The 288,358-nt window shown below is 33.9% G+C and overlaps 5 protein-coding genes across 12 annotated transcripts; 2 read left to right on the forward strand and 3 right to left on the reverse strand.

Moving 5' to 3' along the window:
* Window positions 1–1,067: 1,067 nt before the first annotated feature.
* LOC126819670 (serine-rich adhesin for platelets) lies at window positions 1,068–101,167 on the reverse strand. 5 transcript variants are annotated; one of them, XM_056100134.1, is made up of 18 exons: window positions 101,019–101,167; window positions 87,392–87,484; window positions 86,340–86,403; window positions 74,702–74,934; window positions 70,995–71,144; window positions 68,451–68,535; window positions 67,385–67,511; window positions 66,924–67,027; window positions 66,472–66,586; window positions 66,024–66,096; window positions 65,310–65,567; window positions 64,341–64,483; window positions 42,748–45,838; window positions 41,569–42,084; window positions 8,874–9,562; window positions 6,027–7,258; window positions 5,682–5,707; window positions 3,071–3,211 (listed from the first exon to the last, which is right to left on the reverse strand). In XM_056100134.1, the coding sequence occupies exons 1-17, from the start codon at window positions 101,035–101,037 to the stop codon at window positions 5,683–5,685; spliced, it is 7,017 nt and encodes a 2,338-aa protein (XP_055956109.1). In that variant the 5' UTR covers window positions 101,038–101,167; the 3' UTR covers window positions 3,071–3,211; window position 5,682. The 5 variants fall into 5 exon arrangements, with proteins under 5 accessions (XP_055956108.1, XP_050403792.1, XP_050403791.1 ...); XM_056100133.1 differs by lacking the exon at window positions 5,682–5,707 and having other exon boundaries at window positions 1,068–3,211; window positions 101,019–101,166; XM_050547835.2 differs by lacking the exon at window positions 5,682–5,707 and having other exon boundaries at window positions 1,068–3,211; window positions 43,864–45,838; window positions 101,019–101,162.
* Window positions 101,168–106,236: 5,069 nt separating this feature from the next.
* Window positions 106,237–136,623, reverse strand: LOC126817687 (nuclear pore complex protein Nup155). 3 transcript variants are annotated; one of them, XM_050544797.2, is made up of 37 exons: window positions 136,570–136,623; window positions 135,310–135,469; window positions 131,410–131,547; window positions 130,652–130,748; window positions 130,296–130,366; window positions 129,832–129,924; window positions 129,345–129,505; window positions 128,465–128,570; window positions 127,960–128,033; window positions 127,671–127,762; window positions 125,289–125,386; window positions 124,715–124,867; window positions 124,337–124,437; window positions 124,016–124,183; window positions 123,290–123,400; window positions 123,072–123,140; window positions 121,904–122,021; window positions 120,851–120,943; window positions 120,092–120,245; window positions 119,514–119,580; window positions 118,943–119,055; window positions 117,416–117,501; window positions 117,094–117,227; window positions 116,631–116,690; window positions 116,339–116,470; window positions 116,031–116,108; window positions 114,541–114,737; window positions 113,965–114,115; window positions 113,071–113,175; window positions 112,653–112,807; window positions 111,960–112,089; window positions 111,352–111,465; window positions 109,839–109,959; window positions 109,405–109,515; window positions 108,870–109,006; window positions 107,831–107,937; window positions 106,237–107,489 (listed from the first exon to the last, which is right to left on the reverse strand). In XM_050544797.2, the coding sequence occupies exons 2-37, from the start codon at window positions 135,449–135,451 to the stop codon at window positions 107,345–107,347; spliced, it is 4,182 nt and encodes a 1,393-aa protein (XP_050400754.1). In that variant the 5' UTR covers window positions 135,452–135,469; window positions 136,570–136,623; the 3' UTR covers window positions 106,237–107,344. The 3 variants fall into 3 exon arrangements, with proteins under 3 accessions (XP_050400754.1, XP_050400755.1, XP_055956538.1); XM_050544798.2 differs by lacking the exon at window positions 120,851–120,943; XM_056100563.1 differs by lacking the exons at window positions 135,310–135,469; window positions 136,570–136,623 and adding an exon at window positions 135,268–135,278.
* A 38-nt stretch (window positions 136,624–136,661) lies between these two features.
* Window positions 136,662–169,883, forward strand: LOC126818561 (ATP-binding cassette sub-family D member 3). The gene is made up of 26 exons (XM_050546014.2): window positions 136,662–136,797; window positions 139,719–139,755; window positions 141,717–141,763; window positions 142,080–142,131; window positions 143,533–143,621; window positions 144,091–144,160; window positions 144,954–144,980; window positions 146,044–146,114; window positions 147,268–147,391; window positions 147,972–148,028; window positions 149,022–149,074; window positions 149,403–149,492; window positions 149,945–150,014; window positions 150,209–150,278; window positions 155,692–155,789; window positions 156,539–156,630; window positions 156,793–156,881; window positions 157,604–157,685; window positions 157,803–157,866; window positions 159,276–159,353; window positions 159,577–159,756; window positions 160,547–160,597; window positions 161,267–161,311; window positions 161,654–161,758; window positions 161,921–161,977; window positions 162,934–169,883. The coding sequence occupies exons 1-26, from the start codon at window positions 136,691–136,693 to the stop codon at window positions 163,009–163,011; spliced, it is 1,983 nt and encodes a 660-aa protein (XP_050401971.1). The 5' UTR covers window positions 136,662–136,690; the 3' UTR covers window positions 163,012–169,883.
* A 4,540-nt stretch (window positions 169,884–174,423) lies between these two features.
* On the reverse strand, window positions 174,424–184,998 carry LOC126818567 (E3 ubiquitin-protein ligase MARCHF8). 2 transcript variants are annotated; one of them, XM_050546028.1, is made up of 5 exons: window positions 184,868–184,989; window positions 183,105–183,191; window positions 180,008–180,258; window positions 179,395–179,484; window positions 174,424–178,528 (listed from the first exon to the last, which is right to left on the reverse strand). In XM_050546028.1, the coding sequence occupies exons 3-5, from the start codon at window positions 180,254–180,256 to the stop codon at window positions 178,166–178,168; spliced, it is 702 nt and encodes a 233-aa protein (XP_050401985.1). In that variant the 5' UTR covers window positions 180,257–180,258; window positions 183,105–183,191; window positions 184,868–184,989; the 3' UTR covers window positions 174,424–178,165. The 2 variants fall into 2 exon arrangements, with proteins under 2 accessions (XP_050401985.1, XP_050401986.1); XM_050546029.1 differs by lacking the exon at window positions 183,105–183,191 and having other exon boundaries at window positions 184,868–184,998.
* A 63,569-nt stretch (window positions 184,999–248,567) lies between these two features.
* Window positions 248,568–277,211, forward strand: LOC126818559 (SMC5-SMC6 complex localization factor protein 1). Its single transcript, XM_050546010.2, has 21 exons — window positions 248,568–248,760; window positions 250,078–250,330; window positions 254,803–254,881; window positions 255,905–256,139; window positions 259,871–260,060; window positions 260,576–261,047; window positions 262,077–262,273; window positions 262,763–262,828; window positions 263,346–263,522; window positions 263,851–264,029; window positions 264,695–264,805; window positions 265,910–266,069; window positions 266,449–266,602; window positions 267,838–267,995; window positions 268,355–268,443; window positions 269,481–269,629; window positions 271,167–271,238; window positions 271,758–271,892; window positions 272,588–272,707; window positions 274,302–274,418; window positions 275,799–277,211. Exons 2-21 carry the CDS (start codon window positions 250,196–250,198, stop codon window positions 276,296–276,298), a joined length of 3,495 nt encoding a protein of 1,164 aa, XP_050401967.1. The 5' UTR covers window positions 248,568–248,760; window positions 250,078–250,195; the 3' UTR covers window positions 276,299–277,211.
* Window positions 277,212–288,358: the final 11,147 nt, after the last annotated feature.

Genomic DNA, 288,358 nt, shown 5'->3' on the forward strand with positions numbered 1-288,358 from the left:
CTCTGTTATAAGATTTCTTGTGTACCTGGTCGATCAGTTTGCCATTATCTTTGGCACAGAATGGAGACCATGGAGTTAAGATACAGACAATAAACTACAGTATTTATATGCATGGCTGACGTTGTCTTTGTAGTTACCTCCCTTCAAAAGTCAATAGGCGTTTTACTGACTGCACACATTTGTTCTTGACTGCAGTGCTGTATGATGAGGTAATCAGAGGTTGTGAGTCCAGGGCACTGTTTCTGTGAATCTTAACTAAAGATATATCCAAATTTTAGTAGATATTTTAAGTTTGATTGGCTAAGCACTAAAATCAATCTAATATTATCCAATCAAATTACTAAAATTTGGATTTTATCTTAGTTAAAATTTCGTGAAACAGACCCCAGATCTTTTACCAATAGGCCTGTGTTGAGGGTTTAATCCAAAAAATGCTGTGACATCGAATGGTGTACTAGTCTCTTGTGAAATAAAAATATACCCCAAATTAGTCCCATTTATTTTCTGAGTGGGTTTGAAATAAAGAACCTAAAGGGGTATATTGATTGATTACATGTTTCACAATTAAACTTTCTCAATTCCACAAATATTAAACTAAAAAAAAAATGGGGGGTGGGGGCTACAAAGCCTGCACTAGCCATATTTGATTTGCTTATTTCATCCTCACTTGTATAAGGGGTTCACGGTGGCCAAGTGGCTAAGACGCTGGCTCACTAACCTGGAGGTCGGGTGTTCGATCCCTGCATTGGCCGAGAAAGTTCATCCAGATTTTCCGGCTTGGTTGACCCTTGTCAGTGATGCAGGACGGAGGGCCTGACAAGGACAGCTGTCTAGTCATTCGGATGAGACGAAAAACCGAGGTCCCGTGTACACATTGGCATGCACGTAAAAGATCCCTTGACAGTTGGAATTCGATATAAGAGTAGGCCGTAGTGCTGCTGTCCAGGCAAAATTTCACTCATTGTGTATGCCCGTCTTCATTAGCCCAGTTCGGAGCAAAACAGTAGGACGTTAAACCCCATTTCATTTCATTTCATTTTCACTTGTATAATGAACAAAGCCTAATCTTCATATATAACTTTATTGCTTGAGACATCATAATAATAATGTTTATTTTTTAATATTAAAATAATATCTCCACTGTTAAATGTACATTAAATATATTTTCTACTCATTAAATCAGTACAAGTAATTATACCTATATCATATTTATCATTGCACATATATTTATGTATAATTCTTTTACATTATTTAACATATTAACAAATTGGACTGATTAATCCAAGGCACATTTATCTATCTCATTTCAAAATGAAAACTCCAAATTATGTTTCAATTACTTTAAACACTTTACTTTTATATTATCCAAATTGAAAATTTTTATTTGATAATTATTTATATTTGCAATCTAAATTTGTATTATTTGTCTTTGTTATAATAAATCCAAGCAAGTAATTTACTGTAAAATCATCTAAAAGTGAATTCAAATATTTATTACCTTATTACACTAAAGCATGTGTATAATATGAAATATATATATACAAATATTCTTAATACAAAAAATTGTGCTTGATATATTAACAGTGAAAAAATAGGGGTATTATAGTATACCCACATTCTACATGGGCATCCAGTTTAAAAGTCTAATCTTTAGTAAAAAAAAACCCAAAACAAACCAATGCCAGATATGTTTAAATTTATTTTGACATCAATTAGAATTCTCAATGCAAGGTCTGTGATTGGATGACTATTCGTTGAACATGATGAACATAGAATGTGGGTATACTTTTAACTACCTGTAATCTAATAAAATAACTATATCTTAATGCTACAAAATATTAGGATCTTTATAAAATATAATTATATTCAAACTTAATAATAACTCCCTTGTAATACAGGATTATATATAGAAAGCATCTTCTAATCTATCTTTTAATAAATGAACTGGCAATAATGTTCTTTCATTCTTTAAGTCATAAACACATTTATACATATAACTTTATTGTATAAATGTAGGCAACAAGTTATTTTCTAGAAACTTGTACTAGTGAATTTAAATCTATTAATATTAATATAATGCCAAATATCAATTTAACTATACCTTTACCTACATTCCTATATCTAATATACTATTTTAGTCTAGCTTTAGACAAATATATTACAGTTCAGATCCGTACCTTCCTGGGTTGGGTTGGGTTGGGTGGGTTAAAGATATATAGGCTATATTGATATATGAATACATAAGTGCAAGCAACACTGTAACGCTATAATCATTTATTTTAATAAATGCAGTTGGTAAATACACATTTTTAATTTTTAAATAATTAGAAATAGCACAAAATTTATATAAGATAAATCTATATTGTTATGCTAAAGAAAACATATTTTTATATAAATTCAATAGTTTGCTATATGCACTTTCTATTTATGTTGTGTTCAGTCTATTTGGTTACATCTGTGTCTGCAAATCATATTTAATTGAAGAATTTTGACGTCACAGATGAACACACATTGAACTTGTATCTGTACTTTTTACATTCTACGACACTACTCAACTTTATCTTCTATTCTTAAGGTACAAAATGGCTATATACAAAAAGATAAAGACATCGAAAAAATACAAAAAGTGAGGAATGTAAATCCAAACATTTGGAAATTGGAATGTGAAGGAATAGGTGTGGGTGAAAGCAGGAATGTACAAAGAACATAATTCCAAGAGAAAACACCATGAAAAGACAAGGAACGAATTAAAAAAATATTATCAGGTCCATGGTTTCATACCATTTGTAAAGTACACTTGACTTAATATCTCTACCCAGTTATAACTATACAAAACTATCAATGTATAACAATTTATACAAAACAATAACAGTCCTCAAACTTAGACATATACCGGTATGTAAATCTTAAAATTGTGCCAAAAATTATTAAAATTTAAAAATACAAAAACATATAGTAATGACATACAATACAAGTTATTTAACATAGAATTTATAAAGCACCATTAAATAAAATACTTGTATTATAAATATGTAATTATATAATCTTTTATTTCTTGTCTCCTGTCTTGTTTTAACTCTGACAAACTTGTTGCCATCTATCCGCTAAACTTCTCTTTTGACCATCTGGTCCAACTGTCGCTGATTTGGCGAAGGTAGTGTCTGTGGGACTCTCCGGTTCTTCTTCTATGCTATTTGGATCTCTTCGGATTCTGAAATAGAAAAACAAATATGAATTTTAAAGAACATAGATTATGTTACCGGTAATAAGATATTCATAACTCAAACTTAATCTACAAAAAATTACCAAATGTACTCTTGAAATATATGATGCTTTTTTTGGCAAAGTATTTAATGACCTAAAATGACTTGACCTCTGATTTGGCTAACAAAAAAAAAATGTCTGATGTATTGATTTGCTTATAACTGTTTACATTTAAAACTTTAGGTCCACAGATACAGTCAGTGTGAAATATAACTGATTTTGTTTCATCACTAAGCAAAATAACAAAAGATCAATCCCATTCAACACTATATTTTGACCTAAATCAAAGAGGTTTAGTTCTTTTAGATGAGCTTGATATTTCCCAGGCTATTTTTTATACACCAGTATTAAAAGATACAGAGTGATACCATGAAAGGATATTGGAGAACATATAAGCATACAGTGATTTGTTGGATAAAAAAGTAACAGGTTTCTGATAGCTTTTTATATGTTAATGTTATCATCAGTAGGTTTACTGGCAGAGTACATTATGCGTGATAAGATACAAAGCAAATATTCACTTTTTTGGTTCACATTGTGCTCGGTGCAGAGTTGTACATGTTTGACACTTTTGAATATGTATACTGTATGTACCGTAAACCTGACAAAAATACACTTTAATGTAGACTTTAATTATACAGTTATCAACTGAATACTTAACAATGAAAAGCTAATTACGGTAAATTAAATTGAAGGTGGAATTAACTAATGTCAACATTGTCAATAAATACATATGTTGTGGATGTTTCTGATAAGAATAATAAATTAGCTATTAGTAAGGAGTGATATATATGTTCATGCATTCTTTTAACTTATATCTATTGATTTTAAACACATCTATTAAACACATTGATGGAGAAAATAATTAACATCTCTCAAAATATCAATTATGCACCCAGGCTCCTCTTGTTAAGACATTTTTGGACATATTTTAACATCTAATGTTTTTGTCTTGTTTCAGCATGGTGGAAAGAAGCAAGATAAAAAAAAACCAATTATGTCCAAGAAGTACTGTATTTCCTTTTATATTTGACTCATGAATTAATCAAATTAAGAGTTAATTAATATTTTCATCCAACAACTGCACATTTACACATTTCAGGGACATATAATAAATATTTGTCAGTAAGTATACATATATGGTGTTTAAAACCAAAACCGGTTTATCACAAAAATATAGATATATTTTGATATATCAATCAATACAATTCATATTGTCATTGGCCTATTAATACTCTCAGACACAACGATAATCATAAATCTACCTTTCAGTAATGATTCCAAATTAATAATAGGAACCTTAGAAGCTTATTTGAAATAGCAGAATATAGAAATATATAGAAGAAGAAGAAACTTAAGTTCCTGAACAAGAGAATTCTGATCCAAGAGATACCATATCCTTGAAACCGGGTTTTATCCCAAACTTATTCCACACCCATTACCTAATCCTGAGGAATGGAGAGATTTTAACAGACATAGTAGAACTAAAGATCTAAAAACCAAGAGAGAGAAATTCTGCTATTTCAAATAAAGTGACAGGCTAAATTGAGAAACAGTTATTGACAGACATTTTGTACTCCTTTGAAAACAATTACTGAATAGCAAGGTGCTGTTGTATATTAACAACAAAATTTCCTTTAATATATTTATTTTAACCATACTATAAATAAAGAAGTACAGTATACCATAAATTGTTAATTATATATACTTTTAAGAATTCATGCCTTTTTGAGTCATGCAACTGAAGAAAAGATACTTTTAGTGAATTACTATTAAATTTAATTATCATGCCCGTAAATGAGATAACATTATTAATGTGATCTACTAGTTTTTCATCATGGCATAACCACAGTACATCACTTGTCCAGGTTGCAACCTTTGATCCCACCTTTCTCAGTCAAAACATCCAAAACAGCCTTTTCAGACAAACCATGGAATTATTCATCACCAAGAGAAAGGGGGTTGGTGTTTCCTATGTTTAGTAATTTACTGATTGAAAAGTGATTTTAGACGAGTTATTTGACCCTGGATTTCATTATCCACCTTATACGAATATGAATATAAAAGATCAAGTTTGTTGATATAAACCATGAAGTAGAGGCTAGTAATGATGAATCACAGCTATGCCAAGATGTTTCCTATTCTTTTTTCTATTTCATCAAATCTAACAAGAAAATAATATGTCAATCATATTTTGGCATTGAAGAACAACAAATTATGATACAGACAAATTTAAGTTTACTAGTAAGATTTGATAAATAGTAATTATTGAATAAACCTTTTACCATTTCCCTTCAGGTGAAAACACAGGTAATATATATGTATATATATTTACAAAAAACATAAGACAGACAATATATGCATATGTATATATAGCAGACATTTACAAGGGGTCTATTACTGGGCTCTGTACTTACCCTAAGAATTCCTAGTCCTTGAATCTCTATTTAATAATACATACAGTTTTAATACCAAACATTTTAAAAATAATTTGAAAAAAAAGAATCTAAGAGGTAAAAGGATGCTTTATTGTGCTAATTTATATCCATTCCTAACAATCACATACTGTTTTCATACAAGTTATGTTTCTTTTCATTATACTATGTGCCACCCATTAAAGATATTCTAGAGAAATAAACACAAAAAAGCTGCCTATGATAAATAAATGAACACAAGCAGATCACAGCAAGAAACACAAACTGATATATGGTCAATAACTAGCTATTTCATCTACATAAAGAAAAAAAACCATAGTAACTCACCTTAATTCTTGTTCTCTTTCTCTCATTTCACGTAACTCCCGCTCAATTTTGGATTCAGCCGTTTGACGTGATTCTTTGTAAGAGAACGAGGCACCACCACCTCCTTTAATAGGTTTAACTGGTGATGGTTGTATTTGTGGTTCTTCTGCTGGAGGAGTTTCAGGAGAAGGTATATTATTGCTAGATATACTGCTTCTTTTAAAGTTTCGTTTAACTGATCCATCAATCTGATCAGAACCAGTCACTTCTGTATATTTCATGGGTTCAATATGTTCTTCTGAAGTAGTAATAATTTTGCCTTCCTGTCTGTAAAGTAACTCGCGTTGTTTTTGAGTACTTAGTTCTTGCTGTAACCTACTAGAAGCATAGCTCCTAACCGCTTGCCCGCTGCTATCTTGTCGACTTCTAGGGGACGGTGTATAATTGCTGGTCGGTGTATTTTGTGTGTTTGTTGGTGGTTTCTTTTTAAGGGGAGTTGGTTCCACTGGGGCTTCTATTTCTGGTAAGCCTTTGCTTCGTCGAAGTTCATTTTCCCTTTCTCGAGCTAGTCTGATTTCTCTCTGAATGGGAGTTTCTGAAGTTGGAGCGTATCTTGGGGTACTCTCTTCATCCGAGTCTTGCTGGATATTCGGCATGACTTTTACATCTCGAGATGGGGTATAATCGGAAGTGGTACGACCTGTACTTTGACTAGAAGCTAAGGAATCAACAGAGTCACTGCGTTTGTGATTTTGTATATATGGTGAAACTTCTTTCTGCCATGTACCTTGTTTGGTTGTATTAATGGAAGTGGATGAGGAAGATTTTGTAATGGATTGTGAAGATGCTGATTTAGGTGGAGTCTGATTATTTGGCAAGGATTGTTTATTGTTATTATTTTGAAGAAGTTCTCGCTGTTTTCTGATTTCTTCTTCTCGCTCACGCAATTCTCTCATCTCTCTCGCAATACGACTTTCTCCATCATGTTGGAATCCAGAAATAGCATCTTCATAAGAAATATTAACTTTTTGTTCATTATGGTTGATATCGCTTTGTACATTATTATTATTATTGTTATTTGTTTGGGGGACGGGGGAAGCAGCAGGAGGGCTGGGAACTGGGTCTTCTTCTACAACTACTACTGGTTGTTTCTTTATTCTCTGTCTTTCTAATTCTTCTTCTCTTTCTCTCTGTAATCTTATCTCTCTCTGAATAATACTTTCATATGGCTGATCTTCAGAATTATCACTATCCTGAAATAGAAAAATATTCAAGTTCTAAAATCATTACTGTAATCACTAAAGGAAAAAATTACAAGACCCTATTGATTTAGGTTAAAAAAATAAAATTGTTGATTTCATCGACTTTAAATGTTCAGATAATAACTGTTGATACAGTACATGTAAGTCAAACATTTAACTAAGACTTAATCTCTACAGTGACTAATCCTTTCAATCCATTTCAATATATTGATCAAAATCAAAGAGATTTAGCAATTTGAAGATGGTTAAAATCTTTGATTACCATCAGTTACAAATTTAGATTAAAGGAAGGGGAAAATGAAGAGGGTTGTACAGGGTTGCACACTCTTGCCAAATTACAGTAATTACAACTTTTTTATTCTGCACCACTTCTTTTTCTGGATGCACCATCAAATTTATTTTCTTGATTACCCTTTAAAGACTGGACAAAATGCACGATTCTAGATTAATATTGTACGATATACAGTTTGTACATAATGGAACAAGGACAGTAAATATAAATCTTCACAAACACACACTGTATAATAAGTGTATACAAAGAAAAGAAAAGTAAGGATGAAATTGGAGACACAGGTGTTAATAACATGACAGTTCAGAATGCTCAATTATTCTCCATGGTTGCATATGAATAATAATTGCAAATAATAAACAGACTATCTACCAGGATCTGTATAATTATCATGCATATTGACTTTCATGTCTAGTCTACAGGGTACCAGACATATTAAAAAAACACCCTACAGAACAACATGTCAAGAACACACAATTTGGTTTTTTTACTCTTAAAGAAAACACAAAAAAAATGTTCAGGCTTGTGCCTATTTATTTAGTTTTATCACTCAGCTTTAAAAGATTAATGCAATGGTGACTATTGTCATTGCTTGTCCTTGTAAATCCTATAATCTTAAAACTGTTCAAGCTTTTAGGCAAGTTTTATCAAGTATTAGAAAGAATTAGATGCTTTAAGACTGTTTGTTCTGTAAGTTTGATGTGAGTAGTTAGAAAATGTCTCTATTCGAAAGAAGAAAAAATTTAATAAAAGTTAAACAAGCTTTTCAAATTGATCATGTGAGTAAAGTCAATAACAGCTACAACATGTAAGGAAAAAGGCTAATACTAATAAAACCTTCAACTGAGCTGTAAACTTTGTATGTAAAAAGATCTTTATGAGATGTTGTTAAGAGATTTTATTCATCAAGTTACCTGTTTACAACATAACCTTGAATATCACTTTCTGTTTAAATAAACAGTATGTTACTAGGTCCCATATAGAAGTTGGCTCTTACACATGCAACTTAGATAATAGGATCTGTCATTGAGTAAAGTGACATGGTTTCAATTCCAGGCTTGTACATGACAAGGAGTAGGGGTCGTCTGCCCCAACTTTGTGGACTTCTCAAGATCCTCCGGTTTCCTCTGACTAATTAATTATTGAAATAAAATTGTCCTGTAGATTAGTCCCAATATTACCTATGTTGTGTTGAGTGTCTGTTAAAGGCCCCCCCTCTCTCTTTCTCTTATAAAGGGGAATGCATTTTGAAATTCATATTCTATCATTTTAACAAGCCTGCTAATCTTGATCTTGAGAAATAGAAAACATTTTTACCTGGTTTGCTTTAACTGGTGTCAAATTTTTCCTCTTGAGTGCAACTTCTCTTTCTTCTTGCTCGCGGAGTTCTTGTTGAATTAATGATTCACGTTGCCACATTTCTGAACCACGATCAGCTTCTGTCATCTCATGATAAAGTGGTTTATTTGAAGGTGGAGAATTAGCAGCATTTTCGAAACTAGAAATGTCCAATTTACCATTTTGTTGTTCTAATTTGAGTCTTTCCTCTTTTTCTCGTCGGAGAAGATCCTCCCTTTCATTAGCTAAACGAATTTCACGATCTATAGCACTCTCTGTGTCAGCCATTTTGTTCGGTGATGAAGTGAGGTCCTCTTGTTGTCTAATGGTGCCTCGAGGTATAACTTGATTAGGAAGTTTGACTTCCCAATGTCGTACACTGCTTTTAGGCTTTTCCTTAGGGTCTTTATATTGGTTATCTATATGGTCTTTAAATACACCTTCCCACTGGCGTTTTGTATTATGTAAACTATCTGATAGAGACTGACGATTCACAGAGTCAGTGCTTTCATTTTCCTGCACAATATTTTGACTAAAAAGATTATTTCTTTCTCCGGATGAATTATTCCAACCTATATCCGGGACACGATTTTTCACTGGTTCAGTGTTTACTTCCCAATGTTTTACTGGACTTTTTTCTGTATTCTGAATGGGTAGTTCTTCCGCCTCTGTAAAATACAAAATATCAAAATATTAAAGCTAACTTCAAAGGATGAAAACAAACATTTTATACACGTTTTGCTCATGAAGTATTTTTAACATAAATATAACAATCCTTTTGACTTAAAAGGTTAAAGTTGTGAATTAAGAATAATGTAAAATGTGACTTGGACCATGTACATGTGGTATTAATTGCATGGCATTAAATAAAGATATATAAATGGTGTTTTGGGTGTATATTGTTGACTTTGATGTAATATGAGGCTATATATGGTGTGTGTGTTTGTGTAGTCAGGTGAATAGAATAGGTGTGTTTTATTGACTGTGTATATTTAGTATATATATATGCCCTTAGATTTATTATCTATCTGATATAACAGGTCTTTCATCTTAATTTTATACTTTTTTTACTAGATTTTATCTACACAAACACATGTACCGGTATATATCATATTTTTATGAATAAATAAATGTCATATGAAAAACAGTATATATATATAAACTAAATCCATTATATAAACATGTAGACTACTTTACATAAAAACATGATTTTTTCTAGAACGAAAAATATCAAAGTTAATAAAAAACCTCATATTAATGTATTACGTAAAGAAGCATAAAACTGTCTACTACAAAAATACGAAAACATCACATGGTACAGATGCATGTGACCAGGATGCATTTTATCTTTATGTAAGCTAAATAAATGTATCTGAGCTGTTTTTGTTAACATCAAATTATAATATATTATATTATAATGCAAATTGTCAAGAAACAACAACAAAATAGCACAGTCCTTCAAACGGGATAATAAAAATATACAAAGGTTGTAATTATATTCTATAATTATATAATACTAGCTGTTTTCCCTGTATTATGCATGGGGTGTCTCTTGACACCTTGTGAAAATGGAAGTATTATAGCTCCAAAAGTGGTAGTGTCACGTCAGCAGTCCTATGTCACTACCTGGCTCAAGGTGCTCTAATAGCCCTAATTTCAGGCTCAGGACTGACTCCAAACAACAGTAACCAATATATATAGATTAGTTTATATGACAGCAGATATTATGAAATAATAACTGATCAATTTAACCTACTGTATTGATACAATATCATATAAAACTGGTTAGGTAATAGGTTACATGATTTTAAGCTCAAGTATTGTTCTCAATAAATGATTAAATCTTATTCTCATATAACATATAAAATTTACCTTGTTTATTTGAGCGTAAATATATTCTGGTACATCCTATAATACATCCACCTATATACACTCCTAATTCTATACACACAAAACCTAACACACCACTGAATCACCTTATCACGTCAATAACTAGACCTATATGATCTTCATTGACAGGTAACAGAAGGTGTGTCTTAAAATATGATTCAAGTATGCAGCATAACGTCATACCTACAAGCATATGACTGTGGGCAAACAGATCATGATGTATTATATGGTATCTATTGTTTGTTTGTGGATGAACAGCAAATATTTACTGTTAATATAGCTATTTATATCAATAAGATATTTATAAGACTATATATCTTATATTGTAACATGACACGTTTATATGGTCAAACCATATATGGTATTATCTAAAACTATATCAAAACATTTTTGAAAGATTTTTATACATAAACATACCGTATAAACCAGTTTTCAAATCAGAGTTGAAAAGGTATTTTATTCTAATTAATTTCCTAATTAGTATAACATATGTATGAGTTTATTTATAATTCTACATGTCATATAAACTAAAACTGCAAATATCTTGGTAATAAGCTGGTAGATTGACTCAAAACTTTGCACACAATCATGTCCAATATAAATATATACTTAAAATTGAGTAAAAATTACAAATGGCAAAATGTGTATAGTTATTGAGAAAAAGAACCATATTATAGAAGAGTTGTTATTGATTGGCTATGATTCACATGAATTAAATGACATAGATAACAATCTATGATTCAATATATAAATATACCTGTAAGGTATTTCTTATTCTCTAACGAGATATTATCCATAATCACTGGATTTATCATACAGCTTTGTGAAATCGCCAAAATTTTATATAGTAATATACTATTAGTGCATATTTTGCTTAATCTCAATGGAAACTACTAATGTCACCCCTCTGCCCAGTGGTAATGTCACTAAACTCTATCTGATATAAAAGAACAAATGCATATATTTCTGATATAAAAGAATATATGCATAAGTATTGAGAAATCAAATATGTGTTTATGATTATGCTCAATTAATCCAGAAATTGAAGAATTAATGGAATAAACTAACTATCAACCATCAACAATGTGAACAAACACATATAGAATATCTCGAAAATGCCCAATGGCAGACTGATTACCACTCGGCATCATATTCTACGCAAAATTTTACTCTAGAAAAGTTTGGTCTGGTTTTGTGCCCATTTGATGGACACCGCCCTCGCCCCCTGCACTGAGCCTCCAGACTAATAAAAGGTATCCAAACATATTTTTTTTTTTTACGTGAAGTAAGTATCAGAGAAGAAAATCTACTCAAATAAGCAGGTCGATTCTTGTGACATTCTGTGTCACCTTGAATATAATCAAGTATCATGAATAGATATCAAAAGGAGATGGTACGTACTGCCAGTAAGATGAGATTGCACCAGGGAGGAGTGGCAAATATAGAGGTTCAACATGCTATGCAGTTTTGATCGCTATGCATAGAAAATAAATCATAATACATTATTAGGTAATACAGATACTCTATTTGATTTATATAAGACATGTCATTGTTTGACCTATCATAGGTAAATAATATATAATATACACTACCCATATAATGTTATCTGTAGAAGTTTTTATATATATAATTTTACTTACCATCCTATATTATATTTACAAGTCATTTTTGTATTTTCTATCTCAAAGTCATTTTGTCCATACAATATTGGGTTACTTAAGGTGCAATTAATCCCTACTTTTATTTAACAGACCAATAGATACACACAAGTAGGGTTTAGCATCCATCAAACACAAACTAGGCCATTTTGGGACTAACATGGTAAATTGTTATTGCGCGTAGGGGTCTTTCAAAGTGGGAGGGAACCCGAAGATCCCAAGAAAACACACAAGGTTAGGCAAGGGAACCAACACCTTGTCACATTCAAGTGTGGGATTGAAACCACTCCACCTTACTCAATGACAGATCTTATGATCTAAAGTGCCATGCTTTAGAAATGTGAATTATTTCCATACAAGACATTTCGTCCCATTTCTGGCGAACCGACGAATCTGATATATTAAAGTATTGGGAATTATGTGTTTGAAATTTGCGTTCAGTGTCCTGATGTATATGTATGAAATATTAAATCACAAATGAATTTTATATTTGATGGCTACAGAGATAACAACAGAACGCAAATTTCAAACATATCTCTCAATACTTAAATATATCAGATTCGTCGGTTCGCCAAAAGAGCGATGATTTTTGCCATTCTGATATATTGTATTCAATAGCAAAAAAAAGTAACTCAAAATGATGATAAAACCAAATCTTATGTTGAAAAAGTTTAGAATTTACACTACGAATGTCATTCTCCTATGATAACATAAAACATACCTTAAATGAAACTAAAATAAGCTGACTCCACAATCATTTAAATCCAAACAAAATTTACTGGTAACTGTTTCAAGTTTGTTCAATCACTAATCGAAATATCACATCAGATTAACCCTCTTCAATCCTTTACATTGATCTAAATCTCCTTACCATACATTTCCAAAAGATATAAACTTATATAATACCTGTTAATCTTCAATTGTACAAATATCATAGCAGATTTAATGGATTAGAAAATTTAGCCTCACACCATCAGACTACAGTTGTTCAACTTGAGAATGTTAACATGTATATAAACGTTTAATTATAGAATGTGGAATGAAGGTTGATAGATGACAGTCTGTCAGTTACATTACACATACATCTCACCTGTATGACACTTCATTTACTATTCTCGAGTCCCCATAACACACACTGAAGTCTTATTACCCAGGTAAAAAGATCAAAGAAATTGGTGATTGTTTATTTTCCTGGTGTGTCAACTAATAAAATACATAATGAAAAAGTCTTATGTTGTCTTAAACAATATCCTTGACTCAAATCACCCAATATCATAACTTCACTTTAGTGGAGTTTAGACGGACAATTGATTAAGAATTTTTCTACAAAATAAAAGGTTTTTTTTATGTTCACACAGCTAATAAATATCCCATGTACAGTTTTATATTTTCAAAACCAGTCACTTAAAATCTCTATCAATACCATTATCACTGTTAGAAATATTTTCCTGGACATGTAAGGAAATACATTCTTTTGTCTACAATGCAGTTGATCAGTTCAAACTTACCCAATTTTTTCCTCTATTTTGTATTAATCCATCTCACTGTTAGAAAGTTTAGTTAGATAATGCTCTAATATCTAGATAACGCTCTAATATTTAAACTTAGAGACAGACTTATGATCCCCCACACATGAGTAATACACCATACATTCTTTAAGATCCTAGCTAAATGTGATTTATGACTTGATCCCATGTATTCAATGGCTGGGTTAGATACCTTTCATGTCTGCAAGGTCATTGATATCTGCATGCCCGGGCAAATATTATTAAATGCTTGAATAAGTTTTTGAGATGATTAAGGTTAGAAATCTATGATAAAGCTTAACTTCTATTTAGATGTGTACCATTTGGAATGATATTGGTATGTCAAAGTTTACAGAAATGAAATGGGGTGTAAGTTTAAAGAACAGGATCCTTGTTTCGATTATATCTGACGGTCTTAATCATGAATGACTTAGCAGTGAAATTTAGCCTACCTGCTTGTCAATTTGCATGCCTTAAAATCATGTATTTTATAAAATCTGTAAATACAACAATTACAGTAAATTTAATGTTATAACTGAATCCTAAACTAAGGACTTTTTACTAATGTTTCAATGAGCAATAACACTTAACTGCTTCATAAATTAAAAGAAATTGTCATGTCATGGCAAAAAAAATGCCATGCCAATCTGAAATAAACAAAATCTGTGAAGTTTTGATTGAATGACAACAAATTTTAAAGTGAGATCCCTGGTTTAAAAATGTATGTAGTTATATAAATAATTTTATAACAAAAAATTCTCACAATAAGTCATAAAATAACCTGACAAGTTCACATGTCTATAAAATATTATTTTATATCATTTTATTATTTTAACAAGTTGCACGGATCTCCTGAATGTTGATTTCAGGCAATGACTTAAAAGACTAAACAAAATAATAAGACTATTTATATTATAGTTCCAATTTGCTGAAAAGCACTTATACTGTAAAGTATTGTTTTTTCCTAATAGGCTGCTTTGTATTCCTCACACACTGAAGGACTGTACTATAAACTGTTGTTAAAAGTGAACAGAAATAAACTGAATTATGGACCTTTTATTTAGTTATTTTTAACTAGAGAGAGAGAGAGATAATTAAATACCACTTTACTGGTTATAAAGAGAGAGAGAGAGAGAGAAATGGGGTTTAACGTCCACTCAGCACAAACTAGATCATTTCGGAACTAACATATGGTTTAATTTTATTTCAATAATTCGCTTGCGTGTAGGGGTCTTTAGCAGTGGAAGTAAACCCATGAGGTTGGACAAGCAACCCTACTCCTTGTCATATACAGCCGGGGATTCGAAACCACGCAAGTCGACTCAATGACAGGCCTTATGATACAGCGCGCACATGCTAACCATTCGGACATCCAACCCCCCCATTTTTAACTGGACACATAGAAAATATGCTATCAGATAAAATTTAGCCAAAGGGGCCAAATTTGTAATTTTTTAGGTTAAAATCACACAACTTTAATACATAGACTTATAATGTTAATATTCAATTTTCTTATTCATAAACCATATCAATCTTTTGGTAAAACAAAAAAGATATTTTTATTTAAAGCCATCAATCATTTGGTAAAACAATAAAGATATTTTTATTTAAAAAGTTCTATATATCCTATAAATATTTTGTTATAAATATACACACAACTTTAAACTAGTTCTTTTTCAGACAATGTAAACATATATTTTAACTATAACCTGTACATTTTAAAAATAATCACACCCTTTGTAATAAAACATTCTAAAAATTTCATCTTCCTGCATTATCTTTAAGATCAAAGGCAATCATCATAGGTATTATCTGGAGTTATTTCCCCTTTTACACATCAATATGTCTATGTTAAAAACTTTCAATACTATAAGTGCATACAGTTTTGTGGTTTTAAAATTAATTTATTCTTTCTTAAAGTTGTACTCTTAATAATACAGATAAATCAATATTTTTCGAAAATTTAAGTTTGTAAACGAAAAGTGCTCAGATTATAATATATCGATCTGTTTCACAGAGGATTACGTAAGTCTTCTAATAATTCTGTAAAAGATGACTGCTTTTAACACGTGACATCACATCACGCGGCCCCAATCATTGGCTCAATGGCGCCAAACATTGGCTCAAAGGCGCATTCATTGTTTACATAAGACGTAACTGGTCCAGGCAGAATGGTGCCTTTTGCTCATTTTACATTTACACTAAATAGGACATATTTTTTACTTACATATATTTAAAGCACCTTTATTTATTTTTCTAATGCTTAAAAAAATGTTTTAGAATTTAATAAGCAGAAGGAAAAAAGTTAATATTAGGAGCTCATTAAGCAGCACCGATGTCATCACTATCAGTGAATGTAGCATAGCAGACTAGGGAATATTCACTGCTGATCAGGGTGATAATATAGGGACTGGACATGTTTTTTTTTTGTAAAAAGAAATGAGTCACCTACCTATTTAACAACTAGTTTGAGATGATTACTATACACCTCATGTATTCACACACAGGTTGCTCCATGATTAATCTGACATAAAGATATTATTATTCATAGCATGGCACACCTCACCTAAACTTTATCACCCACATATAAATATATTTGTAGTGTAGATAAACACGACTAATATACAAGTTTTTAAGTCAACATAAGCTACAAAGTTTTAACCCAACGATATATAAACCATATAACAAAATCTTAACTAGGAGATTAATAAACATTATTTCATAGGTAATTAGTGATGAAAATCATGAAGTGGATTTCTTTAAATTGACACAATTTGAAGATTTGTAATGGAATTTATTAAAACAATTTTAATCTGTGTTAATCTTTAGCTTAAGCTTACCTCGCCTTGCCACTGTGTGGACCACAGGTTTCAAGATGATGGTCGCAAATGAACGATAAACTTCCATTTTCTATCCAACCAAATTAAACATTCTCTACGTAACACAGTAGGAGAACAAAGGCATGGATGAAATATGGGGTAGATAGAGAATGTTAACAGAGGTACTCGGCACTTCTGAGCAATTCACAGGTTTATCCCAACACAAAGATAAAATGACAATGAATAAATAAGTATGATGTCCTCTCACCCTGTTGCACACCAACACACTTGTTTAGGCCAACCAATGATAAAGTCAGTGTTTTATGTTATTAGGTTTTAATTTACATAGGGTAAATATTATAATCCCAAACATTTGATGTGGTTATTGTCAGATACGTCTGCAATCCACTTGCAACTCCTGTCTATTATAATCAAACACTCTTTCAGACATGTCAAAGTTCAATACAAATAAATCAATTATAATAAAATCTTCAAAATGGTATTTCAAAATTTGACATAAAAGTGTTCGGAATGAATGACTTCAAAATTGTCTTGAGGCTGATCATATTTTACAAAATTCCTTCAGAATACAAATAAATAATTCCTTCAAAATAAAAATTCCCGTTAAGTATGGCACTAAAAATCTATAACATTTTATGACTTACGGTTCTCAAAATAAAATTTAAAAAATTAAAAGAAACAGATGGAATAGAAAAAGTGATTAATCAGTTTAACTGACCATATTAAGAACAGGTGACCATAGTAGACATTTTTTATAGCACTATGAAAATCTGTAAAATGTTGAAGAATGGCGTTAGTCAATAAGCAGGAGTAAAACACAATGGGTATCCATTCATGTCATGATCTAACTAACAAACAATTGGTCAATGGACAAATTGTCAATACTTGTATTTAGATAAGCGAAGACAGTCAATGCCCATGTTTATCAATCTCGATGAGTTAAATACAGTCTAAACTACAAACAGTAACACTTGCTTGTCTCTACAGTACAATGCTGCCAAAATAATTTGACCGTATTTTTATAACAACTGATATTAATCCATTATAAATGAAATGATGATTTATATTTACAAAATGGATGCTTGCTCAAACACACAACAAATAATCAATACTAGTAACTAACAAAGTTTAGAACTTAAATTTTCCTTCACATTTCAAACTAAATAAAACCATTTTCAAAACCACTTTGAGAAATAGTCTATTCATAAAACATGAAGATTCCAGAGATTAAAAAGAATAAAACAGCTTATAACTTACCATATAAATATCAAATATTACAGAGTTCAAGTTATTTTGATTATCTCCTCATATAATATTAGACAGACAGGACGATCAAAAACATCAACACATGATTTGCCATTCATCACTGCTTTACAACATGATCACTTCTGGAGAAAATCAGTTGACAATAACACCCAAACCCAAAATACAAATTGGTTTACAATCGAAGAGATTTTAAAATTGGTACCAATTTGTTTAGTTACGATCGTTTTGCCTATAACCACAACATGATATTAATGTAGAAAGAGGACTAACCTTTTCTGTATTGAAAGTTGCAGACAGCTAGACACATTTATAAAGAAGTGGGATTGTGTTCAAAGAAAGGGAAGAAAACAGCAGAGATGCAAATTAGTAAAAAAAAGAAAATGCAATAGGGCAAATAACCAAAAATCACAAAAAATTGGGAACTGTGTGTTCCTTGAATTCTTAAACAAAATTACTTGGATGCATAAAGAAGCTTAAAAGCCAAGAACATCTAACTCATGCAACAGGAATTTGGAATCTAAGTTCACAATTCTAACAAAATTTGATCACAGCATTTTGCCAACGTACATTTAAATAACTTGCACCTAAGGTAAATTTCAATGAAGTTTAACCGATGACATTACATGAAAATCTAATTTCAATTAATGAATCTGCAAAATCAATTTAACTACCACGGTATTGGTTTTGATTACATCAAAAATCAACTAGATCAAAGCATACAGACAACAATATTTATCTATCAGCCTTTCAATTCTGTATTCCAGTTATTATCGTTTTTTCTCTCTCTCTTTCATTTCTGTTCATAAAGCAATGATTGAAACTGTGTTCTTTCAGAGATTTTAATTTTTCAATATAATGCAGAGTGACTGAATAAATTTATTGATTCCATTAGATTGGTGTAGATTCTAGAAATAATTGAGCATGCGGCTATTATGTTTTGGAAAGTGTATTTCCTTGTTATTTATCATGGCCTTAAAGAAAGTAATATAAGTATGTACTGGTAGATTGTGATTAATGTCAGTCTGATGTTGTCTACCTTCAAATACCCGATAGTGCTACACTTCATTTGCTTTTTTGAATAAGTATAAAATAGATAGATAAAGCAGGTCAAAATGGGTAAGATATGCATAGACAACACAAGGTAGTACCTATATTAGCATAAAAATAGGTAGTAATCAAATTGAAAGGACTTGAAACTATACAAAATACATATCCTAACACCTATTGACTGTATTTCCAAATTGTCCACCTATTTCATTCTTTTTATTAGGACACTATTTACATACTGTGATTACAATCGTCATGACACTGGCTAGCAATTTAGGACATGGTGGTTGTAACAATGTTCTGGTGAAATGTAGGTAGAACAATGATCTGACAATTATTACAATGTTCAACATTTCTCTGGAATTTCTCTTAATTATCATTTATAGGAATAGGGTAAAAAGAAATTGTCCAAAACGTAAAATTACGATGTACCGTATATACATATAAATAATGGAAGTGTATTGCGGAAATTGACAAAGTTAGACCACAGTTCAACAGTAACTGTGTGTCATGGTCGATTTGTGGTGAATGAATGTTCAGCAGGAATATCAAGTGTATCTATTGACATTAATAACAATTCAATATATAAAGTAGGTAAACAGAGAATCTTTGATGGCATATGAATAGTCGAAGGTTTTAATAGACCAGCATAAAAGTACACTATTTTTGTATGTTAGTAGGTGGTTTAATATCAACATATATTACACATTATCACCCAATAATACATTCTACAGTAGATATCGCTTGTGTGATATATTTCATAATATGAATTTGATTGGTCAGTTGAAAAGGAACTACTTTTTTTTATTTTCAAAGAACAGTTCATTTCTTATTAAAAGTAACTTTTTTTTAATTAAAAATGAACAATTGTTATTCAATTGACCGTGATGGAAACACTGGGTCAATATAAAGGACTTTGCAATGGTTGAATTGCTGTCAAAAAATGATGTATCACTACGCCGTAATGTTCAGTAAAAGTGAAATCTACAGCAAAGAATTATATTTATCTATTTGTGCATGTAAGAAGCCTCGTTTTTTGTTACTTTATCAACTTGTGTTGATATTTTTTGATATCAAAAAAGACTGGTAGGAGATTCTCTATTTATGCCTTCAGTTGGTCCAATGACTTCAATGTGACCAACCTGCCGAGTACCTTAGGTTGTTGTTATACCATGTCAATTTTAAAGTTACAAAAATAAGTTTGGAAATACTATGGAAAGTGATTTCATCAGCACAATATTTTTGTGATGGTCTTACGGGGTTTACAAGAGCCATGATTAAGAGAATTCTGCAAGAACTATCACTGAATTCCAACTACCTTGTTATATTTAACATAAACTGAAGGTGATGGAATTGAAGATCATTGGGTGTCGTATTTAAGTCATCGGTTTGATCACATGCTTATACATGATATGGAGTAGGATCACCTGTCTAACCTTCTAGGGTTTCTCCAGAGATTTATTAAAATATCTTAGTCCCAAAATGACTTAATGATAAGGATGTTGAACACCATTTTTTTTCCTTTTAACACAAACTGCACAAAGATACTGAACAAAACTGTTTTTCCATCTCATCTAAGTGAATAGTGCCTGTCCATAACAGACTTTTTTTTTACCTATGACAAATTGGAATCTGGGTTCTCAAGGATTATAGCTTGGTGCCCATATTACATGCAAATACTGAGTCTGTGACTTCATCTTTTCAAATATATTTTGTGCGTGCCATTGCACTAAGAGTTACATTATAAAATAATGATGTCATCCTTCATGCTTGGGATTGACTTGTCATAAACAATTGATGAGATAGCTGTACTGCATATAGTTAAGTCAGGTGAAAATAGCCTATGTTATTTAGTATTGATTACATACCGTGGCTAGATTAATCTGATGAAAATAGCCACTAAATCAATTATACATACATAGATATCAGGTTTAAATCACCCTGCAAGTAGGTTATATAGCTAGACAAATCTAATGGATCAAGCTTTGTACTTCTAACTGTCCATATTAACAATCCATTAATATAATAACACCCAAAAACGATACAAATGAAACAAAATTATAATCAAATATTAGAGTGTTCCCTGGCACGTCTCTCTACATGTAACCACAGAAAAAAGATCAAATGTTAGTCTCAAAATGACTTAAGTATTATGTTGACAAGATGTTAAACCCCCAATCATTTATTCTGGCGTAATCTTGCTATATATTACAGGGTATGTGACAAATTCAAGCTTTCTGAAAGTGTTTAAATACAAAAGAAATGTCAATATGTCTCTCATTCTATTTCTATAAGTCATTCAAAACCTACGTGAACATTAAACATATATTCATATAGAAACCCTTTTTTCTTAAAACTGTGTAATAATTGCGCAATACATGTGAGCTAATGGGACCAATGTTGATTAAAGAGAAAACTGACACAATTACTCCTGTCAGCTCACCCTGTGTAATATTGCTGAAGAATAATTGGAGATTGAAGGCAAACAATAGATTAGAGAGAAAAACACCAGGTGGAAAATATTAATTCAACCCAAGCTATAAGACCCTGTGTTTCATTATTCTTATTTAGATTCTCTCGCACGTAGTAAACAACTATATTTTTATACATTAAAAAAATAAAAAGTTATAAATGTCTGAAACAGTAAAAACTTCTAGGTATATTTTATGCATTATTACCTCACATAATAATGCAGACATGTATATGTCCTCTTTTCATAAATACAGTATAAGATTATAAACAAGATTCTATACATTTCACTGAAAAGATTTTCAATTCATCTAAATATTTTTTGAATAAATGCACATATTTCTATATACCATAATAAAATGTGTAATGCATATTAATAATGTCATAAATTCAATAAATGACAGTTTAATGTCACATATTTTTAGTATGTACATATGAGATTGCCTGGACTCATTTTTCTAAATGAAATTTATGAGTTACAATGCTATATTACATATATGCCTGTATTTCATATACTCTCAGTTACCAATGTAATTTTTATATACTGTATGACATAAAATTAACTACTAGGGGTGGATTATTAATACAGCTAAATTACAATACAGGTTTTGTTTTAATGGATACCAACAGGTATATGGAAATATACCTGTAATTAATGAAATTATCTCACCTGATTCTGGTTGATTCCATCGTAACCAAAACATCGTTGATGACCCAGGTGAACGTTAAGCCAGCACTCAACAACAGGATCAATAAAACAAACACTTTACACAAACTCTTTGTTTCATCAAAAATGGCTACTTTCCATAATAGTCAACCTCATTTAATTCCATATATTATTCCTTAGAAAATTGTAAATTTGGAAATTAATCTAACACACTTTGATTCTAAGGTAACACTGCCATTGAAAAGGATGGCATAGAATTCATCTTGACCAATCACTGTGTGTCTTTCAAACTGTCTGTGATGTCAAGTCTACGCGTCTGCTCTTGTTCACAGCTGTTGCAAGCTATCAAACAATACAATTGTCGTCTGCTATGCAACTAATCAATAAACACCTTCCTATTAAATTGTTTCCAATCACCTGTGTTTTTTTTAAACTGTTTTATTCACCTACCAATACCTGTACTGTCATCCTACAACCATTAAGAAAACTTACATTAAAACCGAGTATTTTGACCTTGAGGTAGATAATTATTAAGTTTACGGAGACAGATTATAAACCATGCTGTGAAAATAACATAGGTGGAACAACAACTAACTTGAACATTTTCTTAAATAAAACAGCACCAAATCTACTATACACTGTGGTGAAAATACATATTTGGAGTAATCTCAATGGAATAAAACCAAAAACAAAACCATCTTAGCAAATAGAATGTGTGACTTTTAAAACCTTGCCATTTTATCATACAAGTGATAATAGTTCATATTTATTCAAGACTCTTCCATGTAATGTAGTTTGTTTATTTCAAAGATTTTATAGTATTTGATATTAGGTAAAATCAGTGACACAGCTTAAATTTTCTTAAACTGCTGCTGAAAATTGTTAACTCTTAAATGACCCAGGGGTTTGACGTCATAACGTTATAAAACCCACGTCATAATGGTCAATAGTGTTAAAATATAGATATGCATTTTAAAGTCGTATCATTAAAAAACAACTGTAGATAGACCCTTCATGTAAATGGATGAAATAATCTAAATTTAATGCAATTTTCATAAATATGAATTTTATACAAAAAGTTAATTTAGACATTTCATACAAAATTCATGTATATAATTGTTATTTCAATTTTTTGTTTGGCTGTTGTGAAATAAAAATCATTCATCATGAATCTCTTTTAATTTAAGCTTATTTAAGTAATTAAAATTTGTTGATCAACCCTACTTCTATCACATTCTAACGCAAAACTATAAATATCTACACCACCGATAAAATCTGAATCAGCCATTCAATAAGGATGGTATCCGTCGTTAGGAGAATGTTGTCATATAGGCCTAGACATAACACCGTTTTTGCGGTTTTTTTCAAGAGGAAACAGTAAGATTTTTAACTGTCAAAATGTCAAACAGGAAGTAAACAAATGAGAAAAAGCTGTCTGTTTATAAGGGAAGTAATTCTCTTTACGCTAGGAATGTTGCATTTGGCAAACTGGTTTTGTCGACAGAAGTCTCTGTGGGTACTTAAGGGTACCGTTATAGGTGTCGACAAAAGTCGCCATGGGTCAGTTAAGAGTTAAAGGGTTGTGCCAGAAAGGTGGTGTGAAACTTAACTAAGATGAAAAATCTTTAGCAAATTTTGTAATTACATTACTATTAAACTACATTGCAAATAATTTGAGACCTCAAATGGCTTTCAACCACTCTACCAATCCATTGAATGGCACAACTTGTCCATTATAATCGTGAAACAAAATTTGGCACTTTAAAATATATAATAATAATTCCAATTCCATTCTACTACCAGTACAAAGAAAGTCACATATTTCCATGATGGTGGCAACTGTTCACTTAAATCCACACATTATGACACAAAGCTTAGCCTTTTGTCCAAACGTTACTTTATTTTGGCAACTATTTCATGCCCTGTTAAGTTTTCAAAACTATATAAGTCCAGTCAAAATCCTCATACAAAAATATTTTGACACATCCTTTTGAAGACAAAAAGTTCTTTGAAGCGAGCCCAATATTTGCCTGGACAAGAAAAAACATGAACTGAATAACTAACCCTTTACAAGACTAAACAATTCCCAATAGCATTATTTAATAAGAATCCAAATTAAGTTCAAAATCTCTTCTTAAATAACAATTTAAATTTGAAAACTGTCTTATTACATGTTCATTAAGCTGATTCCTACATTTCCAATCTAAACTAAAACATATTGATATCATACCTTGAAAATTACTATTTTGTATATTTTCCCAAGTTACCAACTCACTATAACTGTCGCATATGAGATAAATATAATGAACACAGTTTAATATAAGTCAACCCAAGTGTAATGTTTAATAAAAATGATCAAGTCTTTATATGTACCAGTTCCTCAACCTGTACTATTAACTAGTATTTAATATATCTTATTTACATACTTTTTACTTATACGCTATAAGCAGTAAATCATGTAGCAACATGTACAACATCTATAAACTATTTTAGGAATCTTTTATATCCAAATATTAATTTATGTATTTCTTTTAAACACTGTTATACGATTTGCATGGACAAGTTAATTGACATTTTTTTTATAATTAGCTATTAATGTATTTTGTAACTTTGACCCTAATGTTTGACAAAGTTCATCTACCTCAATATAATTAATCTGTATTATATAATTAAGACAAATATAATTAACAGATTACATATATATATACCATAAATAATAATAGATGGAACCACACCTATAAGCTGTTCTATAATTGAATTATAAGAGAGCATTAGGATTCCTATCAAATTGTTTGTTTTATATATACAGTATCTATAACTATGTAAATCTTTTTTTTTCTCTTCAATTTTAAAACTATTGAAAGACAGTGTCACTTATACATTTACATGTGTAGTAGAAGCCATGCATCAGCTGAATATTCAAGTTGCCTAAAAAAAAACTCTAACAAAAGATGTACAAAATTAATATCTGAAAGTAACTGAGAGTTGTCCTTATTTCACAGCTTCAATTATATTAAAAGAACGGTTACCTTCAGCCGTACTCACATCTATTTCTGTAAAGTTAACAAAAGGTCCACGATTCACACATTAATCAAATTAATTAACCTAACAATTAATTACCGGTACACAAATCAAGATTCACAAGGGGTTCAGTTACTGTGAAGCCACATAGAAATGAGCAGGTGTAATTGGGTGGATATACATATCTACATGCGTAAGTAGACAATTTACTCTCATCAGTTGGAAAATTTGACACATTACTGAAGTACCATTTAAATATTTAAATCAGAAGTAGGGACAAGCCAAAGAAAAAAAACTTCATCAAATATGGTTTTCTTTGTAGAGCTTAAATTTTATCAGGAAAAATAAACAAAGTACAGTGTATATTTATTCTAATCTACCCTGAATTCACTGGTCCAATAAAGATGCCTTCATATCTAACAAAATTGACGAAACAAAAATGTTCCTTAAATATAGAGAAACAACTTCACAAACAAATTAGACTTAATTTTATTTGATTCTGAGCATTTCTTTTTTCACCTGTGTTTTTCGCGAAATGGACTTGTCTGAGTTTTTTTTACCATATTATCCTTATCAATTGAACACATATTCCCATTTAAAAGATAAATATTCCAATCTCAATAATTTTCCACCTAAAAAACCACTGCAAAATGTAATTTCACAAAAATATGAAAATCACGACTTCCCGTTAAGTTCTAGAAATTTCATCAGGACTTCCCATTAAGTTCTAGAAATTTCATTACTGACCACAACTTCCAACATTCCAACATGACCACTACTACAAAAATCAACTGAGTAGTTTCTAGTGAATTGAAATGAAAACCTTGTTCAGAAGAAAATGAGTCGACCACATATCATGTTTCAACTTTAAACACAGGTAAACACAGCTTGTAATCTTTAGTAAGACTCTAATTACTGAAAAGGTACGCAAAATATACTCACATAACTGACCACAACTTATTAAGTGAGTTGAACTTGTTTTTCCTCAGATGATTAAATAAAATGAGATGTAGTTATTTTACATGTGGTAAATGTAATTAATCAAAAGTGACTCATTAACTTTATAATCACCTTGAGGTATTTCTTAATATGTCTACCTACATAATTTCCAAGCCTCTTAGGACAAGTAATATATCATTTTATATACGTATCAAAATCAAATTTCAAGTCTTATTTTATTTTTTTATCAATATCTAGCTTTGACTTGAAAATAAACCATCGTAATAAGTATAACTACCTATTTTCAAACGCTTTAAGCCAATGCAGCTCCAATCAAATTACAATTCGATTACATGATATTCTGATATTGTGATAATGCCACATAAAATGCAGTATAAAAGTAAAGAGTTGAAACGGTGATACGATATTGATCAAATTAATGTAACTCTTATTCTTTAAATATTAAGTTCTGTAACAATCACATCAGTTAACATAATTTAGGGAGAGAGAGTGAGTGAGAAATGGGGTTTAACGTCCACTCGCTCGACACAAACTCAATGACAAACCTTATGATACAGCACGCACATGCTAAACATTTGCATAGTTTAGGACTTGGTGACCTAGGCTATCACTGACAAAACACACGACATCACAAAACAAACAGTAAATAATAACCATCAATATTCATATAATAGTTTTAATTAAAACATTATACGGTACCCATTTTATGTACAGCTTCCTTCTGGACCCAAAATTGAATTTTGACGTAAAATTATTCAAATTTTATCAAAACCATCCTTTAACAAACTGAGAAAAATAAGCTCATTGGATGACACCAGCAATGACAATGGCTATTTTACATGAAGTACTAACACATATCTATAAGATAACACCTTTATCAAACATATTCTATCAGCATCACAAATTAACATACACAACACTACAAAGTAATTGAAACTCTCACTTAATTTAATGGACAATGAACTTGTATATCAGAGATAAGATAATGAAATCGAGTTTAAATTCTATCACTAGATATAAATCTTATTTACATACTTTATCTATTATACAGTATATCTATATTGTATATCATTAAAATCACACATTTCATTTTATTAATAATAACAATCCATATATCCAAAATCTGTTTAAAAATATTTGAATTTCTTGGAATCAATTACCAAGATATCTCCTGGGTATTTGTCAGCTATATGAAATCCTTTAATGAGTAGTGTTCTGTAAAGAGTATGCACACACCATGCCTTATGCATGACACCAGTCAGTACACACAGCTTAAACTTTTTGATTAATTACCCAAATAATATTTTACACATCAGGGACATCAAAGCAGACGACTAAGGCAAGTGACATTTAAGTTTATCTTAATGTCAACAATCAAATTAGCTAGCCTTACATGTCAACATTTTTTACCAATAAGAAAACTAATTACATAGTTTCAAACACATTTTTTTCGTGTTACCTTACAATCAAATTGTTTTACATAAATATGGTAGGCCAACATCAGTTTACTGTCTATCTAAAAAAACCAAGAAGTTTACCAGGTAACTGATATTGTCAATCCTGTAATACTATGTCCTACCCTCTACACATAATATTCTTTTGACCAATCTACCCACATAACTTTCATGAATGAGTTATTCTCTACAAAACACAACTGGTTATGTTAACCTACATAAAACACCATTCATAAAGTCTTTTATACCGATAAACACATAATAATCCATAATCTAATCCTATAAAAACATTTAATCCATGACATAATCTAATAGAAGATTATTTCATACTGCTTTATACAAAATCTAGTCCGATATATAGAACAAACTTTACTTATTATACAGATCGAGTTGAAACATACCGGTACTTAATACAAAACTGAGTTATGATAAGTGAAAAAAAGAAAAAACAACACCCAGAAATACTGCCCACATTCTTTTCTCAACTCAGCTTTGTTATATAAGTATAACGTAAAGAGACAGTGACAGTTGTTCAAATATACAAGAGATCTCGGACTATCAAAGAATTCTGTACGGTGTGAAAAGTACTAGATCTGCTGTGTGTTTGACAAATCTGGTATAATTGCTTGAAAAAATAATGTCTCAAGTTATCTAGATTGACTTGAATTGTTCTTTTTGGTCGCAGGCCAACTAAGTCAGTACTGTATATAAGCATACATTTTTTTATCATAGATATTTATCAACGAATGCTTTGTAATCCAGGAAAATAATTGTTATCAAGTCATTGGAGTATCAAGCAACTCAATATATGTAAATCTCTGCATAAATCAAATAGAATTAATAAATAAAGCAATCGATAATCTAAGCTGTAATATATAACAGTCAACCCTTAAGGTAAATAAGGATTTATGTCACATGTTGTATCTAATGGAACAAATCCTGTAATAATTTATTTACTACAAGTATCATCATATATACAAATAATGGAATCACATGTCATGCTAGACCCCTTAAAAAATGATACTCTCCACTCAGGTCTGTTTCTGGGGGTATATTGTTCACAATTAATGTTAATTACAAAATCACCCTTTTCACACTTGAAAAAAAAATGTTTGTAGAAATAACAAGGTCCTAAAAAGAGGCATTATTACCTGTTGGTCCAAATGGGGTTTAGAGTCCACTCAACACTTATCAGGTCATTGAGGAACTTACATATATTTATTTCAATAATTCACTTTCACAGTAGAGCTTTAGAAGTGGGAGAAAACCAGAGGACCCAGGGAAAACCCACAAGGTTAGGCAGGTCATCCTACTCTTGTCACAAACCTGGGATTGAAACTGAGATTTGTACAGACAATGGACCTTATAATCTACAGTTCATATGTTAGACCATTTGGACACCTATCCACCCTGATATTTGATATACATAGACATTGCAGAACCTGGGTTTCCCATCTCACCCAAATGACTTGTGCCAGTCCATAGCAGATTTGTTGTTACCCATGAAGAATGGGAATACGCAAGCAGCAAAGGCAATCCAAATCTAATATCAACCCAAAACAGACACACAAAAAGAAACTCTTGATAGACTCCAATGTAATTTTGTTTGGCTTTACATCCTACAGCCTTAAAATAAACAATATGATTTTTACCCAAGTCGGCCAAGTTCATAAATATGACAAACAGATTTCAAAACATGTTGGTGATGTCAATTTATAGTTACTGTATATCTTTGAGTTGTAGGGTGTATCTGGGGAGGGCATGATTGCTGTGTTAGGTCTAATTCGACTAGGTCTACATCAACAGTGCTGACTGTTAGTTACTTGTTCCCTGGATTCAGTTTATAAGCAAAAGAAACTCTTCCAGCTTTCTTTTAGGTATTAATAAGGTATGTTATTTTAAGTTATTGTGACACACACATATTACCGGTATACACCCATTTGTTCATATGTAATATTAATATGTACTGCACTATTTAAGGTGAGGGATTTCATATTGACTAAGCTTGTTCTCAAATTACATTCAGATATCCTCAATATAATATTGTCTATATATAATAATAAAAACGTGGATCAAATTACATTGTCAAATCATAAAAAAATCAAGAAGATTTTACACTGATTGCCAAAGTGAGATTACTTGTATCAATACTATATCCTTGAGGGAAATTATCATAATATCAACAAACCAATAACTATCAGTATTATTGAGGAAATCAGATCTAAATTAGTTGATTTAGAAATTTCATGACTAATAGAATGCAAACAATGAACATGGACTATCACCAACAGATTAGTCTTAGTAATGCAATATCAGGAAACATACATTAATATCATATAAACTATTATATTAATATGTTCCGTTATGATCTGTTATATTATCTGGTTGGATATTTAAATTTTTCGTCAGTCGTGTTTAATTTACAGAAAATAAGATATAACAAGAGATAAGATGACTAGTAGAGTTTTATCTTTATGTCACTGTCATGGAGTACACCTCATAACTGTGTCTTCTGGAATACAAACACAAAAAAACTATACACAGTTTTGTGGGAGTGGATGTCCTGCATAAGGCAGGGTATGCTTTATAGAACACTAGATATACCCTCTTTTAATTTTAATATCCCACCTGTATATTTTGCTTGGTACATGTACTTAATTACATGTCTAGTTTGATTACTTATACCTTTCTAAATTTTATCCAATCTATCAATTTTGTAATTACCCATGAAAAAAACCCCAACAATTTAAAATAGAACTAGAAGGGTGGAATACATTAATACTCAATTAATTACTTTTAATGAGTTTATACCCTCACATATTTAAATATAGAAACATACAAATGCAACTGTTAACAACTGTAAGCAATTCCACACCTCAATTCTCAAAAAACATCACAGCAGAATAGAGAGATCTTCTTGCTGAAATGTGATTTATGAATCAACAGTCTCAGAAGTCTTTGATTAGTTTATAGAATTCTTTGTTTTAAAACTTAATTTTGTCACATTATTTAGTTCATGAACACAATAAATTTGGAAATTTAATGATGTCAATTGAAAATCCTAACCTAAATTCCTTGTAAAATTGTAGAAAATACAAATACAACATCTGTGTTAATTCAATACAAATATCAACATATAATTGATCTAAACAAACTCTGTTTACAGGGACTCTCATTTATAGATCTATAAAGTCCAGAAATTCTCACATTAAGATTTTCTAATGGAGAGAAATCTTGAAATATATTCTTAATTACATTGCTAACTGTAAAAAAACCCTTTAAAAACAAAGTTCTAACAGGAGATACACACTGATGGTATAGTACAAGTTATTCTTTTTTAGCACCCTGGTAGGTGTTCATGGTGTGAAGCCCTCTTAAAACATTTATTTTTTGGACAATTTTAATGCTAGAAATGCTCAAAATTGAATCCATTGCAGATTATTGAGTGTGACGGGGAGTCACAAGCACTCTTCTCTCACTGTCTATGGGTCTACAGTTTCTAATCTAATACTTTATGGATTACACACAGGATCAAAATTTGTTTACCTTTTCAACAACAGAACATATGGCTTTAAAAAACAATGACTTTAAGTGACCTTGTATTTCTAAATATCTACAGTATAAATATCTATATGTACCTGACGTGGTTAATTATCTTTTTTGGTATCTAAAGAATATAGACCATCACGCAATATATATTTACCTTGATTATCTACCTATATCCCCAGTTAAAATATTTATACTTTTTTCCATGATCGAGTCACTATTGATTTGGATAGAAAGATCTTGCATTACCCTAGTCGGCTTATTGATCAGTCTATATAGCAATAAAAAGCAGATTATAAACAAAACTAGAACATAGCGGACTGTTCACAATCAGACAATTTATTACATAACAAAATCACATCTGTGGATTTTGCAATGTTATAAAGTGGGAATCCACCTGAGGAAATGGGAGGATATATATATTGCATACTAAAATAACTAGCCAGCCAAAATGTACTTGAAAGTAAAGGTATGTCAAGGGTTCTTTTATGTGCACGCCAACATGTACACAAGACCTTGTTTTTTTGTACCATCCAAATGACTAGACACTGTTCCTTGCCAGGCCCTCCATCCTGTACCATTGATAAGGAGCCCTCACCTGTGCCACTGCGGCTTCTGTCAAAAATATTGTACATACAACTTTGTAAAAGAAAAAGAGATAAAAGAAAACTAAGTTATAAGGATGAATCTGTCCTGTTCAAATACACACCTATCAGTATTATCACCCATAATATGACATCGCAGAAATAAATTGATTAATTCATTTAATTTATAGTTTTTTATTGGCCTAAAAAGTTGAAATTTTTTTATTAAAGTAATTTGCTTTAGATTCTCAACAAAACCTACAATGTTAGGTTGGTGAGTTTCCAGAGGGTTGCAATAGAAGAATTATACAAAACGTTTTAAAAACATTCAAACACAAATTAATCTGAAAGCTTTCATCTTTTTAATCATGCACCAGCAAAATTTTGATTTTCAAACAGAGCTATCCACACCTTACAAAGTATTCAAATTGGACAAATTGAATTTTTATTCCTAAATTCTAAAAAAAAAGCTTCTACTGTTTACTTACTGACTGAAATGGGTGTATAGATACACCATAAATCTATATAAATTTATTTTAAGATGAAATAAAAGCACACCTAGTGAACCTATTGCATGTAGTCACGCCTCTTTAATATATGACTCACAACACCTGAATATGTATATCCTATATACACCCCAATTTATTTTTTAACAGATTTCACATCTAAAGATTGCACCCATGCAGACAAAATAATGATCCTGCATTAAGATGCAATATGAATGGGTACATTTTGTGGATTCTTCTTGAGCAATTACAGCAGATTAATTTGATAACTCAACTGTCAATTTCTATGAATCTTTGTAATAATTTTAACAGAACTACCAAACCCTCAAGTCGTTTTTTTTACCCCTCAATCATAAAACCCTTATATAATTGGGACTCCTAAAAAAAAAATCCATACTTGATTTTTATTCTAAATTGATCTCCTTTTTATGAATGATAAGCTTTCTCTAGAAGAAAATCATTGTTAAATAGTCACTCCTCATTAATAGTTATAGCTATATCATGAGGTCGGATGAACGGATTTGTCATTAAAGAAACCCACCACAGCTTCATTCTCATTTGTTAACATCCAACAGGAATAAAGGATGTGCTCTGTAGACTAGCTGATTGGATTGGATATAAAATATTCCCCCACCAAATATGTAACAAAGAAAATATGTTCATGTCATCATGACCAAATAAAGTTGTTAAAAAGTTAAACCCCAATTCCTATCTTCAATTCAATATTTAAAGAAATCCTTACTAGTGGCTAAAAAAGACGAGTTCACCCAGCAAAACCCTTGGATTTCTACAGACAATCTGAAGTGACAGTCAAGTTCTCAATTTAATTCCCCGCAATGGAAGCATTTATATTCTCATCTTCCTTGCAGTTGTGCCTGCACTGAACAACTTTGCATTAACTTTAAAATTCATGAGAGATAGCTCTTTTCTGACTTTTAACTTGTGTTCTTTTATTCAAATTATAAAATCTTAAAGATACATTATGTAAGATTTAGATAAAGAGCTGACCATTTTTGCTATAATAGTTCAAAAATAGATAATGCAAAATGAATATATTGAAATTTCATTCAAATTAATTTATTCTGGGCCAAGTAATCACTGTTTGTTGTTTTGACAAGATGTATGCATTGATTGTTTATTATCGTAACCATGATACTGGTATATTGGAGACTTAGCCTCACCTCTCCATTTTTAAATTAAACCATTAAATGGCCAAACTGTTCTAATAAATTTAAAATCAGAGCCATACGATGACGAAGACAGTTGATTATGGCCTTTGAGGTTTAGGCTCACTTCTCTATTTATAAATTAAATCATTAAATGGCCAAATCATTCTAATTTACTTAATATCGGAGTCATGCGATGACCTAGAGAGTTGATTATGGTCTTGTCATGTTAATAAATGTCTAATTAATCATTTATATAACATTTAAGGCCTAAAGAGAGTTGATTATGGTCTTGTCATGTTAATAAATGTCTAATCAATCAATTATATAACATTTAAGGCCTAAATTTAGGTCTTTAATAAAATGGCTAAAGGTTACAGGAATTCAATTACCCTACAATTCCTTTCCCTATTTGGCATTACTGAATGTAGGTATTACATGAACATATCACCACATCATATCTGTTCCCTTTGACATTGTAGAAAAAATGTCTGGAAACACTGCTATCTGGGCCAAATTCTCCTCCCTTGCATTGCACACAAATCCATCCAAATATGCCATTGTTTGTCTCAAATGACCTAAGTATTAGATTGACAAGACGTTAAACCCCGTTCCATTTCATTTCTGTTATTTTTACAATCTGATTAAAATACAGATCTATATTTTGTTTCGTTTTTTTTATACTTTTGATGGCCTACACAAAAAAAAGATCTGACCGGTTTTAGTGGAAGGTTGCGTCAGAGGTCATACGAGCAGCTTTTGACCCTATGACGTCAGACATTTGATTAACTAATCAGTGTTGATGTTTCTAGTGGTTACACACAGTTCCATGCACTTCACGCCAAATACTCTCCGTAAAAGACTGCTTCATTGGCTAATCCCTCACATCATACAGAACACAGGTTATATAACAACTCTTCCAGATCCTAGTGTAGTAAAGACAAGGAAAACGAAATTTTGAACTATAAAAAACAAAACGAAATAGGAACTGTGTTTTTTTAATCAGATTGTTATTTTTAGTATATCTTATGGATGACCTTGTTCTTCATTACATATTTTGTAACAACACATCCATTATAGTAAGTAAAATGATATTTAAGGAATGTACATAAATAAAACCTACCTGTAACAGTTATAAAAAGCAATTACCTAATTACATAAATCCCTTGCAACGTTAAATGTATTTCGCTGTCTTAAAGATTCTCAAACACAATGTGTGTAGGCAAGCATGTACACCCGCTTAATCCAAAAGATGGTCTTTACCTCATTGATTACCTATATTGTCAGTATTATACCTTAAGGTTCGGTAAATATTTAACAAATAACCCCCCAATCTATTCTTCTCTTATATAAGCCTAACAAATAATCTTTCTTTACAACACATATTTTTTACAATAACACATTATGACGTCAATGTGATCATGCAAATAGTATTTTACCAGTAAATCATGATCAGTCCAACAAAACAACAAAAAAAAACATTGTAAATTTTGTTTTTAAATTTGTTTCCTGTTGTTGTTTGGGTAGTATGCCACATAGCTATATAATGTATACATTTTACAAGACACAAAATAACAATCAATAAAATATTCAGCTAAGAAAAATTGTTATAACGACAATGCTTGTATCAAAATATGCACAATAACTAAATATTCATACAACTTGAAACAATTGTTGTTTAAGTAGATCTTTGAAATGCATTTTATAGATTTTATATAAATAGTAATTTAAGTGGTTCAAAACAAATAATATTGATGCAATGGGGTTCTTCAACCCACTACTCAGATTTTCTCTTACCCTATCCCCTTCTTTCAGCATAGCTCCCATGTGGGTCTTTATCTAACAGAATAATTGGAGAAAAACTGAAAGATATTATAATTACTGATTGCCGTCTTGTAGGGAGTAACAATAAAAAGAATGTTTAATTTGACATGAGTAAAGTCAACATTCAACAATTTATAGACCAACATATTTTGTCCAGGTCAGCTGACAAATTTTGTTGCATTAAATGTTGCCTAACATGTACCCATATGTATACAATTCTGTACAACCTCAAGGAAGTGGAATATAACAATTAAGAATCCAGTCTGTAGCTGACCTTTCTTAAAGATAATATAACAACAAAAAATAACTTTACTCACCTGAAGAAAATATCCTAAAATATTATTTGGAGACTGAATCAATATAGGTGTTTATACCTGGGACATAAAATCAACAATGAGTGTACTAAGTACATAAAGAATGAATTGAATATATTCTACCCCAGCATCAATATGCTTTGTCTGTTTATGAGAGCTAACACAGAATAGAGTATGACGGATCACAAGCTATTCATTTCCTAATTATTCAGTCACATATTGAATGAAAGCTATAGAAACACCTTGGATACAGTTTGTCGATCTATACATAGTGCTTTCTTAAAAATTATATGGTTGGGGAGAACCGAGTTAAATATTCATTTTGAATGTATTTAGAAACTTTTTTCTCACCTTATTATGGTCACCTGTCCAGTCTAAGCTACCTTATATCATATAGTAATAATAATCTGTGTCTAGCTGTCTAATTCAATGTTTTGATCCGAGAGTTTAGATATGCAACATTGATCATACACCTGTTTTTACCTGTTTCCACCTATCTAATTATACTCCTATTTAGATATAATATTGGTATAAATAATAAATATATGCATAATATATCATAATTAATCGGACACATTTATTTTTCTCAATTAATTAAATCAAAACAATGTAATTTTCCCATTGCATTAAGAAGCTGCACCGTGTTTTAGGTAATGTTAATGAAAACAATAACTGTTTGATATAAATTTCATAGGTCTCAGCAAGAAAGTGATTCAAAGGAATATCTGTAGTTTTTTCATGTTTTTAATCATAGTTCTTAGTTTGTGTTTCTGTACAGATATTACAGTCACATTATGTTTACCTTTTTATTTCTAGATAGCTTTTCAGATGGTGATATCTCACATCTCAGAATAACCAAACCATGTCATTTAAAAGTTAGCAGTATACATACAAGAAATTGAACTGATCCTTCTCACTTTAACATTTTAATATTGGTACATAGTAATTTCCAAGACAGTTGTGTTTCCACTGAAGCATCTCAATTTTTAACCAAATGCAGTTTCCATAAACAAGAATCAAAACTAACCCTAATTTCCAAGATTAAATACATAAGATTAATGTCATAAACATAAATGCCAAACCTTGAACAACTCAGGATGTCTGAAATGCCTCAAGCAAACTGATATCAACACCATTACATTTGGTAAAATTGCTAGTGGAAAAATCAGCATTGTATTGGAGCTAGTATACACATTTTAATGAATGAAGTTCAAAGCTGAAAATGGGCAATGAATTCAGAAAAAGACTATTTGGGGAACAATTTTTAGAAAAGTTGGAAGAAAAAGTTAAATACTTTCCAAAACTGACATAGGTGTACATCCGTACAGGCACTATGAATGTTAGGGGTTACAGACGGCGGTGCTGGTTGTCTATGAGAGGCGACGGAGCTGAGCTAACCATGTAGACTCCCCAAGCCCCCCAAAAAGTATGGAAGATTTGATGGCCACAAACGCATTTTCCTGGCGCGAATCATGATAGTGAGAACCTAGCATTAAGACGATTGTATTAACATCTTCTATTACTATCGTAACACCTAACTGATTTGCATGAATAAAATGAATAGCCAGACCTTTTATGCTCCTTAAAGGACAACATTAGTGTCAGCCATTATCACATATGTGATAGAACTGGTTAAACACGTTCTAAATATAATTTTAACACAGAGATCATTGCTACAATAGTTGTGTAACGAAGATTTCAAGAAACAGAAGTGCCGAAGGCAAAAGGAAAACACTACTTATCCTTCTTTATAACTGACTGACTTTGTAAAAATAAAATAGATTGAGTAACTTCCTTGGTGAATAAGTATGCCAATAATATTAATTATATAATACAAAGAAGACAGTTTGTAAAATTGTATACATATTATGTATAAGAATAACAACAATGATAAATATGGTTGGTGTTATTCATTATTTATACATTTGGATGATGACCAATGTTGGGGTGGGGAGCAGAACTGAAATGCCTGAAAAACTTTTGGGTTACAGATGGCAGTGCTGGTTGTCTGTGAGAGGCGAAGATGCCAAGCTTACCGTGTAAGATACCCCCCTCCCCCTCAAAAAGAAAATGCATTTTTATGCTATTCCAGCCCATAAATACAGCAACTTTAAAGTGGTCCAATATAGCCTAGCTTAGGTGAATTACCGGAATTCCAAATCCCAAACAAGCAATCAATCGTCGCGGGTATTTCTGCTATACCGAAATCCGACTCTCTGCCAACTTGAATTTCAACCATACAATCAGACTAGACTATTGTAGCTGCATTCACAAATAATAATTGATGCCCAAAAAATGTCACACAAAGTAGAGTGGCTCCAGAAAAAATGTTTTAATCTGTATTCAATTCAGTAAAAATTTGTGGTATTCAATTAAAAGAAAAGTAAAATTAGTGTTTTATTAGATTTCGGGCACTTTATTATGCCAACTAGAAGAAGTAATAACTTTTTTTTCACTTTACCCGTCTGCCCCCTGCCCCCTGCCCCCTGCCCCCTGGCTCATACGCCTATGTAAACTGATTGGTTTCAGACATGTCATCTTGTAACAGTAGTCAAAGTTATCCCCGCTGAAACTATTCAAATATTTCATTTATTTTAAATAGCTTAACATCTTTATATTCAGCTATGTCAATATGTTTCCGTATTAAAATAGTACTAGACTGGCTCAGCAATGACATTTTATTCGTAAATAGAAGTATTTGTTTACTTGCGGAAAAGTGTTAAAATGGATTAAAGCAGATTACAAATCAAAAACATACCCTTACACAAATAACACTTAACAAGAAAAAAAACAAAGATATGATAGCCAAAGACAGAATGTTTTAACGTTATAGAGGTGTACAGGGAAATTCCCAGACATAGAAATTTCAGAATGTAAAGCCCCACCCCCTCACCAAAATTTTATACCAAAAAGTCTAGTGGCACACATACCAGGTTAAAGCTGCTGTTCTTTGAAAGAAATTTAATTATTTTTGCTAACACCAACAACCAAGATAAATATTATCTCATATTTTTTCATTATATATTTTTTTTTTAGGTGGTTAGGACACAGTCTATATAATGAACAGAGCAAATAATCAATATTTATGAGAAGAAAAAAAACGATGTCAGCTATTTCATATAAACTGTGCAGTATCGTCCCATGTGAAAAGCATAGTAATAGAACTATTTTTCTGAAATGTAAAATATTTTGTGAATTTGGTTGGGTGTAATCAGATGTCAAGTGTCTGATATTGATCAAATTTAAAAGTTTGCCATTCAAAATTCTTTAATGTCTGTCTCCTAGTTTTCAAATCTATGCAATTTGTCAACATGTATATGAGTATTAAACAAAGATCAAGTTAAAACTGTGTTGTTTCTTCCAGAGTTGAAAGGTTGGCCATGTCACTTTTTTATCAACTGATCATGATTTGCTTTAAATTGGTCCTGAATTCTGTTCATGCCCAGAAAAAATTATAAATTTATTTGTATTTATATTTAATTCTTTGAAATACCTTTATTTTGGGGCCATGTAAATGATAGGAAACATGCATTTCTTCTCTGTATTTATTGGCAAGGATTTGCAAATGATAAAACAATGTTTCTATTTTTGAAAACTATTCGGAATATTATTAGGCAAAATTAGAGTCTTTATTAATAACAAAGTATTCAAACAATTAGGTGGAACAATGTGACATTAGAACAGACTCCAGTCTTGCCTCTTTCAAAAGTTTACAGATTACGCACTGTTTCAGAATACAAAATTAAATAGAAGCATCGTAATACAAAAAAATTAACGCAATTTAAAAAACTGATGACTTAAATGAATTCTACTACCAGTCATGTTTCAAAAGGCATTTCTGTGCTGCAACATAACAAAATAAAGTTCGATAAAGGTTCCTCATAAATCAGCGTGATCATGAAATAATATATCTACAAAATCAATAAAATAATCATTGGTGATTATTAACTGAATGGTTATCAATGTCCTTGATTCATTCCAATATGCATTTGTGTAACTTCATGATACCATTAATATTTTGTTTACAGTACTTAATCTGTAGGTTTCTATTAAAACTGTGAAAATATATATACTTAATATACCAGTACATAAAAGCAAAATAAATAGAATATAAATAAAAGAGTATGTCAAAAGCATAGAACACTTACTTCAAACTCCAAGAAGTTTCATCAAAAAGTTACTCTAATTCAAAGTGCATAATAGCTGATCATCTTGACATCCTTCACGGCCAAGAGATAAACTTAAACAATTGCAAATCTCGTAGCGTCACTGGCTACTTGTACCTGTTTAGACTCATCACACTTGCCAAACCTGTCTCCAAAACTCTTACAAAACCAAGTACGCCTATTTATGCTTTGTGCAAACATCAGTTTAGGGGTAAACATTGTGAATTATGTCAATATAGAGAAGGTATTCATACCTTTCTTCTTAAATACCAAATGGGACCTACACCAAATATATTAATATTAATAACTTTTTACTACAAAAATATTAATTTCAATCTATTTATATTAAAAGACATACAAAATATAAAAAAATTAATGTTATCTCTGTTATGGCATCTGCTTAAAGTTTAGGAAGTGTAAAGCTACATAGTATTTAATATGTGTTGACTGTTGACAAGCATGGTGATCAAATCATAAATACATCAATATCAAATCAATATTACATGGAATTCTTAGGAATACTATTTTATTGATACATGAGATCACCAAAATACTTCATGGTTTAACTTCCTGTCTTAAATCTTTATAGTAGTTGTAGAGACGGAAGACATCTTAAATCACCATAAATACACTTTTGTTTATCTGTATTAAATCAGTTAGAAATCGATTTATTAAGGCTGCATAACATGATATTTTTTTTTAAATCTCAGCACAGCGCTGTCTTAATTATGTCATAGCTAATGATGAAAGTCTTTCCTAAATAATATAAAGTCACCATAGCCTCTGCAGGCTTACTGTAGATTAGGGAAATTAACCGTGTAAATGTAATTTTAATTACAAATGAGACAGGCTCTAGCTGCGAGACACTACTATGCATAAATGTAAATTCTGTATCCAAAGACCTTTAAACTGGTATATGACCCCGAAATTTATCTTTGAAAATGACTTAAGATATTAATTACATCACATTATGAACATTAAGCAAAAAACCGATTGGAAATAACTACATTAATCAAAATGAGACACCATAGCAACAAAAAAACTGTAAATTTTGTGCATTTCTGTTAAGTCTTTGCATTTGAGCTTTGGAGAATTAAAATAAGCAAACTTTATATTAGATATCAAATTTTCTATTCTTCAACTTTATAATCTGTTATTTAGGACACAATTATTCAGTGGAACATTTCTATGAATATATTTTTCTACAGTGTATTTATTTAAACCTCACAGAGATAGGAAAATCCTGGTGGTTGCTAAGTTAAGCTTTCGAGTCTAACCACCGACTGTTGGAAAATGGATAGGTTTTGTTGAAGTTAGATTTAAAGTTGTTTGGTATTTGCATTGTTATTGTTTGTGAACCTGTAACTTTTTATGCTATCTTTAGAAAGAGACATTCATTTAATTTGAAATATTTATTGTGACAAATATTAAGACAACATTAGCTCCTTTATCATGTGAGCTGGAATCTAATTCAAGGGAGATAACACCACAATTAGATCTCCCAAACATCAAAATTAATAACTCTGTCCAAAACCATGAACATACAGTTCCTACAGAATTGTAGCACATGAACCTCTTGTGAAAAGTTCAAGATTTTTTGCAAAATAGCTGTATCTAGTATTGTGAGTTAATTGCATGTGTTTTGGTAGAAATATTCCTAATGCATGGAGTTAATTTCATTTGTTTTGGTAGAAGTAGTATTCCCAATGCATGTACATGGTTTAGTCAGTTTTATATTTGAATAAATGTTTAGTTGAAAGTGGCACTTACCTTCAAATAGTTTCTGATCAGGTTCTGTTGGACTTCGAACATCTTTCTTTCTTACAGTTGACTGGCTGATCACAGATCTACGATTCAATTCAAACTCTTGCAGCGTCTCTTGGTTGAATTCATCAGAATCGGAACCCTTGGTTTTCACTGTAAAATTGGGTTTCTGCACCATATCTGCAAACTGCCGAGCTTTATCCACCAGCTCCTGACCATTGTATTTTCTGTATCGTGGAGACATCATACCATCAGAACTTGTGGTGGATGTAGGAGAAGTTGGTGACATGGCTTGTGCTGAAGATCTGTCCTTCTTTTCTTCAAACAAAGATCGTTTAGATTCAAAGACCAATGGAGAAGTTAAACTAGAATCATCATATTGTGAATCCATGCTGTTATCTATCAATGGATTATCTAGTTGGCTGGATGTTAGATTGTAGGAGAGGATACGGACAGGTCCATGACTGTTACCATCGGTTTCATCTGATGAAGTAGGTACACTGGTCATAATACCACTATCACCTTTAAAAGAATTAGTACAAGCAACCAAATTAGCATACATGGTTAGTTAAACAGAAGTAAAGCTGTGGTTACATTTACAACTAGCAACAGATAACACAAAATATTAAGGCATATTATATAGCATTTAGGTTAAATATTTTGTATGTTAGTTTAAGAATAGTGAAAATCTAGGAGTTGGATAGAGAGTTTGTTAACCCAATAGGTACCCTGATTGCCTGCTACTGACTTGACGTGTGTTTCCTATCACCAATTTCGGTGGAAAATCTGCATTTAATGCAAATGAAAACTGTTACATATAAATTGTAATATTGACGCTGTTTCTGTAAGTTACGCTTCGAAAGTTAAAACACATATAACTTTTAAATCATGTAAAAGTCCTTTCAGTTAACAAAATATCTAATGTTTGATATGTAATAGCTTAGAAGATGCATGCGCCCCAAAATACATAAAGGTTCAGTAAATTAACATTGTCAATTATTTAGTCTGGCACCTAAAGGGTTAATATATGTATGGTAAAATATATATATTGAAGAGATGAAAGATTAGTTGTTATTTATGAGTTAGTGATATAAAACAGTACAGTTTAAAAACATTTAAACAAAAGCAACAGTTCATGATCAAATAAAAACATAATTAACTTTCCAAATGTTCTGCTGTACGAACCTGGAGAAAAAATTGCATTGAAACCATTGTGCTCATCATCATCAGAAAGATCAGATTCATCAGACTGGTCAATCTTATAACCATTTCTTACTTTAATCTTAGCCACATTTTCCAGTACTTTTACTCGGTCAGTGTATTTTTTGCCCTTTTTTCTAGTCAATGAACTAGTGCTCATGCCTGATGCCAAGTCCGTTGTTTCAGCAGATACAGCAAGTGATTTGCTAGATGATGGTTGTGTCTGATGATAATTAGTTTCATTACTTAATTTGTTCTCTGTATTTGATCGTACAGATGTATTTCTATTGGGGCCTAATTCAACGGGTGCTGCAGATCGATAATCTGACCTGCGCTGATTATCTGGTAATGTTTGGGGTCCCGAGTTCTGGTTATTAATTGCTTTCAAATATCGATTCATTGGCGAGTCTTCATTAGCAATTTGACTCCTTGGGAAATCATACTCCTTTCCCTTGAAAGAACTATCATGAGAGCTTTCATCGGAATGTTGATACCTTTCATATGCTTTTACAGACGGACCACTATAAGAAGCCTTGTATGGCCTACCCTTTGAAGAATCAGTTTCAGAAAATGCCTGGTTTTCAAAGAACTTTTTATTTTGTAATAAAGATCGACTGATTGAGGTATCATCTATATCCGATGATAAATGTTTGTGAGACTGTTTCTCACTGGCTGAGTTAGTCGGTCTCTGAATGTTTGATGAATCAGTTTCTTTAAATGCCTGTGTTTCAAAGAACTTTTTATTTTCTAATAAGGACTGACTGATTGAGCTATCATCAATGTCTGATGAAGATTGTTTGGGAGACCTTTGGTCATATGTGGAATAAGTTTGTCTCTTTAGAGTGCTTTTGGAATCAGTTTCCTGAAATGCCTGAGTTTCAAAGAAATTTTTATTGTCCAATAAAGACTGACTAATCGAGCTAGTATCTATAGCTGAAGAAGATCGATTTTGTGATCTTGATTCATATGTTGAAGAAACATGACCTTGCTCATTTTCACTATAAGAGGAGTTGTTAGTTTGTTTAGTATACTGATTATTTGAGTTGTTATGAATACCTGATGATGACTGACTTTTCAAGTCACGGCGATCGTAGTCATTACCTTCAGGGTCTTCGAAACGACTGGCTGCTATGTGGTTTTCCCTGTTGAATGATTCATCAAGGTCACTGTCTATGGGAGCTGTGTTGAGGGGAACAGTGTATTCAATTTCAACAATTTCATCAGGGGATGTAGCTTCATCAGATGTTGGTTGACAGCTGCCAGGAAGAGGAGGTGGTGCAGAATTTGGTAATGGTGGGGGAACAGAATCAGCTGAGTCGTAAGATGAGATAGACATTCGATCAAATGCTGGTTTTGCTCTCAATCCTGTACCATTTCTGTTGATAAGTTCTGTACTCCTTTCATCATTTTCAATATGTTTGGTTTCCTTCTTAATGGTGACAACAGGAACACAAGAATCTGTTTTAGGTGGACTTTCCCAACTAAGGTCCTTGTTGTCTTCGAAACTTGATTCTGATTTTGGAGCTGGTGGTTCTGGCGCTGCTCTTTTTTTGATGCTTGGTCTTTGCTGGTTATCCATATTTTCATCCCGATTGACTTCAGAGTCATCAGCAGTCATTTTGCTCTGTTCTGCATTGTTAAGTTCCATTATATTTTCATTGTTAGTCTTAGATTCTGAAAATAATGAACTGGGACGCTCAGCTTTAGGCTTGTCGCCATTTACAAGTATTGTCTCCATTTTGTCAAATAATGCTTCCAAGTTATTGTCAGGTGCAGATAAAATGGATTCATTCTTTTCATTCTTTTCATTCTTTTCTTCTACTTTATCCGTTACCAGGTCACCATTCATTGGTATTGCCGGAGAAGATGGTGATTTTGTTGAACTTTTTCTTTTCTTTGTTCTTGGTGGTCTTTCTGGAGGTTTAATTGGACTTAGTGGTGGACTGACTGTGCTTGTCGGACTTAGTGTAGGTGGGCTTAATGAATCTGGACTAAGAGGAACAGTTTGCAAAGTAGATTTAGCTTTCATTGCAGTTTGTTCAAACATCTGTTGTGTTTTATAATCTGAAAAATTGTCTTTATCAAATTGATGTGATGAGTTTGATCTTAAGGGTGACAGGTCTGGTGTATTTGTTGGACTAAGTGAATCCGGACTAATCGAAGCTACTGGTGATGTTGGGCCATATACTGACATAGACCTACTTTCCACAGTTCTTTGTTCTTTTACAAAAGATGGCTCTGTTGTTCTAGTGGATGGAAAATGACTGTCATGTAGAGCAGATGGTGAGTGATCAGCTCTGTTTGTTAGATTTTGTGCTAATTCTACTGGTGGAGCAGGAGCTCTAGTTTTCTTCACTGATGGTTTTGTTGGAGATTTATCAGTAGGTGAGGTAGGAAGTGAATCATCTGAGAAAGATGCTGAAGATCTTGTTCCAGTTGGTGATAAGGATGATTTAGATATAGTTTCTTTATGTATTAGGTTTGTTCCTATAGAGGAAGCACTATCTGCTTTATCTAGTATAGGTTCAGAGTTCGCTCTTTCATTTAACTTAGGTTCAAGAGTAAGTTCAGGATTGTGAGTAGTTTGTGTGTGTGTGATTTGTGATGAGGAATGAATGCTTGGATGAGAACTTGATGGTGGAAGAGGAGCAGGTGATTTCTTTAAGGATTTATCTTGTGTTTTATCCTTTGGCTTGTTTGTAGTTTTCGATGTCAGTAATTCTGAACTTCGTGCTTTGGGTTCTTGTTTTTTATTAACATATGACGAATTGGGTAAGCCTTCTACTTTATCACTGCTGTGTTCAGAATGAAGTGATCTTCTCTTTAATCTGTATTCCCTTGCGGCTTGTGTAGCTTCATCGTTGCGTTCTATATAACTTCTACGCTTGTGACCATCTGAAGTGTCTTGTCTACGTTTGTAAATTTCAGGAGTGCTGTTCACACTTCTTCTCTTTAAACTGTCTGGTGTACTAGATAATGATCGCTTATCACTAGCTCTTCGGTGTTGTCGAAATTTTTCTTGTTTCTCTTCCTCTTCTCTGGCCAGCTTCCTAGATAGGTAGTCGTCTGGATTTTTCTGTAAAATACCCAAAGACAAAATATATTATATGTTCAAATATCAAATATTCAATGCAATAGTACAACAAAAAATTGTTAGCCATGTGAACTCCTTAAATGAGAAGTGGTATCTGATGTTCTAGGAAGAGTGGGCCTAATCTCTTTCTGTATCATGTGTACAAAGTACTACTGCAATGACTTGAATATATTGCAAAGCATCATTATTACATGCTATAGGCTTACTATGTCAACAAAACAGAATTTGCTTTGAGTTCATTATTATATTTAGTTTCCTTGAAGAATCTGACAGACTGCATATAACTATAAATTGAATCAGAAACTCAATGGAATGAATATTTTTTTTATTGATTTTCATTTTAGATTGACATGACAAACATGTTACACCTGTTTAAACTGGGTTACCTGTATGTTTTATAATAAGAACATTTGGTGACACCTATGACATTGTATCTATTTGTTATCTATCCATCTATTTATCTATGATATATAGTCCTGGTAAGAATGTTATTTATATACTGATAGGACAAAACAAACCTCCACTAATACTCACATCAAACAATAAAACCTGTAATCCAGCAGACTGATTTAAATTCTTAAAATATGTCATATCACACACAGCAAATAATCTACTTAACCTAGACAATGTTTTGGGGTTTTTTTAAATATCATATTTATGCAAAATAGAGTCAAATTATGCAATACTTAAAAAAAAAAACAATCTTTGTTGCCAGGTTCATTGCACTACATAGTATGTATTGACCATCACTGCCATTGGTAATGTAGTAGCATAATTTTTGATAGAGTATACAGGTAGAGATAAAACAGAACAATATGTCCTTATATTCATTTAAAACTACATTTATACTGAAAATTAATCCCCCAAACCTTGGAGGGCAGCATTCCCACCATTTGGACATTCTTGTCAAGTTTTACTATATTGACATTATTTATTGACTAAATTTACAAACGGAATCATTGATCATTTATAAGAGACACCCTAACCAGAAATATCTACAACTAATACATATCTCGATTGGTTTATATTTATTCTTTCTTTTTAAACATGTGAAGTTAGCTTATATGATTACGCTTACTGATGGAAGAATGATGATCCACAGACTGGACGTACAAAGATATGTCATGTTGAATGTGGTTATATTATCAGAATATAGGAAAATTTAGATTGTACTCTGAAAGGGGAAAATAGACGTAAACATAAATTGAGTTCCAAGTGACTGACTCTAATCAAACTAAAATTTCATATTACTTTTTACTTTAGATTGTACATAACTTAATCAATCTAAGATCTATACATTTCACCAGAGTCCCAATTACTAATATGAAGCATATTAAGATCTATATCATCTTTAAAAATCGCGTTCACCCAGATTTAATATTATTTGTAACTGTCATATCACAGCCTCAGGCCATTCACTTTTTACTTGTGTTTGCTTTATGTATTGTTATGACAGTTTATGTTTTTTTATTAAGTTAGTTTTGTTATCACAACATGTTTGAAATTTTTACCAATTGATTTGATTTTTTATTTCTACTGATATTAAATATTTCTATTCTTTTCTTATTTCAAATTCAGCGAAGTTTAATTTTTAAAATAAAGATTTTTAACAAAATGATAAACATTACATATGACATGAATAAATAATAAATAAATACACAGGGTTCACCCAAAACTCAAGAAATAAAGCAAAACAAAGCGTGTTCATGTAATTATCTAAGTTAAAAGTACCCTCACAACCAAAACTCTGACCATTAGCATTTACCAGGTTTTGATGTCAAGGGTATGCTATCACCGAATGGCTTTACACAGGCCTGTAACTAGGGGTTGTGCAGGGGGAAAAAGTCCCCCCCCCCCCGGTGAAAAAATTGTCGACCATAAAAACAATAGATATACATTGTCCGTCAATTTTACAGCACCCCTGAGAACACTTCCTGCCCCTCTCATTGCTCTGAGCTAGTTACGGCCCTGGCTTTACAATTTCCCAACGTCTATATGGAGCAGATTTTGAAATAATTAATGGATAAGTCATATGAATGTTTCACTAATGGCTAATTAATCTGGTTGATGTCTTATCCTAAGTAACAAGTGTAATCAAGGGGTGAAACAAACCATTAAAATCTTACTGTCTGTATGACGGATATAAATAGGTATTCAAATAGTAATTAAAGATACATATCTAGGTACTATTTATGGTCATTTAAAATCAGATATAATGATCAATATCAAGATGACTCGGTCAACACAACGCACCTTTAGACAAAAGTCAAATCTGTTTCCATGGAAATACAAAAATTATTCAAATTTCTATTTCGTAAAAGACACAACTGTATCTTGAAATGGTTTAAGATGCTATGGATACAATACTGACAGCCCATTTCAATATCCATCCCCTTAACTTTGTTCAGTGCAGCATTTGTTAGCAATGAAAAAAAAGGCAATATAAAAGACTGTCAACATTTTGAAACAATAAGGTGAATTTTGTAAGAAAATGAATGATTGTCAACATTTTAAGATGAACAACTGTCAAAGTATGTTTACACTAAAAGGAAATGATGGTTAGTATTTTGAGATGATACTATAAGGTGAATTTCCAAAGAAATTAAATTGCAGCCCACAAATCGATTTTACATGTAACCTGTAGAAAAGAGTATTAGCAAATCGCAGCTGCAAATGTGAACTTATTGATAATTAGGATAAAATCATCTAATCAAAGATACATTATGGGAGATATTTATAGAGAGTTGGCCATTCTTGCTATAACAAGAATGTATTGAAAAATTCAGTCAAATTACTTTATTCTGAACATAGTTATCATCGTTGTAATATTTGCCTAGAAATGGTAGCGAAATGTGTATTCACCTTCGCCGAACGTTTGATTGACAGGCGTTAACTCCACCTACATATCTCGATTATCAAGTAAAGTTTTCAATGGCATACGGAAACGCTTTACAGCGGCCTCGCTAAGTACACTATCATTTAGTCTCGATCTAACTGACGTATTTTCATCAGGTTACCCCTTATCTGATTTAATCAATTAGTGAAATCCTATTTAAATCCGAGCTGTAGCCGAGCCATCCATGGGTCTACAGAGTTGATTTTGGTCTTGTTGTTTAAATAAAGATCTAATTTATAATTTCTATAACATCTGAAGCCTAAATTAAGACTTGCAATAATCAGATTTAGCTCTTGCATAATGCATGTTTAACTAAACATCTGGGCCCTTATTCACGAAAACTTAAACTAAGATACCATCGAAATTTTAAGAAATACTGCAATTCGATTGGCTGACCAATATGCAAATTGGATATATGCAAATTAATTTTACTGGTCAGCCAATCGAATTGCAGTATTTCTTAAAATTTTGATTGTATCTTAGTTTAAGTTTTCGTGAATAAGGGCCCTGTTTAAATATATTAGTAATTCATCTTTTTAACTATATTAAGAAATCATCTGTTTAACTATATTTAGTACAATGTTAGTAATCATCTGAATAACTATATTAGTAATCATTTAATTTATAATCATTTATTTGATGTACTTTAACAAATCACAAGAAATTAATTAAAAAACTGGGAAACAGATTATTCAATAACTGCTGATACCTGTATAATTTAGCCATAAACTAAAATCTATACACATGTTGAAAGAACTGAGATTCCAAAAAACTTCCAATTTAATCCTTTTGACTGAATATTCAATATTTCAAAATTCATTTGAAGTTTATTTTCAAAATATGAAAGCACATCCTACCTTTTCATGCATTCTCATCCTTTTTAGAAATAAAGTTAACATGTGTCAATCTCTAAGAAAAGATCTTGGCTACAATCCTTCACATCTGTTATCCAATCTCACAACAAAAATAAATTATTGGTAAGTTTTTGCATTTAGTAAAAAATAGTTGAATTAATAAGACTATCACATCACATGAAGCAGTGAAGCTGAAAGATAGACTGGTCCAGCGGTGGCCTTTCATGGACACCTTGTGTATGCTTGAATGAAGTGAAAACTAAATCCACAATATGGTACATGTACATTACTCCCCTCTCTCTAGACAAGCCTAAGGCCATTATTTGATCAAATTTCATGATAACTAATACATAAAATAAATAAATATGATAATGTAAACAGCTCTTCAGATGATAGAATATGTATATTCATGAAATACTCTCTGACTTTTAATCAATCTATTTCCTATGCACATACTTCTGTAAAGGAAACAAATTCTTAACCCTTTTTTTAACTTTGGCAAAAACATTTTTCGGCCAAAAAAGTAGCGTAAATGATTATCCCCTTGGTGTCAAATATTTCGGTATTTATATTTCAGGTAAAGACTATGATCTCTTGTTAAAGAAAAGAAAGGGAGTTTGTAATATATGAGTACATGAAATGGAATACACCCATCTCTGATAACAATAGGGCTTGAAAACAACAGCTTAACAGGCAGGACCTGAGACAACATTTGATGACCATACCACAAATGTACCTGACACACATAAGTTTGCCGTGGGAAATATTTCCTTTGATAGCTTGAAGCAGCAAAAAAGTACTGACATATGTAGCGTAAATCTTTAATTTTTCTATAAATCTTTCTTTTTAATGGGTCTTAAATCTTTTGATCAGTCATAAATAATATGAAATGGTCTGGAAATGCTACAATATGAACAAAATAATGTTCATTTCTTACTCTTTAATCATGACCCCATGGAACTGTCAATACTATATTATGTAAATAAGTGATGTGCTTTGATCCCTATATATCTATTGATAGTACTATAGTTTTGAGCACTTTTGGGAGCACTTTTTGGGTGCACTTCACTGTCATTCGCAGTGGGCTTTTTTTTCTAATAAATATATCCTGTTGTGTCTCAGAGTCACCATTCCACAGTATATGGAGCTTCAGGCACCATTTCCCCTTGTTTGCATATAAAGTGTTGAAACAAGAAGATTTCATTTGATGTGTTTTATAGGAGCCACGGTGGCTAAGTGGGTAAGATGCGGCTCGCTAGCCAGGAGGTCGTGTGTTCGATCCCTACATTGGCCGAGAAAGTTCATCAGGATTTTCCGAGGTAGTTTCCAGTTGTCAGTGGTGCGGGACAGAGAACCTGACAAGGACAGCTGTCTAGTCATTCGGATGGGATGGAAAACCAAGGTCCTGTGTACACATTGGTGTGCATGTAAAAGATCCCTTAGAAGTTGGAATTCAATATAACAGTAAGCCATAGTGCCACAGCCTTGGTGAAATTTCGCTCATAGCACACTGTATGGCATATGCCCGTCTTCATTATGACATTAAATCCCATTTCATTTCATTTTGATGAGTTTTATAACTTAAAGCGATAATTTCATATTTTCTAAGAAAGTCAAAACATAATTATTTCTATGTCCTTTGCTCAATAGGTTGTCAACTCCCTATTATACAATCATAGGTATTATTCTCCCACTTAAAAATTCCTCTGACCCCGGAAATAATAACACAATTACCTTCCTTGTTTTTCTATCCCCCCCCATAGAATAGCTATCTTCAAACGTTTGAATTTGAAGTTGAAAATGATATTTTTGCCAATTTCTCAACTGGCAATAGTGAATTATAGGATTAATAAGATTAATCTTTTAACAAGGTAGGACTTTATAGATACCATCTATTTTAAGGCTTTATTTTAATAAATTTTAAAAATATAACTTAAAAATATGAAATTGCAAGTTTAAGGAACAATGGAGATTCTAGGAAAATAACATAATTTGGAAAAAAAAGGACAGATAAGGACCTGATGCTTCATGATAGATTAATTATTTCTTTGACTTTTAATACTGGTAGTGGTTATTCTATTTCATATTCTAATATGATTATGTGCTTACCTGGAAAAATGCATCATAAAACAAATTTATTTTTTAAAAGATATATATACCATAATATATTCAAAATATTTGAACCACATGTCTGTTTAAATATTTGTTTATAAACCTACATACAACTGATCTGAAAACTGATACCACAGACTACAAAATACATGAGACAAAGTGGTCTGTGTTCAATAGAAACTTATAAAAAATCTTTTGTAACTATGGCTATGCATGAAATAGCCCAGCACCCATCCATTTACAGTTTCATTCACATTGTATGTAAAAGCATCCAGTGAAGTTAATTTAAACTTTTACTGTTATATATAATAACTAAATAAGTCTTTATATTCATTTTTTTTAGCAATAAATATGTCATATATTATATTATCCCCAAAAAATAAATGTTTCAAAGTTTGACAGATAGATTACATAATTATTAATGCAAGGAGTATTCTTTTTGAAAAAAACTGTTACAAAAATCATTCATTGAAGATCATACCTGGTAATTATTAATACCAAGCTGGATTAAGGTAGCATAGAAGGGTCCTGACAGCAATTCAAACAAGTGTACTTCATCAAAATGATTACTGGTCCTAACAATCTGTCATTTTAAATTTTAGAAATTTTATGCAAAAATTTAATAATTATCATTAACTGGGATTCAAAATGTACAAAGAAGAAATTAATAGTATCCAGAAGAATTTAAGAAACAAAATTACATGTCGGTGCACACTATAAAAATCTCAGTACACATGACATTTTGGACAATCAGCATCCCTTCCTCCTCATCTTGTCTTTCTAGGTATGCAATTTATTTCACTAATAAAGAACCCCTTTAAACTGCCAATCAATGCCAATGTATGAATAATATACAAAATGAAGTTATGTCAAAACCATTATTAATGCAGTGTCAAGTTCTAGTTGTAAAAAGAAATCTTGTAACAAACCTCCAGTTCGGTCTGTATTCTTTGCAAAAGAATGCCACCTTCCATGTTGAATTTTAAGATAGAAACAAGTTCAACTGCTGCAAAACATAGACTAAAAAAAACTTTTGCTGCTATTTACTTTGTTAAAGGTTTTTTGTATTAAATCTTCTTCCTCGTCAGTCGTATGTGTCCATGAAATAATCCAAATTCTTTAATGTTTTGTCTAGTTGATAAAAACACTTTAAAAACAATGACACATAAAAGGTCAAATTACACCCTTAAATAAAAAGAATTCTTCAGAAGAGGTCACATTTTTACAAATTAGTCAGATTCCTTTCAATTTAATATCCACAGCATCAATTTTTACATTTGCATCTATGCACACATTTGGTCCTATCTATGACATCATCAATATCTGTGTACATCCAGAACAAAATGAATGACACAAAAAAATGTCAGCTATTTGTTTCATGAATAATATAACCAGAGGGAAGCTCCAAAATAACCCACAACTTAAATATTGTATATCTGTTTATGATCAGATATAGGTAATAAAAAAAACTAGGTAAGTACTGTATAGCTGGGTGTAGACATTTTGTCAAACTGACATGTATCCTAGGGGTTGTGATGGGACAACTTGTTCAACCACATGAAGACAGTTTTGACAGGTGAAGGAAAGTCTCTAGAAAAGAAGCTTATGCTATTAATGGAGTAGATTTGACCACCTATCGTCTCAGATCAATCATTATTCTTACAGTTGTTATCCTCTTATCTAGATCCTACTTAACAGCATTCTTTTCAATTTTATCGATTTATGTATGCCACTTCTAATCTTGGAAAAAAATCTTTTTCTTATATAGGTTTTGTAAACAATTCAAAATTCACTATAATAATTTACTGCAGGGACCCTAAGCTTGGCCCCATACTTTGATAGATATTGTTATCCGTAAAATTAAGCTGAATTAAGCTCTTTTGCACAGGAGTTGATAATATCATTCAAGGACATTATATTTCTTCATTAACATGAACACCATAGGCGTTCTCTCCCCCAGGCCAGGGGCAGTTGTTTATTTTGTCTTTAAGTACAATTTTGGTTCCACGGGGGTTACTACTATCTCCTTTGTGTTAGGCACAATATCTCCACATAGGAGACGTGTTTGGCCATTTCATGATGTTTATATATTATTTTCCATAATGTTTTGCATATTTTTCATTAATTTTGTAATTTCACTTACAACGTCATTTCATTCTTATTTTGTTATTAAATAAATGACCGTCACTTTATCAAATGGCATTTTCACCACCTCAGAATTTTGTTGCTTTTCTGATTTGGTTAAAATACACAAATGGTTCTTTCTACAGTATATCCCAAGGACAAAACCTCCAGGGCCCCCAAACTACATTGCAAACATTTTAGGGGCCCAGCGATTCTACCATACTTAAAAGCTCCTTCTTATTCAACCCCTGATTTACTGTGTTCAAAATTTAATAAAGAGTTTTGTTGTGGGGAATTATTTCCTTAACTCTTGTGGTTTCTGGTGAAATATGAAAATATTTGCAAGGATAGATTTTAATCTAAACACTATCAAATGCTGTGAATGAATCTTTACGGTCCTTGACAACTTTGGTAGCATCAGCAATAAAAAAATATGATAATGGATAAAACTAATTTCAAACATTAATTTAATAACTATTGAAAAAAAAAATATCATCTAATGATTATTTTGAATTCATATGGGGTGGATGGAACTGGATTAAAGCTCGCTAAATAATTTGGCATTTCCTTGCTGTGATAAACCTGAAATAGCCTATTTGGAGAGACCAATACAAAAAGCCTACACAAAAATTCTCATTTGATGAACCTCATGAAATCTCACATTGTTATGTAAGAATAATACATATTTTGGTAGATATCGTTATATGTAAAAATTGAGCTGAATTGAGCTTTTTTGCACAGGAGTGGATAATATCATTCAAAGACATTATATTTCTTCATTAACATGAACATCATATAAATGAAAATCATAATTATTCATATGTGTTTCTGATGTCTGATATTTCACACATGCATTTATTTGTCAGATTTGGTCCTATTCTTTCACCACAGGGAACTTGATATGGACCTTCAAATAACTATGCTTTTTCAGGTCACTGATTCATTGATGCATCCATATAGCCTGATCAGTTTTTGTCTCAAAGAAGTTTTAGATCCATGACTAGATGTATATTAATGATTTTATCCATAGAAACAATGGGAAATATAGCACAGGTTACCTATAAATACCTCTAGTTGCTTCAGTTTTGCAAAAGTTATTAACGTCTTCAAAAAGTTTATTCAAAGACACAATCCTCTAAATGATGGTTTTCAATATTCCAGATAATCATTATTTACTGCCTCCATCCATTTTCTGTAGAATGACAGTCTAAATTTCAAATAGCAGATACAAAAGAAGAAGCATGGGTTATTGCCCTTAAATCCTGAGCCTGCATTCTTGACAGTTTACATGCTCTGATAAAAGACTTAAATTATATAAGAAGGAACAGGCTTTTAGGAATATGGCGGTTAACGACCCAGTTTAAATCTATATATAATAAAATAAATTATTTTAACTGGAGCACCTGAAGGAATTCTGGTGTAATCATATTGTGGAAGAAAATATGGCTTTATTTCGCCTCCAGGAAAATTCCCTTGTATAACTAATCATCATAAAAATGACAAGTTATCATTCATTTTACGATTATATGTTTATGAGTATGTATTAAGTTTTAATATGTTAAAATATACATTTATTACAACTTTTTCATGAAAACTAGTTGTGACCTCTACAATGATATTCAACTAAATGCAGATAAATATGATGAGCTTTCTACCAGTGTCTGAATCTGAAACTACCAGTATATATGAATAATATAAATGAATCAATCTACAAAAACTAAAATGGGGTTTAATGTCTCATTAACACAAACATACAGTAATTGTTACTTCTATGGTTACATATGAAGGGGAGAGAAGTTTGCTTGGGTAGAGGCATTTTCCCATAATCTACTTTAAAAACATGCTGATGTGAACAGACAGACACCACCTCTGATAAGTATAAACCTGGTTTGAAAGATCCTAAAGGTTCTTCTGGGTACAGACAAAAGTCCATGTAACACGTTGAACACTGTGTTCCTACACATCACAAAGAATTAAATTATTTCAGTGTGTTTTCTTGCATTATAACTAAAAATTTAAATTATCACTGAAATGATATCTACCATTACAAACTTTAATATTACGCCAAAGTCTCAGATGCAAAAGATTTTTTCCCATTTCAAAACCCTTTAAATCCATGATAAAACAAGAATTAACATGTTATGTATGTATGCAACCATTTATGAAATATTTTATAGACTGGCTGAAACCACTTCAAATGTACCCCTGGTTAAGGTATTTACAATGTCAATAATATTGTATATTACTATTACCTATGGTTGTATAATGTTCATAACTATAAGTATAACCAACTTGATACAGTCCACTTCTGATATCAATACATTTCCTTCTGTGGACAATTTTCTTTGATATTAGATCAAACGTTACAAGCTATCAATATTAGAAAAGTTTATTGTCCACACATGACTTCAGAAGATGTCAGTATAACCCTGTATGATGGACAAACGCTCAAAATGTCAATCATAATAGCCAGGACGTGACTTTCGACCAGAATCACTATAAAAAAGTTCCATGATATACCACACAAAGGACCAATAAAATCATACATTGATTTGTCTAAACTATTTCTTACTATAGTTAATAATTCTAATTTCTATTTTCAATCACCCATTTGAATATATATGTTCACTTATTTAGTACAAAGGGAATTATTGATAACCAATAATTATTTTGATCCATACATTAATCTGATAACCCACATCATGGTCAAAGACAAATGGAATTTGACAAGGGATAAGCAGAAATGGTGCAATCTGGGCAAATTCCTTTCACAGCACAAAGCATGGTGTATGCCCATTTTCATAGTGTGAACTTCAATCTAATAAGAAGTGACATCATGTGTTCCAGAAAGGATCAGCACAAAATGACTTGTGAACAAGACCTATCACTACTAACAGCCAAATAGGGTGATAGTTAAGAAAAGGATTTCAGAAGAAAGCAAACTCAAGGCCAATTAGTCACCAGATAAGTGATTTACAAATTTCCAAGGAAACTGGTCTGCAATATGAACTATAGAAACAGTAATTATACTCTGCCTTATGCACAACACCACCATTACTTAAAGTTAATTGAGCTAATATCTTGAACTTTGATTACCGGTTATCTAATTTAGTGTTTATTTCGTGAAAATTCAAGGAGATTTTGTCTACATTATCATCAAAACTGAAGTGTATATTCATTCAATATCTGATCTTTCTGTCCAAATTCAAAATGCAGCTGCCTATATTTTTGTTCCAAATAAAGATAAATTCGTAACCTACCTGCAAATCAGAAATATTAAAAAAAACCTCTTGATAATTCTAAAGTAGACTACAGTATCTTAGTGTACTGCCAAAGCAAGTTGGTTTAAAAGATCTATATTGACTTGGTTTATCTACAATACCTACATATATATCACCCATATATCATATTAACAACCTGTCATTCCTATAAGATATGGGTGTCCAATAATACAATATACTTTCACTAATACAATACTTATTGGTCGGTAGACATCCTTTTAATTTTACATATTCATGTATAATCCTGTTTTCAAATAATTGTCCCAAGTTATTAGGTAAAATAATTAATGTTTGAATCGGGTGGTTATTTCCAATAAAAGTATGGCGATTTTAGTATATATGGAAAGTAGAGATATCCAATCTTACTAGAAAAATACTGGATTCCCCGAAAAACACTCATGGAGCGTATACAGGACAAAAATGTAAGGGTTCCCTAATCAACAGCCCGACGATTAAGAATTTCTGCACGCGTGATGTCAAAGGTCACACGCGAACATTGAGCGCTTCATGTACCAGTTGATAAACTTTATGAAGAGTTAGACGTACAACACTTTCTGAGATAAAAATGACGGAAAAAGATGCGGGTAGTGGATAATCCGAGAATTTAATTAGGATTCGATATTTGTAATAAATAGTAAGCGATTAAAGACAGCATCGTCTTATGTATACAATGAATTCTCCTCTGATTTCCAAGACGTGACGTAAACATGACCTGGTTTGATTGAATTTTAATAGCAGGGCATTCCTTCGCAATTACAATGTTTGAGAAGGATTTGAAGCATAATTATGACAAATTAATTAGTTTGAATATGTTTTTAGTCCATATATACCATTAAATCACCCAGTTTGTATGCGGGAACCCATCTTTAATCTATTGTCTGTGGTTACATGTGCGTTACTTTGGGGGGAAACTCTCTCTGGAAATACCTTCTGAATGTTTAAGGATCAATTTTGAATGTTTGAATGTCTCTTCAATACTGGTTATTTAGGGACCAGTTAGTCTATTGTCTGTGGTTACATGTGCATTACTTTGAGGGGAAACCCTCTGGAAGTACCTCCTGAATGTTTATGGATCAATTGTGTACACACTGCAATGTGTATGTGTAAAATAGCTTTATTTAATGTCCGCTTCCAACGAAGTGATATTGCAGTATGTACAAGGAGGCAAAATTTTATATCAGCCCATTATTTGGGCTTTAGAATCTCAACACAGTTCTTCTGTCATTTTGACACTACACTAATTCATTCAGGATTCATCTGCATTTTCCATAATTTTATATACCGGTAAAGGCATGAATACGGGGAATTTTCTTGCATTTGGCTATATGGTGAATCATGCTAAATCATCAGTCCGGGGAGCCAAGGCTACACAGTGATAACAATAACGATAATATACCATACTGTAGACCAATACAATTGTGGTATATGTTGATTTACATTCTATATATGGGTGCAAATTTTACCTGGGCAGCAACTTTATTCCAATAACCAATTATTTGAAAGGTACTTTAACAGAGCCTTGTTTATGTATTATATACCTTAATTATAGAGCATCTGGGTGATATTACTGTGAAAATAGTAATAATGTACTCATTTTATCAACACACAAATTAGCAGTTTATCTTCTAATTGCAATAAAATGCAAGGGTTTGGGAATTTTTATACTAGTTTAGACTATATTTTTGAAATATTGTCCATCTCTGTGAGGGGAGAAAAATTTTCACCAAACGGTATGCCTCCCCGGAACTAATAATTATATCCAAAGTCTGAAGACCTGTTAAATTTTCTTTTCCTACATCTATCATTTTTCATTCATCTAACAGAAAATGACTCAAGTTAAGTTAATAATGCATGAAAATTGCGATTTAGATATATTAATCATTGTACATGTAAATATGGTACATATGTTAATATATATGAATCAATTTCAATCCAACAATGGCGTTCAAAAATTAACTTTTGAAGCACATTATGCAGATTCCTTTTAGTTCTAAAGGTACATAGGTAATTGTTATTGATCTAATATAGAAAGAATAATTTCAAGCCTGAATAATAACTATTGTTATTACTTTCAATTCTTAATTATACTCAACAGCTTGAATGCATTTCTAAAGAATGAATAAAGACTTGCATTATAGATGTCAAATCAGTATTCACCCCCTAAATTCTCCATTAAATTCTATTGTAAATGTATTAACATTTTTCTTAAATATGGTCAGTATATGTGCCAAAATGCTGCCAAAGTATTCTCCTTTACCAGTTTTTATATGCAAAATTTGTATTAAGTTCCAGCAGTTTATATCTGTGTAATCAAACAGTATCTGTTCATGATCATCACTTCCCCAGGATAGTGCTAACAAACAGAATCTATGCAAGATCACCTCTTCCTCAACATCGCCCTCTGGAACTATCTATACAAGACGATCTTCTTCCACCCCCATTATTTTAAAAATATGAAACAGCAAAACAAAAGTATGTATATATTATTATATATATCTATCTACTGAAAAAAATATGCATACCAATACATATGTATATACAGTGGGTTGTTTACCAGGTGTTCTGCAGTAAATAATTCTAATGATAAAATACATATACTATTTATTTATTATTATCTACATATCTATTAAATCAATAATAACATAGACTTATTTTATACTAAAAACACATTTACATATGTAGTGGTCATCTTTTACTTACATAGATCAATACCAAAATAATTATTGAATTCGCATATTTATGTTAGTTGATAATATTATACTAATTATATTCATAGTCTAATGCAATTACCGGTACATTCCTTAATGAATTTATGAACTTTTTTTATATCCTTAGATAAAGCAACTAATGCAAGAATTTTCTTACCCATGTTCCTCCATGTCCGTAATACTTAAGCGGCACGACACCATACTCATCTTTACAAGTTTTTACTTTTAGCGTGAATGGTATATCCATTGATATGTGCAATGAAACAGGTCTATGAGAAGTCTAATTTGTTGTGAATATTTCTGTTTAAATATCTAGAGTTTACAACAGTGTGGTGTCAGCTGGAGAGAAAGGGAGGCTACCCATTTGATAAGTATATTGATTAAAATATACCTTCAATCTGACACCTACATAGATTTACAAATACCAAACTATTTAAATTCTTTCATTCATATTTAAATATCAATTGTATTATTGTCAGATGTCTTAAGTAAGAGAACTATACCTAAAAGGTAAATCTAATGATACTGTATCCAGGGCATTTGTAAAGGAATGTGAAGCACTGGGTGATTGGGGGTCAAGAATATTAGATAAGATTTAGGATGTGAATGGCTTGTGTATTGTGTTACATCTACGATTTTACATATGCTACTTTCCATCCCTAAAATAGCACCAAAAGCACTTGATTTTTGTTTACAAAATAGTGGCACAAATTTAAAAGATTTCAACAAAACTTGACAAAATTATGACTAATTGAAATATTGACAAACACTGTTTTACTAATCACCAACAGGAGCTTTTTTTGTCAATAGCACCCAAAGTATTGCAAAAGGTGATCATCAATGATTTGGGATATGATATATAGAATTCTTATATTCTATAACATATTTTTCCTTGTAGGTCACTTTTTGCAGTATATAACTACTGAATAGCTATATGGTAGATCTTCATTGAATGAGTGAAAATCTTGAAATTTCTTATGTTAGGTTAAATATGGCCATGTAACAAGGAATTAAAGATCATGGCATGAACTTTAGATGGTCTCAACTTACAACAGAAATGATTGATTTTAAGGAAAATATCCTTTTTGGTATTACAAAATTAGTAAGTCTATTTTGGATTATGTATTAACTGAAAGTCTATATTAGCTGTTTATCCTGGCAGACAATCTAAAGATATATCTCTCCAACAGTCATGCTCAAAAATATACAACCATTGATTGGTAAAGATATTCAAACTACCAAAACAAACAACATATCTGATGAAATACCTCCAAGAGAAACACATTTTGATCAATAAATGCTTACAGCATATACACTCATACAAATGTCAGAACATTGATTGACAGTTGGTAATAAATTATTTCTTTCCTGTAGATTTATTATGCAATTCAGTTCTAATCTCTATAATTTTAGTTATTGGACTGTACATTAAAAATATATTTTCAGATAAAAATAACTTTTGTGGAACAAATAGATGACCTAATAATTCTTGAAGAAATTTAATTATGACAGGTCCAATATCAAGAAAAGTAATATATCATATTTGTGTTTATTTTGAAAGATTGTATTTTTCCTTGCAAGCTGGGGAAGTAGAAATCCAGCAGATTCTGCTTGTCAGGCAATGCAGAAATAGAGAGTGGAATGGGGTTTAATTTACAAGCGACACAAAATACCTCATTTCAGGACTTACATACAATTTTATTCATAATGCCACAGAGAAAACCCCAGACCCTACTCCTTGTTACATACACGCTTGGGATCAAAACGGCACCAATTGACTGTAAAGCGATTGTCTTTGACCACCCTACCCCCTTCGTTCAATGGAAGAAAAAAAGTTATCAATAAAGTCCCATGGTCATGTAACTCAATTACCATTATTGCCCCACAGAGCAAATAGTGACATAAATCATTTGAAATTTAGTGTGAGTATACATGTATAGTTTATGATTTATCAGATGAGTGAAGAATGGTAATAACAATGTCAATAATATAAGTATATATATCTGTCTATATATCTTATATATATTAATCACTCACATTTAATATCTATATTCTCATTCTTTACATGGAGATTAACCAGGTCAAACCAAAGGGTTAAATGAAACATTGTCCAGCTATCCTAATACAAAATCAAACAAAGATAATCTTAGTAACAAGATGTACTTTGTGACTGATCACTCACTATAAATTTAAATAAAACAATTTATCATATAACACAGAACAAGTGAGAAAATCAAGGTATATTGACATTAACATGGTTAATATTTTGAACCACTGCAGGAATAATCGTGTGAATTTAGCAATTGTTTTTATTATCCTTGCACATCTTTCATGTTAAAATTAAATTGTTTATATTCATAGGAGAGGGGTTAAATAGGCCATGCCCGTTTTCCAATCCCAATTATTTATGAATGAAATATTGTTCATCAAAAAAAAAGAATAATCCAGTTGTAGTATCCACTACAGGTACATCTTGGTGTGAATACAATAAAACTACTGGATATATGAACATATCAAATAATCTGGTATTGGTAGTTCTACTTGTAGCTCAATAACAACCTAATAAACAATATTATATATTTTTCTTATGATTTTAGTAATACTGAATAAATGATATTCCATATTTTCTTATAATTGAAAAAATACTCAATTATATAACACATGCCAATTTATAAGTTCACATATTGATAATATTGCATGAATAACATTGAATAATCTTACTTACAAAGTGAGAATCTTCTCATCTAGATGTAGCAATGTAAATCTACCCACACTTAAAACCCAACAAATTCTAAATTTCAATGGTCGAAACACTGTGATTAAAGGAAAAACGTAGATATGTGGCTTATAATGCCTCTCATCATTGGAATGTCTTAAAGAATGTCATTATCTGAGATATAACAATATCCACAGGTTACCAAGCGTTGTACCTGATTCTTTGTACAAGTAATCTAAACTTATATCTTTCCAGTTTAGTAAAACTGTTTCAGGGACTGCTCTAACATCATTACCCTACGATTTGTGTATTAACATAACGAGAAGAATCAACACAGACCACTTAAATCACCTGTTCTCAAATACCTAAAACAAAGGAGGGATTTAGCCACAAAAGTCTGCAAACAAAAACAGATTTTCTTTCAGCCATTTTCTATTTGCAGAATAAGATTTTGCTACATAAGTTTCATTTGTAGGATATTTCTTTTTTTTTTTCTTTCAAAATGTACTTCGTCACCTAGTCAAAAAACACATAGTTATTTTTTTACAACAAAGACACTATGAAGAAAATGAGAAATTTTTTCTTAACAAAATGTATTTGTGTTGGAAGGAAATTGAATATAAAAGTTTGCAAGTTTCTTTTGTTATAGCAGGGGTCCAGCTGCGAATGCTTTTGGCTTAAATGGGCGCTCTAATTTAGCCCAACAGGATTCATAGGTGGGGGGGTTGCATGTTAATGATTACTTCATAAATGTTTTTATTTTAATTTTGTTACAGTCATTTATTTGTTTATGAATAATAAATGACATTTTACACTATACCCAGATGTGTTTGTTGATTCTTTGATTGAGGCACACAAAACATATTCTTGTATACTATGTTTGCATTGGTGAATGCCCACTCTAATATTGTATAAAGAGAGGGTAATGCTACAGATCAATTCAATTCCTAGACATTGTACTTTACAAGGTATGGTTGATTAACTGGTCAACTATTTTATTGATCTGATGATTTTACAGAAAACTTTTAAATCACCCACAATGATAGAGCAATTGTTCAATGTTCATTAGTTAATGATAAGCCATTAGCATATTTCAATAAAATATCAAATTTCTCACAGCTTACTTAATCCATGCTAATATGTACACAGATTGATTATTTAAAATCTAATTAAGAAAACAAAATCAAAATACCAACGTTATATAATGTACCGGCTTGGATTCAATTGGATTTAAAAAAGCCTATCAATAAATTTTTCTGAACCATAAAATGTTGGTAGGCTTATTGCATAGCGAGCAGCATAGATTGATGAAATTTCAATTCCAGATATCTTTTTAAATACTGAACAGAACTGTACACTGATATTCCTATCTTTCACGGTAGTTTGCAAGTGATTCTGTATCACTAAAATGATGTATCAGGACTTTAAGGATATTTATTGAGCTGTCTGCATGAGCACTGACTAGTTATCTTTACCATAAAAAGACAGTACATTTTCCTCATTCTGCATAGAGAGTTCTCCAGTTGAATTTTTATACATGCATTGTGATTATTCAATTTAAAAATTAAAATTCTATTCTATCACCTCTTTTATTCATTTTTGCAAAATAAATGACTATCGGATTCCTCAGCCAAATACTGCCAATGCCAGTCAGATAACAACCTAACATAAATACCAGGGCTGGCCTTGATCATAACGAAGTAATGCACAGAATTACATAAATCTTGACCAGCACCAAATTAAATAAATTATTTCAACCAGCACCAAATTAAATAAAATCCATATAAACTTACAAAGACAAGTTGACCTCCTTCATTGTTTAATTTGATAAACTCAGTTTTCAGATCTTGTAACTTTTGGAGAAGTTCAGACATATGTTGATCATTTGGTTGAAGCTCACAGGTTAAACCTAACCAAGATTTATCATCTGTTGAACCTAAAAAAAACATTAAAAAAAAGAGTTGCTATAATAAAGCTGGATAAATGTAGAAGTGGATAGACCTCCAAATATTTGTTGAAAACATGTCTAGAAAACTTTGCATATAACAGTCAATTAACTTATACATATAACTTATATCATATAATATCTGATCGTCTTCACCTTGTCCATCAGTCATGAAAGTATAAAAACATCAACATGTAAGCCCGACTACCACTGGCATCAATAGAATGAAATATTAGCAGATGAGAGTGAAACTACTAGGTCAAATATCATTGTGAATGTTTGGACCATATCATAAAATTGAACAAAATTGACTGTCGATCGACTGAAGATTAATTCACTTATCTTAAAGTCAGTAACCTATTGCTCCTAAACCTAATCTTTTATTATGGATGCTGTAACTTTTTTGAATGTCAATTGCATTAAAAGGCAGCTGTTGTCATTTCTGATGTTCGATTTTAATGGCTGTATATGTGATGCCATCAAATGAAGTTCAATCAGTTAAACCAGTGAGGTACTGTTCAATTGAGCCTAGCCAGGACCAGGGTCTAGTTGTTCGGATAGAAAACTGATTCTCGTGAACGTCTTGTGATGCACGTAAAAGAACCCTTGATAGTTGTATTTCAATTGCTATCGGGTCAAACTTGAACTCACAGCACACTGCTTGACATATACCCATCTTTATTAATGTGGTTGGAGCAGATTCATTGAATCATTCTATTTGATTAAAGACAAATTTATTTTAATTGATGCCAGTGGGAATGGCACTTCATCATATATTATATTTTATGATATTACATATTGAGACGTAAATACATACCCGGTATAGATTTAAATATTTGGTCTTCTTCTAAAGCATCTGTATTATTTACATTATTGAGATTTTGATCTAATGATTTTAAAAACTCTGTATTTACATCTTTACAATTATTTAACAAGTCTGACATCTTTCTATGGTTTTGTTCATTAAAAATGTCTTTTCCTTTAGGTGGAAGTTTTTTAAGGAACGATTTACTAAAAACATTTACACAAAATGGAGAGAATAAATCTGTTTCTACGTGTTCTGCATGCTTATTCCCTGAAAATAGTAAAAATATAGATTATGTTATTACAAAATCCAACTAAAATTACATCTTTTATTTCATATATCTTATGGTTCTTAATTTCTACTCTACATATATTAAAGTAGATAAAGTACAATTACTTCTTTGTTTACGGGAGATAAATGCATTAATAAATAAATACAAAATATGTACAAGTAAAAAGTTTTCCACTTTACTTCATTCTGACATGCATTAAATCATATAAGCTATCTGTTTGCCTTCTATAGGCGTCTTCAGTCATTAATAAAGATGCCTATAGAGGGCAAACATCTAGCTTATATGATTACAAAAACTTAAACATTCAAGCATGAATCCTATCACTAACGTATATGTTTTTGTATCATAAGAACAGAATCTGACATAAAGTGAAACTTTTAGGTTTCTATGTTTGTTCTAAGGGTGTTGAGATAAAAGAAGACAGGAAGAGTTACCTTTCCTTTCTTCAAATAACTGATGAAAAGGATCAGGATCTTTGGTAGCTTTGGAGTGGGAGGACCGTAAATTCTTAAATAAACAAATGAATTATATTCATTAAATAAAATATAATAAAAGGAATTTGATAAAGGTAGATATGCTAGCAACATAAGATATCACTTTATAGCACAACATATTTGTACTCAAATCTAAAAGAAAATGATCATGGAAAATTTGGTAAATCTTGACCCAATGAAGAAATGATTGAAGGATTAAAATATGAGAACTATTAGATGCAAGAATTTGAATTCTTATTAAGATTAGTAATGTATTTAGGAAAATCATGTACATTATAGTACAATTAAAATAAATCAATGATTTATCAACTGCAACAACTAAAGGTGGGCTAGAATATAATTTGCAAAGATCAACTATGAAATGTTACATTTATCGTGAGAAACATACTTTATAAAGCTCATCTGTTTGTTCTTTTATTTGTCTGACATCATTACTGACTTTCTGTTCTCCTAGAATTATTTTAACTGTATCTTGTCGAACCCGTTCATGTTCTTTCTTTAATCTGTAATACGATCAAATATTTACAAAATAATATGAAAAATAGGAGTAATATCAAGCTACGATATCAAACAAACCAAGCTTTTTAAAAATAAGTGTTAAAGATGTTCCAAAAAATATTTCATACATTTGTGAAATGTTGAACACAACTGCATCATACAGCTCATGCTTTAATATGTGTTTGCTTATATATGCAAGATCTGAAATATCATTCGTTATTTTTATCTTACAGGTTGTGGTGAGTTTTGTGTATGATAGGGTATGCTTACTACATGTATTTCTAGAACACTTGATACCACTTATATACTTGAGAAATTTACAAGCTGTCGTATAGTACGAACCTAAAAACTATTTCTTCTTGTTTTTCGATATAATCTCTATCTTGTGTTAGACGTTGTTGTAATTCTGGTAGGTGAGAATTACCAGCCTTTTCTAAAACATCATACTGGAAAATACAAATAACAAGATTCAATAAGATTTGAATAAAAGTCTCCTGTATCACTACAGGCCCGGGACTTTCCAGCACAGCGGATGCTTGCAGCTAGCCCCCGGATCCATTCACTTAATTTGCTATGTGCGTTTGTTTGTGATTTCTGTATATTGTGTCTTGAGAGATACAACTACTAGCCCGGGCAGACTAGCCATCTTGTTTATATTTTTTAGCAAAAGTATTAACCATTAACAAAGAAATGAAACAATACTTTTTCTAAACCTCATTTATATTGGATTATAGATATGATTTGGAAATTATATCCGATGGTTTCATCTGGAGTCATGCTATTAAAAATAAAACAGTCCTTACCAGTTGAGTTATTAATTGAATTTTTTCCTGAGTTAACTCTAATCTTTTCTTTTCTCTTTCAGCTTGAATTCTCCGTCGTTCTTTTAAGCTCATCAACTTCTGTTTCTTTTCCTCATATTCTGCCACCCTATATAAAAAAAAAAAATAAAGTAAAAACAACAAAATCAAAACCGAAAAATATTCAAAAGACCAAAGTTCAAAATGACATGTAAGAACCGCAACTACCTACATTGACTTAAACTCTTGATTAAACTGTGGTATTTTTCCAACTTATTTTTTGTTTGATTATGTATATATCTAACAAGTCTGAACCAACACAAGGGTCAACTACTTTAGTACTAGAACTATTTTTATGGTACTTATTAAGACCTATTTCAGGGTAATCAAACAAGTAATATAAGGTATAGACTTTAAATGACTAACTTCAAGTAGACAGATCAAAGATTTATAAGATTTAGTGACTTAATAAAAAGCATTTTTTTGACTTAATGCCAGATGTCTTTTATTTTATGTAACTACCTAAATTATTTAAATTCCAGTTTAACAAAGAAATAATCTGTCGCCACTAATGACAATCAAAAACTGATCGAATGAACTTCTTTTTTAAATCCTCTTTTGATGAAACAATATCACAACATCCTAATAATATGTCATATGCTATGAGGTAAAAATATTTCCCAAAAATGACACTAAAGTTTCTGTGACTGTAGCAATAATTCAGCAAAAACTTGCCATTCAACAATTTGGTGTAAAACTGATGCATAATCAATAGGGCTTAATTATATCTTGATCATCCAGACAATCCCAGAAATTTGGAAAACAAATCTCTAAAACTCTGGCCTGTAAGAGCAAGTAGTTACAAAGGTTTGGTTACAAAATGGTTCCTCTTTGCGACTAGCAATACTATCCTTGCAAGTTTAATAAAAAAAAAATTAACAAAATATATGAAAAGTGTGCACAAATATTGTGGACAGACGGGTGGACAATATGCTTCTAGTCAAAATGTAATCTTTTTTATGAACATATTGCAGACTGACCAAGGTTAAAAAATTAACAAATAACCTACCTTTTCTTGCCCGCTTGTAATGAACCTGGCGCTATTCTGTCTGGTAAATTTGTAAAAACATTGATAGGAACCTCTAGTGACTGACCTGACAATAAAGAATAAACAGTTTACAAATAAAACCATTGCCAATCAAAGTCAAAATCGGTTATATACTTGCCAGTAAATCTTTGTTTTGTCTAAACAAAAGTTGAATGCAAATTTAAGGTTTAATGTGGTATAAACTATAAACCTTTCAGTTTAAAGAATGTGAGAGATGGGGGTTTAACACAATCTCGGTCATGTTTTGATTAACATATATCTTTATTTCAATAATCGCATGAGTGCAGGGGTCTTTTAGCAGTCGGAGGAAATCAGAGAATGCAGGGAAAATCCATGAGGTTAGGTCAGCAACCCTACCCTGTGTAACCTACAAGTGTGTGATCAAAACCACAATAATCGACTCATGACAAGACTTGCAATCTAAAATGCCACGCTACCATCAACCTCATTTTATATTACATATATAATAATAATAATAATGGACATTCTGTCAGTTTGACTGCTCTGTGGCGTTTTACAAAGGACATGACATAGATAACAAGCACAAGTAAAACAAAATTATCAGACATACACAAACTTGACAAGTTTCATTCACAAAATACAACATAAATTTAATTTTGATAATTAATTTGAAAATGTTCTGTTTTTAAAACATTTCTTGAAAGTTTATATATTGGATCTATATTCTGGACAGTTTTTGATATTCTATTCCACTCTTTTGGACCAGTGTAGACGAAAGCTCTTTCTCCAAGTTTGGATTTAGGAAAAGTACAAACTAACTAATTACTATTAAATCTGTCAAATAAGCTGGTGTAGAAGGATCATGGATACAGATAAGGTATTCATCTTAAAAATGATCCTGTGTTTAATAGGTAGTGGATGCAGATCTTTTAAAATGGGTGTAACATATTCAGATAGGTTAGGCCTGGTCACAATTCTGGAAGTCTTATTCTGAATTTTTTGTAGTTGATCAAATAGGTGATATCAAGGTCTATAAATGGTTGAATTTTTCTGATATTGCACACATGAAAATTTGCTTTTTTGCTGATGTTGGACACATATATAAAAAAAAAGATGCCTGATAATCAGGCCCTGATTTTTGTTATAACATTATACAGTCTACTACTAGTACTACCAAAGATAGTTATTTTTAAATGGAAACTTTAAAATTGAAATGTACAAGGTCATTTATGGTGATGTATACCCTTGAAGTTAAACATTAATTCATGATACTTTATGGGAGCCATTTGAAGTGACTTTTGGACGTCAGATAATTGAAAAGGGATTACTTATATAGATATATGTTTATTAGTTTGTAAATATATGAATAAGATCAATAAGCATGTGAAGTATATATTGTTAATATATTGACTATAACAAGATGTCTGACAATATACATATATTTGTTCTATAAATGAACAATACAACTATTTGTAAGTCAGAAGTAAAGTGTAGAAATAATATACCGGTAATCTGGCCTCAATGGAAAAAATAGAATTAACTACACCATGTTCTAAAATAACAAACTCTTAACACTAAAGGTGAATATCACAAAGGTATGAAATGGGAAAAGTCTCATCGATACAGAGAATTTTAAGACTAAAATACGATAATTTTTATTTCTATGGTCAAGTGTGTAATTCATGGGGAAAGTGTTATTTCCACCTATTCTTTTTAAAAATTCCATCCGGGTATCTTTAACATACACTACAAATCTGTACACTGGACCTTGATTTGTCCCATCCAAAGGAATAAGCACAACCCCCCATTCAATAATCCTGAATGTTCTTCTCAGCACATGCCTGAATTTTGGGTTGTTTTGATCCATACAAGTGGTTAGAAACTCTATTTTTATTGACATCCAAGGAGCTAACCTTGACAAGTAGAGACCAGGATTATAAATCCTGAAGATTCTTCTTGGGAATGGAAGCCGAAACAATATAAATATTATGAAATAAAACAGTATTTCATGAAAACATGTACCAAAAGTCTTAAACATAGATCTAATTATATATTTATACAATAATTACTATATAATGTATGTTTTGTCTCTGTTTTTGTAGATTGTACATTCGGAATTTTGCCTGAGCACTACTGTTACCAATATAAATGCCAAACTGTGATGTGTGTCATGCATAAAGTAAGGTATGCTTTCTACATCCAGAACATCCAATACCAATAGCCGCTGAGTATTTTAAGGACACCCTTGATACATTCCTGTGGTAAATTCATTAAGCCAACAGTGTTTACTTTTAAACTAAATGTCGGCAATGTAAGAATCTAGATGTACCTTTCTATGGGAAATTACTTAAGACCAATATCTGAATAAATAGTTGTCATAGCATTCATGAGTTAAAAGATATTCTTAAGACATACAGAAAATATTTTTTGAAAAGGTTTGACCTTGAATGTGAGTACTGCGATATATAAACAAGTAAGACATCAAACGATTACACACATGTAAACATGTGACATGGAACATCATCTAGGTGTAAATATATTTACCTAGTTTGGCAAGTTTAATAAGTTGACAAGCAACAGTCCATTCACCATAGTCTAATCTTCCATCACGATTTATATCAGCTAAATCCCAGACTAGTGCTAGTTGATCTGAGGTTAAACCTGTTTGCTGGAAAATCTCTCTTGCTGTTGAACCTTGTATAAAATTAGAAATAAATTAAATAAAAAGAAAATGGTGTATTTATATTTTCAAATTATTCTGAGATGCAATGAAAATGCTCCACGTTTTATAAATGGATGATTATAAAGATCGTTTGTGACATACATTCAAATCTTGCATGTCTGAATCATCAGATCGCGATAACACTGAGAATGATGTTTCACTGCACACAGAAAATTTAATTAGACGGAATGGAAATACTTAAAAGCATGATTTTATGGTGCAGACATGGGGTATAAAATGTGGCCTTTAAAAATAGCCAGGATAAGTACAAATCTTAATTTGGTTGAAGGTTTAACGATATTCCAAGGTTGACACCTGAGCACAGAGAATTGCCATTGGGTTCATTCATAAACTATCTAAAATGGTCTTTAGCACTAATCCTAGTCATATCTTTTTTAAAAGTGATTGTTTGAATTCTTTAATTTTTATTCTAAGTGATTTCAATATTACAAAATTTGTTTATTAAAGCCCTAACACACCAGAATTAAAGTTAAATATGGCATTAAGATCGTACATAATCAAAATTTGTCTTACTTATTTTGTGCAATGATATAATTGATTAATACCTATCTGTTACTTAATTGTTAAATTTTAGCTTTTTCATAATTCTATCTGGATTTTCGCCCTCATCATACGTTTTTATTAAGATGCATGTCGATAGTTCCATTTCATCAACATATCCAGTCTGTATTTCTTATAGATATATAGCTTATTATATTTTGTGCAGTGCCCAGTGACACAGTACCTAACTGTTCCTAAATTATTAGTTTTAACCCTTTTAGTGTTGTCTTATCTGGATTATTGCCCTTTTTATTGTTGGCATTTTATACATTTGAACTTATGGCGTCAAGTGGCAAACTACCGCCTTTACTTTTTTGTGTTTTCTTGAGTTGCTACTTGCTACCCTTATTGCTTGTTTGTCATTTTGAGTCTATACAGGCCCGGAACTGTACAGTGCAATGGACGCTTACAGCTAGCCCCCGGATACATTCACTTGATCTATTATTTGCATTTATTGTTTGTGATGTCTGTATATTATGTCTTGTCCATAGGTTTGTCTTGTGTAATTGTCTGTGTGTGGTGCAGTCCCCCTGCACTTACTATTAAAGGCATGTTGATCCGGAAATTATTCAAATCAATCAATCTTAACTAAAGTTATGGCCATTTAAAGTTCACATTGGTTTTACATTGCCATCTTATCTATGACAAATAAAAGTAATAATAATTATGTTATCTTTTTTGTAAAGCTTTTTTTATACTAGGACATTAGAAAGGAACAGATTTTTTTTTTTTTTTCAAATGTCTTGTCTTTTAGCGACCCAAATGTTGTAATTTTTATTTCTATGGTTATATAAACCATTACAGGATTTATATCACACATTGAATATTATATTTCCTTTTCTTCACCTGTCACAGTTTGATTTATTTTTCAATTAAGATTGATAGAAGTGAAAAGACAATGCAAAAAATTTCAAATACTCAATTTTAAATGTATTTTTTCAAATGTGGGCTATACTATGCATGTATGTATTTTTTTTCTAATCTTTAAAATGTGGGCTATGCATGTATGTATTTTTTTTTAATCTTATGAGTTCTTTTATGTTAAAGGTGACAAGTACCTTCATTATATTTCCAAACCATCAATATGCATTTTTATTCATAGGTTGTTGTGTTGTCAACCTCTACATTTCCAGTGCGATATGTTCATCAAAAAACAAAAAAATTACAATAAATTTGGAGCACTGCTCTGGTTGGTGAAAGAACTTTATACATTCTTTGTTTATGCACCCACTGCCTCCGATAACTGTGACCACTTTTGACTATAATGGCAATGGGCAGGGTCAAAAGTAATGTTAGAGTGACTATTCTGACTTAACCCTTTAGCCTTAGATCGCCCAAAACCACTTTGACCGTGCACAGCTGAGTCGCATGCAAAATGGTCTTATAATATGGAAAGCTAATCACATATCTCGTCTGGCTTGAGGCAGTCATAGCAACAGCAGTTTCGGTCTATTCAGGTATGTAACAGTAATATATACTGTTCAAAAAAGAAATGCATAGCCCATTTGTCATCATTTTTTTATTTGAACGGGATCGTTGTTTTCATAAATCTTACTTGTTTGTAATGCCACTATGTAAGGATAAAAGAAATTTATTATTGGTTTTAAATGTTGGGTCACTAATGGTGACTGGTCATACTTTTTGGAGAAATTTGTTTTTACTTTATTGCACAAAGACACTTGAGTTTAACAACTTTGCAAGCTTTTTGCATGAAACGGAAATCTAAGACCTTTAAAATCCCAGGGTTTTCGGTTTTAAAATCAGTTGCACATGTAAACACGCAACGAGCTAAGTGAACGAAGACCAAAACAAAAACGCTATTGGTCGGTTACAAGCAGGTGAATCCCAGACAGATGTAGTCAGACTGCTGAATGTTTCCCAGGGTACCATCTCTAGCTTATGGGATAGGTACCGACAGCAAAGTTCAACACGTGATCGTCCAAGCTCAGACCGAACAAGAGTGACCACACCTGCCCAGGATTGTCATATCCGGTTACGTCATTTGCGGAAACGATTCACAACAGCAACCTCTACTGCAGCAGCAATTCCTAGAAGGCATAGGATTTCAGCCCGTAAACGCCTACGTGAAACTTGATTATGAGTCAGACGACCCTTTAAAGCTGCTGAAATATGCCGACGCTGTCAAATCCAACTTCAATGGGTTCAGACACACAGGGTATGGCCACAACAATGCTGGAGAACAGTTTGGTTCAGCAAAGAGTCATGATTCCTGTTGCAATGAGGTGATGGTAGAGCAAGGGTTTACCGACGACGAAATGTCACTATGCGTTTCTTTTTTTAAAGAGTACATGTATATAGAACTTTTCTCAAGTTTTCTTCAAGGAAGTAGTTAATATTTACATGTTTCAGGGTTAATAATTTAATGTAATACTATTGTAATAACTAATCCTAACTTTTGATATCATGTGAGGGGAGATAAATACAGCTTCTGGATTTTTTCCCTAGGCATATGGAGGCAGATCACCATTTTCCCATTGACTTTAATGTTAATAATTCTGGTCTCTGTACTTGGCTCCCAACTTTTTACTAAATTTAATGCTTTCCACAACAGACAAAGTAACAACTGGTCATGTGTTTGCTCCAAAGTTTATATGAGGTTGATCAGTGAAATTTGAAGTAGAATACTATAAACATAACTATCCACAGTAGAACCAACCTCTTAGCTGTTATCCTTCCACATCTAGATCAAAAATATTTACCCAAACCGGTCAGAAAATGTCAATTCAAATGCTCTATTTCAATTCTAGACCAAACAATCGCCAAAAAAGACCGTGCAAAAGTGAAGAAATGGGAGAGAGATTATTAATAGGAATTTAACAGTGGTCTGCCTCTATGCAGTAGATTGAAATAACACTAGTATTGCTGGAAGTAAGAGATTACAGAGGAAACCCTACTAATGACCAGCCTATTTACAGTCTATATGTATTAAAAAATAAACAAATCTAACCTTCGATAAAACCAGTCCTGTCCACATCAATAGCTTCAAAAATTTTGGAAAATATTAATTTTTCTTCTTCTGTCAAAAATGGCAGGGCTATTGGTGTTTTGTCTGGTGGTCTGAGAGATGGTGTCAAGGATCTTGGTAACTTCTTGCCTTGTAGAGCGCCATGACAAAAGTGCATTGTTAAGATAAATTCTTCAACTGTTAGCAGATTGTCATTGCTCATATCAGCTAAGTTCCTGCAAGAAAGAAATACATTTAATATATAATAGACTAATTTTTGTTTCGTAACATAGAGACAGATGGATGGTAAAAGCTTGATGTCCATAGAACTCAAGGCTTCTAAGCAGTAGTCAATTATAGATTCTGCATTTTCCCCTGTGTGTAAGACGTGATTTAGTCATATATGATTACATGCACACTGGGGCTCAGTTTTATAGTGAGTTCCCAGTGTATAAGTGTGAGGTCCCTGTTCCTTCACGGGCTCATCTGGTCAATTCCATAACATTTAAAGGAGCTAAATCGCTAACATTTGGGACCTAGAAATTGACAAAAGTGGGTCGCAACGCATATAATACTGTAATATGAATGTATATAAACTGATTTACATTCAATGGTTTCCGTTTTTACTCCAATTTCAAATCAGTTATGTTCGGCGAAAGAAGCCAGCAGTCTCAAGCGAGTGCAAATTTCTAGTGTCTGGTTATTCCAGTCTACATACGCCGTTTGATTTGGTGCAATGTGTCTAGCCTCGTCCCTTGAGTCTATTAATACAACTGGGGTTGAAGCGCATTATGGTACACGATTCGTGTACCAATGGTAAAATGTTTATTTTGTCTTAAATATTGGATATCAAAAGTCCATCTCTTTCCGGTAAGATCACAGCATCAATGTTGATTTAATTTGACAAATAAATCGTGTTCTCAATGTTGAAGATTTTGGATGATATTGAGTTAGAGACTTAGCTACTTTAAACATGTTTAATTGAGGCCAAAAGTGTGTCTTTGTGATATTATGTAATATGCTTCAATAAAGTTAATCTAAATTCAAATCATATGTAAATAACTTTGCATTATTTGACATAATATGTTGTAAACAGTTTTCAGATTATGTGAACTTATTGCCCAATCAAATTGTCTATATTGATAATGTGACCTGTATTTTGTGGTGAATTATGCAAATTTAGTATGAGTCGGTGATACACATAAAACTGTCATAGACAGATTGTGATAGATGATAGATCAGACAACATGTTAGTGAACAAGTGCATAATGCCATGAAATATTCAGGCAGGGCTGACACAGAAATTCAGCCAATCACTGCACTACTATCTATTCCTTTGAACACTAACTGGACATTGGGAGTCAAGTTCAAGCAGGAATTTTTAAGACTAATATTCCAAGCTATAGTACCAAGCGGTACCGGATCTAGGGAGGGCAGAGTGACACACATGTCGGGCCACCCCCGACCCACCACATTTTGGGTTGAGTACAAGATCAAAAGTTCCAATGGATGACCAAGAGATACTAATTTAGATTTGAAATTTAAACATATATACATGTTTATAGTGTCACCAGTTTTTCAGGAAATGTGAGAGTATTCATGAAAACTTGAATACATTAATACAGATATAATAGGTATAGAGGTTTGCTCTGAAATTTGATTTCTTGTTACACTCGGACAACAAACAAGAATCATTGGAATTTTCCAAACCTGTACAGTTTTAATATTTTCTAATACCAAAAAATGTTCAATATTTCTATTTTATTTAACTTGTGTTACTTGCCCAGAATATACCTCAGAATGTACCAAATCAATTCTATTTTTCAAATTTTCTTTGCATCCCACCGAAATCATTGCTTTTTTTTTCTTAATTCCACCCCCACCCCCCATTGACTTTTCTCCCCTGAGTCCCCCACAATGTTAATCATATCCTTTGTAAACACTGTGTACATCAGTTTGGGGTTTATTCGGCTCAATCGGTGTCTGATGCAAGGTGCATTTTGAAACGAACAGGTCAGGGGCCTGGGCCCTGTTTCTTGAAATCTTAACTAAAGATAAAATCCAAATTTTAGTAGCTACTTCAATTTTGATTGGCTAAGCACTAAAATCAATATAATATTATCCAACCAAATTACTAAAATTTGGATTTTATCTTAGTTAAAATTTCATGAAACAGGCCCCAGAATTATATCAAAAGACGTCACAGTAGAAAATAGGGTAATTAAGCTAACATTACCTAACTTCAATAAAAATAATTCTTGGTAATTTTTTATAAAGCATTTAATATTCTAAATAGGCTCATTTATATATATCTTATTATCACAAAAATAATGAAAAATAGGTACACCTACAGAATATTTTTCATATTTAATTCACATTCCAGCTTGAAGTTCATGTCAATATTATTCCCGAATAAAAGACTGTCTTTGTTTATTCAATGGATAAAGTGAAACATTAGTGATGAGAATAGTACAGGATGTCTTAATATCATGTATCTTCTTTATAAAAAGGTAATCACTAGTCAAAAGGCATCGCAGACTTCTACCTGTTGTTCATTAATTGTGTCCATGAACCTTGTGCAGATTTTGCGCTTGAGGAATTTGGGCACCTGAACCTGTCCCCAACCACCCAAATCAAATAGTCCCATTTGAATATGATTGTAACAGAAACAAGACAATGTGGAGTAGCAAATGAACAAAAAGATACTCTCAACAGTCCCAATAAGATCTCCTGTCATTTTCATAAATATCAGCCCAATTAAATTATTCTAATAGAAGACTTTTGAAATTAAGGACCATTTTTCCACAAAAATATAATAAATTTGACACAGGTATATATAATACATATTGTATTACTATTTACAATAGGTGTTATAATTGTAATTTATGATCACGGTAGACAGGTAAAGTTGAAAAATTTAAAGAATGTATGTCAAGTATAGAATAGAATATGATATCTTATGTAAACATTAATGTTAATATTTAACTTTCTTCACAGATGAAAAATACATTAAGTGATTTTATCATAGAAAAGACTTTGCAACATATGTGACCTCTACATAAACAAATACTGATGAGTAAGTAAGTAAAAGGAAATGACTTCATTGAAAGCAATTTTTATGCTGAAGAAAAAATGTTAGCCTCATATCAATATTAAAAAGGCATTTCACATTCTTCTATAAAAATAAATGAGGCGTAATATGTTAAAGATAGGTTGCCAGGCAACAAAACATATACGCCCACAGCAGCTAAATCGTCCGAGCGGTCGTCAAGGGTTGTCGCATATTTATTCCTTTGTACGTAATTGGGGACAGTTCTATACAGATCAGATTATAAATTTTGTCGTTTGAGGGTTTACAAGGTTCTACAAACTGAAACAAGGGTCTCAACTCTGGAAGTAATCTACAGAAATTGTTGAAATTTCACAGGCTTTTTCGTTTTACTAATTTAAAAAATGCATATAAATTTCATACAGATCACATGATCACTTTTGTCATTCAAACATTCACAATCGCCATAACTCTAGAAATTATTAACGGAAATTGCTGAAATTCAATAGACCTGTTTCACAAATTGAAATGATGCATATAAATTTCATACATATTGAATGATAACTATCACCAATCGAGCATTAACAAGGTTTAACAAAGTGAAACAAGGGCAATAACTCTAGAAGTAATTATTGTAAATTGCTGAAATTCAATAGGCATTTTGGTTTCACTAATTTAAATCATGCATATAAATTTCACAAAGATCGGGTGATAACTTTTTGCGTTAGAGCATTCACAAGGATCAATAAAGTGAAACAAGGGCCATAACACTACACGTAATAAACAGAAATTGCTGAAATTCAATAGGCTTCTTCCTTTCACTAATTTAAATAATGCATATAAATTTCATAAAGATCGAATGATAACTTTTTGTGTTGGAGCGTTCACAAGGTTCAATAAAGTGAAACAAGGGGCATAACTCTAGACGTAATAAACGGAAATTCAATAGGCTTCTTCGTCTCACCAATTTAAATAATGCATGTAAATTTCAGAAAGATCGGATGATAACTTTTGGAGTTTGAGCGTTCACAAGGTTCAATAAAGTGAAACAAAGGACATAACTCTAGACGTAATAAACGGAAATTGCTGAAATTCAATAGGATTCTTCGTCTCACTAATTTAAATAATGCATATAATTTTCAGAAAGATCGAATAACTTTTGACGTTAGAGCATTCACAAGGATCAATAAAGTGAAACAAGGGCCATTACTCTTGACGTAATAAAGGGGAATTGCTGAAATTCAATAGGCTTCTTCGTGTCAGTAACCTAAATAAGGCATATAAATTTCAGAAAGATCGGATGATAACTTTTGACATGAGAGCGTGCACAAGGATCAATAAAGTGAAACAAGGGCCATAACTCTAGACATAATAAACGGAAATTGCCGAAATTCAATAGGATTCTTCGTTTCAGTAATCTAAATAATGCATATAGACGTAATAAACAGAAATTGTTGAAATTCAATAGGCTTCTTCGTTTCACTAACTTAGATATTGCATATAAATTTCACAATGATCGTATGTTAACTTTTGGCATTAGAGCGTTCACAAGGTTCAACAAAGTGAAACAAGGGCCATAACTCTAGACGTAATAAACGGAAATTATTGAAATTAAATAGGCTTCTTCATCTCACTAATGTAAACAACATATATCAATTTTAAAACAATTGGATGATAACTTTTGGCATTAGCGCGTTCACAAGAAATTGTGGACGACGGACCGACGGACCGACAGACGGACGGACGGGGGCGACGGCAATATACGTCCACATTTCAATGTGGGCGTATAAAAATATAATTATGATAGATCATCCGAGTATGTATGTAAATCAGACACTTTCAAATTGGATCTTATGCAAACTTTCAACAAATGTACCAAACTTTCAATGAGGTATAAATGTTGTAACTTTCAATTTTCAAGTTACATAAAATTAGTGGTGGTCATCACTCATTGCTTGTTTTTTTCTTTAAATAGTTGAATCGAAGGTTGCATTATTTTTAGTGAGAGTAATAATTCCCTTTAAATTTTCAACAAGTCAATAGGTATAATAATTCACTTTGATGATAGTTGCTGATGGCCAAAAAAAGAAGTTTTCATTTGATACCATTAGATCAGCCAAGCTCATATTAAATAGTATTTTAACAACCATTCACCAACATGTATTAATTGGGTGGAGTGATTCGGTCTCTATAAGTTCAGATATTTTCCATTATAAAAGTTCTTTTTAAAAAAAATGTTGTCATTAATATAAATCAAGTTACTTTTAATATAATCATGCATGTATATTAAATAAGAAATCTGATATGATATGATGTGTATTCATCATAGCTATTTTCAAATGAAGTCAATAAACTGGAAAAATGCTATATTTATATATTCATCAATTCTATTCATTCATATAGAGAAATTCTTGTCCCTATTTAATTCAAATGCCTATAAGCCATTGTTGATTGAATTTGAATATATTTTCATAAAAAAAAAAAAATTAAAATTGAAACATTTTGCATTTGTGGGCTTGACCTTCAATATTTTTAACAATTTAAAGTTTTGAAAATAAACATAATTTCAAAAATAAATAATAATTGAGTATTAGTCAATCGAATAATTGTTATTTTCTGGTTTTAGGTTAAAGATATGTATTTTGGTTTGAAAATTTCCACTTGAAGGAACTAAAAAACATTTTTCATGCAGGCAAAAATCAAAAAAAAACTTGATTGGGTTGATCTTATGTGGTCATTTGCAAATAGTGAATAGGGCAAGCTCTATATAATTCAATTTTTGTTTCGAAAAATTAAAGTCTCAATGCATCATTTTAGCGCAATAAGAATCCCTTGCAAATCTCAAAAACAAATATTGGTCCAAAAATGGTTCAATTCTGTTCAGTATTTTCAAAGGTAATGTAGAAATGAAATTAAGGAAAGATATGTTATAGATATGCAAATTCTACACATTATATCCAAAGCAGGTTATGATTTCATAAAAAAAAATTGCCCAAATTATACATAATTGAAAATTGAACACTAGGACTAACAAAACCATTTCGGCTGTGTTATTTTAACATAAATCAAAGAAAAAATTAACTGTAAATATTGTAGTGTTTGTTATATGTATGAGTTGTAATAGATTAGTGAATATGAGAGGTTAGACCTACATGTACTTGAACAGCTAATCAACCGAATAATATTAATACATTGTTTACTTTAGTACTTATACTATTAACTTCATTATGCCCAAACCATAAATATCATATTTTATCAACCATAAACAAAAATAGTATTTACTCGAAAGCTAAAGATCTAATATTAAAAATAATAATGGACATTATGAAGAGTTCATTCAAAAAATACTAGGTTATATATCTTCTGTGTAGATCATAAAGGCTTTCACTGTGCATAGAGTCTAGTTTCAATACCAGACTTGGACCTAACGGGGAGTACAGTTTCCTCACACTAAGACTCCTGCACACATGTGATTTATTATAATAAAGATATACCATATGTTAATGTGGTTTATCCCAAAATGACCTAGTTTGTGTTTTGTGGACTTTAAAACCCCAACCCTCGGCTCTCTCTCCCGGTACGCCTGTATAGTCTACTAGACAATACACAAGTTTGCTTCAGGTATTGCTTTTTTCTTACTTTCTGTTTTATCAAATCTAGTGAGGTATTTAGTGACATAATTTTATGTGAAATCTCTATGATTAACTATAAATCTTTGTATAAATATCCTCTAGTAGCTGTAATAATAATAAAAAAAACATAAACCCAAACCAACTATCCCATGAATTGATTATCATTTCTTAATTTATATATTATCTTAAAACATACGTACATAACTTTAATATATAGACTAAGCTGTGAAAATGATCAAAATCTTGTTCAAAATATTCACCTCTACTAACATGTTTTTAAAATTAACTTATTATTAGGAACAGAATCCTACCAAAAGTATTTTTTATATAATGCTAATATATTTGCACACATTAATAACTATCATAAATAAACAAATTAAAACTTCACTAATATTATATGCTCTGCAAATATATTGTTGGGTAATTATTTCTTAAAATTCTTTTCAGAAAAAAAAGGTGACAGAAAAGAAAATTGTAAAGATTAGAAATTTTCCCATGTATATGTTCAACATTAAAGAATAACGGTCATATGCAAATATTTAACAATTCTTTATGGGGTACTGTATTTGATGTAATAAACACCCTGATACTTTAAACAAAAGGTTTATTATAACATCTTATTAAACATAGTAAACATCAAATAGAAACATTTGTTAACAACAAATAAAACCTGTTAACAATAGGCTACAAAGATCACACATAATACAAGATTGAGAATAAAATGAGGTTTAATCAAAACAAAATGAAATGAAATGGGGTTTAACATCCTACTGTTCTGCTCCTAACCTGGGCTAATGAAGACAGGCATACACCACACAGTGTGCTATGAGGGAAATTTTGCCTGGGCAGTGGCGCTACGGACTACTCTTATATCGAATTCCAACTTCCAAGGGATCTTTTACGTGCACGCCAATGTGTACACGGGACCTCGGTTTTCCGTTCCATCCGAACGACTAGACAGCTGTCCTTGTCAGGCCCTCCATCCTGCATCACTGACAAGGGGAAACCACGCCGGAAAACCATTTCGGCTGTGTTATTTTAACATAAATCAAAGAAAAAATTAACTGTAAATATTGTAGTGTTTGTTATATGTATGAGTTGTAATAGATTAGTGAATATGAGAGGTTAGACCTACATGTACTTGAACAGCTAATCAACCGAATAATATTAATACATTGTTTACTTTAGTACTTATACTATTAACTTCATTATGCCCAAACCATAAATATCATATTTTATCAACCATAAACAAAAATAGTATTTACTCGAAAGCTAAAGATCTAATATTAAAAATAATAATGGACATTATGAAGAGTTCATTCAAAAAATACTAGGTTATATATCTTCTGTGTAGATCATAAAGGCTTTCACTGTGCATAGAGTCTAGTTTCAATACCAGACTTGGACCTAACGGGGAGTACAGTTTCCTCACACTAAGACTCCTGCACACATGTGATTTATTATAATAAAGATATACCATATGTTAATGTGGTTTATCCCAAAATGACCTAGTTTGTGTTTTGTGGACTTTAAAACCCCAACCCTCGGCTCTCTCTCCCGGTACGCCTGTATAGTCTACTAGACAATACACAAGTTTGCTTCAGGTATTGCTTTTTTCTTACTTTCTGTTTTATCAAATCTAGTGAGGTATTTAGTGACATAATTTTATGTGAAATCTCTATGATTAACTATAAATCTTTGTATAAATATCCTCTAGTAGCTGTAATAATAATAAAAAAAACATAAACCCAAACCAACTATCCCATGAATTGATTATCATTTCTTAATTTATATATTATCTTAAAACATACATAACTTTAATATATAGACTAAGCTGTGAAAATGATCAAAATCTTGTTCAAAATATTCACCTCTACTAACATGTTTTTAAAATTAACTTATTATTAGGAACAGAATCCTACCAAAAGTATTTTTTATATAATGCTAATATATTTGCACACATTAATAACTATCATAAATAAACAAATTAAAACTTCACTAATATTATATGCTCTGCAAATATATTGTTGGGTAATTATTTCTTAAAATTCTTTTCAGAAAAAAAAGGTGACAGAAAAGAAAATTGTAAAGATTAGAAATTTTCCCATGTATATGTTCAACATTAAAGAATAACGGTCATATGCAAATATTTAACAATTCTTTATGGGGTACTGTATTTGATGTAATAAACACCCTGATACTTTAAACAAAAGGTTTATTATAACATCTTATTAAACATAGTAAACATCAAATAGAAACATTTGTTAACAACAAATAAAACCTGTTAACAATAGGCTACAAAGATCACACATAATACAAGATTGAGAATAAAATGAGGTTTAATCAAAACAAAATGAAATGAAATGGGGTTTAACATCCTACTGTTCTGCTCCTAACCTGGGCTAATGAAGACAGGCATACACCACACAGTGTGCTATGAGGGAAATTTTGCCTGGGCAGTGGCGCTACGGACTACTCTTATATCGAATTCCAACTTCCAAGGGATCTTTTACGTGCACGCCAATGTGTACACGGGACCTCGGTTTTCCGTTCCATCCGAACGACTAGACAGCTGTCCTTGTCAGGCCCTCCATCCTGCATCACTGACAAGGGGAAACCACGCCGGAAAATCTGAATGAACTTTCTCGGCCAATGCAGGGATCGACCACCCGACCTCCAGGCTAGCGAGCCAGCATCTTACCCACTTAGCCACGTGATCAAAACAATACTTCAGTCATTCTGAATGTGAGGGGGAGGATTTTGCATTGTAATTTTCACCTACTCTTCTTAAAATTGAAACTGCCAAGGGTTCTTTTACTTGAACACTAGTGTGCATTTGGGGTGGTGGGGGAAAGGAGTTTTGCTTTTCTTCCATTCAGAACCACTAAACCTGCAGATGGCAACCGTGAAGGTTCTTCTCAACAAACACAAAGACTTGAACCCAGGAGATTCTAGTGACCCATCTCTCGACTACTGAGACCCCCTTCAAGACATACTCCTCGCAGTGTTTCGTTTAATTAGATCTAATCCCACTCAAACACTGCTGTATGAAAACAAATTTCTGTTCAATATTATGACTGGTCAATAGTCCAATTAATAACCAATACCTAACTCCGTAACAATATCATTTGGGTTTAAACAGAGCTCCAGATATGTTTACATAACCCGTCATGACTCACGCAATTTATTACGCCCAATTAACCAATGCATAGCAGAATATTACAGAAAAATTAATAGCGTGACAAACAAGGCTATCAAAACGCATACAATGTAAACAATACTGCTAGGAGACGAACATTTTTGCCGCTTTTAATACCTTAAATCACTGTCTAAATTTTAGGGAAGACCCCCAGATTAAACGAAGGGCTGTCATGTTGCTGTACGTAGGAGATATTTGATTGAACAGGAAGAATAGACACACTCCCTCAAAATTCACAAAATTTGTACAAAATTTACAACCCTTCTTACACCAAAATCTGATTAAATAAATGTATCAAATTTATAAGAACAGAGAGAAAAATGTCAGGTTGGCAGTTTTGGAGTCAGTGGTTATTATGTCAACTACGGTATATATATATATAATTTGGTCATGCATGTACATTGTAGGCGTACACATTCTAAGATGCTTTTTTTATTTACATTTAATGTGTTGTGTTACAGTCTAATCTAAGTAGAGCAAGAACTCAACCCTATTTAATTGAATATCATTACAAGCACACTAATCAATCCTCAATCAAACTTGAAATCCACTTTAAAATTTTGTTTACTTTTGATTAGCAAGATAATTTCTAAATTATATTTTTAACAGGCTTTACACATAAAAACCACAATTGTAACTATATTAATTGTGTTTTCTGGTGGAAATTTTAATTTCAAGGCATGTAAATTGACGGACAGGTATGTTCTCCATGTCAGTCAGAAATGGCAAGCATGATTGGAACAAGAACCCTGAAGTAAAATCATTGTATCCTTGAAATATCTATTTCAGGCATTGTTCATGTCAATTAACTACATAGTTTTATTTAGACATGAAAAATAACCTCTAGATCAATCAAGCAGGTAACCATAAATATACAATAAGAAATGAAATGAAATGAAATGGAGTTTAACGTCCTACTGTTCTGCTCCTAACCTGGGCTAATGAAGACGGGCATACGCCATACAGTGTGCTATGAGGGAAATTTTGCCCGGACAGCGGCACTACGGCCTACTCTTATATCGAATTCCAACTGCCAAGGGATCTTTTACGTGCACGCCAATGTGTACACTGGACCTCGGTTTTTCGTCCCATCCGAACGACTAGACAGCTTTCCTAGTCAGCCCCTCCGTCCTGCATCACTGACAAGGGAGAACCACGCTGGAAAATCTGGATGAACTTTCTCGGCCAATGCAGGGATCGAACACCCGACCTCCAGGCTAGCGAGCTAGCGTCTTACCCACTTAGCCACGTGATCCCCATATACAATAAGAACACCAACTGGAACATATTTGAAGATATCAAATATTCATTGTTTGTGATGATTAATTACTCATGGTCCAAGATCAGATTCAGGGTAAGGCCCAGGGTACCAGGCAATTTGTTAACCTTTTGTAAAAATTACTCAAGCGTTCCTCATGTTATACACATGTTAAATATAAATGGGATTTAACGCCCTACTGTTTTGCTCCGACTGGGCTAATGAAGACAGGACTTGTTAAATAATGAAATTTAACTAAAAATCTGTCAATTACAAAGGCTAATGGCTGGTTTCACTCTGTGTGTTGTACACTAAATGATCCCATTTGGGGTTAGTCCCACTTAGATTGTGCTTGTGGTCAAATATAAAATGGTAGAAGTGAAAATAATTCTGCTGCGGGTGAATGAAATTCAAAATCACTGACCTCTGTTCAATGCAAGGCAGCTACAAATGAAATCTTTATTTGGAGGCCTGCCATAATGGTGTAATAAAATAAAACTTACCATATTTGACTGAGTACAGGTAGATGTAATCCAGATGGAAGGAAAAAATCCCGAGCTTTTTCACCTATAAAAAATAAGATTTTGTTTCAACGCTATCCCATTTAATTACGAAATATGTGACATTCGTCTTTAATATCTAGATCGAATACATATAACTAGAAGTGAATGGAATTTACCATCTTGGCACTACAACTATTTTTCCTAGGCAGATCCAGACAAGGACCATACAAGAACTTTCTTGTGAACAGTGGACCCAATCAAGGCTGTATTAACAGCATTATAGGCCCCCAGGCAAAGCAGTGCACTGGGGCCCTACCTACACAATCACTGACAGGAAGAACAAGCCAACAGTGAGATTAATGTCCCCTGTCAAAATCCCAAAATAAACAGATGACACATATTAATTAATTACACATTTATCTTTTTTCAAAAGTATGGAGTAATCAAACTGATTATCTGTGCTTAGTCTAATCATAAAATATTCACAGTCAAACTCAGTCAGATTTTGAAGTACCTGGTGGTGAAACTATACACTAATATAAGTTTTATCACTCTCCATCAGTTAGAATCAAAGTTATCTTGTCCAAAAGCATCGGCCAGTGGGAAATATTAATCATTTGCCTAATGAACATTACATATACAGCTCAATTAAAAGCAGAGTGGTTGTGTTCCAAAGGCAGAAATGATGCCGTATAAAAATAATGATTATCATGTCAGTGTCAAAATAACAATGTTATTTCTACCTTGGCACATTATGTTTATTCAGGCTCATTTCTGGGACAACCATAATATGTTTTTACAAAGTTATAACTTATAATCTTCCCAAATTATCTTTTATATGCAATCCCCCCTAATCTGTACACAGTACCACACAATCTAATCATACCCTGTGGGGTATCTACAGATATTAACAAATATCACAAAATGTGGGTGTATAAAACATCACAAATGTGGGCATATAAATCATATCACAAATGTGGGCATATAAAACATATCACAAATGTGGGTGTATAAAACATATCACAAATGAAGTGGAATATACATAAACTTACCAATAAGATAGCCATCAACAGGACCTTGACTATAGAACAGTGAAGAATATAATATTCTAGCATCTTGATTGACGGTACTCCATTCAGACTTTTCTAAAATGACAAATAGAAGGTCTATCATATACAAATGAAAAATATCAAAAAATAATGCTAATGTAATATATTTACTGTAAGAAGATCTTCATACAAATTTTTCATCTGGGTGAGGGAGAAGGGATGGTCATTAAAAATATATTGTGACATATTTGTTATGCTAATCGATAATTCAAACTGAACTAACAACACCAAGATTAGCACAGAGTCTCTGCTTTAATACATTATAGTATGTTTGTTAAATATATTTACCACTTGAACAGAGGAATTAATTTGAAAAACAAGATTGTAAAAAGCTAGTTTACATAACCCTTATAATAATCAAAAACACAACACAGTTTATATGGAATAATCATTTGGGATATATTTTCTACTTAAAGATGTATCCCCACAAAAGTATTTATCAGATGGTTATTTCCGATAAAAGTATGGTAATTTTGGTATATATGGAAAGTAGAGACACCCAATCTTAGAAAAATACTGGATTCTCTGAAAAACATCCACAGAACAAAAATGAGAGGGTGTCAGTAATTGTCAGTCTGACGATTGGGGCTGTCTGCTCAAGGGACGTCAAAGGTTCCACGCGTAGATTGTCTAACCTGTTTTCATTAGGGAACTCTTTAATGTATATGTCAATATTTAAGGTATATGAACAGTGATTGAAGACACATCGTCTTTCATATGCAATGAATTCTCCTTTGGCTTGGCTGGCTTGGCAAACTTCCGCGACAGCCAAGTCATGTGACAAAAACATGGCTTCTTTAAATAGATATTTTATAATACAATGTTTTGAGAGGGATTTGAAACAAATTTTTGATAGATTGATTAGTTTGAATTTTTTTTTAGTCCAAATATATCATCAAATCACCCAGTTTGTACATGGGAAGGCATCTTTAACATAGTGTTATGAGCATAAATTTATCATTTATTTTTATAGATAACAATTTAAAAACTGGTTTAAAATGGCATGTTGAATTACGTTATACATGAGGGAATTCATTTAAAATGTAGCCTAATAAAATTTGAATTAATTACTGAACTAATGTTATTGGGACCTAGAAATTGACACAAATGAGTCCCAACGCATATATTAATGTAATATGAATGTATATAAACTGATCTACATTCAATCGTTTCCGTTTTTACTCTAATTTCAAATAGGTTTTGTTTGGCGAAATACGCCAGAAATCTCAATCGAATGGCAATCTCTAGCGTCTGGTTATTTCAGTCTACACCAATAGTATTTATTGCACATGCTCTCCAGTTAAGAATATGGCGTCACCATGTGACATGACTTGTGGAATATGTCTAGCCTGGTTCTTCGAGTCGCTTGTTACGATTCGTGTACCAATGGTAAAATGTTTATTTTGTCTTAAATATTTGATATCAGAAGTCCATCTTTTCCCAGTAAGATCACATCAATGTTGATTTAAATTGACAAATAAATGGTGTTTTCAATGTTGAAGACTTTGGATGATATTGAGTTAGAGACTTCGCTACTTTAAGTTTATCTTATCTGATCTATAACAGAGCTAAAATACATGTATCATTCAGTTTGTCTAGGAAACTATAATTGCCTTGAATACTTATCATTCAAGTCAGTAGAACAAGAAATCTTTATAAAACAAAACCAGACCCCTATTTAAACAATTAAGGAAAGTCCTCTCTTAGTAATACAGTAAACTTCGCATAAGTTGGATTCTTATAAGTGAGATCTTTGCTCAACTCGGATAAAATCGTTTGGACCCTTTGATCCACTTCGGCTTTTTTTCAGAATTTGACTAAGTCAGTTTCGTCCCAAAGGTCTAAAACGCGGTTAAGTATTCCATGCACAGAGCCCCAAAATACTTTCTCCTATCATTTTTGACTCGAAACTCGTCTGCTGTATGAGACACTTTCCGGGAAAATTTAGGACATTTTTAAAAGATGGCAACAAAATGGAAGTTATCTACTCACACCAAAACGGAAGTTACCTACAGCCCAACAAAAGCTTGAAAAGTGCCTTTGAATCAATTATTATCCGGTTCTTGCAGTTTATTTCTAATCGAGCTAAGATTGAATTTCGCTAAACTCAAGATAAAATTGGTCAGTCCACTTAGATCCAACTTACGTAAAGTTTACTGTACATGAACTCTGGGTGCCTGAAGGAGCCAGGGTGAATCAGTGCATAAGGCACTGGCTCGCTAGACATGAGGTATTGGGTTCAAGCACTGTGATGGCCCAGAATATGCTCCAGGATTTTGCGGTATGGTTTCCCCGCATCAGGAGACCCTGGCAAAGGAGAGTGTCTAGTTGTTCATATGGGACAAAAAACTGAGGTCCTGTGTACACATTGGCGTGCACATTAAAGAACACTTGACAGTTGGAATTTGACGAAAGAGTAGGCTGTAACACTGCTGTCTGGGTAAAATTTCCCTTATAGTACACTGCATGGCACATGCCCATATTCATTAGCCCAGTTGGTGCAGAAGGACGTTAAACTCCATTTCATTTCCAGGTCCCTGAAAATAAATGTGTTTGCTTTGCTGTTGACTAGTGTGTATCAAGTCAACCCCAAATTTGGTCAAAAAACCCAGTATAGAAAGTTAATATATATAGTGATATATGTAGATAGTTTTGTACCATCAAGCACCCACATTAATATTCAGATATAGAAGGTGGGCTTCAAAGAACAATTACAATAGACACAGGTGAGTGGTTAGTGCCTGTCAATCTCATTGAGTAAGATTTTTTATAATCAATTATTTTTGTCATATGCTCTCAAAAATGAAGTGTTCAATCATAACAGTTCAAAATGAAGACATATCACTTAATATTGAAAATGCCTGACAGGCATATGGACTGATCAATTTTAATCTCATGATTGCTAAATCACAAAAAGATACATATCAAAGGTGTGATATTTTTCACTTGTTGACAAGTAGGGGATTTATGTACCTATAGCATGATTGAAATGATTTACTAAATTCTATGTGCTGGAGGCCATCAATGTTTACACACGACCACTTGCATACCATGTCTTAGTCGGTCACAGTTGAGTAAAATAACTTATCTCTTTACTTGATAAATACACACTATATTTATATATATCTATAGGTAATAGAGTAGATATATAGTATATTAATGTTATTTCACAGTACATGTAAATATATCATTAGCATTGGGCAATGTAAATGAAGGATTTCATAAATGTGTTAAAACTTAATCAATATAATAAAAATTCTTCTGTACTGTGATATCAGAAATGGATTAGAAACTAATTTAATCTCATACATGCAATTTCTAATATTTGTTTGGCTGTATATCATAATAATTTGTTAAATGCTATGTATAAATTGTCACTCATAGAAAGATAATTCGATATTGAATGACAAGATAGCAATCCATATCAGTTTTTAAAATACTCTATAGATGTGAAAGACGAAAATTGTTGATTTTATTTATTTTTTTTTTTTTAGCAAATATGTATGATCTGAGGTAATTAAGACAGTAATGTACAAATTGCTACATTAAAGAACTGAAGTTATCAATTAATATTTATATCTAAGTAATCTAAATTTTATTGAGTGACACGAAAATGGGGGGATGAAAGGTCCTAAGAGGACAGAGAGAGAGAGAAATGGGGGTTAACGTCCACTCGACACAACTAGGTCATTTCGGGACTAACATATGGTTTAATTTTATTTCAATAATTCACTTGCGCATAGGGGTCTTTAGCAGTGGGAGGAAACCGAAGGACCCGGAGACAACTCACGAGGTTGGACAGGCAACCCTACTCCTTGTCACGTACAACCGGGGATTCGAAACCACGCCAGTTGACTCAAAGACAGACCATTCAGCCATCCAACCCCACCCCCCCCTAAGAGGACAGACAGACAGACAGATAGATACAGATGGAGTTTAATGTCAACTGAACACAAACTAGACCATTTTAGGAATAATATATGGTACAATTATGTCAATAGACATAGATATAACCTTGGGTTTGAAACCACACCACTTGACTCAATGACAGACCTTATAGCACTTGACCACCCAATGCCCTATCCTCAGAGGAGAATGAGATAATTTGAACGAACATGAAACAGCTTGTATACCCTTTACTCTACCTCCCAGATTCGAATGCCATCAACTAATGGCCTACATACATTATACCCTACCCATCAATTTGTATATATCAATATCATAAAATATCATATAGGACTACTAATAAAAGTGGAGTAAAGGTTGCTATCTAATAACTATTTTATTTGATGCTAAAGATCATGTTTTTTTTTACAATTACACACTCATATCTGTACTAGCCATAAAACACATGCACTTATTTTCATAAGCTACCATATAAAAATCTTGAACAAGGTCAGTTGTTCTATAATAAGATTGCATTTTTATCATCCTTCAATGAAACTGTTCATTAAAAATGTGACTTTCCCTCAAATATCCATTTGATATACATCAGTAAAGAAACATAAAGTAAATGAAATGATCGCAAGTGCTTCGAAAAATATAATAAAAGTTTTCTATGCACTAATAATTCTAAAGCATGAATGAAAGACTGGTATTTGAAGGACATATTGTTAAAAATATGATCAGTAGGCCTATTCCTATTTATTCATTTAAAATATGGACAAATTGCAATAAAATATATGAGTGTTTTTTAACTTGAAATGACAAAAAAAAATTCTTCTGCACTGTGATATTATAAAGGATTAGCCTTGTAAACAAACTTAATCACATACATGTATTTTTTTTTTTTTTTAAACTGGGACATTCTAATGTTTGTCTGGCTTTATATTATAATAATTTGTTATGGGCAGAACATTCGAGACTAAAAGGCAAACATATACAAATTAAAAGGCAGTCTTATTAGAAACCATTTTAAAGTTGTAGCCATAAAAATTCACTTCACTTTGTATTAATTTTCAGCCATCATCTTGTCTGTCTTAGATTGGTCAATCACTGACTGAAGAATATTTCAATTTTATTCATGAACACTGATGTCAAGACAACATCTAACTATTATTTTCTGTTTTATTTGTTTAAATTACTCTTCAAAGAAAATGTCTGGATCCTTCATTTTCTTAATTTTAAATATGGAAAATACCTATCAGCTTTCTGGTCCACCGCAGCTTAAATGTAGTTTTGAGTTGTAGGGTCGCAGACGATACACACCGAGATCAAAATATAACGTAGGTGAGAATGAATATGTCAGGTTAGTGTAAGAACACCTTTCTATGATTGCTTTGGTTCTCACTCAACAAATTTATATCCAGGTATACGTGAAATTGTTCTTTGTCATAAAGAGAGAGGAAGATGAAGAAGATGATATAATAGTTAATGACCTGTAAGATACTATAATTGATCATTATTAGATAAGTATTATATAACATTACAGCTTTAGACTTGATCTACTTATATCCAATACAGATACTTATATACACATTAAACAAGCTGTTTTATCTACCATCATTTAATGATCTTTATGTAAATTAAATACATTTCAATATGCTGCACTACATGAAGTTTTTATATTAGAGCCTGTAGTGACTGATATCATATAAAAGTCGCAATTATATTTATGACGACAAGAACAGATTCATTAGGAAGTGGTCCTTAAATATAACCATTCAACTAAAAACTCATTTGTGTTTTCAATTCTAATTAATACCAAGCAAAAGAATGGATGGTGTATAATGTCATTTATTTTAAAATGACTAGGGAGGTGGACTATGAGTTTAGCAATATATAAATAAACTCCAAATTCCATCTTAAAACTTTGGTTGAGTTTAATAAACTAATGAATGAATGGTGAAATACATGACTTCTTGTGATGTTGTATTTATTTGTTTTCTTTCGTATAGTGTTGACACTTATCAGTACCAGCATAACCAAGTGTGCAGTGAGAGGACTTCAAGACCCCTACCACCCTGGTCAATTTTTGCCATAATTATGATCCTCAACAGGTGATCAACTCATTCTGATGTGTTGAAGTTGTACTGACCATGAACATAACATGTACATTGTTGTCAAACTATAGATTAAATCAAAACATGAATAAACTCCATTGTGGATAAATATGAAATAGGGGTTTTTTTTTTGCAGTACCAACAAACAGTAAACAGTGAGGCCAATTTCCCCCACCTCATTCCATATATAAATAGATGAAACATATTAATTACATATTTGTCTTTCTGTAAAGCTACAAGCAATCAAACTGGTTATCAATGCTTAGACTTGGCAGGAAGTGTTCATTATCGAACTTAGTCAAGGTATTCATATAAAAAAAACTATACACCATCATTTCCATTTAACTAGAATCAAATTTATTGTGTCCAAAAAGCACCGATCATTCAAACTGCTTATCTCTGCTTTGCCTAAGCAGAAAATACTCATCATCAACCTCAGTCATGGCAGTCATATAATAAACACCTACACCATGTTTGAAAATTTAAGTTCAGTTAGCAGCAGAGTTATAGTGTAAAAACAAGTGTGACGGACAAACAGAAAAAAACACATCTTAATAGTCTCCTGTCTTTAAAAGGTGGGGTACAAATCATGTTTGATAAGCATAAAACCTAATTTATTGAGTGGAGTTTTATATTGACCTGTGCCTTATCACGCCTTTATTATCACACTGTCAATATAACAATCACATGTAATTATATCCCCCACACAATTAACACACCATAGTTCATTGTAATCTCATTCCACTCTTTATAAAATATCTCAGATAAATCATTCATCATTTATAAATATAGACTTAATATAATCCATTAAGGCACAATAAATCCAGATAGTTCTCATATATTGCTAAGGTCAAAAATATATGCACTATTTTATTGTAATGCACATTCGAGTATAAGAACCTTGATAAAGAATGTTGTTATATTCAAGTATTAAAACATCTTCTTGAAGAACAGGCTGGCTTGTATCCAAAACATTTACTATCTTATTGTCAAGGATTTTGTCATTATCAATCTTTGACAGGTATAGTTGGGGATTAGGAAATCAACTTGAACCAATGTAAACTTTATTTGTCAACATCTTGCATTAGGATTGAATGATTTGAATAATTTTTGGATGAATATAATAACAAGCCAACATTTAGGCTGATGTCCCCTGCCTCAATCCCAAAACAAATAGATGATACATATCAATTAATTGCTCAATGTATCTTTTTGAAAAGTATCGAGCAATCAAAATGATTATTTATACTTAGTCTAAGTAAAAAATGTTCACCATCGAAATCAAAGTTTTTAAGTACCAGGTAGTGAAACTATACACTAAGTATCATCACTCTCCATAAGTTAGAATCAGTTATCTTGTCCCAAAGCACTGACCAATGAAATTGCTTAGCTCTGCTTAGCTTTAGCGGAAAATGCTAATCATTGAAATCAGTCAAGAAATTCACCTAATGAACATCTACATCAAGTTCAAACATTCTACCTCAAATATAAGCAGAGTTGTTATGTTCCAAAGTCTTGACCAATCAAACTGCTTAGCGTTACTTAGCCTAAGCAGAAATTCTCATCATCAAACTTAGTCGATTGATCACTCTCACCCAATTAGAACAAAAGTTATGTGTTCCAAAGTCTCAAACAATCAAATGGCTTATCTCTGCTTTGCCTAAGCAGAAAATGCTCATCTTCTAACTTCTTCAAGACATTCACCTAATAAACACCTACACCAACTTTTAACATACTACCTCAAGGAGGGTTATTGTGTCCCAAAAAGTGTGACGGACATACAATGTGAACATTGTATAGTGCTAATTCCACACTGTCTATATTAGCGATGCTATTTCAAAATTTTGCTTGTCAGACAGAGGCCTGTATTCATAGAGCATTAACAAAAGTTGCGTTCTGTACAATTCGAGTAAAAATGTTTAAATCAGGTAAGTCTTCAGTGACGATTTGAAAATTGACAGGGATGGAGTCTATCCGATAGACACTGTTTCAAGTAAGTAAAAGGAAACTGCCAGATATGAAAATGATCTTGCTCCAAATGATTTAAATTGTAAGTTGGTAACTGCCGCTGACAGAAATACCAACTAATTCATTAAGGTATTACACTAATTTCACTCCATAATTACATACAATCAGGAAACTGGGGTTATAGCCACCATTGAACTATCTTCTTGAAATAGATTGAGAATTGTTGTAGTTTACTATTGTATGATCTAAACTGAAAGTACTTGATGAATCTCAACAATTGCTTTTGTGATCAATAGACTATTGAAAAATCAGGTAGACCGTATCAAATTTCAAATTGTGTGATGTACTTCAATCAAAATATTGATGTATGTCTCCAATTTCACTTTGAGAGAATCATCAAGGTTAAAAATAAGATAGTATCATGTTTTTTTGTTAATGGTTTCATGTAAATCACAATAAAATGTATTTTAAATTCTATCATCAGTAATAATAATTGATCCTGAACAATTTATTTGATAATGATAAATCAAAGACTATCTTTTTAACAACATGTTGTAGAATAAAACTTACAAATAATATAAATGTTGTGGCCGTACTTAGCTAAGGTTCTAACTTAGCCATTTTGAATTTCTCAATTGAACAGATCTATGAGTGTATGGAAGCTGGAATAATCAATATTTTAGAACATTAAATGTTGAATATGCATATTAATTCAGAAATTCTAAAAGGTATTAGTTCCAGTAATTGAAATATTCTTGAATAATGGCCATTGTTTATCTCTTAATAACATTGTTTACTATAAAAATAACCTGTTATAATTCCAGTTTTCAGATGTTGTATTTGAGAAACATGGTGGTTTGTAAGATTCAATTTTTAGATGGTCATAATATAGCTTGTTTCAACTCCATGGAAAGAGTGCATGTGGTTTGTTTAGAAAAAAAATATGGCCTACAAAACTAACAAATATCATTGTTAAATTAATAAAAGTCGACATTCCTTAGCAGTGAAAAGTTAAAAAGTCATATTATTTGACAGAGAATAATGAACACCTCATTTTATAGAAAACTGTAAAACATTCAGTATAATCATGGTGGGGTTATGGATTGTATTTATCACAAATGTCCTGATAGACCGTAGCTACATTTGAGTGCTTGATCTAAATATGGTGAATTTCCATATAATTTCTCTGCTTTTCCCTTCTTCCTCAAGTTTTTTAATCTTGCTGTAAATTGTGTTTTGAATAAGAAGTAGTTTCTTTCTGAAGCTCTAGGCAGAATCTACAGATTCGTTGCAGTTTATTTTATAATCCAAAAATCATTTGCACACAGGTCTATCAATATTTTTCTCTCTTAGGAATATGAATGTCCACTTAATGTAATGGCACACCATTTCAACACCCTGGAGAAATTTTGCCACAATTTAAGGACAATTGTTAGAAATGACTAGAAAATGAAGATATTAACTGGTATATAGTATGTAAGTTTGGCAGGTGCATTATGACATTGTTTGTCTGTCTGACAGAAACAGTGTAATAGAAGAAAACTAACTTGTCAAACTGTCATTCTAAATTTAGTAGAGAATGTACAATCCCATCTTCCATACAATCAAGATATGGGAATTACAATAGAAGGAAATTTTAAAGAGGTGCTATCACCTTGCCAGTAGATAAGAAGTCAATTTCTGAATTGATGGGGTATGTAGAAATTAGAATGTTTTGACAATCTGTCCATTTATGGTGAGATACAGATTTTGCAGTAAATTTTCAAAGAGTTCAGACAATCTTCATGCAAAATACTTTGCTCTACAAGTGCTTCGATTTTTGGTGGGTCGACAAGGACCTCCAACAGATTATTTAGGTCAATAGCGTCCACTGTATTGCAAAAAGTAGCTGAGAAGGAAAGATATGTTATAGATATGCACATTCTACACATTTCATAAAATAATTATGGATAATAAAAATTTTGACAAAAAAAAAAACAGTTTTACTAATCACCGACAAAAACTGACAAAATAACATCATTCACATCTCAAGTTGTCAAATAGCTATCATCTAGTATGTTCTATAAGTCATATTCAACAATACACAAAGTAAGCAAACCTCTATATACACAGTCCTACTCATTGAAATGAATGAATAAGGAATCACAGACAGGCACATTCCCTCTGGTGTGTCATTTTGTCACAAACTTCCCTCTGGTGTCTGTCATTTTGTCACGAACATACTAATCTTTTATCATTGCATTTGTTTTTTAAAAATAGCACTTGGATATTTTCAAAACCCTGACATACTACATTAAAGGCTAAATAGTTTAAACCATACACAATCAAAAGTACTTTAATCTAAAAAAACCAAAACCCAAAAAACACACAGACTGATCAATTTGAATCAAATAAAATATTATTTACGGATTACAGTTACTATAGTTTAATTACTATAGTTGAAAGTAATTGTCATCCATAGTGTGTTTTATTTAATTATGTCCCAATTACTACCATATAATATACCGTTCAAAGAATACGAGTTACATTGATTTCTACTGACTTCACACTACCATCTTTATGTGTCTTAGACATATAAACTAATAATAAAAGAGTGTATTGGGTTGTATATTAAACAAAGAGTGTATTGGGTTGTATATCAAACAAAAAGTGTATTGGGTTGTATATCAAACAAAAAGTGCGTATTGGGTTGTGAATTTGATTTTAGTACCATATTGTGTATTTGTTCAACAGTATATTGGTTTGGGTATTAAAGATTATAATATTTATTTGTTTGTGTATTAAACTGTATGTATTCTATAGGTTTTTCTTGCGTTTCTTTAAGTGTGAAATAGCTTTATTTAATGTCCACTTCCACCATTTCTTCATGAAGGATTGCTTTTATAACTCAGATGAGCTTAATTACATCATAACACAGTTTTTACATTAAAATGGTACATACTTTTCACACATGGATAACGATCTGGCTTGTTTCACCTATACGTCATGGTCAATATGCTTTTGTAAATGTTATATTGTTCCCTGTCCCATTTTATATTATACAAACTAAGATTTCATTTATTATATGAGAAGATAACATAGAGACAGAAAAAATAAAATCATAATCTTTGATTTTTTGGGGGATACTTTTTACCATTTCATTCAAACACAGCTGGAGATTTATAACACTTTAATTTGAAAGTAATTAGAAAAGAATGTAAAAATGATAAGTTGGATAACATGATATTTTAATTAGACAAGTTGATTTAATATGATGTATTAAGGAAATAAAGTTGTCTACATCATAATATTTACATTTGATTAAGAATGACCAATATGAATTCCTACTGCCTACTCAAGTATAACAGTGTAATCAAAAGATGTTCAGGATAAAAGGGAAAAATAAAATCAGGTCAACCAAGTCTTATACCTTCCACACTTTAAGATGTATTTATATCTATTTATTTCCATATTTAATTGATAATTAAATCTTTAAATTGACCTCCATCAAAACAACAACAACAATGTCTGTCATTAAGACAAGCATTGTGGTTATAATCTCAGGCTTGTACACCAGAAAGATAAGGTTCATCTGCCTAACCTTGGGAGTTTCTCTTGGTTGTATGGTTTCTTCCCACTACTAAAACCCCTCTGCATCAGCGAATTATTAAAATAAAAAAAATTAATGCATGTTAGTCACAAAGTGGAATGCAGACCCCCCTCCCCTAAATTATGCTTTATTGTGCAAAGTCAACCATTTGGGGAATATGTTTAATATTGTGAGGGGCAAAATAAGATATGCAGATACTGTTTATTAAGCATTTCATGCTAAACTTATGAAGCTCCATAAAACCCTTTAGAATACACTCAGTCTAATACACAACCAAATCAACATTATAATAGGCAGTATCTCCAATACACAAACTAATACACTGTTTAATCATTACACAACTTGGTACTAAAATCTTCAATTCACATCCCAATACATGCTCTATTTAATACACAAGACAATACACTCTCTGTTTAATATACAACTCAATACACAACCCTAGCTTAATATACAATCTAATACACTATGATACAAACTCATGTTAATATACAATCTAACTAACTATCATTATTATTACAGCATATTTATTGTGCACCCTTTCATATAACATGTTCAAATTTACTTAATTGATGCCTTGAGCCTAATAACAAATATTCGGTTTTATCATCATTCAATTTTAGAAAGTTCTTTGACATCCATTTTCTGATTTCACATATACAGTTCTCAAGTTGCAATTTTGATAAATTGAAAGAAGGTGGACAATTAGGTGTAAATGAAATATATAACTGAGTATCATCGGCATACATATAAAAGCGGAGACCATATTTTCTGACAATATCCCCTAATGGTGACGTATAAAGGGTAAATAAAAGTGGACCAAGAACAGAACCTTGAGGAACCCCAGATAACAAAACAGATTCAGATGACAATTTACAATCAACTAAAATACACTGTTTTCTACCCACAAGATAGCTTTCTAAAAGATTTAATACAGAGCCACAAATACCGAATTTAAAATGAAGTCTAAGTAAAAGAATAGAAGCATCTACCGTGTCAAAAGCAGCAGATATTTCAGGTCTTTCTTTAGGCCTGAAATGTTATCTAAATTATTAATTAGACATTAATTAACCTATCCAGGCCATAATCAACTCTAGATGGCAGCGCTAGCCTGCGATCTTTAGTGGATTGTAAGCCGATTTACTGCATAACTTTCCTTCTCGATTAAACGATTAAATGGATAATTGAGACTATGCTGTTTATCGTACTGACTTTAGTAATGATGACCAAGGCTTCTGGGAATTTCAGTCGCTTAGTTCTCGGTTCATAGTGGATCAATTTGAATGAAATTTTCACCAAATTGCCTTTACATTATCTAGTTTTTAACTATTATAGTGAGAACTGCCAACTCATTACTGAATCTCCCATAATGTATCTTTAATAGGTAACCACCTCAACTATAATAGTATTAGTGATAACAATTTCAAATTTTATCTAACAGTTTACTGATGGTGAATACAATATGATCTTTGATTTTAAAAACACAACTTGTTTAAATAAGGATAATCTTTTCCTCTATAATAATATGAATACATTTCATGAGATCATTTATCTTATGAATTTTAAATTCAATGACAGTTTTATTGCAAACGTTATATTCACACTTGACAGCACAAGAACATTTGAAATTGCTCATGCTTTAAGCTTTAGCACTGGAGTTTAGCATATACAAGACAGTTAAATGACCAATTACTCATGTGTACAAAACGGGTCTAAAGGATAATATTGTCACTGTCAATATTTTGATTTTCTATGTATCGGTCTATATAGCAGTAAAAATCCCGAACTTAAACCCAAAGTCACGTACGCTTTGAATGCTGTTGTTATTTAATTTGATAGAATGGGAATGAACGAAAAAATGGGTTGGGCTCAGTCAACAGTACATTATAATTCTGTATAAAGAGTGAATCCTACCCCACTACATACAATATCTATATAGATCTACACACATGTGACAATATAATCATTTTATAGAGGGTCACCTGTAGAAAATCAACTTATTTTTAGCACCTACCTTTCGAGTTGTCTGTCATTGTTATAATCCAAGAGAATTCATCGAAACATCACACAGTACTCCCAGACTTCTCCAATATCGTATAGTCCAACCTGTTTCGGATGACAGTGCCCAAGGAAATCACTCAACCATGACCCGACACTACTTGATAGGTAATTCTATATAGTAGTCTACATGTGTATGCCTTCACATTACATTCATAAAAGGTAGCTTTATGAGTAGAGCGCCGCCTAACGGTTCAACATAACGATATTCAATGTCTTTAGACTGGTTATAAATTTTGTTCTCTCGCAACTCACGGTACAGTAATTAAGATAAAGATTAGAAGGCACGCGGAGTGTCCGACTGAATGACAAAAATTCTTCGGCCACTTCGCTGACCAAGAAGTAAAAAGTTGGCAATGTAAATCCTGTCGACAAGTAGTTGACACAATGTCAGATTTTCATTCCAATGTGTGGATATTTGAGAGCCATCGAGAAGGAGATTTGTAAAAGACATTCTGTTTAGGAAGATCGTAAACAAAACCGGCTCGCTAGTCAATATATAGCCCTCCCACCTAATCTAAGCACACACTAACAATCACACGCGGTAAAATAAACTTTATTTACTATTCACACTTTGATTTAATCAACTCTGAAAATTATTTCTAAAAATAAACAAAGAATATATTATAAAGGGCCCTGAAAAAGTCGACCATTCGCAGTATTTAAAAGAATAGTATAAAACAGCGGAAATTTTGATAAAACAAGACAAGCAAGCGGTTTTGCAAGCTTTTCATTTCGTGGTTTTAACAGTAATCATAATCGCAGTTGAGTCAGCCTATGTTTTGAATTTTAAAGACTCTAACTACCAATTGTAGAGCTTAATTAAATCTGCAATATCCTACATGTACACTGTAAAGTAAATGCGAGTGGACGACAGAAATCCCCCCCTCCACCCCCCCCCCCCCCAAAAAAAAAACCCAAAAAAACCGCCAACTGAACAGGGATTGAAATTTATATCTTAAATAAAATATTTCATAGATATTTTATAGAGTGCAAGTAAGTATCGCGAATTAACCCCATAGTTCATAACCATTGAAAAGATAATGCATATCGCCAGACGTCATCATAAACCCTTTATCAAGTCGTAAACCATCATAAATATTGGTTATAAGGAAATATATTATACCACACTTTTGGAAGGCATGCATTATTATACTCATGAAGTATTATTATACCCCACTGAGAGTATGATAGATCATGTCGTATTCGTGTTTATCCAACAGTAAATTCTGAAGCATGGTATATCTTGAACCAGCGGCTGCCAGGCAGGATACGCCCACATTTTTGAGAGATGGATAGAGAACAAGCTAAAAAGAAAATGATTTTTCCTACAATCAAGGGCCATAATTCATGAAGTTACAATTCGATATGCGCAAATATCGAAAGGAACCAAGATCAACATGCATTTCAAGTTTCATCAAAATCGGATTAAAATTGTAACCTCTACAGGGTCCACAACCTTGATATACCATATTTTTTACACCTTTCGCGTACAAGCGGCGGCCACTTTGTCCAGCAGTTTTGGTTTGATTTTCAGGAAATTTGAACTCAACCTTTATTATGGTGTTACAGTGATATATTCAAACGATTTTTAAAATCAGATAAGTGTGACCTTATCTGAGGCGATTTTTCGTATAATCAGGGGCCATAATTCATGAAGTTACGATCCGATATACGACAATATCGAAACGAACCAAGATCTTTAGGTTATAAACATGCTTTTCAGGTTTCATCAAAATCGAATTAAAATTGTGACCCATACAGGGTCCACAACCTTAATTTACCCTATTTTTACACTATTCGCGTACAAACGGCGGCCATTTTGTCCGGCAATTTTGGTCCGATTTTCCCCAAATTCGAACTGAACCTTCCTTAGGGTGTAACGGTGATATAATAAAACGGTTTTTTAAATCGGATAAAAATTATGACCTATATAGGGTCCATAAGCTAAAAACACGATTTTTCGTATAATCAGGGGCCATAATTCAGGAAGTTACAATCAGATAATAATATGCGACAATATCGAAAGGAACCAAGATCTTTAGGTTACAAACATGCATTTCAAGTTTCATCAAATTCGAATTAAAATTGTGACCCATAAAGGGTCCACAACCTTGATTTACCCTATTTTTACACTATTCGTGTACAAACGGCGGCCATTTTGTCCGGCAATTTTGTTCCGATTTTCCCCAAATTCGAACTGAACCTTCCTTAGGGTGTAACGGTGATATAATAATACGGTTTTTTTAATCGGATAAAAATTATGACCTATATAAGGTCCACAAGCTAAAAACCTGATTTTTCGTATAATCAGGGGCCATAATTCAGGAAGTTACGATCCGATATGCGACAATATCGAAAGGAACCAAGATCTTTAGTTTATAAACATGCATTTCAAGTTTCATCAAAATTGAATTAAAATTGTGACCCATACAGGGTCCACAACCTTGATTTACCATATTTTTACACTATTCGCGTACAAATGGCGGCCATTTTGTCCGGCAATTTTGGTCTGATTTTCACAAGATTCGAACTCAACCTTCCTTAGGGTGTAATGGTGATATAATAATACGGTTTTTTAAATCAGATAAAAATTATGACCTCTATAGGGTCCACAAGCTAAAAACGCGATTTTTCGTACAATCAGGGGGCCATAATTCAGGAAGTTACGGTCCGATATGCACGAATATCGAAAGGAACTGAGATCTTTGGATTATAAACTTACATGTCAAGTTTCAACAAAATCGGATAAAAATTGTGACCTCTATAGGGTCCACAAGCTAAAAACATGATTTTTCGTACAAACAGGGGCCATAATCCATGAAGTTTCGATCCGATACATGCCAATATCGAAAGCAGCCGAGATCTTTTGGGGATAAACCTATATTTCAAGTTTTGTCAAAATCGGACAAGAATTGTGACCTGTAGAGAGTCCACAAACAAATTGTGGACGGACGGACGGACGGACAGGGGCGACGACAATATACGTCCACATGAAAATGTGGGCGTATAAAAACGTGTGTATCGAACAGTAAATATGGATCGAATAACTCCTCGACGGTTATACGAGCAGGGCAATCCCCCAGATGACTTGATAAACAATTTGAAATCATGTAACAAACATTATCAGGGGACATAAAGTAATCATTAGAGATTGCCCGAAGCACGCTTTATAACATTAAAGCACGCGGTTAATAAATAGTTACATCTATTGTGTCAAATAGGGCCATTGCAAACACCTGGTATTTCCATTGTTTTACCGATACGTGTGAATAGTTCGTTACAACGACGTCCGATTATATGTGTGTTTTGCGTAGATAACAGCAAAGACTTGAAAGATACAGCCATACAATATAATTAACACATTTGTACCTGTTAACTCATAAACTATGCTACAGATCGAATATTTTTAGAAAAACGCTATAGATAAATGTCCGAATCATGTCGTATTTCATTATACTCCTATCTCGCCAACATATTTTGGCGAGCCTAATTACCTTTTTGTAAAAAAAAACTTCCACATGATAGAACTGTGCCAGTCGTTCAGTCAGGCGCGAATAAATATAAGATACCCTCTAAAGTGTCCACTGTCTTTGTGTGTTTTAACTGGTCAACACAGATGTCTAGAAGTCCATTTGGCTGGTCACTACAAATAAATGTTTGAAAAGGGCAAACAGGTTCCCAAATTGATTTTTGCCAAAACTGCCCAAGATCAGAACTAAATTTTGGCAATAAAGTGCAACGACCAGTTGTTGATCATATTGTTTGTGAGTTCATAGCCTATACCATATCTTCATTTTGTAGCACAGAGAAAATGAATGATTTTTGGAGTAAATGATTACTTTGTGAGTTGATAGCATATACCATGATCTTCATTTGGATAACCCAGAGAAAATAAATGGATTTTGGAGTAAATGATCACTTTGCTAATTTATAGCGTATACCATTGTCTTCATTTTGTAACACAGGGAAGACCAGCCGTTGCCACGCAAAACACGCCCACATTTGCAAGAGATGGACAGAGATCGAGCTAAAAAAAGGTTCTTTGGGTATAATCATACATTTCAAGTTTCATCAAAACGGATAAATATTGTGACATCTAGAGTGTCCACAAGCTAAAAACATAATTTTTCATACAATCAGGGGCCATAATCCATGAAGTTACTGTTCGATACTAGCCAGTTTTGAAATGAACCAGGATCTTTGGGAGATAAACCTATATTTCAATTTTTATCAAAAAGGGATTAAAATTGTGACCTGTAGAGTGTCCACAAACAAATTGTGGATGGACAGACAGGGCCAACAACATTATACATGTGGACGTATAATGAGAGATTTTTTGAGTAAATGATCACTTTGTGAGTTGACAGCGTATACCATAATCTTCATTTTGTAAAACAGAAAATGAATGATTTTTGGAGTATATGATCACTTTGCGAGTTTTAACTCGCTACATTGAATTAAAATACAATGTAGCGAATACAATGATCTTCATTTTGTAACACAGAGAAAATAAATGATTTTAGTGTAAATGGCAAACAATTTCAAAATACTTTTAATGCACTAACAGTTTAAGTGGAGTCAAAGGATTAACCCCTGTGTCTATTGACGGTGCGCATGCACTCCATACCTAATTTGTTACGTCAACAAATCAACAAGCAGTTGTAGACACAAGCTTCAATCAACACATAAAAAGCCAAGAAAATATAAACAATTGAATTCACTAAATAAATTAAAGCAAGTCCTTTAAAGTAAAGAAACGAAATGTGGATTCTCCATTAAATTAAGTGGGATTTTTTTTCTTGGAAGTTAATGTCCTTACTGTTTCTAAATAAATACATGTTCACATTGTTTTGAATAAAGCACACTGTCGAGCATCAAATTCTGCAAAGAAACAATTACCCCATGATTTGTTCCCTACCATCCCAGTCAAATTCTGTTAAGAACTGGCAGAGTCACAAGATGTTTAAAGCAAGAAATGTATTGTGCAAAGAAATCATGTAGTTTAGCTACAAGAATTTGTAGGCAGGAGTAATAAATCGATGTATAAACAGCAAAAATTACCAATATAAAATTTTGTAAAAACTAATCACCTTAATCTGTATTAAGATTAGTATTCTAATAATATGTTTACCAATGATTCTGAATGAAGAATTCAACAAGATATCTTGAGATGATATATTTGGTTTATTTACATTGTTTATTTCATTATATGACACATTAGGTATATTAAAAAATAACTTTCATTATGTTCATTTCTTGATTTACTGACTTCACAAAATTATATCTTTATAAAGGATATAATTAAATAACTGAACAGATAATTGAAAAAAATTAAGCCATTTATAAGAAAGGCATGTTTATGAAACTTTGAATGGCTTTACATTTAGTCATACAGATTGCCATATCTGACAAAATTTGTAATATTGTACACAAAACTAAACCTGAAGGTACTCCACAAAAATCCTTCTAACATATAATGCTTTTATTATTTGATAATATCACATTATACAATTTTATATATATAACAAACATATAATATGCCCACCATTACCAGCAGCAAAACCGTCCATGCTAGCTATGAATTCAACGTCAATACAAATTTCACTCATTAATGCAATACAAAATAAAATATTCTCGTTCTCAGAAAATCTTGCAAAAATATCTGATGCGAGAGGGAGGTTTTTATTTTTATTTTGTCAACGGATCACTATGGGCAAAATCACATTTCAAGGCTTTCGTGTGGTTTATAGGAATGTATGATTATCTAGTGTCACTCATGATTGCCAGTAACATTTGTCACGCTGCCTGTAACCGAGCGAAAATATTTAAGTGAAGTAATTAAGTGAAGCAGGAGTATATGTGAACCAGAATATTTATTTTGTATTGCCTAATGTGGATATATAAAAATTGAATATTCAAATTACATACATGATGGAAGATGAAATACATTATATAACCGCCATCAAACATCATTTAACAACATGTTATAATACATTTTCTATCACAAAGATATAATTCTGATTTTTATAGATAATTTATAAATGTTATAAAGATAATCAATTCAATATTCCTATGGATCGATGTACACAATAGTTCATGTAAAGATAAAGAATCTAAATATTTAGTTTACCATTAATATTTATAGGTAAGGAGATGATTGTTTTTTGTCTAATATGCATTTTAAAGAAAGGGATGACACCATAAATCATTTTGTAATGTCATTTAATCAATATTAGCACTATTCCTTGGTAGAATTCATTATTATTTATAGTTGATTGTTTAATACTGAAGTCTTTCTAGTTTCGCTTGTAAGGCTTTAAATTGTTGTACAAGATTTCGAACATTAGGATTAGTACTGCTAATAGCTTGAAGTTCCACAAGATAACTTGATACACAATCTAAACAACTTGTAGAAAACCTTCGTCTGAAGAACAAGAAAAACAATTTGTAAAATAAATCTTAATATTGAGGAGTTTATTTACTCCAATTAACTCATTAAATTATTTTATTCTAATCATTTTTTAGAATAACTTTACAAAAGTAAGAGTGTTAAATAACCCATATTGATATACACCGTATGTACAAATAAATAACGATACAACTTCATTTCCTTAATTCACCTGTTAAAACTTCTCATCCTGATAAAATATGCACAGTTAGTTTTTTGTGTACGATATTCACCTTGGGGGAAGCGGACGTAAAATAAAGCTATTTCACATTCTAATAAAAATCTAGTATTATTTAATGTTAGTATAAATATATTACCTTTCCATAGTAGGTAAAGATGTTGGATTATTAGAGAAATGGGTCATAAAACCATGAAGTACTACCAATAAATGTAGAGGACGATGTATTGTCTGCCAATATGGATCCTGTAAATATAGACATATTGTTTGATTAAAAAACATCATCATTTACATACATTCTTATCTCCTTTTTTCATATTAGCGGGGAAATAAATGGGTTTTAAAGGAGCTAAATAGCTAATATTTGGGACCTAGAAATGGACACAAAATGGTCTCAATCGAATGGCATTCTCTAGTGTCTGGTTATTCCAGCCTTCAACGACAGTATTTATTGCACATGCTCTCCAGATAAGAATATAGAGTCACCATTTGACTAACTTGTGGAATATGTCTAGCCTTGTTCTTCGAGTTCCTTGTTACAAATGGCGATGAAACGCATTATGGTACACGATTCGTGTACCAATGGTAAAATGTTTATTTTTTCTTAAATATTGGATATCAAAAGCCCATCTTTTCCCCGTAAGATCACAACATCAATGTTGATTTAAATCGACAAATAATTGTGTTTGCAATGTCAAAGACTTTGGATGATATTGAGTAGAGATTTAGCTACTTTTTTTATTTTTTAGATTGTCTGGTCTGATTTCTATGGGACTAGGAGTTTGAGTGGAAAACCTGGAACATACTGGAAATATCTTTAGAATATCTGCAGTTGAGCTGTGGGTAGAACTTTTCTTGTTGATTGGTAGTCAAATCAGACACTTTTCATCGCCAGAATAATCCAAGTTTTCGTGAATATAAGACAGACTTCAGACATAAAATTTGTATCTCATAATTTGGGTATTGATTAACAGTGTATTGAATAACAGAACTGTAAACATGCACTGTGCTATGAGAAAAATTTTGCCTGGACAGTGTGGCGCGTCCACCTATTCTTTTCAAATTTCTACTGGCAACAAAATGCCAAAAGTGTAAACCCCAAATAACAACCATCAATCAACATTTAGATACAAATTTTCAATGGGACAGAAACCAATATTTTATTTTGACTACATTACCTTTGATTTGAACATTCTATCATAAAGTTCTAGTAGTTTTTCTGGTGAAACATGGATCTGTAACATGGCTCTGTAAACCCAGTGAGGGTCAAAGTTTAATTCACAACTCTTTTGTTCCAGATATTTCAATATAAAAGCTGTGAACACAAAACATCTCTCATACTTTATAATAATACCCAATGTTATTTAGTTCTATTTCGTTATATCATATTTTGAAAACTGTATCTAATACATGTATGTAATTTTGAAATAAAAAAATAAAACCAAATACGAACAATCCAAGACTCCAAGATGACAAATACCAACACTTTAATGTGTAACATTTTGAATGTAAATAGAGTGGGGGGAAATTTGGATATGAACTTATTCTAGAAGTTATTAAATATACTCTAAAGTCAAATATATTTTACAAAGTCCTCATCAGTAAGTGGTGTTTTTTCTTTGTAATGTACAGAATTTCACCCACCCCACCATTAAGCATTTTAAAAATTATTAATAACATAATAATATATATGAAAGATAAATTTATAATTACCTAGAGGAAAGTATCTTTCTGTATCGGAGTATAACTGAGCTATAGCAACAAGTCTGTTACTAATATTAGTTACACGAGACTGGTTATCTGCTGATGAACAAGCATCAAATTCTAAAATAAATAAGTTCAATGATCTTTATGGATTAATTGATATACTCTGAACAGGAATTAGAAAGAAATTTAATCCTAGTTTCTAACTTACATATCTTCTGGGTTCTCAACCCTGCGAAGTAAATATAGGGTTACAAAGCATAATTAAATTACGTATTAATTTTAATTGCACCACATTTGTTATGTGACATAAATTCTGTTACCAGAGGACATTCCAGACTGAATACAACTAATATTTTAAATGTCTAATATAAAAATATAAGTTGTAGAAAGTGGAACTTGTACCAGCAAATCAGGGAGTTTTATAAAATCTAATTGTTTACCTTTATCAATGATATTCTGCCAGAGATTTTCAATTAGAGCTGCATCATATAAACCAGCACAATGAACAATAGCTAATTTACATTCTGATAAATCAAATCTATCAGCAAAATCTTCATATAACTGTAATACAACATAAGTAAATCATCATGATAAAGATACTTGTCATTTTACATGCCACGACATTATAATTTCAAACAATACAATCTTAGAACTCAATACAATTAATTTATAGCTTTTATGCATAAAAATATTTTTGTAAAAAAACATCTTGCTAATCCAAGGCAAACGAAATGCATCAAATATTGACCGTCTGGCAAAATTTTGAAGTGAAAGTGAGATTTATTATGTGGTCTATTATTACATAGTACAGCAAATTATTGGCACCATGACTGCATAAGTTGACTTGGTCATACATTGGAGTAAATAATTTGATTGAAATGTTTATCAGAAAATATTTACATTATGTGTAATCTGTTTTAAGTCAACTCAATGACATTTACAACACAGAAATTGAATGTTTATCGACTACTATAGTGACATCATAGGTATTTTGACATCTGCAGTTACCCTGCCACTCATTCCTGACACTTTCAAAACCAACACTTATAACATAAATAGGCATATTTACCAAAAATAAAATATTTATCCCAATAGATAACTGTGTAAGCTCATGTACTATCAGGTAAATATAATAATTAACTTTGGAGATTTTTATTGTCTTAAGGGTGTTGAGTACTTTAAAATGCACATGGTAAGTTATGTTCATAAAATATAATGTTTCTTGTTATTTGGGGTGATAAAGTACATATTAATCACCCCAAAAAATACCAATTTTATTTACCAACCATGTTCCAAACTTGGCCCAAAAGCATGATAATAAAGGGTGCTGATGGCAACTAAAGTCAAATTTTCTCAGTTATGCCTGCCTGGATTTTCATCAAATTTGGCATGAACAATGCTTAAAGCAAATCTAAGAAATGTTAGGCCCGTTAGGGACATTTTTTGGCTATAAACCGTAGTTTGTCCGATATCCATCAAAATGCCAAAACAAGAGAATTTGTCAATGATCCAGTGTGAAATTGTTGCTGGAGACAGCCATGATTTACTGCGGATGACGTGACCAATGTGTACGATGTCATAATTTATTCAAGAACTGATCTAGGTCGGGGAAACCTTCTCGTCTGCTCTAAATACATTTTTTTTCTTTCCGCTTGTATCTCCATTATTACACAACAAACTGTTGGACTGTTATGTGTCCTTTAGGTTATATTATACATGGAACAAGTATGCAAAGTTTTAATAAGATTGGTGTTGAAAAATTAGTGCTATCTTAGACTACTCAATACCCTTAACAGACCTCACTGGAAAAAGTTCAGTTAAAGAGCCTACCCAGATGCCCAGAGTGATGAGTGTGAACAGTAAGCTTCACATGTTGTGCAGGATAAAGTGGTTCAATGTATAAACTGTATGTGAAGATGATTACTAAATGACATCTAATTATAATAAACTTACTTTAGTGATATCAATAAGACAAGAATCTAAACGATTTAATGCTTCTTTCATCATAGGTGATCTATGTGGTATTTTACACAGAGCTCTATGTACTTGAAGCTGTAATCTGGCAACCTGTAATTAGATACCATCATATAGGAATTTAATTCCATGTATAAAGATAAATTACAAGGCAACAACCATGCCTACAAACACAAAGTCGTCTGAGCAGTGGTTAAAAGTTGTTGCATTATGAATATTTAGTTATATAAACAGCAAAATCTTTATACTGTAAAATATCAAAGGTGTAGTGGCAAGAAAGTTAGAAACTACAACATAATCAATGGCATTATTTCTATAAGTAAATAACAGAAATTGTTGGAATTCAATAACCCTCATTTCAACTCCAAAGAATTCAAACAAGTTCATTAATCAGAATATCATAAGGAAACTTTGAGAGGGGAGTCTGAATCTGGAAGGAATCTAGATTCCGGTTCATGACAATCAAACATGCCTTAATATGTGACCCAGTGTAAATAAATGAATAAATAAATGAATTAATAAATCTTGCTCTACTGTAGATTTTTATCATAATTCATCTTATTGGATGGATTTTCTAGAAACCCTACCTCCATTTTTTCTTCTAATTCATGTAGAAACTCTCCTTCTGCTGCTGAACTAATTCTTGATGTGGCACTCTTAGCACACATAATAGCTCTAGATAAATACTCTATACGCTGCTGTAGAGATACATCACCACTAAAAATATACATTTTAGAATATTAGTAATTAGTAAAATCTATTGTAGGGGAATACTCAGAAATAATTAAATTCAGGTTATATATGTCACTTAATATTTTGTGTAATGAATAAACACTATGGTAAGCCTCCTATTCCATTGACAAATTTCAACTTTATAAACATTTTTAAACCAGGCACTGGGGGCCCCTGACTATGCATCTTCTTCTTGTTCTCCTTCTTCTTGGGGGCAACGCTCTTCGAAAAAAGCCAAATCTCAGCCAATTCAAGTAAGATCGAGATGAAACTTGGAATACGATTTTTGATGTCACAATTCCAAGATGGCGGCCATGACATCATGTTCTGTTCCTGATCCACAGAAGCTAGTATTTGTGTTCTTACAGATAGCCTAATTTAAAGGCAGATTGTTTGTAGATTAATCTAGTGTTCTTTTAAATACAGACTACCGGTTTAACAAAATTATCCCACCGTCTGGAGTGTAACTAAGTCAAACATTTCATATCAATTAAACAACTTTATTTTTATGTCAAATTTTTAGCAAGAAAATGAGAAACTGGACATACCCTGGTCTATCAGCTAATCTAGACAATATTCTTGCTGCAGCAGGAAAGTTGTGAATTTTCTCATAATATTTCCATAACATATCTAATGCTGCTACATTATCACCATGGGTTCCTGATTTACGTTTCAAATAAGGTTCCATAAATGGTGTCTGGATCTAAAGTACAAAATTTCTTTTATAATGTCATAGAGATGTAATTTTGTGTTTATATACATATCTGGCTATGGAGACACCTAAATGTGGTTTTATCCTGTCTGTAGTTTCAATATCAAATATGATTCCTAGTGATTTTGTAACAGGTTCTATTCTCATCAAGATTATCCCATTTCAATTATATTCAGCCACATTGTCTCTTCAGTCATATTAATATATTTATTTAGTGAGCAAAAATATATCTGTTAAGAAAAAAGATAGTTTACCTCTAATAGTTTATCTAAATGATTATCTAGAAACAACCAATCATATAATGCTACATGGAATAACTCATCATCAGACTTTAGAGACAGTTGAAATACTTCATTTCTCTGATAAAATAAAATACACATACAGTTGAATTTAAATATAATATTTGATCCTCTTTTCTTCAAAGTTATTCAAACTATTTAGATTTTTTAATTTTTTTGTGCTAAAAATATGGTACCTTGCAAGCTATGAATGTGAAACCTCAGTCAATTCCAAATCTAAAATTACATCCCTCCATGATAGGCAAAGTGTGTTTGTGGGGTTCAGCTATACACTATATTGTTTCATAATATGCATTATGTAAGATTTAGATAAAGAGCTGGCTGTCTTTGCTATAATAGTTCAAAAATAGATAATGAAAGGTAAATGTGTTGAAAATTTCAGTCAAATTACTTCATTCTTCATTTGAAGAACAGTGTAGTCTCGATTATCATTGCTACGATAATAAACAAAGTCTTGATTATCCATTTTTTAATTAAATTTCTAACATGCAATCCAGTGAAGATCAAATCTATCCGATAGACTAGAGAATTGACTATAGGCTTGTCATGTAAATAGATGTGTAAATAATAGTTTATATAACATTTAGGGCCAAAAGAAAGATTTGCATTAGATAGATTTGGCTCTTACATAATGCCTCTTTCACGACTCACGGTTGTCTACCAGACTTGTTGTTGATATCTGAAAATGTCTGTATTGTCAATTTTCTAATCACTTTTATTCTATAATAGATCTGAGAATTAATGCCTTATTCTCTAGCACTAACTTCTGAATTCTACTCCCCCCTTCCCATTAACAAGTGCAATTGCAGGTCTTGTTACCTGACTGCATAAAGTATATTATCAACTTACAAATTGTTCAGCTTGTACAGATGATATTCTAGTAGGATCAGGAGCTTGTGGTGGACCTGGTGATTTAGGTATACTGGGTGCCTGGGGATGTGATGTGCTGGCTGACCATAAATAACCTAATGTATCCGTTATACATTTATAACATTCCATTCTGTAAATAGTACATGTAATTTTCTCAAATAATATCAAAAGGATGACCTGGTTGAATACTGTTAATCTGACAGTCTAATGCCCTAAAGCCCTAATCTTCAAAGATTAAAATTTAGTTTGTATAGGATTAAAATTTTTATTCAGTTCATTTACTTAATATTGGCAGCAATTCTGGTTGGACATGTATATGAAATTTTTCTGGGTTTGTGAAAGAATTCTTAAGGATTAATGTTCAAATAAAATTCTTAGATATCTATAAATTTCTTGTACAAATTCCATCTTTGATATAAAAAAAAAAAAAAAAAATAAAAAAAAAAAATTATTCTACAAAAAAAAAGAAAGAGTACAAAATTTGGCAAACATGTGAACATCAGAATAAATTGTAAGCATTTAGTAACTGTTTCTAAATGTATTATCAATACTAACCGATTTATAAAAGCTTGCATTCCTTGTTGATCTTCTGGTGGTTCACAACATCTATAGAAATGTAGAGCTAAATTCTGTGGATCTAATTTATTAGATTCTGTTAAACATAGATCAACTATTCCTTCATAGAAATTAACACTAGCTAACTGATTACATACTGCTGGTAGTTGTAATGGCTGATTAACATCTTTAAATAACTGAAAACATAAATAAACTATATACATAGATCAAATGACCTATTAATGTACAACTCATATCTGTATAGTGAATTAACTGGACTTTTTATATATTAATGTACAAATTGTATCTGAATAGTGAAATTGAATGCAAGAAATTATGCCTTAATATAACAAGCCAACAGTGAGGCTGGTGTCCTTCATAATCCCAAAATAAATAGACAATAATTTATACATTTATCTTTTTATAAAGAAATGCACAATCAAATTACTTAAAAGGGGCATTATGGGAGACAAGCCAACAGTGAGGTTGATGTCCCCCACCGAAATCCCAAAATAAATAGATGACACATATTAATTAATTGCACGTTTATCTTTTTCAAAAGTATTGAGCAATCAAACTGATTATCAACTATACACTGTTTCATCACTCTCTATCAGGTAGAATCAAAGTCAAAGAAATTGCTTAGCTTTAGCAGGAAATGTTAATCATTGGACAAACGAACGTCAAGACGGACGAACCCATTTTAATAGTCCCCTGCTTTCTTCGAAAGGCGGGGGACAATTAGATAAAGAGCTGACAGTTCTCGCTATAATAGTTAAAAGATAGATAACGTAAAGAGAATATGCTGAAACTTTCAGTCAAATTGCTCCACTCTGAACCAAGATATTAGCGATTGAATTTTAGGCCTAGCCTCGATCAACATTTCTAAAGTCGGTACGATAAAAAACAAAGTCTTGATTAACCATTTTGACGTTAAATCATCCATCAGAAAATGTATTAAAATACAGTAAATATCGCAGGCTAGTGATGGCATCAAGAGTTGATTATGGTCTGGATAACTTAATTAATGTCTAATTAATAATTTAGATAAAACATTTCAAGCCTAAAGAAAGACTGGCAATAAGCAGATTTAGCTCTGGCATATTGTATGTTTAGAAAATCCCTATTACCAAACTTATTTAATGTAATAATGTCATGAAACTATATAAAAGCTTTCATCACTTTTACTCAATTAGAATCAAGAGTTATCCTGCTCCAAAGGACCGCATGCAGTCACAAAGACGGACAATCCCAATTTAACAAACCGTGCAAACTTCGTAAGTAGGGGGACAAAATAGTGTTGAATTTTACAGAATTACATGCATTTTGTTTCCTGTTTAATCCAATAAATTTCAGGGATGTTTACTAACAAACTACATATTTTCAACAATCTTTTAGTAACTGGATAAAGCAATAAATTATAACATATACTTATGGAAAAACAGCTACTAATTTGGACAACAAAACATTGACATATTACAAGTACTTACCCTAAGAGCTTCCTGTAGCTGTCTACGTTTTTCTAACTGATTTTGATTAGTTTTAGTAGCTTGTAACAATTCATTAGCCTACAAAATAAAACAACACAAAATAAAGAATAGAGTTGATGATTTATAACAGAAAGAATAAATAAACAACTTTAAAAATATTACAAATTTAAATGCTTTTCTTTATTTGCTTGTTTATATTTATATTTGAATAGTTGTTGATTATATTTGATTAATAATAGTAAATACTTTACAGATCAAATTCTATTAATTCTGGCAATGTTGTAGTTCTTCTTTATATATATACTAACCTTAGAACAAGTAGCATCATCTGTACTGTATAAATTAGGACAGACATCTCGTAATCTAGAACTGATGGCATCTATAGTAGCATTATCATCCAAATAGCGTGATATAAGACACGTAATTAGCGATCCACATAGCTGTTAAAAAAAAAACCAGATTTTATTTATCACGTCAACAGAACATATAGACTATTCAAGGACCATCCAACGTCCGTATTGGGAAAAATTGACACTTGGAAATAAAACAGGAACATTTTAATATAATTTAGAAAATAAAATTGTATGTTCAAGAACTTACCTCTCGGCCATTTATGACTAGACTTTTGAATGTCATGGAACGTAACTGATTCTGTTGGTCCTAAACAAAATATATATATTAATGAAGGATTGAAGTTTGTATTAAAAAGATATTATGTTATCAAGTGTTGAGTATGAAAGTATGCATGACTGATAAAATATTTAGATTATGATTCTAAATATTACATAATATTCTTGTATGAATGGTTATATCATTTTCTTTAGATATGTGTAATTTTCATGTAAGCAACATTAGACAGAATGTTTTTCTTCGAATGCCAACTGCTACGGAAGTATGCACAAAATTTTTCAATCAGACCTAGGAATTTTGTTCAATATCACAAACACACCACTTTCTGGCAAGTGGAAACAAAATCTGTGATGGCAACCCACGCCACTTTTGTCATTAGTCATTATCACACGGTTACAGTGCAATGAAGACAATAATTAATTTCAATACCTACCTTAGTTAAACAAGCAGCTAAAACATGGAACTGATGATCTACTAGAACTTTCCAAAGACCTAATACTTCTTCTACTTGATGTATCAATTCTCTAACATGTTGTAATGATATCTTCTCTAATTTCTGGGCTTCATCTATAAAGATTAAAATTTTAAATTGTATCAATCTGAAAAAATATTCAAGGGAGACAATCCACAAACTCAAAAAACATTGTAACAGACCACTAAATTACTGGCTTTATGAATGGTCGATAAAAACGGCTTAATGTATGAATAAGATGATGATAATAATCTATGGATAATCAATATCTAATCTGACTAACTTGCTAATTTTTTCCGGGTTTGATCATCCATCATGGCATCAGAATATCTTCCACCCATCATCCTTGATGAAAAACCACTTGCCACGCTGAAATTAATTCATAAAGACTTTTTAGTATTTGACATAACTAAGGGTATAGAGACAAATCTAGAAATAATAAACTGTAATATTGAACAAAATTTGACCAATAGCATAACAGGGGTTCTTGGCAGCATGGGACAAAGACACTTTTGGTGCCTCCATGTGGGTAATTATAATTACAGTTTATTTCACCAAATATTGCCCAATTACATAATAACAGAAGAAAAAGAGAGAGCAAGAGAGAGAAATGGGGTTTGACCAGTGATGCTATTTCAAAATTTTTCTTGTCAGACATATTTACACAATCTGATTAAAATACAGATCTATAGTTCTTTCATTTTTTTTATACTTTCGATGGCCTCTACAACATGAAGATCTGACCAGTTGTTGTGGGTGGTTAAATGGAGAAAAATTAAACTGATGAATAAATCTTTTGTATAAGAGCCTACAGAATATTTTGTTTTCCAGTGAATCGAAAGGATTGAAATATTAACTGCCACTTGGGAACACATGGTCGATTCCTACTAAGGGATATGGTTACGGATAAAAATTATGTTGTGAATAATTATAGAGCTTACGGTATTATCAAAATTATCATTCGTACTAATTACCAAGATCATGAACTGATTGACTGTTAAAGGTTAGCTTACAAGTTTACTGACTAATCTTTGATTACTTTTAATCTCGTCTATCGACATCAAGGGGATTAAAATGTCAGACATTATAAAACAATATATGATTATGAGGGACATAAAGGAAATCACATCGATTAAGAAAGTCAATCCAGACAGTTTAAGTAGTTAGTCAATTAAGGTAGGTGTTTAACACCATAAATGGGTTAATCACGTAATTACCCAATCAATCCTGCCTATTGTCAATGATTATCAAGATGAGTAATAGTTATGCACTCTGTTCAGTCAATTTTGGAATTTTGAATATTATTCACCATATTTCAATGTACGATGGGGCATATTCCTGGTCGGACATTTGGAAAATAGCGTAGGACATGTATGGAAGAGCATCAATGGGTTTGACACAAACTACGTCATGGGTTTAACATGATTCAATTCAATTTCACTATTTTACTTTCGTGTAGGGGTCTTCAGCAGTGGGATGAAACAGGAGGGCCTGGAGAAAACTCATAAAGTTGGACAGGCGACCATTAGCATAATTTTAATGAGGCCACTTATATTTGAGTAGACATATTTTTTTTTTTTAAAAATGTGAGGGTATAATTAACAACAGGTATTATATGCCAGAACTTGTGTCTCATCACTCCTGAGCCGACTGCACCTAAACCAAGCCAAATTTGTGAAACTATTGATAATGCACCACTGCTCTGTAATTGGAAAATCAGTTAAATCAATGAAATTTATTCTAGTAGGAAAAGATTGAATACCACTACTACAATTCTGAAACACATTAACATGAGTACTGATATATCTACCTTTCTCCTGACCCACCAAAATCTACTTGAGCATTAAAATCAACAAAATCAGATAAATCTCGTACAAGTTCTAATGTAATGATAATTTCTTCACTGGTAAAACTACTGCTGAACTATAATAAAAAATGGTACACATTATATACAACAAATCAGGGAAGCAAAAATGTACATCCAAGTCAAAATATATAACAAACATAAATTTAAAAAAAAAAACTTTCTTTTAACTCTCATCAAGAATTTTACACTGATTTTTAAAAAAAAAATCTCAACTACCATTCATGAGAGACACTCTTTTCCAACTGTGATAAATGTCATAAGAATCATCTTTTTTTCAAAACATTTTTGTTTTTATTCTTTAACCTTAACTCACACAAGTCAAATTAAAAATATTTATTTGTAAAAGAAAAAAGCCACATTCTTTTAATATTTTGTTGTAGGATTTTACAACTGTACAGAAAACTGCTGCTGTTACCCTAAGTCTGGTATGGTTTTTATTGCATTTAAGCAAAAAGGCATTAACATAATTTCCTGTCTAAAGGAAGGTTATATATTAGTGAAAAGAAATACTTACATAATATAATAAACCTTGATCTGTTTGACAAGGAAACTCTGTTGTGGCTGGTCTGTCCCAAAATGGCCTGTTTATAAAACAAATATAATTGGGTGAAATAAAGATATTCAGGTATATATGATAACACTAGTAACCTTGTCATAAAACACTAGTAAACTTACTATAAAACACTAGAAACCTTGCTATAAAACACTAGTAACCTTGCTATAAAACACTAGTAGTTACCGTACTATAAAACACTTGTAACCATTCTATGAAACACTAGTAGTTACCGTGCTATAAAACACTAGTAGTTACCTTGCTATAAAACACTATGAACCTTTCTATGAAACACTAGTAGTAACTGTGCCATAAAACACTAGTAAACTTGCTATAAAACACTAGAAACCCTGCTATAAAACATGTCACTGCATGAACTCAAACAGTCAGGTACAATATACACAACTGAATCCATTTTGTTCCGTTCAATATTCAATGCATTCAAAGTGGAAAAAATATGAGCTGGAGAGAGATCGGGGCTACTAATTAATTATTTGTACAATTTATTATCAGCCATTTCCAGTAACAGAAATACTAACCTCAATATTCTTCCTAAATAGATACAAATACCATTGTGTTTACCAGAAAACATTACATCCTGCATGGGACCACCCATTGGTTGCATCATAGAAGGTTGGTAATATGATTGATTATAACCTTGGGCTGGTGTTGACATATGAGCTGGCTGCATTCCTACACAAACAATAGAAAACACGTAGCATGAAAATATTTTCAAAATATCTTATACACAAAACACCTCCACAAGTAAAATAATTAAATATGGTATGCATGATACCTACTACCCTGATCTATAAGCAATGGTAGAAAGATGAGAAATGCAACAGATTAAAGGGGCATATTAGCACTTTGGGATTTTACTTCTTGATTAATAAGGATAATATCATTCAGCAAAACTCAAATGTTGACATTAATAAAGAGAGAATATAAACTTTATAGTCACTGATCGTCATTTTCAGGATTTTGGATCACTTGAAAATTAATATACTAAGCAATTTTAATTTCTAAAAGGAATATTAATTCTGTTCAGAATTTATAAATTTCCCAACACTTAGCATCCTCACTGCAGACAATATAAACTAGCAAATGTTGGGTAAAATATCTTAATGGGGAACCTTTTAATCTCATTTTAAACTGTTATATCTTGGGTTGGTTTTTTTTTAAAATTATTAAATGTTGAATAATAAATCTGGGTACATTTTAATGTAGATTATGCTGTGAAAATTTGATATTGTCCGAAAATGGCAATGATGATCAGTGGTTTTAAGAGTAAAACCGACCTGGATGAGGTGTCTGTATATTCTGTGACATAGATGTATTATATGGAGAACTAGGACTATATACTACTGTGGTACTGGGAGTAGCGGGTACACCTGTTTAAATATTAAATAGCACACCACAACTCATGCAAAAAAGCAAAATATATACAATTTAAAAATGCACAGAATTATTCATTTGAAAATACCCATTAGTCTATAATCCATACAGAAAACATGTGACTTCAGTGACGACTGACTGTTGAGTTCTTCATGAAAGTAAATGTCCAAAATGAGAAAAGGTAGCCAAAAGGAATTAAGAGTATCAGAGAAAAATGTTATTTATGAAAAATGTTGAAGCTGGTATTAGAAAAATAAATGCATATTACGCTGGTGACGAAGAAGAAAACCTACTTGCTTTTTTAAAGTAATTTAAGTGCAATTAAGTTAAGCGCTTGCTACTTTTGAAGGACACAAAATCAAACAGATTGTTCGATATTGACTTTGATACATATTTATCAGTACCTGGTGACTATTTTTGTAAATAGTGACCTTGAGTTTTCAGTGACATTCAAAAGATAAATTGACCAGCTTGTTATCTAACGTTTGAAAGAAAATTTACATTGAATTTAAACTGGGAATAATTAAGGTTGCTAAATTCTCATTGATTTTTGTGACCTAGGTTTGAAATTTGAAATAAATATAATTCAAAGCAATACATTTTTAAAGCCCTTTCAATTTTTCTACAAAATATATGTGACGTAATATTTGATATATAATTTAGAGGTGGTGTATGTAAAGTCGATAAGTCAAGTGTACCCATTGGCATGCACATAAAAGAATGCTTGGCAGTTGGAGTTGATAGAAGAGTAGGTACAAATACCTCTGTCCATACAAACTCCCCTCCCTGTCACATATAACCATACAAATGATAAATGAGTCAGGTACACAGAGAGTAAAATTCTGGCATACAATCTGGCTGGTGGATAGGTCTGTTTTACTGAAATTTTGTGATGAACATTAATTGGATATGGTAACCCAATCTGATATTATAAAACTAGTATGAGTACTACTTACTAGAGTATACAGCTCCAATATTTGATGGCTGCATACCATGAGCAGCCATTGATGCACTATAATGATATTGTGGTTCTCCACCATATGTAAAGAAAGCCATTCTAGCCCAATCAGATACCTTTAAAAAAAATATATCACATTAGTTGTTGATCCAACTATTCAGAAATTTTATAGAGAGACAGAAATGGGGTTAAACATCCACTCAACATAAACTAGGTCATTTCGGGATAAAATATGGTTCAATTTCATGTCAATAAATCGCTTGCTGAAGGGATCTTTAGCAATGGGAGGAAACTGAATGACCCGGAGTAAACCCATGAAGTTTGACAGGAATCAAAACCACACAGCTTGACTCAATGATAGACTTTGTGATCTAACGTGCACATATTTAACCATTCGATCACTTAATTTTATAACCCAAATCGGTTGTTCCAAACCTGGAGTAACAAGGGATTTGACAATAGTAATTCTCCTTTAAAGAGTAGAAGGAGCTGATGGGTTCAACAGATTTGTCCCTACCTCATTATCTCATGACGGACACAAAAATAATATGTTGATTTTGTACACGGTACGTTACACACTACTAAACACAAACAAAATTGCGTCTAAGATATATTTTCGCTTATTGCTACTGACCAATAAAGTTTTTTCTTTCATGCAAAATTAAGATATATTTTCGTTTATTGGTTAAGTTTCTTTTTTCATGCAAATTCAAATTCCTGTGACCAATGGAAAGCTTATTTTTTTTTTTGCAATGCTTTCAAAATGTATATTATTATTAAACTCTGCAAGTGATCGACTATCTTTCCTTTGTTTATCATCATTAAATATGATCAAATAAATTTCGACACACGCTATTGCCAAATGGCTTTCATGCCACTTGTAAGCAGGTCAATATTTTATCATGGTAATACTTGTTTGCAAGATTGTAAGTATTTTTTACCCCAAATAATTTTTTTTTTATAATAATGAAAAAGAAGGACAACTGTTTGGTATAACAAATATGTTTCTATTTTTACATACTAAAAATTATAAACTAAATATGATTTAATTGGCCCTTGAATTTCCATTTCTTTTGCTTGTTTGAAATTCTGTCCTGTTGTTTGTTCTATTTTGCTTATCGAATTAATGGAATAAAATATGTTACAAGTTGATATAAAGACTTTACCTTGGGATCAGCAGCTGATCTACGACTACTACATGCTAAAATTAAACACGTTGCACATGCTTGTTCCACCTGAAAAATATATATATATATACTATAATCTTAATGTGCTCAATTATATCAGAATTATATCAAGCCATTTGTAAATCTAATAAAATATAATTAAATATGATCAGCATGTCAGTTACTATTTGAAATGCAATGATAGAAGTATGTCGTACCCTATGTAGTCTGAAAAATCCCTTGACTTCCTCTGAATCAGGTCCTTGACTGTCAATCAGTAATTGTTGCAACTGTTCAACTGGCCGTAACTTTTGGAAGATATGACTCCCCTGAAACACATCAAAATACAACTATAACACATCCCATTTCTTTTCTTAGACAACTATGATCAATATGTACTTTCAGGCTTTCTATACATAACTATTCCACTCTCTTCCTTTCCTAACATTTTGTTTGTGTTGGTAATAAATTAGTCACTGAGAAGTCTGAGATGAAAAACCTGTCTTTGTTCACAGTAACACCTGTCTGTTGCAAAGACCTATGTTGATAATTGATGGATAGTGTGTTTAACATTCAAAGGCGAAAAATTAAAATAAAATAAAGAAACAGAGCAACTTCTGCTCAATCGTTCGAAATGAAAATATGTACCATCAAAACTGAGATAAATCATTAGTGACCCCTTCTTGAAACATGTTTGCATTCAGAGGTGTTTGATTTACCTATGCATTGTGAAACAAGATCTATATCAGCACCTGTAATTAAGTTTGAGTAATCCTACAATTGATCTATATGGTAAACCCTCAATACTTTGTTACAGAATAGGTATGGAATTTAATTTTACCGGCCATAGGTCTAACATTACACATTTAATGCCTGTTGCATTTGTTTCTTGTTTTACAGTGTAAGTATTAATTTATTAACCTGCTGTTTAAATTCTAACTAACCTGCGAAGAGAGTATTATAAATCTACGACATGGTTCTATATGTTGTTGTACTACTATTGGAGGATCAGCCTTTTCTATTCTACCAGTTCGTCCACTATCATTATTAATTATACTACTCCATGGTACTTCAGCCATAGCCCATGTCGGACCATCTATATTTAATGTTGTCTAAAAATAAAATAACATTAATTTCCTTACTACAATTAAACAAATTCAATATTGAGATGTAGTTTGAGGCTAAGAAAGGCTTATTTCCATATGTAACCATTAAGTATCATTGAATGCATAATAACTTTTTACTGAAAAAGATGAGGAACTTACATGAGCTTCCATTAACTGTGTTTGTATAGGAAAAGAGTCATTACTAACACACCACAATAAATCATTTAATTCATTCTGAGATGACACCATCATTAATACGCCTAAAATATAAACAAAATAAGTTTATAAACAATGTTGTTAATTACTGTATTTAATATTTTCGGCTGACTTTATAAATTCATCTGTGATTAAAAGGTAAAGGAAATAAAATCAGTAGAGGTTATTTTAAGGGTCAGCACTTTGCCTTTTTTAAAAGTCAGAATAAATACTGTCATACTTTAGCTACACAGTTTTGGAGGTACATTGATTTTACATTGCAAAACCCATCCAGAAGATAGGAAGGTGTATCTTTTTATATCTAAATTAATATTACTATACCTTTGGAATAACAGCATTTGTTTACTTTAGAAGGACATTGTGTAACAGCATTAGCTGTAAAACCTGGTGGCAGACGGACATGTACTAACGTTAGCATAGTAGGTCGTGATTTACTTCCACCAAACGGATTTGTTGTAAAATACAGTCTAACACCTGAAACAAAAACAACGTACAGAAATAAATTTTGTCCATATGTGCTCAAAGATTTTGGTTTATATTCTTCAAGATTACAATTATTATATACATCCAATTAAGGCCACAGGGACAAAAATGCTTCAATCTACAATCAGTCCCAAATACCTCCACAATGTCATCACTTTGGACACCTTCTGCCACATACACATCTCAAACCAGGTGGACTATCATTGTTGGAATTCATGTAAAAGCTTATCGAGGTGATAGCTTGGGTAGAGTTATAGAGACATATTCAGTTCAGAAGTGACAAAATATTGCTGCTGTCATTGTAGACTATTGGCCTTAATGATACTTTTAGACCATCCAAAGCAGCACCAGTTTACCATATGCCAGTAAGTCTAACAATGTTGCCCACATATTATATTAAATGATAACTAACCTGAATGTGTAACAGCTACTAAATGTATATTAGATGATTCAGCTTTAGTAAGAGCAGAAATACTAACTAATGTTTTATAATTTGATCTATCAATTGTCCTGGAAAGAAAAAGTACTAGTCCATTAGACAATTTCAAGTAATATTATATTAAGAATAAGATATTAACTTCTCTGCAACCATATTCAAATGATTTTAGTTTATTTAATATGAAATGATAAAAGATGTAAAGTTAGATCAATCAACGGGGTAAAGTGCTCTATTTAAAATTCAGTAGAAAAATGAAAGTAGTCGTTGAAAATATCAATGGTACAATGATTGTTTTATATGATAACAAGCCAACAGTGAGGCTGATGTCCCCCGCCGAAATAGGAAAATAATTAGAGGACACATATAAATTTATCACAAATTATCTTTTACAAAGTATTGAACAATCAAACAGTATATCTTTACTTATAGTCTAAGCATACAATGTTTTTGATGGAATAATTATAGCATATTAAGGGGAAAACATGCTCTATGCCTACAGATCTAGAGTTTGGTTGTATCAACGGGTCTATTTTCCATCTTGCTGCAAGTTGTGCAAAGTTCACTGTTTTCTTTCTGTCATTAAATGTCAATTCATTATTGCATACTACATATTTAATTAATTTATAATAGTTTCTTTTTCAATTTGTTTTTTCTGCTTACCATAAGCGGAACGGACAGACAGACAAACAGACAGACGGACGAACCCATTTTAATAGTTCCCTGCTTTCTTCGAAAGGCGGGGGACAATCAAAGTAGGAGAGTTATTGTTTTCCAAAGTCTCGACCAATCAAATTGCGTATCGCTCTGCTTACCCTGAGCAGAAAATGCTCATTATCAAACTTAGTCAAGGTATTACTGTAATGAAACTATACACCAAGTTTCATCAATCTCACTTAATTAGAACTAAAGTTATCGTGTCCCAAAGCATCAACCAATCAAATTGCTTATCTCTGCTTACCCTAAGCGGAAAATGCTCATCTTCGAACTCCATCAAGGCATTGACCCAATCAACACATACACCAAGTTTGAACATTCTAGCTCAATTAGGAAGAGAGTTATCGTGCCCCAAAGTATCAACCAATCAAATTGCTTATCTCTGCTTACCCTAAGCGGAAAATGCTCATCTTCGAACTCCATCAAGGCATTGACCTAATAAACACATACACCAAGTTTGAACATTCTAGCTCAATCAAAAGTTATCGTGTCCCAAAGCATCAACCAATCAAATTGCTTATCTCTGCTTACCCTAAGCGGAAAATGCTCATCTTCGAACTCCATCAAGGCATTGACCTAATCAACACATACACCAAGTTTGAACATTCTAGCCCAATTAGGAAGAGAGTTATCGTGTCCCAAAGCATCAACCAATCAAATTGCTTATCTCTGCTTACCCTAAGCGGAAAATGCTCATCTTCGAACTCCATCAAGGCATTGACCTAATAAACACATACACCAAGTTTGAACATTCTAGCTCAATTAGGAAGAGAGTTATTGTGTCCCAAAAAGTGTGACGGACAGACAGACGGACAGACAGAAGGACAGACAGACGGACAGACAGACAGACAGACAGACAGACAGACAGACGGACGAACCCATTTTAATAGTCCCCTGCTTTCTTCGAAAGGCGGGGGACAATAATTTTAAAAAACAAGAGCATCAGTACCGCTGCAATATACGTCCACATTTCTGGGAGTCGAGGAATGCACCAAAATAAATAATTGCTGTCTTTACAGGATAGGGAATAAATATGCAAAGTTCCAAGATGATCCTTTCAGAATTGCAGCCTGGTTGTTGGATATGGAATAATACAAATAGGTACAACCCTACGATGGATCATGATGCAAACCAAGTTCCAAGATAATGCATTCCGAAGTGTGGCCTTCAGATGCGAAAAAAACAAAAAATGGGCATGGCTCTGCCCCTGGGGTCTGGGCATGCACCAAAATCAATAGTTGCCATCCTTAGGCTATAAGAAATACATATGTCAAGTTCCAAGACGATCTATTCATAATTGCGGCCTATACACGATAAACACAAAAATTGTGCGTGGCTCAGGCATGCACCAAAAACAATAGGAATCATCCTTAGGGTAAGGAATAAATATGTGAGTTTCAAAACAATTCATTAAGAATTGCGGCCTGTAGGTGACCCACAGACACAGAAACATACATATACACACACACACACAGGGGCGACGACAATAGACGCCCACATTGTGAATTTACATTGGCTATTTTACATATAATTATTCAATTTATGTAGACTTGGTTTACAGGATAAAAATAGTTTTCGTAAAAGGACAGTTGTAGGGAATTTTCAATGCTTTGGAAAAGAATGTTTTAGTTGTATTTTTACCTGGCTATTAAGTAAGCACTTTGTGTAATATTTTGATGTGATAGTGATGCTACTCGTCCCATACCCTTTCCATCTTCACCTAAATCAAATACCTGTAAATAACATTTACTGTTTAACAAATCACATTTCTAATAAGCATTACTGGATTTAAGCTTTGAGCCCAGACTACTATTTCAGCGATTTATTAACAATCAACCATCTTGGAAACATGACAAATCAAAGATAAAATGACACTAAGATTGTATATAATGTGACAAACATCATTTGCTATCTAAAATTGAATCTCTACCTGTATATTTCCTTTCTCTGTTCTAGCAAATAAAGTATTACGACTATTATCTATACTGATCTGTACTAGTGGATCTAAAAAAACAAAATATAATTCATCCATAAATATAACAGTTTAAACAATTAAATCAAATGAATTTGTGAAGTGGTAAACAATATGACCTGGGTACTTATTGTGCCAAAAGTGTCAATTAATGGATTAGACTTCTACTGGTCACTGTTAGTCAACTTGCTAGAAAGTACAAAATATTTCCTCCCATTAAAGTCAAAATCCTTAATACGTATCCACTAACTGGAAAATACATTCAAATCTCTGGGAAACATATTTTTTGACATTATCTTACCAGATATTTAAAATGAAGCTCATTATGTATGAGATGATGACTGGGCAAGTTCTTGAATAACAGTGGTTGACACTCTGTACTAACAAATTTTGTCATTTGTCATTCATGTAAATGTTATTACATACAAAAAGATGATTTTATCAATGTGATTTCTATACATACCATCTTCACTGAATGAGAAGTTGAGGAATGAAGGTACGAGAAAGGATAAATTACTAGTTGAATGATTTATTTTTCGACATTTTCTACTGAACCATCCATCTTGGGCCTGTAATTTATCAATATAATGGGTTTTTTTCAGTTTTTTCAAATAAAAATGTTCACAAAAAAATATTACCAATCGGTGTCATTAAAGAAATATTGCCAGGAAACAAAATATACACTGACAAAGGTTGTTGCATTTTTTTCGCTTGTAGGTAATGGGAGCGAGAGAGAGAGAGAGAGAGAAATGGGATTTAACGTCCACTCAACAAAAACTAGGTCATTTCGGGACTAACATGTGGTTCAATTTTTTTTCAATCAATCGCTTGCGCGTATAGGTCTTTAGCAATGGGAGGAAAACCAGAGGATCCGGAGAAAAGCCACAAGGTTGGACAGGCGATCCTACACCTTGTCACATACAACCAGGGAATCAAAACCACGTCAGTTTACTTAATGACCAACCACATGATACAACGCGCACGTGTTAACCATTCAGCCATCGAACCCCCCTAGGTAATGGGGGCACTTCAAGACACTAATAACTGATCAAGGGTAACAAATCATGTAGAAATTATCAGAAATAATCAAAACTGTATTGGCTTATAGTTCCTCGTAGTTCTAACATTTAATAAACAAAACACGCACAGTGTGACAATATAAGTCCACATTTCACTGTGTCTTTGGAAACTTCACTGCAACATAATTTTATCCCCATTATTGCTGTCAAAACAGTTCTTCAAAAATCTCTTCACAAATAAAATCCAGATATTCCAGCAACTTTCCACTAACAGAAGATTTCAGAAGTTGTATCCTCTATTGACAAAGTGTGAAATATTCTAACCTGATAAACTAACTCATATAAACAGCCATCTTTTCCTGCCATAAATATTCTACCATTATCAGTACCAGTAATAGATGTTATATAAGTATTATCAGTAGGTATAGAGAATAATGGATCAGGTAGTAAATGCATCTCTCCCATACCTCCTTCACCACCTCCACCTGCATATGTAAAACATTCATTACCTTAACAATTATCTACATATTTATTTATATCAACACTTTGTTCCAAATTATTTGGGGGTTGTTTACTCCATTTCAATTTGGCCTATTGGTCCACTAGATTTTCAAGTGATCAAGGGTCATAAGTATCAGCTATGAATTTTAAGTCAACTGGGCTGTAAAAGGCAGGGCAACAGGATAATGACAATCTGTGACCACAGTTCAATGTGTATAAAAATTTACCATCATAAGTTTTTGCAAAAATAACTCCAAGCAGTACAAAATCGACAATATGTGACCACATTTCAACGTGTATAAAAACTTACCATCATATGTTTTTGCAAAACTAACTCCAAGTAGTACAAAATCGACAGGTGTAGCTATACATAATAAATAACGAATGTGTGGCTGAAATATATCTGAAATAGAAATTTAAAAAACATTAGAATATCTTTTCTGGCTTTATACCATACAGTTAGCAGGAAAATAAACAAACAAAATATCTTTCAGGAAAGTCAACGAAAAAACCCAAAAAATAACAACACTTATAGGGTCAGAGAGAGAGAGAGAGAGCCACTTGAAACAAACTAGGTTATTTCAGGACTAACATATGGTTCAATTTTATTTCAATAATTCGCTTGTGCCTAGGGGTGTTTAGCAGTGGGAGGAAACCAGAGGATGCTGAGAAAACCCATTAGGTTGGAGGTAATGGTCAGATAAAAACCTGAACCAAACTAAAATTTTTATCAGCCCTACAACTATATTGCACCATTTTTCTATGTTGACCTACCTTTCTTTGGTTTGACTAGTGCTACACTCAAAATATTTTCATTTAATCCATCAAAATATGCTAAATCAGTTCTGGAAAATAAGATAATAGAACTTTATTTCTTTCAATCATTTTTTTAGATTTCCAATAAAACACACAAATCCTTATTTTACCGGCCCAACATGCCAATTAAAAGTATAAGATCATATACTATTTAAGAGAACTATTTTATACTCAGATGTGTTTAATTACATAAGTCTTTATATTAAAATAGTACATATTTTGAACTTGAGTTTTCAGTGGATGAACTGGAGTTTTTCGTGCCTTTAATGTTCCTAATTCAGGTTCAATCCATAAAAGATATACTTTCTACTCACCCATCTTCATATCTCCATACAAATATATCTGAATCTATAGCTAACCAAGCTCTCTCGATTTCTGGAAATAAACCCATCATGGAACTACACTGCATACCTAGAGCTGATTAAGGTTTATCAATAACAATCACATATACCCAACTTTCAACATACAATGGGATATCTAAACGTAAATTTGAGGACTGAGTATACATGTACTGTAAGATGGGTGTCTTAATTATATTTCAAAATTATAAGAAGCAATTCAATTTAGACAATGAAATGAAATGAAATGGAGTTTAACCTCCTACTGTTCTGCTCCTAACCTGGGCTAATGAAGACGGGCATACGCCATACAGTGTGCTATGAGGGAAATTTTGCCCGGACAGCGGCACTACGGCCTACTCTTATATCGAATTCCAACTGCCAAGGGATCTTTTACGTGCACGCCAATGTGTACACGAGACCTTGGTTTTTCGTCCCATCCGAACGACTAGACAGCTTTCCTTGTCAGCCCCTCCGTTCTGCATCACTGACAAGGGAGAACCACGCCGGATCAATTGAGACAAGAACAGTGTGTGACAAGTTCCATTTATTTCAATATACATTTATGTTGACTACCTTCAAATTGTATAAATTTCTTGTTATACAATGTTCAGAAAATTTATTGATAAGCAAAGCAGTCAACATATTAAATACAATAGATATTATTATCCCTATTTCTAACAATGATAAGTATTCTTCTAGCATGAGTGAGTGTGTGTAGAAATAAAAGATACGTCCAAATTGTTCAACTAATTCTGGTGGTAAGGGGACACGCTTGGCACTGGACACCTCTCTCAATGAATCAATCCCCATTCCTACTTCTAATAGACTTGGATAATCATAATCATGAAGGCCACTAACAGTTGGCTGATCTGCAATTAAAAATTTAAACAATGCTTGAATGGTTAGTAGTATAAAAGAAGATCTTGGCTAATTGAGGAGCTTGTCTCAAACTTCGAAAAAAAATGTAAAAATTCAGGGCATTAACTCGCTAGCCCTCCACCTCCATCCAGGGTTGGCATGTTAATAAACATTTCGTTAAAACATACATTATGCAAGGGCTAAATCTATCTACCTACTACAGTTCTTTCTTTCGGCCTGAAATGTTAGACATTAATTAACTTATCCAGACCATAATCAACTCTTGATGTCATCGCTAGCCTACAATATTTACTGGATTTGAATCCGATTTGCTGCTCAACTTTCAATGATGATTTAATCCAACAATGGATAATCGAGACTATGTTTTTATCGTACCGACTTTAGTAATGATGGCTAAGACTAGGCCTAAAATTCAAATGCTAAATTCTTGGTTCACAGTGGATCAATTTGAAATTTTCAGCAAATTCCCATTACATTATCTAGCTTTTAACTATTATAATGTTTTAAATGTTTGAACCACTTGGGGGAAAAAACCCCAAAAACATTCTATATATTTTTCTTTTTATCATTTTTAATCGGAGAAATGGAAAAATAGCCTACGTTATTATCAAAACATTTCTAAACATTTCAGCCAATGAAATGCACATTATCAGGACCCTGTATTATAAATACTGGAGATCAATGTTGAACTTGAAAGATACATACTGATTGTTCAGACAGTTTACATAATTATTTTAACCAATTACCCATATTTCAATAATAAAAAAAAATTGCTAGGACTAATCATATAACTGGTATGAAAGATCGAAGAAAGACATTTCTACAACATTGTAATCATAATTGTAAAGGGACCTGTAACTTGAACTGACATATACACCTAGTAGGCCCACCTTAAATGGTGGCATATGAATGAATCCTTTGATCTTTTAGTTAGCAAAACAATATTTAATTTCTTTGATATTTTGTTTTAAACTTATCATTGACTCAAATAAAGTGCCCTGTACTTGAACTGAGTTATTTCATTAGCTTAAATCATTTGGAAGTAACACAATGTCTGGAAGAAAATTGAATATAACTTGGAACCAGCGGCTGCCAGGCAGGATACGCCCACATTTTGCAAGAGATGGATAGAGAACAAGCTAAAAACAAACGGGATCTTTTGTACAATCTGGGGCAATAATCCAGAAAGTTATGGTCTGAAATGCACAAATATCAAAAGGGACTGAGATCTTTGGGATATTAAGATATGTTTTAAGTTTCATATAAATCGGATAAAAATTGTGACCTCTAGAGAGTCCACAACCTTCGTATTACATACTTTTACACAATTTGCATACAAGGAGCAGCCATTTTGTCGGGCAGTTTGAGTTTCGATCTGATTTTTACGAAATTCAAACTCAACCATCATTATGGTTTTTAAAATCAGATAAAAATTATGACATCTAGAGGGCCCAATATCTATTAGCTAAAAACATGATTTTTCGTACAATTAGGGGGCATAATCCAGGAAGTTACGATCTGATATGCGCAAATGGCGAAAGGAACCGAAATCTTTGGGACATACAACCATCAGTAGGGTGTAAAGGTGATATATTCAAATGTTTTTGTTACATCGGATAACAATTGTGACCTCTAGAGGAACAACAAGCTAAAAACGTGACTTTTCGTAAAATCAAGGGCCATAATTCGGGAAGTTATTGTCCGATATGCACAAATCTCGAAAAGAACCAAGATCTTTGGTTTATAAACCTGTATTTCAAGTTTCATCGAAATTGGATCAAAATTGTGATCTCTAGAAGGTCCACAACCCTGATACACAATATTTTGACACTATTTGCGTAAGAGCAGCAGCCATTTTGTCCAGTAGTTTTGGTCCAATTTCACGAAATTCAAACTCAACCATCCTTAGGATGTAACGGTGATATATTCAAATGTTTTCTTTAAATCAGATAAAAATTGTGACCTCTATAGTGTTCACAAGCTTAGGATATATTCAATTGTTTTTTTTTAAATCGGATAAAAATCGTGCCCCTCTATAGAGTCCACAAGCTTAGGATTTAACGGTGATATATTCAAACATTTTTTTAGAACGGATAAAAATTGTGACCTCTATAGGGTCCACAAGCTAAAAACACGATTTTCCAGACAATCAGGGGCCATAATTCAGGAAGTTATGGTCCGATATGCACGAATATTGAAAGGTACATACATTTCAAGTTTAAACCAAATTGGATAAAAATTGTGATCTCTACAGTGTTCACAAGCTAAAAACATGATTTTTCGTAATCGGGGCGATAATCCATGACGTTACAGTCTGATGCATGCCAATATCGAAAGGAACCGAGATCTTAGGGTGATAAACCTATATCTCAAGTTTCATTGAAATCGGATAAAAATTGTGACCTGTAGAGATTTCACAAACAATTGTGGACTGACGGACAGGGGTGACGACAATATATGTCCACATGAAAATGTGGGCGTATAAAAAAAGAATCGTGATACATTGATAGTGTAACTTGTGATTCAATACGCGAATCGTAAGAAGGTGAATCGCAATACATAGATTCAAAGATATATCATGCCAGCAATAGTACAGAGCACAATCTGATATATCTAAACCATATCTATTTAAACCCGAATTACTTTCCAAAACAAGATGTCTTTCGTGGTGGAAATCAGTCCAAAGAACCTTGATTTGAGAATTTCGGACTTGGTCAGCACATAAATGACGGCATCATGTTCTCCAGCAAGTATCGATCGTATATTCAAACATTCGGCTTGGTGCATTCTAAACTCTGAAACAGGTTAGGTGTGGAGAAGGCTGGAAAGCTAGTTTTTATTTACAGAATAACCAATATGTAATTTCAGTTATGTTTTATTGAGAATTTTTTTTATTTTGCAATTTTGACCTCATTTATTTTGAACAAATTAAACATGTTTTAAACCAAAAAAACACAGTGTTTTTGTGGGGGTTTTTCAACCCTGCCTCCATCTTGATGATGCCACCTTGTCTTAATTACTAAATATGGCCACGATTGACTGGGTGACTTTAATATTTCAGTATATTACATACCAGTCCAAATGTGCATGTACGCTTAGCGACTATCACAACGGTTCACCACAGAAAAGACGGCTGTAATGCAATTGTATAGGCTTCTCGATAACCATCAGTCTAGTGATGCAAGGCATGCTGATCCCACCTTCATACTTAAGTAGCTAAGTCTCCAACTCAACATCATCCAAAATCTTCCACATTGAAAACACCAATTATTTGTCAGTTTAAATCAACATTGTTGTTGTGATCTTACCGGGAAAAGATGGGCTTCTGATATCCAATATTTAAGACAAAATAAACATTTTACCATAATGCGTTTCAGTGTCATTTTTAACAAGGGACAAGAAAGAACGAGACTAGAGATTCCATAATCATGTCAAGCGCTGACGCCATATTCTTATATGGAGAACATGCGTAATAGACTGGAATAACCAGACACTACAAATTGATATTCGACTGAGACTTCTGGCATATTTCGCCGAACATAACTGATTTGAAATTAAAAACAGAAACGATAGAATGTAAATCAGTTCATATACATTCAGATAACATTATTGTATCAATTTCTAGGTTCCAAATATTAGCAATTTAGCTCCTTTAAATTTGACTTTGTGTTCGCCTTGGGTTATAGAGCTTAGAGTATGACATTACTTACTATGAGTTTGAACTCTAGAGCTTAGAGTATCACATTACTTACTATGAGTTTGAACTCTAATAAGTTCAGACAGATCAACATAACTTTGATCTTCCTGTATATGTTTATCTATCAATCTTCCAGCATTATCCAAAACATCTTGCTGAGCAAAAGGAGGTAAACCACTGCCAATAATTGAAGCCATCTTTAATGTTATCTTATTCTGTAAAGAAATAATATGTAACATTTGAATAAATTAATGTGTGTGAATAATTTTTGCTTGATTTAAGCTTACTACCCGCTTTCACATACTGATCCTAAAATTATAAACGGTAACCATTTGCCCGAACTAGTCGAATCAGCAACTGTTCATTCCTTGTGTGCTAATATTGTCTGGATTCTCTAGTCTGCCGGTGTTGTCGCCAATTTGTAGTCTCGCCGAAATTGGTTGCAAATTAAATGAAAGGACAATTAAATTTAGAAGCTTAAGCCCTATTTCGATGTGGGTTTTTGCTCCAGTAGATGCAAAAGAATTTATATTGACAAGCTTTGTTTGTACATGTTCGATAAACAAGAGTCAGGTTTTGCTGTTGACCAAGAGTTTCTGAAATTAGTTAAATCCCTATTTATTACCATCGGGTTATGTCCTTAAAACTAAATTATGAACCAGAATTTTGCCAGGTACCCTTCGTCAGACAAGCAGAGGATATTGATGAACCTAACACAAAAGCGAACCTTAATCCTAGAATACAGAACTTTTGAAGTGTTGTATGCTAATTCATATGGAATGAAATGGGGTTTAATGTCCTGCTTTTCTGCACCGAGTAATAAAGAACTTCAAGAAGGGCAGCGGACAGTGGCGCTATAACCTACTCTTATTTTGAATTCCAATTGTCAAGGGTTCTTTTACAATCAGTGCATATGATGAGTGCATACACAGGGCATGGGTTTTCCTCCCATCCGACCGACTAGGCACTTTAACTTGCCAGGTCCTCCATGACAGTCCGGCCTGCACCAATTTGGATCTAATTAGAATATTTTCATAAAATAAAGTTTTTTAGTTAGCATTTTAGGTATATTTTCACAAAATATTTTTTTTTTGGAAACCCCTAATAGATTATTTTTAATTTTGCTTCTTCCGAGTCTTCTAATTTCTATCACTAATAGATATCATAAGACAGTGGCCGTACGTACAGTTGATCCAGGCCACGTACAATTACTAAAACACAGTTTCCATATCCTTAAACAGTAATTCCAAAAGGCCTATATCAATCAATTCTTGATATTCAAGCTGATATGAATAATAATATTCTCATTGCTTACAATCACGTTTTCTTCTTTCGCTTGCCGCCATTCATCATTTTCATCTGAGCGCCACCTTCCTACAGGTGCTCTTTCATCCAGTAAACCGGAAGTAAACTTTGTCCTGTATGTGAAGAAAACCATGGCTGTGTTCAGTAAACTAACGCCAAGGAATTCGGCTATTATTACGCTTGCGGGCCTGGCTTCATATCTGACGATTAAAAATATTTTCAGTGCAAAACAAAGAAGGTATATGTTATTGCAATTTTTAATTGTTTTCCTAGAAAATCCATTCTGGTATAAGTTAAAGCTATAACTTATAAGAAAGGTACAAACCATGAATTCCCTCTTTAGGTCTACAGTTACAGTACTATATGTACTGTCTTTTTACATTGAGTTTGTTTTGGATTGGGTTAAGGTTATGACCATCCTCTGTATTCCTAGTGGTGGAGTAGAACGGGACGATGCCACTGGGGATACTAAGGATGGATTATGTCATACTGATAGCTCATCATGTACCTTATTATTAAATGATACAAAAAATAATTTCTGTGGTTATGTCAAGTGTTCAGAAATTCGTCATTTAGATACATTTAGACGCCATCACAATTTCGATTGTTGACCGGAACATGTACATAATTGCAACAGACTAACACCGAATTCAGTCCTGTGTCATGATTCTGTCAGTTGCGATAACTGAGGTAGGGTTTATATATAAGCCTAATAGAATTGTTTTGGCTGTCAGCACATAGTTCAATAGTTCAAGTTGTCACCATTTGTAGGATTAAGTGAATTCCTTCTGGAACGTTCAATCAAGCATCCAGTAAAAGAGAATGTTCTGGGGGGTTTTGTCAGTTTTTCTGAAGATTCCAAGAAAATTTAGATGAGGTTAGGAATTGAGCTAAACATTGGGACTAGAACAAAATGATGTTCGGACTCTCAGTATACTCACATATCTTATCCTGACTGATACAAATAGATTGTTCGAAATCGTATTAAATTGTAACTAAAATGTATGTACAGTTTTGAACAATTTGCATAATTTGTAAGCCTTTTAAGAATTACTTGTATTTGCTAAACTGTGTACTCATATCCTAAAAATTTGCCAACAAAGTATTGGATATTACGTTTAGCTCACTATAAGTGATTGGCAAATGTGTATTGAATCTTAGTTGGACTACTATAATTGTTACATATGTGTAAACTTATAGATTGGTTACACACTGTAACAGTAGACGTGTAGCCGGCACTCTGAAAAAAATACCACTTGTGATATCAGGATCCTTTTCAGGTACTTGAGCAATTGCCGGTGTTTTTTTTTTAACTAGGTAGAGAGGTGATTATAGTACAGTTTATCATATAGTGATGAGATTAAAGGGCTTTTTTTATGTTTGTTATTTCATATTGACTGAGAAAAAGAAAGAATACATATAGATAAAATTTTTATTAAAAGCCTTAACAAAACAGCTTGTCTATATAATATTCCTTGTTACATCATATTAATAGCAGGTTTCATAGTTCATAAGCTATCAAATAGGTTAAAAAAAGGCTATAAACTGGGATCATTGACCTTCCAAAGTCCAAAGACCATCCCACATCATTGGTTTTGATCTACATTTCCCAGGTTATTTATATATTCTTTACACTGTCTGATATATATTTAAATGTATTGTTTTCCAAATTTATCTTGTGTAAAATTTAGTCTTCTATTTACTATATTTAAGTTTGTTTTATCATGCATTGTGTGTAATACCAAAATAAATACTCCCTTTGTATGTAAATTATTTTTCAATGTAATTAAAGGGATACAATGCTATAATTCTGATACTCAAGGGGTTTTTCCCTGTTAGACTATAGTTAAAACTTATGACATTATTGATACCATAATGTAGCCCAAACTTCATAATGATCAGGAAAATGATGTGGGTCTGAATAAAAAAACATTAAAGATACATTATGTAAGATTTAGATACAAAGCTGACCATTCTTGCTATAATAGCTCAAAAATAGATAATGTAAAATGAAAAGATTGAAAAATTTCATTCAAATTACTTTATTCTGAACCAAGATATTACTGTTTGTAGTTTTGAACAGATGTGTGCACAGTGGTAACCAGGGCATTGGTATTCAAGACTTGGCCTTGCTTTCAATTTTTAAATGGCGAACTGTTCTAATCTTGTTAAAATCTTGAGTATCCGATGCTATCGAGAGTTGATTATGGTCTCGTTTTGTTAATAAATGTCTAATAGTTTATATAACATTTCAGGCCTAAAGAAAGGCCTGCAATGGGCAGATTTAGCTCTTGAATAATGTATTTTTAACAGAGTAAGGTAATTAAGAAAAATGGAGATATAAAAGATTTTCCTTTTTATATGCCCACATTATAATGTTGTCGTATATTGTCGTCACCCCCATCCGTCGGTCCGGCGTCCACAATTGCTTGTGGACGCTCTAGAGGCCAAAGTGAATATCTGATTGACTTCACATTTATACACAGTGTTTAAGGTCATGAGATGAAGAAGCCTATTGATTTTCAGCAATTTCTGATTTTTACTGCCAGAGTTATGGCCCTTGATCACTTCAAAATATCTTGTGGATGCTCTAGAGGCTAAAGTTATCATCCGATTGACTGCAGATTGATACACAGAGTTTAAGGTCTTGAGACGAACAAGTATATTGATTTCCAATGAAGTTTGATAACTAAATGTTTCGTTTACTAAACATTAGCATAGGGCAGAACTTTATACAAACCAAACAAATTCTAATGGTTTTCTGATAATTACTTAATGAGTTTTTACTCTTAATCAGATTTTAGTGTATTATAAATGTTTCATTACCGAAAAAAGTAAAAATATGCGACAACTCTTGTTGACAGGCCGGACGATTTAGCTGCTGTGGGTGTATGTTTCGTTGCCTGGCAACCTATCTTTTTACTTAATGAAAAGTTCTTACACAGTGACCTGTGATTCGATGAAGTGTTTAGCTGGATTTACCCATGGATTAGGTCAAGTGTCCTGCATTTTCAAATAGTGTAGGATTATTGTTTGATAAATTTAACAATACATTTTGGGGGTTGTGGGTGCGGCTACTGCATCGAGTTACTTCATATGACTATTAAAATTCATCATTATTATGTCTCTTTAATTTTCTTATTTTGATTTTTATTTCAGAAACAAAGATAAAGAAATAAAAGTAGTTATATCACAGGTAACAGATTTATTGTCAATTTAGATTGATTTACTAGTACAATTTAATATTAACAAGGAAAAAAAATGGTAATTAAACATAGATAAAATACCTTAGATAATTAAATTTTCAGTCAGTGTTATTGAAGGACAAGCATATTCATGAAGAACACTCTAACCATGCATGTAATGGGGGACCCAAAAATGAGTGTTGCGTATAAGTTTATATTTTAATCACTACAGACCACACCCTTATTGGCAGACAGATCAAATTAAGTACCGTTTTTAGTGCAGGATTTGTTTATGGCGTTAGTGTAGATTATTTTGTCTTACATGTCTGATTATGAGTGCACTTTAAATTTCTATTGGTCTGATTATCTAAATTACTTAATTTCTTATACCGTAAAGACAGCAATTATTTATTTGGGGTGCATGCCCCGACCTCCTGGGGCGGTGTCACAGTCAGTGATGGAATTTCAAAATTTTTCTTGTCGGACATTTTTACCGAAAATAAAGGGACATAGGCAGGAATTCTAAATAGATCATCTTGGCATATTTATTCCTTATACTGTAAGGATAGCAACTATTTATTTTGGTGCATGTCCCATCCCCCAGGGATGTGGTATAGTGGTACCACACCCCCTTTTTTGTTAATTATCCCCCGCTAAGGAGTTATAAGCAATTTGATTGGTCAAGACTTTGGAACATAACAACTCTGCTTTTAATTGAGGTAGAATGTTTAAACTTGATGTAGATGTTCATTGGTGAATGTCTTGACTGAGTTCAATGATTAACATTTCGAGCTAAAGCTAAGCAGAGCTAAGCAATTTCATTGGTCGATGCTTTAGGACAAGATAACTTTGATTCTATCTGATAGAGAGTTATGGAACTTAGTGTATAGTTGATAATCTGTTTGATTGCTTGATACTTTAGAAAAAAATAAATGTGCGATAAATTAATATGTGTTATCTATTTATTTTGGGATTTTGGCGGGGGACATCAGCCTCACTTTTGGCTTGTTTTTATCTGTAAATACTCTACAGGTTGCAATAATTAACAGATTTTGTTCAAATTGAGCATATCAATTATTTCAGTAACAGGGTGGTACCTATTTATATTATTCCATATCCACCCCTGAGGGTCAGAACCACACCCAATTTTTGTATTTATCATCTACAGACTGCAATTCTAAATGGATCTTCTTGGAACTTCGCATATTTATTCCTTTTACCGTAAAGACAGCAACTATTTATTTTGGTGCAGGCCACGAACCCCTCGGGCAGTGTCACACCCACTTTTTTGTTAATATTTAGTCTTTAAATTGTCATATTACAGTCATTGCAGCCATTTTATGATTCATATTTCATTCTCTTCATTTTAAAAAGTACCATATCAATCAAAGCAGGAATATGGATGTATATTGCGAAACTGTCGTTTAAATTTTACGCTGATTGTAATATAAACATTAAGACTACTTTTATTTTATGTCCACAAATTCTTGTAAAAAGCTACTGGTTAGAGTTCTTATTGCATTTTTGTATCGATAGTTTATAAAGGCATTGGGAAGAACCCGATTGAATTTCAATATTTTCCAATTACAAATGTTCTTTCAAGGTATCTTTCTAGTCATATTTTGACTTTTAAATCTTGTGACTTATGTTACTGGGGCACTACTATCAAAATTTTTTAAAAAATTGAGTTTTTTTCCCTGTTTATGTCCAAAGTTATGAACTCTAGTGAACTTAATACAGGGCAGAGTTCCTGATGTAATGTAGAACTTGGTGATATGTTTATCGAAGCATAAGGTGAAATGGCCACATTGCTAGTTTTATTAGTTAAAGATGCACATGATGTTTGTTTATCACAGCCTTAAGGATGACAAATGTCAACAGCTTGTTTTGTACCATGTTACAACAACTTTTACAACTTTCTGACAACAAAACATTGAGTGGCACATTGTATTTTATCTTTGCTTTTTTTCAGCATGACCAGAAGAGGGAAAAAGCTGCAGTTGATTCTATCTTTTTCGGGTAAGAATACAAATTATAGTCTTATTATTAGTCCAGGTTTGATACTCTTCAAAAGTTTTGAGATCCTTTCAGATTATGTTGAAGTTAATGTTAATGACAAATTTATAGTTTGAAGTTCGATGAAAAAGCCAATATCCAACATAAATGGCAAAAACAACTGCAAGCACACAGAACTGCATTGACAGTTTTTATGCCATTTTGTCATTATGTGCTCTGTGGACATGGGTTGACTTGACAAAACTGTAATTCACTTCAATCTTAAAGCTACACTATTGTTACGACTTGTGGACATTGACTTTCATGTTCTTAATTTCAGTCGATTGATTCGTATTTTAAAGATTTTAGTCCCAGGCTGGTTTACTCCAGAGGTTTGTATCTTTTATAAAATATTATAAATGTATCATGCTATATCTGGGTTTCAGATAATTTCCCATGTCAATTTTGAGCTTTCATGTAATTGCATGAAATAGTCAGAAAATGCAAATATAGCAATTGGAAGCACCTCTGCCGATTGGCAGATAACAAAGATTTCTAGTCTAGACTACTTAAACATACATTATGCAAGAGCTAAATCTGCCTTTTGCAGGTCCTTCGTCTTTCAGAAAATGCAAAAAAAACAATTGGAAGCACTTCTGTCGAATGGCAAATAACAAAGATTTCTAGTCTAGACTATTTAAACATGCATTATGCACAAGCTAAATCTACCTATTGCAGGTTTTTCGTCTTTCTTTAGACCTGAAATGTTATCTAAATTTTTAATTCGACATTTATTAACTTATCCAGACCACAATCAACTCTAGTTGCCATCGCTAGCCTGCGATATTAAGCAGATTGGAATGAATTTTTTGAAAAATAATTAAACGTAAAATGGATAATCAAGACTTTGTTTTTTTATCGTACCAACTTTAGTAATGATGATTGAGGCTAGCCTAAACTTCAAAGGCTAATATCTCGGTTCAGAATGGAGCAATTTGACTGAAATTTTAAGCATATTCTATTTACATTATTTAATTTTTAACTATTATAGCGAGAACTGTCTAATCTCCCATAATGCCCCTTTAAGTAATCTATATATATATTTGTGACTGTTGTTTGTCTGTCTGTCTGTCTGTTCGGGGTTGACAGCTACACAAGGTCTGCCCTGACTCTGAAATTTGGGGTATAGGAATAGCTCGGACCGGGGAGTAACATAGGCCAGGTGGCGTTAGTCTACCACTTCCGGTTTCGGAGTTATGCCCCCCGAGCGAAGCCGGTCTGTTCGGGGTTGGCGGCTACACCTGCCCCGAGTCTGAAATTTGGGGTATAGGGGTAGCTCCGACTGGGGAGTAACATAGGCCAGGTGGCGTTAGTCTACCACTTCCGGTTTCAGAGTTATGACCCCCGAGCGAAGTCTGTCTGTTCGGGGTTGGCGGCTACATCTGCCCCAAGTCTGAAATTTGGGGTATAGGGGTAGCTCCGACCGGGGAGTAACATAGTCCAGGTGGCGTTAGTCTACCACTTCCGGTTTCGGAGTTATGACCCCCGAGCGAAGTCTGTTCGGGGTTGGCGACTACATCTGCCCCGAGTCTGAAATTTGGGGTATAGGGGTAGCTCGGACCGGGGAGTAACATAGGCCAGGTGGCGTTAGTCTACCACTTCCGGTTTCAGAGTTATGACCCCTGAGCGAAGCCGGGTATCCTGCTAGTAGGATATAAAGAAATTGAATTGTTCTTGTCATTTCTCCTTCACAATAATGCATTTATGATTATCAAAATGAATATTAATTTTAGACATGGTACCTATTACTTGTTGCATGGTCTTTGATTGCCAGAACATATGCTGATGTGTGGATGATACAGAACGGAACTGCTATAGAAAGGTAACTTTCTCGGTTATATGGCTAAATGCAATTTCTGTAAAAATTGTATGAATTAGTGTGTGTACACTCTTGAGAATTTAAAAAGAAAAACAACTAATCAATTGATTTAAAGAACCTTTAAATGTTGATTTGTTTTGTGGGTTGACAGTCTGGCTTTGTCTATAGATAAAGGCAGTGTTGAGACATAATCTATGTTGTATTCCCCTGTTGACAAAGTATGCTGAAAATGAAGTTAATATTAGTAAACATTAACAAGCCAACTTCCAGATAATTTGGAACAAAAATTTAATTGTGTAGAGAATGCCCAGTCACATCAAAATCATCTAATTCAATACTTTATTTTGACCTAAATTATAGAGGTTTAGCTCCTTTAACAATTACAAGGTTTATAAAATTAATATCAATAGCATTACATACAAAATCATAGTTTTATCAAAGATAGCATTTTTTTATTTTTTTTTTATTTCAGTGCAATTATAGGACGGGATATGAATCTCTTCAAAAGCCATTTATGGAAATTTATTTATGCTATGCCGATGGTATGTATTTTTATCTGTCTCCAAGGCTGATATACTGTTAATGGTTTTACAGTGGAATTTGTCACATTTGGCTTCTGAATACTACAGAATTTTGTCACCTGCATCATCATTTTCAAGTCCCAAGAGAGTTTTGAATAGTCTGTATTCTGAAAATATAATGAATTACAACATCAATTAGCGGTCCCGTCACATGAATTATATTGAATTAACATACTATAATCCAACCTTTATTCAGTGGTTGTTAACCTACAAAAGATTTGACAAACAATCACCAATCAATTATCTTATCAGTCTTTGTTTATTATAACAACAATAATTACGATGTTTCAATAATAAATCATCTAAAAACGTATGGTTAAATATTTGAAACCAGTGTGCATGCATAATGTCAATAGATTTTTCTCACTCATGTTCAAAATGGATATTGATCACCATGGATCTACGTATTTGGATTTATGACTGAATAATATATTCATAGAATATGGCAAATATAATTACCATTATCTCGTTGTTTGGATCATTATATGAGCTTTACTTATGTCAAACTAGCAGCGACATGCAATTCCAAAATTGAACATACAGGCTGTGTTTCAAAAAGGACATCAATCATTTGTGCATGTTCTGGTATTGAGTTTTTTGTCATGCTGTGTAATCCGGCATATTTTTAACACTCCTATACAATGTTAAAAGTGACAGAATCCACTGTACATGTATATATTTTTTGAGTTATTTCTTTTACTGATACCTTTGCTATTTTAATGTTTTACTGAATGCTTTTATTTGTTATTTTCAGATGTCTATTGTAAATAATATATTAAAGGTAAGATTTGATTTTTAATAATATACATTTTTCAACCTTTTCTGATAAACCTTGTGATAGATTTCAGCCAATTTCATATCTATGTCGCCTAGTTTATCGGCCCTTGCATGGTGGTTTCCGAATGGGTGTATCACTAGCAACAAAATTTTATATTACTTCACTAAAAGAATATATTACCCTGAAAACATCAGATAACATAACAGAAAATACACATTTTTTTTATCCGAGGCCCTTTAAAGATAAAATGATATAATTATCAGCGCATTTCTGTATGTTGTCGTTCGAATAGCCAATACTCTAATTTATGGATTTATTAAGAAGCCATGTCAATGAAAATGCTAGCCTATTACACAATTTTATTTACACAATGCATCTTTAACACAAAATAGATGATTTGGAGGGCAATTAAAGATAGGTTTCCAGAAAAGTATTTATCGGGTGGTTATTTCCAATAAAAGTATGGCAATTTTGGTATATATGGAAAGTAGAGATATCCAATCTTACTAGAAATATACTGGATTCCCTGAAAAACACTCATGGAGCGTATACAGGACAAAAATGTAAGGGTTCCCCTAATCGATAGCCCGACGATTAGGAATACCTGCATGTGTGACGTCGAAGGTTGCACGCGAAGATTGAGCGCTTGTTGTACATGTTATAAACTTTATGAAGAGTTAGACGTACAACACTTTCTGAGATAAAAATCACGGAAAAAGACCCTGGCAGTGGATAATCCGAGAATTTAATTAGGATTCGATATTTGTAATAAATAGTGAGCGATTAAAGACAACATTGTCTTGTGTATACAATGAATTCTCCTCCGACTTCACCCCCGTTGCTATAGGTACCAAGATAGGTAAGTCACGTGACACAAACATGACCTCTTTTGATCGATTTTTATAGCAGTGTATTCCTTGGCAATTACAATGTTTTGAGAAGGATTTGAAGCAAAATTATGATAAATTAATTAGTACAATATGTTTTTAGTCCAAATATATCATCAAATCACCCAGTTTGTACGTGGGAATGTATCTTTAAAATTATTAATTATTATGTATTTCAGTATGGTTTAAATGAACTTAAATTAAGATTTAGAACTAGATTATCAATACATTTATATGACAGTTATCTCAAGTAAGTATTGTAATGTATCATATAATTCTTCTTTTCCTTTATAAGTTGACATTTCCAATTAATTGTCCTTTTTTTTTAACAACCTTGATGGGATACTGTAGCTAATGATAAATCATAATGAGAAATGCTATCAAATACTGGAGTTTTGCATAAATTTTCAAAGATTTACAGTATTGCCCATGGCATTGCCAACTCTTCAGGTCTCACAATTTTAATTTTTTTTCCCAACTGCTTTGGGATTGACTGTTTTGAGTACAAAATACTTTTCTTTCTTTGGATAGCAGCGTTTTTTTCTTTGCTATTAATTTACAGAGCAATATGGACATACTGATTAGCAATTTTAGTATTTTTCATTCATTGTCTTGATCAGCAGTTATTTGCTCACAAGAATTTTAATATAGGAAATGTTCCAATTCTGACTAAGTAAGTTGTCCTACTCTTCTAATTCGTCATTATCACATTGCCATCTGTTGTGACTACTCGCATTGTAGCTATTCAAGGGCTTCAGACATTACAGATGTTTATACATATAGTCAATCATATCATTCATATCGTGCCATCATATGTCATATCATATACCATATCATTCATTCTAAAAAGACAAAAGTAAACGACAATAAGGACTAGAACTCATTGTGACATAAATGTGCCTTTAAAGGATTAGACTATGATGAAAGAAGACAGTTATTAGACTATGACAAGATATGACAATTAATGTTCCTTTAAAGGCCTAGACTAGAATGCCAATCCCATGACAAGTGACTGCATGACGTCTGACAATAGCAGGGACCTTATAATACATGACAAATGTAAACAAATAACAATAATAATAAATTTGGGTAAATACACAAAAAAGTCATTATTTCAGAGGCATTGAATATTAATCCCTAAAAGTCATTTCTGTATTTTGTAATAGTCTGAAATAACATCGAAATGTAAATAATCATTTCCAATAATGTCCTGGCAGATTGAAAACATGTGGGATGAACACACTGTATGGTCACTCATTGAAACTGACACATAATTCTAAGAACACTGTATAACACGCAATACAAATGATCTAGTCCTTCAATATGTGTGATTTACATAATACAGATATTATTTGGTATATATGAATAATTATGTTTGAAATATGTATATTCATTATTTACAGAGGTTTTACTTTTTATAAGATGAGTAATTTAGATAATCGGATATCTAACCCTGATCAACTTTTAACACAAGATGTAGAAAAATTCTGTGATTCAGTTGCTGATCTGTATTCAAATTTAAGTAAGGTATGTAATCATGTGATAGTCTGTTGTTTTATGTCTATTGACTTTCACCTTTAAAAAAAGGGAATAATATATAATGATAATAATTCCTAATATTTTGAAATTTGTGTTGACCTGTAAAGTAGCAAATTGTTTTCTGAAACATGAACCTTTTGTTTGTGGACTGTTTTGGAAGGTTGGAGTCTCTACCTTGAAAGTCGAGATAAAAATCGTAGTTTATATTAGAAGAACCTGAGTCCATGTTCATAATCTGGGTCTGCTCTATATCTTAACTACCAATTGGACTACTCCAATTTGGAGTTAAATGTTGACGCTTTACATCATTGTTCACCACCATTCATATGTCTGTAACTAGCAGTAGAAATTGACTATTGCAAATGACAAAACTGTGTTTAAAGCCAAAGCAAATACTAGCTGCTACTGCAAATTAAATCCAGTGTTAGTTCAATATAACTGCCATGCCATAAGATTTTCTTCAGAAAAATGTTATTCCTTTCATAAAGGTCACCCTATCACCTGTGTCAAATATTCTATACAGTCCTATTTATACAATATGAATTAATGATGTGTTCTATATTTTCAGCCTATACTAGATGTAATATTGTATAGTATAAAATTAACAGGGGCTATAGGAGCACAGGTAAGATGTACTGTTATATGTCATGCTTTCATTAATTATCATTTCAGGTATATAATGTCTTACATCTTCATTACTGTAATACAGTAGAATCTGTATTAAACAGCCACTCACGAGAAAGGGAATTTTCGGGACTGACCGCTTAATGGGAGTGATCTCTTAATAAAATCTCAGTGTTTGTTAGTGCTAACATCAAGTAAATTTTAACCTTGGATGCTTTGGGGGCAAACATCAGTACTTGCATCGGTAAATTTGGCGATCACTGAAACTTGCTTGGAACGAAAATTCTTTCACTCAAATCTCAGATATAACTTCTGTAAATGTGTCATTTTGTGCCAACATTGGTACTACTGTCTACCATTGTGATGTTTTCGATAATATTTCTCCATTTTTGTGAAGAAAATTCATGAATTAATTTTATTTTATCAAAAAAGCACATGCCAAAAAAACATTGCTGAATTTATCACCGATTTTCAAGGAGTGTGACTCTGTATGAAATATAGGAGGCGCTTAAACATCTGTTTAGCAACAAAGTGGCGATGGAAAATAGATACTAGGTGATCATGACAAAACTCGGCTTTGACGGTATTTTTTTATTCAATCAGTATCAAGTAATGTTTCATTACGTGTGAAAACAATGATCAAGGTTTGTCATTTAATAAAACAAAAGATTAATTAACAGATAATCCAAGGTTTATTGTTATTTTCACAGTTCTTTTTACCTGATAGGTGGGGGACAGATAACCATTAATTAGAGGTGCTACGAAATATGACAAGAACATGGTATTATTCAACAATGGCTGTTGAATGAGCAATGTTTTGTTAAATTTATTAGTAAAATAGTGACCAGTGGCCGCATTAGAGGAGATGTCGCTGAATATGAGTGGCTGCTTGTACAGATTCTACTGTATATGAAAATCTATCTCTCATTATATTATTAAACACTATTTCATATTAATGAAAAACATAGATTTATAAATGATAATTTCTTTTTAGGGACCTGGCTATATGTTGATGTATTTAGCAGTTTCTGGGTTAGTTCTTACAAGGTGAGTAAATTACTATTGGATATTTAATTAGTTACTGTTTATTATTTTGTATATAGTGACTTTATCTGTTATGCCACCGTATAATGCCATTAAACAGTGCCACTATCACTAAGTTAGTCAAGTATTTTCATGCTGAAAACTAAATGATTATTCATTAGAGAATTGGACTTAACCAGGAATTTCACCTTAAAAAATGTCTCTAAAGTTTCTGTCAGAGGTTTGATGTTTCATGTGTACTCGTGATCTTCTTATCAGTTTGAAGATTACCTAATTCTAATCTCAATATTATTTACAATATTCAGATTTGGTATGTTAATATATTTTACAGGGTACGGAGACCTATTGGACGCATGACAGTCACAGAACAAAGATTGGAAGGAGAGTATCGTTATGTAAATTCTCGATTAATTACTAATAGGTAAGGCTAATACAATCTAAACATTGTTTATATTCTGATCATATCATGCTGAATATGCCCATTTAAAATGTGCTTATAATTAGGTAGTAGAATAGGAAAATAGTGGGAATAGAGCAAGAAAAGATTTCCATTGGTAGTGATCAAAATGATATTAGATAAGTTTCTCCAAATAAGGCTCACCAGTTTCTCCAAATAAGGTTAGACTAGTTTGCCACAAAAATCATATATAAAGTGTGAAATAGTGCCTTAATAATCATAGCTAGTGCAAAGAAAATTGAATTTTAAACTATAGAGGTGCATATCTCCTTTTATATACTCCCAAAAAGCTGTTATGTTTCAGTGCTCTTTAAGATAAGCCTTAAATCACAGTTTTTTAAAAAAATTGATTTGTGACTAACATGGCAGCAGGAGTCACATATTAAATGATAATACAATACAATATATTATTTTAGTGAAGAAATTGCCTTCTACCAAGGAAACAAGAAAGAACAGTTTACTATTCTAGCAACTTTCCAAAAATTGGTAAGACCTGGAATTCTTTTTAACTAATTTTTTGCCTCTGACAGAAAAATTAGCATCAAGTTAGCAAAAAGCCATTTTCAGTCGTTATGGTTAGCTGTCATACAATTTAATAGTTACATACCTTTATCAAGAGTTTTGAAATATACACTATATATGTATTTGATATGAATGATTTTTTTATTTTTTTTATTTAGATAAACCATTTAAGATATTTTATATTCTTCCGTCTACAAATGGGTTTTGTTGATAATATTATAGCAAAATGTAAGTATATGTTTTAAATGTAATTAGTCATTTGGATTGTTTTGCTATTGAAGTAAAATGTAAGCTTATGTAAGCTCATTTAGACTGTTTTTTTCCATTTGAGCAAATTGAAATAACTAAGAGAAAATGTGTATTTTAATAGGTTACAATAGCCAACGTTAAATTCTTTCTTTATAGCAATTTCTCTTAATCATTATGTGATAATATATCAGTTATTATACTCCACATTCATGATGTGGACGTATATTGCGGTCACCCGTCTGTATGTGTGTGTGTGTGTGTCGCCTACAGGCCAAATTTCGTAACTGATCGTCTTGAAACTTTGCATACATATTCCTTATAACCTAAGGATGATCCCTATTGTTTTTGGTGAATGCCTGATCCCTAGGGGCTGAGCCACACCCATTTTTTCTTGATGTGTCTGTATTTTGTCTATAGGTCACACATTATTCTTAATGCATCATCTTGGAACTTGGCATATATATTTCTTATAGCCTAAGGACGGCAACTATTGATTTTGGTGCATGTCCCGACCCCCAGGGGTTGTGTCACACCCACTTTTTTGTTTTTTGTCTGTAAATAATCTACAGGTTGTAATTATGAACAGATTTTGTTCAAATTCAGCATTTCAATAACAGGGTTGTACCTATTTATATTGTTCCATCTCCAACCCACAGGGGCAGAGCCACGCCAAATTTTTGTGTATATCGTCTATAGGCAGCAATTCTGAATGGATCATCTTGGAACTTGACATATTTATTCCTTATACCCTAAAAACAGCAACTGTTTATTTGGGGTGCATGCCCCGACCTCCTGGGGCGGTGTCACACCAGTGATGGGATTTCAAAATTTTTCTTGTCTGACATTTTTACCGAAAAATATAATGGGTCAATATAATGGAGTTAAATTCGGTCATTCCAATTCTATTCTGTCACTGTCAAGGTCGGCCACTTGTTTTTTTTCACTTATTATAATACTTTGTACAGTTATCAATTGAATTTTTTGGACGTTGACATTGTTGTATTTTGATGTTTTAGATTAACACAATAAACACAATTTTGGTTTTTAGACAGTATTATTAATTAAGATTCAGAGGATTCACGCAGATTGCATATATGAGAATCCTCTTAGATTCTCGCAAAAATTGACGAATTTCTAGCCCTGTCTGGACATCAGTCTGTCCATGATTTGTTTGTAGGCACTCTACAGGTGATAACTGTTATCTGATTATGACGAAACTTGAAATATATTTTTATCTCAAAGAGATCTTGGTTCCTTTCGATATAGGCATGTATCGGATCGAAGCTTCATGGATTATGATCCCTGATTGTATGAAAAATCATGTTTTTAGAGGTCACAATTGTTATCCGATTTAGATGAAACTTGAAACGTATGTTTATCACCCAATGATCTTGGTTCCTTTCAATATTCGTGCACATTGGACCGCAACTTCCTGGATTATGGCCCCTGATTGTACGAAAAATCGCGATTTTACATGTGGTCTCCCTAGAGGTCACAATTTTTATCTGATTTAAAAAATCGTTTAAATATATCACCGTGACACCCTGATAATGATTGAGTTGGAATTTCGTAAAACCAGACTGAAACTGCCCAACAAATTAATGGTCGCTCCTTGAACACAAATAGTGTTAAAGTATGTAATACTTTTGATGAAACTTAAAATACATGTTTATATCCCAAAGATCTTGGTTCCTTTAGTTATTCACGCATATCAGATCATAATGTCCTGGATTATGGCCCCTGATTTTACAGAAAATCTAGTTTTTAGCTTGGGGTCTCTCTAGAGGTCACAATTATTATCCGATTTTAAAAAATTATTTAAATATATCAGTGTTACTAGCTAATGACAGTTGAGTTTGAATTGCATGAAAATCAAACCGAAACTGAACGTTAAAATGGTCACTCCTTGTACACAAATAGTGTAAAAGTATATATTACCAAGGTTGTGTGCCCTATAGGTCAGAATTTTTATCTGATTTTGATGTAACTCAAAATATATGTTTACTAGCAGGATACCCGGCTTCGCTTGGGGGTGATAACTAAGAAACCGGAAGTGGTAGACTAAACGCCACCTGGCCTATGTTACACCCCGGTCCGAGCTACCCCTATTCCCCAAATTTCAGACTTGGGGCAGACCTAGTGTAGCCGCCAACCCCGAACAGACCGGCTTCGCTCGGGGGTCATAACTCCGAAACCGAAAGTGGTAGACTAACGCCACCTAGCCTATGTTACTCCCCGGTCCGAGGTACCCCTATACCCCAAATTTCAGACTCGGGGCAGAGCTAGTGTACCCGCCAACCCCGAACAGACAGACAGACACCCGGTGTCGCTCGGGGGTCATAACTCCGAAACCGGAAGTGGTAGACTAACGCCACCTGGCCTATGTTACTCCCCGGTCCGAGCTACCCCTATACCCCAAATTTCAGACTCGGGGCAGACCTAGTGTAGCCACCAACCCCGAACAGACAGACAGACAAATGACAGTCACAAATATATATATAGATATCCCAGAGATTTTGATTCCTTTTAATATTCACGCATATTGGACCATAACTTACTGGATTATGGACCCTGATTATACAAAAAATCCCTTTTTTGTCCCCCGTCTTTCGAAGAAAGCAGGGACTATTAAAATGGGTCTGTCCGTCTGTCTGTCTATCTGTCCCTCACACATTTTGTGACACAATAACGCTATTTGATTGATTGAGACTTTGGAAAACAAAAAACTCTACTTAGTGTAGGCATTCATTAGGTGGATGCCTTGATTGAATTGGAAGATGGGCAGTGTCTGCTTATGGTATGCAGAGATAAGCAATTTGATTGGTTTATGCTTTGGGACACAGTAACTTTGGTTTTAATTAAGTGAGAGTGATGAAACTTGGTGTATAGTTTCATCACATCAGTACCTTGACTAAGTTCGATGATGAGCAAATTCGGCTCTGATTGGTCGAGTCTTTGGAGCTTGACAACTTTGATTCTAATTGAGTGATAGTGAGCATTTTCTGCTTAGGCAAAGTAGAGAGTTCGATCTGATTGGTCGAAAATTTGGAACACAATAACTCTCCTTCTAATTGAGGTAGAATGTTCAAACTTGGTGTAGGTGTCTATTAGGTGAATGCCTTGAGTTCGATCATTGGCATTTTCAACTAAGGTTAAGCAGAGATCTGCAATATTTGTGGTTGAGACTTGAAAACATGATAACTTTGGCTCTAATTGGGTGAGATCAATGAAACTCTTGTAGTCATAAGTATAGATTCAATATATCAATACCTTGACTAAGTTCGATGATGAGAATTTTTTGCTTAGGCTAAGCAGCGATAAGAAATTTAATTGGTCAAGACTCTGGAACATAACAACTCTGCTTTTAATTGATATAGAATGTTTAAACTTGATGAAGATGTTCATTAGATGTTTATTGTCTTGACTGAGTTCAATGATTGACATTTCCCGCTAAGCAATTTCATTGGTTGATGCTTTGGGACAAAATGACTTTGATTCTATTTTCTAATTGACGTTGAGTGATGAAACTTAGTGTAGTTGATAATCAGTTTATGATTGCTCGATGCTTTTCTAAAAGATAAATGCACAATTAATTAATATGTGTCATCTATTTATTTTGGGATTTTCGCTTGTTTTTTTAGCTTGTTTTCTGTCCATCTCTTGCAAAATGTGGGCATATCTTGCATGGCAACCGCTTGTTATTGATATATACTATTCAAAAAAAGTAGGGGATATTTGATTTTTAAGTGTTATTAAAGTCACCTAATGAAACTGACGAAGAAACAAATGACAAAATGAAATGAAGTTCACATTCATCGATTTATTCCAAATGATCGTTAGACTAAGTAAGGCACAGACTGACCATTATAAGGGTAAAATGATACCCGGGGTCAAACAGCAAAGTTACCACAGCATCACAACCAAGTCAGTAACGGGTAAATCCTCCTCTGTTTGCCAAACAAGCATTGATCCGACGTGGCATACTCCTAATGAGACGTCTAAGGTCATTTTGGTCCAGATTGTCCCATTTCTGTTGCAACACAGCAGCAAGTTCTTGGACATTGGCAGGACGTTGTTGACGTTGACGTAACCTCTGTCCAAGCATGTCCCAGACATGCTCGATGGGGGAGAGGTCGGGACTCAGTGCTGGCCAAGGTAATGTGGTGATGTTCTGTTGTTGGAGGTAACCTGTAACGATCCTGGCCCTGTGACATCTTGCGTTGTCATCCTGGAAGATGAAACGGCGGCCATGACGTCGTGCGAACGGCACAACATGGACTGCCAAGATGTTGTCCCGGTAGTACTGGCCTGTAACACGCCCTGCAACAACATGTAAAGCCGTTCTTCCAGCAACAGTGATGCCTCCCCACACCATAACAGAACCACCCCCAAATCGATCATGTCTGATGACGTTAACGTCTTGGAAGCTCTCGTTTCGACGACGCCACACCCTCCTACGTCTGTCCAAAAAATCAACAGTGAACCTTGACTCATCTGAAAACATCACATTGCTCCAGCGTCGATTATCCCAGTGTTGACGATCCCTACACCAACGACGTCTTGCCTGAATGTGATGCTCTCTCAAACAAGGGATCACGCGAGGACGTCGGGCGCGAAGGTGACCCCTATGCAGTCGATTCCGAATCGTCTGGCCACTCACTCTCACACCAGTGTCTGTTTGAAGACGAGCGCTGATCTGATTTGCTGTGATGACACGATTTCTCAAGGCCAAGGTACGGATAAATCGATCCTGGGCTTGAGTTGTCGCCCTTGGTCGACCTGAGCGTGGTGTGTCCTGTACAGATTGTGTATCACGGTATCTGGACCATAGCCTGCTTATGACAGACTGAGAAACATTCATCGTCCGCGCCACAACCGCCTGTGTTGTGCCGATCTGTAGCATGCCAAGGGCACGTAACCTTTCACTTTGGGTAAGCCGACGCATATCAAAATTTGTTTTCTGGTCACTAAAACAATTAAACTGATGTTTCCACCCTGGAATTCAATGCCACAATGACTGTAACATTCAAAGTCAGAGTCGTGCAAATCTTGGGTTGGACCCCCATGATGATCCCAAGCATCACCTGCATTCCATGCGGTAGCTATTGGTGCGTTTGGGCGTCACATGTAACTGGAAATGTTTCTTCTGTTAGGTTCTATAGTGACTTTTTTCGTAGTCATTTGCATATTTTAGTATTATGCCCCCAAAATCAAATATCCCCTACTTTTTTTGAATAGTATATATTATCAAGTACATGTGTGCTCCTTGTTATCTGATTTTATTATGTAAATGTAATTTGTCTTGCTCTATGATATGTCTTTGTAAAAGCGTAAATGAGCACAGTTATTCGTGTAAATTTGATAATGATAATAATAATATATATTTGAACAGATCTGGCTACTGTTGTTGGTTATTTAGTTGTAAGCCGTCCCTTTTTAAACTTATCTCACCCTAGACATAAAAATAGTACACATGCAGAAATATTAGAGGTAGGTACATTTCATAGTATATTCATTCAGTTAAGACTAAGCCACAAACAAAAATAAAGATAAAACATTGGAGAATAACATTAACATTGTATGGGATAGTGATTGTTGTTGTTTGAGAAAGTTTGAAATATTGAACTTATTTCTAATTCATTCTTTGAATTTCTGATGAAATATCACCATAGCTAGGAAGCATGGTGTGATTTATGTTATTGAGAACAATACACACACCTTAACTCATCTATTCCAGCATTCTACTTTTTATACGCCCACATTTCAATTTGGGCATATACTGTTGTCCGTCAGTCGTCCACCGTGGCTTATGAACGCTCTAGAGACTAAAGTTAAAATCTGATTCACTTTATACAGTGTTCATAGTCATGAGACAAAGAAGCCTATCGATTTTCCACGATTTCAGACAATTACTGCCAGAGTTATGGACCTTGATTACTTTGAAATATCTTGTGGTTACAATAATATGTAACAACCCTTGTTGACTGCTCGGACAACTTAGATGCTGTGGGCGTATATTTCATTGCCTGACAACTTATCTTATACAATAGAACTGGTTATGATTAATGGAATAATAGGACAAATAACAACATAACACAATTCAAACAAACTGAACAAAAATATAATAAAATAGATGAAACTACACATTTAACGCTCTTGTTAACAAATTTTATAAAAATATGTATTTCCCATACTCGAACAAGCAAAGAAATATTATTTTAACATAAATTTGATTTTAGGATTATTATAAAAGTGGAAGAATGTTGGTAAAAATGGCAGAAGCTATTGGTAGAATTGTTTTGGCAGGAAGGGAAATGACAAGATTAGCAGGGTAAGTGAAACACATTGTTACTCTTCATCAGTTTAGTGTCATGTAAATTCTCCCATTAGCTGCAAAAGAATAAGTATGTAACAACTTTCCTGACGATTTAGCTGATGTGGGCATATGTTCCTTTGACTTGCAACCAATCTTTACTGATTCTTGTGTATCTAGTTTTACAGCCAGAGTAACAGAATTGCTACAAGTTTTAGGTGATCTTAATAAAGGTCATTATGAAAGAACAATGGTGACAGAATCAAAAGGTATATCATATTGTTTTATTTCAATAAATATTCCATTAATGGTAGTTCATAAAACTTTGGGAACCAGGGTTTGTGTTTGGGGCATGGAAGGGTGGGGGGGATCCCCTCTCTGATCGACTTACACAGTTAAAAAAATGTATGTATGTATTATCGACACTCCATGAGCTGATTCCCCCCCCACCCTTCCTGATTGTTGCCAAGAAGCAATTGTTTCTATTGATTGTGTTCCTCATCAATAACAACATACTCCAGATACAGTATTTTGCCACAAATTTTTGATAATATCTATTTGAGGTCACCACCATCATTCTTGATAAGTACTAGTGCACAGGATTGGATTTAGACCATGGAGGGCCCTAGCTCACTTCAAATTCGGAAGTGAACCAAAATGATAAACTGCTATAGATACCTGGATGTGCATAAATGGTAAAACAGCCAAATATATGCAATTTTGGTGCTCCCAGTCTTTCTTACACACCCTTCCTCCTACTCCCCCACCTGCGCACACACACATTACTATTTTTTTTCTAATAATAATTATTAGAATTTATCTTTAAAAGAAACTGTGATTGCCCTGTCAGGCGTAAATTCACACTTTGTCAAGTGCAATAATTCTACGACCTGTCATTATGTCAGACAAATATTTGTCTCTTTGTGTATTATATAAGCAGTAACATTGACTTTGTATAATTATTCTATGTACCAATTTATGTCTACTACAGGAAATGGTAATACAAGTACCGGTAACCATGTAGCATTAAAACCAGGTAGTGGTAAAATTGTTGTACAGGACCATCTAATTAAGTAAGTTAATATTGTATCAGTCGGTTGTTTTTCTTCAATGGAATGTTAAATGATGTATGAATTATATTTTTATAAATGATGCTATTCGTTACAAGATTGCATTCTATATATTTTCAGATTTGATAAAGTCCCACTAGTGACACCAAATGGTGATGTGTTAATCAGAGAATTGTCAATGGAGGTAAAATATTTTACAAAATGACTGTTATAATTGAGTTTCATGAAAATCGGACTAAAATTGCCAGACAAAATGGCCGCCCTGCGTACGTAAATAGTGTAAACATCTGGTATATCAAAGTTGTGGACCCTCTAGAGGCCACAATTTTGATTTGATTTTGATGAAACTTGAAATGCAAGTTTATAACCCATAGATCGTAACTTTCTGAATTATGGCCTCTGGTTGTACGAAAAATCGCGTTTTTAGCTTGTGGTCCTTCTAGAGGTCACAATTATTATTCGATTTAAAAAAATGTTCGAATATATCACCGTTACACCGTAATGTTTGTTGACTTCGAATTTCATGAAAATCGGGCCAAAACTGCTGGACGAAATGGCCGTCCCTCATACGCAAATAGTGTAAACATCTAGTAAATCAAGGTTGTGGACCCTCTAGAGGTCACAATTTTGATCCGATTTCGATGAAACTTGAAATATATGTTTATAACCCAAAGATATTGGTTCCTGTCGATAATTGCGCATATCGGATCGTAACTTGCTGAATTATGGCCCTGATTGAACAAAAAATCACATTTTTAGCTTGTGGTCCCTGTAGAGGTCACAATTTTTATCCGATTTAAAAAAATGTGTGAATATATCACCATTACACACTAAGATCTTGGTTCCTTTTGATTAACGCGGATAGCCGAAATTAACTTCCCTTTTGATATTTGCACATTTCAGGCCATAACTTTCTGGATTTTTGCCCCTAATTGTACAAAAAATCGCGTTTGTTTTTAGCCTCTTCTCTACCCATCTGTTGCAAAATGTGGGCGTATCCTGCCTGGTACTGAATTTACAATGTCAGCTATCTTGTGCCTTAAACAAAAAAAGTAATAAAAAAATCTGATCTTTTTTTGTGTGCAAACCTGCTCATTCTTCATGGAGTTGAGAAAGGTGGTTTTTAGATAATAAAGCTGTTGACATATACTCCCCACCATAAAAGGTTCTTGCATCAATAAAAGGAAATGATTATTAAAGATACATTATGGGAGATTAGATAAACAGCTGGCAGTTGTCACTATAATAGTTAAAAACTAGATATAATGTAAAGGTGGTTTGCTGAAAATTTCAGTCAAATTGATCCACTATGAACCAAGAATTTAGTGATTGAATTTTCGGCACGATAAAAAAACATAGTCTTGATTATCCATTTCATGATTTAATCATGAATGAAAGTTCAGCAGCAAAATAGATCCTAATCCAAAAAATATCACTGATGACATCGAGAGTTGATTATGGTCTGGATAAGTTATAAGTTAATTAATGTCTAATTAATAATTTTGATAACATTTCAGGCCTAAAGAACGTCCTGCAATAGGCAAATTTAGCTCCTGCATAATGTATGTTTACTGAACTAATTATATATTATAGGTTAAGTCTGGTACGAATGTTTTAATCTGTGGACCAAATGGTTGTGGCAAAAGTTCATTGTTCAGAACATTAGGAGAGGTAACAAAACAAAATATTACATGAAAATGATGGGGAAAAATATGAAAAATGAATTACTAAGGGGAAGTGACTCTATCATTTGACCGTACTGGAATATTATCTCCCCTTAGACCACACATGACATAACTGATTTTAAGAGTTTGGAATATGATTGTATATTCGTCATAGCCAATTTTTGGAGTCTAAAAACAATTGTTTTCCATTTCTTGTTTTTCTTGCAAAGCTTTGGCCATTATTTGGTGGAGTTATGACCAAGCCAGAAAAGGGAAAGCTGTTCTATGTACCACAGAGACCTTATATGGCTGTTGGAACATTAAGAGACCAGGTTATATACCCTGATAACAGAGAACAACAACAAAAAAAACGTATTCGCGATGAAGATTTAGCTGAAATTCTTGAAAAGGTTAGTGTAGATTTGTAAAAGTAATTTTGGTTTCAAGGAAGTTTTTTAGCGCTTTATGGACTTTAAAGTGTGATTACAGATAGAACTCCTTTATTTTGTTTATCTAGGATTTGAATATTAACCACTAATGAAAAATTGCATATTATTCATTAACTAATTAATTAACACATATCACTACTTATTTTATTATACGCCCACATGGAAATGTGGTCATATATTGCCGTCGCCCGCGTCCGCTCATCCGTCAGTCGGTCCATCTGTCTGTCATCTACAGACAACATTTATCATCTGATTGGTTTGAAATTGATATATTATTATGTTGTTGGCATTAGTGAAATGAAGAAGCATATTTTTATTTTCAATAATTTACGTTATTTTCTTCTGGAGTTATGGTCCGTGTGAATGTTTGAATGACAAAAGTGATCATGTGATCTGTATGAAATTGATATGCATTATTTAAATTAGTAAATTGAAAAAGCCTGTCAAATTTCACCAATTTCTGTAGATTACTTCCAGAGTTGAGACCCTTGTTTCAGTTTGTAGAACCTTGTAAACCCTCAAACGACAAAATTTATAATCTGATCTGTATGGAACTGTCTTGTAAAGGCCCCCAATTACCTACAAAGGAATAAATATGCAACTACCCTTGTCGACCCCTCGGACGATTCAACTGCTGTGGGCGTATGTTTCGTTGCCTGGCAACCTATCTTTTTTTGTATTGATGTAGGGGACATCAGCCTCACTGTTCGATATATTATGATTAAAGTTTTATAATGTTCTATTTTTATAGGTACAGTTAGGTTATATATTAGATAGAGAAGGTGGCTGGGATTCCGTTCAGGTGAGTTTTCAAGTGATTAATACTCTAAGTAAAGAAATTAATGCAAGCAAGAAAGTAATTTTAGTATGCCATTATGTTAACCTTCAGGTCACTTTCATGACTTCTCAATCTCTTGTGTAATCTATATATATGAAAGAGAAAGATTTATAGTTTTTAGCCAGTTACTTATTCATTTTAAAATAACTTTATAATAAATAGTTTTGTTCAAGCAATTTATTTGTGCTCTTTGTTTTGTATGTGATGCAGTATTTAATGATGAATTTGACAAATAACATGATAGAAATATTCTAGAATTTAACATACTTTTCTAGATTGGCCCATTAGCTTCAAGAAAACTCATTATTTTTATTCAAATCCTTAGTTGAATTTCAAACACTTGCCCACCTGTTCAACACCATCATTTTTGTTTTATTATGCTAAAATCAGGTTCTGACTCTTAAAGTTACTAGGTTTCTGCAAAACTCTTTAGACGATCATCCCCTCTTCTGTTAATATTGAGTCTATGTAAATAGAAATATTAACATAATATGAAAAATGGAAAAACACATCGTAGTTGAGTTTTGGTGTTTAGTAATCGGGCAAAAGAAAAAATTGGTCCTGTATTTTCCCTTGATCATTACTGATTAAAATAATATTTTTGAAAGATTAAAGATGTATATGTTGTTGTAGGATTGGATGGATGTATTAAGTGGTGGTGAAAAACAGAGAATAGCTGTAAGTAGTTTTCAGTATATAGTTAAAGGGGATTGGGGTAGAAACATGAACTTATGCTTAGTTGTATTCTAGACGTCTCACTGTGCATTTTTTGTCTCTTATATAGGGCAAAGTTCTCAGTGGGATATTTTCAAACTTGGTGAGATTGTTTATTGAGTCATATTGAAATTTCAAAATTTTAGGATCATTAATTTTGAATGCATAGCCTCTGTCTGTTTCAGATAAAATTAGTAGTATTATACTAGTAATATCAGGTAATTTACTGAAATAAGTATGATAATTTTAATTTATCTATTGTGTTCATTATGTGAACAGTATATATTGTATTTTCTTAACTTTCAGATGGCACGATTATTTTACCATAAACCTCAGTTTGCTATATTAGATGAGTGTACAAGTGCTGTTAGTGTTGATGTAGAAGGTTATATGTACCAACATTCCCGAGAGGTAATATCATTTGAATTTAAACAGAATGCAGATGTTATATAATTCTAGTTACTAAAATCTCTCTATTTAGTTTGTTCTAAAATATTCATAGGGTTCCTTGGACTGACCCTAGATTATTCATATACATGAGTTGTAGAGTAAATATTTTTTATTCTTTTATAGGTTGGCATTACGTTATTCACAGTATCACATCGTAAATCATTATGGAAACATCACGATGTAAGTACAAATAAGATCTACAAATTTTTATACTAATCTTAAATTATGTTGACTCAGTTTTTGTAGCCTAAAGCAGGGCTTAGGTTGACCTTATGAGGAGGGAGTTGGTGGAAGGCCAAATGGTTAGCACGTGCGCGCTGTTTCATGAGGTCTGTCATTGAGTCAGTTGTACGGGACAAGTAGTAGGGTCGTCTGGTTTTCTCCCACTGTTAAAGACCCCTACGTGCAAGCAAATTACTGAAATAAAATTAAACCATGTGGCAAGACAGACCACGCCTTTGGGATGCATCTGCTAATGCATTGGGCATTTTATTGATCATGTGATGAATAAATTAACAGTCACGTGTTAAGTGTAATCGCTATCAGTTCAAAGTCGACATTAGTGCTCTGAATTCAGTTGCTTTCAGTTGCCCTCAGTTACTGATTTGATGGACATGTGCACACTTGCAACTAATTGAAAGCAATTGCTCCGCCCTAGGTCTCTAATTTTTACACATATTTTTCCCAAAAATGTGCTGTTTCTTTATTATCCCGTGCTGAATGAAGTTAGGGTGGTACACACATCAACCTATTATAGTAGTTGTGCCTTTTGCTAGATAGAAATGTTTCTAATTTAAAAAAAGATTATGTTTCTGCTGATACATAAATAACTTAGTTTTTAGTATTCAATTTTTATTCTAGAGTATATCTGAGTGGTAACAGTTTGTAGTTTATGTCCACTTTAACCAGGTTGATACTATTTTCTGTACATTTTATAACATGTACACTACTAGTATCTTGTTGTTGATTACTAATAACTCAGAGATTATCCTTTTGCCTTCCAAAAAATGTCTAAGGGTGCAGGATATTGATGACAGAGTCTTCTTGTAGACATAGTTATCGAAATTGGTTACGTTTGTGTTGTGTAGTCCTCCTCATATAATTTATGTTAATTTTGTTGTAAATATTTATTTCAGTATTATTTAAAGATGGATGGTAGAGGAGCGTATGAATATAAAGCTATCACAGATGATACCACAGAATTTGGTTCATGATAAGTTTGTTAATATTTGAAATAAATTAAGCAATTCTATTTTTATAGTGTGGCAGATTTTAAAATATTTACTATAGATATTCTTATTTTGTCCAGTAATATAATTAATGTTTATATAATTCCTGTATAATTTATAGTTATTACAGTGAACTAGTATAGTAACAGGATATAAATACAACCTTGTATAGATTTAAACCGGTTCTATGGATAAATAGAATGCACTATTTCTTGAATATTTTTAAGTTAAGATGTAATATACTGTGTTTCTATATTTATGATTTACTTTTCAACCTCTTTTTTGTGACCTTTATAAAGATATATTCCTTTAATTGATAGATTGATAATTATATTCAAGTAAAATATCAACATTGCAATATTCATCACTTGTTGCTACAAATAAACTCCCCTGGGGCATTATTTTAATTTTTGGGTTTATTAATTAAATCATATTTTATTATAGATGCATTAGGTTTTGGGGATGGTCTTGTTGTCCTGGAAGAAACATATCTTTAATTAATTCAATAAATTATGGTAAAATGCTATTAAGGGGGGGCTTGTGTCGACCTTGCAACTGAAAGCAACTGGCATTTCAGCAACTGGGAGGAACTGAAAGCAACTGAAAAAAGTCAACCTGAGCGCCTCTTACAACTCAAAGCAACTAGTTGCAGTCAGTTGCACATGTTCAACTTTCTGCAACTGGAGTCAACTCGTTTCCATGGAAATAACATCACATAATAAGAGACATGTGTCATGTGACTTTATAAATAAGCAAATGGATCGAACGAAGACACCCACTTTTCAAGTTTTGATGATGTTGACAATAATATACTAATAGAATTGTAGCAAGACTGACCATGCCTTTGGGTTGCTTCTTCTAAGTAATTTGCTATTTTGTTGATCACGTGATAAATAAAATAACAGTCACGTGTTCAGTGTGATCGCTATTAGTTCCGAGTCGACATAAGCGCTCCGAATTCAGTTGCTCTCAGTTGCTGATATGATCGACATAAGCACTCTTGCAACTGACTGCAACTAGTTGCTTTGGGTTGCAAAGTCGACATAAGCCCCGCTTAAAAGAATCAAAAATTATTTAAGATATTGTTTTAATATCTTGATTTTAAAATGTCCATTATTCAGATTATCCTGTCATTTTCAAAACTGATTTTGCTGTAAGAAAATTGTGACAATGCATTTGATATTTCGAGTACATTGGTAATGATTCCATTACATGCTCATTATATTGACATCAGCTTCTTTTTATTCTTGACTGTGGACACTTTTCTCTTTCATAGTTCTTGTTTAGCTTAACTAGATGGTCAAATTGTGTGCATCAATTTCACTTATAGAATAATTTCCTAAAAATTGTAAAAATAACTGAGAAAAACAAGCAATTTAGGAAATATTGTTTGTTTTTGTATTGGAGTTGAAGAATAATTGAATTTCTCATTATCGTATCACAGAAGAAACAATTTTGTACTATGCCTCACATTGAACACATAATCAGCTGTTCATCTTTTTCTCAAACCATTAATTTTGATTTAATACAGTGAAATCCCTGTTAATAGTGGGGTCTTAATAATGGGGTGGTCTCAATACTGAGTGAGCATGTAAATTATATAGACATGTGGATCTACTTTATTACTGTAATATGAGATAATAATAATGCAATGTAAAAACATATGTAGGTCTAAGACGAGATAATAATAATGCAATGTAAAAACATATTATGTAAGTAATTTCGGTTTATCACCTTTTAACTGCAAATTAACAAGCATAAAAAGTTGGATGTACGCCCTGAGTATTCACTTGACCATCTGTCGTCAATATTATTAAAAAATTAGGTAACCCTCCTGTATTAAATATACAATACCGTATTTTATTTACTAAAAGGTTTAGATTTATTTGGCCACGAAGACTATGTTGTTTATTACAATTTGAACTTCCAGTACATTAATTATGATATTCGATTTAATTAAGATTATTTACATATGACAGAGGCATAAAAAAGGAAAAGTTTGTGTTAATCTATCGGCCATGTGTGTGTTTTTATAGCTACGGGTCTGATAGGTTATTCATTTACCCTTGCAAACCCGTTTTTCTCATTCAAGCGTATATGTATTCTTGAAAATGAATTTAACAATTCAATAATATTAATTTAAGCTATAAAACATCAGTGCGATTTTTTGGATCACTGACCGGCATGACACAATCAGAGAATAAAAGAAAGTTGGAATTATTTTATTTCTACATGAAATATGAGATACTGAAGATTTCAAGCTGTAACTCACACAGAGCTTGGAATTTTTAAACATTGATTCATAAAATCTGTGCATTGAGAAACAATTCGCCTAATATGGTGTTTGTTTCATTTATTGATATAAAATAACAGTCAAACCAGGGTGTAAAATCATTTCTGAAAATGTATTTTTAATTTTATGTATTTGTTAATTTTATCTCAAATTTTTTTTTTTTTTTATGGAATAAATGAACAAGATTAGTACATGTATAATTAAAGTATGAATTAGAAAGCGGGGGCAGGAAGAATGAGGGTTACTGTACATGTTTTTTCTAAACTCTTTCATGGGTCTTTATAGGATTTTAATATAATGTCAAATAATTAAACATTTTTCAATACATGTTGATCTACTCGTAAATATAGAAAATCTTCTACCAAAAATGGATCTATGCCATTAACACTTTCCCTTTTTAAACCCTTTCCATATATATTAGTCGTACAATCAATTATTGCAGATCATTTTACAAAAAAAATTAATTTATATCCGGTATTTTAATAGAAAACTGCCTGTTCCCCTAAAATAATTATGCATGGAGTATATAATATTTTGGGAAAGATATACTGTTATAGGGTTTTATATCCGATTGATGTTGTGATAAATTGAAATATAAGTTAATGTTTTTATGAAGTTTTTGTATATAGTTGTAACCAACCAAACCTACTGTAATTCCTGTGTAGTTTTTATACATCTTTTATTTCAAGTTCCAGTCACCATAGCTAGTGTTCCTACTCTTTTCACAAATTTTCTCATCCTGCTTATTGATTTGGAATCCCTAAAAGAACATTTTTAAGATGCGTTTGTCTAAGGGTTAATTAAATTTTTGATGTAACGAAATATTGTTCGACTTAGTACTTTCATTCTGTCTACTGATATTTGATTAGATTGCTAATAGTTGAAATCAAGCTTACAATAATACAGATGATGTCATTTGGTACACAGAAACAATCAAGAGGCAGGTAAGTATACGGAACATTTGGCATTTATCTACCTGAGGTGGCTGGAACTTGAAATGACTACATTTTTTGTAACTAATGTATTGAATATATAGAGAGATTTCAAAATAAATTAATTCAACTGGTTATTAAAATATTGTGTCTAGAAATAATTATGTTTTATAAAAAAAAAAAGGAATTTAAAAAAAAATAACTCATTAATAGGTTAGCAACTTATTATATATTAAAAATAAAGGAACCTGAGCTCGAATTTGAATATGTTACACCTCAAAATCTGTAATGTATGAATTTTAAAATGTACCAAGATGGACCTTGGTGTGCATTCATTTTACTATGTAGTTCATTGTTTACTATATTTAGTATTCAGACGAGTTATTTTACAGTCTGTAATATCAACATTATGCTTGATTGGCCAGTCACATGAAATAATGTATGACAAGAGACACTGTTTAAACTGTTGAATCAGGTTGCCTATAGTGGACTAATTGTTGTCAGATATTGATGACCGATAAGATAACATTGACACAATGATTGATTGAAACAGACAGCTTATATTGTGGAGGTTATTGATAAGCATAGATTAAAATACCTACATAGAAGATTAACACCATTATCTGATAATTAATATTTCTATTTGAAGTGATTACTGAATAATATACTTATACAAATATTGGCAATGTAAATATATATATCCTATCCATCTGTCTTTCCTACTTAATGCCTGCCATTAGATTTGTCTGTAGGAAAATGATGTATTGAGTACATGTAGCTAAGATTTTTTGTATGTATTTGTTTAGTTGTCTATTGTATCAGTTTTACCATGGACCTTATAATACCAGAACTTTGAATTTCAAAGGTGTATTATTAGGTCCATGGTTTTACTAATTCTCCCATTATTATTGAATAAACTCTTTAGAGTAAGGTATTTTTCTTAGACAGACATTTAACTCCATCAAAAGATCTGTATGACTTGTAGATTCAAACTTAAAACGTCTAGATCTCAGCAGTGGCTTTGCAGATTTGTCTGAAATGTTCCATTGTCAAATTTGAACATGCCCCATGTAACCATGTAGTCAAATGACATTAAATCGGAAATTATTTTTTAGATGCCCACAGTGGATGTGATCGTATATTGTCAGTCTTCTAAAGTTCAATGCTCTAGAGTCTAAAATTATCATCTAATAAGCTTATTATTTATAAACATTTTTTATTTTCATCAAAGGAGGAAACTATTCATTTTCAATAATTTGCAATAATCACTTCTAGAGTTATTGCTGTTGACCACTTTGAAAAAACTTGTGGATATTCAAGATGCTAAAGTAATCTTTTGATAGGCTTTAAATTTATGTTCATAAGATGAAGCTGATAATTATTCTCAAGAGTTATCACCCTTGATCAATTTTTATACACCCACATTGAAATGTGGTCGTATATTGTTGTCACCCCCATCCGTCATTCCTCCGGCGTCCACAATTGCTTGTGGGCGCTCTAGAAGCTACATTTAATACTCGATTGCCTTGAAATTTATACACAGTGTTTAAGGTCATGAGACGAAGAATGCTATTGATTTGCACGGATTTCTGATAATTACTGCCAGAGTTATGGCCCTTGATCACTTTGAAATATCTTGTGGACGCTCTTGAGGCTAAAGTTAATATCCGATTGACTTTAAATTTATACACAGTGTTTAAGGTCATGAGATGAAGAAGCCTAGTGATTTTAACCGATTTCCGATAATTACTGCCAGAGTTATGACCTTTGATCACTTTGAAAAATTTTGTGGACGCTCTAGAGACTAAAGTTAATATCCGATTGACTTTAAATTTATACACAGTGTTTAAGGTCATCAGACGAAGAAGCCTAATGATTTTCAACGATTTATGATAATGACTTCCAGAGTTATGGCCCTTGATCACTTTGAAAAAGCTTTAGAGACCATAGTTATCATCTGATTGATTTTATATTTATACATTGAGTTTACCCTATATATAATCATATCGATTGACTTTAGATTGATACACAGAATTTAAGGTTTTGAGACCTTATTGATTTTTAATGATTTTTGATAACTTGAACAGCTAAACCCATGATATTACATGTAGATGTTTTGTATACTAAACGTTAGCATGGGCCAAACAAATTCTAATGATTTTAGTCTATTAAATGTTTCATTACTGACAACACTTGTTTACTGCTCGGATGATTTAGCTGCTGTGGGCGTATGTTTCGTTGCCTGGCAACCTATATTTAAAATCTTGTGGATACTCTAGTGGCTCAAGTTATTATCCAATTGATATCAAATGTGTACACAGTTGTTATATTCATGAGATGAAGAAGACTGTTGATTTTCGACATTTTACTGTATCTCAAATAGCTAATGTTAGCATCTAATTACTGATACTTTTGTATAATATAAATGTAAACACTAGGAAGAACTAGACTTGTGGGTTGTTACTCTTGATCAGTTTTTACTGTGGTTTATGCATTCACATTACGAGGGGTTGGATGGCTGAATGGTTAGCGTGCGCGCGCTGTATCATAAAGTCTGTCATTGAGTCGACTGGCGTGGTTTCGAATCCCCGGTTGTACGTGACAAGGAGTAGGGTCGCCTGTCCAACCTCGTGGGTTTTCTCCGGGTCCTCTGGTTTCCTCCCACTGCTAAAGACCCCTACGCGCATTCGAATTATTGAAATAAAATTAAACCATGTGTTAGTCCCTAAATGACCTAGTTTGTGTCGAGTGGACGTTAAACCCCATTTCTCTCTCTCTCGCATTCACATTACATACAAAAGAGTAAATCTGCCACATTGAATTCCTGAGATGTTGCCCTTAAACACATTGTAGAATTTGTGACTGCTCTAGCAACAAAAGTTACAATCCGATCAGACTGAAATGTATATTATTCATTGTTCAAGTTAGTGAAACAAAGAATCCTATTAAATTTAACTGATTGTATTTCATATAAATGGTTGTTGTGTTTTATTGTTCTCAATCACTGTCACTCAACCATTAGATTTACCTGCTGTGCTGTATGTTTTATTGCCTATAATAAAAGATGAGAGTGGGCACAGTGTAGAAAGAATGATTCACTACATTGATTGGGCTGTTAAGCGCAACTGAATTGATCAAAATATCTGATTGTATATACTAATGTGGCAATATCTATTAAAATTGTTGATACTCACTTTGACATTTCTCATTGTCTGTATGGTTTCAGATGTACAGTATTGTTATTCTTTGTTTTGTTGAGAGGTTGGCCTGCATTGTCTATTTACTTTGGCTTATTAACAAGTATAATAGTATTTCTGATATATGGTCCACCCAGTGTAGCTAGTATTCATGGAATTCACACTTATTATAGATAAAATTGTGTCAGTGCCTTTGTAATAAAAATAAAAATGAACTTTAATAGTACTGATGATGGTGTAAATGTGAATATTCTCACAATGAACAATTTGTCATCTATATTTAATTAATTGTTAACTATATATAATTGATTGTCAACTTATTTAACTGAGAGTTTAATGCAAAATAAATGTGTTTTATATAGATCATATTTTAATTGTGATAGTTTTATGGTCATTATTATATAATGTTTGTAAATAAAACTAGAAATATCTATTATAAAATGTGCCTGTGTTTTTCTTGTAATAGTAAGTGCAGGGGGACTGCACCACACATAATTTACACAAAAACAAATATACGGACAAGACATATTATGCAGAAATCACAAACAAACGCACAATTCAAATAAAGTGAATGGATCCGGGGGCTAGCCGTAAGTGTCCACTGCTCTGTACAGTCCCAGGTCTGTAGTGACACAGACTTCACTCAGATTTGAAAACAATCAGGAATTAAACCCAGAGAAACCATTGTGTAATGCCAGCATGAGTCATGATCTGCTATATGTTACAAGAAATATGAATAAGACAGAGGGCAGGGCATTTACAATTCAGTCCAGAATGAGTGTGTCTATAGTCTCATAGTCAAGCATTTAGATTCTGAGTGTTGAGCTTAGTGATTTGAGTATTATCATCAACTAGAGAGTTGAGTAGCACTGAAACGATATAATTTATAAATACAAATAATATTACAACATTTGTATACATGGAGCTGCGGTGGCTCAGTGGGTAGGCGCTGTCTCACTAACCAGGAGGTCGCGGGTTTGCTCCTAGTGTTGTTTTCAAATGTCAGTGGTGCTGGTTGGAAGGTCTGGGAAGGAACATTGTCTAGTTCTTTAGATGGGACAAAAAACCTAAAACAACCCTTAACAGCTGGAATTCAAAATAAGAATATACCGTAGCACTGCTGTCGAGGCAAAATTACCAAAATACAACGCCCCACACGTTTGTCTGTCTTCATTAGCCTAGTCGGTGCAGAACAGTAGGACTTTAAACCCCATTTTATTTCTTTTTAAATTACATGTGTATGAGGCTAGGTATGTTTACACTTCCTAGGACATCTTGTATCACTTCTAGTCTAGAACATCTTGTAACACTTCTAGTTTAAAAAAACTTTCAATTTCTGCTGGTTGTCATTTCCAGGAAGGGGACCTGCGAAGCCATGCTTCAGTCATCAATAAGTATGAAATGTGGCCAAGGCCTGGCATGCTTACTATTTCTAAAACATCTGATAAATGATATCAGAAAAAAGAATATTCACAATAAATAAACAGATTCACCTTTTTATATTTTAAATTGTTTCATAGGCTCCTAAGATATGTAACTGTAACCGACAAAACATTTACATAAATTATATATGACGCTCTGATTGGACTTTGTATTTAAAACAACCAATTTGACCCTGTCTTCCTCTTTGCGCAAATTTTCTGGTTATGTAACCATAAAATTAATGGGATAAATATAAATGTTAAGAATATTGGGTAAATTATCTTAGTTAAACATACATTATGCAAGAGCTACATCTGCCTATTGCAGGTCTTTCTTTAGGCCTGAAATGTTATCTAAATTTTTAATTAGACATTAAAGATACATTATGTAAGATTTATATATATAAAGAGCTAGCCATTCTTGCTATAGTAGTTCGAAAATAGATAATGTAAAATGAATAATTTGAAAATTTCATTCAAATTACTGTATTGCATGCAAAGATATAGCCTTTGAAGGTTTGACAAAACATGTGCGTTAATTTCAACCGCGCTACTGGTTGTTCGAAGCTAAGTCTCGCTCCTCCATTTTTAATATTGGAGATATCTGTTGGCATAGAGTTTATTATGGTCTTGTCATGTTAATAAATGTCTAATTAATAGTTTATTTAACATTTTAGGCCCATAATCAACTCTAGATGCCATCGCTAGCCTGCGATATTTAGCGCATTGGAATACATTTTTTGAAAAATAATTAAACATAAAAATGGATAATATCTCGGTTCAGAGTGCAGCAATTTGACTGAAATTGTCAGCATATTCCATTTTTTAACTATACTATTGCAAGAACTGTCAACTCTTTATTAAGGTTTGATGTAGTGAATATCTTGCATATATTAATTTCATTATTAACTTCCAAATTATTTCTTTTTCTCTACTTTTTGAACTACGCTATTAAAGAAAAAGAAAATTAAATTCCACTGTTTTATACATGTGTTGACAGTTAGCCAGAATAACCAAACAAATTTTCATAAATATCAAGTCTATTGACCTTATAAAATGTGTTATAATATATGGACCAACAGCTACATGTGAGATAAATACATTGAATCCTAAAAACTATTCAGCCAAGAAGCAGTATCATCTGAGACAGCCAAGTAAGAAACATCACTGAAAGAAGGTCATGAAGGAAACAATTTATTAGTATCCTACCATCAACATTCTTACCATTTATTTTCAGAAGTAACATAAAAAGTCTTGGAGTTTGATCAAAACAAAGTATTTTTCATAGACCTAGAAAGTGATTCTAAATTTAGATTTGAGTGGTTTCACATAAAACATACAAAATAAGCAGATAAATTCAAAGATCTTCACAATGAGTTGGTGTATATATAAGGGCAGACGTTGGACGTTGAAGAAGGGAGGTGGGGGTGATGGCCTAGTGGTCTAAAGTGTTGCACTACGAGCTCTGGCTAACCGTTCATCTCTGGCTTGTGGTTGAGGTTTCGATCCCTGATGTGAGCGTATGTGGCTTGCAGATAGGGGCACCTTCTCACCCTCGTGGCTTTACTCCAGTTTCCACCCACGGAAAGACCATTGTGCGTGCGCTAGGATATTAGAAGCAGATATTAAACATTAAGAACAACAAGAGTGTGTTAAAAATAAATTTATTAGGTTACTTTTCTTCCAAAATGTATCATTTTAATGATAAACTGGATTAATTGCATCCTTTGTGATTTAAGGTGGACTTTGGGAATTCTTGGTCATTATCAATGTGATTTATCTAAAATGGTATACCAGTGACCCACTAATCTAATTACAGAATCAGGTGAAAACCATGTTGATGTTTCAAAATGAAATGGGGTTTAGCATCCTACTTTTATGCTCCATACAAACAAACTATTGATGACAGGTGGTGCGTTATGTGGGAATGTTTTCCCAGACACCTGAACAACACTATATGGCCTACTCTTATATTGAATACCAAGGGTTCTTTTATATGCACACCAATATGTGTATAAAGGACCTCGTTCTTTTTGTCCCATTCAAATGACTAGACACAGTTCCTTGCCAGGCCCTCCATACTGAACCACTGACAATGGGAAACCACACCGGAAAATCCTGAGGAACTTTCTTTTCCTGCAAATTCATGGGTTTAACCCTGGGACATCCAGGTAAGCGAACCAGTGCCTTACCCACTGAGCAATCGCAGGAAATATTAATCTTTTGGTGCCATATCACTATGGTTCATTTGACAAATTAACAGCTGCACTACCAGAGCTTTTTCTGTTGTATATGTCTTCATTGTATAATAAATAACACTGACATACACTAGAGTTGACTCATGCCATGTAATATTTATTATGTTTAGCTTCTGTAAGTAGATCATAAAGGGGTTAAGCAGACCAGGATTTATATATTAAAGAACCTATTTTCATGTATATGAAAATAAGTCTGATATTACCGGTAAGTAATTGTATATATCACTTTATAACTTTTGTGTCCATGGACATACAATGGTGTCAAGAAACAATGTAGGTCAGCTGATTGTACAGGTCAATAACACTAAACTATTCTAAAGATATGCTGACACCAGCCAACGTGTAGATATAGGCCAACTTGACCTTCATAAACTATATGTACAACTGGGATAATAAATTCTAGTATGGAAATTTCCCCTGTCTCATTTCTAGACTAACAGTAGATGGGCAGATATGGGGATAAAGATAGGAGTATTTTGGCGTAGTTTCAAAAATAGTTAGGTAATATCAGTCTTGACTATGGACTGCTTGCATAAACCATAGGTGTTGTTTTGATTTTGGTTTTAATAGTGCCAATTGGTGTGTGATTATTCTATTATCATTTATAAAATACATGAAACAGTTCACGGTATACAGTGAAAAGATGCCAAATTACTATTTTTTCTGGAGTAAAAAAAAGGGAAGTCTTTTGTCAAGTTTAGAAGTTTGAATACATACTTATGGTCTATTTTAACCATTTTACATGAAAGAAACATGACTTTTTTCACTCCCCACATCTGAAGAATTAGTACTTTATTTATGAAACACTGGCCAGCTGAAATGAATTTCAGAAACTGTAGTCACATCAAATCTGCTTTAAGTATATAGGGATGCTCCTTGCTTTTTCAAGACAATCAAAGCTAATATCCTAACCAATACTTTTTTTTAACAATTTCTTCCATTCTCTGCTTCCATAAAAGGTATTTTATTCACAAGTAGATTTTTGCCAAATGTGCAAAATCAATAGATATTCCAACATGTCAGTACAAGATTGCTATAGTCATGCGAGCTTGTCAAATAATAAATGAGATGTGTCCTATTATATAATAAGTTCAATACCGGTCTTGGCAGAAACTAATTGTTACTCACTACAAAGAATGTTGTATAAATGCAAACATAATATTTGTTCTTTTATGTCAAATATGGTGTGCTCACTCAACAACTTCAAACATTTCAACAAAAGGCACTTGAAAAAAAAACAACCTCCAATAATATCAGATATTGTTTGACAAAATAGACAAACAGTAACAAACCGTGTTTATTTGATATTTTTAATGTGAAAAAGTATAGAAATGCAATGAACATCACAAAACAATTCAGAGAATGGCATAAAAACATATCCCATAGATTATAATCATACAATAACTTTCTTACATGAATTATACCATACCATTACATAATGTGCATAAATTATAATACAAATAATAGGTCACATGTACACTGTGATTTTATCTACATAACATTTATTACTAGCACTACACACAAAGATATCTTAACATTCTTATATCAAATAACAATATAACAATTAAACAAATGAAGAGAATAAAATATAATTTTGTCCTCAAGTATGTTATAATAATTTAATCAATAATTGAAATAACATAAAGAACACTCACATATAGCACTATATTTACAATAATTATTATACACATATTTTATGTTAATAGTTAAACATTTTTGGATTTAATGTCATCACAAAAATCACTGTAGTAATTACTGTGATATATTATATATATATATACAAAATAATCTGTAACATAATCATTGGTTCATTATTGTGGGTATCATTCAATACCTTATGTTAACATTACAATTGAACTAATAACAACAACTCACTACCAGCACGGTGGAATCTCAACATGTTCTAATTTCACAGCTCAATAATTGAATCTGGCGAAATTCTGCTGTATTCAGTAACACGAAACCGAGGATAATTTATTAAAAGTAACTGCCAAATATTTTTTCCTTCTTTGTACAACCGTATGTAATGGATGAGTTTAAGTTTGGTTGATTTGTAATGTTGATAAAAGGCCTTCTTAATAAGCAGTAGTCAACATGACTAAAACAATCTAATTAATCCACATAATAATTAATAATAATTAACATTTATTTTCATAGAAAATATTAATGACACATCAATAATTTCACTGTTTATCAAACAATCAGGTCAGTAAAATTAGTTGGTCGACCATTAAAGGTATTTTATTATTTAATCTTCACTCAATCATACCGTACTGAGTAAACAAACACAAATTCATATTTAACTCAAAATAATATATTTTAAACTAAAAATATGACTTATAAACTACTAATACAAAAACTTACTCTGATTTATTTGGACATTATAAATAGACGATAGAACAAAAGAGTATTAAAATTTATTATCATTTGAACAAAGTCAAATAATAACTGAACATATAAAATTAATGAAGAAATTCTACGATATAGAGAACCACAGTTATTTGATTAAACTGCTGAATTGTGGCAAGATATGCAATAAAAAAAGAAAACTGTATTTCTAGAGACAATTTGTAATTGTTATAATTAGGAATATCATATCTATTAAATAAAAGTGTAATACTTATTATAGAGTTTTGTTTTTCAATTAGAGAAAATAAAAATAACAAACATAAACAATAACAAACGTAAAACACCCTGAAAATTAATGTAGTAACTAATAATTAATAAATGACCAGAATGATTATTTGATCAGGCCTATCAATGTTTAATTTTGTCTTCTCACAGTGGCATGAAATTTAGTCAGTTGCACAGTGGGCTTAGCTGTGTTAGAATAAATTTTGCGCACACATGTATATTTTTTCATTTTGCTAAGAGACCATAAGTGTTTTCAACAAAAAATGGTGTTCTAATTGAACATTTCCAAAATGAAACAATGCAAAACAACATGTGTGTACAATAACATGATTGCAAGTCCACCACTGTCTTCCGCCTTCTGAATGGAGAAAATAATAAAGCTATGAGCAATATGAAGTTATGCCAACCAGAACAATCTTCCTATATAAGTAATACCCTTATTAAACTATATTTACTAACAAATCTGTATAATGTCACACATCAGACATTCACTGCATTCGTTAAAACACGTCATGGGACATTCAAATCAAAATAATTTAATTTGCCATTTATTTTAGAATTAATTCTCAGCTAAACCACACTAAATCTGTCACATATATATTACAAGCTTATTAAGATAAATGTGTAAAAAAATTTCTTAAATTTAACTCACATATAATCTCATCAAATTTGATAAATGACTGAAAGACATGAAGGGTTTAAAGTGCATGTGAAGACGAAATTATACATTATACACTCAAACACATTAATTAATCAGCCTGTCACCATATTGAAAATAGTGAAATGTTTATTACAAACAGATGAATGAATTTACTAAGATATAGGTAAGTATGATGTATATTTTAATGTTTAGAAACACAATGAAACATTTTCTATACATGTAAGGCACAATATTTAAAAACATGATACATATGTGCTAATACATGAATTTATTGTTTAATATTTGGAGACAATAATATATTTAGCCTGGAAGGAAGCCTCTGGTATTCCCCCAGTTTTAGATGACACATTATATTATGCATATATAGCTTTTAGCACTCACAAAACAAAATATATACAAGAGTTCCTGTGAGAATTCCATACAAACAGTACTATATACAATGATGTGCTGTTCTCAATATGTACATTTTGGGGCTTATTTCTATTCATTATTTACAAAATTTTATTTGAAAAATAACCATAAAAATGACTGGAGATTTTTTTTACATATAAATGCATAATTGAGCATGGCATTAATTATGCTTATCTCGTCATGTTTTATTTCCATAGAAATTCATCACTGGAACATATAATTCAAGAAATATTTCTGCAGAATGAAAATTTTAAAGGAAAATTTAACTCTGGAATAAGATTTTCAAGAAAAATTCCGCCTCAGAATAAATATTTTCATGAGAAACCATTTGCATTGTCATATAAGTATATCAAATTATTTACATTTTAATACATGTTCATTTCTTGTAGCCATGGATAATAATTCTACAAAGAATAACTTCAATTATATATCATATTCCTCACAGATGACTTTTAACGTGTCAGTTTTGGTACCCTAATAAACTCATAACCTAAATAATAATACAATCACTTCAAATTGTATAAATTTACATCTATAAGAGTTTCCTGTAGTAGCTTTATGATGCTTAAAATGCCAAATAAATTAAGCTGATACATGGTTATACATATTAATTAGAGTCTTATTCAACCATATCTCTATGTAAGCTTAAAGAGGCATCCGCACTTTGGAGGCAGGTGAAATTAATTTTCAGTTGGACCTTCCACAATAGTTCCATTGTGCATGTCAAATTAGACTGTATGCAAAATTGGAGACAAATCTACTAAATTATCGAAGATATAGATTTGACTATCAATTCAGGAGTCCTACAATGATTTTCAAGGGCTATAACTATAATGGCCACTTGCACAAAATACATGTACCTTTCCCTAAGTAGGTCCATACTTGGGTTTTTGGTTACGGGTATTTTGCATATTATTATTAAAATCATTCAAAATTAATGGTAATTACATTTATTTTCTTGGTGTAAATAGTTACTTTGAAAATAAAATATTATTCAAATAATTTTATTTATGTTGCTGGTGAAAGTGATAATGCCTCTTTATCAACTGAGTATCAAATTCCTTCAAATTAATCAGCAAAAGTGTCTATACATACATTTTTCTTGAGACATCTTTTACTGCATAAATTAAATTAGGAGTTTTTAAGCTAATTATGGGTGACACCAATAAAATACACAGAAAAAACTGAAGTAGAGTTACAGATATCTGGTAGTTCAGGTTATTTTGATAATATATTTAACTGTAAATAATTAACAGAGTGATTAAATATAATACAGGCCGATCAGTACGGTATATCCAGTATTAGTGTTCAGATCTGTAATTTAACATTTATCTATACCATCTGCGGTGGCCCATAATATAAATCAGCACTTTTATCATACGGCTCTATCTGCCATTCTGTATTGTGAGTAACAAACTTAGTAAACAGTTTATAAATAGTATGTTTAGCCTTTATTTCAACAGTCATGGCAATAAAGAAAGACACAAAAAACATTACTCCACAGGTCAGGGTGATCACTTCTTCCGTGGTCAGCTCCACTTTGTTCTTGGGGTATTTCATAACCTGTCCTTTGTCTGAGAGGAAACACAATGCTGTTGCTATAGCACAGGATACCATGATTAACAAGTTGAAGAAAAAAATGGCATGGAGGCACTTGTCTCTGATATTCACTCTTGGAAATCTCCAATTATGGAACTGAAAATAAAAGAAAAAAAACACTATGAGGATATTTTTAAAAAACCAAAGAAAAAATGTTGATGACTGTAAGTAAAAAAAAACACATATTAAAAAGAGAAAAAAGGGCTACCTTCACTACTTAACCATTATACATTCCTACTTGTCATCTTTTTTTCTTTTTAAAGATGGGGGTTTCGTTCTCAATTACAACAACAAGTAGAATGGAATATCTCGGACAGCATGTACATCTTGTACAAACGCTTTAAACTGAAGACAGCAGAATAACTGAACTTCACTCAATTTCTGGTTGCTCACTCTCACAGTGCTGAAAGTAAATAAAATAGCCTCAATATCACATGTTTTCCGCTCTCTTCTGTTGGATCATGCATCACATGTGGTTGGTCAACTTTCTGCATCAGCAGCTCTGCACACCTTTCATAAAGCAGGATCATAGTCGATGACAAGGGTATGCCAATAGGCAACCAACTGCGGTCACTTTTTGACATGAAAACAAGATCTGTTGCACTGTTAAGAGAATTGGGTTCTTTATGATTAAGGTTTATTTATATTTAAGCATCAACATAATGGAAACCACAGAACAAAATGTTCCACCCAGTCACATCTCTCATATCATTCAAACCCTTAAACCTAATAATCCCTTAACCTCTTCTACAAATATATGGTTATATCCATCTCCCTAAGCTTATAGAATGGCTACCAAAATTTTAACAGCTTGAGAGAGAGATGAGATCTAATTATAAAATAGGGCAGGAGAAAAGGGGGAAGAAAAACATATTAAAATTCAATCTATTCATCTTACATTTAAATACACAACACATAACATAAAGATAAAAATTGATGAAAAACTAAGACAGATTCCTCACCTTAAATCTTTTGTGACGAATGTAATGGAAGCGGCAGAGTTCACAGTGTGGTGGTCTCTTGCCTTTCTTAGTGAGTATTTCTAGCCATTTCTGAAAAAGGATATGGTACATATAATTTCCAATTTAGTGTCAGATACCAGTACATAATAATTTATCATAAGGTACTTACAAGTACAAAGGTGTCAATTGGGTTGAGCGAAGGAAAATGGATATGGTACATATAATTTCCAATTTAGTGTCAGATACCAGTACATAATAATTTATCATAAGGTACTTACAAGTACAAAGGTGTCAATTGGGTTGAGCGAAGGAAAATTGAGACACAGCTAAACCCTGTTATTGTTCTTGATTAAATGTGTTAAATGCTCTGAATAATATTCCATTCTCAGACTGATTACCGGTAAAAATAAGATAGTCACTAAAGACTAACAAAAGATTAGATAAAATTTTATTGTACTGAAAAATTCATTCAGGACAACACTCATACTGTATGTATAAACATGTACATACAATATGGCAAATACCACATCATATTTTCATAAATAATTCCCAATATCTTTTTGATAAGAAAATTCAAGTACAAATTAAAATGTAAATATGGAGATAAACCTACCAACAAACACGCATAATGAACATATCGAAGAGTACCCGAACATCTACAGGGAGCAAATAATATTTCCTTTTCATCGCCAGGAAGTTGACAGATTCTACAAACTGGTAACAGATCGGTTCCTGCATCAGATTCAGGTGGCTTGAATTTCTTTATTGGCAGTGGAGTTAAGTTTGGACTAGAGACATAACTGACGGTATCATCACAATCACTATCCTCCATTCTCAAATCTTTAGATCCATACTCTGACATAACTGAAAATAAAAGTGTATAAAAATTGTTCATTGCATTATAATTTCAAATTTGGCTCAGAACTGTGTAGGTTCACCTGATTAGACTTGATAAATCTTTTTGGTGGTTACTTTCTATTTATCATATATTAATATGATGTGTCTATCTTATGTATAAATTCCTCAATTAAGAGAAAATGTTTTTGGGTAGTACATGTACCTGCAACTTCTCTAAGCGATAAAGCGCCTTCCTTTGGACAAATCTGAATAGACACTACCAAGATAACAATTGAACATTCCTATCAATTTTGAATGATAACCATGAAGTGGGTTAGGTTAAGAGGTCAATTATATTACATGTACATTTGTACAGGTATATAAATTTGCCCTTATAAGGTGCTCCAACCAACATACATGGTACAAATTTGTTAAAACTATAAACCATGTGGTGTAGGACATAATACTAATATAATACCAGTAGTCTTTAGGCAACTATTCAAAGATGATACATGTAACCACCACAGCAATATACTTATGACCTACAGTACAGTGTATAATGAGAAACTAAATTAATGGTAAGCCTAAATTTGATTTCAATAGCAACATCATTTGAAAAATTTTGGAAGTCTGTGTCTAAATCAATGACTATTTTCACTTTTTAGTTTCCTTGGACATTACTCACCAAGTCAATATGATTAAGAGGATGACAACTTTGAAGGTATGCAAAGTGCTAATAATAATAGCAATGTTCATTACAAAAACTACACTTGTTATATGTTATCAGTAAATAATTATGTTTATTCCCAGGCACTTCCCTAGAAATGATTGATTACATCAGAATTACTCTATCATGTTTTTAGCATAAAGATAATATTTTTGCTGATTTCACCATACAAAATAGTTTGTATAAATTGTTGATACATTGTATGCAATTTGATCTAATATTCAGAAGTAGATACATGTAAAACAGAAAAATGCACATCTATACAGTAAATAATACAATAGCAGCAATCTAACAAAAACAACAATTTAGAAGATTAGGGTGCCAGGCATTGTGTAGAAATTTTAAGTCAGTCTGTTAAATAAAATGTACCCAATTGGTAGAGCTATGTAAATGTTTTGATGACAAGCCCATTACAACAGTACGCCCATTTAAATCTTTCTTACATTATATTTTTTAATTGTAAAATGAATTGTTTTGCACTTGAGTGGGTCATCATTGAATATTTCAGAATTTTAAGAACACTTTGTGCCTTCTTTCATGTCTGTTCAAAAACTTAGTAGTGGTGTAAATCATACAATTCTTTTAAGCCATCTACATTATTATTGCAGTGGAATTACAGGAGAAAAAAAAAAAATTTAATTAGTTTGCAATCTTAATTTTATCAAATTGAGATTTGACCAGTTTTAACCAAGAAAAGGTGGCCAAAACTACCTAACTATGTGGTTAAACCGGGTGTTTGTTTTTTTGTCGGCCAGCCTTGACTGGTAGGGTTAATCACATTCCAATGTCATAAATCATATAAGCTTATAGTATCTTTGAATTCATAATGATCTTTGGCTTTATAATATTAATTTATTATGTATGTATAATAACAATAACAGCCAAATTAAATTTACTAACATTCATGTGTAACAGTCAACAATGTACAAATTATCAATACAAAGTTTTAATAATTTATAACAAAGACATTTACACCAAAATTTTCCATACATTAAGTCTTATACTTATTGTTTTACTCTTAATCAATAAATAAAAAAAATATTTTTGTCAAGTCTGGAAAATATTTCAATGTCAACATTGACGGTGTGTGGTCAATATAACTGCCAGTTTGCCTATACCTGAAGATACGATTACTACTATGCATATTCTCAATGATATAACTCAAAGATTCCCAATGTGGGATGTATGCCCAACAGCAACCATCCTCGGTATCCCCAGCGGTATCGTTCCGTTCTACTCCACTGCCCTGTGGGTCCATTCACAGACAAGACAGTCGAATTACACGCCCTTGATAATTGTGCTATTTTTATTGACCAATCAAAAAATTCCATAAAAATATTTAGAGTGGGAGAAGGGGGGTAACTAGGATTTTGTTGAAACTAAGATCGCCAAATCATTGTCGTAAACTTTGTCAAAATACAAGTACTATAGGACGTCTTTTTGTGTGCATGCCACTTGTTCGATATTTAATTTCTTCCAAAGTTTCTCATAACCAAACTTACAAGCATTTATTCGCATCTGAGTAAAAATCTAGTTCAGTCTAAGCCATGTTTAAAAAAATTACAAAATATTCAATGTTCCATAACAATTAACTATCACTGTGGAAAATTACGAGACAACATATATGAATGAATGAAATGGTATTTAATCGTTCTACTTTTCTGCATTAACCGGGCTAATGAAGAGGGGCATATGCCGTACAATGTGCCACGAGGGAAATCGAATTGTCAAGGGTTATTTTACATGGCACCTGTTTTTTTCCTATCATCCAAATTACTTGGCGCTTTTCCTAGCCAAGCCCACAGTCTTGCACCACTGACGAGTGGAAGCTACACAGGACCAAATCTTACTCACTGAGCCACAGTGGCACCCTATACAAATGAAAGACAGGAGTTCCCAAATGTGGAGAATGCAAAACAAAACACAAAGAGAACTTAATTTATATTTTCGTAAGGGAGTAAAAAATCAGTAGGTGCCATTATAGATACAGAAGATTTCAAAATAATATAAATCAGTTATTGGTATCAGTAATGGTTTAAACAATGGAAGCGCAGTTATCATTGATTTAATTTTTTGCAAAAAAGGTAAACTTTGGGATTTTTTTTTTATTTCAATGTCAATAATGAATTAAATTTATAAAACTTACTGGGTTTTATTTATTTTCCTTTTGGTCACAAATAGGTTGTTTCTCCTTTAGAAGTAATGCCAGCAATTAGTTCCACTAGCTTAAAGCCTATAAAACAGAGTATCTTCAATATATAGGTAACTTGTCAATGATTACATACCGTAACCTATGTATTTTCACTCATAGATCAGATGTATCCAACGAGATTAGTGTGCGTCAATTCTAAATAAGCTTACTTATACAGCACAATTTCCATTCTTATAGCGTAAATCTCAACAATCTAACAGTTATTAAAAAAACATTTAGCACTAGTTTGTATCAAACCAGTTAGTATGTATAGGTTGGCAGATCAGCCTTAAAGCTAGAAACTGTTGACAAACTGCCAAAATATGTTGATAATCAGCTGTTTCTGACCTTGATTTTCGTTTCTGTAGATCTTGACTCAATGGGACATACAGATCAAGTCTATGTATATCTACATGTAGCTGGCAATCGGCTGATATCAGTGACATAGCTAGGAGAAGACTCGGTCCTAGAACTAAATCTCCCATAAGTTCAACATTTACTGTGGGTGGCATATCTTATAATTCCTTAAGTTAAGGGGAGGGTGGGTGGGTGGGGGGGGGCATACACATATGCAATTATTGGATCTGATTTACATTTAAAGGATTTTCTTTTTGAACAGAATTAATAAATGTCCTGGGTCTATATTACCTACATGATTTGGAATTATATTGTGATGCATTTGGCAGCTGAAAAAACACAGTTTGTGCCATACACTTTTCAAGTTAAACAACTAGGTCACTGCATATAGAAGTTAACAACTTGAATCTGCACAAATCTGTCTAACTTGCCTCCCATCAAATATTTTTTTTGCACATGGGGGCATTGCACCTGATAGCTTACACATTGAACTAAACGAGTTGCAGTATTCCCATTCTACATGTCTTGACCTAAGTTTATATTCAATTGAAAACTTGCATAATAATAACACAAAAATTGAAATAATTACAGTCCATTAACAAGAGAAAAACACAAAATTATTAATTTATTTCTTTAGAAATCTTCTATGTTTTCAAACTATATGAATAGAGGGTCTACAAACCTTTGGACAAAATGTATCATTGCAAATTATTTTAACATAAAAAAACAATAAGTGTGTGACTCATTCATTGTAGATCTACTTATCATTTTGTGAACAAAACCAAGAACTTATGTTATTACGCTTTAAGAAAATATGTAAATTGTTGACAATTTACATTTCTCGTGGACCATTTTTTTAGAAATTGAATGATAAATTGTTTCTACTCTAGGAAGTGTCTCAAAGAATATCATCTTATTTCCAATATTTTGGCCCCTAGATATAGGCCTATAAGTCATCATATTTTAAGTAGTAAGTAAGTGAGTGATAGGTCCCGAAAAACTAGAACAGTAGTAGATTCTGAAGCTCCAGTTATAATTTCAATTTCAGGCACATTTTTAAAAGTAAAATAGCCATTTGATTTCGCCAAATACATATTGTTTTCGGAATTTATTCGATTTAGAACAGACTAGATAATTCAGAGTGCCAAGTATAACCGTTAATAATAATATTTGCAATGCAGGTTAATGTTATCACTGAGTGATAATGATAATGAATAGTCTTTTCAGAAAACAGCTGATATTTTGACCTAGTTTCATTCAAATCTTATTCAGCACGAGTCCATGGTCAACAATATCGTCTTAGATCATATTAATTTGTCCCTAAATACTGGGGGAACTTGCGGAATAAATAAAATTCTTACCGGATTGAACTTGTTACTGTTGATTGTCACTGTTGCACAGAATATTCTGGTTTATACCACAACACAACCCGTTTCAACCAGTTTTCCAAGCACCACGTGACTTAAAGGTTTGTTTACAAATCGACCAGCAGCCCAGCATTGGCTGTCAAGTTAACAAAGGCTTGGTACGTTGCGAACTTGCGGCACACAAATGATGGGTTTTCATGCAACAAAACTGACGCCAACTACAGTTAAGTCATCCGCGCAGTCAGGCTGTCGCATTTTTATTCTTTTGTAGATGGAAGCATTTTAGGGCCTATGCCATAGCCTGCTTAAAATTGGATCCATTGCAAATTACATGTAAATTGCAGCATTGTCACGCGAGCAGAGGATCACACAAGCAGATATCCCTGGACCCTTCGGCGAAGTACCACAGAGTGTATTTTTACTCTGTGGAAGTACCATAGGTGGGGGAGGGGCAGGGGCGTGGTGACCCATGATTTTGCATGAGGAACAATTTCTCGCTCGGGTACAATATCTGTATGTTTGTGTGGGGAGCCGAGATCAAATCAGCCGTCACTTTCTCATCCTTCACTAAGAATACCCACCCGTCACTAACTGCGAATCAAGCTGGCCGTCACTTACAAATTCGCTGGATGACCATGACTTCAGTGAAATCACGAGCTCGGTATGGGCTAATCCGAGCCTTCGATAAATAAAATGAATTGAAAGTAGTCTATTTTTAGTAACCCATTTTTTTTGCTCAAAATAAAAATGCTTTTATCTCTTCTAAAGTATGTTATCATGAATGTGCCAGAAAATAACAAGTAGATTTAAAGAGCCATAGAAACCTTCTTTCCGGTGATATATGACACAATAACTGGAATTTCGTATTAAGACACGTATTTTGACATTAAACACTCGCCCCACCCCACCACTATCTTTAATTCAGCCAGCGAAGGCTACCAAACTTGTATCAATTTTAATTTAAAACGTATATATGCATTCCGCCTAAAATATAATAAATACATTTCAAAAGAGGATTAACTTTACCTTTCAGTATAGATCTACGGAATTTTAGATTAAGCCCCGCATTTTAATATCAAATATTAAAAAGATTAGTGAACGTGCTTTCTACTGATATGTAGCATGATATCTGGAATTTCGTATTAAGACCCGTATTTTTACTTTAAATATCCCCCCCCTCCATCATTTAATAGATTTTTGTACCGTTCGTCTTTGGTCACCTCTCAAGGCAAGTAAATATGAATGTGCCAGAAAATTATTTATATATTTAGAAAGAGCAGTGACCGTGCTTTCTACTGATATCTAGCATGATATCTGGAATTTTGTATTAAGACCCGTATTTTTACTTTAAATACCCCCTCCCCCCATCATTTAATAGATTTTTGTACCGTTCGTCTTTCATCACCTCTAAAGGCTAGTAAATATGAATGTGCCAGAAAATTATTTATATATTTGTAAAGGGCAGTGAACGTGCTTTCTACTGATATGTAGCATGATATCTGGAATTTCGTATTAAGAACCGTAATTAGACATTGAATACCCCCACCCCCATCAGTAATTACCTAATAGAGTTCAGTATTATCCAACTTTGATAGCTTGTCAAGGTAAGTAAATATAAATGTGCCAGAAAATTATTTATATATTTGAAAAGAGCAATGAACATGCTTTCTACTGATATGTAGCATGATATCAGGAATTTCGTATTAAGACCCGTATTTTTACTTTAAATCCCCCCCCCCCATCATTTAATAGATTTTTGTACCGTTCGTCTTTGGTCACCTCTCAAGGCAAGTAAATATGAATGTGCCAGAAAATTATTTATATATTTAGAAAGAGCAGTGACCGTGCTTTCTACTGATATCTAGCATGATATCTGGAATTTCGTATTAAGACCCGTATTTTTACTTTAAATACCCCCCCCCCCATCATTTAATGATATCTGGAATTTCGTATTAAGAACCGTAATATTTAAAGTAAAAATACGGGTCTTAATACGAAATTCCAGATATCATGCTAGATACCAGTAGAAAGCACGGTCACTGCTCTTTCTAAATATATAAATAATTTTCTAGCACATTCATATTTACTTGCCTTGAGAGGTGACCAAAGACGAACGGTACAAAAATCTATTAAATGATGGCGGGGGGGTATTTAAAGTAAAAATACGGGTCTTAATACGAAATTCCAGATATCATGCTAGATATCAGTAGCAAGCACGGTCACTGCTCTTTCTAAATATATAAATAATTTTCTGGCACATTCATATTTACTTGCTTTAAGAGATGATCAAAGACGAATGGTACAAAAATCTATTAAATGATGGGGGGGGGGGGTGTATTTAAAGTAAAAATACGGGTCTTAATACGAAATTCCAGATATCATGCTAGATATCAGTAGAAAGCACGGCCATTGCTCTTTCTAAATATATAAATAATTTTCTGGCACATTCATATTTACTTGCCTTGAGAGGTGACCAAAGACGAACGGTACAAAAATCTATTAAATGATGGGGGGGGGGGGAATTTAAAGTAAAAATACGGGTCTTAATACGAAATTCCTGATATCATGCTACATATCAGTAGAAAGCACGTTCATTTCTCTTTTCAAATATATAAATAATTTTCTGGCACATTAATATTTACTTACTTTGACAAGCTATCAAAGTTGGATAATACTGAACTCTATTAGGTAATTACTGATGGGGGTGGGGGGTATTCAATGTCTAATTACGGTTCTTAATACGAAATTGCTACATATCAGTAGAAAGCACGTTTACTGCCCTTTACAAATATATAAATAATTTTCTGGCACATTCATATTTACTTACTTTAAGAGATGATCAAAGACGAATGGTACAAAAATCTATTAAATGATAGAGGGGGGGGGGGTATTTAAAGTAAAAATACGGGTCTTAATACGAAATTCCAGATATCATGCTAGATATCAATAGAAAGCACGCTCACTGCTCTTTCTAAATATATAAATAATTTTCTGGCACATTCATATTTACTTGCCTTGACAGGTGACCAAAGAGGAACGGTACAAAAATCTATTAAATGATGGGGGGGGGGGGGTATTTAAAGTAAAAATACGGGTCTTAATACGAAATTCCTGATATCATGCTACATATCAGTAGAAAGCACGTTCATTTCTCTTTTCAAATATATAAATAATTTTCTGGCACATTTATATGTACTTGCCTTGACAAGCTATCAAAGTTGGATAATGCTGAACTCTATTAGGGAATTACTGATGGGGTGGGGGTATTGAATGTCTAATTACGGTTCTTAATACGAAATTCCAGATATCATGCTACATATCAGTAGAAAGCACGTACTATGCCCTTTACAAATATATAAATACTTTTCTGGCACATTCATATTTACTTGCTTTAAGAGGTGATCAAAGACGAATGGTACAAAAATCTATTAAATGATGGGGGGGTATTTAAAGTAAAAATACGGGTCTTAATACGAAATTCCAGATATCTTGCTAGATATCAGTAGAAAGCACGGTCACTGCTCTTTCCAAATATATAAATAATTTTCTGGCACATTCATATTTACTTGCCTTGAGAGGTGATCAAAGACGAACGGCACAAAAATCTATTAAATGACTGGGGTGGGGCTGTATTTAAAGTAAAAATACGGGTCTTAATACGACATTCCTGATATCATGTCACATATCACTGAAAAGCACATTCATTTCTCGTTTCAAATATATAAATAATTTTCTTGCACATTTATATTTACTTACCTTGAGAGGTGATCAAAACGAACGGTTCAAAAATCTATTAAATGCTGTGGGGGGGGGGGGGTATTTAAAGTAACAATTTCCAAATATATAAATAATTTTCTGGCACATTTATATTTACTTACCTTTATAGATGATCAAAGTCGAGTGAAACAAAACTCTATTGAATGATGGGGGTGGGGTATTCAAAGTAAAAATACGGGTCTTAATACGAAATTCCAGATATCATGTTACAATGCACTGAAAAGCAAATTCATTTCTCTTTTCAAATATATAAATTATTTTCTGGCACATTCATATTTACTTGCCTTAGAGAGGTGACCAAAGACGAACGGTACAAAAATCTATTAAATAATGGGGGGGGGGGGTATTTAAAGTAAAAATACGGGTCTTAATACGAAATTCCAGATATCATGCTACATATCAGTAGAAAGCACGTTCACTACTCTTTTTAAATATATAAATAATTTTCTGGCACATTTATATTTACTTGCCTTGAAAAGTGAAAGAAAAGGTGTGGGGGGGTATTTGATATTAAAATGCGGGGCTTAATCTAAAATTCCGTAGATCTATACTGAAAAGTACAGTTAATCCTCTTTTGAAATGTATTTATTATATTTTAGGCGGAATGCATATATACGTTTTAAATTAAAGTTGATACAAGTTTGGTAGCCTTCACTGGCTGAAACAAAGATAGTGGTGGGGTGGGGCGAGTGTTTAATGTCAAAATACGTGTCTTAATACGAAATTCTAGTTATTGTGTCATATATCACCGGAAAGAAGGTTTCTATGGCTCTTTAAATCTACTTGTTATTTTCTGGCACATTCATGATTACATACTTTAGAAGAGATAAAAGCAGTTTTATTTTGAGCAAAGAAATGGGTTACTAAAAATAGACTACTTTCAATTCATTTTATTTATCGAAGGCCCGGATTAGCCCCATTCGGCAAACCTCGACAGATTCTACGCATCTAATCTCGGCTGTATCACCACATCCGCCATATTTGAACTATTTTAAAGGTTCCGAATGAAAAATGGAGATTTCTGTGGAGAGTGTATTATATCAACAAACGTCACGTTTGGTATTGGCTTTGGGGAATTACCAGGGAGTTTTATCAAACCAGCAGCCTTGAGACAATATCTCTGCTCATTTAGGTATATACACTCTACAAAAGACGCAATTTGGGACTTTTTTGTAAAAGCGACACGTTTTCCTGTTTAAAGTAAACCGGCAGCCGCATCGCAAATGTATGGGCGTAGGTACATATCACTTACTGTCATACAGCCGAGATTAGATGTAGGGTAACGGAATCTGTCGAGATTTGCCGAGTGGGATTAGCCCATACCGAGCACGTGATTTCACTGAAGTCATGGTCATCCAGCGAATTTGTAAGTGACGGCCAGCTTGATTCGTAGTTAGTGACGGGTGAGTATTCTTAGTGAAGGATGAGAAAGTGACGGCTGATTTGATCTCGGCGTGTGGGGAAGGGGGTGGCTTGGCTGCGTGTAGCATATTAGTTATATTATTACTAGCTCTTTCAATTGTAGCATATCTGATCCACGGTATATTATATATATGTTTCACCATGGACCGTTGAGCATTCCGAATTGAAACCGCGTGATTTTTTGCTATTTGCAAGGAGGCGCAAAAACTAAAGGGGGCGAAAAAACTAAAAGACGCAAAACTCGTCATCTGGTGGTGGTCGGGAGGGCGGGGAGCTGCGTGATTTTTTGCTATTTGCAAGGAGGCGCAAAAACTAGAGGGGGCGAAAAAACTAAAAGACGCAAAACTCGTCATCTGGTGGTGGTCGGGAGGGCGGGGACCTGCGTTCCCTTATCAATCATTTTTTTTTAGTTTTTATTCTTTTTTTTAGTTTTCCATTCACAAAATTATTCCGTAACATTGCGGTGTATATGAAATCACGGCTGTATAAACTTTTCAAATGCCTTTTTTACTATATTAACTGGTATTAGAATTTCTCGCAGCTTTAGCAAAGATATTAATAATATTATTTACATCCATAGCTTGGGTGGGGGGGGGTAAATCGTGCGCGTTGAATTACAAGGCCTGTTATTAAGTCAAGTGGCGTGGTTTCGACCCACCCCACCCCCGCTTTTACTGACAAGGAGTAGAGTCGCTTGTACAACCTCCGAGGTTGAACCTCGAGAGTTTTCTACGGGTCCTCCGGTGTCCTCCCGCACTGCTAAAGAGAATTATTGAAATAAAACTGAACCATGTAAGTTGGTGTCGAGTTGACGTTAAACTCTCTCTCTCCCTTTCTCGCTTTGGCGTCTGCATTTTCAATTGATAATATAGCTAATTTACCAGTCTCTCTTCTGACAAGGTCGAACGTAAGTCTGGCTTTATCCGTTTAAGTTTCGAAAATAAACGCTCTGTCGTGCCAACGGTTACAGCCAAGACAACAAACAATGTACAAACTGTTGTCAATTCGGGCATTGAAGATATTACCCGAGAAGAAATCAAAACTTCTTAAAAGGTGATTTTCAAAGCTAACCCTTGCTTAAATTCTCGACGAAAAGACCGCAATTCCAAAATAGAATCATTGCTCATATCAGAACTGTAAAGTTCTGCGATTTTAGATGCGCAAATGCCTAATTCTTCGTCTGATAGATTCAGGAGATTAGCTGGATATAAAACATTAAACATATTATCAGTTTCAGTTACCACCTTTTGTTCCTCAACTCTTATTTTCATTAATTGTGTTATTGCAGTGTCAACAATTGGAAAATTACATCAACTTGGAACCCCCTTTCTGGGCCCTGAATTCGTTGGTCACTAGTTAGTTCTACAAAGAATTGTTTTGTTCGTTTTGACTTTTTTGTACTGAAGTCTGGTGGTATCTGCCACTTTAGAAGCTAAAGCATTCGCTGCTAAAATTATTGTGGACCATGACTGTCGATAGTAAACTGATCGATGACCACAAGTCAATCCCTACCTTTTGTAATCGTACAGATGACTTATGAATAGTCATTTAAAGTTGTTCCCAAATTATAATGAACACCAAAAATTCATAGTTTTCCATTTGCTTTTGCAATACAATCGCGTCAGATCCTTGTTTTAATTGGATTTATTCTTTCCGAGGATATGTGAGCCAATATGTCGACATATCCATTATTTACAGCTCTTAAAGCATCTACACGTGATGACCACCCTATCCGTCCGTCCACAATTTGTTTGTGGACACTCTACAGGTCACAGTTTTTATCCGATTTTAACGAAACATGGAATATAAGTCTATCTCCCAAAGATCTCGGTTACTTTCGAAATTGGCATATAGGAGGCAGACCACCATTAGATTTCACCATCTCGGTACCACCATTAGATTTCACCATTAGATTTCACCATCTCGGTACCTCTCGGTACCCACGAATTGTAGTTCGTCTATTTATAGCAATTCTCTTTCTCTCTCTTTTCTCCCCTTTTGCATGCCCATTTTTGTTGATTTTTTGATCCAGAATGGATGAACAGGGTTTGAATTAACATTTTCTGCCAGGTTTTGGTAAATATTCATGATTTTGAGGCGGAAGGATAACAGGGTTATCAGGTTAGCTACGGCGATATGTACGGCAACTAGTTAGTAAGTTACATGTTTTTAGTATGCTTCTTCAAGTTTGTGTATCTCAAAATTTTGGTGGTCAACCTCATACAAATTGTAGTGCAAAGACATGACCATTTGTTCCTCTGTCTGTAGTGAAAAGCATTCAGCCCAACGAAAATTTGGGGAAAAGTTGGAGGTGGACAAAGAGGCCAGAATTAACATTGAAGTCAATGGGGAAATTAATGGTAGTCTGCCTCCATAGATCGGACCATTACTTCATGGATTATGGCCCCTGATTGTACGATAAATCACGTTTTTAGCTTGTGGACACTCTAGGGTTACAATTTTTATCAGATTTAAAAAAAACAGTTCGAATATATCACCGTTACACTATAATATCGATTGAGTTCGAATCATGGACCAAAATGGGACCAAAACTGTCGGACAAAATGGCCGCTCCTTGTACACAAATTGTGTTAAAGGGACAATAACACTCTTGCTGGCTTGACAGCTCCAGAAAATAAAAAAAATAGCCTTATTCTAAGTACTAGATGTGTTAGCGTCCTACCTGTTGTGTAAATTATCCATTAAATCTAATTTTACTTGGCCAAAGGGTTCAAAATTATTTTTAAATCCAAGTCACATTTGAAAAGCTTTACGTCAGGCTTTTTAAATCATTTAGTTGGATATTTCCAATTTTTTCAATTAGGTGTGTTAAGATGAAATTTGTATCATCAATTAATTGGAATATTGTAAAATAGTACAATTTGTTGACCAGAATAAAGATTGGGACATATTATTCAGTGGTATTGAGCCTTTAAAGTATGTAATACCAAGGTTGTGGACCGTCTAGAAGTTAAATTTTTATCAGATTTTGATGAAACTTGAAATGTATTTTTATAATCCTTCCTGGATTATGGCCCCTGATTGTAGAAAAAAATCGTGTTTTTTAGATTGTGGATTCTCTAGAGGTTACAATTTTTTTTATCCGATTTTAGAAACTTTTTAAATATATCACTATTCCACCATAATAAAGGCTGAATTCGAATTTCGGGAAAATCGAAACGAAACTGCCCGTCCGGAGAAAATGGCCGCCCCATGTACGCAAATACTGTAAAAAAAAATATTCACAGAAAAATCCACATGGAAACCATCTAAAAAGTCATTATCACCAGCCATCCTAAAAAAAAACTTTCGACGAAATGAACACAGAAATATCATTCCTTCGACTACAATCACAAAAACCAAATCTCAAATGAGCAACAAAAACAGCATTAAACACCCTCAAAAAAGACAAAAACATAATTAAGAAACACGACAAAGGCTCGTGTTGTGTCATAATGAATCGCACAGACTATACCTCTGAGGCAGAAAAACAATTAAATAATCATAAACATTACACTAAATTAGACAAACCCATCTTTAAGGACACCGCAACCTTAATAAACAACATCTTACATGAATTGCAAGACAAAGAATACATAACAGCAAAATAATATGATTATCTATCCGCAAAATCTGACTGCCTACAACGACATCTCTATAACCTATAACAGCATATATTTCCTTGACACTGCCGTTTTTAAAAGTAGCATCACCATAAACACAGGCCAGTTGTAAACTAAAGTGTTTTTTAAAGAAACCGATACACATCAATTATTGTTTAAAAGCTCCTTCCACACAAAACATACCTTCTCTGCTATCATAAATTCTCAGATTCTCCGTTTTCATAGGATATGCACTCAGAAGACCGACTTTGAGTCAGCATGTACGCTGGTATGCAAACTAAGAGAAAGAGAATACTTCAAACGCTATCTCCGATGTATAAAAAACAGCACTCTAGCTGAACTTGTCGCCAAGGAAACAAATAATATGCAACCAGGAGTTAAAACCAAAACTTGTGGCCACCCAAGATGTCAAACATGCAAAATCATAAACATATCCGACCATTTCGAAGCATCTGCACACAATTCCCAATTTTAGACCAACTTTCATGCAGTAGTTCAAACATAATTTACCTAATTACACGTAGACAATGTGACAAAAAATACGGACGGGAGACTCAAAATGCACTTCAGGAAAGAATTAACAGTCACCGGTCAGACATAGTCACCAAAAAAGACAAACCGGTCTCATTTCACTTCAACCAACCAAATCATGACATTTCTAATCTCATTGTCACGCCAATAGAAAAGACCAAGAGCGACTTTGAAACTACAGAAGAAATTAAAACGTTTAGGCTAACAAGAGAAAAATTTTGGATTGACAAATTGAAAACAACAGCCCCTAGGTTTGAATATTCATACGGCTAGCTCAATAGCCCCTTTTGTAGTCCATTTAGCGCAAAAGCAGCAGGTGCACCCAAAATCATCAGAAAACGCTATATTGATCTCCAAGAAAATCACCCGAAAATCTTCACACAGAAACTTATAATTGCATATTCTAAAAAAAAATCTGAACGACATCCTAGTGCACAGTAAATTAGACTAAATAACACTAGTCCTCACCCAAAGCCAAAGCAAAGAATTTGTCAACCTCTAGTCCCAACCCCTAGTAAATAAACTTAACTAGTTATAAGAATCCCTAGCCCTAACCCCGGGAAAGTGAAAAAAAAACCATTTTTAGAAAATCCAATCCTAAGTAGGAAACACACTAATGTGGCCCTCACCCAAGGGCGTCAAATTTATTCTTTTATCTTCACAGAATACCACAAGCGACACAGAAGGAAGACCATCAGCGCCACCAACACCAAAAAAACCCCAGCGAAACCAACTATATATATTAATATAATGTATTGCATGTATTTTTAATAAAACTAGGAAATATCACGAACCAAATTTTCACCATCCTAGGTCAGTGCTTGGAGACTTAACCTCTCCCACAAATTCTTAAACCTAACCCTGGACCTAGGCCCAATGCTTACCCTAACCTACAATCTTGCCAACAATCACGTGCCCTAACCTTATTTACATTTCCGCGACCATGACAAAAATTGAGCTGGCCTTAACAAATAGATTTAGCCCCCCCCCCCCTCTCGACCTTTAGAAATTTCAAATGCATCCTAATCACATCACAAGGCGTCGATCATTGGCTGGATGGCGCGTGCGTCAACTAGGTGGCAGAATGGCGCCTTTTACTCACTTTATATACCCATTTCCGCTAAATAGGAAATATTTTGTATCCAGATATACTTCAAACACCTTTATTTATTTTTCTAATACATGTACTTCAAAAAAAAATGTTCTAAGATATTATTTATAGAGGGAAAAGAGTTAATATTGAGAACAAATTAACCCGCACCGATGTCATTCCTCTCGGTGATTGTAGTGGCCTAGCGAATATTCACTGCTGATCAGTGGGCATTGATAAACGAGACGAGTACAAACGTCAAATAGATAGCTTGACAAATGTAGACTGGAAAAAATATACCTGTAAAAACTGATCGGCGAACTCCAACCCAGCCGACCGGGTTCCCGCGCCACTGTTTAAATTTAGAACACGAGGATAAAAATACCTTTGTCACTTGTCAAAATTAGTTTGTTATATAGATCTTGTGTATACAATAAGACCATAAATAAAGAGATAAGTGTGTTCAAGAATAAAACTTTTATAACAAAGAGTTCTCAATTTAAAATAAATGTATAATAAATGTACACGAGTATGGTGGCCGAGGCAGCTGTCACACGAAAATTAATTTTAAAAAAAATTCAAATTGTTTCAAATGAAACCGGGATCTGTCACAGGTAAATGCCAAAATTTCTAACGAAGACATTAATTCCAAAGAGCTATTTCTGCCTAGAAAGTATGGCAGCACGAACTCAGTAAAATTTTAAGACTGGCGTCGTCATTCAGTCTGAAGAACAGTTCCGTTCGTCTTTTTAATTCCACCTTACTTGTTGTTCTGTAACCCCTAATCTAAAATGCTCTTTCGATCTCATCTAATATAGTACATGCCACAAAAACATCGAATTAACTTATTTATGATATACCCATTCTTTATTAAAAATTAAACTTAAATATATGATACAATTCCTTTTTAAATTGGCTTTCTCTGAAATAAAGTTTGGCAAAGTTATGCGTTACATATAAGCATGAAATGTATTTAATAGGTTTTATTTGATCTTATATTTTAAGTTTCGTCAAAATCAGGTAAATATTGTGACCTCTAGGGAGGGTCCACAACCTTGGTATTACATACTGTTACACTATTTGCGTACGAGGAGTGGTAATTTTGTCGGAGAGTTTCGGTTTGATTTTCACGAAATTTGAACCCAGTGGTTGTTATGGCGTAACAGTGATATATATCCAAACTCCAAATGGTTTAAAATGGTAATTATTTTTGAGGTCATCAATGGTTGGTAATAAATAATTTCCAATATGATGGAATTTAACTCTAATTGGGGTTGTTCAGGTTATATGTATAAATTAACACAAATTGGCCGAGCTGTCGCTGAGATGTAAATGCTTTAGCTTTCAATTTAGGGGTTGTACAAATTTTGTATTAGTTTTCAAGGAATGTCTTGCTTACTTTATAGCCTACTCTCTTCACTTAATTTGCTGTCCTTGTAAATATGAAAACGCACCGCTTTGATGATTGATGATGGTAAATCTTGTTTGATACAATCATGATGATAACACGTGAGAATGATGTTTTCAAAAATGCGTAATCACACTACAAATGAATTCTCTCCAACAAAAAAAATTTGTATTCGTCCGAATGGGAATGTTGAAAATCACAATTTTATGGGGCAGATAAGGGACATAAAATTATATTTTTAAAAGGCATGGGTCAGTACAACGCCTACAGTTCTGAACACCAAGAACGTGCCATTGCGTTAATTCAATTTGTTATGAGTACCAGAATCACTGGAAGCAGCATTGCAACCAGAGTGGAAATGGATTTTTTTGTGTTGGTAAATCAAATTTTATTCCAATCAAATCAGTAGTGCATTTTTATTGCGTCTCAGTATATACCGTAAGCTCTTTGTCATAACAATCTTATGATCAGACCACCAACCATACATGACTTTTAAATTCACACTCTACTAATCCTGTACAGGTTATACAAAATAAAATAAATAATCAGACTGAATCTGCCATTATTCATTTATATGGCATTTATATTCATTTATATTCTGAATATAGTCGATCTTTAATTCAACCCCATTATATCTATGACAGATAAGGTAATTAAAAAAACGAAGGGATCTAGTTTTTCTCACTCTCTTTTCTTGTGTCCCTTAAGCAGTGGACACATTAGCCGAATCGTTTGGCCGAATCATTCGGCGCCGAATTTTATTCGGCCGAATGCTTCGCCCGATTCAACCTGCCGATTGCGTCACCTTTCACGTCACATGATTAAACATGGCGGCGTCTATGTCTTCAATCTATCACGTGACTTCTCGATATGAGTGGTGATTGGCTAATGAATTCTATATTCGGCCGAATGCTTCGGCGAAGCGGACACACTAGGCGAATATAATTCGCCCGAATATATCAAACCTGTTTGATTCGGGCGAATCATTCGGCCGAATGACAGTGGACACACTAGGCGAATTTCGACGCCGATTGATTCGGCTAGTGTGTCCACAGCTTTATCCATCAATTATAAACCTGTAACGGTAAATCTCTCTGATCTTTGGGGTATATTATGCCCGGAATAACTTGCGATCTGAAAGAAGTCGGGGGAGGTTTTGGAAATAGGCCTACAGGGAAATTTGGTGTATTCTTCTGAAAGTTTTTCTTTAAACCTGTAACGAGTTATTCTTCCGGGGTAGGTTTTTTTTCCATAAGAAAACATGATATAAGGTTTTTCTTGTGGGAATTCTGGGATATTCTCATCTTGCGTACATGTAGGCCTAAAAATAGACGGTTTATAAGCAAGATAAAGTCCTCGACTTCGGTTATGCTGGGGAAGAAAGACTTCAGAAAAAACCCTCGACGAAAAACCTCGGCCTACCGGCCTCGGTTTTTCTTTCTCTCGGGTTATTTTCTTCAGTCTTTCTTTCCCCAGCATAACTTGTCTCGTGCTTTATCATACACATAATTCACATTCACTGCTATCAGTTATGACCAGTTGAAATAAGCGGTTGCCATGCAAGATACGTACGCCCACATTTTGCAAGAAATGTATGCTGAAGAGGTAAGATCAATAAGGCTCATCCTTTCATTCACGATCTTTTGATCCTTAACATATTCTTACATTCAATCGTTTCCGTTTTTACTCTAATATCAATTCAGTTATGTTCGGCAAAATTACGCCAGAAGTCTCAATCGAATGGCAATCTCTAGCGTCTCGTTATTCCAGTCTACACCAGTAGTATTTATTGCGCATGCTCTCCAGATAAGAATATGAGGTCAGCGTGTGTCATGACTTGTGGAATATGTCTAGCCTCGTTCTTCAAGCCCCTTGTTACAAATGGCGCTGAAACGCATTATGGTACACGATTCGTGTATCATTAGTAATATTTATTTTGTCTTAAATATTTGATATCAGAAGCCCATCTTTTCCCGGTAAGATACAACGTCAACATCAATGTTGTTTTAAATTGACAAATAATTCGTGTTTTCAGTGTCGAAGACTTTGGATGATATTGAGTTACTCATGAATCGGACAAAAGTTGTCGCCTCTGGAAGGTCCACAAACTTTATTCATATTTCTCATTTTTTATAAAAGGCAGGGGGCCAATGCGCACCAAAATTGAACCATCCAAGAACTAGTGATACTAGCTTTAGTTTCATCTAAATCGAATAAAAATTGTGACCTCTAGATGGTCTGGGGAGCGGCCATTTGACTGAAAGTTTCGGTCGGATTTTCACGAAATTCGGGCTCGACCATAATTATTATGTAACGGTGATATATTTGAACGGGTTTGAAAATACGATAAAAATGGTGACCTCTAGCGGGTCCACAAGCTAAAAACGTGATATTTCGTACAATCAGTGGTCATAATCCAGACAGTTACGGTCCAATACGCGCCAGTATGGAAAGGGAACCAGACCTTTGGGATATATCAGATTGGATGAAAATTCGAACCTCTGGGTGGTCCACAACCTGGGTATTACATGCTTTTAAGGGAGATTTTGTCCGGCAGTTTCGGTCTGATTTTCACGAAATTTGCACTCAACCGTAAACTGTGAGCTCTAAAGTGTTCACAAGCTAAAAATGTATATATAGGAAGTGACGATCCTTTATGCGCCAATATCGAAACAAACCGAGATCTTCCGGTTATAAACATACATTTACAGTGTCATCGAAATCGTATGAAAATTGTGACCTCTAGAGTGTCCACAACCTTGGCATTATTATGCATATATTTGTCAAGTTCAGTATCGCAGGAAACCAACATCGACTGGGTTTACTTGGTAAGAGATTTAGAAAAGGAATAAAATTTCACTTCATTTGCTGAGAAATTTTATTTGCCGGAAATCGCTCAGAAAGTGTCTGACGATCTAGGCCCTTGGGCCATTACCTAAAGTCCTAGGATGGACCCCCCCCCCCCCCAATAAAGAATTGCTTCCTTCGTCCACCGGCCCTGTATCAGGGGCCTGTTTCACGAAATTTTAACTAAGATAAAATCCAAATTTTAGTAATTTGATTGGATAATATTAGATTGATTTTAGTGCTTAGCCAATCAAAATTGAAGTATCTACTAAAATCTGGATTTTATCTTTAGTTAGAATTTCGTGAAACAGGCCCCAGAAGTCCAACTTTTCACGGTAAGATAACATCACCAATGATGATTTAAATTAACCAATAAAGGCAATAGGTCGTTTTTGAAATGTCGAAGACTGTGTGTGATATTGAGTTAGAGACTTGCCTCCTTGTTATACTAGGACAATGTGAGGCAAATAGCGAGAAGAAACTCTCCCCCAAAACCGGACAATCAAAAAATGCTTGTCAGGATTATAAAGGGTGTATATTATAGTCCAACGATTCGCTGTTCCGACCACAGGTAGTTAATAGGTTTTGCCTAAAATCGAACAGATTTTACAGATATGTATGGATGAACTGAGATATAAAAAGACCGACGAATATTGTAAAGGCTTACTTGTCATATAGCTTCAAATGTAGTCAATACGAATCCCAATCCCGGTCCCAGAGATAACTTTCATTTATGTCTGGTAAAACTCGCCGGCCATTAATCAACGTGAAATCGGTTCCAAAGCTCCGCCCCCGGGCCCCAGTGGATCCTGATTGGCAGGATTTGTTAGAATGAAATGCTGCCGATTTCTCGACAATTAGGCATCGGTTCGTTGCATGAGTTACATACTTATGATCCTTGGAACATTTTTCACATCTTGACATCAAAAGTTCATTCGAAATTTCTAAAGAAACGCGAGTTTGGGTAGCCATTTTGTATCTTTGTGAAGTGACCAACGGAAGGATACAGCACGTGGCATTGTCGACGTATGACCGGCCCGGCGAGTTTACCCAGAGATAAACAAGGGGTAAACTTATCTCTGGAGCCGAGATTGTACGAATCCGTGATTGGTTGGGATATTAAACGTGATTCGCAAGGATGACATGAAATGTGATTTTTCATGCTTCGTAGAGATTGCATTCGGCTACATAAAGGTGGAAAAAATTTCGAGAGCAAAATCTCTTTTCAATTCATTTTAATTTTTTCTCAAACTTTTATTTAAATATATATAAATTTGAATTTTGTTCTTAATTTTACGCGTGGCAGCTTTCGGCCACCGTATTTTTTTCTCAAAATTTTAATAATATATATATATATAATATATAATATATATATATATATTTAATTTCATTTTTATGCTATATTGGATTTCATTTTATGCTGTTTCTTTTCTTTCGATATAACTTCTTTTTAAATTTGAATTTTGTTCTTTATTTTACGCGTGGCAGCTCTCGGCCACCGTACTCGAGTCTCACGTAACAAATGCACTTGAAACATATTCAGGTATTATAATATATCATTGACACCTCAAGAAATGAAATTTTTTTTTGTGTCCCGAAAGAAACGTCTGTCGATTTCTTAATTATTAAAGGATATGCCCCAGACATATCAGTAAACCTGTTATATAGTTAATTATATACAGAGCTAATGCTCGGATATCGATGTTTCTGTCTATATAATCTTCATCGAATTCTAACTTTCAAGGGCCCCTTTTCTTGCACACCAACGGTATAGCCTACACGGGACCTCGGTTATTATTCTCCTACCCGAATGACAAGACGCTTTTCCTTGCCAGACCCTATTGCTAGACAACTGACATGGGGAAACAATGCTAAAATATCTCGGGTAACTTTCTCCCCCAACACCGAGATCGAACCGTGGCTCCGAAAGACTACTAGAAACTTGAATAATTTAATGAATAGTCCAGTGCAACTATAAGTGAAACGGTGTGTGAAGAAACAAAACACCGTTTTCTATTAGGGGACCAAACTGACTGTTGAAATAATGGCTGGATATCCATGTTTGTAAGCTAGCCGCTTGGCCACTTATTTACATTACTTTCACATAAAATTTCTTTATACCAGTTTCGTAAACCAATTAAGGCGATTTTCCTTACATTTTACATAAATCTTGATGCCTTTTTATCAATGAAATCTGGGATTGCCCCTTTAATCATTTTTTCATAACTTCAGTTATTACTTACAGTGGAAATCATTTTATGTTCTGAAGAGCAGTAGACATGATAGAAATGTATCAAAACGACAAACATAGTAGGATTAGCACATATATATCCGAGTAACGGTAATTCAATTACCCCTAAGTACCACTAGAATTTCCAGTCAACAAACTCGGTCGATGGTTGGGCTAAAATTTGGGAATAGTTTGTTTGACTGAAATAAAAAACGCACTAACTCAAATATGATTGCATCGTTTTTTGTCTATTTTGATTATTTTCCCCCAAGTTCAAATCTGACAGTTGAAGTCACAACTTTATTGAGATTTTCCTTCCAATAGCAATCCCCAAAACAACGTGTTGACCTCTCTTTGCGAGTAAGGTCGTCATCTAGGGTTAAGGGTCAACGACTGACGTCATCAACTGAAAACAATGGCCGTACTAATGTAAACAACTTGAATTAAGTCTGTGTCCGATGCATAAAACTGATGACATCATAGTATCTAGTCGCTTCGGAATAAAAACAACCGTGTGGAGGGATTTATAGAGGAGTAGGCTACATGTTGTTATCTTAGTTACTGCCACCACTGCTTAATAAAGTCAAGCTTTACGTTTTTCCTCGTCATATTGAGCGACTGGATTATTCGACTGGATTATTCGACTGAATTATCTGCTTGATTTTTTTTTCGACCGGGTTATTTGACTGTTTTTTCGGCTATCCCCGGCCCTAAATACCTAATTATCAGACTACTTTTGCCCCATAAATTGAACTTGAAACTATTTGGCAGGGGAGGGAGGTGCAAGCCCCCGGCTCTTTTACAGCTATGGCATGGGTATGACTGAACTACTCGGTATTATCTTAGTTCACTGCAATTCCTGCTTATTATTGAACGGCTGTTTTTAACTTCTCATCATATAACTGTCAAAAGCACATTTTGTCAACTTGATCTTGTATGAAGACCCAGTGATATTCGTCTAGTTTTATTGACTGAGATATTCGACTTGTTTTATTGACTGTGATATTCGACTGGTTTTATCATGGTATTATAAGGTCCATGGTTTTATCGACTGAGGTATTTGACTTGTTTTATCGACTGAGATATTCGACTTATTTTATCGGACTGGTTTTATCGACTGAATTATTTGACTCGTTTTATTGACTGAGATATTTGACTGGCTTTATCGTCTGGATGAGGCCACAAGAAAATAGTTTTATTGACTGGGATATTTGACTTTTTTCGACAATAAAATCAGTCAAATAATTCAGTTGACAGAACCAGTCGAATAATTCAGTCAACAAAACCAGTCAAATAATCCAGTTGAAAAAAAACAGTCAAATAATCTAGTCAATAAAACCAGTTGAATAATCCTGGCGAAAAAACAGTCAAATATCCCAGTCGATAAAACCAGTCGCTCAATATTAAGTACCGGTGGCAGTGAGCTAAGGTAATATAGAATAGCCCAATCATGGTCGTATCCAGGGGCTTCACCCCCCGCCCCTCCCAACTACTTTAAAGTCAGATTTTTCGGGCAAAAGTCTTATGATCTAGGTATTTAGTTGATACATGTACTAAACGGAGAGTAATGTTTTTGGCCCGTCATCTAAGTGAATAGAATCCTACATAGGCCTGTAGTCAGGGGCTGGGGGTATTGGACGAGTCAGGGTTTTTTTGTGACCTCGTCAAGTCGAATATTTCAGTGTATATTTCAGTCGAAAAAAAGCAGTCGCTTGACTTGATGGTGGAGGACCATACTTTATGAATCACTAATTGGAGTGAACTAAGATAACAATAAGTAGCCTGGAGCCACGGTGGCTAAGTGAGTAAGACACTGGCTCGCTAGCCTGGAGGTTTGTTCCTGGTATTGGCCGAAAAAATTCCTCAGGATTTTCCGGGTGGTTTCCCCCTGTCAGTGGGGCAGTCGTTTGGATGGGATGAAAAACCAAGGTCCCATGTACACATTGGCATGCATGTAAAAGATCCCCTGTATGGCATATGCCTGACTTTATTAGCTCAGTTGGTGCACAACAGTAGGACGTTAAAGCCCATTTTATTTCATTGAGTAGCCCTTTCATGCTCATAACACGGTTCCACTTTCAGGGAATGTATCTGGTCGAGAGTGTTCTCTAAGTATCGGAAATGAATACAGATTTTTCGAATAGATCTTCAACACTTTATTTCAAGAGCAAATAAATAACAGCAACAAGTAAACAACTTATAACTTCCTATAAATTGGTCCTCCAACTGGTATATAGGTTCCCTCAGCTGGTCTCTCCAACTATAATTCATCTTACATACATTTTTCTTTTTATATAAATTAGTTACTATGAAAGTATTGACATAAACATATAATTATTGAAGGATTAAGTCATTTAAACAATAGTAAGAGAAACTTAACAGACCACCCACTTTAGTTATTTAAATCGACTGACAAATTAATTGCTGTCTGCTTCTAATGACTAACCAAGTGAACCAAGATCAATAAGTAGCCTGGAACAACAGTGGCTAAGTGAGTAAAGCGCTGGTTTGCTAGCCTGGAGGTCGCGGGTTCGTTCTCGGTATTGGCGGAGACAGTTCCTCAGGATTTTATCCAGGTGGTTTCCCCTTGTCCGTAGGGCAGGACGGAGGGTGTGACAAAAACTACAGCTGTCTAGTCTTTCGGGTGGCATGAAAAACCAAGGTCCCATGTACACATTGGCGTGCATGTAAAAGATCCCTTGGCAGTTGGAATTCAATATATAAGAGTAGGCTGTAGCGCTACTGTCGGGGCAAAATTTCCCTTGTAGCACACTGTATGGCATATGCCCATCTTCATTAGCCTTGTCGGTGCACAACAGAAGGATGTTAAACCCCATTTCACTTCATTATGTAGCGGGAGTGATTAAGTGGGTAAGACGCTGGCTCGCTAGTCTGGAGGTTACATGTAGGTGTTCTATCCCTGCATTGCCCCAAAGAGTTCATCCAGATTGTCCGGTGTGATTCCCCTTTGTCAGTGATGCAGGACAGAGGGCCTGACAAGGTTAGCTGTGTAGTCATTCGGATGGGATGACAAAACGAGGTCCTGTGTACACATTGGAATAAACGTAAAAGATTCCTTGACAGGTGGAATTCGATATAAGAGTAGGCTGTAGTGCACACTGTATGGCGTATGCCCGTCTTCATTAGCCCAACAGTAGGACGTTAAACTCCATTTCATTTCATATTATTAAGTAGCCCTTTCATGCTCATAACATGGTTCGACTTTCAGGGAATGTATCGCGTGGAGTGTGTTCTCTAAGTATTGGAAATGACTACAGATTCTTTGAATAGATCTTCAACACTTTATTTCAGGAGCAAATAAATAACAGCAACAAGTAAACAACTTATAACTTATAACTTCCTATAAATCAGTCCTGCAACTAAGTTGGTCTCTCCAACTACTGTATAATTCATCCTACATACACTTGTCTTTTTATATAAATTAGTTACTATGAAAGTGTTGAAATAAGCATATAATTATTGAAGGATTAAGTCTTAAGCCATTTAAAACAATAGTTAAAGAAACTGAACAGATCAAACACTCTAGTTGCCAGCCTGTCATAATTTATATGGAGTGACAAATTAATTGTTGTCTGCTTCTAATGACTAACCAAGCATTAATGAATGTTAAAATATAGATTTGAAATTAAAAATAGAATAAAACAATAATAAAATAACATATGACCTATACATTAGTCATGTGTATCCACCTTAAAATTATTTCAAACAAAAACATGACCCCATGTTTTAATCATTAATACAATCAAAATCCTTATTTTTCCATTATTCAAAATAACATAACCTATAACTATTTTCACGATAATAATTTCTATTCCTGTACAAAGGATTCCTCTTGTAAGGCCTAACATGTCTAAATCTGTGATCTTGAGTCTTGACGGCTGGTGCATTTGGCACTAAAACTTGAAACATCTCGCATGGCTGCAACCTTTATCATGGCAATTGGCAGGATGACACCATTAACACAAGGTTATTAAAAAAAAGATACATCGTTAGTATCCAGAACATTTTGAACACCCGCATCCTTTTTACTGGAGGTCACAGAAACCTGTACTTTTTGGGCACCCTTCTTTGCAAAAAATTCCAGCTGTCGCTGTCTATCCCTTTGTATTTGTACAAAAGAACGATATTTTTTTTCCGGACTGGGTAATTAATTTTCTGAGAAGTCCCTTTTAAAGCCCATTTAAACCCCTGTTTGAGACTCCAAGACACTGATAGTTGATCAAGATTTCTTATTGCTGCTACTGCTGCTGAAGGAAGAATAAAGTTGATATCCATGCCTTCTTCTTCAATATATTATGTACAATTTGACTAGCAGGGAATGTAGCTCTTCGACGTGTGTTCTCTTAGGATCAGAAATGAATACAGATTCTTGGACTGGATCTTCAACACTTTATTTCAGGAGAAAATAGTGCCTACATAACAGCAACAATTAAACAACTTATAACTTCCTATAAATCGGATCCCCAATTACATGTAGTATATAGTTTTCCTAGGTCTTTCCAAGTAATGATTCATCTTACATAAATCTGACATTTTAACGTGGCCTCGTCCAGACGATAAAATCCCACACATATCTCAGTCGATAAAATCAGTCAAATACTTCAGTCGATGAAACCAGTCGGAAAAACAGCCCAACAGCGAACCAAGATAATATTGAATAGCTCAATGTTCGTTGCCATAGCTGTAGGAGCCGAGGGCTTGGGCGGGGTTTGGTCCTCACCCGTCGCAGGAGATAATTGTACTTAAGTAAATACTAATATTGTCGGCCCTCACCTCGAAAAGAATAGTCCCTATATATGACCATAGAAACGGGGTGTTGGTGGAATGGGAGGGGCCCTGTGCGTGGGAGCGAAAATACTAGTATCTAAAGTACATGTATCACTTAAGACTTGAAACTAGTTGGGAAGCCTCCCGGCCCCTACCCAATGCCCCCTGATCCTTCAGTTATGACTACGAGCATGATTTGCTAATGAAGACGGGCCTACGCCATAGAAAGGGGATGCGATGGGGCCGGGGGGGGGGGGGGGAAGGTGAGGTATTTGACATTTTCATGTGGCCTCGTCCAGTCGATAAAATCAGTCAGTTAGTTCAGTCGAATAATCCAGTCGAATAAACAAGTCGCATAATTCAGTCGAAAAGTTCAGTCGAATAATTCAGTCGAGTAAACAAGTCGCTCAATATTAAGCAGCGGTGGCAGCGGGCTAAGATAATATAGTAGCAAATCATGCTCGTAGCCATATTTGAAGGAGCCGGGGGCATAGGGTAGGGACCGGGGGGCTTCCCAACTAGTTTCAAGAAATGAAATGGGGTTTTAACGTCCTACTGTTCTGCTTGGAACTGGGCTAATGAAGACGGGCATACGCCATACACTGTGCGATGAGGGAAATTTTGCCCGGACAGCGGCACTACGGCATACTCTTATATCGAATTCCATCTGTCAAGGGATCTTTTAAGTCCACGCCAATGTATACACGGGACCTCGGTTTTTCGTCCCATCCGAAAGACTAGACAGCTGTCCTTGTCCGCCTCGAAAAGAATAGAGTCCCTATATATGATATGAACGAAGAAAGGGGATGGGGTGGAGCGGGGGTGGGGGGTGAGGTATTTGACATTTTCATGTGGCCTCATCCAGTCGATAAAATCAGACAGTTAGTTCAGTCGAATAATCCAGTCGAATAAACCAGTCGAATACTTCAGTCGAATAGTTCAGTCGAATAAACAAGTCGCTCAATATTAAGCAGCGGTGGCAGCGGGCTAAGATAATTAGTAGCAAATCATGCTCGTAGCCATAGCTGAAGGAGCCGGGGGCATGAGGTAGGGGCCGGGGGGCTTCCCAACTAGTTTCAAGAAATTAAAAGAAATGAAATGGGGTATTAACGTCCTACTGTTCTGCTTGGAACTGGGCTAATGAAGACGGGCATACGCCATATGCCCGTCTTCATTAGCCCAGTTCAAAGCAGAACAGTAGGACGTTAAAACCACATTTCATTTCTTGAAACTAGTTGGGAAGCCCCCCGGTCCCTACCCCATGCCCCCTGGCTCCTTCAGCTATGGCTACGAGCATGATTTGCTACTATATTATCTTAGCCCGCTGCCACCGCTGCTTAATATTGAGCGACTTGTTTATTCGACTGAACTATTCGACTGAACTTTTCGACAGAATTATTCGACTGGTTTATTCGACTGGATTATTCGACTGAACTAACTGACTGATTTTATCGACTGGACGAGGCCACATGAAAATGTCAAATACCTCATCCCCGCCCCACCCCATCCCCTTTCTTCGTTCATATCATATATAGGGATTCTATTCTTTTCGAGGCGGACAAGGACAGCTGTCTAGTCGTTCGGATGGGATGAAAAACCGAGGTCCCGTGTACACATTCGCGTGGACGTAAACGATCCTTTGACAGATGGAATTCGATATGAGAGTAGGCCGTAGTGCCGCTGTCCGGGCAAAATTTCCCTCATAGCACAGTGTATGGCGTATGCCCGTCTTCATTAGCCCAGTTCCAAGCAGAACAGTAGGACGTTAATACCCCATTTCATTTCTTTTAATTTCTTGAAACTAGTTGGGAAGCCCCCCGGCCCCTACCTCATGCCCCCGGCTCCTTCAGCTATGGCTACGAGCATGATTTGCTACTAATTATCTTAGCCCGCTGCCACCGCTGCTTAATATTGAGCGACTTGTTTATTCGACTGAACTATTCGACTGAAGTATTCGACTGGTTTATTCGACTGGATTATTCGACTGAACTAACTGTCTGATTTTATCGACTGGATGAGGCCACATGAAAATGTCAAATACCTCACCCCCCACCCCCGCTCCACCCCATCCCCTTTCTTCGTTCATATCATATATAGGGACTCTATTCTTTTCGAGGCGGACAAGGACAGCTGTCTAGTCTTTCGGATGGGACGAAAAACCGAGGTCCCGTGTATACATTGGCGTGGACGTAAAAGATCCCTTGACAGATGGAATTCGATATAAGAGTATGCCGTAGTGCCGCTGTCCGGGCAAAATTTCCCTCATCCCACAGTGTATGGCGAATGCCCGTCTTCATTAGCCCAGTTCCAAGCAGAACAGTAGGACGTTAAAACCCCATTTCATTTCTTTTCATTTCTTGAAACTAGTTGGGAAGCCCCCCGGTCCCTACCCCATGCCCCCGGCTCCTTCAGCTATAGCTACGAGCATGATTTGCTACTAATTATCTTAGCCCGCTGCCACCGCTGCTTAATATTGAGCGACTTGTTTATTCGACTGAACTATTCGACTGAAGTATTCGACTGAACTTCTCGACTGGTTTATTCGACTGGATTATTCGACTGAACTAACTGGCTGATTTTATCGACTGGACGAGGCAACATGAAAATGTCAAATACCTCACCCCCCCCCCCCCGTCCCACCCCATCCCCTTTCTTCGTTCATATCATTTATAGGGACTCTATTCTTTTCGAGGCGGACAAGGACAGCTGTCTAGTCTTTCGGATGGGACGAAAAACCGAGGTCCCGTGTATACATTGGCGTGGACGTAAAAGATCCCTTGACAGATGGAATTCGATATAAGAGTATGCCGTAGTGCCGCTGTCCGGGCAAAATTTCCCTCATCGCACAGTGTATGGCGTATGCCCGTCTTCATTAGCCCAGTTCCAAGCAGAACAGTATAGGACGTTAAAACCCCATTTCATTTCTTTTCATTTCTTGAAATTAGTTGGGAAGCCCCCCGGTCCCTACCCCATGCCCCGGCTCCTTCAGCTATGGCTACGAGCATGATTTGCTACTATATTATCTTAGCCCACTGCCACCCCTGCTTAATATTGAGCGACTTGTTTATTCGACTGAATTATTCGACTGAACTATTCGACGGAAGTATTCGACTGAACTTTTCGACTGAATTATTCGACTGGATTATTCGACTGAACTAACTGACTGATTTTATCGACTGGACGAGGCCACATGAAAATGTCAAATACCTCATCCCGACACGCCCCCCCCCCCCGCCCCATCGCATCCCCTTTCCATGTTCATATCATATATATTGACTCTATTTTTTTCGAGGCGGACAAGGACAGCTGTCTAGTCGTTCGGATGGGACGAGCATGAACTAACTGACTGATGTTATCGACTGAACTAACTGACTGATTTTATCGACTGGACGAGGCCACATGATAATGTCAAATACCTCATCCCCATATGCCCCCCTAACCCAACATATCATATATAGGGACTCTATATTCTTTTGGAGGTGGACAAGGACAGATGTCTAGTCGTTCGGATGGGACGAAAAACCGAGGTCCCGTGTACACATTGGCGTGCACTTAAAAGATGGGGGCATATGGGGATGAGGGAAAAAGTAAAGCATGACTTTATTAAGCCGCCGTGGCAATAACACCTTAAAGTTTTAATTTGAACAATCAAATCTGAACATGAGGGGACGTAAAAAATAAACAAAAACAATGATAAAAGATATTGGAATTAGTGCGTTTTTTCTTTAACTTATACTGATTACAAACGATTCCAAAATTTTAATAAGCCATCGACCGGTTTATTCGACTGACTATTTGATTTGGACTTAGGGTCGTGCAGTGATACATATTATAAGTTTAATTTCAGGCTGAATTTGTAAAACTGGATTACTATGATGAAGATGGTTGCTGTGATTGCGTATTTCCTTTTAACCAATTTTGCAACACACGAGGCCGATTTACCCTTAGACTGCGAAACTGTCTGCCAGAAAGGTTATATAAAGTCAGAATTATTTTATAAGAGATGTGGACATATATGTGGTAAAATTATTGCCTAATTTTATTAGACTTAATAGCCATGTCGATCTATAATTTTCTTTGTGGCGATTTAGTGCTAATCAGTGGGAACTTTTTATGCCGACCGGTATTAGGCCCATCCGTGTCAAATCACCCTTATATGAGGATGGTCAGCAAATTTGGTGGTTTTCTAACAGACGTGTCACAATCCAAGTTGATCATAGTTTTAGGAAACGGTTGCATTTTGTAAAATGGAGGGATTAGGATCAAATTGTGTTGACATTTTCGTAAATAAACGGATAGAGACATAAATCACGCGGGGGACGAATGATTAGCGCGTGCTAGTTGTATGGTAAGGCTGTCATTTAGTCAACTGGTGTGGTTTCGATTACCCGGTTGTACGTGACAAGGAGTAGGGTCGCCTGTCCAACCTCGTGGATTTTCCCGAAATGACCTAGTTTGTGTCGAGTGAACGTTAAACCCCATTTCTCTGTCTCTCTCTCAAATCACGCCAGAGAAAGCGAGGGGTTTATTTTGTATCTGCACCAAACGCTTGTGCGATCAGTGTAATGCTTTGACTCAGTACCCACTAGATCCGCCAATGCATACCAGCGCCTCTTCATTATTGTATTGTCTCTCGTCTTCCGGCGGTCTTTTAAAATGTGTTCGTCAGTAACACTTTGGACCACAATAAATCTGCTCTACTAATTGCGGTTAAATGTTACAACTTTGTAATGCTTTATAGAAAGGTAATTCTGCAAATACTGCGTGTAATCTATTTATTTTGGGATTCAGACGGGGGATATCATCACTTGTTTCATTGTATTAGCATCGAGTTTAAAAGTGAGTAGGCCTATCCACATAGTTAAAGGCGATATGTTCTTAATTATTTTTCCAGGTGTATTTTTGAAGCCGGAAGGTATCAACAAGATATTACAACTTCAAACATCTGAAATACCTGAATCCGAAAACGACGTATGTGAATACTTATGTTCCCTTCAGGTTGGAGGTCACGCTTGTGAATGCAGTAAACCTGGGTTACCCGGATAAAAACCTACAATAATCGGTTGAGAACTGGGACTACCTGTTTAACAATTACTAACCATATGTTTAATAAAAGATTTAAATTATAAACTAATAACGGCGGCCACTTTTAAACCACTGAATTAGAAATCTATTCTGTTGATCCATTTGGATCTTTCCCATCCTGATCAAATACTCTCAATAAATATATACTAAACTTTGGTACTCTGCATTCTTGAAGTTAAATGTTCGATGGTCTAACGCATATTGATGGGGAGCTCGTTGATACATAACCAGGGAAGCACTGGGTAACCCTGGACCATCGCGGCGGAGAAAGGGTGACATAATATGACAAAACGAAGTTGGCTGTATTCACCTTTCCCACTCGTAGATCAATTTCTCCTGAAATTTAGACCTTTATATTTTCAGTGGGTATACGAGGATAGATGTTATATTTTTTCCAAGTGGTGCCAATTGGCCCCTGACCCCACGCGGGCCCTTGGAACACGTCTGATGTTCCAAGATCTTGTTGGTCCCTTATCATAACATGAATAAAATAATTTGTGTCTTCGCAAAACTAAAGGTGGATTAAATGAATACATACGGCTATTATACATAATTTGTTTTGAAGCGTGATGTATAGGGGAAGGTGGGGAAAACTGGACAACTTTGGTTTTAAAAGGTTTAGGCAATGTTCACCTCTTCCCAATGAGACGAATGTTTCATGTTTTGAGGGATTCGGATAGCCCATTAGTTGGTAAACATCGTGGATTAGTGTACTAGTACGAAACTTTCATATTATTCTGAACAGGTCAACAATTATAAACAAAGGTTTGGTAGCCCATTTTGTACATACAGTTGGGTAAAATGGTCCACCCTGTTGCGGTAAAATGCAGTCAGGTTAATTTCAGCATGGATTTAAACGATAATCTTTCTATATAAATGGGGATGGCGAATGGTTAGCGTGTGCGCGCTGCACCAAAAGGTCTGTCATTGAGTCAAATGGCGTGGTTTCGATTCCCCGGTTGTACGTGACAAGCTAAGGGGGTCATTTGTCAAACCTCCGGTTTCCTCCCAGTGCTAAAGACCCCTACGCGCAAGCGAATTATTGAAATAAAATTGAACCTATGTTAGTCCCGAAATGACCTAGTTTGTGTCGAGTGGACGTTAAACCCCATTTCTCACTTTTTTGGTGAAAATAAAAGGACAAAACAAGTGTTTTATTTGACTTTAAAACCACTAAGGTATTAATGATGAAATCATTCACGTGCTTACAAACAGACGTCGCATGAGAGGATTTCGACATCCCCGACAACACACGTTCATCATGCACCCAGCGGTTGGAAATCTGCAAAACAGGAGACCATGTGAACATTTTATAGTTGTAAATAGCAGAAACGGAAACTGTGCCCCCGAAAACATATTATACTCTTCAAAAAAAGTTAGGGGATATTGAAATGCAAATACCTATGCAGGTTGTGATATGATAAATAGTCATGGACACTTGATATACTTTGAGAGTATGTTCACAGATGAAGAACTTGTCGCCACAACAGAACCACTGAGCTGCACATGCGACACGCAATAGCGCCATACAGGTGGGAGGGGTTCATTGTCAAATTTGACACTTCAAGGAAGGGTTGATGAAAACTGCCGCGTGCTGGTTTATCTATCCATGTTTGCTTTCCTATCGGTTCTTGCATAAGATTTACTGTTTAGCGTATCTTTGCTTTAGTGTGTTATGTTTAATTTGATCGGGAGACGTGTTCGTCGACGTCAACGTCAACCGACAACACTACAAGAATTGGACGTGGCACTGCAAGAGGGGTGGGCCAGATTGCCCCAAATCGTGATTTGACGGTTGATTAGGAGCATGCCACGACGACTTGCTGAGGATTAGTGGAGCAATTACTCATTATTAAAACCAAAATCAAAAACGTCCATTTTCACTTTTGTAGGTGTATCTCTTTGGGAGTGAAATGGGGCCGTCCGATAAGCCGGCCATATGAACTGTTCATGTTCATGTGTAGGCAATTGGCCTGTTATTAACATACACTGGTTACCTCTAATAAAAACAGCAGTGCATTTCCGCAGTTTTGTATTATGTATCCCCTACTTTTTTTGAAGAGTATATATCGTCCGATTTTCCCGCCAAAAATGGCCGCCATCGGGGAAATATCCTCATGAAGTGTTGGAAAAAATCTGAAATATAGTCATGACCCCTAATATAAATATTAATACATTGCCAAATCACAGTTGATATGTCGATAACATTATAAATAAGTTGAAAATAAAAAATAATTTGGAATATTATCGCCTAATGGCTTCCCTTTACATAATGGCATCCCATACTATGAAGATCTGCTCAAAAAAATGTCAACATTGGTTTTTTGTTACCTTCAAAATAAAGCTTATTCCACGATTTCTACCAAGAAAGTCGACGGATTTACAACAGGGGCACAGTAAGCCATGGGGCAAAGTAAGCTAAGCTTTTAATTTTTTAACTGTTTTTGGAAAATTCAATTAGGATATCATTGGGGAATTCCCCTTTATAGTCCCCATATGTCCTTCTAAATTCAATAAATTCTTGTAAACTGATAAAAAATTTATCGGTCATTAACACTCTTTCTGACGCAAAAGTAAATTTTTGGTGGACTGGTTAAACTGCTTGGCTACTTCAGATTTTACCAGAGCCTACGAACTTAAAATTTCAGGTGCAGGAGATAGTAATTGACTTTCATCAGATATATTTTGTTTCATAATACTGTCACTTGTCTCTCTGCCAATTTTGATTTTCTGTCGTGGTTGCTGATGGGGTACAGTGGGTCACATTAAGCTCAAGCATTTCTAGTTTAGCTAAAAATCGTCTGTCTGGATATTTGTGTTTTTTAAGGCAATATTGGTTCAAGGTTACGAAACCAGTTTAAGAATTTTGTATTCGATTTTAAGCTGTTTGTTGAAATTTTCAGCTGCGTATCTGTGTTCAAATCTTCATATTTGAACTAAAGGTTTAGTTGTTACAGTTCTTGTGAGTAAGGGGTGGTGTCATTGAGAAAGGTTGGTCTTTTCAACAGAAGCATTAAATATCTGGAGTAAGGTATGTGTTTCATGAGGAAAGTCGCTCTTTGCAGCAGGGCCATTAACTATCTTGAATGGGGGATGGATTTCATTGAGGAAAGCCCTGGAGTAAGAGGTTGCTTTATTCGGAGGAAAATGTTCTCTCCATTAAATATCTGGAGTAAGGTGTAGTCTCTAGGTGTACAAATCGGTTCGTTTCAGCAGATGCATTAAATAGCTGGTGTATGTGCTATCGATAGTCTGTTGGGTGCATAGATATCTTTAGTTAGGGTTGGATTTTATCCAGGAAAAGAAAACGTTTTTTGATGGAATAAAAAACAAACAGACATTATAAATCAAGAATTTTGCCATTTATATATTTGCTGTTGAATGAACCCATAATGTGAAAACGACCAAAGATGACAAATTTGGCACAGGAAACTGCTCCCATTTTTTTTTGGGTGCAGGTTCACTATATATAGGTATATATTTATCTAGGAAGGTTGTGTAAAATTTTGAGGCTCCTAGTATCCATATTAAAGATTTCCGACCATATATGCCTGTTGTATAAGCAGTGACTACTTAATATATCTAGGCATGTTGTGTTAAAATTCGAGGCTCCTGGCATCAGTATTAAAGAGTTGGACCATATATTCCTGGGCTATACCGTAATCCGCCAAACGGACACAGATTTGACATACATTCAGACTCGTAGCTTAAAAAGCAGGAAATGCAGGGTCCAACACCACTGCCTTGGTCACTTCAAGTCACGCGACCTCCTTGAAATTTGTATGTTCTTTCCCGGATCCTGCAGAGGTACCTCCCAAAATTTCAGGTTCCTGGGCTTAATATAATTCAATATAGAGCACACAGACAAGACACTTTGACCCGGCATATTTCCATTTTTCTTGAATCTCGTAAATTTTCACAGCCACCCAGAAATATATACATGTATATATTAGAGAACCGTCCTTAAAATACTTGAAGACAAACGGGTGTATACGACCATAGATTCCAACCATGATAAACAACAATGGGATTAATAAACGGCTTAATCTAAGATCACATAAACGAACTGGTGGACAACGAACAGAATTATCTCCGAAAATTCGACTATAAAAGAAATTAAAAATAGATTCTTGGTATAGTAATGGTACCAAGGCGGCACCACAATTAAGTAATTTAAAAATGGGATTTCTTGAGGAAAAATTATACTCAATTGTAGGAATTGAATATGGCGCGGATTGTAGATTATATTTAGAAAATCAGTTGAAACGATTCCGAGACGACCTATTCTGTATTTGGCAATGTTGCAGATTTGCAACAAATAATGAATATTAAATTCACAATTAAAACGAACGATCTGCAAATTGCATTCTTGGACGTTCTAGTGAAACGCAGGGGAGAACTCTTTATAACGGATATGTATTCTAAAGAAACAGATACCAAATACTATCTCTCTTATAAATCATGTCACCCACGCCGTACAAAAAATAATATACCCTTTTCTTTAGCTAGAAAGATATGCACCTTTGTGATAGAGGAAGATCTCCGGATTGTCAGATTAGGTGAGCTAAAAAGAAATTTATTGAAACAGCATTACCCCCTTGAGGTAATAGAAGTTGGGATAAATAAAGCCTTGGCCATTGATATCCAAACATTGACGGTTACTAAAGCAAAGGACAGTTCGGATAATATCATTACCTTTGTCGCTATTCACAACCCGCAACATCCCAACAGCTCTGTAACCATAAACAATGGTAACTAGGTCAATTTCGCTCATTTCCGGTCACCGGAAGTCAGTTTTGAGGTCAACGAGCGACTCCCCGGGGTCGGTATACATCACCAATACCTAAACTTGGTACCCGCCCGTGGGTCCTTCTGAGCGTTTACAAACGAAGGTCAGGCTTCGGACGTAATTTTGACCATGTTTGAGGTTGGTCAAGTGCCTTTCGCCTAAGTGGCTGACGCAGGCAAGAAAGGTCAGCTAGGGCAATGACCTTTTTTCAGGTAACAGCCCCGTGACCTACCTTCTGGACGTTGACCTTTACCTTTGTCAATGGTCAGATCAAAAGTCAGTGTCATTCGAAATGTCGATGACCTGTCCATCCAAGGTCGTGTGCTCTGGCTTTCCGCGCGGATCTGGCACTTGGACGGGGGCTCAATCCGAAATATTTCCGGGGTCCCTAGCAGATTAAGGCCACGGCTTTCTGAGCGACCTCGTGAACTAATTCGACCACAGGGACGCGCGTGGTGACCTTGTTTTGAATCTCAGAGGTCAATGTCAACTGTGGTTTTGGGGTCATTTTCGGTCATTTCCGGTCACCGTAAGTCAATTTTGAGGGTACCGGGCGACTATCCACGGTCGATAAACATCACGAATACCCAATTTGGGGACCCTCCCGTGGGCCCTTCTGAGCGTTTACAGACCGAATCGAACCCTACTTGTGAACGAGTGCGAAAAAACGTGCACTTTCGAAAACCCTAGCAGGAAAGGTCAACTAAGATCATGACCCGAGACCAGGTGACATTTTGAAGGTAAATGAATTGTCGATCTATTTCTGTGAGCTTTGATCTCCCCGTCTCCCTTGAACCTGAACCTTTCGGATTACCTTGACCAACCGGCGTCACACGGGCAGAGACGACATGTCCAAAAGTGAAAGGCCCGGCGGACCTGACCTCATCAGGAGGCAGATAGGGGCGAAAACAGAAATATTTCCGAGGCCCCTAGCGGGTTAAGGTCACGATTTCCGAGTCCCCAAGTCGGCTAAGGTCACGACTTTTGGTTGGCGATTTTAAGAAATGAAGAACAAACGTGGCCCACTCGGTCAGCTCGGGCCTGTACCCATAACTTGGAGCTCGCGCCCACTTGAATTAAATCGACCCTGCGGACGCGCGTGGTGGCCTTGTTTTAACTCTCAGAGGTCAAGGTCAACTGACACTTTTGTGGTCAATTTCGCCAACTTCCAGTCACCAGACGTCTTTTGATGATACCAGGTGACTCCCGGCGAAAACCAAAATATATCCAGGTCTCCTAGCGGTTCAAGCTCACTACTTTTGGTTGACCATTTTAAAAAAGAAAGACAAAATGTGGGTCGATCTACTGGGTCACCAAATCCCAGCGCGATTAGACGACTGGGTTGGTGAAGGAGGTAAACCGGCCATCCAGAACCAGATCCTTCGACTTAAAGTTCGCGGCCTTAAACTAAATCGACCTTTGTGAGACGAGTGGTGACCTTGAAGGACACCATGTGACGCGCAAGTGTCGATTAAAGCGGGGTATTATTATATATATATAGCCGCGAGGACGATCTGTAAAAAAATTGAAAAAATAATGATAAAATAATGTATCGGAGCCCTAACGGACCGAGACAGGGCCCTGAAACGCTGGGGCCTACTTCATGGGTCCGTTTGGGACAACGAAACGCCACAAACATCCATAGCCCGAAATTGTGGAGCTCTGCGATGTCCTATTTGGGAATATGGCCCCAAAACTTTCGCCAAATAGCCCTTCAACTGCTTTTTCCAGGTCATGACCGGACAGAGGGGTAGGACCTCGAAAGTTGCGGTTCCACCCCCACCCCCTCACCAAACACCCCCGCCCCCATATCAACCCCAGCAAATCAGGATCTGCACTCAGTATCCACTTCCGGCCTTTTGATGCAACAGGGCTAGATTTCATCCACTTCCGTTTACCAGAAGTTGATTTTGAGGCATGTACCCCCCCCCCCCCTCCACGCGAATTTATTCTTTTCCACCCCGTAAAACGCCCTGGAGAGTTCATTTCTGTCTAGTCAAAGATAAGAAAATAATTATAATGCGCATGCGCAAAGATTGGGTACCCCCCTCCCCTAGCACTAGGCCTCAACGACCTTACGGTACCGTACCTGACATAACAAAGCGTGAAACAGACCACATCTTGGATTTTGATTGGTCAAAGTTTCTCCACAGAGAATATATTCACTCGGCAAACCTCAGCAGATTCCAGTACCCTGTATCACGAAGTCCGCCATTGGAACTACTTTCAAGTTCCCGGATTACCAACGGCGTTGCCCATGACGACGTCTTTGAAGAATGTTTTATCATACAAATATTTCAAAGTCTGAAGCTGTTTTTCTTTCAAGTTTACCCGATTTTCTTCAAACAAGGACGAACAAAGCAATTTTTATAATTTTTTTTTAAATGTAGCAAGTTTTCCTAATAAGTCAACTGGTGCCGCATCGCAATTGTATAGGCGTGGGTACATATCACTTACCGTCATAAAGCCGAGGCTAGATGTAGAGTAACGGAATCTGTCGAGGTTTGCCGAGTGAGAATATATTATGTGGTTCAATGTTAGCCGCTTCAAGAGAGAGAGAGAGAGAGAGAGAGAGAGAGAGAGAGAGATGGGGTTTAACGCCCACTCGACACAAACCAGGTCATTTCGGGACTAACACATGGTTTAATTTTATTTCAATAATTCGCTTGCGCGTAGGGGTCTTTAGCAGTGGGAGGAAACCGGGGGACCCGGAGGAAACCGGGGGACCCGGAGAAAACCCACGAGGTTGGACAGGCGACCCTACTAGCCGCTTCAAGAAGGCATATCAATAATATATATTATTAATTAATAATATTAAATATGTCCTTTTGGCAGTGTATAGTTTCTCTATTTCTTCATTTCCTAAGAGCACCTTTTTCAGGGTGTGTTTCTAATCTATTTCATTATTATATGTAATACGTGTACAATACTTGCATAATGTTCTATTGTTACCTGTAATAGGTGTGGTAGTGTTTTTAGTGTATATTTGTATTTATTTTATATATGGCATTCCCCTTTAAAATGTGTAAGACTGTCTCTTTAATGTAATATATTTAAGCTGGTCAGAAATCTCTTTTCAATAGCAAGTCTAACCTATACTCACTTTTAACTCACTAAACTAATCACAACTCAGCTTCTCGGTCATACCTCACATGCAAGCTAACCTTTTCACAAAGAACAGCACCTCGTATTACTTGGTAAGTTTTATATTTATTTGACTTGATTTTTATATCTATTCAATATTGTAGTATAATTAGGATATATATTTTATATGTGAAATAATGAAGTTATTAGTATATTTCTATAATTATTTCTATAAGTATATTTTTGCATTTTGAGAGTATTATACTTAGTTTAATCCATTCATTATTAATACGTATTATTATAAACTCCTATTTTATAGGGTATGTATATGTATTTGCATGTATTTATGATTAAGGAGTCCTTGTTATCTGGGAGGTTGGATGGCCGAATCAGTGAATGAGTCAACTGGCGGGGTTTCGATTCCCCGGTTGTACGTGACAAGGAGTAGGGTCACCTGTCCAACCTCGTGGGTTTTCTACGGGTCATCCGGTTTTCTCCCACTGCTAAAGATACCTACGCGCTAGCGAATTATTAAAATAAAATTGAACCATGTGTTAGTCCCGAAATGACCTAGTTTGACCTAGTGGACGTTAAACCCGATTCTCTCTCTCTCTCTCTCTCTCTCTCTCTCTCTCTCTCTCTTGTAGTTATCGCTAAACTAGATCGTCATTTTATAAACCCTTTTTACATTTCTGTATTTCAAATAGATGACTTCCCGCCGACATTTTAAATATATGTATAGACAGTGAAATTACTATTATTATTCTTGATTTGTATACATTTCTTTATGTCTTTTAGAGTTTTTTATCTGTATATTTATACTATCCAACTGTAAATAAAATCTTGAACCTACGACCTGGTGTTTTCATTCCTTATTGGATACAAACCCTGCTACATAGGCAATATATTTCTAGGTATAATTAGTTATTAGAAACTATACATGTATAGCACTTAGTAGCTGTATCAACTTTGCACCTTTTTGGTATATAAGGTAATTCGTTCTTTTATTTTGTCAGTGCTTTCTTCTTTCTGTATATTTGATCCTGTTTTTTTTGTGTATTGTAGATAAATGGTTTTCTGGCGTTCCTGTTGTGTCTCTTTTTGGTTCAACCCATCACTCAAAAAGATGGAAGTCTGTCCGGATTGATGGGCCTGTTGCAGTTTAAAGGTATGTGTTACTATTAGTTTCAAATATATATTACATTGTGTAAATGGTTTTAATTTAAAGTGGCGGCCATGTTAGTTTCTAAGAAATTTATAATTTAAATTGTAACACTTAAATATTTAAGAAGGAATTTTCCTTTACGATACTTTATACACGTAAATACATGTAAAACTTACGAAGTGCTATGACCCACACGAATTGTGTTGTATGTGCAGAATGTTTGAGAAACAGAAATATAAGTTGTAGATACAAAAAAGTAATGTAATACTCAAATAGAGTATCTCATGTGAGCAATTGCGGGACATTTTGGCTGGTTTTTTGAGGAAAAAATCATTTTAATTTAGTAAGATAGATAGGCATTATCCAATAATGCACTTAGGCATTTTCAAAGTATTATTGAAAGGGTCCCTGGGACTGACATTTCAAATCTAGATATCAGAACATTGGCTATTTCGTGTATTAGTTTAAAAGTTGTTATATACTTTTAAAAGTCGACAACACTTTAGTCTAGATTAATCGTTTGAGTCAGAAATATCACATGTTTGTGACAATTCTCAATAGTTTCAGTTATCCAAAATACCATAAAACTACGAAATTCAAACGATTTAGTTTGTCGATACGCATTATTTCCATTGACGCTTGCGAGTAAATAAAATACCAAGGTCACGAAAGCAAGTTCAAGGCCAACCCACCTCTACATTTCAAAATGAATAATACGCAATAAACTTATTTATTTCATCTCTCTACGACTGTCTGACCATATGCAGACATTATACAATGTATGAAACTCTCCTCGTTGGTATTGTAACCGTAAGTTCAACCTGGCAACAGTTTTCAGTTTCGAAGCGTTTATGCTTACTCCCACACTGATCCTCAGTGAATATTCGCTAGGCCGCGAAAATCACGATAGGGATGATAAAGCGGGGGCCCAGGGGGTTAACCTAGCTGAAAAGTGTACCAATTTTCTCCTATATGGTATCAATGCATGTATATCTGGTATCTTCAGAATGTAAGTCTGCTGGGTTTCTGGTGGTGGGTGTGGTATTCCTCGCCCAAAATGCCATGCCTCCCAACTAGGCTAGATAAGCCCAAAAGTGTACCAAGTATGCAAATCGTACAGCAGTGTACCGTACGTCTTCAGGTGTTACAAAAACACTCTAACAGACATTTCTAGTGGTGGGTTAACCCGGACAGGGCTAGTTGGGGTGCATGGCATTTTGGCGTGGAATACCACACCCTCCACCGGAAACCCGACAGACTTACAATCTGATGATACCAGATATACATGCATTGATAACATATAGGAAAAAATTGGTACACTTTTCAGCTAGGTTGGTCCCCTGGGCTCCTGTTCTATGACATCGATGCGACTTAATGACAAATTAAATTCTAAAACCTTTTTTTATGTTTTAGAAACTTAAAATCACGACATTAACAAACATTGATTAGGGCGACGTTGTTAAATCTATTGCGACATATCTCACAGTTAAAAATAATAAGGAAGTTTACACCAATTCGGGCGGCAACTAGTTGCCAACTAAATAGGGGTAACTCCTAGCCTTTAGTGGTGTAAACCGATAACACCCTACTGGTGTAAAACATTACACCAATTCAGGTGGAAACTGGTTGCCACTTCCAGTAGTGTAACCTGTCTGATGCACTCAGACAGTGTAATGTTACATATAAATAGTTTACACCCGTGGGTGTAGATTAAGCATTACCCCCTCAAGGATGGTTTGTAAATTACACTTCTATTTTAATTATTACAACAACGCGGGTCTAATTTGTTTTGTTGGATATTTATTTCAAGCCAACAACTTCTAAGTTCAGAAAACTTGAAATTGGCTATCGGTCTCCATGATAATTAGTATAGGGCGTTTAGCCCGATCCATGTTCCTGAAGCAACGACTGCGAGTTTCACAGCCTTGATAAGATGTACGTAGTTAAAGCGAGATCAAGCCTTCTATTGAAGATGAACCTGATCCAGATTACATATAGACCGTCGGCTACTTTGTTACATTTTACAACGACATCAGACTGATTCAAATTCAACTGCTGTTGGGCAATTAGACAATCTGTATCAATTTACAATGAATATAAATCATGAAGAAAATTCAATACACGTATCCTTACAACTTATATAATAATGTGGTTTATACATGTATGCATCTCACCTGAATCAAGAATTATTAATTAAGATATTGTACTTGGTAATATTTTTGAACATTTAAAGTGTATACAAGCTAAAATACCTTACTCGTTATGAGTAAACATTCTAAAATGAGTTATAGTTATGTTACTAGTGCAATTAAAGCCATATTTTACAACAACAAAAACCTACTTAAATTGGAGTACACAATTATACGGTGTAAAATTGACAACTTATTCGGAGGAATGTTCCCCTAAAATAATTACACCTGTCGGTGTAAATGCAATACAACGCACGTAGAGAGGTAGCTCACCCCAAACACCCTTTAGCGGCTACAATTACACCTATCCTGGTGTTCAGTACTCATGAATTTCGATTACACTTTTGCAACCTAATAAACGCTGTAAAATTAACGCTGTTCTATGATTTATTCCCCAATAATAGTTACACCCTTTGGTGTAAATGGAGTATAACACTGGTGTAGCTTATCCAAAACACGCCACAATTACACCTATTCAGGTGTTAAGTAGTCACGAATATCGGTTACACTTGTTAGGTGTAGTTCTTTTAGTTAGTTACCCTTGGAAAGGTATTACGTTTAAAAAACGCTAGCTGTGGTATAAAGGTTAAACTTAAAGGAGCTAAATCGCTAACATTTGGGACATTGAAATTGACAAAAGTGGGTCGCAACACATATACTATTCAAAAAAAGTAGGGGATATTTGATTTTTAAGTGTTATTAAAGTTACCTAATGAAACTGACGAAGAAACAAATGACAAAATGAAATGAAGTTCACATTCATCGATTTATTCCAAATGATCGTTAGACTAAGTAAGGCACAGACTGACCATTATAAGGGTAAAATGATACCCGGGGTCAAACAGCAAAGTTACCACAGCATCACAACCAAGTCAGTAACGGGTAAATCCTCCTCTGTTTGCCAAACAAGCATTGATCCGACGTGGCATACTCCTAATGAGACGTCTAAGGTCATTTTGGTCCAGATTGTCCCATTCCTGTTGCAACGCAGCAGCAAGTTCTTGGACATTGGCAGGACGTTGTTGACGTTGACGTAACCTCTGTCCAAGCATGTCCCAGACATGCTCGATGGGGGAGAGGTCGGGACTCAGTGCTGGCCAAGGTAATGTGGTGATGTTCTGTTGTTGGAGGTAACCTGTAACGATCCTGGCCCTGTGACATCTTGCGTTGTCATCCTGGAAGATGAAACGGCGGCCATGACGTCGTGCGAACGGCACAACATGGACTGCCAAGATGTTGTCCCGGTAGAACTGGCCTGTAACACGCCCTGCAACAACATGTAAAGCCGTTCTTCCAGCAACAGTGATGCCTCCCCACACCATAACAGAACCACCCCCAAATCGATCATGTCTGATGACGTTAACGTCTTGGAAGCGCTCGTTTCGACGACGCCACACCCTCCTACGTCTGTCCAAAAAATCAACAGTGAACCTTGACTCATCTGAAAACATCACATTGCTCCAGCGTCGATTATCCCAGTGTTGACGATCCCTACACCAACGACGTCTTGCCTGAATGTGATGATCTCTCAAACAAGGGATCACGCGAGGACGTCGGGCGCGAAGGTAACCCCTATGCAGTCGATTCCGAATCGTCTGGCCACTCACTCTCACGCCAGTGTCTGTTTGAAGACGAGCGCTGATCTGATTTGCTGTGATGACACGATTTCTCAAGGCCAAGGTACGGATAAATCGATCCTGGGCTTGAGTTGTCGCCCTTGGTCGACCTGAGCGTGGTCTGTCCTGTACAGATTGTGTATCACGGTATCTGGACCATAGCCTGCTTATGACAGACTGAGAAACATTCATCGTCCGCGCCACAACCGCCTGTGTTGTTCCGATCTGTAGCATGCCAAGGGCACGTAACCTTTCATTTTGGGTAAGCCGACGCATATCAAAATTTGTTTTCTGGTCACTAAAACAATTAAACTGATGTTTCCACCCTGGAATTCAATGCCACAATGACTGTAACATTCAAAGTCAGAGTCGTGCAAATCTTGGTTTGGACCCCCATGATGATCCCAAGCATCACCTGCATTCCATGCGGTAGCTATTGGTGCGTTTGGGCGTCACATGTAACTGGAAATGTTTCTTCTGTTAGGTTCTATAGTGACTTTTTTCGTAGTCATTTGCATATTTTAGTATTATGCCCCCAAAATCAAATATCCCCTACTTTTTTTGAATAGTATATAATACTGTAATATGAATGTATATAAACTGATTAACATTCAATGGTTTCCGTTTTTACTCCAATTTCAAATCAGTTATGTTCGGCGAAATAAGCCAGCAGTCTTAAGCGAGTGCAAATTTCTAGCGTCTGGTTATTCCAGTCTACATACGCCGTTTGATTTGGTGCAATGTGTGTAGCCTCGTCCTTCGAGTCTCTTGATACAACTGGGGCCGAAGCGCATTATGGTACACGATTCGTGTACCAATGGTAAAATGTTTATTTTGTCTTAAATATTGGATATCAAAAGCCCATCTTTTTCCGGTAAGATCACAACATGAATGTTGATTTAATTTGACAAATAAATCGTGTTTTCAATGTTGAAGATTTTGGATGATATTGAGTTAGAGACTTAGCTACTTTAATTAACACTGCTCACAGTTTTTAATTACACCCATTTTTAACAGTGTATATTAAAGAAGATAAAGTACAAGTACTATGTTTACTGTAGATAAATGCATAAATAAATAAAAAATACGTCCACTTTACTTCATTCTGACATGCATTAAATCATATAAGCTAGCTGTCTGCCTTCTATTGACGTCTTCAGATATTAATAATGTACACAAAATATTGCAAATACGATATGTATATTCTTATTATAATGGATTTCCATGACAATGGATTATAAAAGATTAAAGGTATATAATACATAACATGACATTAATCTACTTAGTCTTTCTGGTATAGTTTGACAATGGTCAATAGGCCTACAGGAATAATGAGATGAAATAAACGTTCATAGACCAATTATGTAATCTGGCTATAACAAAACCTGACCTTTCATTAATTTACAGTCTTCCTGGTATAATTTGACAATATAACCATACTTGACATTGGCGGGGGCAGCGACAGGATATTTGTGTTTCGATGACAAATGCTAGAATCTATTTGACATTTGAGCCATGACATACCATATCTTCACACTTCGTTGATGGATTATGATTAATTCCTGAAGATGTGAACATGAGAGCGTTGTTAGCAACAACCAAGAACTAAACCACCTATACACGCGTTCAGTAAAACAAGCATCAATAGGGGCTGGTATTCCTAACAAGAGGTACCTGCCAAATTTCATTCGATTCTGTTCGCAAATGAGAGAGGGGTAGCACTTCTTAATACTGAATATTATGGAAATATTTCTTCAGAAATGTGTGCCCAACTTCGACGCTTTGGTCCAAGGCTAGTTGTTCTAATGATAAACAAGTACATTGACACGTGCATTTCCATAGGTATTTGAGGTAACTTTTTCAGAAGGGAGGGCACTTTTGTTTTTGCTTTTATGGGGGCAGGGTAGTCCAGCATGCCTCTGGGCGTTGGCTGTGAAAGTTCCTCAGGATTTTCTGGGGTGGTTTGCCCTTGTCAGAGAACAGAGAAAAAAAAATGTAGTTTAATGTTCACTCACATAAACCAGGTCATTTTGGAATTAACACATGGTTCAATTTTATTTCAATAGTTCGCTTCCACGTACTGGTGGGAGGAAACCGAAGAAAACCTACGAGATTGGACAAGCGACCCTACTCCTTGTCACGTACAAGCGGGAATCGAAACCACGCCACCTGACTCAATGACAGATCTTATGATGCAACGCGCACACATTAATGTGTTAGAGGGTACAGTTTTTATACGCCCAGGTAGGGGGATCACGTGGCTAAGTGGGTAAGACGCTAGCTCGCTAGCCTGGAGGTCGGGTGTTCGATCCCTGCATTGGCCGAGAAAGTTCATCCAGATTTTCCGGCGTGGTTCTCCCTTGTCAGTGATGCAGGACGGAGGGGCTGACAAGGAAAGCTGTCTAGTCGTTCTGATGGGACGAAAAACCGAGGTCCCGTGTACACATTGGCGTGCACGTAAAAGATACCTTGGCAGTTGGAATTCGATATAAGAGTAGGCCGTAGTGCCGCTGTCCGGGCAAAATTTCCCTCATAGCACACTGTATGGCGTATGCCCGTCTTCATTAGCCCAGGTTAGGTGCAGAACAGTAGGACGTTAAACTCCATTTCATTTCATTTACGCCCAGGTAGACGTATTCTTTTGTCGCCCGTGTCTGGACCGACGTCTGTTCGCATGTTACACAATCTATCAGACTGTAAGTTCATGGATTATATAGCCCCCGATTGTCCTAAAAATTGCGTTATTAGTGTGGCAGTTGGTTTGGTGATTTTAATCTGCACTTTTAAAATATCAAAACTAACTACTGTTGTACTGTCCCTTTACAGAGTTGTGGATAAACAGTGTCTGAATCAATGGTACAGATTGATAGATACAGAGTTCTGAATGCAGCGGTACAGATTGATGGACACATAGTGGTGAATGCAGCGGTTCAGATTGATGGATACCGAGTGATGAATGAAGCGGTACAGATTGATGGATACAGAGTGGTGAGTACTGAACTATTGTCAATTTAAAGCGAATTTAACGTAAATTTTAAATATCTCAGCGAATGAAAAAGTTCTGTCTTGCAAAATCGAACCCCTCGCAAAACTTTGACATTGAGAAATACTAAAATAGAAAGTAATTACGTCACTTATCGGGATAGAGTAATTTGCACAAGGTCGTGGCAGCAACTCTTGTCTATCGTATACGGTGTGTGGCTCAAGATAATTGAAATTTTGTGTATGAATAAGTTATTACTCTCGGACCCAGTAATGAGTTTGGACGTTTGGATATTCTTTTGAACACAGTTGCAGAACAAAAAGAACGACATTCGTTTTACAAGCCCCGAATTTCACCCTTAAATATCTTTAATGTTTCTTGGTGAACTTAAGTTAACTGTTCCCAACCCTGGTTCCAGGAATTTGACTACGAGAAATTGAACTTGATCAGGGAAATTCTAGATTGGCAATAACAGGTTAATGTATGCACCACATATATATTTTCTAAATTTATTCATTGGTCTTTCTAATATGTACAGTAAAGGATATTCTATTGACAAGCTCAAAGCGCATTTTAAAATAGGGGTCCTTGGAAACATTGTCTTTTAGTGGAGATTGAGGGGTAAAGCTACTTGAGTTAGCAGTCTATATTAGGCTATGGGCTTCTGACACAGAAAAGGAGATCAATTAAAACTCACACATTAGATGATATGTAAGCAGTGGGCTTCATTTCTCTAGAACATAACATTTGGGGTTGTTTCATCATGTAGTTTAAACCGATATCCTCACTAAAAGTCCATCAAATCATTTGTCTGTGTAAATGTGTGTCCAAGACATGTTAGCACGTGTTTCTTTACTGTAACATTTTGATTCAAATATTGATGGGGTTCTTTTGCAATTTGGTCTGTTTAGACGATTGGGCTTAAAAGGAAAGTACAGTTTTTCTGATTATTTTTTTTAGGGCAGTAACAGACCAGCTGAATAGTACAGTTCAGTTCTATTTAGTTCTTTGGGGATTAAGTCAGTTCGGCTTTCAATTCATTTTTGGCTTTTTATTTCATTGCACGTGTACTAATTGCTTTCGGTCGCTTAAGTTTGTTTTTCAGGACTCAGGTTGGTGGACACAGATAGAGGAGGATGCAGGCAAGGCAAGGCAATATGCTGGTCTGTTTAGACGGTTTGGCGTAAAAGGAGAGTACAGTTTTTCTGATCGATTTTCTTAGGGTGGTGGCAGGCTGTATTTTTATGTGGACGTATATTGTCGTCGCTTCTATCCGTCCGTGTGTCAGTTCACAATTTGTTTGTGCACACTCTCCAAGTCGCAATTTTTATCACATTTTGAGGGAACATGAAGTATAGGTTTATTTCCCCAAGGTCTCGCCTCCTTTCGATATTTGCGCAGATCGGACCGTAACTTCCTTGATCAAGATTGGCAATAAGAGGTTTATATATGAACTATATTTTTCATTGGTCTGACTAATATGTACAGTAAAGGACATTTTGTTGACAAGTTCAAAGCGCATTTTAAAATAGGGGTCCATTGACTTTTAGTGGGAATTTTATGTACAGCTTCCTGAGGGATCAAGTCTACTTGTTATGTCTAGACTAGATAGATTAACATGTCATAACTTCATCAACCGATATAAACAGATTGAAGATGTATATCTCTTTCAGGAGAAAACACAACATCGACATTATTTTCCCTAGTCCACATATATAACATTGTTTTCTTCTGGCTACTAGCGGAACCGGTTTCAGCAGTTCTGGGTTCTGTTATATTCTTGAGATTAGTATTCCTGTAGGTCGAGACAGGTTCTTTGTGTTCTTGTTTGGAGAACAGAATTCTTGTAGGTTTCACAAGGACGAAATACTGAGACAGCTAGTCCTCAAAGATAATCAATTTCTTCTCTAATCCACATACACAACATGAACAAAGATTCCGGATTTCTTGTATTCATGTGGCTTCTAGCGACACAGTTTCTATGACATTATCTGGAGATTAGAATTGATTGTAATGGTTGTAGGCTGCAGACTTACCATTACTTCTTAAAACAGTACACAAACACATCCATACCTATTTGGAACTTCTGTTCTTTGGGAACTGTGATCAACACATAATTATACAGACCAGAACTCAAGGTTTATGACATTGTTAATCTAACAGGATTGTGACTGATTTACATCTATGATATATACTAGGGACTTCTGTCTCGCTTCTATTGGATTTTCTGGTGTGCACACCCCATTCATTGGTCCTTGACGAGGCCAGTTATCTTTGATGACTTGTGGTTGGCCACCCAATTATCTCTGATGACTGGTAGTTGGCAGTCCATATTAGGTTATGAACTTCTGATACAGAACAGAAGAAGATCAATGAAAAACTCCCACATTAGACGATGATATATCAGCAGACTACTTCATTTCTCTAGAACATAACATTTGGGGTTGTTTCATCATGTAGTTTAAACTGATATCCTCACTAAAAGTCCAACAAATCACTTGTCTATTTAAAGATGTGTCCAAGACCTGTTAGCATGTGTTTCTTTACTGTAACATGTTGATTCAGATATTAATGGAGTTCTTGTGCAATTTGAAGTTAACTAATGTTATATATTTGTATATCGCCAACAGTCATTAATTTATTTTTTATACGCCTACATTTTCATGTGGATGTAGTCGTCCGGAGGTCCGTTCACATTTGTTTGTGGACACTCCACAAGTCACTCACAGGTCCGATTTTAACGAAACTTGAAATATATGTTGATATCACAAAGATCTCGGTTCATTTCGACATTGACATGTATTGATCGTAACTTCATGGATTATGGCCCCTGATTGGATAAGAAATATCGTTTTTAGCTTTTGGGCTCTCTAGAGGTCAAAATTTGAGTTCGATTTTGATGGCCAATAGTGAGTAAACACTAAACACTAAACGCGCTTGGGAAAATCCTACCTCCCCCTTCCTAGATGGGAGTTAGGGTTTGGTAGCCGACCCTCCATACTGACCACTCATGTCTACAACTTTGTTTCAAATAAGTATATACTATAATATGATGATAACCAGTCTCTAGAGATTGTCAGAAAAGTCTACAGTGATTGATATAAATACTCACATGTTTATATTATTGTCAGTTGAGTTTGGGTAACATATTACTTTATAAGAACGTAGAACGAGTTCAAAATTCAAATAATTCATCTGTTGAATAGATTATATTATTTCTTAATCAATTATTTACTTATAGATTTATATTAGTATTTCCCTAATTATTCTACATTATTTAGGTTTTTTTTATTCGTCTCTATTAAACAATAATTAGATATTTTTATATGCCCATATTTCATATAACAGAACAAATTCTAAACTTGGAACATACCGTTATGGGAATTTGAACTGGGTGAAAATTATTTCGAACTTTTTCACATAACAATTTGATTTGATTGAGGGGCTAGGGGGAGATGTATTATGCCTGTCGGTTCGTCATGCTTCAGGTCAAAATTTTCCTAAATTTGGAACATACCTCTTGATAGTAATTTTAATAGGGCCCAAACTCATTTAGAATTTTTCTATGTGGGCCAACTAGATTATATTATTTCTTCATCAGTTATATACTTATTGATATTAGGTTTTGATGTATATTCGTATTTCCCATTGGAAATTTTTGTTTTTGTAATCAAAATATCTGATGTTAAATTAGACAGATTATAGTCCCGTATTGCCAAAATAGTATTTTCTTTAACGACTGGTGACTACTGTTAAATTTGTTGAAGATTTTTTTTTTCATTGCACATGTTTCTAATTGCTTTCGGCCACCTAAGTTTGTTTTTCAGGAACCAGGTTGGTGGATGCAGAATGGTGGACACAGATTGAAGAGGTTGCAGGCAAGACAAGGCAGTATGGTGATTTGTTTGGACGATTTGGAATAACAGGAGAGTACAGTTTTTCTGATTGATTTTCTTGAGGGCAGTGGCAGTCTGCAGACTGAGCGCCCCTCAATTCTGGGGATAAGATCAGCTAAACAGTCCAGTTAAGTTCCATTTAGTTCAGTAGGGATTAAGTTGATTTGGATTTCAATTCATTTGTGTTTGTTTGTTATTGCACATGTACTAATTGCTTTCGGCCACCTAAGTTTGTGTTTCAGGAACCACGTTGGTGGATGCAGAATGGTGGGCACAGATGGAAGAGGATGCAGGCACGGCAGTATGGTGATCTGTTTGGAAGATTTGGCTTAAAAGGAGAGTACAGTTTTTCTGATTGATTTTCTTGAGGGTAGTGGCAGGCTGCAGACTGAGCGGTTCTCAATTCTGGGGATAAGATCAGCTGAACAGTCCAGTTCAGTTCCATTTAGTTCAGTAGGGATTAAGTTGATTTGGATTTCAATTCATTTGTGTTTGTTTGTTATTGCACATGTACTAATTGCTTTCGGCCACCTAAGTTTGTGTTTCAGGAACCACGTTGGTGGATGCAGAATGGTGGGCACAGATGGAAGAGGATGCAGGCACGGCAGTATGGTGATCTGTTTGGAAGATTTGGCTTAAAAGGAGAGTACAGTTTTTCTGATTGATTTTCTTGAGGGTAGTGGCAGGCTGCAGACTGAGCGCCCCTCAATTCTGGGGATAAGATCAGCTAAACAGTCCAGTTAAGTTCCATTTAGTTCAGTAGGGATTAAGTTGATTTGGATTTCAATTCATTTGTGTTTGTTTGTTATTGCACATGTACTAATTGCTTTCGGCCACCTAAGTTTGTGTTTCAGGAACCACGTTGGTGGATGCAGAATGGTGGACACAGATGGAAGAGGGTGCAGGCAAGGCAAGGCAGTATGGTGATCTGTTTGGACGATTTGGCCCAAAAGGAGAGTACAGTTTTTCTGATTGATTTTCTTGAGGGTCGTGGCAGTCTGCAGACTTAGCGCCCCTCAATTCTGGGGATAAGAACAACTGAACAGTCAGATTCAGTTCCATTTAGTTCAGTAGGGAGTAAGTTAATTTGGCTTTTAATTCAGTTTTGTTTGTCATTGCACATGTACTAATTGCTTTCGGCCACCTAAGTTTGTGTTTCAGGAACCATTTTGGTGGATGCAGAATGGTGGACACAGATGGAAGAGGGTGCAGGCAAGGCAAGGCAGTATGGTGATCTGTTTGGACGATTTGGCTCCAGAGGAGAGTACAGTTTTTCTGATTGATTTTCTTGAGGGTAGTTGCAGTCTGCAGACTTAGCGCCTCTTAAATCTGGGGATAAGAACAACTGAACAGTCCAGTTCAGTTCCAGTTAGTTCAGTAGGGATTAAGTTTTTTGGCTTTTAATTCAGTTTTGTTTGTCATTGCACATGTACTAATTGCTTTCGGCCACCTAAGTTTGTTTTTCAGGAACCAGGTTGTTGGATGCAGAATGGTGGACACAGATGGAAGAGGATGCAGGCAAGGCAAGGCAGTGTGGTGATTTGTTTGGACGATTTGGAATAACAGGAGAGTACAGTTTTTCGGATTGATTTTCTTGAGGGTAGTGGCAGTCTGCAGACTGAGCGGTTCTCAATTCTGGGGATAAGATCAGCTGAACAGTCCAGATCAGTTCCATTTAGTTCAGTAGGGATTAAGTTGATTTGGATTTCAATTCATTTTTGTTTGTTTGTCATTGCACATGTACTAATTGCTTTCGGCCACCTAAGTTTGTGTTTCAGGAACCAAGTTGGTGGATGCAGAATGGTGGACACAGATGGAAGAGGATGCAGGCAAGGCAAGGCAGTATGGTTATCTCTTTGGAAAATTTGACTTAAAAGGTGAGTACAGTTTTTCTGATTGATTTTCTTGAGGGTAGTGGCAGTCTGCAGACTTAGCGCCCCTCAATTCTGGGGATAAGAACAACTGAACAGTCCAGTTCAGTTCCATTTAGTTCAGTAGGGATTAAGTTAATTTGGCTTTTAATTCAGTTTTGTTTGTCATTGCACATGTACTAATTGCTTTCGGCCACCTAAGTTTGTGTTTCAGGAACCATGTTGGTGGATGCAGAATGGTGGACACAGATGGAAGAGGGTGCAGGCAAGGCAGTATGGTGATCTGTTTGGAAGATTTGGCTTAAAAGGAGAGTACAGTTTTTCTGATTGATTTTCTTGAGGGTAGTGGCAGGCTGCAGACTGAGCGGTTCTCAATTCTAGGGATAAGATCAGCTGAACAATCCAGTTCAGTTCCATTTAGTTCAGTAGGGATTAAGTTGATTTGGATTTCAATTCATTTGTGTTTGTTTGTTATTGCACATGTACTAATTGCTTTCGGCCACCTAAGTTTGTGTTTCAGGAACCACGTTGGTGGATGCAGAATGGTGGGCACAGATGGAAGAGGATGCAGGCACGGCAGTATGGTGATCTGTTTGGAAGATTTGGCTTAAAAGGAGAGTACAGTTTTTCTGATTGATTTTCTTGAGGGTAGTGGCAGGCTGCAGACTGAGCGGTTCTCAATTCTGGGGATAAGATCAGCTGAACAGTCCAGTTCAGTTCCATTTAGTTCAGTAGGGATTAAGTTGATTTGGATTTCAATTCATTTTTGTTTGTTTGTCATAGCACATGTACTAATTGCTTTCGGCCACCAAAGTTTGTTTTTCAGGAACCAGGTTGGTGGATGCAGAATGGTGGACACAGATGGAAGAGGATGCAGGCAAGGCAGTATGGTGATCTGTTTGGACGATTTGGCTTAAAAGGAGAGTACAGTTTTTCTGATTGATTTTCTTGAGAGTAGTGGCAGGCTGCAGACTGAGCGATTCTCAATTCTGGGGATAAGATCAGCTGAACAGTCCAGTTAAGTTCCATTTAGTTCAGTAGGGATTAAGTTGATTTGGATTTCAATTCATTTTTGTTTGTCATTGCACATGTACTAATTATTTTCGGCCACTTAAGTTTGTGTTTCAGGAACCACGTTGGTGGATGCAGAATGGTGGACACAGATGGAAGAGGGTGCAGGCAAGGCAAGGCAGTATGGTGATCTGTTTGGACGATTTGGCCCAAAAGGAGAGTACAGTTTTTCTGATTGATTTTCTTGAGGGTAGTGGCAGTCTGCAGACTTAGCGCCCCTCAATTCTGAGGATAAGAACAACTGAACAGTCAGATTCAGTTCCATTTAGTTCAGTAGGGAGTAAGTTAATTTGGCTTTTAATTCAGTTTTGTTTGTCATTGCACATGTACTAATTGCTTTCGGCCACCTAAGTTTGTGTTTCAGGAACCATTTTGGTGGATGCAGAATGGTGGACACAGATGGAAGAGGGTGCAGGCAAGGCAAGGCAGTATGGTGATCTGTTTGGACGATTTGGCTCAAAAGGAGAGTACAGTTTTTCTGATTGATTTTCTTGAGGGTAGTTGCAGTCTGCAGACTTAGCGCCTCTTAAATCTGGGGATAAGAACAACTGAACAGTCCAGTTCAGTTCCAGTTAGTTCAGTAGGGATTAAGTTAATTTGGCTTTTAATTCAGTTTTGTTTGTCATTGCACATGTACTAATTGCTTTCGGCCACCTAAGTTTGTTTTTCAGGAACCAGGTTGTTGGATGCAGAATGGTGGACACAGATGGAAGAGGATGCAGGCAAGGCAAGGCAGTGTGGTGATTTGTTTGGACGATTTGGAATAACAGGAGAGTACAGTTTTTCGGATTGATTTTCTTGAGGGTAGTGGCAGGCTGCAGACTGAGCGGTTCTCAATTCTGGGGATAAGATCAGCTGAACAGTCCAGATCAGTTCCATTTAGTTCAGTAGGGATTAAGTTGATTTGGATTTCAATTCATTTTTGTTTGTTTGTCATTGCACATGTACTAATTGCTTTCGGCCACCTAAGTTTGTGTTTCAGGAACCAAGTTGGTGGATGCAGAATGGTGGACACAGATGGAAGAGGATGCAGGCAAGGCAAGGCAGTATGGTTATCTCTTTGGAAGATTTGACTTAAAAGGTGAGTACAGTTTTTCTGATTGATTTTCTTGAGGGTAGTGGCAGTCTGCAGACTTAGCGCCCCTCAATTCTGGGGATAAGAACAACTGAACAGTCCAGTTCAGTTCCATTTAGTTCAGTAGGGATTAAGTTAATTTGGCTTTTAATTCAGTTTTGTTTGTCATTGCACATGTACTAATTGCTTTCGGCCACCTAAGTTTGTGTTTCAGGAACCATGTTGGTGGATGCAGAATGGTGGACACAGATGGAAGAGGGTGCAGGCAAGGCAGTATGGTGATCTGTTTGGAAGATTTGGCTTAAAAGGAGAGTACAGTTTTTCTGATTGATTTTCTTGAGGGTAGTGGCAGGCTGCAGACTGAGCGGTTCTCAATTCTAGGGATAAGATCAGCTGAACAATCCAGTTCAGTTCCATTTAGTTCAGTAGGGATTAAGTTGATTTGGATTTCAATTCATTTGTGTTTGTTTGTTATTGCACATGTACTAATTGCTTTCGGCCACCTAAGTTTGTGTTTCAGGAACCACGTTGGTGGATGCAGAATGGTGGGCACAGATGGAAGAGGATGCAGGCACGGCAGTATGGTGATCTGTTTGGAAGATTTGGCTTAAAAGGAGAGTACAGTTTTTCTGATTGATTTTCTTGAGGGTAGTGGCAGGCTGCAGACTGAGCGGTTCTCAATTCTGGGGATAAGATCAGCTGAACAGTCCAGTTCAGTTCCATTTAGTTCAGTAGGGATTAAGTTGATTTGGATTTCAATTCATTTTTGTTTGTTTGTCATAGCACATGTACTAATTGCTTTCGGCCACCAAAGTTTGTTTTTCAGGAACCAGGTTGGTGGATGCAGAATGGTGGACACAGATGGAAGAGGATGCAGGCAAGGCAGTATGGTGATCTGTTTGGACGATTTGGCTTAAAAGGAGAGTACAGTTTTTCTGATTGATTTTCTTGAGAGTAGTGGCAGGCTGCAGACTGAGCGATTCTCAATTCTGGGGATAAGATCAGCTGAACAGTCCAGTTAAGTTCCATTTAGTTCAGTAGGGATTAAGTTGATTTGGATTTCAATTCATTTTTGTTTGTCATTGCACATGTACTAATTATTTTCGGCCACCTAAGTTTGTGTTTCAGGAACCACGTTGGTGGATGCAGAATGGTGGACACAGATGGAAGAGGGTGCAGGCAAGGCAAGGCAGTATGGTGATCTGTTTGGACGATTTGGCCCAAAAGGAGAGTACAGTTTTTCTGATTGATTTTCTTGAGGGTAGTGGCAGTCTGCAGACTTAGCGCCCCTCAATTCTGAGGATAAGAACAACTGAACAGTCAGATTCAGTTCCATTTAGTTCAGTAGGGAGTAAGTTAATTTGGCTTTTAATTCAGTTTTGTTTGTCATTGCACATGTACTAATTGCTTTCGGCCACCTAAGTTTGTGTTTCAGGAACCATTTTGGTGGATGCAGAATGGTGGACACAGATGGAAGAGGGTGCAGGCAAGGCAAGGCAGTATGGTGATCTGTTTGGACGATTTGGCTCAAAAGGAGAGTACAGTTTTTCTGATTGATTTTCTTGAGGGTAGTTGCAGTCTGCAGACTTAGCGCCTCTTAAATCTGGGGATAAGAACAACTGAACAGTCCAGTTCAGTTCCAGTTAGTTCAGTAGGGATTAAGTTAATTTGGCTTTTAATTCAGTTTTGTTTGTCATTGCACATGTACTAATTGCTTTCGGCCACCTAAGTTTGTTTTTCAGGAACCAGGTTGTTGGATGCAGAATGGTGGACACAGATGGAAGAGGATGCAGGCAAGGCAAGGCAGTGTGGTGATTTGTTTGGACGATTTGGAATAACAGGAGAGTACAGTTTTTCGGATTGATTTTCTTGAGGGTAGTGGCAGTCTGCAGACTGAGCGGTTCTCAATTCTGGGGATAAGATCAGCTGAACAGTCCAGATCAGTTCCATTTAGTTCAGTAGGGATTAAGTTGATTTGGATTTCAATTCATTTTTGTTTGTTTGTCATTGCACATGTACTAATTGCTTTCGGCCACCTAAGTTTGTGTTTCAGGAACCAAGTTGGTGGATGCAGAATGGTGGACACAGATGGAAGAGGATGCAGGCAAGGCAAGGCAGTATGGTTATCTCTTTGGAAGATTTGACTTAAAAGGTGAGTACAGTTTTTCTGATTGATTTTCTTGAGGGTAGTGGCAGTCTGCAGACTTAGCGCCCCTCAATTCTGGGGATAAGAACAACTGAACAGTCCAGTTCAGTTCCATTTAGTTCAGTAGGGATTAAGTTAATTTGGCTTTTAATTCAGTTTTGTTTGTCATTGCACATGTACTAATTGCTTTCGGCCACCTAAGTTTGTGTTTCAGGAACCATGTTGGTGGATGCAGAATGGTGGACACAGATGGAAGAGGGTGCAGGCAAGGCAGTATGGTGATCTGTTTGGAAGATTTGGCTTAAAAGGAGAGTACAGTTTTTCTGATTGATTTTCTTGAGGGTAGTGGCAGGCTGCAGACTGAGCGGTTCTCAATTCTAGGGATAAGATCAGCTGAACAATCCAGTTCAGTTCCATTTAGTTCAGTAGGGATTAAGTTGATTTGGATTTCAATTCATTTTTGTTTGTTTGTTATTGCACATGTACTAATTGCTTTCGGCCACCTAAGTTTGTTTTTCAGGAACCAGGTTGGTGGATGCAGAATGGTGGACACAAATGGAAGAAGATGCGGGCAAGGCAAGGCAAGGCAGTATGGTGATTTGTTTGGAGGATTTGAAATAACAGGAGAGTACAGTTTTTCTGATTGATTTTCTTGAGGGTAGTGGCAGTCTGCAGACTGAACGGCTCTCAATTCTTGGGATAAGATCAGCTGAACAGTCCAGTTCCGTTCCATTTAGTTAAGTAGGGATTAAGTTAATTTGGATTTCAATTCATTTTTGTTTGTTTGTTATTGTACATGTACTAATTGCTTTCGGCCACCTAAGTTTGTTTTCAGGAATCCGGTTGGTGGACACAGATGGAGGAGGTTACAGGCAAGGTAGTATGGTGATCTGTTTGGACGATTTGGAATAAAAGGAGAGTACAGTTTTTCTTGAGGGTAGTGGCAGGCTGCAGACTTAGCTGAACAGTGGACGTATATTTTCGTGGACGTATATTGTCGTTGCCCCGGTCCGTCTGTCCGTTCAGATTTTGTTGATGGATACTCTACAGGTCACAATGTTCATCCGATTTTGACGAAACTTGGAAGTATAGGTTTATTTCCCCAAGATCTCGCCTTCTTTCAATATTTGCACATATCGGGCCATAACCTCCTGCAAATTCTAGATTGACAGTAACAGGATTATGTATGAACCATATATATTTTCTAAATTTTTCATTGGTACGTCTAATAGGTACAGCAAAGGACATTTTGTTGACAAGTTAAAAACACATTTTAAAGTAGGGGTCCTTTGAAACATTGACTTTTAGTGGAAATTTGGTGTAAAGCTACCTGAGGGATCGAGTCTACTTGTTATGTCTAGACTAGATAGATTAACATGTCATAACTTCTTCAACCAATATAAACAGACTGAAGATGTTTATCTCTTTCAGGAGAAAACACAACATCGACATTATTTTTCCTAGTACACATATATAACATTGTTTTCTTCTGGCTACTACCGAAACAGGTTTCAGCAGTTCTGTTATATTCTGGAGATAGGTTCATTGTGTTATTGTTTGGAGAACAAAATTCTTGAATGTTTCCCAAGGACTAAATGAGACAGCTATTCCTCATACGTAATCAGTTTCTTCTGCAATCCACATACACAACATAAACAAAGATTCCGGATTTCTTCTATCGACACAGTTTCTATGTTATTATCTGAAGATAAGAATTGGTTGTAATGGTTGTGGGCTGCAGACTTACCATTACTTCTTAGAACAAGTACACAAACACATCCATACCTATTTGGAACTTCTGTTCTTTGGGAACTGTGATCAACACATAATTACACAGACCAGAACTCAAGGTTTATGACAATGTTAATCTAACAGGATTGTGACTGATTTACATCTATGATATATACTAGGGACTTCTGTCTCGCTTCTATTGGGTTTTCTGGTGTGCACACTTCATTCATTGGTCTTCGACGAGGCCAGTTATCTTTGATGACTTGTGGTTGGCCACCCAGTTATCTCTGATGACTGGTAGTTGGCAGTCCATATTAGGTTATGGACTTCTGATACAGAACGGAAAAAGATCCATTAAAATTCACACATTAGGCGATGATATATTCATTTCTCTAGAACTTAACATTTGGGGTTGTTTCATCTGGTAGTTTTAACTGATATCCTCACTAAAAGTCCATCAAATCATTTGTCTCTGTAAAGGTGTGCCCAAGACCTGTTAGCAGATATTTCTTTACTGTAACATGTTGATTCAAATATTAATAGAGTTCTTGTGTAATTTGGAGTTAACTATTGTTATACCTCTGTATATCGCCATCGGTGATTAATTTATTTTTATACGCTCACATTCTCATGTGTATGTATATAGTCGTCCGTACGTCCGTTCACATTTTATTTTATTATTCCCCCTGACTCTGCCCAGTCTGTCGAAATGTGGGCGTATCGTGCATGGCAACCTGGTGGTAGAATCATGTTATTGCTCAAATGGTATTTTTCTCATGAATTTATGTAACAGATGTCTACTGTTAATTAATTATTTATATTATATGCATGATTTTGTAAACCAATAGTGAGTAAATACTTCCAGTCGATCAGAGCACTTGGAAAAATCTTAAATGGGAGTTAGGGTCATTTAAGGGCTAACATATGGTTCAATTTTATTTTAACAATTTGCTGGCGCGTCGGGGTCTTTAGGATCCAGAAAACCCCCACGAGATTGGACAGGTGACCCTACTCCTTTTCACGTAAACGCGAAAAATCGAAACCCAGCACTGACTTAATGACAGTCTTTGGGATCCAACGCGCATGAGTTAATTGGCCACCTGATAACACCAAACATTAGAGATTGTTAGAAAAGCCTACAAAGATTGATATAAATATTCACATTTTTATATTGTTAGTTGCCTTTGGATAACATAATCCAACAATTTATTCATATTGACAGTGCATATAAAATTTATGGTATTGATGTTTAAACGTTTAATGTCATGTATTTATTATAAATGTTTAAATTGTTCTGTGTTGCTGCTGGCTCTTCTTTCCCTTTTCAGATAACTTTTGTCTGAGAAGAGTCATCATCTATATAGAAAACTTTACTGGACTGCAGACTATATATGATTTGAAACCTTGAAGTGGTGAACTGTTTTAAAGGATTTGAAGTTATAAATATATGGAAATAATCGCGCAAACAGTTTTTAATATGTAAATAATCTACTGGTCGATCTGTGGTTTTTACTGCGAGAACTTCGCTTTTCCACATAAAGCAAGCAGATTCTTTTTCCCCACGGGTTTTTTCTATCTGCAGTGATGACTCCAAACATCAATTAGCTGACCCTGTTTTAACTTGTTTTTATTATAACACAGGGACAACTGACCCCTATCTTCTCGTGTGTGAATTTTAACATGGTGTTTTATAGTGATATTTTCATATACAAGAACTTATTTTTTTGGGTTTTTTATTTGTTTTACCCATTTTCTGTATTGGACAAATTAATTACTGTACATGATGTATTTTTTATAGGCCTATGTTAAACGATAATTAGATTTTTATATGCCCATATTTCATATTAGGAACAAAATTCTAAATTTCCATTTCCTAAGCTTGGAACATAACCGTTATGGGAATTTGAATGGGGTCAAAATTATTTCAAAATTTTCGACATACTTACATGATGTGATGTGGGCGGGGATGTATTATGGCTGTCGGTCCGTCATACAGGTCCAAATTTTAAATTTCCCCTTTTCCCTAAATTTGGAACATACCTGTATATGGTAATTTTAATGGGGCCAAAATCATTTCGAAATTTTCGACATACAAACGTGGGGTGGTGGTGGGGGTCGAGGAGATTTAATAAGATTTTTGCATGCAACCAAATTAAATATTTTGTTTATCTATACCCATATTATTTATATATTTTAAAATATTGTTGAATGTGGGCTAAACTGATAGTTCATCAGTCGAAATAGGTTATATTATTTCTTAACCAATTATATAAGGTGTCTGCTGTTATAATTTTTCATTATTTATATTATATGCATGATTATGTATTTTATAATGTGAGGTCAGTAGTGAGCAAACATTTCCAGTTGATACACAAGGACTTGTTTTGCTTTTTTTTATGTTTTTACCTATTTTCTTATTTTATAGAATGCCTTGATATGTGCATAACTCAAATAAATCAACTTATCCAAAATATCATATAATGTATTGGACAGATTAATTATTGTACTTCATTTAGTCTTTGTTTATATGCCCATATTAAACAATAATCAGATTTTGTTTCGTCTATATTTAACAATAATCAGATATTTGCAAATGCCCATATTTTATATAACAGAACAAAATTCTAAATTTTCTATTTTCCGAAACTTGGAACATAACCGTTATGGGAATTTGAACTGGGTCAAAAAATTTTCGGAATTTTCGACATACTAACATGTGATGGGGGCGGGGATGTATTATGCTTGTCGGTCCGTCATATAGGTCCAAATTTTAAATTTCCCCTTTTCCCTAAATTTGGAACATATCTGTATATGGTAATTTTAATGGGGCCAAAATCATTTCGAAATTTTCGACATACAAACGTTGGGTGGGGGTCGAGGAGATTTTAATAAGATTTTTGCGCGCAACCACATTAAATATTTTTTTATTTTTTTTTATCTATACCCATATTATTTATATATTTTAAACTATTGTTGAATGTGGGCTAACTGATAGTTCATCAGTCGAAATAGGTTATATTATTTCTTAACCAATCATATAATTTTAGATAATAAGAGATTTTGATTTATATTCTTATTTTCCATTGAAAGTTTTTGTTATTGTAATCAAAATATCTGATGTTAAATTAAACAAATTATAATCTTGTCGCCAAAATAGTTTTGTTTTAAATGAGATTGTATGACAGGTGTCTGCTGTTATAATTTTTCATTATTTATATTATATGCATGATTATGTATTTTATAATGTGAGGCCAATAGTGAGCAAACATTTCCAGTTGATACACAAGGACTTATTTTGCTTTTTTTTATGTTTTTACCTTTTTTTCTTTTTTTATAGAATGCCTAGATATGTAAATAACTCAATTAAATCAACTTATCCAAAATATCATATAATGTATTGGACAGATTAATTATTGTACTTTATTTAGTTTTTTTGATATGCCCATATTAAACAATTATCAGATTTTGTTTCTTCTATATTTAACAATAATCAGATATTTGCAAATGCCCATATTTCATATAACAGAACAAAATTCTAAATTTTCTATTTTCCGAAACTTGGAACATAACCGTTATGGGAATTTGAAGTGGGTCAAAATTTTTTCGGAATTTTCGACATACTAACATGATGTGATGGGGGCGGGGATGTATTATGCCTGTCGGTCCGTCATATAGGTCCAAATTTTAAATTTCCCCTTTTCCCTAAATTTGGAACATATCTGTATATGGTAATTTTAATGGGGCCAAAATCATTTCGAAATTTTCGACATACAAACGTTGGGTGGGGGTCGAGGAGATTTTAATAAGATTTTTGCGCGCATCCACATTAAATATTTTTTTATTTTTTTTTTTTATCTATACCCACATTATTTATATATTTTAAAATATTGTTGAATGTGGGCTAACTGATAGTTCATCAGTCGAAATAGGTTATATTATTTCTTAACCAATCATATAATTTTAGATAATAAGAGATTTTGATTTATATTCTTATTTTCCATTGAAAGTTTTTGTTATTGTAATCAAAATATCTGATGTTAAATTAAACAAATTATAATCTTGTCGCCAAAATAGTTTTGTTTTAAATGAGGTTGTATGACAAGTGACTGCTGTTATAATTTTTCATTATTTATATTATATGCATGATTATGTATTTTATAATGTGAGGCCAATAGTGAGCAAACATTTCCAGTTGATACACAAGGACTTATTTTGCTTTTTTTTTTTATGTTTTTACCTATTTTCTTTTTTTATAGAATGCCTTGATATGTAAATAACTCAATTAAATCAACTTATCCAAAATATCATATAATGTATTGGACAGATTAATTATTGTACTTCATTTAGTCTTTGTTTATATGCCCATATTAAACAATAATCAGATTTTGTTTCGTCTATATTTAACAATAATCAGATATTTGCAAATGCCCATATTTCATATAACAGAACAAAATTCTAAATTTTCTATTTTCCGAAACTTGGAACATAACCGTTATGGGAATTTGAAGTGGGTCAAAATTATTTCGAAATTTTCGACATACTAACATGATGTGATGGGGGCGGGGATGTATTATGCCTGTCGGTCCGTCATATAGGTCCAAATTTTAAATTTCCCCTTTTCCCTAAATTTGGAACATACCTGTATATGGTAATTTTAATGGGGCCAAAATCATTTCGAAATTTTCGACATACAAACGTGGGGTGGTGGTGGAGTCGAGGAGATTTTAATAAGGTTTTTGCACGCAACCACATTAAATATTTATTTTTATCTATACCCATATATTTTAAAATATTGTTGAATATGGGCTAACTGATAGTTCATCAGACGAAACAGGTTATATTATTTCTTAACGAATTATATAATTTTAGATAATAAGGGATTTTGATATATATTCTTATTTCCCATTGAAAGTTTTTGTTATTGTAATCAAAATATCTGATGTTAAATTAAACAAATTATAATCTTGTTATCGCCAAAATAGTATTGTTTTAAATGAAGTTGTATGACAGGCAGGGGCGGATTGGGCCATCGGGCGATCGCCCGAAGGGCCGGTCGGACAAAAAACTGAAAAAAATAATTTTGTCCAATTCGTCTAGAAAACCTTTTTCTGCTGAACATTATAGGGGGGGGGGGGGTATTGGACCGGCCATGGAGCGATGATGATCATGTTGTATGTGGCCGGTGGCTTTAACGGACCGCCACGCCACTGGAGTCTGGAATGGGCTGGTATAATAGACTTTCTGGGCCGGGTGTGCTGGGAGTGGGCCGGAATTCGGAATCCTGCATAATATGACGATGTGACAGGTTGATGGTTGTAAATTACTTGCAGGTCGGGGTTTTGTCCTAAATTAATCGATTTATGAGATATACTATTTGACAGAGATTATAATCAGATATGCCACCAAATCGCATATTGGGGTTCATTTTTCAAAATTTTCCCGGCGGAAAGCCTCCGGACCCCCGTCCGGGCTCCGCGGTCAGTAGAAGGGGCCGCTCCGACACGTGAGCCTGGGCTGGTATCCGGCCCCAATCCCCCCCTGATGACAGGCGTCTACTGTTATAATTTTTCATTTATATTATATGCATGATTATGTATTTTATAATGTGAGGTCAATATAGTGAGCAAACATTTCCAGTAGATACACAAGGATTTGCTTTTTTTTATGTTTTTACCCATTTTCTTTTTTTATAGTATGCATTGATATGTAAATAACTCAATTAAATTAACTTATCCAAAATATCATATAGTGTATTGGATAAATTAATTATTGTACATTATTTAGTTGTTTTTGTTATATACTGTTTCTTAATCAGTTATATACTTATACATGTAGTTAACAATCGTTTAAAATAAAATAATTCAGCATCGTTGTTTTTACTGAATCTGTAATTTTGCTGTGAACAAGCTGGCGTAGACGTAAAATGAGCTGCTGCTTAAACTAAGCTTCTGAAATCCATGCACAGGCCATTGAAGATTATGTGAACGGGGCATGGCGCTTCATATTAATTTGAGAACACGGATCAATTTCTGTATCGGCCCCATCCTCGGTGTCTCCATTTAATGAACCAACTGAAAATAAATGAAGTAACTATAGAAAATTTTAAATTAGACATCGTTATTACAATTAACGAACGGATCCGAAACCTGGAAAAACAAATCAGTGATATTACAATCTGAAAATACTAATTTAAAACTCCAAGTGGATATCATTACAAATAAAAATAATCAGCTCGAAACTGAATTATAAGATACCAAAGATGTAGTAGCTGCATTATCACTACAAAGGGTAAACGATCTAGAACAATGGAAATGAAATGGGGTTTAACGTCCTACTGTTCTGCTCCTATACTGGGCTAATGAAGACGGGCATGCCGCATACAGTGTGCTATGAGGGAAATTTTGCCCGGGCAGCGGCACTATCGCCTACTCTTATATCGAATTCCAACTGCCATGGGATCTTTTACGTGCATTCCAATGTATACACGGGTCCACGGTTTTTCGTATCATCCGAAGGACTAGACAGCTGTCCTTACCAGGCCCTCCGTTCTGCACCACTGACAAGGGGAAACCATGCTGGAAAATCTGGATGAACTTTCTCGGCCAATGCAGGGATCGAACACCCGACCTCCAGGCTAGCGTGCCAGCGTCTTACCCACTTAGTCACGTGATCCCCCTGGAACAATGGACCAGAAGATCGAGTGTTCGGATATATGGATTACCTGACAATCAAAATGACAATTTTACTGAATCAATAAAGAAATCAGTAGATGTTTTTTTTTATAAAATTGGTGTTCAAATGCCCCCCGAACACATTGACATTGCGCATCGTCTTGGTCCATTTAAAGTCGGAAAATGTCGAGTAATAATTGTTAAATTCATGTCTCGAAAGGACAAACTTCCTGAAGGGATTCAACATTACTATCCGAGAGGACCTTATGCGTACATAAACTCTCAGGTGTTACACAAAACCTTAAACTCAACTCTCGTATCTCAAACCTGGTTTATAGAAGGAGTTATTTACGCAAAATTAGTCAATGAAAAGATAATCAAAGTTTATCAACACACGAATATTGAAAAAGCCCTTGATGATAACAATGTCGGTTTCAAAAATAAATCACACACTGTACCCAAATCAATCCAGTTTGAGGGTAATGCGGATCTCACCCAAACGAAGACAAGTGGTATGGAAGAATCTTGTTATCATGATTCGACTGCACCATAGTCCTAAATCGAGCCAAACAACAAATCAAACCCTGTTTTTGAAGGTTATCGATTAACTCATTTCTTATCATCTAGATTTTATATTCATTCTAGAAAGTTTACTTTTAAACTTTGATATAACCATACCACTACACCTGGCTACACTGATGTTCACGCTGTATAAATGTATTTATGTTATGTTCATACTAATGTATATAATGTATAAATGTTACTATTTTAGAGTAATTGTAGTTATTTTACATCATCTACCTGTATTATTTTCCTATGAGTGTTTTGATATCTTGTTACAGTTGTCGTCTATTAAATATTAGCTCGTTTAAAGTTAGGATCATACTTTATATTTTAAACTCAAACACTGTGTGTAATTTAAATATCATACATTATGTTAAAATTTGTTATACCTATTGGCTTATGACATCTCAAAAATCGATAAATATTATTATAAGATTCATATCTCAAAGTTTCTAGAATATTTTATTACGCTCAGTGCTTTAATATCATTATACGACCTTCTCTTGACTCATTTAACCTTCACAATCATGATAATTTGTCTATTTGTCAACTTAATATTAGAAGTGTGCGGCACAAATTAAGTTTTTTTTAAAAAGTTTTCTATCTGATTTCCATACAGATATACTTCACAAATACCATGGGACCTTCTGGGCGTTTACAAACGGGCGTCTGACCAACAAATAGCCCTTCAACAGGGCTACACCCCCACCCCACGCCCTCCCCAAATCCACCCAAGCGAATCAGGATCTGCACTCTGGTGCAACAGAGCTAGAATTCATCCACTTCCGGTCACCAGAAATTAATTTTGAGGCATGCACCCCCACCCCACCCTCCACGCGAATTTAATTTTTTCCACCCCGTAAAACGCCCTGGAGAGTCCATTTCTGTCTAGTCAAAGATAAAAAAATAATGTATATTATTAATTAATAATATATGTCCTCTTGAAGCGGCTTACATCACTAACATAACTACTCTTGAAGCGGCTAACTTGAGTTGAATCGCCTAATTTTTACCCGCTGTTCCAGGAAAACATAACATCTTAACTACTGAGATAGTAAGGCCTAGAAATTATCGTGGCGTACGTGGACTGATGCTAAATTATAAGATTATGTTATTTCTTTACATCACATTTCCCCAAAATTGTCTTATTGAAAGTTTGAGATATCTTTTAAAATAATATTAATGGATTATTTGTTTAAAAAAAAATTCATGACGTGGGACTCAATATAGAATAATAAATGACCAGAAATATTTAAAATGAGGCTATATAAGTTTAAAACTATGACCTTAAAATATTGTGAAAATGTCAAAATAGATCATTGTAGTAATAAATTGTTGTTGCTGAAAATTATACAAAGAATACACATCGTGTCATTCGTTTTGAACCCGCTCGTTAATTGACACACCCAGTACAGAAAATGCACCGTCGCAGAGATTTTCACCCCAGCGATAATTAAATCACCTTTCAGTCAATTTTTCAGCCACGTTAATTAACACAGCGTATGTACAGATTTTGGCCTCTTCGTATTCGATTTGTTGCGATAATTCGAATTTTACCGATATTCGTACAAATTTACCAAAGTCGTTAGAAATCTATATCCTAAACGTACAAAAAACACTATTAGTATTACTACTTCTCAGTGCTACAAGTACAATAATCATTTTTCTATAGGCTTTTTTCCATAAAGGTAGGAAAAATACGGGGTATACAATCAAAAGCGTACTCTCGTGCGCTAGACAATCCGTGCTGTTATTTATGTCATTCAATTTTCAAGCTGTTGTTAGGCCCTATATATATATAATATATATATATATATATTTTGTATTGTTTTTGAATATCCCCTACTTTTTTTGAAGAGTATATATACTCTTCAAAAAAAGTATAGGGGATATTCAAAAACAATACAAAAACAAAAACAATTTGAAAATAGCGTTTTCTCGGCGAAAGTCAACTTCACTTTTCCCATCCGGATTCCACAGCCAATCCGTGCAATTACAAAATGAATAACGAATGTCAAATGTCAAGCTAACTTTATCCTGGCGGGAGTTTCTTAATGTTTGCGACATTTGTTTTTTATTTTTAATTTTTTTACTCACCGTAACTCACCAGTCTATTTTAGAAGTTTGTCACTTTGTAATATTCATAGCAGATTTATGTCACTACTAAAACGATAGGCCTATATCTGTTGTACACGTTTATAAAAAAATAATGTAGCTACCAAACCAAAATAAAAGGTCAGTCTCATGTGGACATGTCGTGTAGCCTACTGATTTTCCTACTTTCATTTTGTTTCCAAAACATGGTTAAAATTGTTTTCGTTAATCATCTCAATTGTTTTAGCAATTAATATTTTGATTTAGATTGTTCATTTTTCATATCAGATCTGATATAATTACTGACATTTTATTCTTACTGTCTCTGGCTCTTTTGATGAAACTATAAATCTCATCATAATGATAGGATATGACATGTCATGATAAATTATAAAAGATTTCTTATTTTGTTATTATTAATTAATTATTAAAACTTTATTAGTTAAAAGTTAAAAGTCTTATTTATGTGCACTCCAACATGGTGATGTAGGCTACACACGATCTCAGTTGTATGCTCCACCCGAATGACTAAACGCTATTCGTATTTATTTCCAGGCAGGGAATGCGGAAGCAATTCTTGATTGGGGGGGGGGGGCGCTACTCCTACATCCTAGGACTTAAGGCGAGGGTCGAAGGTTGTGGACACTCTAGAGGTCACAATTTTTATACGATTTTGATGAAACTGACAATGTATGTTTATAACCGAAAGATCTCTACACTTTTAGATTGTGGCCCTTGTAGACCTCACAATTTTTATTTGATTTTCAAAAATATCACTGTTGTTACACCATAATTATGGCCAAATTCAAATTTCGTGAAAATCGGACGGAAACTGCCTGACAAATGGCCGCTACCCTTAAAAGCATGTAATACCCAGGTTGTGGGCCATCCAGAGGTTCCAATTTTCATCGAATTTTGATATATCCCAAAGGTCTGGGTTCCTTTCGCTAATGGCACGTATTGGACCGTAACCTTCTTGATTATGATGCCTGATTGTACGAAATATTACGTTTTTAGCTTGTGATCTTATTTTCAAAACCGTTCAAATATATCACTCTCACTGTTACCGTGCTACATCATAATTATGGGTGAGTGAGGTTTTGATTCCACGCTTGTATGTGACAACTACAAGGAGTAGAGTCGCCAGACTCCCAGGACTCTGTGCATGCCTCACACAGATCATTTCATTGTCTTATCCCCCACTTCAAACAAATATAACAGAATATGAGTGAAATGAAACAGCATAATATAAGAGCTGTGTTTTGGTCACTCAGATCATAATGCTTAATTTGAAGTGAAAACTGCCTAGAAATTTACATAATAATTCATCAAAATATAGGCTATATGTAAGTACCAGAAGATATATACAAAAAACTAGATGTTTTTATATTGTGGAATGGGAAGAGATAATAAAACAATTATACATCACATTTTTCATGGGCTGTATTTATTTTCCAGAACAAAGATTGGTGTTAAATGTATGAAATCTATGGTAATGATGTGGTTGAGAAATTGGATTAATGGTAATGAGGTCTTCGATTGAGTGGATTAATCGTAGGCAGCTGTGGAAAATACAATGATGATGACCAAACGAACAAGACACCAACTCAATCCTAATAGAATATTTTTACTCTCGGGGTTTTCAAATGAAAAACGACAAGATCTTGCCAAAAAAATTAGAGCACTTGGAGGTGTTTATTTTGATATTGAGGTAATATTTACTTATTTAAAGGAGGCAAGTAGCTAACTCAGTATTATCTGCAGTCTTTAACATTGCAAACACGACTTATTGTTCAGTTTAAAGGAGCTAAATCGCTAATATTTGGGACCTACAAATTGACACAAATGGGTCGCAACATATATAATAATGTAATATGAATGTAAATAAACTGATTTACATTCATCGTTTCCGTTTTTACTCTAATTTCAAAGCAGTTATGTTAGGCGAAATACGCCAGAAGTCTCAATCGAATGTCAATCTCTAGCGCCTGGTTATTCCAGTTTACACTGATAGTATTTATTGCACATGTTCTCCAGATAAGAATATGGGGTCACAGTTTGACATGACTTGTGGAATATGTCTAACCTCGTTCTTCCGAGTCGTTTGTTACAAACTGTGCTGAAACGCATCATGGTACACGATTCGTGTACCAATCGTAAAATGTTTAATTTGTCATAAATATTGAATATCAGAAGCCCATCTTGTCCCGGTAAGATCACAACACCAATGTTGATTAAAATTGACAAATAATTCGTGTTTTCATTGTCGAAGGTTTTGGATGATACTGAGTTAGAGACTTAGCTACTTTAAATCAACATTGATGTTGTTATCTTACCGTGAAAAGATGAGCTTCTGACATACAATATTTAAGACAAAATGAAAATTTTAAAATTGGCTGCTTTCGAGTGTCATTTGTAATGAAGCGACTCGATGTCTCCTTTCTTTAAATCTGATTAAAAAACAGATCTATATTTTGTTTCATCTTTTTATACTTTTGATGGCCTACAAAACATGAAAATCTGACCGGTTGTACTGGAAGGTCGTGTCAGGGGTCATAGGAACGTCTTTTGAACCTATGACTCCAGACATTGATTAATCAATTAGCGTTGATGTTTGTAGTGGTTTACCTACAGTTCCGTGCATCGCACGCCAAGAACTTGCGGTAACAGACCCTTTCATTGGCTTATCCATGACTTCAACCAGAACGCCGGTAATATAACAACTCTTCCAGATCCTAGTAAAGACAAGTAAAATGAAATTTTGAACTAAAAAAACGAAACGAAATAGGATCTGTGTTTTAATCAGATTGAATCTGCTTTCATTACCGGTAACCCAAATCTGCTTGAATTTACATGAAGCATTGAATAATTAGAAGCTTAACAGATACATTCTGTTGATGGTTGATGGCTTATTTCCATGGCATAGTCTATTGTAGCCTATAATTATACAGGACACTGCGGGCAGACACTATAGTCTACCTCTTCATTTGATTATAACTAACTAGCTACAACCCTTTACTGTCACAAACAGTGCAACCTTTTTTCAGATAGGATTTGAGACTAAAGTTCTAACAAATATTTAAACTGAAACATAGCATCTACTGATATTTAGTTTTCTCACTAAAATAGATATGGCCCAAACTAAATATTTCTGTAATGTGAGTGACAACATTGTAATGAAGATAAAAAGAAATCAAATGGAGTTTAATGTCTTACTGTTCTACACTAACCTGTATAATGAAGATGGGCATACGCCATACATTTTAGTTCAGTACAGCTAGTATTCCTGCTTTCCATGCAAGTGCCATCAGTATGCAAGGTAGCCGTGGTGACTCAGTAAGGGACTGGCTCACTTACTGGGCGGTCTGGGGTTTGATCCCGGTCTGGCGTGGTTTCCCCTCGTTCGTGGCTCACTAATCAGGAGGTCCAGGATTTGATTCCCGTGTTGATCTAGACATTTCCTCAAACTTTCCAGCGTTGTTTCCCATTGTCAATGGTGCAGGAAGGGGTGGTGGGCTTGATGGGCAACGTCTAGTTATTCGGATGGAATATAAAACTGAGGTCCCATGTACACGTTGGTGTGCACGTAAAAGAACTCAAAATTCGAAATAAACAGTAGACCGCAACGTGGCTGTTTGGACTAAATTCCTCCTAATCCTATAGCATAATGTTTGGCGTATGTACATCTTCATTATCCCGGTTGATACCGAACAGTTAGGCATTAAACTCAATTTGATGGGTTTTTTTTCTTCATTACAATTGCCACTCCATTACAGTATTATCTAGGTTTTGCGCCATGTATCTATTTTAGTGAATAAATAACATACATGTATCTATAGGCCTACATTGTTTCAAATCAAATATTTGTTAGGAATTTAGACTCAAATCTAATCTGATCTAAAGGTTTACAGATATATTAGTAGAAATACTGCTATTCTATGTACATGTACATCATGAAATAAAGAGACTGTTAAAGAAACCGAATTTGATGTTTATACATGTAGTGACAGCGATGATGATAACGACTAAATTTGATGACATTTAAAGTGAAGAGTAACTGCGTAATTTTGATTTTCAATAATTGTTTTACTTCAATAAATAATTAGTTTTTGTCATATATATATTTGTTAGCAAATTGTACAATTATTGATATGGTTTCAGTTTAAATGTTTGTAATTTGGCCATAATATCGTAACTAGACGTTTACAGCTACCTGCAGTAAAAATAATGTAGGGTCTAATTGAAAGAGTATGTAGGTGTGGGTTTATATTTTTGTGGTAAAAATCATGTGGTTTTAGTGCGATTTTCAAAACTATAGACGGATTCTGGTCTTCATTTCCTTATAACCATATTTCTCAACCAATGTCAAACATGTATCTCCTTGCTCATCCGACTAGATGCTCTGCCAATAATTTCTGGGTAAACACCCGCTAACCAACCCTTGCAGGCCCCTGGGACCCCATTAACGATATAAATATTGGGCTTGTGTGCTCACACATGGTCTTGTGCATCATACAGCATCAACAGTTAACACGCACCTTAAATACTGTTATCAATTGCAGACATTTGACAGAAAGGGAGATAAGTCTCTATTACCGTTAATGAATTTAAAAAATCCTGTATTTTCGTTTGCATTGAGTGTTTTCGCCAATATTTAATTTTATGTCAACTTCATAATTGTTGTCCCCCGCCTTTCGAAGAAAGCAGGGCACTATTTAAAAAAATGGGTTCGTCCATCTGTCTGTCCGTCCGTCCGTCAGTCCGTCTGTCTGCACATCACACTTTTTGGGACACAATAACTCTCCTTCTAATTGAGCTGGAATGTTCAAACTTGGTGTAGGTGTTTATTAGGTCAATGCTTTGATGGAGTTCAAGATGAGCATTTTCTGCTTAGGGTAAGCAGAGACAAGCAATTTGATTAGTTGATGCTTTGGGACACGATAACTTTAGGTCTAATTAGGTGAGAGTTATGAAATTTGGTGTATAGTTCTTTTAAATCAAAACCTTGACAAAGTTTGATAATGAGCACTTTCTGCTCAGGTTAAGCAGAGTGATAAGCAATTTGATTGGTCAAGACTTTGGAACACAATAACTCTTCTTTTAATTGAGGTAGAATGTTCAAACTTGTTGTAGGTGTTCATTAGGTGAATGTCTCGATCTAGTTTGATGATAAACATTTTCTGCTTAAGGTAAGCAGAGATAAGCAATCTGATTTGTTGATGCTTTGGGGCACGATAACTTAGGTTATAATTAAGTGAGAGTGATGAAACTCCGAGTAATAGATTCATTACATCATTACCTTGACTAGGTTCGATGATGAGAATTTTCTGCTTAGGCTAAGGAGTGATAAGCAATTTGATTGGTCAAGACTTTGGAACATAACAACTCTGCTTTTAATGGAGGTAGAATGTTTCAACTTGATGTAGATGTTCATTAGGTGAATGTCTTACTGAGTTCAATGATTAACATTTCGAGCTAAAGATAAGCAGAGCTAAGCCATTTTATTGGTTGATGCTTTAGGACAAGATAACTTTGATAGAGAGTGATGAAACTTAAGTGTATAGTTGATAATCAGTTTGATTGCTTGATACGTTTAAAAAAATAAATGTGCGATAAATTAATATGTGTCATCTATTTATTTTGGTATTTTGGCGGGGGACATCAGCCTCACTATTGGCTTGTTGGTATAAATATAGCATTTACTTGACAATTATCACAATTTTCATCTGGCCCTAAATTGAGTTATTGCAAACATTTTGCTTGAAACTCTCGGGATTTGTGTTCCTGGTGTTATAAACTTTCCAAAAATGTATAGTTTGTTTAGTTGGGAGGACGTTGTAGCAGAATGGTGTTTCTAAGTAAGCTAGAAATTTTGGCTGCAGGCCTATTAATTTTGTTAGGTTTGCTCTTTTTGTTATGCTAGATTCTAGATCCAGGTATTCAATTTGAAGTGTTTATCTTTCTTGTCCATGTCAAATTTCCCATAGTTTTGTTTCTGGGAATATCTCTGTTATCAACAATAATAAAGCGAGTCCAGACTCCATGGACAATCTGCAGAATTTTCTGAAATTTAAAGTGAAAATAAAATGTAAGGAGTGAATGATATTGTTTGTATTTATCTCAACAACTATCTCTCCTTGAATAAATAAATAAATAAATAATAGAATGATATCTCTCTTTCAGTTTTTCAAATCTAATAGTACTCATATTATCTGTGGTAAATTATCAAGAAGTGAAAAATTCCTTGGTGCTTGTGCAACAGGTATATATTGAATTTCAAGGAGCTAATGCTAAACCTACAGACCCGAAAATAATGACAACATCAGGCACAAATTTTCAGTCATAATTCCTCTGGTGCCTTTAGTATCTTTATTTTCAGGCCTGTAAATCATACTGTTTAATATTATTGATGAGACGAACTCTATATTATTATAAAATCTTTGTAGTAACAGAATAATCAGAAGTTAGTTTGTTTACTTATTTTTTTTTTTTGTTTTCGCTTAGGGCATAAACTCTCTACAGTGAACGCGCAATCAGTTATTCATTAACATAGTCTTTATGGAAGGTTCAACGAAGACATATTTTCGTCTCACAAAACAGATTTATACGAAAATCTTTTGTTGTCCTAAAATCAAAGAGAGAGTAGAGTACTATTTCAACTTTTGGGGGGTTGGATGGCTGAATGGTTAGCGTGCAAGCGCTGTATCATAATGTCTGTCATTCAGTCGACTGGCGTGGTTTCAAATCCCTGGTTGTACGTTACAATGAGTAGGGTCGCCTGTCCAACCTCGTGGGTTTTCTCCAGGTCCTCCGGTTTCCTCCCACTGCTAAAGACTCATACGCGCAAGCGAATTATTGAAATAAAATTAAACCATATGTTAGTCCCAAAATGACCTAGTTTGTGTCGAGTGTATGTTAAACCCCATTTCTCTCTCTCTCTCTATTTCAACTTCAAAATATCTTGGTAAATTATAAATTAGTGTTAAATGCAGTCACAGTAACTTGTATGGTAGACTGGTCAATGTCCTTGAGTATCTAACATCAATAATCCAATTCTACTACTTTTCATGCCTGAAAATTCTTTTTTTTTAAAGCAAGAATCCATTAATATTCTCTTGAAAGAGAATCATCTGAATCCTAAATGGTTTTCAGATGAGGTGAAATTGGAACCTTTTATGATTATCAAAGATGAAATAAACACTAAGATTATAGTAAATGGTTATATTGATTACTGAAAGAGTATTATTTTATTTATTACTAATTTATTGTTCTCTCTATGGTCAAGGAAAATGGATTTTAAAGGCCAACTATATTGAAGATAGTTATTTAAAGAAACAATGGTTACAAGAAGAACTGTTTGAATGGACAACTGAAGATGGGAGTAGTCCAGAACTTAAAGAGTTAGCATCAGCACCTAGGCGATGGAGAGAGTCTTACATAATAAACAATGAGAAATCTTTTGATGGTTTTAAAGCAGCCTTACTTGTGGAAGGAAACAAACGGAAGACGGTTTACAAAAGGTAAATGAAAATTTGTGTTTTTGATGTCTATGATGCAAAAAGTTTTGTCATCATGAAACTGAGGAAACGATGGTGATCCTGTGGTCAAGATACTCAATTTTACAAGCTAAAAAGATTTGGGTTAAGCTCATTAGTTCCATCCAGAATCGTCCATGTTAATGAAAATCTGGACTTCTAGGGTACCTTCTTTTTGACTACAGACTCATTTACTGAGCAAAAAATCGTCTTCTTCGAGAACTCGAGTCTGATTAATGTGGATTGAGGTAAATTGCTTTTGATGCTTGTAAGCAACCGCTTCAGAATTTCAACACTTGGTCCAAACGAATAACCCATGTAACTGGGTCCAAACGAATAACCCATGTAACTGGGTAGATGGGTTTAATGACACAACGGATAGAAAATGATGCCAGTGTTGAAATTTTGCGACTGTCCCTAAACCAAATTCATTTATACTTTGGCTACCTTTCTTTTTTTTTATATCTAATTGTCCCCCGCCTTTCGAAGAAAGCAGGGGACTGTTAAAATGAGTTCGTCCGTCTGTCTGTCACACTTTTTGGGACACAATAACTCTCCCTCTAATTGAGCTAGAATGTTCAAACTTGGTGTAGGTGTTTATTAGGTCAATGCCTTGATGAGTGATGAAACTTGGTGTATAGTTTCATTACATCAATACCATGACTAAGTTTGATATTAAGAATTTTCTGCTCCGAGTAAGCAGAGCGATAAGCAATTTGATTGGTCGAGACCTTGGAACACAATAACTCTCCTTCTAATTGAGCTATAATCTTCAAACTTGGTGTAGGTATTTATTAGGTCAATGCCTTGATGGAGTTTCGAAGATGAGCATTTTCTGCTTAGGGTAAGCTGAGATAAGCAATTTGATTGGTTGATGCTTTTGGACACGATAACTTTAGTTCTAATTAAGTGAGAGTGTTTAAACTTGGTGTATAGTTCCATTACATCAATACCATGACTAAGTTTGATAATGAGCATTTTCTGCTCAGGGTAAGCAGAGTGATAAGCAATTTGATTGGTCGAGACTTTGGAACACAATAACTCTCATTCTAATTGAGTTAGAATGTTCACCCTTGGCATAGGTGTCTATTAGGTGAATGCCTTGATGGAGTTCGAAGATGAGAATTTTCACTTAGGGTAAGCAGAGATAAGCAATTTGATTGGTTGATATATGTATGAGACACAATAACTTTAGTTTTAAGTAAGTGAGAGTGAGGACACTTGGTGTATAGCTTTATTACATCAATAACTTGACTAAGTTCGATTATGAATATTTTCTGCTGAGGGTAAGTAGAGCGATAAGCAATTTGATTGGTCGATACTTTGGAACACAATAACCCTCCTTCTAATTGAGGTAGAATTTTTAGACTTGGTGTAGGCGTTCATTAGGTGAATGCCTTGATGGAGTTCTATGATGAATATTGTCTGCTTACGGTAAGCAGAAATAAGCAATCTGATTGGTTGATGCTTTGAGGCACCATAACTTTGGTTATAATGAAGTGAGAGTGATGGAACTCCGAATATAGATTCATTATATCATTACCTTGACTAATTTCGATGGTGAGAATTTTCTGCTTAGGCTAATGGGCGATAAGCAATTTGATTGGTCAAGACTTTGGAACATAATAATTCTGCTTTTAATTGAGGTAGAATGTTTAGACTTGATGTTCATTAGGTGAATTTCTTGACTGAGTTCAATGATTAACATTTCGAGCTGAAGCTAAGCAGAGCTAATCAATTTCATTTGTCAATGCTTTGGGACAAAATAATCTTGATTCTATCTGATAGAGAGTGATGAAACATAGTGTATTGATACTTTTGAAAAAAAAAATAGATGTGCGATTAATTAAAATGTGTCAACTATTTATTTTGGAACATAATAATTCTGCTTTTAATTGAGGTAGAATGTTTAGACTTGATGTTCATTAGGTGAATTTCTTGACTGAGTTCAATGATTAACATTTCGAGCTGAAGCTAAGCAGAGCTAATCAATTTCATTTGTATTGATACTTTTGAAAAAAAAAATAGATGTGCGATTAATTAAAATGTGTCAACTATTTATTTTGGGATTTCGGCGGGGGCAGCAGCCTCACTGTTGGCTTGTTTGTATTTTATTGAAGAATTGTTAATGTACTATAACCTCAATGGTTGCCATGTTTGTTAGATGGCAAATATTCATCTTGCATTTTGAAAAGACATATTTTTATACGCCCACATTTTCATGTGGACGTATATTGTCGTCTCCCCCGTCCGTCCGTCCACAATTGTTTGTGAACAGTCTACAGGTCACAATTTTTATCCGATTTCAATGAAACTTGAAATATAGGTTTATCTCACTAAGATCTCGGTTCCTTTCGATATTGGCATCTATCGGACCGTAACTTCATGGATTATGGCCCCTGATTGCACGAAAAATCACGTTTTTGGCTTGTGAACACTGTAGAGGTCACAATTTTTATCCGATTTTGTTGAAACTTGAAATGTAAGTTTATAACCTAAAGATCTCGGTTCCTTTCGATATTCGCGCATATCGGACCGTAACTTCCTGAATTATGGCCCCTCATTGTACGTAAAAACGTGTTTTTTGGCTTGTGGACCCTATAGAGGTCATAATTTTTATCCGATTTAAAAAACCGTATTATTATATCACCGTTTAACCCTAAGGACGGTCGAGTTCGAATTTCGTGAAAAATCGGCCCAAAACTGACAGACAAAATGGCCGCCGTTCGTTCTCAAATAGCGTAAAAATATGGTATATCAAGGTTGTGGACCCTATAGAGGTCACAATTTTTATCCGATTTTGTTGTTGAAACTTGAAATGTAAGTTTATAACACAAAGATCTCGGTTCCTTTCAATATTCGTGCATATCGGACCGTAACTTCATGAATTATGGCCCCTGATTGTACGCAAAAACGCGTTTTTTGGCTTGTGGACCTTATAGAGGTCATAATTTTTATCCGATTTAAAAAAACGTGTTAATATATCACCGTTACACCCTAAGGACGGCTGAGTTCTAATTTCGTGAAAATCGGCCTAAAACTGACAGACAAAATGGCCGCCCTTCATTCTCAAATAGTGTAAAAATATGGTATATCAAGGTTGTGGAGCCTATAGAGGTCACAATTCTTATCCGATTTTGTTGAAACTTGAAATGTTAGTTTATAACACAGAGATCTCGGTTCCTATCGATATTTGCGCACATCGGACCGTAACTTCATGAATTATGGCCCTATGGCCCCTTATTGTATGACAAATCGCTTGTGGACCATATAGAGGTCATAATTTTTATCCGATTTAAAAAAACGTTTTATTTTATCACCATTAAACCCTAATGACCGTTGAGTTCGAATTTCGTGAAAATCGGCCCAAAACTGACAGACAAAATGGCCGCCGTTCGTTCTCAAATAGCGTAAAAATATGGTATATCAAGGTTGTGGACCCTATAGAGGTCTCAATTTTTATCCGATTTTGTTGAAACTTGAAATGTAAGTTTATAACTCAAAGATCTTGGATCCTTTCGATATTTGCGCATATCGAATTGTAATTTCCTGAATTATGGCCCTTGATTGTAGGAAAAATCACTTTCGTTTAGCTTGTTTTCTATCCATCTCTCGAAAATGTGAGCGAATACTGCCTGGCAGCCGCTGGTATAATTAAAGAGGGCTTACAAATTTTCAAACAAAAATTTATTAATGATTGTTTTTGTGTATTTCAGACTACTTTCGTGTGGAGGCGCTTCAGTGTTTAATTTACAACTACCAGTTACAAAACCAGAGAAAATAAGTAATGTTTTACAATATATATTTGCTGATAGAGTATTGGCTGCTAAACATATTCCTGATTCTATACTGGATTATGGTATCATGTGTTTAAGCCCTGAATATATTGGAGATTTTTTGATTAAGGTAACCTTTAACATAATTTGTAGTCTTTCCTTTCAGAGTTATGGAATATGTGCAGGGGGGTACTCAATTGAACAATCGGGAATTGAATTCTATCAATCTGCAAAATAGTGACAATCGAGTGAAAAGGGGTATTTCGGGCTACAACGCATGCGTTGACTAAGTAAGAAAATATCTTGACCAATGATGCAGCCGTAACATATTCGTTTTGTTTAATTGTGTCACAATTCTACTCAAACCACCTCCGTTGTCGGGACTGACAGCACTGTGACAGGACTGAATTCTATGTCACTTGATTGCAATTCTGTCAATTCGGGATGTTCTGGACTGACAGTTGAGCAATCTCCAGTTGTTATAGTTAAAACATTTAAATTTCAAAGATCTAAAATCTTAATTTTTGTATTAGTGATTCTTTCATTTAGTTTTGATATAAAACTGTGTATTCTGGATTTTCATTTTGAAAAAGAACAAAATATTTAGCCTGCTTTGTATATTTTATATTTATTATTTTTATAAAGGAAACAACACCTGATCCATTTCATTATCTGGTAGTAGGACCAAATGTTGTATCCATGACAACAGATAGAAACAAGATGGGTGATGAATCAATCTGTTTCACGCAGCAGTCTAACAGTACTGGTACAAATAGTCCAAAAAGTACAATTTCTAACAGCATTTCCAGTCTATCTCCATTTTCTTCACAATTTTCTGTCAAAAGTGACTCTCCTTCAAAGCCAACACAGAAAAAAACAAAAGCTGCAAAAGTTAATCAGAGGATTATTACCCCTACAATTTCTACCAGACCTCGTAAAAAGATAGTTACTCCAGTTGGTCAGTGTTCGTTGAATGTCTTTGGTTTTGTATCTGTCAAAAAATGTAAAATAGAACCCATTTCTTCTGCTTCACCGGATTCAGTTGGTAAAGATAAAGAAGATATAAAACCATGTTCATTACATTCCCATTCAACATCGTCATTACAACAAGCTTTATGTAAGTAGTATAGCATCACAAAATTATTTATTTATTTACAGTACTGCTTATCTTTCTTACTAAAACTTAATTCCATTGATGTCATAGAAACTAGAGTTTATCACCTCATAAATGTGATTATCTAACAACTTCAGTCATTTTGAGGTCATCTCCTTTGTTACCCAGGAGCTGACTCTACTACTTTCTAAAATTGATCAAAACGGAAATAAATTGTTACCAACTATAGTTTTAGAGGTCACAATTTTTATCCAATTTTGATGAAACTTAAAACATATCTTTATATTCCGAAACTCTCAGTCCCTTTTGGTATTTGCGCATTTCAGACCATAACTTTCTGATTTATGGCCTCTGATTGTACAAAAAACATCAAAAATGACTTCCTTTCTTCCGTGGAGCCTCCTTAAAAAAATCATCAGATTTTGAATCTGTAAAAAGTTTTGTGAGAAGAATGAAGAGATCTACTTGAAAAGCTAATAAAACCAAATGTATAATCATAATCTCAAGACCACCTTTTCCACCTATTAAATGATAGTTAAATGAAAAAAAAAACCTATTTACTGTCCAAAGCTTATTTAGAGTCAGCATAATTTGCTAAACGGGTCAAAACCTGGCTCCAGATTGAAAATAGGTAGCACTCCTATGGTTGGTATGCTTGGCTAAACGAAAAGTCAGACTTCAGTAACGTTATTGCCTTGATATAAATCACATAGAACCTAGATCCAAACTCATCTATCTTGTGCATTCTAAATATTATAGAGTAGTGTAATATGACATTTAATATAAACAACACACCACCTGAACCAGAAAATAATTATGCTTCAATTTATTGTATTTGACAAGTTGATGACACAATTCTTATCAAAAAATGAGTATTTTCTTTGGCGTCACATGCCTAAATTTGAAGAAATTTGGCTATTTTCCACCTAGTCATAGCTAGAGTCAGAATAATTGAGAAAAAACTGTAAATGCTAATATTTGTTCGTTATGGTGTATCAAATCATTTTCCTGAAAACATTTTGACTATTTCAGTGGATAATAAGTTACCTGTACAGAAAAGATTAGTATTTACATCTGATAGTGTTGATACCAGTAACCATGGTGAAGAGAATAGCAATATTATGAAAAAAGATTGTGAAACCCCATCAATTCTAGAAATCTCTTCTTCATCCACATCACTTAAACGTAAACTAATCATAGATGATGGACCCGACAGGAAAAAACCAAAGGTTTGTTGAAACTGATTTAATGTATCCCATCTTTTAGAGTGTTTTTGATTACCATAGTTCTAAATCTAGAACCTGTATCCAGATTGGAGTGAAATGAAAAGCATACTCGATGGCAGTCATGTGAGCTACAGTGTCTCAGTGGTGGGTAAGGAGCTTGCTCCCTAACATTGTATGGCGTATGCCCAGTTGATTCAGAAAGTAGAATGTCAAACTACATTTCATTCATTCATTCAATGATTATTTTGAAACAGAAGAATCCACAACATAACGCTTGTATCAGGGCCCTTATTCAAGAAAACTTAAACTAAGATACAATCGAAATTTTAAGAAATACTGCAATTCGATTGGCTGACCAGTAAAATCAATTTGCATATATCCAATTTGCATATTGGTCAGCCAATCGAATTGCAGTATTTCTTAAAATTTCGATTGTATCTTAGTTTAAGTTTTCGTAAATAAGGGCCCAGGACTATAACTTTGTTTTTTCAGTATGGACCAACACTTAGCAGATGGAGACCTAAATCTTTATTAAGTAAATGTCAACCGTCATCTTTTGTAAGTATCAATATATTTTTCTCTTAATAAGAAAACATGTGTCTTATTCAGCAGAATGATGTGGGGGCGGGGGTATGAATTAGTAAATATGATTAGAGCTACTCATGAAAAGTAGCGGTACACCTGGCTAAATATATATGAAAAATATAGCAAAATAAAAACATGGCAAGTCATAGATGGCATACAACCGTAGACACAGACTAGTCATAGACATATATAATGACTCAAACTAAATAAAGAAAAACACAGCTATGAACTTACTTTATTGCAGTGTTTTGAATTTCATCAGTCAAATAGCTGGTTTCTTTGGTGAGAAAATTTCTTAGTGTGCCGTTCAAAATTTCACGGCACACTTAGAAAGATCTTGTGGCACACTGGTTGAGAATCACTGGTTTATTCAATCATGTTTTTTTTTTTTGTTGAATACATTGTTATGCAATTTTTTGTAGCAATTGATATCATCTTGATTTTAAGCATGTATGAAATATTAATTATTGTATTATTTGCTATATTGTAGAATGGAGATCAAGATATATCATGTAAAGAATTACCTATGTCTATGACTAATATTATAGATATGTGTATAGAAGATGAGCAGTATATGTCTAGTTTAAATCTCATATCTTCTAGTATATCTACTACATGTTGTCTAAAATCTACTACACTATATAGTATGATGAAATGTATTTTACTAGTAAGTTATATTCTATTAGTAAGTGTGGGACAACTGCAAACAAAACATAACTGATAAGAAAAACCTGTGGACATTGTAAAAAATAAATCCCTGAATGGCGATAGTGTGCCAGTTGACGTCATGAGTTAGAATCTGTAAACAATAATTTGATTGCTTTGCCTGTGTGAAGCTAGTTAACTGCGCGTGTAAGTGTGTTCGGTACCTGATCCAGTTAAATCCAAACGTATAAAATAACTATGATTGAATGAAGAAAATTGCAATCTAGAATTTTTCTTTTGCAGTTCATCAATGTTGAAATAAAATGGATATAGTATTTTATTTATTACAGGAATCTACGAGTAGTCAGATTACTAATATGGCCTACACAACATTAATGAATCATCTATTACTTCATCCACCTGTCACCCATCATCTACAAACTATTTATAGTCAATCATTCCAACCAGATCAGTCCACAGATGAAAATACAGAAAAAATACTCTGGAATTTTATTTCTTCAGTTATGCAGTAAGTTATATGCCTGATAACATCCAGAAGGAATGAGCGGTTTACTAGTCTAAAGCTAGGGTTCCTCATACAACCTGAAATTGACTCTAATAAAAGTTAAACTTGCAATAGAAAATTATTTTCGTTTGTGTTTTTTTTTGCTATAACATCTTTTTGTTTAGTAACGTTTATATATCCGAAGATTCCACCCTGTACCCTAAATTTCGCCTCATCAACTCCACAATCTTAACCTTAACCCTGAACCAAATGTAGTGCAAAGCCAAAACGGTAAGGTTTAGTGCAACATCACCAGTCCTATGTCATTCACTGGCTCTCAAGCTGCCTCCTTTTTGTTCCCTGCCTTTCGAAGAAAACTTTTAATTCTAACTGATGAAGAATGCTGAACCTTGACGAGTTCGATCATGAACATTTCTACTTGGACTAAATCAGTTTCATCGCTCAATACTTTTCAAAAAGATAATGTGCATTAATTAGTATGTATCATCTATTTATTTTGGGATATTAGAGGGGGACATCAGCCTCACTGTTGGCTTGTTACCTCAAATTTCAGCCTCTGGGGCAACCTAGTGTAGCTGCCAAGCCCAAACAAACAAATGATAGTCATAAATGTATATATTTAGATTACAGTTGTAAAATATTGGTAATTTATGATTATATATTTCTAGGTCAGCTTTGATTGAACTGACTAATGAAGATGAAGAGTTATTTAATAATCTTGTGTTATTAAAGTACATTTTAGCTGTTTTTGAAGTGAATTTTAAACATTTTATTAACAGGTAAATGAAAGTAGTTGTTATTAAAGATGCATTTACCAACAAATCATATCAATTTAAAAAGTTCAGTAACAATTTGTGACAAGTCAAAGTATGGCTGACATTATGGCCAGTGCAATTCATAATTTAGTCATCTCTTAAGTAATTCAATATTCAATGTAATTATAGACATTAGACAAATAAAAAAAAAAGCCCACTATCTATGCTGAAAAGATTCTTGCAAATCCTTAATCAAATCACACCTTGAGATGAATTGATGATATGGTAGTTATTACTGGGTTTTCTATGCAATAAAAACGAGCATAAACAGTATCATTTCACTCATTTTTGGTAGGTGTTTGAAATGCAAAGGTTTCTTTTTCTTAATCTTTAGAAATTCTTAGATACACCCTTTAGACACTTCACCGATGATTTGTAGCTTGTGGACACACTAGAGGTCACAATTTTTATACGATTTTGATGAAACTTGAAATGTATGTTTATAAACCAAATATCTAGGTTCCTTTCCATATTCGGGCATATCGATATTCGTGCATATCGATATTCGTGCATATCGATTTGTAACTTCCTGTATTATGGCGTTTTTAGCTTGTGGTCCCTCTAGATGTCACAATTTTGATCTGATTTAGAAAACTGTTTAAATATATCACTGTTACACCATAATGAGGGTTGATTTCAAATTTGGTGAAATCGGACCAAAACTGCCGGACAAAATGGGTGCCCCTCAATCTCATATAGTGTAAAAGTATGTCATATAAAGGTCTAGAGGTCACACTATTGATCCGTTTTTGATGAATCTTTAGATTTATGTTACTACTATGAAGATCTCGGTTCCTTTCGATATTCGCGCATATGGATTATGGCCCCTGATTGTGGGCGTATCTTGCTTGGCAACTGCTTGTTTCTATACCAAAAGAAAATTAAACATGTAAACAATGTGTGTCATTTGCTAGGCAGGGTGTGCATATTTATTCTAGAACACCGGATAACATTTTTCTGACTTTGGTAACTACAAATATCTCTTGTACTTTATTGTTAAAATAACAATTCTTTATAATGATATACATAACGAAAACCTGATTAGAATAATTTTCTGGAACATTTTAGCATAGAGAATGGTGAATCGGGAAAAATGTCTCACAGATCCTGTTTATTTATACAGTATTTATGGTCACCAGGCTTTCTGATATTTACCAACCGACAAACTCGTGATCTATTACAATATTTTGAAGATTGCTTGACAATACCTAGATCCATTCCACAAAAGGTATATTATTCTTCATTTTAATGAATGAAATATTCTAGGTGCCCCCCATTCAAGCACTAACCTTAGTTATAGAATGTGTTAGTGAAGTCAGCAATATATAATAGTTGATCTTTCATTAGTTTCAATATGTTGTCTCCAAGTTTAAAAATGGCATTGTTGTTTATAGAATACTCGTTAAATTTGTTTATTTTTGTATAAAATGTAACTGTTAGTCTTCTTTTTATATGGCCTCCCATCTTCATCAGCCCAATTCAGAGCAGAACAGAAGGACGTTAAACCCCATTTCATTTCATTTTTATATGGCCTCATTTAATGTGTGTATTTTTTTTGCCTGAGAATGCTTACCTCATGTTTACATCATGGTTTAAAATTATTTCAGTTCCAGTTGCTAGAGATTTTAACAGCTTTCTTCACATTAGCTTGTCAGTGTTTTAAATTGGTTGAATCAAATTGGTCTGCGTCAGCCATTTTAGATCCTTTGGTTGGAAACAGAACACAGAGTTTTATTACCGAATTAAGCCAGAGAATTTTAAGTAAGTTTGTATATATTCTTACGCAAATAGTGTAAATATATGGTATTTCAAGGTTGTAGACCCTCTAGAGGTCACAATTTGGATCCGATTTTGATGAAAATTGAAATACATGTTTATAACCCAAAAATCTTGGTTCCTTTCGATATTCGCGCATATATCAGATTATAATTTTCTGAATTACGGCCCTTGATTGTACGAAGAAACGCGTTTTTAGTTTGCGGTCCTTCCAATTTAAACAAATGTTTGAATATATCACCGTTAAACCCTAACAAAGGCTGAGTTCAAATTTCGTGAAAATCGGACCCAAACTGCCGGACAAAATGGCCGCCTCTCTTACGCAAATAGTGTAGATATATGGTATATCAAGGTTGTGGACCTTCTAGAGGCCACAATTTTGATCTGATTTTGATGAAACTTGAAATACATGTTTATAACCCAAAGATCTTGATTCCTGTTGATATTCGTGCATATAGTATCTTAACTTCCTGAAATATGGCCCTGATTGTACGAAAAATCATGTTTTTAGTTTGTGGTCCCTCTATAGGTCACAATTGTTATCCGATTTAAAAAAAAACATTTGAATATATCACCGTTACAGCCTAATGATGAATGAGTTCAAATTTTGTGAAAATCGGACCAAAACTGCCGGACAAAATGGCCGCCCCTTAATACGCAAATAGTGTAAAAGTATGTAATACCAAGGTTGTGGACTCTAGAAGTCACAATTTTTATCCGATTTTGATGAAACTTAAAATATATCTTTATATCCCAAACATCTCAGTCCATTTCGATATTCACACATTTTAGACCATAACTTCCTGGATTACGGCCCCTGATTGTACGAAAAATCACTTTTTTTGTTTAACTTGTTCTCTATCCATCTCTTGCAAAATGTGGGCGTATCTTGCCTGGCAACCGCTGGTTAATTTTTAATTTTAGTCAATTGTATTTTTGGCCAAATGAACCTATTGAAATTCATAAACCTTGTAAATGCTTAACTGGTTGAAATTTATGGGATTGTTTGACTAGTCATAAGGAGGAACTCAAACAAAATTCATACTTACACATAAATTTTATGTGTAGTTTTGTCCCTGACATGGAAAACTTGAAGACTGCTGGTGAACATGTTATGCAGTGTTCAAATTTCGTATATGTAGGCTTAGGACAGTTGATATCAGAATATAATAATGTAAGATCTTTTGTAGCAATGTAGTCAGAATTACTTTTTGTTTTAGATTCTTGCATAGAGGAAGACGGTTTATTTGAAACTATTCTTCAATCTATGAAGCCATCATGGATTTGTTTGGGTGTGTCTGCTCATCTACTGTCCAAGTATGATGATTATCTACTGTTAGAAGGTGTAGAACAAACACCCATTACTTTATCTAAGATAGTAAGTACATAATTACCATTATTTATATCAATGAAAATAGAAAGTTCTTCCAGACAGTAGAAAGGAATGGGGTTGTGGGATGGGATTTGATAATATGGCATTCTACTTCAGTCAAATGTGATAACTACATTCCATTGCAGATTGAGTGAAAGAGATCGAACAAAAAACTAGGTCTTTATTGAACTAGCATATTGTATAGAGGTGGAAGAATCTGGAAAACCTGGAGTAAACAAATGTGGGATCAAATTCACTTGCATCTTTGATAAACCTTGTGATTTAAAGTGCATGCATTTGACTAATCAGCCCTGTACTGTTTATCATGGACTTTATTTATTGATAAATCACTGTTTGCTTTTCAGGTTACCCAGTATTTCTTTTTATTACCACGACTCCATTTTAACAAACCAGTGGAACCATTACAAGAGAAAAACATAGCTTGCCGGGCAAGGTAACATATGGTTAAAAGTAGCTTTGTCATGTAGTCTGTAATAGGACTGTGTGCCATGTTTATTGCTAGGGCCGAAACGGTGAACCGGTGTGCTGCAATTTTTTCCATAGAAATGATGAACGATACTTTTTATAAGAAAATCGATACCCGCGATTTTTTTTTCAATTTGAGGTTCACGGTATATTTCACACTGTATTGGGATATTTATTCAATAAATGAGGCGATTGGATGTATAAAAGTTACCTAACAAGTCAGTGTAAAGAAAAATCCCGGTAGTATATATCCGAACTATATATAATGCAGGAGTCTTCAATAGTCTCATCGATCTAAATGTCATGTCATTGCAAAAACTGACCTAATCTCGTGCAATATTTTCCATTGGACAAAATACCGAAAGCCATCAATCCCATTTTTACAGTCATTTCGTCTTAGCGATGCCGGTGGCCATTACGAAAAGTGTGTTGAAAGTTTTGTCTAACTTTCAGTGGTATTTTTCTTTTGACTATTATGTCCAGTAGTATTACACTGAATGAAGTTGAGATTGAAAAACTACCTGCATCTTATAGATCGAGGGTATTGCACCTTTTCGGCTTTTCTGTTAACTACGTAAACGGCAACGGGAAAGTCAATAAAGAAATTTCAGTCTGCAAATGTCTTACCCAATTACGGTATACAGGGTTGTATTCATGTATGTGTAGCCTACCTGACTTTTCTGTGTACTGTGTCATTTTGTGTCAGAAATTGTGTATTTTGGTTCAATGTGAGTAAAACAAAATGCCAAAAATGTTGGTTAAATATTAAGCAATATTTGGTCAATTTCACAGTAAAAGCTGTGTATCGTGGGGCTAGGGAATAATACTGTATCATATCATATGGCACAGCGTATCGTTTCAGCCCTATTTACAGTAATAATAACTGTTAATGAAGTAGAGAATTGAACTGTGTAGAGTGAATACTAGTACGATATCTTTCATATGCAAATAGTTCCATAGAATTCTTTTTTATTAATGATATTGTTATAAAAATTGTTTTTGTAGGCGAAGTGTAATAACTTCACCTCTGAAGAAAGAAGAAAATATTATTACTTCCAAAGTTAATCATAAATCTACCCATATAAACACAGATAAGGAAACTGTTAAACCTGATCCAAGACTTCTTCAAAGAATTAACAAAAAGAATTACAAAGGTCACTACTAATTTTACAATGTGCACATTTGGCATAGATCTAGTGATTTGTCTGTCCATAATTTGTTGTTAATACTCTAGAAACTACTTTTATTGTTGGCATTTTGTCCCTTTTAACTTATGATGTCAAGTGGCAAATACTGCCTTTACGTAATGTCATTAAGCAGACGAGCGCGTCAAGATTAGTTGCAATTTTCCCAAATTGCTTCCTTGTATTCAGTATTAGTTGTTCTCTGTGTTTTGTAGAATTTAGGACTTATGCCCTAACTTTGTAATTAATACACTTGAATTTTTTCACATGCTTATAATGTTTTGATACCAATTTTTTGACTGCTACATAGGCCATTTAGTTTTCCATGGCTTTTTATATGCCCACGTTGAAATGTGGTTGTATATTGCCATCGCCCCCATCTGTCCGTATGTACGTCCTTATGTCAGTCTGGCATCCATAATTTCTATGGACGCTCTAGAGGCTTAAGTTAATATCCGATTGACTTTAAATATACACACCATGTTTAAGGTCATGAGACGAAGAAGTCTATTGATTTTCAACAATTTCCTATAATTGTTGCCAGAGTTATGGCCCTTGATCACTTTGAAAAATCTTGTGGATGCTCTAGAGATAAAGAAGCCTATTAAATTTCAACAATTTTCAATAATTACTGCCAGTGTTATGATCCTTAATCTTGTGGACGCTCTAGAGGCTAAATTTACGATCATCTGAGAGACTTTACCGTCTTTACGGTAATGACACGACAGAGCCTATCAATTTTCAACTATTTCCAATAATTATTACCAGAATTATGACCCTTGATCACTTTGAAAAATCTTATGGACGCTCTAGATTGACTTTAAATTTATACACAGTGTTTATGGTAATGGGACGAAGGGGCATATATTTTTTTCAACAATTTCCGATAATTACTACCAGAATTATAGCCCTTGATCACTTTGTGGACGTGCTAGATTCTGAAGTTAAGATAAATTCATTATACAGAATGTTTAAGGTCATGAGACAAACAAATTCTAATCATATCTGCTAATTACTTAATGGGTTGATATTTTAGTGTGTTGTAAATGTTTTCATTACTGACAAAAGTAAAAATATGCGACAACTCATGTTGACTGCCCGAACGATTTAGCTGCAGTGGGCGTATGTTTCGTTGCCTGGCAACCTATCTTTTCTTGAGTTGCTATCCTTATATTGTTAGTTTGTTTTTCATTTTGACAGACATCTGTATCATTACAGGCCCGGGACTGTACAGCGCAGTGGATGCTTACGGCTAGCCCCTGGATCCATTAACTTGATTTGATATGTTGGTTTGTTGTTTGTGATTTCTGTATATTGTGTAATTGTGTGTGTGGTGCTGCCCCTTGCACTTACTATTATAGCACTGGTAGATGTAAAGCATTCAATACAAATCATTCAAATCATTGAAAAAAAACCATGGTATACATTTTATTTAGTGCCCATGTATTAATATGGACATGTTAATTTATTATTTGAACTGTTTTTTTTTAAATTGTTTTTTTTTTAGGAGAAACACCACTACATGTTGCTTGTATAAAGAATGACGTACGACGTTTAAAACAGCTGCTAGCAGTACCTGGTATTTATACTATTCAAAATATTTTATTTCTTAATGTTAAATAACACCTGTTAAGATGTTGACATCATTGAAATGTCATATATTGCACAATTTACCATTCGATCATCTTAAGTTATACAACAAATTCATCATCCAATCTGTTTGAAATTTTCATTTTGTCTTAAATATTATATAACAGAAGCGGAACTTTTAAAGGTAAGATAGCTTCAATGTTGATTTAAATTGACTAATAAGTTGTGTTTGCAGTGTTGAAGACTGTGGATGATAATCAATTAGAGAAGTCTATTCAAATAGCCTGTCCAACCTTGTGGGTTTTCTCCGGGCCCTCCAGTTTCCTCCCACTGCTAAAGACCCCTACGCTCAAGCGAATTATTGAAATAAAAAAAAAATATACTGTATGTTAGTCCTGAAATGACCTAGTTTGTGTCGAGTGGACGTTAAACCCCATTTCTCTCTCTCTCTCTCTCTATTCAAATAAGAATTGAATTGATATTAGTTATATTTTTTGTTTTTAAAAAGGTATTAATGTGAATGCTGCTGATAATTATGGTTGGTCACCATTACATGAAGCATGTAACCATGGTAATATAGAATGTGCTGAATTACTGCTTAAATATAGTCCAATGAAAACCGTGGATTCCTATTTTAGCCCAGGTAATCTTGTTATTAAACCAGGTATGATAACTTCTGTTGAGATCTTCCTGTCATTCATTAAAAATGATAATATGAAGTTTTCTATAGCTGAAACATTATACCACAATTGCTTCATAGCTAAAAAGCTCTCTGTATGAATTTAAAAATAAAAAGAGATTTACCATACTTTGTTCCCAAAATTGATATCCTTTTCTTTTGTTATTGAAATAGACATTTATGTAATTAGCATAGATATTTGTCTAGTTATTCATATTGCATCCAAATGTAAATGTATTGTCGTTTGGGTTTAAAGGAAATATAAACAGTTTGAATGTAATAAATGTATTGTTATACAAGTTTAAATGAAATAAATAAGACGTCACCACCTCTATTGTATATAAGGCATCACAGGATTACTATAATTCAATCTTGAAAAAGGGTATTGCACCCGAAACATTGATCTATTAAAACGATCCTCTACGTCTACAAATCTGTTGTGGTTTTCTGTTGTGCCGGGATTCTTTAATTCTATTCTGTACTCCGCCCCGCCGGTATCATTTTTTGATCCAGTCACCACGCAGATGTACCAGCCTGTCCAGCTATAATTACTCTCTAATGGAGTGTTGCCGTACCCTTTTCCTGTTTCCAATATATAGTAGAGTTCAAATGAAATAACTGTTTGGTTTAGTTTGAAATAACTGCTTTGTTGTTTTCAGGAAGTGAAAAGTATCGAAAAGTAGATTTATTATTATGTAATGTAGATGGTATTACAGCTTTACATGATGCCGTTGATTGTGGTTGGACAGATATATGTCAATTACTTATTAAACATGGAGGTATGTCTGATTAACTATTGACAAAAACAATTGGGAATATTAGTGAATAGAGCCTGTTTTCAGTTAACCCAATGATATCAATCAGATCCTGAAGTGAGAATGATCCAATCTAAATGCTTGGTATGCTAATCGGTCTTGATATTTAGGTTAGAAATGTTTGTGTGGTTGTGTGGGTGTAATGGGTTGGGTATAGTTGAAAAGTTAAAGATGGCACAGGTCCCATGATGCACACGGGTATAAAGGACTTCAAGTTGTGTGGTTTTTTTTAACTAAGATCCAAAAACAGTAAAATCAACACAAGAGCGAGCAGTAAACATGTGACAATGTCTATGTTGCAAGAATTACACAAGAACACCAATCTCCAGGTTATTGTCTAACCTGGTTGCAATGTGTCATGGAGTCTTGTCAACTATATGAGTATTTTATTTTTGACCGCAGGGGACGGGACTATTAAAATGGGTCTGTCTGTCTATCCGTCATACTTTTTGAAACACAATAACTCTCCTCCTAATTGAGCTAGAATGTTCAAAATTGGTGTGGGTGTTTATTAGGTGTTAGAAGATGAGCATTTTCTGCTTACTCTAAGCAGAGATAAGCGATTTGATAGGTTGAGACTTTGGAACACGATAACTTTGGTTCCAATGGGGTGAGAGCGACGAAATTCAGTGTATTGATTCATTATATCAACACCTTGACTAAGTTTGATTATGAGCATTTTTATAAGACCGCATTGAAAGGTAGTTGTATATTGTGGTCACCCCGTTCTAGAGGCCAAAGTTAATATCCAAATGACTTTAAATTTATACAGAGTGCTTTAGGTCATGAGATGCAGAATCCTATTGATTTTCAACTATTCCAATAATTACTGTTATGGCCTTGATACCTTTGAAGTATCTTGTGGACGCTCTAGACGCTAAAGGTAATATCTGATTGACTTTAGATTTATACACAGTGTTTTAGGTCATGAGATGCAGAATCAAATTGCTTTTCAGCGATTTCCGATAATTACTGACAGAGTTATGGCCCTTGATCACTTTGAAATATCTTGTTGAAGCTCTAGTAGTTAAAGTTAATATCCGATTGACTTTAAATTTATACACAGCGTTTTAGGTCACAAGATGCAGAAGCCTATTGATTTTCAACGATTTCCGATAATTACTGTCAGAGTTATGGCCCTTGATTACTTTGAAATATCTTGTGGACTCTCTAGAGGCTAAAATATTTAAGATCATGAGACAAAGAAGCCTGTTGATTTAACTTCACTACCAGGTACCCAAAAACCATGACCAAATTTCATTGTGAACATTTTCTGCTTAGTGCTTAGACTAAGTATAATCAGTTTGATTGCTTGATACTTGGGAAAAAGGTAAATCAGCAGTTAATTAGTATGTGTCATCTTTTTATTTTAGGATTATTGGCTTGTTTAGTTACTAAAAGATTCACGATGCGACAACTTTTTGTGTATGTTTTATTGCCAGACAACCTGTCTTTACACTAAATCCTAATAAAACTTTCTTTTGATCATCTTGAAAGGTAGAAGTATTATTTCTCTGTAAGCCTATTTCAATTCATTTCTGTTTATTTGTTATTTTAGGTAACCGAATTTTAGAAGTAAAGACGAAGTCTGGTAAGTTACCTGTAGATTTTGCTCAAACAGAAGAATTACGCAAATTATTATCCCCAAACAATGAAACTGGATCATGTTCCCAAGGTATGTCAGAATTTTTATATGCTCCCATTTTCACGTGGACCTATTTTGTCGTCCATCTGTTCACATTTTGCTTGTGGACACTCTACAGTCATAATTTTTATTTTATTTTGATGAAATGTAGGTTTATATCCCAAAGTTCTTGGTACCTTTCGATATTGGCATGTATTGGATCTTAACTTCATGGTTTATGACCCCTAATTGTGTGAAAAATTGTGTCTTTAGCTTTTATTATATGTTTATATCTTAACATCCTGGATTATGACCCCTGATTCTACGAAAAATCATTGTTTTTCCTTGTTCTCTGTCCATCTCTTGCAAAATGTGTGCATATGTTTCATGGCAACGTATTAAATGTTTAATATATGGTACTAAGACACAATGAAAACATACCACTTATAAGTGTAAATCTCATTTGTGAGATACAATTTAATCTTGAGCTTTTAAATCTAATGGGGGAGTTAGATGACCAAATAGTTAGCGCGTGCGCGCTGTATCATAAGGTCTGTCATTGAGTCAACAGGCATGGTTTTGGTTCCAGTTGTACGTGACAAGGAGTAGGGTCGCCTGTCCAACCTCGTGGGTTTTTTCCAGGTACTCCCACTGGTAAAGACCCCTAATGCGCAAGCAAATTAATGAAATAAAACTGAACCATGTTATTCGAAATGACCTAGTTTGTGTCGAGGTTAAACCCCATTTCTCTCTCTCTTTTTAATGTAATGCCACATGGCAAGTGTGGCTTTTAGAGGTGGACACACATGTTAATGACTTGATTTATAATTATTGTTCTTAAATTTCACTGGAAAGTTGTTGACATTCTTGCTGTAAATGTCAAGCATATAGCCATGCCAAATATTACATATCATATCACCAGCTATTTCAGTCCAATCAGTTGTCTGTTTTCATTTGTATAGTAATATTCATTATAATGTCTCTTGTTGGGAAAAACAGTTACAAATTCTTAATTAAAGGAGCTAAACTTTTGATTTTGGTCAAACTCCATACAGTTAATTTTTTGTATACTAGTTTTAGTTTAATTTTGACTTACTGCATTGATAATGGAATACAAAATGGTTACATGTATATATATATATATATGTATCTCAACACTGGCTTTATATAGACGTAATATTTACAACAAAGACAAACTGTTGGAATCAACCGTTTTGGTTTTGACCCCAACCAAATCGGTCTAGTTAATTTAATTTTTTGTGTTCTGTCTTGTAAGGTTTATGCATGAATAGAAAATAATAAGATAGTTTTAATGGTTATATTGAAAAACTGCACATATCTCCTGACAGATATCTGGTATCGCCTTGATAACACAAAAATACAGTGCACAGTTTGACTAATTATAATTTTGTATGATTAATGTAATTTCAGATAGTGTAACATCAATAGATTCTAGATTAGATTGGTTACCAACAGATTATTTATATCAAGAAATATTAAACAATGGCAATAATACACGTGTAACAACAGTGAAAGATTGTGTTAAGTTTATTAGTCTCATTCAGTTTTTAACAACCTCATATATTGCTACTCACAGACTGCAGTTATTACACGAAACATTAAAATTACACACTTACACATCGTCCACAATGCCCAGTAGTCCAGTTGTCAGAAGAGCTCTGCAACATAAAAACCAAAGGGGCGATGAAAGATTTATTCAATGGCTGGATGGAAATTCTGTGATGAAAATTCTAAATTTGACAGAAGATCAGTTAAAACGAGGCCACAAGGATTTAAAAACACTTCTCAAAATAAAGAAATACCTTGTTTTGTTCGAGAAACATTTAAAGCTAATAATGACTGAGGAAGATTTCAAAGCTGTTAAACCAAAAGTGAATTTTTTAATCTGCTCACTTGCAACAATTTTATAGTGCTTTAATCTTGTCTGTTATGTTTTTATATCCCAGTTTTATAGACAAAATTTCCTCTCTTTGTGCCAAAAAGAAATGTCGAATATTATGGTAATAGAGGTTAGGTTTTAGGAAGGTCTTCCATGAACTATATTCACTTTAATATTCTATTAAAGTATTAAGTATGTGTTAGTGGTTGTGACCATCATCCCAAAACTACTGCACTTTACTCATTACAGATTGAAACATGGAAATACCTGACTTCGAAAACGCTAAGTTTTATTTTACATTGTTAGCAAACAAAATGTATGTTTTGAGTACAGCATTTGAGGTTCGATCCATGGTATTTATTTACGGTTGGGGGTATAATATTATAACAATGATGGACTAAGTCAATGTCGGATGTGTGCTTACAAGTCTCGCTAATACAAATTCATGCTTTATGGAGACCGATCTGATTAGTAGAGAGCATGCATAACTGGTTCATAATGTCACTTCAATTCATGTTTGGAGATACTGTTATCATGGGAAGAAACATTTAAATACTGACTACACTACACCTTTAAATTTGTTACTGTAAGAGAGTAAAAGTTCTGTTCTCCTCCTGTGACATCACACTAGATGGAAGCTATTGCACTACCACTACTGGTAAGGGCCTTGTTATATTGCAAATATTTGAGGAAAAGTTCTATGCTTAATACTCATATTCCTGTATAATATACAGTAAGTATACCAGGTTTAACTAGTAATATAATACTGACTGAACTGGTTATAAACCTTATTATTATCAATTTCTTAATATATTTTGCAAAGATTATTGATATTATTATATGTTCATTAATCATTCTGTTGAAAAGTTGATATCAAAATAAATTACAAGATATATGTATTATCTCAAACCTTTGTTATTGCATTAATGTGTCATATTAAATTCTCCAAAAGTTACAGTATGTGTTTTTCTTGGTATTAAAAGACACCTGTAATTAACTTTATCTGAACAGAACTATGACAGTTTGAAGCACTAGTTAGTAAAAATAGATAGTATTAACCTGTCCGAATACCGGTAATGAATTGAGGGCTGTCAACAATGTGGAGCTAGACTTTTGGATGGAAACAAAAGTGGGATATACATGCATGTGCTGTTGAATCAGAGTTTCTCCTGGTGGTCAATCTGTTATTTGGAAAGTGGTGCTATTTGAAGCCCATAGCAAGCGACACGTACTGTTGGCCTCCCAATTAAGGTTATACCTAACAGCTGTGACAACTATTCTGATTAAGTTTTTACTTGTGGTTTACTCCTCTTCTATCAACTGTACTAAATAAAACAAATACCATATTTATATATGGTTATCACATAATGTTTTATAGCACATTAAAACACTGCTATAACATCATACCCACTGGTAATTTATAAACTAATGTTTAAAGATGCATTATGTAAGAGCTAAATCTGGTTATGGCAGGTCTTTATTTTGGCTTCAAATGTTATATAAACTATTATATAAACATATATTATATAAACACGCCCATAATCAACTTTCTAGGCCATTGGATGGCTCCGATTTTAAGTGGATTAGAAGGCTTCGGCCGTTTAATGATTTAACTTAAAAATGGAGAAGCGACGCTAAAACTTGAATAACAAGTAACGTTGTTACGGTAATAAACAGTCAATGCCACATATTGGCAAAACTCCAAACCGTGATTACTTCGCTCTGAATTAAATAATTTATATAAAATTTTCAATATATTCATTTTGCATTTTAACTATTTTTGATCTATTATAGCAAGAACGAACAAGCTCTTTATCTAATCTTACATAATGCATCGTGCTTCATAATTCCATCCACTGATTCTAATATTCTTGCTGCTGATTTTTAGTGGTTTCGGTTCATAGAATTTGATTTCTCAGTTATAGTCATTTCAGTACAGAATTTCAAAAACCTGGCACAACATCTTTCTCTACTCTAGTTCTTGCACTCAAATCATTTATAGTTCAGACATTTCTATGGCTAATTGTTTATTGTTTTTTCCATAAATGACTGTAAGATTTAAGATCAAAATCATCTTCAACCTCATCCTCAATAACAACCTTTTGCTTGGGCTTTCTCTTTAATAATCTTGCTTTTTTATCAGCTTCTGATAATGTTGATATATCTAATGGTAGCTTAAAAATAACAAAAATTTTTATTATTTATTTTTTTTTTTTTTTTGCACACAAAAGTACAAAACAAAACACAAAAAAACCAAGAAGCATAATAATAACAAAGTGTGAAATTACCCCCACACAGCAGCTTTGTCTCAACTTCAGCTCATCCAATGGAAAATTTTGATGACTCAAATTGATAGGGTTCATCCTCTCAAGACATCAATGCTTACAACCAAATTAAAATTTCATTAAAGTTGCAATTGCAAATTTTCAAGTTATATTTTTAAAATGTATTAAAATAAAGCCTTAAATTAGATGGTATCCATAAACAGTCCTACCTTGTTAAAGAATAATCCTATTAATCCTATAATTCGCTATTGCCAGCTGAGAAATTGGCAAAAATATCATTTTTAACTTCAAATTCCAACGTTGGAAAATGGCTGCCCCATGTTATCAATAGCAAAACAGAGGAGGTAATTGTGTTGTTATTTCCTGTGTCATAGATTTTTGAGGGTGGGAAATAATGCCCATAATCGTATAATAGTGATTTGATAACCTATTGAGCAAAAGACATAGAAATAATTATGTTTTGACTTTCTTAGAAAATTTGAAATTCTCGCTTTAAGAATTGAAGCCTCTATCTAGTTCACAAGGTTTTTGTCAAAGTGGGAATAACTCTACATAGAAATTCTTACAATGCTGAATATCAATAGTGTTTGTCATCTTATGACACAATGCTTAACGGAAAATCACAGATTGCTGAAAATCAATAGGGTTCTTCCTCTCAAAACCACAAAATCCGTCAAAAACTGTAGCCTCTATTGCGCTCATAACGTTTTCAGAAAAATGTCATTACTCTTATGACCATGATACTTGACACCAAATTTGAAAAGAATCCGACAAAAACTGTAGCCTCTATCGAGTTCAGAAAGAAATTGTTGACGGACAGACGGATGTGGTGACATAATGTGCCCAGATTGAAGTGTAAATGTAAATTTTACAATGTAAAAGCAATAAATGCCAACAAAAATAAATGTGTTTTTAGCAGATTTTAAAAACTATATATAGAAGTGTAGGTTCTTACGGATTTTACATGCTGTTCATTGACTGATTTTAATATTCTCGTTTCCAGTTTTTAAACAATAGGTCTAAAGATCTATAGAGAGAGAGAAATGGGGTTTAACGTCCACTCGACACAAACTAGGTCATTTCGGGACCAACATATGGTTGAATTTTATTTCAATAGTTTGCTTGCGCGTAGGGGTCTTTAGCAGTGGGAGGAAACCGGAGAACCTGGAGAAAACCACAAGGTTGGACAGGTGGCCCTATTTCTTGTCACGTACAACCAAGGATTCGAAACCACGCCAGTTAACTCAATGACAGGCCTTATGATACAGCGCACACATGCTAACCATTCGGCCATCAACGATCTATAGTCAAATTTTATAAAACAGATTAAGAATAATCATTACAATACAAACAAAGTTTTTCAAGCAAGCTGCTTCTTGTTTGAATTATTAACCAAGAGTAAAAGTTTCAGATTGTCATTTAGGGGATTGGAATCACTGAAGTTAAGTCTCAATTTCATTGAATATTTACAAAGACGTAATCAATTGATAATATGTCAACATTCGACATCCTCTGCAGACAATATAAACGTGACCTGATCAATGGGTCAGTGTCATCTATAGTTGTCTCTAAAAAGTTTTGATTGGGCTCTTTTTCATTCAACCGAATCCAAGCTGAGAGATTAGGCTATCTACCAATGAAATTTTGTTTTCTTTAAATTTTACATAATCAATCTGAGTATATTATAGCATGGATTAAACTGTGAAAAATGAAAATGATTTTCAGCAGTTTTAAGTGGGGAAAAAGGTATAGGGGCAGCTATATGTACATGCATATATCGAAACATCCAAATAATCAATGTTAGTGTACCATCATCAATTTCAATGTCAATGCAACAAGTAACTAATGTAAGCAACAGAAATTATATTTAACCTTAATCATTTTTCTAGGTTCTTGATATCTTATAACAATTGTAGCACCATTAGGAAGTACAACTTGTGTGGGATAAGTTTTCAGATATAGATTTCTATTAGTTCGACATAAGGCTGTTCTGTTTGAATTGAAAAAAACTGGTATGACATAGTTTTGCCAAGTCCGACACATCACAGTAGAAAATCTGTAAAAAAAAAAAATCTTTGAAATAATAAAATATACAACAATAACAATGATACAGGCATCAATGGTCAAAACATGGTTGTTCATATTCATTATAAGCACTTTAATATCAGTAGAAATAACCAATATTCTCCATTCGACTAACACATTTTTACTTGTACCTATTCTCCTGGATCAGTCAACCAATTTTGATGGAATATATCAAATAGTGGTTTTCATCAAACTCAAATCCACATAGACCTATACTAGAACACTACAGACATTTTCTAATTTATAAGTCAGTGACCATCGTCTGGTTGACAAATTCAGGTAGAAGCGTAAAATTTATCATTTCAACACAAATTTAAAAGATAGGTTGCCAGGCAACGAAACATACGCCCACAGCAGCTAAATCGTCCGAGCGGTTGACAAGGGTTGTCGCATATTTATTCCCTTGTAGGTAATTAGGGGCCTTTACAAGACAGTTCCATACAGATCAGATTCTAATGTTTGTCGTTTGAGGGTTCACAAGGTTCTACAAACTGAAACAAGGGCCTCAACTCTGGAAGTAGTCTACAGAAATTATTGAAACAATGACATGCTTTTTTGTTTTACTAATTTAAATAATGCATATAAATTTCATACAGATCAGATGATCACTTTTGTCATTCAAACGTTCACAAGGTTCACAAAGTAAAACAAGGGCATAACTCTAGAAATTATTGACGGAAATTGCTGAAATCCAATAGACCTCAGTTTCACAAATTTAAATGATGCATATAAATTTCATCAATCGAGCATTAACAAGGTTGAACAAAGTGAAACAAGGGCCATAACTCTAGAAGTAATTATTATAAATTGCTGAAATTCAATGGGCTTTGTGGTTTCACTAATTTAAATAATGTATATAAATTTCACAAAGATCGGCCTTAGAGCGTTCACAAGGTTCAATAAAGAGAAACGAGACATAATTCTAGACATAATAAACGAAAATTGCTGAAATTCAATAGGATTATTCTGTTTACTAACTTAAATGGCACATATAAATTTCATACAGATCGGCAGATGACTTTAGAGGTTAGAGCGTTCACAAAGTGAAACAAGAGCCACAACTCTTAGAAGTAAAAAAAATGGAAATTGCTGAAATTCAATAGGATTCTTCTCTTTACTAATTTAAACGACACATGTAAATTTCATACAGATCGGCAGATAACTTTTGATGTTAGAGCGTTACCAAGGTGCAAAAAAGTGAAACAAGGGCCATAACTCTAGAAGTAAATGACAAAAATTTCTGAAATTCAATTAGCTTCTTGTTTCACAAATTTAAATCACGCATATAAATTTCACAAAGATCAGGTGATAACTTTCGGCGTTAGAGCGTTCACAAGGTTCAATAAAGTGAATCAAGGGCCATAACTCTAGACATAATAAACGGAAATTCCTTAATTTAAATAATGCACATAAATTTCAGAAAGATCGATTGATAATTTTTGGCATACTAGCGTTCACAAGGTTTAACAGTGAAACAAGGGCCATAACTGTAGACGTAATGAACAGAAATTATTGAAATTAAATAGGCTTCTTCATCTCACTAATGTAAACCACAGGGGCGACAGCAATATACATCCACATTTCTATATCGATTAATCTTTTGCAACCCAATAAATTGTGTAAAATTAACACTGTTGTAGGATATATTCCCCCATTAATAGTTACACCCTTTGGTGTAAATGCAGTATAACACTGGTAGTAGTGTAGTTTATCCAAAACAACCCACAATTACACCTATCCAGGTGTTCAGTGGTCATGAATATCGGTTACACTTGTTGGGTGTAGCTCATTTAGCTGGTTACCCTTGCAAAAGTGTTACAATTTAAAACACTAGCTGTGGTGTAAAATTTACACTGGTATAGTTTTTAATTACACCCATTTTTCACAGTGTAGTCACTACTAACATGGGGTAAAAAACTAAAGTCTGTAGTGTCCACCTCTAACAGCCACACGCCATATAACATACATGTACATGTAGCATTATATAAACCTCTGAATGGCTGCTAGTCAGATCTTTGTCAAATCTTGGTGCATTGCTGCTTCCAGTTGCTCTGTACTCATGACATCTTGAATTAATGCCATGACAGGTTTTGAGTGTTCAGTTGTCGACCTTGGCATATTGTTGTGTCTTCCACAGAACAGTAGGAGTTACACTGACCCTAGCTTTTAAAAGTCTTGTACCACATGTCTGCACAATAAAATTGTGATTTTCAACATTCCTGTTCTGTCATATTCCAGTTTTTGTGTTTGTGAGAATTGTTCTACACATAGTGCAAACTACATGATCGTAAAAACATCATTCTCATTTGTAATCTGAACTGTTACTTTCAAAATTAATGTATACCTCAAACAAAATTTACATTCATCCATTTATAAAAGTTGTGTACCTTCATTGTGTCTCCATATGTGTTATCGAATTGCAATTTAATTTTCTTCATAGCAAATTAGCGTATTAAGCTTGCCCAGCGATTGCGATTAACCCGACTCACTTTTATTTAGGGCTAGGGTTAGGGGTCATAAACCATGAATGCAGCTTGCCTCATGTCATGATCTAGTTCAGCTCTGAATTTAATTCTCGTTACACTCGCCTATTATAGCACGATTTACCCTGATAGCACAATTTATCCAAATCCGTCATTATTTTAACTCGTATAATAATAATTTATATCTATATTTGATAATATACGGCACTGTGCTTTATGCCAAATTGTCATTTTTAATTTAAAATCATAATGTTTTTGTTTCAAAAATGTCCTTCAAAATGTATTTTCCAAGCAAGTGATTTCGTGCAATACAAGAGTTAGTCCCTTTGTTACAACTTCCAAACTTTCGAAATCACATGTTAAGGGGGAATTTTGACACAAAAACGTTATGATTTTAAATTAAAAATGACAATTTTGTATATTATCAAATATTGATATAAATTATTGTGATGCGAGTTAAAATAATGATGGATTTTGGTTATACATCCAAACTTGCTTGAAAATTGCATTTTGAGGGTCATTTTATTTTGACACAAAAACGTTACTATTGTAAATTAAAAATGATAATTTGGCATAATGAATGGTATATTATCAAATTTCAATGTGGGCGTATAAAAAAGAAAAGAAACATTGCCGATCAATGGCGATAGCCAAAGTACATACGTGTCTTTTAATAAATCTAACAGATAGGCAATTTTTTCTTTTTCTTCATTTGACTAGGCAGTTTAGTCGAAAATGTTTACATTACAAGGTATGCAACAAATCAGACGAATCTGCCCATTCGTATTTAAGTCAGGAGAGAACTCAGCAGAGAAATGAAAAAAAAATGAAATGGGATTTAACGTCCTATTGTTTTGCTCCCTGAACTGGTCTAATGAAGACGGGCATACGCCATACAGTGTGCTATGAGGGAAATTTTGCCCGGACAGCGGAACTACAGCATACTCTTATATCGAATTCTGACTGTCAAGGGATCTTTTACATGCACACCAATGTGTACACGGGACCTCGTTTTTTTTCTATCATCCGAATGACTAGACAGCTGTCCTTGTCAGGCCCTCCGTCCTGCATCTCTGACAAGGGGGAACCACGCCGGAAAATCTGGATGAACTTTCTCGGCCAATGCAGGGATCGAACACCTGACCTCCTGGCTAGCGAGCCAGCATCTTATCCACTTAGCCACCATGACCCCCAAACTCAGCAGAGATTAAATTATCTCAAAATCTACTTTTTGGTCGAAAAACTGTAAATGATAATTACATTTCATCAACGTAGAATTATTAACACATATAAGTGAATATTTAATGAACATAAGTGAATAGAAGTAGAAGACGCATGCTTTAAATGCCAAATGGCATTTAAAATATACGTCATTTCGTATTATCAGCACATGGCATTTCTTCGTTTCGTTGTGAATTTTCCGGTATGCGGTGCCGGTAGTTCTAATTTTTACAGCTGAATAAAAAATACGCGGGGAATAGAGGAATCCCGATCAAGTCGGATTATCCCTATTATTTTTGCGCAGCTTTCTGAACATTCTCCAAGGTGAAATCATCCAAATTCTAGTTTTTCTACGCTTATTTTTAGAAATAAAAAATATACCTTGACCGAAAAATGACAGCGGTCGCCATGATTGTTTGGTTATCTCCCCTCATCACAGGGGCATTTTCACAATGTGAATGTCAAAATAACCACCATGGACTGCATAATATGTTCACTTTAGATATTGTTGAATTTTACAGACAACGGTTAATATTGTGGGAGAGTGATTTTATTGGGGAATATTTTAAAGTCACCAATACTAAGTTTTAAATGTTAGATAATATGTTCCACTTCACTAGCTTTAGCTATCCTACGGAACCCCTTAAGCGCAATTTTCGATACTTTTTTTAATTATTTCGTTTAAACGAATTAATTATTTCGTTTAAACGAATTATTATTTCGTTTAAACGAATTAATTATTTCGTCTAAACGAAATAATAATTCGTTTAAACGAAATAATTAATTCCTTTAAACGAAATACATGATATTATTTCGTTTAAACGAAATAATAATTCGTTTAAACGAAATAATAATTCGTTTAAACGAAATAATTAATTCCTTTAAAATTCAGTGAGCTCACACGCGTGCGCGATCAACAGCAATAGCAGTATACCAGTGCAGTGACATTAACTTTATTTAGTATATTTTGGTGATTTGTGTTTCATTTGGATTTATAAGGATTTTCCATAAGGTCTGTTAATTAATTTATTACTTAATAATTACATAATTAAGATTTATTTCTGTTTTGATATGTGTAATAATATTGTTAGGCCTATAATTTAAAATTATTTCATAGATTATCTCCCTTTAATTGGTATTATATACATATAAGTGGTTATTTATTGAAACTTAAGTAATTCTCAGTTCTTATTAGTAGAAGGTACTTGTAATTAAGAGTAGTTCTTTTCAATAGGCGTAAATATTTTGTCCTAGCCCTATTATTTACAGCATTAGTCCCTAAATTTTCATAAATAGTGCATTTAAATTTTGGAGTAAAGAAACTTCATCCATTTTGTATGTTTACAATTTGTGTTTCCTGTCGGCCATATTTGTATAAGGCTATTGCTACTTCCTGTTTACATAAATAGTTATTTCCTGTTGACCCAAATAGTTACTTCCTGTTAACCTACATACATCTTCTTGTTTACATTTACAATTTTTTGTGAGTAAAAACAAAGATTTACATTACATAAATCAAAGCAAAAACATAGTACATTAACATTATAACATTCGTAAATTATACTTAAAGATATTTTCAGGTGCATTACACAATATAATTATATTCATTACATTCAATTTTCATTTTCAGAATTAGATATGTTGGTTTTGCGTTTGGGATTTAGGTGTTTATCCAGATTCTGATTTTGTCAATTTAGACTTTGTGACTTTTCAGAATTGGGGATTTGTGAAGTTGAAGTTTCAGGTTTCGCTTATTTTCAGATTTGAATAATTTGACTTTGAAGTGTATTGATATTGTGGTTTTGATTTTGGAAAGTCAATGGTGTTGTTACATTTGACTTAGTCTATATTCGATTTCATATATTGTCGATAAGTTGTGTTTGTATTTTGAAGTTTGAAGTTTGATTGTTTTATAGTTTATTTTCATTTGTATTTGGCGGTACGTGATCTATACTTAGTTTATATTTCGTCATATTTCATTTCATACTCTATTTCCGTTTTTATTTCTCCTTAATTCACAGCACTTAACCACTAACTAACCAACCTGCACTTATTTATTTAATTTTATTTAGTGGGTTTCATTGATAGTGTGGATTTGTTCTACATTATACTTCGGTTTGAGTTGATGTGTATTTTGTAAAACGTATTTGTAGTTTTGCAGTTTATTACTTTGAAAGTTTGTTTCAAAGTTTGGTTTAATTTGTATTTTGTTTGACTTGATCGTTTATCAACTTGTGAAAATCCAGTATTTGTTTTCCGCGTTTTTGAAGATCAGTGAATTGTGTTCAATAGTGTTTCGCGGGATTTCTTAGTATTTCGCGATTTATAGTGTGTTTGGTGTTATTCGCGATATATGTTTTATTGTATTTCGCGATATTTTCTCGAGTTTGGTGTTGTTTATTCGCGACATTTATCTGTATTTTGCGACATTCTATAGTATTTCGCTATGTTTCACTGTGTTTAGTGTGTTGTATTTCGCGATCGTTTACAGTGCTTAACCCGTTGTATTTCGCGATATTTTACTGTGTATAGCGTCTTTGTGTTCGCGTTATTTTTGTGTTAATCAACAAAGATGGCTGGAGTAGATGAGGGTAATGCCGATGTTACCATGTCAGAAGAAGAAAAGGCTAGTTTGTTGGATGCATTGGCGAGCATGGGTGCTAAACCAAAGGCTGATACACCGGAACAGCTGATTGATTGGATGTATGGGTACCTAAAATCAACGGGGAAGGTTAAGGAGGAAGAACCTGTTCAACATCAAGAACGAGTAGGTGCATCAGTTAGTGATATTCCTCCAACACCAAAGAAAACATCAGCAAGTTTACATATGGTTCCACAGACTCCACGAATTTGATTTATGGAAGTTTGAGGTGATGACCTTGATGAAGAATGGACAACACGCCACCGATTCCATCAAGATGGCTGTGATAAAATCATTGAAGGGAGAAGCTGCTCGAGTGGCGATGCGTCTTGGCCACCAGGTTACAACAAGAACTCTTCTGGACAAGCTTGAAAGCAGGTTTGGGTCAGTGGAACAAGGACAGTGTCTGCTTTCTCAGTTCTACTCAGCCAAGCAGTTTACTGACGAGTCCGTGTCCAAGTGGGCCTGTAGAATCAAAGATTTGTTGGACAGGGCTAGGGATGAGGGTGAAGTGGATGCAGATACCTTTGAGAGCAAGTTATGAGCAAAGTTTTGGAGTGGTCTCAACCAAGATTTAAAGGATAGATCTGCACACAAATACGATCGTCTTACGGATTTTGAAGATCTTTTGAGGGAAGTACGACGAATCGAGCGCGATACTATCATAGCCTCCACAACACCGGTCAAGTCAACTTCGAAGCCTCAACTGAAAATGATGCAAGCACCAGCAGATAGCGAAGTTGAGGATTTAAGAACCCTAATTGCAAGTCTTACTGCATCTGTTCAGTCATTACAGAAGGATGTTAAAGGGATGAAGGCTGATCGTCGTCAAGATTCTATTTATGCGTTACCACCACCGATTAGTTCTTCAACACCAGCTGCACAGAAAAAGAAGTCTCCACAAACAACACCGAGAACACCACAGCATCCCGACAGTAAAGTAATATGCTACCGTTGCGGACAACCAGGTCATGTTAGGATCGGATGTCGAGCTACACTTCGGGATGGGGATTTTTAGAGAGTGTCACTGGTGCGGGACAATCAGATGACATGTGTGACGCGAGTCCCAACAAGATCATTGGACACAGTAACACCACCATTATGGACATCAATGGGAAGGTATGTTCTACTTTATTGGATACCGGATCAACTGTGTCAACTGTATGTGAATCTTTTTATAACGACCACCTTAAGTCAGAAGATTGCGTGTTAACTCCCCTCGATCAGTTAATTGTTATTGAGAGTGCAGGAGGAGATAGTTTACCGTACTTAGGATGCATTTCAGTGACTGTAAAGATTCCAAGTTTCAAGTGTAAGTCCATCGACTGTTTATTTCTAGTGGTTCCAGATACTACGTTCCATAGAACTACTCCAGC

The sequence above is a fragment of the Patella vulgata genome, chromosome 4 (genome assembly GCF_932274485.2).
Source record: "Patella vulgata chromosome 4, xgPatVulg1.2, whole genome shotgun sequence".
NCBI classification, from domain to species: domain Eukaryota; kingdom Metazoa; phylum Mollusca; class Gastropoda; family Patellidae; genus Patella; species Patella vulgata.

Excerpts from the sequence above, each read along its gene's own strand:
- LOC126819670 (XM_056100133.1), bottom strand. Across the intron at positions 66,587-66,923 it reads CAAGAAGAAATAGTTTTTAG|ATTAAAGAAAGAACATGAAC; the intron begins GTTCGTACTATA and ends ATCGTATTACAG. Across the intron at positions 3,212-6,026 it reads GAAAGAGAACAAGAATTAAG|AATCCGAAGAGATCCAAATA; the intron begins GTGAGTTACTAT and ends TTTCTATTTCAG.
- LOC126818567 (XM_050546029.1), bottom strand. The coding sequence starts at position 180,256 with ATGTCAGAGTATGGATCTAAAGATTTGAGAATGGAGGATAGTGATTGT. Across the intron at positions 179,485-180,007 it reads TTCATTATGCGTGTTTGTTG|AAATGGCTAGAAATACTCAC; the intron begins GTAGGTTTATCT and ends ATCCTTTTTCAG. Across the intron at positions 178,529-179,394 it reads TTCGTCACAAAAGATTTAAG|TTCCATAATTGGAGATTTCC; the intron begins GTGAGGAATCTG and ends TTTTATTTTCAG.
- LOC126817687 (XM_050544797.2), bottom strand. The coding sequence starts at position 135,451 with ATGGCTTCAATTATTGGCAGTGGTTTACCTCCTTTTGCTCAGCAAGAT. Across the intron at positions 130,367-130,651 it reads GTATGGAGATATGAAGATGG|AACTGATTTAGCATATTTTG; the intron begins GTGAGTAGAAAG and ends CTTATTTTCCAG. Across the intron at positions 112,808-113,070 it reads ATTTAGATAAACTATTAGAG|ATCCAGACACCATTTATGGA; the intron begins GTAAACTATCTT and ends TTTGTACTTTAG.
- LOC126818561 (XM_050546014.2), top strand. The coding sequence starts at position 136,691 with ATGGCTGTGTTCAGTAAACTAACGCCAAGGAATTCGGCTATTATTACG. Across the intron at positions 150,279-155,691 it reads TGATAATATTATAGCAAAAT|ATCTGGCTACTGTTGTTGGT; the intron begins GTAAGTATATGT and ends ATATTTGAACAG. Across the intron at positions 161,759-161,920 it reads TGTACCAACATTCCCGAGAG|GTTGGCATTACGTTATTCAC; the intron begins GTAATATCATTT and ends ATTCTTTTATAG.
- LOC126818559 (XM_050546010.2), top strand. The coding sequence starts at position 250,196 with ATGATGATGACCAAACGAACAAGACACCAACTCAATCCTAATAGAATA. Across the intron at positions 250,331-254,802 it reads GTGTTTATTTTGATATTGAG|TTTTTCAAATCTAATAGTAC; the intron begins GTAATATTTACT and ends TCTCTCTTTCAG. Across the intron at positions 272,708-274,301 it reads ATTACTTATTAAACATGGAG|GTAACCGAATTTTAGAAGTA; the intron begins GTATGTCTGATT and ends TTGTTATTTTAG.